The following is a 285,441-nucleotide window of genomic DNA, read 5'->3' on the forward strand; positions in this document are numbered from 1 at the left end:
GGCCTCAGCTCGGGCAGAGCCGGGAAGCAGGGCTCCAGGGCCCCGCCGCTGACGGCCACCCAGTGCCGGTGCAGGTTGCGCAGGTCCAGCGGCGTGTAGAGCCCGGCCCAGCTGGTCTGGGCCCGAGCCTCGGGCTCGGGTGCGTCCCTCTGCCGCTGGAGGGTCCGGTTGTGGCAGGTCACCGCGAACTTGCCTTCCGCCTCGTTCCAGGCGGCCAGGAAGCCCAGGCGGAACTTCTCGGCCTCGTCGAACAGGTCGTCCTTGACGGCGACCCACCCCTCCAGGCTGTCGGTCCGCTCGCTCGCCATCGCCCCCTCGTCGTCGTCCGCTCTCTGTCACTCTCTCTCTCTCCCTCTCCGCCGCCGCCAGCGTCAGCCTCGTCTGACGACGGCCGCCATTGCTCCCGCCGCGCGCAGGGCGTTTTGTAGCCCAATGTCACCCCCCAACACGAGCCCAGAAGTAGCCCAACGCCCCGCCTCCCGCGCCCGCGCGCCGGTGATGACTAAGCCCCCAAAAGTAGCCCAACGCCACGCCTCCCGCCTCCCGCGCCCGCGCGCCGGTGATGACTAAGCCCCCAAAAGTAGCCCAACGCCACGCCCTCCCGCCTCCCGCGCCCGCGCGGGTGATCACTAGCCCCCAAAGTAGCCCAATATTCTCCTCCTCCTCCTCATCTTCTTTATCATCATCATCATCATCATCATCATAATAATTTTTTCCGCTTGACGCCTTTTCCGGGCGGCGTCGCAGGGCTTCGCAGGAAGAATGGCGTCAAGCGATTTCGAACCCGGGCGGAACGCCTCCCAGCAGTCGGCAAAAGTGGAGCGCGGACCGGGTGGACTGTCCCGGTCAAACAGTCAGACAGTCACGTTAGACTCCGGACAGTCAACCGTGACTCAACAGCACCAGGCAACTCCCCGCACTTCGTCCGCAAAATTTGCCAAGTTCCCCGGCACGAACCGTGCCCAGAGTAAACTCCGCCCGTGATAACAACCCGCCTTCCGCACACCGCGCCCACCCTACACTGTACCACATCCATCACGTACCGCCCGACATGTACCAGTCCCATCAGAAACCCATTTGCCATAAACCGCACTCGCCAAAAAACACGTTCGCCCACAAATTTACAGTCAATTCACTTTACAGTGTGTTCTGTGAAGCGCTTTGGGACGTCCTCCCGACGTGAAAAGCGCTATATCAAATGCAAGGATTATTATTATTATTATTATTATTATCACACCCCACGAGCCCATTTAATCCCATTTTCCAGCTGTTCTCCGATATCAGTTCCTTTTTCATGGATTCAATCGCCACGTATGTAGGGTAATGAATTCCGAACCTTATTCCTACCCTGTTCTCATGGGTCACGACATCTGCCACGGGCTATTTATTTTCCGATTCGCGTCTCTGAGATTCGTAAGGGCTTGCCACTGAGGTAGCTGTAATGTGCACTACAATAAATAATAAAAAGTTTAAATACTATAAGGAAAACGTTTAACTAGTCTGTTTGTTGGTTCGGGTGGTGCTTGTGAAACGCTCGGAATGGGAGGAAAGGCTGTTCTGAAGGTCATTTTCACTGTCACCAGCTGTCACTGCGTGTTGGTGCATCGCTAGGAACAGGATCCAAAGCGGAGCTAAATATACCCCGCCGATCCTTCTCCAAACCGGAGAAGCGAACAAGATAGAGAGAACGAGGGAGAAAGGAGGGGGAACAAGACAGAGGAAACGAGAGAAAATTGAATAGAGAGAAAGATGGTGATAGAGTTCAGAGGTGCATAAAACATAAAATCTACAAATACAGACGACCGAAGAGGTAAGCAGTCACCTGTTTGTGAACGAAATGCAATTTCAATCATTAAAGGAGTCTCGTGTAGTTTGTACAGCTATAAAGTTGGATTTCAAATAGGCAATTGCAGCCTTACAAGGGCAGGAACACATTTTAAATATGTACTGTAAATTTACATCTAAATGTCACATCTTTGTATCATTTCCCTTCGTCCTCGCATAAACCTCAATGTGGCGTTGAGGGTATTAACTCTTTGTGTTCCAATGGGATGGCATTTTCTAGGAATCCTGTTAAGCAATACAGCAAAATTAGACTTGCTGGTTACATAAAATTTCAAAGCTGCTTCATCAAAGTGCTCAAACAAAAAATTGTGTTGTTTCTGATCTCAGCTTTTTTTTTATGCAAATCATTTTTATTGATTGCTCTGTCAGTCCAGATGGATCCATGTTGCATTCTCGGGTTTGGGTAGGGGAGGGCTGTTGCTGAGCGTTTCTTGCACTGTTACTTTATACCGTCACCATCTGTTGGCAATTGCTGCCTCAAGAATATTTGTAAGGAAATGGCGTCAGAGTTAGTAAATCCCAGCTATGCTGCTGAACCTTGAGTGAGAGAGCAAAGAGAGGGAAATGAAACAAGACAGAAAGTAACAGGGCTCAGTGAGTACAGCATTTCAGAGCTGAACATCAGACCATAAGAATTGCTACACCAAAGAAGACCAAGGTCCATCCAGTTCACCTACCACCATCCTGGCAGTCACATGCACATGTCATGTCCCAAACTGTACACTGTACTGAACAAGGATTGAGTTACTAAGTGACTCCCTTAACCATAGTATAACAAACATAAATACATTATTTGTTTCCATTTGTAGTGGACTGACCTGGAAAAAGCATCCGAAGTGTAAGTGTCTTGGGTGATTCGCAAAGACATTGACCTATCTCACACGGAAAAAAACTATTGTTTCCTTGTGAAAGATGGAAAACACAGAGGAAGTAGATCAACCCACCCAACAGGGGGGAATTAGCAAAGAAATTGAGGGTCCCAACCAACTGCTCCCAAGTGAGGTTGCCTTGACACCCGAGAATACATCCCAGGATCTCAGTGCAGAAGAGATGGTATCAGAAGGATTTCAGTTCTATCACATGGACCTATATGACGAGCCCATTGAGGGATTAGGGATCTTCAGCCACAATTTGGCCACAGATAAGCAATCAGACAGCAGAGAAAAGGCCGAGGCCATTTCACCGTGGGTCCAAGGTGCTGAAGAGAATTGGGAGCAGGACAAAGAACGGAAGTCACCTCCTATCAAGGAATACAACATCTATGATGAAGATGAGCGTTGTGAACCTTTACAGGAAGACTTTACAAGTGGTGGGAATAGACTGGAACTCCCTAAAACTCTGGGGGGATTTGATCCCTTCCAGCAAATAGTGGATTATTCAGAAAGCATGAGTCAGTTCAGCGACCGGGTTTTCAGCCCACTGTCAGACCGGAGTCTGGGTGGTTTTGAGGAGTTTGAGTCTCTTAGCTTTGCAGCCAAGGAAGTAGATGATGAGGCTGAAACGCAGAATGATCTCGGTCTCCCGGATACGACAGAATTGGAAGATCAAAACGTCTCAGAGGACATCACCCCTGATATTTATTGCCAGGCCTGCAATGTCCCCATCCCTGCATTTGAAAAGCTATTTGGCTCCCACAAGAACCATGAAGTGACCACACTGGCGAGTGCAGCAGAGGAAACCAAGGTATGGAAGCAGACGTGGAGTCCTGTAGCGTGTTGGTTAGAGAGCTCGCTTCGCAAGTAAGAGGACCCGGGTTTGATTCCCGGGCTGGGCGAAACCTGAGGCAATCTTACTCCAGACACCTCTGTTTACCTAGCAGTAATCAGGGACCTAATTGTTAGTTGATTGGCAGATTGCTTTTCCGGGAATAATAATTTTTTAGAAAAAAACTAATTATATGGTCACTGAATCCACAACTGTTTGTGGGACACTGCTGTGTGCAATTGGCTGTTGCGTTTCGCCCACAAAATGCACAGTCAATTCACTTTACAGTATATTCCATGAAGGGCTTTGAGACGTGATGAGGCGCTATATCAAATGCAAGGATTATTATTATTATTATATTAGATCAAAATGACTTTCCGGTAAGAATCTAAGTTACAGCACAATTTTTTCTTCGTTAAGGCTCCACTGTCTGATTCCCTTCACACTTTTTGTCTTCCTTTCTGCAGTCCGAGTGCCAAGGCAATTTGAGGAAGCTGGAGCAGCAAATTATTCAGATGGAGACGTTTGCTAATCAAATGGAAGAGATCTTCATCACTGTGGAAGTAAGATCGTGACTGTCGCTCAGAAACGGCGTCCACCTTCATGGCGTTGTCCGTCGATATTTAATCTACTTTTCACCTTACTTTGTGACAGAGGAGAACTATGGAAGAACAAGATCAAATAGATTGCATGGTTTGCTTCATTCAAATCTCTCATGTGCTTTTATAATATTGATATTATGAGATCGATAGACTGAGATCGATAGATTTTTAAGACAGAGATCGATAGATTTTTAAAAACTAAAGGGTTTAAGGGATATGGGGATAGGGCGGGTAAATGGAATTAGGTTAGAAGATCAACCATGATCTTATTAAATGGCGGGGCGGGCTTGAGGGCTGAATGACCTACTCCTGCTCCTATTTCTTATGTTCTAATATTCTTATATATGTATTACAACAACAACAACAAATGACGTTTGTATTTCACATCAGGAGGACGTCCCAATGGCAAAACAGTTACAATGGCAAAACATCTCACAGTGCTTCTCGGGTCATTGCTGTCGAGTGCAGTCAATGGATATTTGTCGGCAGCCAATTATTGCACAGCGACATCCCACAGACAGCCATGAAGTCAATGATCACGTAATCTGTAGGATTATTGGACAGGACACTGGGAGTGGCGTCTAATTTACCATTACACTCCAACAGGAAAACTTTGGCAAACAAGAACATTACGTGGAGCTGCAATATGATGACCTGATGCAGTTCCTGGTGCAACGTTATGAGGACAGGATTCAGAGCCTGGAGGAGCAGAAGGAACAGAAACTGGAGAAGCTGTATGCGGAGCTGGTCCATTCCGGGCAGCGCATTGATTCCTATAAAGAACTGATGGAATCTACCGAGGAGGTGTGCAGGTCCGCAGGCAATGAAGCCTTTTTGAAGGTAAGCTCCTAATTGTAGGTTTCCGAGATGATTTTACTGTATTTGTAAGTTGATTTGTAGTTCGGTGGTTACTGCGCTCTACTCGCCAGCGACAAGACCTGCGTTCGATTCGACGGTGGGATGAAACCGTAGGAAAATTTCGATTGGCGGATCACTATATCAAATGCAAGGATTATTGTTATTATTGTTGTTTGATTAATTTGATTTGATTCCAACTGACTTATGATGTTGAACGAGGGCAAAAAGCACTTCACACATGAGCTAGTTTCAAGAGTGGAGACTCTGGGCAAAAGTGTCAGTTAACTGCAACCAACTTTTCGATAACACAGTGAAAATACTAACTCATGGCAAGCAATAATTCTGATTCTTCTCCTTTGCTCCATCAACAGGTTGGAGGTGCTACGCTGGACAGGTATGAGGCACAGCTCAAAGCAGGTTGTGTTCAATCCATCAGCTTCTCAGCTCTTCATTTTATTTTCCTGATTGGTCTTTGCCATGTAGCCAGCTCTGGGCTCCTGGCATCTCTACTTCTAATTAATAAATAATTATATTTATATTCATAAGAATTATTAATATTATTAATAATAATATAACTGATGAGAAAAGCAGATTATTAAAGGCATCCATCCTCAGGTTCTCCACTGCCTCTTTTCATCACGTTTAACCCGATTTTGCCGCGATCCATTCAACAGATTGGAAGAGTTTCTCCAAGAGGACGTGAGCCTGGAACTTCCCACCACAGCAGAGTTCGAGAAATTCCCGACAGACACGTCAGAGGTGCAGCAACTGATAGACTCGATCAACAGTATGCCAGGTACATACCGCACATACACACTGTAGGTCAGTGTGACACTTATGTGTACACGTTGTAGGTGATACTCACACATCTACACACTTGCAAAGGCAAGTGACACACAGTGACTGTTTTTTTAATATAAGCAAATGAATAAAGACCAAATCAAGTGAGAATAATGGGTCTGGACATGGACAGGACCCCCTCCTCACCTCCACCAACACTAACCTGCCCTCCTGACATGAGCCCCCGACCCCCCCCAAACACCCCTCCACGTAAATCCTTCAGTCTGACAGAGCGTAACTCAGCCATCACTCTCCCTGTAACTTGTTTCCCGTGTGTTTGCCTGGCAGCACCCTCCCCTCCCTCAATGTCTCCTCAGACGCCTGACACAGCCATGACCACAGCCGTGCGTGTCTGCTGGAGCCTCTCGGCAGATGACACAGTGGATTATTACCAGCTTTACTACATACAGCTCCCTCAAGCCGGCGCTCAGCAGGAGAGCAAGGGACCAACAGGTATGTTACCATATACACATGTTTCCTAACAACTGCACAATACCCTCTTCTGATGCACATACATTTCCTCATTTGTCCCATTCCCAGCTCATACGTTTGTAAACCTGTAAGTTAATTGTAGCAGCAGAATCACTATAATAATAATAATAATAATTATTGCATTTGATATCCATATCATGTTGAGACATCTCAAAGAGGGTCACAGAATATACAGTAATAATAATAATAATCCTTGCATTTGATATAGCGCTTTTCACGTCGGGAGGACGTCCCAAAGCGCTTCACAGAACACACTGTAAAGCGAATTGACTGTCTATTCTGTGGGCCAAATGCGGCAGTCAATTGCACACAGCAGGGTTCCACAAAGAGTCATGGAGTGAGTGACCAAATTATTATAATACTCTTTGAAGGGATTATTACCCCCGGAAAAGCGATCCACCAATCGACTAACAACCGGGTTTCTACTTACTGCTGGGTAAACAGAGGCGTGTGGAGTAAGGAAACTTGCCTAAGGTTTCGCCCTGCATGGAAATCGAACTCGGCTCCTCTGGCTTGCGAGGCGAGTGCTCTAACCATTGAGCTACAGGACTCCACAATTCCTGGGCTGCGTAGTTAGAATATCACGAGGGTTTTGTAGCTTTCAAGTAATCAGCAACGACTTGGGACATCCTCCTGACGGGAATGGCGCTATACAAATGTAATTTGTTGTCGCTGTTTGTTGTTGTTACAGCCTTTGATGGTGGCTTTCTAGCCGTCTTGCCAATGACCCAGTCTACCACCCGGCTATAACCGCCATCTCTCTTGCCTCCCACTCCTCCTCAGATTTAGACACATCCCTGAAAGTGAAGGAAACGTTCTGCACCGTGAGCGACCTGCAGCCGGGCACGCTGTACGAATTTTGGGTCACAGCCACAAACGGCAGCGGCACCAGCGGGGCAAGCGACAGAGCCGTGTACACCACAGGTAAACACCACCGTCACCGCTGGCACGTGACACGCTCACCAGCAGCCTCACCGGGATTCTGCCTGGGTCAACAAAACACCAATCTGTCTTTAGACGGTGAGGTCTCAGTGGTGGTGAAAGACCAAACAAACTTCCTCGTGTACTGTGTGTTTCAGTTGCTGTGCCGCCCGCCATCAAGAGCAGGGAGTGTACCTGGTGTCAGGATGCAGCGTCCATCCAGTGGGAACCGGCGGCTGGCAGCTCCGTCCAGTCTTACACGGTGGAATTCTGCCAAGTGTGCTGTGGCTGCGACTGGACCGAATCCATCACAGAGTGAGCAGGGACTGGGCCCCGATGGTGAAGTAGAGCAAATAGATACAGATCATGGGCACAGGTGTGAGGACCAGGTCTGTCGTTTGTCACCCCCCACCGCCACCGCCACTCCACCCTCCACCCTATCCCATGTAAATACAGAGAGATAGGACTCAGTCTCTCTCAACCCCTGAGTCCTCAACAAGCCAACAGCAGTTTATTGTATTTAGAGAAAATCCCAAACAAAATCCATAATGGAATCCACCAGCAAGGTTGAATTTGAGGCTAAAGAGAAAGGGAGAAGAGAGCTGCAGTTCAAGAGGGTGGTTCTCAGTATGAGCTACATTGTCCGACATTCGTATAGAGATGGACATTGCTCTGAACAGTGTAGAAATTCATTCTAACTTCCTGTCAGACTTGGGAGCCATTCTCTCATTTGAACTGTTTGCTTTCTGTAGGTCGATGGTGGGCATCACGTCATGTAAAGCAGTGATACAACTGGAACCATTACAGAGTTACCTCATCTACGTCAGGGCAGTGAACAAAGGCGGCTCCAGTCATAGGAGCCAACCCATCACTATAAAAGCTGCGGGTGAGTTCCCGTCCTGACCTGGGTCACGGGAAGATTTCAATCACACAGTAATGTTACCCTCGGACAGGCACTAACTCTGTGGTCAACCTCCAGGCGAGAGTGACTACAGCCAATACCATCGTAACTGACCAAACAATCATCCAACCAACCAAACAAACAGACAAATTGCATTTTATAGTACCATTCACACCAGGAGGACATCCTGAAGTGCTGACCAGTTGAGGGTTTGCACTCGAGCTGGGGGTTGGATTTGAGGGGTTTGGGGGGCGGTCAAGAGCGGTGGGGGGCGGGGGGGGGGGGGAACTGCAGGTTTGTGAGTGGAAATACAATCATTTTACACTGTAACTATTGAAACTAGCTCTGCGTTTATCTCCAGTCAGGGTTACACTAACCAATTGAAACAATAGAGGTTAAGATGGAACATTAATGCACAATTAATTAATATTATTAATTAATATTATTTTTAAATTAATTAATCATTTTTTTAAAAAAATTGATTAATTAATAAACAGTAATGTACACACACAGTTTTTGTCATAAGAGAACACGCCATGTTACAATATAACTGTCAGTTTTGGTCCGATCTGAGAGGCTTTAACGTGGATTGAGCTCGTTGTGGGTGGAGATGGGAATAGTCTGGTGAAATCTCTCCATTGTAGGGACCTGCCTTTACCTGAATGAGAGCACTGCTCACCCATCCCTCTCTATTCTGGATGATGGCTTGACGATCGTTTACAATGAGGAGGAGGAAGCGATATTGACTGAAGTTCTGAAATACGAAGATAGGTTTACAAGGCAAGTCAGATATTAAGCATTAAAGTCTGTTGATTGAATGATCATATTCTACAGCATTAGACTGTTGCTCTGTTCACTCTGACTCTATCCTTGCTATGGTAGTTACCAGTCACTCAGCGTACAATAATAATAATAATAATAATAATAATAATATCCTTGCATTTGATATAGCACCTTATCGCGTCGTTGAGATATCTCCAAGCGCTTTCCAGAATATACTGCATACTGTAGTGACTGTGTATTTTGTGGGAGAAACATCTCGATCTCATGTCTCCCGGCAGATGCCTCGCTGTGCTGGGGGAGCTAACTCCTGTCCGAGGGAAACATTACTGGGAGGTTGAGGTGGAAGAAACCACAGAATATCAGATTGGGGTCGCTTCACCAGATACACCTCGAGACGGCTATCTCGGCACAAACATCACATCATGGTGCATGAGACACATCTTTACTCCGTCCAGGTATGCTTGAGACCCCATGGTGCCATTACACCCAATCTTTAGCTCATCATTTGATGTGGAACACATAACCTCGAAACATCGACACACGCTTGACAGGTAATTGCAACTGCGTATTTTGTAGATTTGCAACAACAACAACAAGAAGATTCCATTTATAGAGCGCCTTTCACGTCGGGAGAACGTCCCATCAGGACCCGAGCAGGGGGGAAATGGTCAGGGTGAGGGGAGGGAAGGGAGGGAGCGAGGAGGGGGTAAAGAGTCGAGAGGGGAGCTGAAGGCACGGTCAAAGAGAAAGGTCTTGAGACCGGCCTTGAAGGAGGAAAGGGAGGAAGCGGCGAAGGCACTGGGGGATGGAGTTCCAGAGCCTCGGGGCTGAGAGGCTGAAGGCACGGCCACCGATGGTAGGGCGGTTGGAGCGGGGGATGTGGAGCAGACCGGAGCCAGAGGAATGGAGGGTACGGGCAGGTAGGTAGGGGGATAGTAGGTCAGAGAGGTAGGAGGGAGCGAGGCCGTGAATGGCCTCGTAGGTGAACATGAGGATCTTGAATTCGATCCTCTGGGGGATGGGGAGCCAGTGGAGGCGAGCGAGGGTGGGAGTGATGTGGTCCCGAAGCCTGGTGCGGGACAGTACACGAGCTGCAGAGTTCTGAATGACCTGCAATGTGGAGGGAGGGCCGGGAAGGCCGGCGAGGAGAGATTTCCCGTAGTCCAGCCTTGAGGTGCTAAAGGCGTGGACCAGAGTTTCAGCCGCGTGAGGGGTGAGGTAGTGCCGTAGTCTGGCGATGTTCCGGAGGTGATGCAAAGAGTAACGTCTCATGAATAGTGCCTGTGTTGGCTCTCTGAAGAGCGATGCATTTAGTCCCCTGTCCCTTTCCCCCCACACTCTATTCTACGTTCCATTGCTGCAGTTTCAATGGAGGCATTTGCTGGTTGTGTTATTTTTTCTTCACTTAAAACCTGCAGGAGGAAGTTTGTGTTTCTGCACAGCGGTGTGGCAGCAGACCTGCGGATCACAGTCCCCCCCAGAAGAATCGGGGTGCTGCTGGACTACAAAGCGGGGAAGCTTTCCTTCTTCAACACCGACATAGCGCAGCACCTCTTCACTTTCTCAGACCCCTTTCGCAATTTCGTCATGCCCTGTTTCGCTTTGGAGAAACCCGGAGCTTTGAAAATTCACCACTGCATGCCTCTGCCCGATTATGCCAACTTTGCATAAGAATTTACTCGTAGGTTAGTTGTGATATCCGTTAGGAGGGGTTGATGGTGCGCGTGTGTGCATGTATGTATGTGTGTGTGGGGTGGGGGAGGGGGTGGCGTTTACCTTAATAAAATTTTTTAAAAAAAACTCCCACACAAAGTGCAATAATTCGCCACTGATGGAATCATTGGTCAGCAACAATAATAATAATAATAATAATAATAATAATCCTTGCGTTTGATGTAGCGCCCTATCACGTCTTTGAGACGACTCAAAGCGTGTGAATTGACTGAATATTTTGTGGGCGAAACACGGCAGCCAATTGCGTCCCAGAGTGTGTTGAGATGCAAGTCGTAATGCAATCGTTCTACCATTGCGGTACCTTCTTTCTGCCACCAGATGCCTCTGATGGGCCATTAGTGGAACACTACCCCCAGGGACATTAAACAGGTGATGCATCACTTCAGTTTACTCCACAGGTCCTAGATACTTAGCACTGTTGTGTTCATCTGCCGCACTTCATCACATCTCCCTAACTCACATAGAAACACGCAGCTCTCAGAGCTGTGACATCCTCTGCCCCCACACTCCTTTCACAGTAACACCAATGGCGGTGATAATCATTTTGACGTGGGTGCACACGTCTGTTAAACATCAATCACTCTCTGTTCCCTCAACAAAGGAAAAGTCAAACAACTTCTCGCAAGCTGATCCAAGCGAAAAAAAACCATCAGCCGTTAATTCACTGTCAGATTAAATGCAGAAGTAAAATTCAGTGCCTATTAATTTTGAAATGTCTCAAAGATACTAGGGTTAGTGACTGTGCATTCGTAGGCAAATGTGGCAACCAGTTTGCTCCCAGCAAGGTTCCACCCAGAGGTTGAAGTGAATGACCAACTTATCAGGTGGGTCGTTGGCCTGGGCTCCACAGCACATTCTATCTCCAGAATCCGTCCTTTATTTTCACAATCTTTTCTTTTCTGCATCAGTGGTTTAGACCCGCTAATAGTGGAAAAACAAAGGCCTAACTGTACATTTCTGTCTTTAGTTCAGAGATGGTCTGACTGAAGTTTATGATTTGAGAGAAATCACTTGTGTCACTTATTGTCAGAATTTGCCTGCGGCAGCTGCAGTTCCCATACTTTATCTGTAGGATCGTATTAATTTATCACATTGATGTTAATTCAATGTGCTGCAATGCATGATGTGGGTAGCATGCTGACAAGAAGGGGGAACTCGGTAACAGCACACATGGCTGTTTGGTTAGTGCAACCTTTGAATCTTCAAATGATAAACCCAGGAGAACAAGAACAATGCACAAGTACTCAGTGACAATTTTGTTAAGTTCACCCACACGGACTGTATAAGTGCATCATCAGGACATCCTCCTAACACGAAAGGCGCTATATCAATGCAATCTGTTGTTGTTTTCTGTGGTACCCTCAATGCACACTTTGGGATGTCCAAGCTTTGGCTCTTACCCACCTGCTCCTAAACTCTCTGTGATTAGCTAAGCAAGGAGTGTGCCTCCAGGCAGAGAGAGTGTCCTCTATAGTGACGGACTTCCGCGTGTCAGACACCCGTTGATTGAAACAAGATGATTCATCCCCCCAGGAAGGGGTCAACCCACATTCAACAACAGCTTCCATTGATACAGGGACCTTCGTGCAGGGTAGTGTCTCAGAGACCTTTAACAGTGTTGTGACCATAGGCACCATTGAAGAGGAAGGTCTTAATGCGTGATCTGACACACACCTTTACAAATGAGTGTGTGGGAAAAGATCCTCTTACACTCTCAAGGTTCATTTCGTAACAGGCGTTCTAATCAGCAGGATGTAGAAATTGAAATGGTCTGAGCTGGGTCAAAAGGGTGGAGCAATTATTTTGTAAGTGACTAAGAGTACCTCAGATTTTTCTCTCTTGTAACACTTTCCATTGTCTGCTTAATGTGCCACAAAACACACTTGAGTGGCTGTTATCCCGAGGAGTTGAGGCCAGTTCTGCGATTAGCCTGTTACAGCTCTCCCAACAGCCCAACTCTTGCTGGAGGCAAGCCCATTAAAGCAGCAATCCATTAGCAGCGGAGGCACTGGTGCAGGGAGACCTCGGACAATTCGCCAGGTGCTTGTGTGTGGTTTTAAGTCAGCCATCACGATGTCCAGACAGGAGCACGGAGCAGCCTGTCCTCTCCTGAAGGTGCTGTCTCGTGCTGAGGTACAGTTCCATGCAGTGGAGACCTATAGTGTAGTTAGAGCGCTCTCCTCGCAAGCCAGAGGACCTGGGTTTGATTCCCGGGCAGGGCAAAACCTTAGGCAAGTTTCCTTACTCCACATACCAGTGTTTACATAGCAGTATGTAGGAACCTGCCAGTTAGTTGATTGGCAGATTGCTTTTCCAAGGGTAATAATCCTTTCCAAAAAAAATGAAGAAAAAATAATTTGGCCACTCAATCCACGACTGTTTGTAGGACACTGCCACGTGCAATTGGCTTCCACGCTTCGTCCACAAAATACACAAGGCCCAAGATTCTCTGTAATAACTGAGCCAGGGAAGGGACTCTATTGTGCCCTATCTCAATGATAATCACACCGAGAATTTACGGAGCAGTTTTTTAGAGATCCCGCAGTGCCAGCTCCCCTTTAAGTTGGCCAAAGATCAAGTATCTCCGGCCTCAAACGATACAGTACTTTCTGTAGCCATGCCAATGTCCCTCCCCACAGCCCCAGAGTGAACAGTCCATTTGAACAAGGCTTGACCTTTGTCAGAGATAAAGATAATCCCTGCCATAAATTATCAGTAATAAGTGGGTCCGAACTGCGTCATCGGGTAAATCAGCAGAGCTCGGCATGTTTTCTAATCTCCAGGCTTGATACCGTGACATCGGAGATCATACAAGGTCAGGTAGTTGTCCATTTTAAGTCAACCATTAGCTCTGTGGTCACCTCGACTCAGTTCAACTATCCCATGGCCTCTTTGGCTGATATTACGTGTTTCATGGCTGATGGTGGGACACCGCTGGGTGCAAATTAGCTGACAAATTGCAGTCCCTGCATTTTACAGTATATTCCCGTGAAGCGCTTTGGGACGTCCTACTGACCTGAAAGGTGCTGTTCCAATGCTAGGATTATTAATTATTATCATGTTACCAATTTGATGTTGAAATAAGGACCGATTTTGTAGCCAAGAAATCTGCCCAGGGTATTGAGTATGCTTAGAAAGAGACATTCCCTATATAATAACAACAAAGTGCATTTATACAGCGCTTTGCACATCGGGAGGATGGTTCCAAGGTGCAGGACAATGAGGAGTCTGCACCCGAGCTGCGGGTTGGGAGCAAAGAGGGGTATAAATATATACATCCACACATACACTGTATAAATATAGCAAAGGGACCATTGAGATGTGGTAATGTCCAGCACCTGTAGTTCCAGTACAACTCACTCCTCTCTGCACCAGATACCATCTCCTTAATACTTTGTTTCTCCGTGTTTGTACTTCTGCTATATGAAATGACATGACCTTTGAGAAAGGCCTTTGCCAACTCTGGGTTATTCTGGTAAGCAGACAAAGCATTAACAGTGAGGAATGGTGAAGTGTTTGAAGCACAAATAATAATTACAGTCAAGTGTAAGTGACTCTTTTGTAGGCAAAGCGCCCTGCAAAGTGGCACAAGGAGACATGAGGTGAACGACCAATTTATCTGGAGGATTGCTGGCCAGGTCACCCGGAGATGTCTTTTCTTCTTCCATTACTGCATCAGAGTATATTCCCCCCACCTGAGCGACAGGGTATTGAGTCCTGTAGGGTATTGGTTAGAGCACTCGCCTCAAAAAGCAAGAGGACCCGGGTTCGATTCCCCAGTGGGGCAAAACCTTAATCAAGTTTCCTTACTCCACACTTCCGTTTACCTAGCAGTAAATATACGAACCTGTTTGTTAAAGTCGATTCCAGGGGTAATAATACCTAAAAACAAATCACTCAATCCACGACTGTTTATGGGACACTGCTGTGTGCAATTGGTTGCTGTGTTTCACCCACAAAATATACACTCAATTCACTTTACAATATTAGTCTGTGAAGCGCTTTGAGACGTCTCAACATGATAAGGCGCTACATCAAAATGCAAGAATTATTATTATTAATAAAATAAAATCTCTGCTCTTTCCGGACAGTAGGGGTCGTGCAAATCCTCCTCTTCCTGTATTTGACGTTACAAGGTCAACCTGCCTTTGAAACACACACGTCCGTGCTGGTTGAGCACTTCCCAGCGACGAAATAGGCTTTGCATTTCAAAGCAACGGGTCTCACAAGGATTGAGTTTTGAAACAACGCACTTTCCATGGGAGGACAGTGAACAGACACAATCACTCTGCCTCTGGGGAGGGGGTGGGCGAAAAGCTGGAATGGCTGCTGTTTTGAACAGTTTGCTCACAAGCGCACCACAAGAGACAAAAACACAAAATACCTTTCAAAAGAAAAATCTAGAGAAGCTGGAACAACATAAATTACATTTATACCAGGTTGCTCCGATATGTAAGGAGATTAAATAAATATTTTTAATCCCATCACAGGCCAGAGTTTTGATCCAAAACTCCACCGTCCATATATAGTGTACCTATAGTACATTCTTTGTGGTGGACTAAACCCAACTTTGAGTTTAATTGGGTTTAAAACATTATAACATTTCGCTCACTAAATATACAGTCAATTGACTTTATAATATTTTCTATGAAGCTCGTTGAGACATCTCGAAGACGTGATAAGGCGCTGTATCAAATTTAAGGATTATTATTATTACCAACATTACCGAAGAAATGATAGGAAGTATAAACAACACACACAAGTGAGCTACATGGAGCAGAACAGTTCTCCTCCGAGAACAACAACAAAACTTGCATTTGTAAAGCGCCTTTCACGTCGGGAGGATGTCCCAAGGCGTTGGATAGAATCACAGCCAGGAAGATACGCCTTGTCACATTTTTATAGAGGGAAAGTTAGTTTTTACTTTTATTTTGATTTTCTTGTATTTTTTTTTTGACGCAGGCTTTCAAGAGACTGTCCTCTCTCCCACCGCTTTATTCCTCTGCAGTAAAGTCGCTGGCAAATCCAGCGCTATGTTCAGAGCCACGACTCGACTCAATTTATAGTTCAGATAAACTTCCTATTCCAGCGTGCAGTCTCGATAATAACAAGTGCCATTGGATAAAGCAAACTGTTTTCAAATCTCTCAGCCATGTCATTTCAACCTCCCGCATCTCTCGTTTTTCTAGCTAGTAGCCGTATTCTGGAAGCAGTCCAGCACTAACAGGGCGTAGTGGGTGGCTTGGGTTGACCTGAGAGTCAGAGTTTGACGTGGAATCTCCTCCCTGCCTCCCATCCAAGCAACGGGAGCCATCAACAGTGACTTGCGTAAATAGGTACAACTCTCCCCCACTCCCCCCCACCCCCACACCATCACTGCAAACAGACGTCTCAACGATGCGATATCAAATGCAAGCATTATTATTACTGCTTAAGAAATGCCTGCGAGGGAGATGTGTCTGGCGGAGGAGCCTGTACTGATACAGGTCCTGGCTCAACATAGTGTTCTTCGTAGCCTAAATGTGAAGCGACTGCACAAACAGGAGTTTGGAGACAGGAGGCACTTCAAACAATCCCACTGCGGGCAGTTGGGTTAGCAGGCTGGTGCAGAAAGTCGAGTGCGGGGACGAGTATTCCTGCAATGTTTATTGGGGAATCAGAGGGGAATAATCAGATATCAGTCAGGTTATCTGCAGTGCCAACTGGGGAAAGGAAAGGTTAGTTTCTGAACAGGCCTCAGCTCTTGTTGAAGCCTCTCGTGTAATCCAGGAACATTTCTGGTTCACGTACCGAGTGTTTGGGTCACGTTCGTCCTCCCCATCTCGGACCTAACGCATTTCCCAAATTAATCCTCCCAAATAATAATCATCCTTGCATTTGATTATAGCACCTTATCACATCGCTGAGACATCTCAAAGCGCTTGAGTGACCAAATTATTATTTTAATTTATTTTCCTTAACTTCCCGCTACAATTCCATAGTCCTGCGAGGAAGAGGCGAGGCTTATATTCTTTAGCTCAGATTCTCTAATCAAGCTGGCAGTGTCACAGAAAAATTGTTAAGCGTGAAGTATTGTTCTTACTGCTTACTCCAGCGGTTGTGTCTTCTCCTGTTAAAACCTTTGTCTGGGCTCTTGAACAGGCATCAATTATTAAGCAAACAATCATGGTAAACCATACATTTGATTCCCTTGACTGCAGAACAACAGGGTCATTAAACTAGAATAATCTGATACTTAAGTGGCGTAATGTGCTTACCAAACCTCCCAGGGCTTTGTGTCCATTCAAGAAATAGGAGAACATACTCCTTGTGCAATAACCCACAAAACTAACTGAGCCACTGGATAAACTCTTTACACTGTTTAGAAGTGGCACACTGGTATGCGCAATTGGCTGCCGTGTTTGGCCCACAAAATATACAGTCCAAATCACTTTGTATGGAGCCTTTCATGTCCCAAGGCATTGGAATTTAAACGTATTATCAAAGTATACAGTCAATTCACTTTACAGTGTATCCAGTGAAGCGCTTCGAGACGTCTCAACGACGTGATAAGGCGCTAAATCAATTGCAAGGACTATTATGTATTATTAAGAGGCAACAATTGAATTATCAATGGGAACCCAATTGGTTTACTTGGGCCCCACCATGGAACCTCCTGAATTTATACCACGCGTGTTCGGAGGTTGTGCAATCGGTTTTGGTTATCTAAACAACTGAAGAAAAATTCGATATACTTTCCATTCATACATTGGAATGTATTGTATAAATATTGTATAAAATAAGGCAGAATTAGGAAAGAAAACATTTCGAGCGGGGGAAAAGTTTGGGATACAAAAATCTCTAGGGAGAGAGGAGAGGAAAACACACACAGAGAGAAGCCTGTGGAATTCTACAAGTGAACTACTGTTAGTTTTTTGCCCTGTGTAGATCACAAGGTCACCCCAGAAAAGTTTAGAGGGCAAATGAGGTACCTTGTCTTAGTGCTTAAAGGTGTACAGTTCACATTCTGTAAATACCATTTCCTAGCAACATGAACCCACTGACACAGGTGAACAGATACATCGGTTCGTACAGTACAATAAAAGGATCTCATTCTAGAATATTCTGTATTTTGCATTATGAAAATAAAAGGTCTATACATCAACGTATATGAATCATGTCAATTTATGTTATTCTTCTAAAGTCAGCTTTGGCTTTTCTTTTTAGTTATTTATAAATTTATAGAAAATATTAAACATCTAACAAAATAAATAAACAGATCGTCTAAATCATAATTCGCTAATGATCGTGTTCGAAAAGCTTTTTTTTTCCTTCTTAAACATTTGCTCCTAGATTTTTGTTTATATATATATATATATATTTATATATTTTTAAAAATTCCTTCTTCAATCGATGAACCAGGATCAGTAGTGCTTGGGGGTGTGTGTTGGGGGATTGAAGGAGTGTTGCCTTCTGTATTGTTGCCTCTCACTGGGCACTGAGATTTCCTCCGTGATAGTCTTGTGATTCTTTGCGTAGCTCCTTGTAAAAGCCTCTGACTCAAGACATAAAAAAAGGGCGAGATTGAGAGAAGCATGCCAGATACACAGTATGCTCTGGACAGACAGTGTAAGGAACCCCAAAAAAAAAACAGGTACAAATAATTTTTTTCTTAAACAAAGTGTGGCAGATTTCTGCAGTAGCCGAGTGTGAGTTAGACCTTTCCTCTCCCCCCATCCACACCCACCTCTCGCTCTTCTCTTGAATCCTGAGCCATTGTTGTCGTGGGTCAGGATGAATGCAGCATCAAGCCCAGTCCGTGTGTGTGTATGTGTGTGTGTGTGTATATATATATATGCGTGTGCGTTATGTGTAGGTGCGTGTGTGTCTTCAGAAAAGCTAATTCCACGACGTGTAGTCAAGTGGAGTGCAGGGTTGACGTGTAGAAACATCCCTTCTGTTCAGGTCTACTCTTCCTGGCATTGGCTTGTGCCACAAAAGCGAGGAACCCCGACAAACAGCGTCTAACAGACGAGAGGCTGCTCTCTCCGACAATAAAAACACAAATCAGCAGCCGGTCACTGTTCGGGCGGAAACCGGAGTGTCCTTAGCTTTGCTTCGTCTAGACTTTTCCAATACTTAAAGTTAATTCCGAGTTGCTGCATCAGGTTAGGCAGGTCGGCAAACACTAGAGGGTTTAAAAAGAAAAAGAAAAATTAAGCGGGGAACAAAAAGAGCAGTGAAAATATCCTTTCAAATTCACGTCGAGTAAAACGGGGGGGAAAAGCCTTCGAGTTTGGGTACGATACATTTCAACATCAATTCCTGTTGAGTTTGGTTTATAATTTTTTTAAAAAAAAATTGTTTGGGCTCAGTTGGTAGCACTCTGACCTCGAATCTGTTACTAAAAGAATGCTAGTAATTAGCATGAAAATTCAGGAACAATCTAAATTTTAGACAAATGCCGTGTTCACTGCAGACCGCAATTACACGCCTTAAAAAAAAGTGTTCCCGCAGAGAGAAAAATAGAGACAACTCACCATCCCAGGCATCAAACATGTCGGTTATAAAATAATCGACAAAGGAAATCTGTGACTTGGGGATACTGCAGGTGTTTCGATCAAATACCGGCATCACCACAGGCAGCCCCTTCTTTGTCTCTTCCTCAGTCTGTGAAGGAGAGAAAGATTTAGAGCGCTGACAACAGAGAGGAACCGTGTTCCTCCGATCTTTATCTCTAATAAAGTGTCCGAGGCCCAAAATTCCTTGCGCTGTTGGGGAAAAAACAGGCTTGCAAAGTCAGTGAGTTTAAGAAGTTCCCAAAATTCTGCACAGTGTTACTTACATTTTAATACTACGGTCGTAAAGCTAAGACCATGAGAAAAGTTGGGCTTATGATCTCTTAAGAGTGGCACTGAACATATACAGTCTGTGCAAATCATCATAGGTTCTTTGTCCTCCTTGTAATACGCTATACTCCTTCTTCCAATTTTGCACACACAGCAGTCATTCAGGGCTACACAACCCGAAAAACACTGCCAATAAATTACTGTTGAAAAGTGTTCCGATGGTACAGGAGATTTGGGAAAATAGATGAACGACCAAGAAAACTTCACCAAGAGGTCCAGAGGATTCTGTTCCGCGGTGAGTGATGGATAATGGCTCTGGTGGAACAATGTGTTTGTAAAGAGGAAGGGCAGAAGATAAAAAGGATCAGTTAACTACTGCCCTCTTTGCCCCCCACTCCCCAGCATTTTTTACCTGAGCAAAGTATTCCTCTGAAATACGTCCGGCCCATTCGATGCAGAGCTCCAGTGGTCGGCAGGGATTGGAGATATCAGCGCATTTGATTAACATGCGTTTGATCAGGATTCGGGTCTCAGGAGAGGTCAGGATGCTGCTGGAGGATTCTCCGTCGATGCTTCCATTCTGTAACCAGAGCCTGAATCATTAGCGATTCCCTACACCAGGGTGGTCCAACTGCCTGTCCCCAGCCCGCATCTGGCCCCGGGAGATGATTTAATCCAGCCCGCAAACCATTGCGCACGCACAGCAGTGGCCCACAGTCAGTCACGGGTTGAGTGACCAAATTAGAATGAATATTATTATTATAATATAATAATATAATATTTTTTATTAAAAAAGAAAAATTTAAGGGCTTATTCTTCCTGGAAAGTCATCTGCCAATCGACTAACAACCTGGTTCCTACTTGCTGCCAGGTAGACGGAGGTGAAAATAAAAGTTAAAAAGAAAACAACAAGAGGACCCTAGAGACGGGCTCCGTAACCGTGAGGAGAGATGTTTTAAGAGGATGTGGAATGTCAATGGTGCAAGAGAACGGAGGTGACAAGAGAGCACCCGACACTCCAGCCATTTGGAAATTTCGAGCATTTTCCTACAAAATGGACCTTTTCCATTCTGTTCAACAGACCCCGAGAAAGCAGCAGATTCCTCGCTGCGGTGTGAAAGCTCCAAGCTCCCTGTAACATTCTGCTGCTGTCAACCACAGGACACTCCGCAAGTTAACCCTTTTGTTCCCTGCTCGGCGATTACAGAATAATAATAATAATAATAATCACATGACAATAATCCTTGCATTTGATGCAGCGACTTATCGGGTCTCAAAACGCTTCACAGGGTAATATTGTGAAGTGTAGTGACTGCGTGTCTTGTGGCCAAAACGCATTGGCGCCAAGTGAAAGGGGGAAAATGGATTAATATTTGTAAAGAAATATTTAAATAGAATAAATCAATCCACCGCTGTCTGTGGGACGCTGCAGTACGCAACTGACTGCCGTGTTTTGCTCACACAGTACAGTCAATTTGTTTTACAATATATTCTATGAAGCGCTGTGAGGCATTTCAATGATGCGATAAGGGTAAACGGCGGCAGCCAACTGCACCCAGCAATGTCCCACAAAAGGTCGTGGATTGAGTGACCAAATTATTATTACTTTTGAAGGGATTATTATCCGCAGAAATCGATCCACCAATCGACTAACAACCGTGTTCCTACTTACTGCTAGTTAAACAGAGGAGTATAGAGTAAGGAACCTTGCCTTTGGTTTCACCCTGGCCGGGAATCGAAGCTGGGTCCTCTCGCTTGCGAGGTGAGTGCGCTAAGCACTACGCTGCGGGACTCAAATAAGAGCCAGGTTTTATACCTTTCCCAGCCCAAAGAGAGCAACACTAGACATTGCAGCAAACCCTGCCAGCAGTGTTGTTACTTCACAGCCAGACAGAGGATTGTGCTGGGGACAGGGTTAATCTGGTGGATTGTGCAACACCACAGGAACTCAATTAATCCAGAATCCTCTTAGAAAAATTATAAAACTACCACAGCCTGACCTAGGGTGACTGCGGGGCAGTGAAGTTATGTGGTGTGTGTGTGTGTGTACGTGCATTCGCTCGAAAAGCTCTCTGTCCTGTGGTGAGCCCATTAATGCCAGCTTCTCTTTTTATATATATATATAGTCAGACATCAGGGAGAGCAGACGTCGTATCCAGCCCAGCTTACCCCAGACAGGTTCTCCTCCAGTGCTGCCAAGGGCTTGTTGATGCTGTTGACAAACTTGTTGACGTGCTCAAAGTGCTTCGTCATCTCCGTGGCCAGAACCATGTCGATGATGGCCTGACGGAGAGTCCGATAGTCGTTCCTGCAACAGGAGGTATTAGGGTCAGAATCCTTGCAGTTGATACAGCACCTTATCGGGTGGTCCAGACGTCTAAGAGGGCTCCGCGGAACATTCTGTCAAGTGGATCAACTGTATATTTTGTGGGCGAAACTCAGCAGTCAATTGCGTCCCCGCAAACGGTCGTGGGTTGAGTCGCCATCTCGAACTCATTACTAATGATTGCAGTGCGTATCTGTAGAACAGAATCGATAAAGCGCCTTTCACGGTGCGGAGGACAGCTCAAGGTGAGGTGCTCTACACCGCTGGGCTACCGAGGTAGTGGGGAGATGGACGCTGAAGGCAGCACGGGCTGAGATCCTCGCGCGTGTCCCCGGGGAGGAGGTGGGGGGGTGGGGGGGAAGTCACTTACCTCTCCATGTTTTTGAAGATGTTGCACTTCTCGTCGCGGGCGGTGAGTTGGAAAGCCAGGGCCGAGTGGTGACTCTCCAGCACTGCCGTGTCGTTGTAGAGCAAGGCCAGCTCGCTGCCCGCGTTGCACAGGAAGGAGTTGGTCCTGCCCGGGTGATCTACGTCATGCACGGTCGCAGCGATGAGGGCAGCCACCTCGTCCATCTGGTCCAGACTTTGCTGCAGCGGCGAGGAGAGAGGAACAGCGGTGAGGAGAGGGGAACATCAGTGAGGAACTTCACAGCACATCAGTGCTAAGGGAACTTAAATAATCTGCCCAACTTTAATCAGACCAATAACTTCCACGTCAATGGTTTTCTGAGTATTCCCATGTACAGAAATATTGTCTCATCTCATTTCTAATCAACTTAGCTCTAATTTTAAGCCTTGGTCCCCTTGTTTTGGATTTCTCTACCAAAGGGATGATGGTTCTCTCGATTTAAAAAAAACACCCAATTTGTTTCGCCCACAAATTACACTGTTAATCCACTTTGCAATATATTCCGTGAAGTGCTTTGCGACGCCTCAATGATGTGATAAGAGGCTATATCAAATGCAAGGATTATTATTATTATAAAAACGCTCAGTCGCACTATCCCTCAACTTCCTCAGCTCTAGAGAACATAACCCAAGTATACCAGCCTCTTATCATAGCCAAGACTCTTCACCCAGGTCTATGAATGTCTTCTCATCTTCGATAAGAGATGCCCAACTCACCTTCACTCTTTCTTTACAAAGGAAATAAGCCGTAGCGTGCAGCACATCTGCGGCGTGGGTGGAGTTGTGGTAGGAGTTGGTGGAGTGGTAGTTTGCTTCGATGACATGCAGCCAGGACCTCAGTGTTGATTCGGGACAGTTTAAAAATTCACAGACTCCGAACCGGCCAAATGTTTTCAGCCCCAGATAGAGCAGCGGCCTGGGATCAAAAGCAAACAACACGTCAGTGTCAGGTTTTGCAACGAGGGAAGGGTGGGGGGGGAAACTTGGCTAAAGGAGATACACCTCGAATCAAGTTCCTCTTGCTTTGAGAGGAGAGCGCACCAACCAATACGCTACAGGACTCCACCGTCCTTCTCTCCGCAGCGTTCCCCCCCACCCCCCCCCCTCTCTCCCCATGCTGATTGTCTGCATTATTAACCTCACCTTTTGTTTGTCACACTCTCCAACTTAAATATGTCAAATTCCCAAGCTTCTTCATTTTCCATCGACTGGGATATCTTGGGTGGGATGTCGAGCAGCGAGGCAGGATTATGTAACTGACAGTGAACATCTGAGAAGTAAAGCAAAAGAAATAAATAAACTAAAGCGCAATAACCCTTATGGTCAGTAAGTTGTGTTTTATCAATGATATTCAGACCAAAATGCTTTCTTTTTAATAAAACAAATGACTTTTGAATAAAATTAAAATCGCAGCTGATAATTAAAATCGCTTTCAATGGTTGTTGGCTGTAGGTGAAGGAACTTGTTGAGTGCCAAGATCGTAGAAGCTAAGAAAACAACAGCAAATAAAACAAGCCACTTACTTTTCGAGAAGATGTACTCGTTTCCACTTAGCCTCCTCATGCCATCCTGCTCACAGAGAGAGAAATATACAGTCAGTTCACTTTACGCTAAAATTCTGTGAAGTGCTTTGAGACGTCTCGAAGACATAAGGCGCTATATCAAATGTAAGGATTATTATTATTTTGATTTCAGCAACTCTTTCTTTTCAAAAAAAAAAGGAAAAAACAATCTCAACTTACGGTCATCAGCCCACCCACAAGGTCGCTCATGTGGGGTCATCATCCTTGTTTCCTAACTGGGGAGAATAGAGCTCCGTGGTCCGTAAGATTTCCAGCACCCGGTCCAACGCATCAGCCACCAGGTCTGAGCTGCTCTCTTGTGCTGCGTTTATGATGTTTATTACCTTAAAAACAGAGAGAGAGATTTTTTTTTGGGGGGTGGTGGTGTGGGGGTGTTGACACAGGAATCCATAGCGTACGATAAATGCTTTGAGTCTGAACTGCCTGCACTGTGCTGGCTTTGGAGAAAGTGTCCACATAGTAACGCCCAGCAGAATTGGGTCTGGAGAATGATCGGGAGCACAATCCCCGGCTGATTTTTCGTTGCCTGATCCAGGGGAGGATAATCCCCCCCCCCCACACCCCACCCCACTCCAAATCTATCTACAGTTCGCCTGTTTAAGGGGAGGTGAGGGCTGCACGTCAACCATCTTTGCCACTGGCACGGAGTTTTATAGGGGACCAAACCCCCAACCGAAGAATATTTTCATCTGCCGTCTTTGTGGGTGGGGAAGCTGAACAATTGTATCATCCTGGCTGAGGTGAAGATGAGTGGGATTACACCGTTAACCCCTAACCACGCCCCCCCACCCCCATACCTCACATTGAGCCCATTCCTTAAGCCGCTGACTAAATGATTCGAACTCAACACAAGAAAAAAAGCTACTTTGAAAATCAAGCACGCTAAAAAAGGTTATGTTATTTTCGGGGTGGAATGTTAATTCAGGTCACTCTGTCCCGAAAGTGCGTCTGTCTACCTTTGTAATAGGAGCTTCAATGGTCATGGAATGTATTCTGGCAATGGAGGATCGCCTTGGCTGGGAGCTCGCTGTGTGACAAAGAAAAATACGTTTTAGATTCAGTCTCGAAATAACCTGGAGAAAGACATAACAAATGCAGGTTACCGCAACATACTTCTCGTTACCCAGGGAATGTCATTGTGCTTCTCGGCTTCCTCATTAATCATAATAATCCTTGCATTTGATATCGCGTCGTTGAGACGTCTCAAAGGGCTTCACAGAATATACGGTAAAGTGGATTGACTGTGTATTTTCTGGGCGAAACGCGGTAGCCGAGTGCGCACAGCAGCGTTCCCACAAACAGTCAAGGATTGAGTGACCAATTTTTTTTTTTTGAGGGATTATTACCCCAGGAAAGTGATCCGCCGATCGACTAACAACCGGGTTCCTACTTACAGCTAGGCAAACAGAGGCTTGTGGAGTAAGGAAACCTGCCTAAGGTTTCTTGTCCTGCCCGGGAATCGAACCCAGGTTTCTTGCCCTGCCCGGGAACCGAACCCAGGTCCTCTCGCTTGCGAGGTGAGCGTGCTAACCCCTACGCTATGGGACTCCCAAGTATTGAATCCTGTTAAATGCAGCAAATGAGACCCATCAATTTTAATGGCCGAATAACAGTCAAATCAAACAGCAGCGATTGGGCAATTCACATCTTGAAGCACCTTACACAATGAGATTAATCAGAAATTAAGTGCAGATGCGACAGTCAAATACTAAGCCGAGGAAATATTCAATGAACTAAAATTTCTGGGAAGCATTAGATGCTTTCAATATTCAGTAGATTTCTGTAATAATAATTATAATAAAAATAATTGCTTCAGTTTTGGGCTAAGCTTCACTGCTTAAATTCCTAGGACGTGCTATAGTTGTGATTGATTTCCCCACCCCCCCCCACCCCAACCCCCCCCATTTCCCAAGGTCACTTTTGACAAACATGTGTGCAGACAGACGAACAGTTTGGCAGCAGAGGTTCTTGTGACCTTGCACCACTTAACATACCGTCGCTCCCCCGTGACGTATTGGATCGGACATCGGAACTTTTCCTTCGGTCTTTGTATCTGCAAGTGGGGAGGTCTGCGAGGAAAGCAATGAGCCACGATTAAACAAACTAGGTTTGGAGTATCCTTTCTATGCCCAAATCTGCTCTCCCTCCCCGCGCCCCCATCTCCGTCCACGCCACCCACAATATTTGTAACCTCTTGAGGAGTCTGGGTTGGTCCAGCCTATTAATCACTTGGCTATCTTCCATTCCCTCACCTTCGAGACCTATCTCAAGACCCTCCTCTTCGACCGTGCTTTTGATCTCCCTGCTTCCCCCCCCCCACTGCCCTCCACCCCGACCCCCAGCTCGGGTCCGTAACTCTGTCTGTCCAGCGCCTTGGGACGTCCTCCCGACGTGAAAAGTCGCTGTACACACGTAACTTTGTTGTTTATGGTTTTTTGTTGTAACACTTGAACCTAGAATGTAACTAGCAGACACTCTCATAGTAATGTTTGCTGGACTCCAGTAAGTAAATCGGTAAACGGCTCCCTAATCGGGTTAACGTCAGTATTGAAATGTTCCTCTCCTTTGTTTACCATTGGAAGGTGACAAACTGGGCAACAGAGATGAAATACTGTACCTGTTTGAGACTCTGCTTGAACCCGGTCACCTAACTGAGCCGACAGAAACACACAAAGAGACAACGTCAATAAAAAGATCATCAAACGGGGAGGGAAAGGAGCAAAAAGGGGAAGGCACGAGTGTGGAGATGGAGCATGCTAAACACACACACCTTGCTTTCGTTATATGGCCTCTTAATGGACACATAGTGTCTAATTTTCCTGTTGAGAAAAGGAGAATCAATTAAAATCCAATTTCACTCTGTAAACAGACCTAGCGCACCGTGGGAGTATCTTGACCGGCACAAATCTTTGCTTATCGCTTCCCGAGCGCTATCTAGTATTCAAAGTGAAACAAACAGACCTTAAAAGCGTTTGAGGCAGGTCAACAAAGCGGTCGCACAATACAGGGGCATGTTCACACGGGAGAGAGGATCACAGGTCAATCCCGCAATCGTTCTCCTTCAGAGAGGCAACACAGACACGATGGGTGGAGTGAGCTGGGAACTTTGCGGAGAGAGACGCGAAGGCTCGAGCAAAACGGGATCACCCTCCACTCAATGCGATAACCAACACAACAGCTCTTGCCCACAAGGGTCGAGGGAGATAGGGACGAGGGAAAGATGTCAATCTACTCACCCTCCTTGTCCGATGACAGGAGTTATCTTGACATTTTGTTGGACGCTGTCCCCGTTTCTCTTTTTGGCGTAGTACATTCCTTGCCATTCCTGAAAGACCATCAGCAGCTTTTTAGAGTTCACCCAACGCAAGGACCACCGAGCAACTTGCCAGTGTCTCAACCAAAGAGAGGACCAGAGAGAGAGAGAGAGAGGGGTAGCTCGCGGGTCTGCAGGAACAGCCTCAGACACCAAGAAACTAAGTGACCGGGTGGTTTCTGTTTGCCTGATTTATACGTGTGATCTTGGGACTGCGCAGTTAAATCATTAGGCAAGTAAAGTACAATGACAAAATCAGGACTTGTCCTGTGGGAAAATTCAACATTTTTTTTTTAGAATTAACTACTTAATAAAACACCTTGAAACGAGTTGCCATGTCAGTCACGACAGCCCAAAGCAGCAGCAGTTGGGGTGCCTGTCACATCCCACGAACAGCAATAAGACAAATTAGTAATTTTTCTTTCAAGTGAAACCTGAATTCTGATGAAACTCCAGTCCCTTAAATACCAAACCCGTTTAATAATATTAATAAAAGTAACCCTTAGATTTGATATAGCGCCTTATCACGTCATTAGGGCATCTCAAAGCGCTTCACAGATTATCCTGTAAAGTGAATTGACTGTATACTTTAGTAATACGTTTAAATTCCAGTACAAATGTAATTTATTGCTGTTGTTAAATGTGAAAGATTTCTTCCTCCCAACCCCCCACCCTTCCCATAAGAAACCAGATAAGATTTGAACAAAACCAAAGCTCTTTCAATTGCGCTCCCCTCACCTTTCCTATCTTAATGCAGGAGTTGATGGTGTCTAGAAGATCAGCTTTATTTTTGTCACTTTTAGGCACTTCTGTTAGGGCTTTACCCATCAGCTCATCTCGCTTGTAGCCCATCATGGTCTCAAATGTAGGATTCACATACTGTGTGCAGAACACAAGAGAAAAAATAATAATATAATAATCCTTGCATTTGACACAAGCGCCTTATCATGTCATTGAGACATCTCAATCGCAGCCCATGTCCTCTGGTTCTACTGTTCGGGACAACTATTGTTTCCGTGTCAAAACATCAGCCGAAACCTGAGCCAACAAGTCTGAGACGCTTCCCTGGACAATTAGAGGAAAGGCTGATGATGTGTGCAACGCAACATCAAACCCTCATTAAGACACACTGCAAAAGCACCCCCTGGCCCGCCTGCCAGTGACTATTGGACGAAGGAATTTCCCTGAGACGCTGACTGAATATACTGCCGTCCCACATGCAATACTTCTGTGTCCAGTGCATGGAGAGTTACCTCATACATTTATCACGCGTTAAGTATTGCATAACCTTGGATCAAGTATAACTTTAGTCTGGGGCAGTTAAAGGTCATTGGAACTCGATGGGAATACAGGATTTTCAGGCAGTTTAAAAAACACGGCTCTGACACTCCTTTAAACTTCTCAAGCAAATCCAACCTCTTAAGCAGAGAAACTTTCACACAACCTCCCCCTCACTCACCCCGCTTCCACCCCCTTCCACCTTTGCCAGCTTGATCCCTTCAGTAACTTGGAAGAAACCCACACAGACAAAAGCTGCAGGCTGGGTGCATAACAGGCCTGACCAGAGATTAGCACCAAAGCCAACCTGCAAGCCACGCAAGCGTTTCAAAACCACCACAGACAAAAATGTAAACCATCGCTTAATCAGAGCTGTTTACAGCTACAAGTCGAAATTCACGGTTGAAAGGAATTCAATCAGTTGCATCCTCCCTCTCTGAAATCAACAAGTTCCACTGGAATAAATGCTGCAGCTGCTTTTAACTTAAACACACACACACACACACACACACAACACACTGTCTGGTTCAAAGAACGCGAGTGTTCTGACTAATTCACAGAACTCCCTTCATTGGATGGATGTGAAGGGAATTCAATATTTGAGTTTGAGGTGTTTACTGTATGTTATAGATGTGTAAAGTGTATTTATTACCGGGTGCAGAGATGTCACACAATTGAGTGTTTAGCTCACAAAAAATGAATAGAGCAATTATATACTGTACTTTGTGTGAATTTTTTTTCGGGGGGGGGGAGAAACATTTTTCAAAGCTTCAACTCTTGGAACAAACCAAGGAAGACAATGTGGAAACATGAACAGCAATATTGTTCAGCTGTCAACAAGCACAGGTGTGATAAGACTGTGTTTCACACACACACACACATAATGCCCTTCAACCTCAACAAACCTGAATAATATTATCTTCGCTCGTAATCTCGATCAATTCTTGACTTTGCTCTAATGCAGTGAAGATTGAATTGCAGGCCCTGGAGAATGGAGGAAACAACAAAAAATGACATTTATGAAGCGTAACTAAATAAGAAACAAATAATCCTTATGTTTGACACTGCGCCTTCCTGTCGGGAGGACATCTCAAAGCACTTCACAGGCTTTACGTAAAGTGGAGTGACTGTGTATTTTGTGGGGGAATACGTCAGCCAGTTTTGTGCACATCAATGTCCCACAAACAGCAATAAAGTGGTGGGATTGTTGACACAGGACATCGGGAGAAACTCCCTTCTCTTTTGAAACAGTGCCATGGGATCTTTACCGTCTACTTGAACAGACAGACAGTTTAACATCGTTATCCAAGGAACGGCACCTCTGACAATGCAGCAAACCCGCAGCAGCCCACTGCAGAGTCAACCTAGACTGTACGAGTTCCAAGTCCCGACATACCTCAGCTTGAACTGTGCACGCACTTCCCCAAACTCCAACTGCAGTAGTTCATTGTAGCAGGCAATAATGCTGGGGTTTTCTATGTACCGCTGTGGAGAGAAGCAGATCACGTCATAGCGGAACAACAGTTTAGCGGCCCAAGTAATACTCTCATAACAGTACTGCTCGCCAAACATAGAGTTTTGCACAGGAGGCAACTATTCGGCCCATTATGCCTGGTCCGGTTCTCTGAAAGCGCTATTTGTTCAGTCCCACTCCCCTGCTCATTCCCCGCCACCGTTTGACTATATTTGCATTTCAAATAGTTGTCCAATTCCCTTGTAAAGGCTATTATGAATTTTTTAGTAAGGTATTCCACGTCCTGTCATTATTGGGCCACTATAAGCTAGGATGGACGTTGAGACAGACGGTACAGCACCTGCTCCCAGGACTTCACCAACACCAAACTACTGGTACAAACTAGTGTCTCGCTCTCACATTCCCTGGGCTCCTGATGAGCTGCTCCACCCCACAGCACGGGCGAAAGGGAAAACTAACTCATCAACTTCAAGTTTCATTGTCCATCTCAAGACCTATCCCATTGACTGCACTTTCAGTCATCTTTTCCCTACCCACCTCCTTTAATTGCTATCCCATGTGACTAATCTGCTTCACGGACCACCTTCAAACCTGACAGAAACTTACCCGAGTGAAGCCTGCAGCCATCAGTGGCATCACGGAGCTCTCCTCCTGATCCCCTTGCCTTTAAGATATAAGAATAGCACGGATAATCTTTGAAAAATTCTCACTTCTTTTTAAAACAAGTCTCGTTAAAGTAAAAAGATGAAGGTTCGATATGCCTCTTATTATAGAGGGGTTCTTTTATTCACAAAAATCAGGGGATTTTCAAGTCTTTTTTTCTCCTGTCCAAAAGAAAAGAAGAAAAATCATGGGGCGGGGAACACAAAAGTAACTTCAGTGTTACTTATAGAACAAAAATTCTGTCTGTCTGTCTATTTCGGCACACATTATGTCATAAAAGACGCCTTTCTGCAATGCTGGTTACACAATCACCCAGGAGAGGGGAAGAGGAAAGAAACTGGCAAAGTAAGCTTCTAAAAAAGTCATATTCTGCTCAGAAAGTAAAATACTTACGGTCGTTTTGCAACAGCGACGATTGCAGCATTTTCTGAAGGAGTCGTTGCTCTAATGCACCTGGAAATAATTTGACACTTAGCCACGATTGACACTTAATATTTATCCTTACATTTGATACAGCACCCGTAATGTCAAAGCATAGCAAAGTGCTTCACTGGGAATTTCTGTAAAGCATGGCATCTCATTTGCAAGCAAGCGCGACAGCAAATTAGTGCAGAGCAAGGTCCCACACACATCCAACAATTTATTCTGGAGGATTGTTGGCCAGGAGACCGGAAGAAAAGTCATTCTCTTTTTGAATAGCATCATGAGATCTTATCGTCCACCTGAACAGACAGACGGGACCTCAGTTCAACATCTCAAACCTCTGACAGTGCAGCGTTCCCCCAGCATTGCACTGGAGTGTAGGCCTGGTCCATGTGAGGTTGGAACGCGCACAATCCTCTAGCCCATGCCGGGCCATTAAACGGTTGTATTTCTCAGAAACTTCTGTGAAATCTAATACTGTATCCACTTTACTCGCACGTCACAGATGCTCCAGGATAAGGAAAAGTCTTGGAACCGAGCAGAGTGGGAGCATTCACTTCATTCCACGAACAGGAGCCCAAATGTGCTTACAGCCATATATTCTTGATGAACTTGTATAATTCTGATAATGATCCAACTGGCACGAGTCCAATGATAAATTCAAAGAGTCAGAGTGAAGGTTGTTGCAGTAATGATGCCTGCTCCGAGACCATAAACAAGGGATACATATAGAAATGCGCCGATTACAATGTGGACTCGTGGGGACTCACCAACGCAGCGCTGCTCAATATTATACATGATACCCGATTGGCACCCAGTCCAACTGGAATGCCAACCAACCACTGAGTCATAGAATCAAGGCCATTCGGTCCATCCTGCCTGTGCCGGTTCTTTGAAAGAGCTATCCAACAAGTCCCACTCCCCCATTCTTCCCCCATAGCACTGCACATTTTTTTTCTTTTCAAGTACCTATCCAATTCCCAGCAAGAGTCACTTGCCGAGGTTCAATACAACAGGAGAGTGAAAACTTCAGAAATGAAAATAAACTGGACATTGCAAAGTACTTTTCTTGGACTGCGTGCAAAAATATTTGTGAAAGAGCATTTCCATTTGCACTGAGATTGGACTCAGGTATGGCCAGCAGTAATCTCGCTCTCTCACTCTTTTTTTTTGTACAAGACTGACCAGAAAATCATAATAATTTTCTGGAACTGGAACTGCCTTCCTCACTCCCTTCGCCTCGCTCCCTCCCTTCCCATTTTCAGGTCTCTGCTGAAGACCTTTCTTTTCGACCGCGCTTTTGGTCACCTTCCCCCTCCCACCACCCCCCCACCGGCTCAGCCCCGGGATCCGTTACGGTGAAGCGCTCTGAGATGCCATCCGGTGTGGAGGGCGCTATATAAATCCAAGCTGTTATTGTTATATGATAATAATCCTTGCGTTTGATATAGCGCCTTATCACGTCTTCGAGACTGTAAAGTGAATTGACCGTATATTATGTGGGCAAAATGCGGCAGCCAAAATGTAATGTCCCACAAAGAGTCGTGGATTGAGTGACCAAATTAATATTAATTTTATTTATTTATTACCCCTGGAAAAGCAATCAACTAATCAATCGGATTCCTACTTTCTGCTAGGTAAACAGAGGCATGTGGAGTAAGGGAACTTGCCTAAGGTTTCGCTCCGCTCAGGTATCTAACACAGGTCCTTTCCAATCGGAATTGCTCTGACCAACATGCTACAGGACTTTGAAGCAGTTGCGATACGACCATCTTTACAGCACAGCCAAGAGCAACTCACCGACACAGAGCTTCAGCATCGAAATATCTGGAATGTCTATGATCAATGACGATGATCTCGTGATTCTTGTCTAAAAAACACTCCAGAGCAGCCTCAGGGGTCCGTGCAGCGTTGCACTTGTAGCCGGCCTTATCACAAGCCCACCAGAACCCGTTACTCTGGCTATCTTCTTTGGCAAACACTAGAAGTACCTGATATGGGGAAGAGGGCAGAAAAGAATCAATAATAAGATGCACATTTCTAAAAACATGTATTCCTTTTTAAACCAGGCAAAATAATATCCTATAATCCTTGCATTTGTTATAGCGATTTATCACATCGTTGAGACGTCTCAAAGCGCTATATCAAAATGCAAGGATTATAGGGTTATTCTTTTTTCGAATAGTGCCGTGGGACCTTTAACAGCCACCTGAACAGGCAGACGGGACCTTGGTGTAACATCTTATCCAAAAATGGACATTGTTTTCAATCCCAGTGTTTCCTGAGTCATCCGAACACCTTCAAAAGATCTGATCAACATGGCGCTAAACTTATGAATCACGCCCAAATCTGGTGCAGTTTGCCCCAAATTCCATGTTCAACTGCTGGAGTCAACAGCATAGGTTACGGTTTGGATGGATTCCAAAGTTTCCTCGCATGGCTTGCGATCAAAATAGAGCAATGCCTCTTTTGATGCAAAATCCAACCCAAGCTGACTGAAGCCAGTTTGCAGCCTGGCCCGATCAAGGCAGACAAGTGGGTTGGCAGGAAGCAGCAGATAGGATCTTGTGTGGGAAAAAACACACCATCCATAATAGATAAATAAAATGCAAAGTCGAACTTTGATCAAAACAGAACTGGTTTATCAAGAACATTTGACCAGAACAACCTTTTTTTTGCTAATCGGGGAATAAAATTATGATGTTGAACCCTGACCCACAGTCCATTTAATCAGTAAACACACTCAAAGCAACACCAAATATTGTGTGCAAAAGTCATTAAATGTGTAAACCACGCTGTTAAATATCACCCAAATAGGTTTTGATAAAACATTTAAGAAGGAAGAGTTTCTTTGGCAATTGAACTGAAATGCTGAGCATGGGTAAATAACTTGTGACCAAAACATTCCCTCTTCAGACAAAGAAAGTTTGATCCGGGTGTAAATGTTGTTTATAATGCCGGGAGCTGGCAGTGTCCGATATGTAATGGACAAATATTCAAAGGGATCCATACAATGGACACTAACTAGAGTAAACACATTCACTGCAACGTGTATGATGTTGACGTGATTAAGTCAATGTTAAACAGCTTTACAAACACAAAACATTAGCAGTTTATAGTAAAAGATCATTAATAATAATCCTTGCATGTGTTATAGCAGCTTCTTACGTCTTGGAGACATCTCAAAGCGCTTCACAGAATATACTGTAAAGTGAATTTACTATATATTTTGTGGGTGAAATGCGGCAGTCAATTGCACACAGCAGCGTCCCCACAAACAGTCATAGATTCAGTGACTACATTTTAAAAAATGTTTTGAAGGGATTATTACCCCCAGAAATTAGAGACCAATTTATTCCACTCGCTCAATTAAGGAAGAAAAGTCTCTTGAGGGCAGGGCAGCCTATTACCATGGGGTCAATCAACATTTTAAGACTTAAAACAATTTAAGGTGTTTTTGTTTTGGCGGGGGTGGCGGAGGGGGGAGGAAAGGAGTTAAAATGACCTTTCTCCTTTTGAATTTGGATTTGCTTTGGATTTCACCTCTACCCACATACATCTGCAGCCAAGAAAGCTAATAAAGCAGAACTTCTTTGTGACTATTAATACAACTGGTGCCGACCGACATGCCATGCAAACGATTAGGAATGGCATGAACGGGATGAATCTCAAACAGGGGAAATGAACGCCAGCGTGAGCAGTTGGGCGATGCTCCTCTACAATTCCTCTGCCAGTTCTTCTGGTGCATTGGGCGTATAAACTAAAGCGCCGTTCACAAGCGATTATAAACTAAGACAAATTGTAGTTTGGCCCAAAGTTGAAATTAATCAGAGAATGTCTACTAAACAGCAGCTTCGATTCAATAAAACAACGGCCCCGAGGAAAAGCTCTGAATTGAGTCATCATCAAACCATACACATGCACGGGGAATGCAGACTAGAGTATGAGAAGTTTATGAATGATTACCTTCCACCCATGTGTTTACTGGGCAATCAGTGATCGCAGAATTAGTTAATCGCGATGGCGTGTGGAGAATGAGATGGGGGGAGTCAGGCTCCAGTGCTGCCTCTGGCTTACCTGAATAGGATCCTGATGGATCTTCATTGGTCCAAACTGAACCTCGGTCACTCCTCCCTGCAAAAAGGAATAACCAGAGAGAACACTCAGTGAATGACCTTTTGTAGCTTGGATCAAAACTTTAACAGATGTGGCACTCCATCCTTTCACCTCCACTAAACCCACACTGTGGCCAGGGCTTCTCAGCAAGTCGTATTTCTTTGAAGATGGCATGACCAAGGCATGTGGTTCAACATTTTCCCCACCGGCTCAATATCTAGATTCATAACTATTCAAAACCTGTACAGCAAAGTTTACTAGCTGCATACAACCTAAGGCAACTTATAACCCAAGGCAAATAAAATTGGTCACTCGCTCCATGGCTGTTTGTGGGACACTGCTGTGAGCAACTGGCTGCCGCGTTTCACCCACAAAATACACAGTCAATCCACTTTACCATATATCCTGTGAAGCTCTCTGAGTCGTCTCAACAACGTGATAAGGCGCTATATATTTTATATATATATATATCTCACAAACACAAGGATTCTAATTCTTCCCTTCAAAATGCAGTCACTGATACTTCTATTTACAGATAAACACCCTCATTTTTTTATCCTTTCTGTCATATTCTGTGCAACAATGTGAAAAAGTATCACTGTAACGAAGCTGTTCAATGCCTGTTAAGGCACGAAAGCAGTTTCCCCCTCTGTTCTGAAAGCACCGACTTGGGTAAAGTCTCCGCTCCACTCACACGAGCCTCCCCCCTGCTAATACCTCATTCCTATATACGTGATTATTCCTATGTGAGCCCAGACAGCTGGTGTTGGCTCAGTATGCAACGATAAAGAGCACCATAACTGAGCCCATTGCGCTGCTCATGAGAATTCAACACAGCAACACTTTGCCAGCCGGTCACTCCTGCTGGGATCGTGGTTGGGAGCTTGGCTGGTTAATTCTTCCTCCATAAACCTCGGATGAATTGTACAGTCAATTATGGATCGCCAAACTAACTCAATAGACACCAGGAAACAATGCTTGCTTCCAGGTTCATATGGGTCAGTTTCATAACAACCAGTGCCTTCACTAACCATGCCCTGGATGAAAAAATAGTCCAGTAAAGGGGGGCGGGGAGGAACAGAGAGAGAGAGAGAGAGTGAGTGAGAGAGAAAGGAGGCAAACATGAGAGTCAGAAAAATTAGCAAGAATAAAGAGAAAGTGTTCAGTTCACCCACACAAAATTAGATTACGTGGACAGAGATTCCTTGTGATGACAACAGGTCAACTGAGTCTTTCTTTTAAAAGGCTTAATGTACTAATACCCACCCTCTCTGAGCCTCTTAGCAGAACATCACACAAGGATTGGTGTCCATAGCAACCTAACCCTCTTTAGATCTCCTAAAGGAGGAATGCCCAAGTACTACAAAGGGAAAAAAACTGAGCAATAAACAGTGATAATGAAAACATTACTGAATCCACACCCGTTAATAACAGCCCAGATGTTTTTTTAATATACTATTTTTGATGAACGTTTTCACCTATTCCATCATTATTGGAGCTATGGGTCTGTGTTCTTTCTTGTTCTACCCCCATCTCCCACCAACTCAAGTCATCTTGACGTTGAGTGTTGGTAGTACTGCCACCTATGGGCCAAATGCAAAATGGGCCTCATAAAAGTGCTTAAAAATCCAGTTATCAAAAGGAAAAATAAGAGTTTCTCCCTGTGTCTTGGCCAACAATTCTCCGCATTAGTAAATCATTCACTTTCAGCCTATTTGTAGGACCTTGTGTGCAAAAGATGAATTCGCATTTGACTCCAAATAAAGTGTCACTACACTTGACAATTACTGAGACGTACAAGCCTAGTATAGCCTATTATAGTCAGAAGCAATGTTTAATGCAAAGAGATGGGGGAAGGGTAGCAATGAGAATGAGAACATTATTAAAAACATAAACCAAACTAGTTTCTGGAAATGAAAATGTTCAGGGTGATGAGATGCGACAAAAGTGTTGAGAGAATCTTTTGAGAAGCTGATTGGGGCAGTCAATGGTCAAAATACAAAACACAGGAGGCGTCAAAAATAACACAATATTTATGCCAACAGTGAGTTTAACATTTGGCTTTTCTTTTAAGAAACCGCGTTAGCTCACAAGGAACCCCTATTCCAGGCTGATGGTGCGCAACTGATATGAGCCCACATTGAATTGCAAAATCATTAACAGTCTGGCTGCCAAGAGAGAGAGAGAGAGAGAGAGAGCAGCCTAGAAATAATTGTATAGCAGGAGCTTTTTTTTTCACTTCACGATGCCAAACACAATCATTTACAAGGACTGGCTTTGAAGGAACAACAACAACAGCAACAACTGCCCCTCATGCAGGTAGCACCCCAGAGAGATGAGAGATGAGAAAAGCATAGGCTGACGTGTGTGCCAGAACACTTCCAATGGCTCAAAATTGATAGCCTTGAGAACAGTTACCAGGACCCAAATCAACCGGGCTGAATTACCAGCCACCGGAGTCTGCAGTAAGAGTCTGAATGAATCCATGTCATTCACATTCCACCGTCACCATGGTTTGAGTAACATTTACAGTGGGAATATATCCAATTCCTTGCAATAACTAGTTTTACATCTACTATAGCACCAAATTAAAGGGCTTACAGATTGTACGGACTGGAGAAGAGGGGTGGTGGGGGGGTGGGGGTGGGGGGGAGTAAGAGAGAGAAATTCCACCTCTCAGTGGTTTGTAGAGTCACTGACACCCACAGAAAAACCACCTCATTATTTCCAAACACTTCTGAGACTGCGTCCCAAACATGCCAAGGGATATGGGCAGTCACACACACGCACACACACGTATTACTGTGTCAGGTCCATCCTCTGAATAAATATTATACCCAATGGTGCTGTAACACGTTTCCTCAATGTGCACTCTCAGAATAAGCGTGCAAGCACGTGCAAGGAATCTCATTCTCACAGGGAGCAGCAGGTGACGATGGCTCAGCACTGGGCACACACTATTTATTCAGCCACGCTGCTTTTAACCCTCAGTTTCCTTCCTGCCTGTTTGGGTGCATCCGGTTTCTGTGGATCTCCGCGGGACAAAACTCTCCACACAACCAGAGAAATGCCATCCAACACAGACTGAAAAAAACCCCACAGGAAACTCAATGACACTGTTGCATGAGCAGACGTCAATAGGAGAGAGAGAGAGAGAGAGAGAGAGAAAAAAGTACTGCCTTGTTGCAGCATTGCTGTCTGGCATGCTTGGAATCCGAGGAAGTCTAGACTCCCCCCTCCCCACCCACCATCTACACATGGAGATTAGAAAAAAAATGTTTTATACAGATTAGATGGAATATGCAATTCAACTGGTATTAAAATGGAATCCTTCAATTCTTTTTAAAAGAGGAGATAATAATACTAATCCTTGCATTTGATGTAGCCCCTTATCATGTCAATGAGACGTCTCAAAGTGCTTCACAGAATATGTTGTAAAGTGGATTCACTGTGTTTTATAGGCGAAACATGACAGACAATTGCACACATAGATAGACTGGATAGGGAGAGAGATATATCAATCGTTATAGAGAAGAGAACCGTAGAACAGGAGAGTTGAGATCAGATCAAACCTGGTGCCTTATGTGGAGAAAAAACACTGGTGCAGAGTCGATGGGCCAAACTGTCTGGCTCTGTGTGTTGTAACGTTCTATGGTTCTATTACGCAAGAGATTTTCAAAGTATTTTGCGAGAGTCTTATCTACACGGACGTCGTCAGTCTGCTCACTCACTGCCCTGACTCACCCACAGTCGTCAAGCGCCCATCTGAGGCACTGAACACGTACAGAACACATTACCAGAAACAAAGCGGCCTACAAGATAGACCTACCTCAAAGGCAGGGAGCATTACCACGGACAAAAATAAATAAGATGGATAGATAAAACATTCAAACTGGACTGAACCGCAACAGAAAGCTGGTAAAGATTACAGTCACATGGGGGGGGGGGGGAAAGGGGAGACGGGGTGGGACAGACTAACTAGAGAGAGAACAATGTTTAATCAGAGCGGATTCATAAACATAAAAAAAACGGATTTAAAAAGCAGCTTCGGCAAAATGTAGCGGAGACAAGATAAGGAAGAGGAGTCTTTTGGGCACTGGGTTCTCAGTGTGCGAGTTTAGTACAGTGCAGGTAGTGCAACAGACTAGTTCCACTACTGGCTGAGCACTGCCAGGTACATTGGGGAGGTGAATATTAGCACAAAACACTGAAACAACCTCGCTTGAAAGAAAACCAAGACTTTACCATCGGTGAACACTCTTAGACTCCCCCCTGGGTCCGGCTTTTCCCGCCGTCTTTCTGAAGTGCTCGGAGACGTTCATCCTACGCGAAAGGCTTATTATATAAGTGCAAGTTGTTGTGGGAATAAAATAATGCCAGCAGCTTCTCTGGCTGCTGTGTTTCCCAATCGCTTTACAGGTTCTCCTTTTGCTGCCAGTCAGCTGGTCAGGATTTACCACACGGCCTCATGTCACGGCTGTAAATAGCTACACTCCCTAATCCCAATGATGAATGACGTGAGCTCGGGGCTTGTAATATATAATAGGGAGCCATAGTGTGCTTCTGGCCGGCAGCTTTACACTTGGGATTGGGGGGTGGGAGGCATGGGGGAGGGGGGGGGGGGGGGGAGGGTGAGAGAGAGGAAATGAGAGATAAAACAATGTCCAGGAGCTTTTCCTAATGCAGACTTCCTGCCCTTTATCTTTTTGGAGCGGTTCAACATTTTGGTGACGTGTGCAATGCACGTTGCAATTTCCTCTGCAGCTTTCTGGCTGTGTGACAGAGGAAGCTGTACCCTATAGATCCATTGGGAGCAGGTGAACTGGGGAGATAACATGGAGAAAAGAGGGAAAGAGGGACTGGCTGAACATAGGAAACATAGGAACAGGAGGAAGCCATTCAGCCCCTCGAGCCTGTGCCACTGTTCTATTCGATCACGGCTGATCGGTACCTCAACTCCAAATTTTATAATAGTAGTAAATAATAATAACGTAAATAATAATAAGATACACCCCTCTACGAACATATCAGAAACAACAAGAAGAATGCTTAGGGGGCTGAAAGCCCGCAGTAAGTAATGGGGAATCTGATTAGGGTTAATATTTCCGTATCGCAATTTTGAAAGAAAAACGTGCCTTTCAATTTTAGTTTTATAATGATAATAATAATTTGAGATGGCGCCTAATCCCGTCATCGAGACGTCTCAAAGCACGTCACAAAATATACTGTGAAGTGGAGTGACCGTATTTTGTGGGCGAATGCTGCAGCACATATCCTTATCGTTGTAAATCTATTTAACTTCTGGAAAAACAATCTGCACATCAACACAGCACGTATCATCCGCACTCAGATACTGAGAAATTCCAGCGTTTGTACATAGAAATATCTGTCCTGTCTAAAGCAATTTGTAAAGGGAGCTGAAATCCAACGCAGGGCAACTGCAGTGAGGTAGCTCAGCCCCAGAGAGGCATCCAACACCAAGTGCATTGTGTCTCGTGTCTTAAATCACCCCAACCGGAATTCAAACTGCTCACCCCGGCTGCTCAAAATCTAGGACCCGGCCAATGCAGAAGAAGCGATACACTGGAGCCAGCGCGCTCTGGAATTACGAAGCAGGGTGCATGCATCCCTCCAGGGAGAGAGTGCGCATTCCGTTCCAATAATTAAATATTTCAGGAATTTCTGTGTGTAGGTGGGATGCACGGAACTCAGTTTGGTCTGGATACTCTTCAGCACGATGATGGGTTTCCATATGCGTCAGACACCCGGATGATCAAAAAGAAAAAAAATACAACAGCGCCATAAATGAAAGTGAGCCGAGACTGGGGAAGTAGAGAGAGGATTTGCAATAAAGCATCAACAAGATGAGCCAGGCAACGCAGGAGTTTTAATGTGAAGCCTCCCTCCATTCTAGGTTTTAACATCTTCTAAATATAGGCACATTCTCCATAATCAATGAAATTTATAGTCTAGTTTGTGTGCTCCCAGCACAGGGCCGGGATGTGTGCCAGCATCACACGGGCTGGCTCATATCTGGAGCTCTCTGCTTCAAGGACACCCAAGCCACGTACAGTCGGAACAGGATAAACGGTTAAGATGTCAAATGCTTCTCTGCCCTCACCCTTTGGAACTCCATCCCAGAGTCCCTTCTCCTCGCCCCCTCGCTTGCCTCCTTCAAGGCCCATCCCAAGACCTTCCTCTTCAAGCACGCCTTCCGTCACACTCCCAACCCCACCATCCCTGCCCTTCAACCCACCTGATCCCAACCCCCAGCTCGGGTTCAAATCCTTGACTGTCCAGTGCCTTGGGACATCCTCCCGATGTGAAAAGCGCTGTGTAAATGTCATTTGTTGTTATTTGTTGTTCAATGACATTCCATTCAGTAAATCTTGAAGCATGAACACCAACGTTTATTGTGGGGATTCACGGCCAAAACATGGATTTCTAAGGTTACTTGTTTTCCCCAAACAATTAAATATTAGCTTATGGCTTATTTAGCTTATAACATAACCATCTCTGTGCTCTCCATATCATGATTTAATCCACCTCATAAATTCCTTCATTGTTCAAACACTTGGTTCAGCCTTTAATTTCCCCCTCCCAACACGGTGATAAGAGAATTTTCTTCATTCCACAACCTAATTCCAGAACTACACTGACTGATCTTCAGAGTCTACTGCCTCCACATTCATACAGTAATCAACATGTGTATCTACCAATGTGTCAGTGTCACATGGGTTGGGATAGTTGGAATAACACATCCTCTTTATAACTAATACCATACATGGATGGTTTCAACACCTGGTCAGGTAATATGCCCACATCATTCCTGGCTTACTTTATTGTTAAGACAGTCGTTGTGTCATATTTCCTGCAATGCCTCAGGTTTTTCAATTAAAAATGTCATCTTCAATTCATCAGGTAACTCTTTGGGCTTCATCCTTTTCCCTAAAACTACCCCCCCACCCCACCCTCCCATATGCTCAGTAACTTCAGGCAAAATATTCTACTCATGTCTGAACCAGTCTTTAAGTTATCTAATTCACAACATTCGCGCTAACAAATCTATTGGTGAGGCGCTTGAAAGTCATCAACTGGCTTTGTAAAGAAATGATACATTATCACCAACTCAGATACCTTCTTCAATGTGATAACAAAGAGAAGTCACTTTCCGAAGTTCGTACGGATGGGAGTGTTTGTTCTTAAATGCCATAATTCACATGGTCACAAGAGAAAATGCTCATCGTACAGACCTGCAGAACACTGGATCGAGAAAGGTAGAAGTTCAAAATCCCGTAGAGAATCACTTAAGTTTAATTTTTTAAAAAAAAGAGTTTCTCCCAGTGTCCAGGCCAACAGACCTCCAGAGAAATTGACATTTACTTTATGGTTGTTGCCTGCTGCGTTACCTAGAAAAATACTTTAGGGTGAACGGAGGTAATTGAACAAGAGGATACAGCTTTAGAGTTGCAAGGTGCAATTTCAGGACAGACAACAGGGAGTTTTACTTTACCCAAAGGGTAATTAACAAATGGAACAGGTTGCCAGGATGGATGGTTGAGACAAAGACACTGGATCCATTTTAAAAGAAAGCTCAGTGCTATATGAGAGGATGGTAGGATTGGTGTTCTGGAAGGATGAGGTCAGATGGGCCGAAGGGTATTTTTCATCCAAACCAACCTTGTGATCTTGTGAAAGCAAGGTTGGGGGTTTGGTGCAGTGCATTCCCACATACTGCTCCCACCGTGCATGTGGAAGAGGGAGTGAATCTTGCCTTGAGTGATTGAGGTGCCAATCAAGCAAACTGCTTTCTCCAGCGCTTTGGGACATCTTCCCGATATGTAACTTGTTGTTGTTAGATGGCGCTGGGTTTCTGGTCTTCTTTTAGCCGCATCAATCCAGGTGAGTGGCAAGTTTTCCATCACTCTGACTGGAGCCTTTTGTAGATGAAGAGGGCTTTGAAGGGATGGGAGGCGAGCCTCTCCACAGAGCACCCAGTCTCTGCCCTACTCTTGAAGCCATGGCGTGGGTGTAGCTGTAACCGGTAAAGTTTCATATAGCCAGTAATCCCCAGGATATTGACATAGTGAGATGACACTGCCATTAAAGGTCAGGGAGACTTCAACCAGTATACATTTACAGAATTGAGACCAATTTAGCCTCAACCTGAAACCAATGAAGGATGCGAAGTATACAGATATTGCAGAGGTCGATTGAAACCTTAGAAACAAATGCCTTTCTCAGCCGTCTTCCAATCTGCCGGTAATAAACAGCAAGGTTCTGTCCCAGCAAAACACCCAAACCCAGTCAAACCACTACATGAAAACGAGAAAATTGGTCACTTCCCTGTTCCGTCCTCTGACAAAACAAAGATCTGAAAGTTTTAAATTCGGGAGATAAGATGGAATGCTTTCTGAACTTGATTTCCAGCCAGTTACACACACACACACACACAAAACTCCAAGCTATTCAGATACGTAACAATAGGTAGCCGATACGACGTGGGGCAGATTTTAGCTTGGGTGCAGCTCAATTGTCCTAGCGAGCGCAGTTGTATCAATAAAAAGAATTTGAGGCTGATTTGTCCATGTTGCATTAGAATTATTAATGTGTCGGCTGCCCGTTTCTAGTTCTGATTTCAGCTGTTTGAGTGTATATTGCGGAAGTGCCAATACTCATTGGTCGCGGACATTCCCAATCAGGAGACCCAGGTTACCAAATTGATTGCTTCGAGCTTTTATCCCAACCACCAGCCAGCCGAGCGCATGGAATAGGTTACCTGGTGCTCAAACCGACTCTACCAGAAACCATTCCGACCTTTAAGATTTAAGACTAAAACTGGAGACTAAAAGCGTACCAATCTTTGAAGCGCTCCGAGACTCTACCCCGCATGAAGGGCACTATTTAAATGCAAGTTGTTGTTGTTGACTTTTAAAAATAGCCAGAAGGGACCTCGGTTTAACCTCCCATTGGAACGATTGCACCATTGACAATGCAATACTTCCAACATAGCATTGGGGCACAATCCATTATTCTACGGGCCCTTAACACGAAAAAAAAAGGACAGAGAAACAAATATTGCTTCGAGTTTTTAGAAGCTGCAAACGTTGATATCACTTAAGCGCAGTTTGGTTACAATCTTCTCACCTTTGAACATAAAGCTGGCGTTACCTCCATCAGGCGTCCAGATTGTCCGCGATTCCCAGGGACACACACACACACTGATACGATCAGTCCTGCTGTTGGGTTCAGGCACCTCAGTGACACACGGATGGGCTGCCCTAACCGAACTGAAGCAACTCCCTCCAGTACAAGCAAAGACGGAAATTTAGGAACTAGTTCAACTGGGTGTCCATCTCAAACTGCGGGTTACTTCTGTTGGAATACCAGCTTATGTATAGAATTGGCCTCGATATAATAGAAAAATAAAGAGCTCATCGCTGTAATTTTCTGCATCCCAGGTCGCGTACTATAAAAACAATGTATTTTCCATTTAAACTTTTTCTAATTGGGTTCAATAGTCTATTATTATGGCATTAATGGGATGCTCGGGCAGACTAATTGGTGCACGGGTTTTGGATCTCACTGCTTCTCCATTTGGATAGCTGTGTTACAGATGTACAAAGCGACATGATCTCACGAAAGCATACATCTGTAAATACAAATGATCTAATCTCGCGGGTTTGTCATAAAAACTTTTTCAGGAATTTTCCAACTGAGATTAGTGCAATTTATGGAATAACCTTCAAGCAACACGTCAGGACTAATGAGCTCATAGCTTAGTGGAGTCCTGCAGCTCAGTGGTTAGAGCGCTCACCTCGGAAGCGAGAGGACCTGGGTTCGATTCCTAGGCTGGGCGAAACCTTAGGCAAATTACCTTACTCCACACGCTTCTGTTTACCTAGCAGTACGTAGGAACCCGGTTATTAGTCGACCGGCGGATCACTTTTCCGGGGGTAATAATCCCTTCAAAAAATAATAATAAATATTTGGTCACTCAATCCACAACTGTTTGTGGGACATCGCTGTGAGCACTTTGAGACGTCTTGAAGACGTGATAAGGCACTGTATCAAATTATTACGTATTAGTACATGGCACCAGACATTGAAGCAGTCCACATTGGTGCCCACGCAGAGAAGGGTTGGCGACTGAGGCTGAGACCAGAACAACATTTAAAAGGGAATTGGGTAAACATTTGATGAGGAGAAATATAAAAGGATGCGGGCAATTGGGACCAGAGTAGTTTGTTCTAGAGAGGATGAGCTAACACTAATTTAAGCTCGATGGCTGAATGACCTCCATTGTTTCCGTGACTATATACTAGTGGCGTGGAATGCTGAACACAAAACAAAACAGAGGCTGTATCGATGGTAGTTAATTCACTCGGCAAATTGACACCATATTATGACAGAGTTCCTTCTTGCCAGACACCATGTGCACTTGACTAGGAGGGCAAGGCATGAATAATTCAGAAGGACTCTTGCTGTCATTCCTACAAACTTAAACAAAAATCCATTCTCGTGCCTGAATAAAATCGAAACCAGCAGCTTCGCCATTTGAAACGCAGCAGGGAGGGCAGCAAACAGCAAGTGGCACCACATCACTGCTGGCAGCACTCGCTGAGCCACGAGTTTCAGCTCCACGGTCATCTCTAGTTTATGAGGACAGTAGAGTAAGTGCTCGAAAGGTCAGGGACGTTTGTTCAAATGAAAGACGGCAGATTCACTTCGGGGCAAGTAAGGAGGAAAAAGGACAAGGTGGGGAATATCATCTGGTCATAGAAACTAACAGCACTGAAGGAGGCCATTTGCCCACAAAATATACAATTAATGCACTTTACAGTGTATCCTGTGAAGCACTTTAGACGTCTCAATGACGTGATAAGGCGCTATATCAAATGCAAGGATGATTATTCCTTTTATTACTGATCCACATTTGGGAGAGAACATTTATTCGGTGGATCAACCCAATGAACATGGAGGTAATGGCAAGGCACTGCATAGGAGCTGGTCAGGTCTGTTAGATAAACAACCGCAGGAGCCTCCCGACATCTGGGGTTTATTACAACAGGAGCATAAAAGAAAAACAAATACAAAGAATGGATCTGAGTTTGTAAACTCCGGTGCAATAAAACGACTGAACTCGAGGTAGTGCTTTTGCCCAGATGAAAGCGCTTCCTCACTTGGCAATGAACTCGATAGGGTGGCATTCTCTCAGCAACCAACGTGTGCTGGGAGCTGAAATGGTCAGGCTGTGCTAACATGTCGGTGCGAGCATATGCCCCATGTATAGGACAGTAGCTCAATCTCATCAGCTGAACAACGGAGTTCATGCTATTAAAGTCCAATGCATGAGTGATCAATTTTATTTGAGGGACTGATTGTCGGCCAGGACACCGAGAGAGAGAAACTCCCTTTTCTTTTTTTGACATAGCGCCATGGCATCTTTAACACCCACCTGAACAGGCAGACGGCATCTCTGATCGTGCAAAAATACCCCCAACCCTGCATTAGAGGGTCAGCTCAGACTATGCAATTCCAAGTCCCGAAGTGGGGCTTGAACCCACAACCTTCGGACACAGAGGCGAGAGTGGTACCACCACTATGCCAGGCTAACACAGGGTGTCAACAGCAGCCAGAAAATATTTTGCTTTGGCTTTAAATCGATTCTTCATTTAATAGAATAATATGCCCACTGAAAAGCTATAAAAGGAGAGAGAATGATGAGCTGTGAATCCGTCCCTAAACTGTGGTTTGACGCCACTTTCGAGGGTCACCTGGGTAATGTGTAGTTACACGAGGTTCAACTCAAGATCCCCTCCCTCCCTCCCTCCCTCCCTCCCTCCCTCCGTTGTTCCAGGCATTTTGCAGGTGCAGTAAGCTAACCTGGGCAGTGGCCAGAGTTGTTGAGGCATGGAAGAAACATCTTTATTCCATTATTATTGAAACTGTGACCTCTGGAGAAGGGGGTGGGGAACGTGGATAAAAGGACGAGGTGGAAGTCAATGCAATTTCTATTCTAAACAAAAGGCAAAGTGCTGTATTGCAGATGCTGAAAATCTGGTGTAAACACAGAAGTCGCTGGGAACACGCAGCAGGTCAGGCAGCATCCATGGAGAGAGGAAAATGAGTCAACATTTCAGAACTGGGGGATGTTGCAAGTTTCTATTCTCTCGTGTTGCTACAGGCAGTGAATCAGGTGTTCCTGCCTGTTTGGGAGGGTAGGGGTTAAAAGAACCTGTGACCTGTATCCAGTCCAAGCACGTTTGCTGGGAGGTTCATCAAGGCAAGTGCTGTGAAATAGAATACTCTGCAACCTTTGATATCCTCCTCACCCCCCCCCCCCCCATCACCCCCGTCAATATCAGGTGGATGCATGTCAGATACCAGCATGAGATACAATGGGGAGTGCCCTGCCCCAGAACGCAGACAGAGCATCGTCTACTGCACCATTGGACATGCTTCACTTTCTCATCCCAGCCATTCTTTCGTGCCAGAGGCAGTCCAAACGGACCTCAATTCAGGGTGAATTATGGGCACATTTTATATTGTTTCGGTCCAGTCCCCTGTTAAGATTGTTCCACCTTCATTTCATACAAGGCCTTGTACCCAACTTAGCCACTGATAGTTAAGTTGAATTCAGATTGCGAGGGGTTTTAAAGCTGGAGATTTCGTACTCCATTTACAAAGCAAGCTCTCCCAGCGTAGTGTCAGAGCAAAATCTCTAAAGTAACCTTTGGCAAACTTAAAGCTCAGTTTTCGTCCGCATGAGTAACTTTGCTTCAAACACCTGCTGTTTGCTAAAGGCTAAATGAACCTCGCAGCTTGCCAAAAGGACAGCGAGCTCCGTTTAAGCCAAGCCCCCAACAGCCATAAAACAAAAGCAAATCCCTTCTCTTTTCCCTCTCTTCACATCCATCCATCCGTCCTTTCATCCACCACCACACCTCATACACACTCCACCCATCAGACAAGCGACCATACGCCGCTCAAATACATTCCTGACACAACGGCTTTTTTTTCTCCTCTAAACACCCTCCTTTTGCAACAGAGCAACACTGAGAAAAACTGTCCACAAACTAATTTGAAAGTTGCGCATTCGACACACTGACAACATTTTTTAAACATTCTGCACCACAAAGACAGGAACCCAATGGTGTTGACATTTTACCCTCTCTGCTAGTCACCTTCAAGGTATTTTTGTGCTTATCCAGATTAACAGAGAATCCTCTCTGTTTAATACTGTTATGTCTTAAGCTCTGAGCAGTAGTGATGGCTATTCCCTCAGTCACAATCCATCATTTAAGTGCACCTTGTTAACACTCCGCTCAGCCGTAAAACCAACAGGAGTGTTGTGTGATTAAATGTAGCAGCAGCCAGAACAAGGCTGCGTCTACACCAAACAGAAATGGAGAGAAAATATGTGATCAACGACAGTAACGCTGTGTAATGTTTCCACCTCGAGGAACTTGTCCGAAGAGGGAATCAGCCCGAGAAAGTACCCTAAATAAACTCCACCAAATGTCACGTCATGGAAGCAGAAAGTGTTGATTTTTTTCAAGAACAAATTAGATCCATTTCTGTTAGGAAATAATATCTCGGGTTACAGTATATAGTCTGGGACATGACGTGTGCAAGCCACTGCCAGGATGGTGAAAGGCGAACTGGATGGACCTTGGTCTTCTTTCGTCTAGCATTTCCTATGTTCGAATTTTTTCAAAACTAGACGAGGATTCAGTGACAGATGGACAACAGAATCTACCGCCCCCAAAGCACAACAGCCACCATCTCCCACACTTCAATTACTCATCACCCACTTAACACATCAAACGTCACAACTTTCATCCCCCTGGAAGGAAGGAACGGAAGCAAAGAGAAAGACAGACAGAAGGCAGAGCGGACAGATTGGTCACTGCTCTGTGTGTAATGATCTTACTGGGTTTCTTAAATACGGCACAGTGCGTTTCAAAGGTACCAGCTTCAAGCCTCAAATAGCCTCAACCATATTATAGTTTATTCCGTCATGTTGCGTACATCAGCCTTGCATCACTCGCAAGCAGGATCAACTTGCAAATCTAATGAGTGCTCGGGTTCCACGTTCATACGCAATGTTGCACAAAGCAAATCTCTAGACTGATACACAGCGTGGGGAGAACCTGCCAGCTTAGTGCGACAGCAGAAGTATTAAGAGGATAAATATTGGACCCAGGAAGGTCAGTCTGTTATTGCAAGACTCGAAGCCTTGGCTGGTGTAAAGCAATACAGGGCAATGCCATTACAAAGCACCTCTCTAGAACACGTGTCTGCTTTTAAGATTGGAGCCCTGTGGATCCGCAGTTATCGGAGAGGCTTCTGGCACAGACTGGCTGGCTTCCAGCGATAAAAATGGCCAACTTCCAAGCAGTCAGATTCCCTTCTTGCCCGCTACCCCTGCAAACTATGTGAAGCGCTCAGAGATATCATCCCACGTGACAGGCACTATATAAATAATAATAACAATAACAATCCATACTTTTGATATAGCGCCTTATCATAACGTCGTTGAGACGACTCAAACACTTAACAGGATATAATGTACAGTGGATTGGATGTGTATTTTGTGGGCAAGTTCTTGTTAAGCAGTCACTTATTATCAGCACCTTGGGACGTCCTCCCGACATGAAAGGCGCTCTATAAATGTAGTTTTATTGTTGTTGTATTAGCTCTATGAAATGTGTGCATTCTATCCTCCTGACCCCCTCTTCTAACCCCCCCTCCCCCCCAATTATACAATCCTCCGCTGCCTCTAAGCACCTCGGGGTTTTCACATTTTTAACTTCTAGCATTCGACTCCAGTAAAGCTTGGAAAGATTCAGAGAGAGAGAGAGAGACACACACAGACACTCAGAACGTGACTCAAAGTTTAATATTGCAGAAACATTGAGTAATAAAAGTTATCAGCCCACGGTAAACAACAGCCTTCCTACGAAATAAGGTGTACACGATGTACCTGACATACAGGAATTTGATTGGGGGGGGGGGAATTTTTTTTAATAAGCGTCCAGTGGGCGAGAGCGAGCATATCGAGTGTGCAATGACTTTGGGAGTGTGTTGGCATCAGACCAGAAATCAGTCGCAAACTCTTGCCACATGCCTGTCAAATGTACTGGTTTTAGTCCGCCAGGCAGGTGTTAATTGGAAGCCCTGTGCAATGTTCCTGAATAATAAATGGTGCGCCTGTGCAAGCAGGCAAAGAGCTCGCTGGTTTTACTCGGAACTTGAAGTGATTTGGTTATCAAAACCAAACACAGAATGATCACTTCTCCCGTACAAGCAGTGAGTGCAAGTTCGCTGGTGGTATTTCGAGAAGGTTTCTTTACACGATACAACTACGACTTGCATTTATGTGGGAACCTGCTGTGCGCAATAGGCTGCTGCGTTTCGCCCACAAAATATACAGTCAATCCACTTTACAGTGAATCCCGTGAAGCGCTTTGAGATAATAATAATAATAGTTATTATTATTAGATGTCTCAATGAAGTGATAAGGTGCTACATCATATGCAAGGATTATTATTATTATTAGCACAGTAGCATCAGAGCTACCCAAAGATTTAAAATAAAACCCTATTTAACACCTCAAATATCACAAGACATCTCTAAAAGCCACTGTTTCACATGGTACCTCCCACCTGGTTTCTTTTTTTACATTGTAAGCCTATGTTTAAAAACAAACCCCATATTTATTTATTGAACAAACAGACTGATGACATTATGAAGGAAAATAAACTTGGAGAAGGCACAAGTTTCGATACAAAGGTGCAAAGCGCAGGAATAGACTTCACCCACAATTTGGTGTGGCTTTGTAGTTCAATAAAAGTAAACGAAAACTGGAAGCAAAATTTTTGCCGCTTCCGAGAAATACAATTCAGGTGAGCTGTGAACCTTGCCAGCAGTGAGCAATATTAAGATTACTTTTGAACCCGAATAGCAACCTGTGATCTCATCCAACATCCATGTCACCTCAGTTGCTTGACTGGGTTGAACTATTAAGAACGTCACCCAGTCACTCTCTCTCTCTCTCGCTCTCTCTCTCTCGCTCTCACTCCCCTCTCGAATTGTGTATCAGCTGCTGGATTGCAAACATCAGTCTCGCATCGCCTTTTGTTTTACACACTGGCCAAACATTGTTTAGCGAACGTCTGTTTGCCTTGGTGACGTGGGACTCTAGACATTGGCCAGTTACAGGCGTTGAGCAATTCGTACCGAACAGCTTATTACACAAGCTACATAAGCCACACACACGCTCTACATCTAGGCGGGCTGGAGGGACATGCCCTCGGCTGACAAATATATACAGACAAAGCCCCAGACTCGCAACTGAACGGAGCACACAGGGTTGCAAGCCAGAAAATCACGAGACTGAAGGTTGGCTTCTGAATATATGGTGGGCTTACTATTCTCATGGAACATTACAGCACAGAAACAAGTCATATGGTCCACGTCTGAGCTGGTGGATTTCTCCACAATGACCCAAACTGCTATAATAATGTATCATTGTAATTTGTTGTTGTTGTTGTTGTTGTACTACCCTTCAACACTACTTTTTCAAGCACCCAATTCCTTTAAAATAATTTCATAACTGCTTCAAGTTGACACCCCCCCCAGCTCAAAGTTCCAACAGAAGCTGTGGATTTTGTTTTGTCACAAAATAATCCGAGCAAGTGAACGTTTGAAGTTCTCGCTGGAATTTGAAACGCATCCACACTCACTCACTAACTCCGTCTGGGTGGCTGGGAGAGAGGAAGGGAAGACATGAGTCTACAGTGACATAATAATAATCCTTGCACTTGAGACAGCTCCTTATCACGTCGTTGAGACGTCTCACAGCGCTCCGCAGAATAGACTGTAAAGTGAATGGACCGTATATCTTGTGGGCGAAACGCAGCAGCCAATTGCGCACAGCAGTTTCCCACGTGGAATAGGAAGAGCGGGGACTCGAAATGCAACAAGTGCGCGAAGGGTTAATGTTCACGGAACAAAATGAGCCGTCTCCCGTTCTGTTGAGATACTCTCCATCTCTCTGCCTAGTGGGTTCAGTTCAAAGGCAGCGTGTCTAAATATTCACCGCACACTTGGAAAGCCGAGCACTTCAGGCTCCCGATTCACCGCCTTTGCACTTAACTGCTGCAATGATGAATATTTAGTATTTTCTCGCTTCTTTTCAGAACTTATGTGCCGCGCATTAATGTGCGCATGTTTAATTCAAACTCAAAGGCTCCTTGTGCAAATGGAAATTGGACATTGCCACAGGACAGGGATGAAGGAGGTTGAGTGTGATGCTACACAGCGCTGTGAGCTGCATCTGATACTGCTCAACAGAAGCAGCAGCTCACTGCTCCCTTTAGAAATGGTTGTATAATAATGCCCCCTTTAACAGAGAGCTGGCGACCTGGGCAGGAAAGGAAAGGATGCTCCTCGCAGCGAGTGTGATGAGCGCAAAACATTCGCAACTGAAAAATAAGGGCTTTTCCCCCCCAATCCAAACCCTCATTGTCAACCGCCTGGTGGGAAATGAAACTTGAAGCCAATGCCAAACGAAGGGCACTTTCACAACTCGCATTCCTTGTCAAGTGGCTCTTTACCGAGGAGTCCTGTAGTGCGTTGGTTAGAGCACTCGCCTCGCAAGAGAGAGATCCCGGATTTGATTCCCAGTCGGGGCAAAACCTGATGCAAGTTTCCTTACTCTTCCCACCTCTGTTTACTTAGCAGTAAGTTGGAACCCAGTTGTTAGTTGATTAGCGGATCGCTTTCCATGGCTAACAATCCCTCCAAAAAAACAAATCCTAATAATAATTTGGTCACTCAATCCACAACTGTTTGTGGGACACTTCTGTGCGCGACTGGCTGCCACAAAATATACAGTCGATTCACTTTACAGTCTATTCTGTGAAGAGCTTTGACACGTCTTAACGATGTGAGAAGGCGCTATACCAAATGTAAGGATTATTATTATTGGCAGTAAAATACTAGGTCACTTGCGAGAAGCGCCATATTTCTACAGTGAGACATCAACACAAACAGGCGTTAAAAATCAATTTCCTCACATTCTCTCGGACTCGTAAGAACGCTTTTTTGAAAAACATGTTTTCGCAGTGGTAAACACACAACCGTTATATATACAGCACGTCACGGCCGACACTGAGGCATGATAAGCATCTCTTTGTGAGGTTCAGCATGAGATAGATACCCGTGAACTTACACCCCACGAGTTATCTGGTCAGTCTCGCTGATTCACATAGGCACCGAAGCACCCTTGCGAAACAATTCTAATGTTCACTCACCCTGCAACTCAACGGAAAGATGCAGCCCTCAATTCAAGGTTTCAAGCTATTTCCTTGCTCCCAAATAACCCACGTTTTTCCCTTCTTTAATAACAATCCTTGCATTTGACATAACAACTCGTCACGTCTTTGAGACGCCTCAAAGCGCTTCACAGAATATACTGTAAAGTGAATCGATTGTGTGTTTTGTGGGCGAAACACGGCAACCAATTGAGCACAACAGTGTCCCACAAACCGTCGTGAGTTTTGAAGAACTCTCGTCCCGCAGTCACTCACCTGCAGTACTTCACGTAGGGTTTGGCCCGCAGTTATTTTGGTTATGGTATTGGTGATACAGTATTTACATTTTCCTTGTGCGTCATACTCTACTTCACAGTAAATGCCACTCTAACCAACTGAGAGGCTCGGAGGCCAATTTTCTCCACTTTTTCCTACCGGCCTACAGTACTCCCAGTAATTGCAAGCTCATCCCGTGATGAGTCACTGATGAAATCCTGCTGTTTACATTCTACAGTCTAGCTGCTATAGAAGCTCAAAAACTCCCAATATGACTAACTTTCTGTATTACACTGAAATAGCAAGAACAGCTTTTTTAAAAAAAAATGTGGATGTCAACACTGCAAAACAAAATATCGCAAATAGGAACCACCGGTTCAGCTGTCACTGGGTCAGAGGGTGTGCTTTGATAATGCGATTCCTAAATATGGCAGATCACTTTCCGGCTATATTAATCCCTTCAAATAAAAAATAATAATAATAATTTGGTCACTCAATCCACGACTGTTTGCAGGACACTGATTTGCGCAATTGCCTAACGAAATTCGTCCACAAAATACACACTTTACAGTATATTCCATGAAGGGCTTTGAGATGTCTCGACGACATGAAAATGAAAATGAAAATGAAAGGATTATTATTATTATACAATGCAACGGATCCTGCACAAGAACATGATGGCTAAATTAATTTTATAATGTTGATCCTCTTAATCAAAGGAAAAAAATAATTTGAACTTTTCGAGACATAAATTGTTGGAGCCCTGTAGCTCAGTGGTTAGAGCACTCGCCTCGCAAGCGAGAGACCTGGGTTCATTTCCCAGTAGGGCGAAACCTTGGGCAAGTTTCTTTACTCCACATGCCTGATAATAATCCCCCAGGGGAAAAAATAAATTGGTCACTGAATGCACGACTGTTTGTGCCACCTTTCGCCCACAAATATACAGTCAATTCACTTTACAGTATATTCTGCAAAGCGCTTTGAGATGTCTAGAAGACGGGAAATGCGCTATATCAAATGCAAGAATTATTAATTATTATAAAACAATTAGACTGGAAAATATCCCTCTCAGACAGCTCATGACACTCTCTCTCTCTCTCTCTCTCTCTATGGCACATGTTACAGAACGTGACAAGTCAATATGTCAATACTGTAGAGCTATTCATTGTTTCTGACTCCAGCCCAAATGGAGTACAAATCTCCTCAGGGCGACAATAGCAGGTTACCACTAATAAAGTTGTAATCACAGTTTACCAGGTCATGTTTGAAGAGCAAGTCTCATTGCCAAGGCCATTTTTTCTCACCTCGGTTTCAAAAGAACCAAAAAATTATCAAACAACATTATTGCGGAATCCCGTAGGGTAGTGGCCAAAGCATTCGTCGCACAAGCGAGAAAGGACCTGGGTTCGAATCCCCGGGCAGGGCGAAACTTTCCCCTGTTTACCTAACAGTAAGTAGGAACCTGGTTGGCGGATCAATTTCCGGGGGTAACAATCCCTCCCCCCAAAAAATCATAATTTGGTCACTTGATCCACAACTGTTTGTGGGACATTTCTGTGTGCAATTAGCTGTCGCGTTACACCCACAAAATTCATAGTCGATTCACTTTACAATACATTCTGTGAAGCACTTTGAGACGTCTCGAAGATGTGGTAAGGCGCTATATCAAATGCAAGAATTATTATTATTATTATTATTGCTTCCCCCGCCCCCACCAGTGGTATGTTGGAGTCCTGTAGCTCAGTGGTTAGAGCACTCGCTTTGCAAGCGAGAGACCTGAGTTCAATTCCAGGCAGAGGACGAAACCTTGGGCAAGTTTCCTTACTCCACACAGAGCCTAATAATAATCCCTCCAAAACCAAAAACAATAATAAATTGGTCATTTTCAATCTACGACTGTTTGTGGGACATTGCTGTGCGCAATTGGCTGCCGCGTTCGCCCACAAATATACAGTCAATTCACTTTACAGTGTGTTCTGTGAAGCGCTTTGGGACGTCCTCCTGACGTGAAAAGCGCTATATCAAATGCAAGGATTATTATTATTATTATGTTCAGCCATTACCATTTAAAGACGTACACTATTTTCAAAACTAGAGAGACGCAAAGCGTTAATTTTGCGTAGCAGACTGGTTGGGTGGTACAATCAAACCACAATGCTGTCCTTTCACCACGCAGATTTGGTTTGGAATCCAGCCCAGACTGATAGGATCAAAGTCTGGATGCTGAAAGGGCACCCGTGTAGGCAGGGAAGGTGCACAAATGGACCCACACCTCAAAACTAACAGATTAGTCTTGCTCAAAGAAGCCACAAGGACAACAGCTTACATTTAAGATAAAATTAGGCATCTGCTTAACGGCTGTTTGTAGGACATTCCTGTGCATAAAATTGGCTGGCACGTTCGCCTACAAAATATACAGTCACTATAGTTTACAGTAAAATACTGAGTTGTCTTCTTGACGCTGGATCAATTACAAAGATTATAATAATAATCATAATAATCCTTGTATATTATATAGCGCCTTATCATGTCGTTGAGATGTCTCAGAATATATTGTAAAGTGGATTGACTGTTTGTTTTGTGGGTAAACCGCTTTTAGAAATTTCATACAGAACCATTCACATTACAGAAAATGTTTAAGCCAAATTGGAAAATAAAGTGAATAGTTCTAAGGAGTAAAACGTGATGTAGCCTTATGTAGCAGACTGATTGGATGGCATATAGTGACTGTATATTTTGTAGGAGAATGCTCCAGTCAACATACAATCAATTCACTGTATATCGCAGTGATAGCAAATTTACTGCAGTCAAATTTCATCGTCAATTTGACTCCCGAGTTATCCACCTCAAAAAGCTCTTACAGATAGCCGGCACAGGCTCAGTGAGCCACATGGCCTTCTTCTGTGCTGAAATATTCTATGATTCTAACACTTTACAAACTGAGGAACTGAATAATTAACGAGGAGGGAAAGGATCTCTGGTCTCTATATTCAAATTCAACCGCAATAACACCAAGTCTTACACTCGGAAAGGCCCACGCATTTCCAAAAGGAAGTTAGGTTTTATTTAAATTATTATTTTGTGACATTGCTGACACAGTAAAAATACACTAAATCCGTGTGTGTGTATGTGTGTGCGCGTGGGGGGGGGGGGGGAAAGGGGTTTCCTGAGGCAGGAGGGAAACCCCTCAAGAAACTGCAAGTGGTTGAGGAACACGTTAGGGGCTTCCCTGCAGCTGTGTGTGGCAAGTTTGCTCAGAGAAGCTATTTCTTAATTTATATTAATAACTAAGCTGACACATGCTTACTTATTAATATAAGTTCACCGAACGGACAAGCACGTGAAATCAAACTTCAGGTTTTTGCAGTGTTTCCATGAGTGGTGGCCTTTCATTCACTGGCTCAGACAGCAGAGCCAGTAGGCGATGGGAAGGGGAGGCAGTGGGAGGGGATAAAAGAGGGGAGAATAAGGAAACGGTTTTGCTAAGTTTCGCAATTGGAAAACAATTCAGCTTTCAACAGTGATGCAGCTCTTAACGCGCAACGGTTCCCTAGATGATACGTGTACTTTCCCTCCATTCCTCCCCATCCCCCATTACCGTCCAAAACCAGACCATGTGCAATTATTTGCACTGGGGCAAATCAGCATGTGTAATCAATCTGCCATCGCAAGGAGCCAAATGAACGCAACTGAAAGGAGGTAGCTGGTTCTGGGCAAAGGGAGGACTAGGTGCGAATGCTAAACTGAAATCAGACACGAATAATTGCGACAACAACAAGAATTTACCAAGAAAATCTTGCCTGCAATCAGGGTTTGACTCCTTCTCTCCCTCCCCACACCACCACCCGCCACCCCACCAAACGTCCCGCTACATTGATCTCGTAAGGTAAATGAGGATAAGCTGCTTCTAAACTACATGAGCTTAAGTGAAGATATTTCAAGACAGTAGCGTGTTAAAAGGTAATGGCAAAAAAAAACACATCAGTACAGCTCTCGAGTACCTGAGCTGCCTTCACTAATCTCTGTATTGAAGCAACAACAACACATTACATTTACGCAGCGTCTTTCACATTGGGAGGACATCCCAAGGTGCTGGACAGTCAAGGATTTGGACCCAAGCTGGGAGGTTGGGATCAAGAGGGGTGGAGGGCAGGGAGGGCCGGGGGTTAGGAGAGTGACTGAAGGCGCGGTCGAAAAGAAGATTCTTGAGAATGGCCCTGAAGGAGGCAAGGGAGGGGATGAGTTTTCCTTACAAGCCAAAAAGATGAGTGAATCTTATGTCAGACCTGAACATTTGCTCAGTTGAACAGAAGTCAATGAACGTGCACATTGATGAGGACCTGGTCAGTTACTCTATGGCGTTCGACAGCTGAGAACAACAGCAGTGAATGGGAAATCGAAAGTAAGATCAAAAGGTTGCGGTCAGAATTTCAAATATTCGATAACAAATAGGAGAGCAGTGCATTTATCCTCCTAATAGATTTGAGAGGAGATTAAGTGATCCTATTCAATTGCCCAGTGAACAAGCTTTTGTTCTCAACTCAGTGACTGTCACTCAGGGACTCACGTCATACCCAAGTGGAGGACTGGACAGTTCATTGCAGTACTTTCCGGATCTGCCACAAGTCATTGAAGACCTACAGAATGTATTGAATTCTCAGCTTGATTTGGTTGGTAAAACTCTTGCCTCTTGAGTCACAAAACTCCGGGTATGAACCCCATATTAGAACTCGTAATCCAGGTTAACACATCATTGCAAGTATCAAGGGATCACTCATTGCATTGCTGGAAGTGCTGTCCTCCCAATGAAAGATTAAACCAAAATCCTGCCCCATCTGTTCAGGTGGACGTTAAAGATCCCGTGTCACTATTTCAAAGAATTGCGGTGGGATAAGAGTGATCGCGGATTCCTGGTCATTTTTCACCATTCACATTCACACACAAAGAACAAGGTTTAAACTCAGGTCATCTCTAGGCTGGTGCAGATTGGCTGCTATTTGCCTACATAAGACACTATGCTTCACTACGACGTGATCAGGCTTTATCATCAATTCAAGTACGCGTACATTCCAACCTTTTCGTCAGTGTCTGACCAGTCACTGGGGGCAGGAAATCATCCCACTCAGCTCGCGTTAACCCTGCTAGCCAAAGCCCTAACGGGTAGGGTAGTCCTAGCTGGACAAGCAGCAGGAGAGCTTGTCAGACAGTGATATCAATGGTAAGCTATGCGGTTTTAGCTGGTTAGACTCCAGCAGTTCCTTAACGCACACTCTGGGTCCCCAAGCCTTGGCTCTTGCCAACCTCCACCTAATACTTTCTGGAATTAGGTAAGCAGGATGCACCAGTCCAGGGAGAGAGTGTGCATTCCATTCCAACCATCTATCTCTGGAATTTCCATGTGTAGGTGGGATGATGCATGGAATTCTCAGCTTGGTTTGGAGACTCTTAAGCACAGTGATAGGTTTCCGCATGTGTTAGGACACCCGGCCGACCAAAAAAAAAAACACTTCAGCGTCTCGCTCTGTGCTCAAGGCCTGACCTGGTCATGATTGAATTCTCCAGTAGGAGGTGCATTGACGATGAGGTAAACTGCCTGCTCACTGGTTCTTCCCTTCCCTGTGGGTGAGATGCCAAGACACTGCGCTCCTCTCCCTCTACTCTCTCTCTCTCTCTCTCTCGCTGCACAGCTCCAAAACAGTTCAGTTGAACTCGACAAAGCATCAATTTGGGAAATTCCAGTCAGAAAACAACACGCATTCAATCTCCTCCGGTTTACCGCTCCCTGCAAGGCCAGTGCTTTGAACCAGGCTTTGCAATACGAGACTTTCAATAAAAAAAAACCCTCTACGAAAGCTCCAACAAACGGTAAGTGCAGAACAGCGTCACACTGTTCCGCAGCCAGAATGTCACAGCGCCCCCAGCTCCAGTTAACAGTTGGCTGGGTGCTCCAGTGCTAAGTGCTATGACAGAAGGTAGGTACGTTTTGATCCAATAACAGGGAAAACCAAGCATCCTTTCACATCAGCTGCGATTCTTTTCCTGGTGCACAGCAAGAACACAGACTGAACCCGCAAACACAACCCGGCTATTTGCGACTACACAGATCCTTAATAATAAGAATAATAATTATAATAATAATCCTTGCATTCGATTTAGACCCTATCACGTCGTCGAGATGTCTTAAAGCACTTCACGGAATGCACTGTAAGGCGAATTGACTGTGTATTTTGTGGGCGAAACACAACTCCTGCCTAAACTGATGCCCAAACATGGTGGGTGGTTTTTTGGGTCAGCCGGGTGTCTGACACACGTACAGGAAACCCATCACCGTGCTTAAGAGTATCCAAACCAAACTGAGAATTCCATGCTTCCCACCTACACATGGAAATTCCAGAGACTGATTGTTGGATTCGAACGCGCACTCTCTCTCCCCCCCGGAGGGACACATCCTTGCTTACCTAATTCCGGAAAGTATTAGGGGTAGGTTGGCAAGAGCCAAGGCTTGGGGACCCCAGAGTGTGCTTCGGGATAACTGCTGGAGTCTAACCAGCTGAACAGTCACTGCACTTACCAGCGGAGAGCACTTTGAAACATTTTGAAGCCATAAGGTGCCATTTTCGACGCAAAGATTACACACATTGCAGTATTGAAAGCCCTCACACGCCACCACCGCCCTCATGAATAGGGCATCAGAGCTTCTGGATATTAGTAGTGGAATCCTGTAGCTTAGTGGTTAGCGCGATTGCCTCTCAAGCGAGAGGACCGGGTTCGTTTTCCAGACGGGCGAAAACTTAAGTAGGTTTCCTTACTCCACACGGCTGTTTACCGAGCAGACTGCACAACAGATGCAGTCGATTCACATTACATTACGGGGTATTCTGTGGAGCGCTTCGAGTGGACGTGACAAGGCGCTTGCCGCATCAAAGGCAAGACTTATTCTTGTTATTCCTGATTTGGAAGACATTGAGACGTCTTAACGGGTGCTGGCGTAAGACCATTAAAAGAAAAAGAGCACAGCACAAGGAAAAGTTTTTTTTTAAAAAAAACACACACACACACGCACAAGTGTGTTTACATCCTCTGGAATTAAACTGTGGTTGTGACATAGGAAGGAAACCCCACTTCCTGCAAAGTACAAGGCACAGGATGATAATGCTGAGCTGATGGGGAGACTGGGAGATGCATCCAGGTCCAGGACAACGTGGCCCCGTTTATTTATTGGAAGCACAGACACCGACCAAACGAGCAAGTTCCCCTCCTGGTTTATATGTGCTCTGTAGCCATTACTACCAACACACACACACTCACACCCACTCACACACACACACACACACACAGTTACAACCCATCAGATTAACGTGAGAAATAACTGGCTGGAAATTCTGGGGAGACGGATTGGAAACTTCCTTTGAAGTTAGGGATGGGAGGGAAGAGAGGGATGAAAGCAATAGGGATGATTCTCATTCTCTCTCTCTCTCTCTCCCCCTCCCCCCCCCCCCCCCCCCCCCATCACCACCACCTTTGAAAGCCCAGTGCTGGAATTGGTACCCGAAACAACCCGTTGCATCTCCCAGTCGCGATCGTCCCGGACATGATACATTCTGTGCATCCAAAAGAAAATGCGCTGGAAAAGGCGAATACAGCGGATATACACCGACTCCAGGATTCTCAGAACCGGAGATCGGACCCCTATCCCCCACTCACACCTCCCCACACCCCCCACCACCCCCTCTCCCCCCCCCCCCCACACACACCCCCCACCTCCCCCTCCCCCTCCCCGACACACGATCAAACTGTGCATAACACCCAACACAAATGAACGAATTCTTCCTCCATCCCCTGGTCCCCGGGACCTTACAGTCAATGCTGGAAAAAGGTCAGGAAACAGGTCTGCAGGACCGAGCAGAGGGTGGGATGGATAATAGCCCTCTCCCCCCCCCCCCCCCACACCACCCCCACCCCCCCCCACACCACCCCCACCCCCCCCCACACCACCCCCACCCCCCAAACACACACAATAATCTGGGATACTGGAATCATTCGAGATGCCTGAGATAATACAGTAACATAACATAGTATCCCCCCACCCCCCCCCCTCAACAAACACCACCCCTTGTACCCCCCCCCCCACCAGCCACACAACACACAGCCCCTCGTCTCTCACATCATTGAGAACATCATTGCATTGATGCAAAATTGGACTCTATCGATGTAGGAAACCAAAGGTCTCTCCCTCCCTCCCTCCCTCCCTCCCTCTGTTCTCCTCCCCTCTCTCCCCTCATCCCCTCCCCCTCCCTCCCCCCCTCCCTCTCCATCCCCAGTCTACCTGCACACTGGCCCGGCTGGTCTGGGTCTGGGTCTGGGTCTGGGTCTGGGTCTGGGTCTCCGCCTCGATGCTGTGTCCGCCTTCTCCGACCTCTTTCTTGGCCAAAGCCGCGGGAGCCCGGAGTGGGCAACCGCTGGAGATGGAGTCCGAGGGCTCAGTCTGGAGACACGAGCCGAGGGCGGGGGCGGCTCGGCTCGGCTGTGGGGGCGCCTGGGTCTGGGTCTGGGTCTGGGTCTGGGTCTGGTGGGGAGAGGTGGAATCGTCCGACTCCCGACAGTACACCACTCCGCTCTGGGAAACGTGGATACTGGGAGCACAGCCCATGGCTGGGCGGCCGCCGCCAGTTCTGCTGCCTGTTCCGTGTCCCCGGCCCCTCCGGCCCCCCTCCGGCCCCCCTCCGGCCCGTCCGGCCCCTCTCCGGCCCCGGCTGATGGTGGAGGAGGTTCGGTTGGGTGATGGGAGAGGAGGAGAGGGTTTGGGTGGGAAGAGGTACCTTTGTCCTGGACTCCTCTCTCCCTCTCCCTCCACACACACCCACACACACCTCCGGCCACAGCGGCCACCGACCGCTCACTCAATTGGGTCCAAGGCGTAGAGATGAAAGGTGCGTCCACTCGCTCATAGCACTGCGGTCTCTCTCTCTCTCTCCCCTCCACCCCCCCACCTCCCTCTTGTCTTCTCCCCTTCCCTTTCTCTCTCTTCCTTTCCCTCTCCCTCTTTCACTCACTATCCCTCCCCTTCTCTGCCTCTCTTTGCCCTTCTCTCTTCCCTCCCTCTCCCTCCCTCCCCCTCTCTCTCTTCCCTTCCCCCTCCTTGTCTTGTCTCCTTCCCTCTTTCTTTCCCCCCTTCCCCCCCTCCCAGGCAGATGAGGAGGTACGTGGCCCCGTTAATGTCGGCCTTTATCTCTCCATCCAACGGGACGTGCCATTCGCAATGGGAACCCGGACTTGATCTTGAGCCGCCGCCTCCTCCTCTCCTCCTCTCCCCGGGGCAGAGAGAGAGAGAGAGGGAGAGAGAGAGGCCGGGGGAAGCCTGTTCACCCCCACTCCCCTCTCTCTCTCTCTTCTCTCACAACCTCATGGCCCCGAGCATCCCTCGGGCAGCCTGGAGGGAGAAGAGGAGGAGGAGGAGGAGGAGAGCGAGAGAGAGAGAGAGAAAGGGGAGGGGGGGAGAGGAGAGAAAGGGGGAGAGAGAGAGAGAGGGGGGGGGGAAGAGGGAGAAAGGGGGGAAGAGAGAGAGAAAGGGGGGAGAGGAAAGGGGAAGTGAGAGAGAGAACAGGGGGAAAAGAGGAGAGAAAGGGGGGAAGAGAGAGAGAGGGGGGGGAAGAGGAAAGGGGAAGTGAGAGAGAGAGAGAAAGGGGGGAAGAGAGAGAGGGGGTGGGGGGGGGCGGAATGCAAGAAAGGGAAAGAGAGAGGGAGAGAGAATGGGAGAAAAGGGGAGAGAGAGTTCTGGTGAAGGATGGAAGGGAAAGGGTGGATGGATGGGGAGAAGAGGAGAGAGAAACAGGGGCAAAGGAAAGAGGGAAGAGATGCAACAAACAGGAGAGAAGGGGAATGAAAGAGGGAGAGAGAGATGGATAGATAGAGAGAGAGAGAGAGAGGAGAGAGAGAGAGAGGAGAGGCTGAGAGCTGCTGTTGGGAAGGGGATCAGTGTGTGGTGGGGCAGACAGACACTCGTCAGTGTGAGAGGGGGAGAGACACCACACCTCCCTGTCTCTCTCTCTCTCTCTCTCTTTCTCCCCCTGTGTGTGTCTCTCTCTCTCTCCCCCCCCCCCCCCCCCCCCGAGCTCCGGGCCAGCCCTCGCCGCCCCCCAGAGCAGCTGATCCGGCAGCGGGTCCCTCGCGTCCGGCCCCCTCCCTCCGCCTCACCTCCGACCTTCACCCACGTCAATGTAACTCTCTGCCCATCCAACCAGTCACTCGCCACCAAGAGCAGCCCGCGGGAGATTCAAACCCAGACAGACAGACAGACACCCAGCCAGCTACCCAGACAGACAGACAGACAGACAGACAGACAGACAGACAGACACCCAGACAGACAGACACCCAGACAGCTACCCAGACAGACAGACAGACAGACACACAGACAGACAGACACCCAGACAGCTACCCAGACAGACACACAGACACACAGACAGACAGACAGACACCCAGACAGACAGACACCCAGACAGACAGACAGACAGACACACAGACAGACAGACAGACACCCAGACACACAGACAGACAGACAGACAGACAGACAGACAGACACCCAGCCAGCCAGCTACCCAGACAGACAGCCACCCAGCCAGCTACCCAGGCAGACAGACAGACAGACAGACACCCAGACAGACAACCACCCAGACAGACAGACAGCCACCCAGACAGACAGACAGCTAGCCACCCAGCCAGACAGCTAGCCACCCAGCCAGACAGCCACCCACCCAGACAGACAGACAGCCACCCAGCCAGCCAGCCACCCAGCTAGCCACCCAGCCAGCCACCCAGCCCGGCTCCCTGCCTCGCCTCCAACACAGTCCAGTGCGCTGCAGTTGGCACACAGCAATTAAGGTGTAAAATACATGACTGTACTGTAGGGGAACTGTGCTCTGTTCCCTTAAGAATGCGATTACAGTATGTATCTGAACGGCGTTATTGCTTTGGGTCAACCGGGTGTCTGACGCACGTGGAAACCCATCACCGTACTTTAGAGCGTCCAAACCGAACTGAGAATTCCATCCCTCCCGCCTACACCTGGAAATGCACAAGACAGATTGTTGGAATGGAATGCACTGCAGTATTATCCAAGTTTGGTGTGGTATCTGGAACTTTCATCCCTCCCCAAAAGGCTGTGGATCTCTGGATCGATTCAAGTTTTTCCAGACCGAGGTCGAAAGATTTTTGTTAGGTAAGGGTATCAAGCGATGTGGAGCAAAGGCAGGTAAATGGAGTTGAAGTACAGATCAAGTAATAATAATCTTTACCTTCCCCTGCATCTCTCTTTATTGTTTTAGGCAGAGTAGTGTAGCCGTTTCAGAGCCCAATCTTACTTGTGAGATCAGATTTACAGATAGCAACAATTAACTAAGGGGATAAAGGAAGGAGTTAGTGAAAGTGAGCAGGAAAGACTCGGCTCCAATTCCCGATTCTGTGTAGAGTTCGTATGAGCCAGGCAGCAGTAAAGGGCACTGAAAAATTAGCTTCAGTGTGGTCCAGGAAGATTCCTATTGATGACCTCTCCTAGTTGACATATTGGAAAGTGGGTGAGAAGAGGGTGTATAGAAATTGGAACAGCATAGGGCTTGACTGGGACAGGTATTACTGTCTTACTGACCCAAAGCCTTGTCCGCCTCATTTTTTTTCTCCCATCGGTATGTGGTTTGACCTATATTGGGCTCCAAGCTAAGTCAACATTCGGCTAACATTGGTTGCCACAACTAGCCTCTACTTTGGTTGCAATGTATTTCTAGTGTGGTCACACCATTGATAGCGGCAGTTTCGATTACCAGCCATAAAAAGTTTGCATAGACTCATAAGTAATACATATTATGATAAATATGATTAATAAATAATATTTATCATAAATAACATTTATTCACTTGGACAGCAAGCAAAAGTCAAAACTTAGAATGGCATGGACCGTTACATCACACAAACAGGCCATTCGGCCCAACTAGTCCATACCAGTGTTAAACTTCACACCAGCTTCCACCCATTCTGCCCCCTTCTCCAATACCCCTCTATTCCCTTCTCTCTCATGGTTAGAAACAGGACAAGGGCGAGGGTCAAAGACCATGAACCAACAACCATAGGGAAGCAGTACAGTAAGCTATTTCATGAGATTAAAGGAAAGCACATAAAGTTGCTGGCGTTCCTCCAGTACCACATGTAAATCAAGCCGCCCATTTAAACGTCCATCACATGAAAATCAATTCACCTTGGGGAACATTAACTTTACTGCCAAAAGACTTCACCAGATAGTGACAAATTGCATCAATACCCTTCAATTATCACTGGCTAACTACACATTAAAAGCACACACAAACACACACGCACACAGGGAACTCTGTTCCAAGGTTAGTCTGAACAAGCATAGAGTCGCAGACTTTAACCTATTAAAGTTCTGACGTGCAATCAGATCAGATTGGATAGGAAGGGATTCAATTGGTCTCCAGTGCCGCCCGTCATCATATTATTTATTTCTTCCTTTGAATCCTTTGAAAATATTTTTTTCCTCATGTATCTTTCCTGATGTCAATCACCAGCCTTAACTGTATTTCCCCCTTTGTTTGAAATCAGTCTCAGTCCAAGGCTTTGTTTGCTAAATAGGAATAGCTGTTACAAGTAAGATTAAACATTAATAGTGTTTGTGTTATAGAGTTAGATTACACAATCTGTCTAACCACATGATTAGCCACTTGCTGGGATGTCACTGGTGAGTTTGTTTGTAACCACAGCCCTTTTAAAAAGGGATTATTGCAATTCTTTGCACAATTCACTGCGGCAAATACATTATTGCATTAAAACTAATGCTGGCGAACATTTAAATAAAAAATGGGTTTGGGTCTGATTCCTCATGGATTCTGGTGGAGAGGAAAGTGATATGTGTTTGGTGGACTAGAGGTACACTCGTAATATATGTCCAGTACCAATAGGCTCTGTACTAGACATGTAAGGTAAAAAAAATCAACAGCCTTTTACCATAGCTATTAAATCCTCTCTCAGGTGCACCTTCATGTCTTTAAAAATTAATAATAATAATTTGGTCACCTAATCCACGACTGTTTGTGTGACACTGCTGTGTGTAATTGGCTGCCGCGTTTCGCCCACAAAATACACAGTCAATCCACTTTACGGTATATTCTGTGAACCGCTTTGAGACGTCTCAACGACGTGATAAGGCACTACAGTATATCAAATGCAATACGACCCTGTCTGGTTTTCTTAACCGAAAGGTGTCATCTTATTAACAGCACTCGGCATGGCGTGAAAACCCTTCTCACCCAAGAACAGGAAAAGGTTTTACTCACTCAATATAATAATAATAATAATAAAAAAAATCACCATAGTATTTTGACACTAAATGCATCCTGTGCAATGGACACTCAAATGTACAAAATGAAAAGCAACCTGAAATCAAACACCCTGGGGGTAGAATGGCAAATGATTTCCGTTCTCTTCATTCCTTTACTAACTCCTCTATTCCTCTCTTCCTCCTTCTCTCTATCCCTGTAAAAGGGATTTGAAAAGAGACGAGAACTTCTGCCACCCCACACCCCCCATCCCACACCCCACCTCTTCACCCCCAACATGTACTGGGTTACACAAGCTCATGAACAATTTCCCCACAGAGGTGTGTGTGTGTGTGGGGGGGGTGGGGGGTATCAGTGTAATTTTCCTCCCCTGGCAGTGAATATTAGTAACATAACAAGCTTTGAAAAAAAGTTGCTACTGATGTAGTGCTGCCAATATTCCTTTGGCTGATTTGCACAGCGTCAGAGCGTAACTCTTTGAGCCTTTGAAATCCAAAGATTGCAATGTTAGTCTTTAGCCACAAGCCTTTGAAATACAAACAATGTCCTTTCTTTATCTGTTCTGGCAACTAACTTCTTTGGATGGGGCTAATCTCCCAGCTCAGTCCTGTTTGCTAAATCCACCCTTTTTTTTAAAAAAAATGTTATTAATGTTATTATTATTATTATTGCTTCTAATAATTTATTATTAGTAGTAATAATGTTTGTGTTTGAGAGAGAGAATGTAAGTTATTATACTGATATTATACTAATTATTATACTAATTATAATAATTATTATGATAACGATTATGCTAATTAAAGTTATTATTATACTAACTATTATACTAATAATAAATCTGCACAGTCCAGATCAGGACACGGAATATTAATATTATTATGATTAAGCTGATTTTTTTTGCTACCACTCTGGATCTTAACGAATCAGTGGCAGATTTTAGGGGCTTTTACATCTGTGTGTTTCTCCCTGGGAGGGGGTGAGGGAGAGAGGGGGTGAGGGAGGGGTGGGGGGGGATTTGCCCTCAGTCTCAGTCTCAGCCAAATCCGATGCATAACAAATTTCACTCTCCAGAGAAATTCTCTGCCTCGGGGTTGTTAGGTCGAAACTAACTTTTTGGAAAAAAAATACAAAGATAAGGATATAAATATATATCACACAGAACATGCACTGGACTCAAGTACAATTCCCCCAATTGTGAAATGGACAGGGGGGGGGGGGGGGGGGAGAGAGAGAGAGAGAGAGAGTGAAATGCACAAATAATGCTCACTGGGCTCTGACCTTCCATGGACCGTTCCTTGGACCCTTGTTCCCCAAAGTCGGCTCCTCTGCTTTCGCCTCCATTTGTCAGTCTTCTCACCTCAATTGGCTCATAGTCCTGTTCATTCCCCTCTCTGGAGCCCGAGCATCAAGTTCCGGGAAGAGGGAGGAGAGGAGAGGGGAGCAGAGGGGGGGGAGTGGGGAGGGGGTGGTGGGGAGAGGTTGGAGGTGAAGATGGGGAAGATGATTTGCTTTTAGTGGCAGTGGACGAATTCAATAGATTTTCTCCGCAAATCCAAAATACAGTCGAGAGGAAAATCCACGCAAAGAGTCAAACCCACAGACAGGAAAGGAAGATGGACTATCTCATCAGTCTCAAACGTCAACGTGACATTACAACTCTGGCTCCTAACCAACTGCGTCACTTTGAACGTGTTAAATGTCTCCCCCCAATTCGTTCCGACAATTGTCTTTCTTTTTCTTTTACTCCCCCCCCCCCCCCCCCCCCCCCCCTCTCTCTCTCTCTCTCTCTGTCTCTAACCCACTCCCCCCCCAAAAAAAAGTCTAAGTTCCTTCGTTAATTTGCTGTTTGCTGTGTTTCACAGAGTTCCAGTGGAGTTTGAATGCTCCTTTACGCAGCAAATACTTTCTGATACGCGCAGCTCGAAAGCTTATCTCTTCCTTCCTTTCCTTCCTTATCTGATCGTTGGAATGAGTTGGAACCAAAGAGTTGTCTACTAGAGAACTTCCCACTATCCCCACCCCTCTCCTCCTCCTCCCCCCCACCCCTCCCCACCTTATAACCCACTCCACAAACAGCTGGAACCTCTGTCACTCCCACATACCGAGGTCTCCTTTTGAGCTCTGGTCAGCTATCGCTTTCACTCTTCAAAACCTTACCAGAGAGCCTGAGACGCCCTCTACAGACCCAGAACTTCAGAGGAGGGGAATGTTGATATTGCACTGTTAGTTGCCTTGGATGGTGTGGGATTGTGAAATAAAATGGGGTTTGTTTGACTGATTATTACGCAAAGCATTAGTATAAAATAGTTGTCCCATCGCCGAGTTTCTGTGTGGGTGACCTGGGATTAAAACTTGTTTTTTTTTTGCATTATATATATAAATATTTATGTAATATAAGTACAAGTTGTTGTATAAAAGTGTAAACTTTTTAATTCATTTATTTTCAATTTCAAAATGATCCATTTTTCCAGGCCAACGACGACAACAACTTGCACTTATAATAGCCCCCTCCGCGCATGGTAACGTCTCAGAGTGCTTAAGAGTGACGGAGCCAGGGGGAGGTGGCTGTAAGCACGGTCGAACAGGAAAGAGGAGAGGGAGAGGGGGGGGCCAAGGCGGAGGGATTGAGGGAGAGCGTTCCAGAGTTTAGGGGCATAGTGGCTGAAAGCGCGACCTCCGATGGTGGGGCAGAAGGGGCGAGAGACGAGGAGGAAGCTGGTGCCAGTCGAGTGGAGGCATTGGGTGGTGGATTGGGGAGTGAGGAGGTCGGAGAGATAGGGAGGTGCCAGAATGTGAAGGGATTTGAACACGAGTGTGAGGGGCTTGAAGTCGATCCGTTCGGTGATGGGGAGCCAGTGGAGCCTGGGCCAGAACCGGTGAGATGTGGGACGTATCTTGGGAGTCAGTGTTTTTTTCCAGTTGGGATAGTATACATCCTACAACCACTCACACACAAGTACACACAATTTTAAAGAAAATAATTTACAAATTAATCTACTTTTGGACAGTTTTTGCAGGAGTGAGCAGACAATATTGCATACTCTGGTGCCATCTGGTGTTTGGTAGTGCATGATTAACCGCAAGGTTTATCAGTGTCACACCGAATCGGAGATAAGAACAGATCATTTTTTTTGGGTCAGCCGGGTGTCTGACACATACGGAAACCCATCACCGTTGCTTCAGAGTATCCACACCAAACTGAGAATTCCATGCATCCCACCTACACATGGAAATTCCAGAGACAGACTGTTGAATGCGCACTCTACTCTCTACCTGGAGGGACCCATCGTGCTTACCTAATTCGGAAAGCATTAGGCGCAGGTTGGCAAGAACCAAGGCTTGGGGATCATTCAGTCCTTTCAACCTACGGCTAACTGTTGCTAACTGACCCCCAATCCTCTCCCAAAGTGGCCGTCCGCCATGTTTAAGACCAGAACAGGCCCTTTCCTTTCTCCCTTCTTTTTTAATCATTGATTGATTATTGTTGTTGAACAAATAGTAAATCTTGTGATTATTTATAATGTTCAAACTCAACCCATCTCCTGGTTTGTGTACCAACAGGCAATCAATACAATATGACACTGAGCTTGTATCTGAACCAAACTGTAGAATTTATCTCTGACCAGCAGAGGAAGTAAAGATTTACCTTCTCCAGCTTGTTTTTTTTTCACTTCTCTGGGTTATTTAACATGTGAGGGATGAGACTTTAACAGAGAGAATAGTGTGCTCATTTTGTTTTTGTCAGCCAGTTTGGATACTGTTAAGCATGGTGGTGAGTTTCTGCATGGACACATTGTGGAAACTCATCACCATGCTTAAGAGTATCCAAACATTAACTTTCCAACTGAAGCCATTGGATAGTGATTAGGAATAGAAAGTTGTCAACCCCTCTTCAGGACCTGAGAGGTTTGAGGGGGGTGGGGATGCAAAGGGGAGTCAATGAGGCCAATTGCACCCAGACAACAAGCTAACTCAACACTGAATGTAAAACATCTGCGTCTTCAACTTAAAGAACCTCCACAAGTAATTTGCAAGACCAGTTTTATTTATTAGCAAAGAATAAAAGAGTAAACAATAAATCGCATGCCACCAGTAAGTACATCCCTGTAACAACTAAAAATAAACTATTGAATTATTCCCACGTTAAAACTTTTTTAAAAAAAACACATGTTTGTGATGGTTTCATTCAGCCAAAGTATCATTGTATCTGTTCCCAGGGAGTGTGTGTGTAGAGGAGCACCAAATTACATACACCAGTTTATTTATCTCAAGAATCTCTGCTGGTTAACTACATCACCTAAATGTGAATGTGTTAATGAGTCAGTTTAGAAAAGGTGATTGTCCATTGAGGAACTTTTCACCTGATTGGAGTAATATTTTGGTGAGCGCCACCTCACACTAACCCCCAGTGTTTGAATGAAACCTGTAAACACCACTTTAAGATTTAAAAACAGATGTAATTAAAAAAAACTGCAAAGATATTCATTCTAGAAATGTATGTATGTATGTATGGGAAATGGCTGACTGTGTAGAATAAACTCTCACCAATTTGGGATCTTCAACATTGTGAATCACTGAGACCCTAAGGAAACTGGCAAATAAAATCACAGACAGAAAAACAATGGACATCACATTTAAATGATTATTCCCATCCAATAAAACATGGTCCTCTGGTAAACCCAATGTGGAGTGTGGCTGGATTTCCAATAGCTCATTATTTAGAAAATGACAATAGAAACTCTTCAACTAGGATCAGGCCTAGTCATTTACTCTGAAAGAATTCATCACGTTCACTTTTAAGAATAAAAAAATTCCCAGTTTCAGGAAGAAGGAAATGTTTGGAAGATAGCCAGAGGACCTTTGATGCAGCTGCATGATTGACGTTTAACCTATTTCCGAAGCGGAGGAGGGGATGGAAGGGAGGGAGAGTGGTGGGACTGTGCGGGGAAACCTCTGCCCGAACCTTCTTAAGAAAGCTGCACTCTTCAAAGAAAACCCAATTTCATGCATGTGTTGGATTTTGTAGTAAATCGCTCGCTTGTGTGTCCAACCCTTGGAACCTCACAAAGACTTGCCTCCCTCAGTCAAAGTACGACTGTAGGGTACCACGACGACGGATGTCACTCGTCCAGCAATGGAAGCCACCACCCATTGAATTGGCGTAACGGATGTTGACTTTCACTGTTTCAATTCCTGCATTGAAAAAATACAAGGAAAGGGTTTCTAACTCAAGAAACACCAACCCCAGAAACAAACAAAAAAACAGCTCTTTGTGGTACGTTTCTCCCACAAAATATACAGTCAATTCACTTCACCGTATATTCTGTGAAGCACTTACAGATGTCTCGAATAGGTGATAAGGCGCTATGTCAAGTTCAAGGATTATTATTAAAAGTATGCTCCAGGGCTCTTATGAAAAGAGCCTTTAGGATAGCGAAGGACAGGGGAATGTAAGATGTATTGTTACGATTTCAAAACCAGAATAAACCAACAAGTAAGGAATTGGGAAAATAAGTTACCGAGTTTCTCAAACATTTTCTGAATCGTAGTCTCATTAGAGTCAACCATTACTCGTTTCTCATCTAACATCAAGACGTTCATGGAAAGCCATTTGGAAGACATCCACAAAGGATGGTCTGGAATGTGAGAGAACACAGATCAGGTTATATGTAACAAGAGTTACTTCCAGACTACCAAAGTAACATGACTTAATGTCAATACCTAGTTCCAACAATGACATTTCGTAAAATGAGTGAACATTTTTTGACACTAGCAGTGCCCAACAGTGACTTAATCTGAAAAGGTTCGTTCTTATTTACCATCTGGAATCAGAGGAGTTGGAGGTTGGACGATAGTCCATCCAGCTTTTTTGAAGAAATCAATCTGGAAAAGAAATGGCAACAAGGTAAAGTGTTGGATTTGAGAAATTTCTGTACACAATATCCTCTCACAACGTTGAGTTCACCACTATCTAATTGTAATCACGGAGTTACATTATGGTGTCATATTGACTAAATAACCTTACTTGGTGACAGGGGCGGTCTGGATTAGAAAGAACCAACCCGGGTCCAATGATATTGAAGGTAGCATCAATGTGCATTGGGTTGGGATCCTGGAAGGAAATGGTGTGGATTCTGTAAGTCGGAGCCAGGTGTCTACGCATCCATTCGATTCCCATTAAATTAGTCACCTAGAAAAGAGCAAGTCATAGTTACAGGCCTGATACTGTCTCCAAAAATCATACAAATATCTGCCCAACACTCAAAGTTGTCAATAATAATAATAATAATCCTTGCATTTGATCCCAAACTGCAACATCAGTGAAGAATGCAGTGATTGTTTTGAGTTTTTTCTACTACGCTAGAACATTACTGAGACTGCCAAAGGCTTCTACGTTTGCCCACAAAATATATACAGTCAATTCACTTTACAGTATATTCTGTGAAGCGTTTTGAGACGTCTCAACAGTGTGATAAGGCGCTATATCAAATGCAAAGATTATTATTATTATTATTATTACTATTACCTGGCTCCGTTGCACAAATATGTCCTTCCCTGCCCTGATGAAATCAGCAGCATCAAAGCACGGTTCGAATTCAGTGGTTACAAACTTGCCCTGTGCCGCGAGCTTGTGTCTTTCTTTCACAGACACAATGGGATAATCCTGTACCAGTGAAGATGTGAACAACGAGAAAGAATCACTTACTTATCAGATGAGATAAACACAGATCACGTTGTAAAATATACAATGTGTAGCTTAGAAACTCCACTTTCTCTAATGAGGTATTGCTTTCCAGTCTCCCACTTTACTGCTCTAAGCAAATCATTGGGAGACGGGTTGGCAGTGCAGCTATGCACGTTGATTTGCCATCTTACAAAGGGTGTTGCTTTGCCCCTACTTGATGGCACCTCACAGATCAGGTTGGGTTGGGTTGGATTGGGAACTTATCAATTGAGAAGCCTTACCATGAGCCCATGTCCTTCCACTCTTGAGATGGAGCAAGGTTAATGGTTTCTCAAGGCAACTAACAGCTCACCATAGCAAGGTGGGTTTTTCACTTCTCAACCAGTTTGTGGGATTTGGCACCTTGAAACTTACCAGGTCATACAGCCTGTCTGACATTTGTGGCTTGGGAGCAGTTGTCCACCTCGCCCCACGCCGAAAATAATCCTTTATGAGTGACCGGTATGCTCTGTATTCAAAAAAGCGAGCCCGCCAAGCCATGGGAGCTTCAATGATCTCATTCCCAACTACCAGCAAAATATCCCTTGGCATTGAGGCGTACATCCCTGGAGAGAGGAAAGGTGGTCAATGATAGGGCACTTTGACATATTACATTCAACTGTTACACAATGAATCGCTCAGATGATTCCACAACCCATATTAAACCAGTGTCTCAATTTCATAGGTTTCTTACATTTTGTGTTTGTTTGACGTTGATAGTTTTCTGTGTTGATTTTTATCTGCCTCTTTGCAATCAGTGTCAGTATCGAGCACTTGTCTTCTGAGGTTAGGGATTAAGATTCACTGAGAATCAATTTATGGGAGGACCGAATGAGGATAAAGTCCACTCCTCCGATGGACTTACAAAACCTACTCCATTATGAAACTCACCCCACCCACTGTATTTACTGGGGATAGGGAGGGAAGTGTGGTATAGATGGATATTCTCTGATCCTCAAAGGTAATTAATATTCCAAAATATTCATCCAACCCTAAGCCACCACTGTTTGACTTCATCTCCACACCGGATTGTTGAGCGGGAAAAGGTTCCATTCCGCACCATTGACATCCACTGGAAAACTAGTCTAGTATTTACTCGGGATACTGTATATAGTGTGGGACACAACATGTCAAGCGACTGCCAGGATGATGGAAGGCAAACTGGATGGACCTTAGTCTTCTTATGCCTGGCAAATTCTTACGTACTATTGTAAACCTCATTGTTTTACAAAAACATTGATTGGCATTTAGAAATAAGAGAGGAGATTTTACCAGTGGATTCAAAATCCGGTGTATTGTACTTAGCAGACCAGTCAACAATATCGGGTCGTTGGACAGTAACCCCCTCTGCTCGCAGTATGTCACACATCCCTTCGATCTCAGCAATGGCTTTCTTCACATGTTCTGTGGGGAAACTCTGGCCTCCATATTGCTGGTAAAAGGCCCAGTGTTGCTCGTATGTGTTGGCCTGAAACCCAGAACACTTGGCGATCAGGTACTTTGGATTAAAGCCCAGAACAGAGCAGAGTAGAGAATTGGGAATCAGATTAAACTTTCCCTGAAATCAACAGTGCCTCCTAAAATATATTCCAGATATCTGAAATTCTACCCCATTATGGGCTCTAGTGCTGGTGTTTTAATAAGCTCCACTACAATATTCTATATTGTTAGACTGCTCATTGATGGCAATTATAATAGCAATACTCCTTTCATTTGATACAGCACCTTTCACATTGGGAGGGTGTCTCAAAGTGCTTCATTAAATTCCAACAACCTATCCCTGGAATTTCCATGTGTAGGTGTGAAGCACGGAATTCTCAAGTTTGGTTTGGATACTCTTAAACTTGATGATGGGGTTCCACATGTGTCAGACACTCGGCTGACTCAAAAAAAAACCTGACATGAACGTGTTATGAAAAGCAGCTGCTGAAATGTGAGCAGCGAGTTAGTGAGCCATAGATAGTGTCAGACATGCTGTACATGCAATTTAGCTCCTGAGAGCTACAAATACTGTAATGGGAGAGGCTAAAGAATTCATTAAGGCTAGTTTTGACTTCTGCTCAATGGAAAACTAATTTGCCTTAAAAAAAAGTGTTTTCTTTGGCATTGCAATGATCAGAAAGACATCTGCCCGTTACTGACATATCCTATCTTGAGTCAAGTGGTTCTAAATTACANTTTTTTTAATGCAAAGTAACTTACACCGGCTCTATGGGAAACTACAGTATCTAATAGCTGAAGTCAGACGTCAACAGCCTGACTGTAAAGATAAAAATCTTCAAAGTGAAGAAAAAAACTCACACAAGGTATCGTTCAATTAATGAGGAAACAAAATGCTGAGCCATAACAGCAATTTCCTTAAAAGTGCTTTAAGGCTCATTGACTTTATAGATGCTGTATCAAATTGCAAGGATTATTATTTCCAATGAATGAGGGGGAGACAGTGTAATGGGAATACCTGATAATATCACAATTACCCCACCATTCATCAAGTGTCAATTTGGCTCATTGACACATCTCTCGCCTCTGAGTCAGAAGCTTGTGGGTTCAAGCTCCACGTCAGGATTTGAAATTCATATAGTCTAAGATGACACTCCAATGCAGTGCTTGGGTGGACGGTTGCATTGTTGGAGGTGCTGTACAAATATTGTATTCCTGCAAATAGCTTAGGTAACATAGAACACAACACACTTCCAGTATAGTACATATGGATGTATAAAACATCTCATTTTCGGTGTTATGCAACAATCTCCGAACAGAGAGTTTGCAGTTATATTTCTGCAGTATATAGCAATAGAGACGCACAATAAGAGGTCAGACGTACCTTTACTTCCACCGTAAAAGGGGGCACGCAAGCATTCTCTGGTCTCCCAACGATCACTTCTTCCAAAGTGTCCCATTCATTGTAGGAGCAGACAGGACATTCTTGGTGCACAGAATCAGGGATCTTTTTCAGATCATCATCTGCAGCAAAGGAACTCTGGTCAGCAGCAGCAGCCTGAGTGCTTCGGAAAGCTTTCTGCACCCAACTTGTAACAGCTTTGCCGATCTGAAATAAAGAGGATGAACACATCTGCAGGTTCAACACAATGCAGATTTATACACCTTTGGTAAGTTTCCTTACTCCACACGCCTCTGATTACATAGCAGTAAGTAAGAATCCAGTTGTTTACGCGATTGGTGGATTGCTTACCGGGTTAATAATCCCTTAAAAAAAAATTTGTCACTCAACTGTTTGTGGGACACTCCTGTGTGCAATTGGCCGCTGCGTTTCACCCACAAAATACACAGTGAATTCACTTTACACTATATTCTGTAAAGCATTTTGAGATGACTCAATGACATGATAGGCACTATATCAAATGCTAGGATTATTATTATGTATAAAGCCTTTCATAGAGATGGTAGGGATCGCTGAAGAGTGAGGGGAAGAGGGAAACTTTAAGGGTTTTGACCAAGTGTACCAGGACAAAGAACTTTAAAGACAAAGACAGAAGGAGCATGTTGAAGGGATTTTGAGAGAGCATTCCAGAGAGTAGGAGCTCAGTGGCTGAAGACTCGGCCACCAATGGCGGGATGGAAAGAGTGAGGAGCACACAACAGACCAAAGTTGGAAGAGTGCAGGCACAGGAGTGCAGAGGCAGAGAAGGCTGAAACCATGAAGGGACTTTCAGAAGGTTAGTAGACAGCAGGTAATGAGAAATTGGGTAAAAGTATTGTATCACAGTATGTAGATACCCAATATCACATGCTCCAAACTATTTCAGTAACTACGGAGCAAGGAGGCCACTGAATAAAGAAACAAATGGTAATCCACTGCCTTGTAACCTGATGGTTATTAATATACTTACATAAGTTCATTCTGGTCACTCCTATTTCAAGCTCAAGTAGACTGATGTCTTTAGCATATTTTATTGCAACCGGGCTGGTCTGATGGCAGCCCACAGCTGTTAAAGGACAGTTGTTGGCTAGGCTATCATGAGTTAAACGGTTCTATTTCTGGTACGGTGGAGAGAGTAGTAAGAAAAAAACAGGTGTCAAAGCTGCATAGGAATGTAGGAGGTCAGAAGAAATTACTGTACACAGAGGATTGGCTGATTATGGAATGTTTTATCACAAATGCTGGTTGAAGCCAACCCCCTTAATGACATTTGAAAAGGAAATTGATCAATATTGGAGAAACAAAATGCTAAAAAGGTAAGGGGAATAAACAAGGGAATACGATCAGAGTAGATGGTTTCAGAGGAGGGAAGCAAACACAAGCATAGACATAATGGAGGCCCAAAGGTTTTTTGCTGTCTTGTAAATATTCTAGGATTCTACCATCTATCAATTTATCAATCAATAAAGCAATCAACCAATGAATCAATCTATCTCTGGAATTTCCATGTGCAGGTGAGATGCATGCAATTCTCAGCTTTGGTGGCTACTCCTAAGCACAGTGATGGGTTTCCACCCGACCGACCAGGACAAGTTCTACCCACGGTACAAGTATGTCACCTGAGCTGGTTGTTCAAACTCAATGTATCTGTAGACCTTGAAACAATTTGTTGCTTTTTCCGGTAACATAGAATGAAATACATATCAAAAAGACCAACATTATGAGACAACTGCAGCGGTAGGGAGAGAGAGAAATTGGCAACTTTTTCCGCGTCTCTTGCACATCCAGATGCATAAATTCCTCTACATTGCCAATAGGACACTGGAGGAGTTTTACACAGCGCAACATAAAATAACAGAAGATCAAATTATATTACAGTGAACCAAAAGTAACCGCAGTAGAGTAAGGCACTGAGGAAGATGACTGTCTGGTGTTATAAATATTCCTCTTGGAAAGAAAGCAGAATTATTTCCCAATGAATGAATACGAGTGGATGGGATTTGGAGGGAGTGGAGGTTGTACCAGGAGATGGTTCTGTATTTCTTTGTGGGGGGGAAGTGTGCCAAACATGGAATATAGGCAGTCATTGAGCAGTTTGATGACCAATGCATTGAGGTCACTGCAAGTGGAGGACCGGAGATATAGAACATCTCAGGATGCCAGGGTGCCTAAGAGGGACTGAGGGGTGAGGTTTATTTTCAAGGGGCAAAATGAGCTTACGGAAGATTTGACAGAAGGGGTGGGAGGAGAAGGAGCTGAGAGAAATGGCCAGAGATGGCACTGTCAGTGATGGCAAGCTTGGAGACATCACAGACGTGGGTGACGATGAGACTGAGTGGGTGTCCATGGTTGGAGGAGCTTATATGGAGGGCGAGGTTGAAGGATGAGAGCTGCGAAATCAGAGGCAATGGGGGAGGGATAGTTAGTACTGCAGTTCTACCAAATCCAGTCTAGACTTATTGGACGAAAAATAATTCCTCCTCCATTGGATGGTTGTTTTAGAGTAACTTTGATACACAGTTTAGGATTAGTAAATAAAATAAGATAAGCAAATAAGACCGATATTGTATCGCCTCAGTATCAGTCTTACTCGGATACATCTTAAGGAATGTTGCAGTGGAAAAGTTATATAGTTACAGTTGACGAAACTGGTGGGGTTCGATATCATTGCCATCAGTATCATTGTTGGAGGTGGAAAAAGGATTCATCTCACTGAGGACACCAAGAGGGAAGGAAATCCCACCCGGTTCTGGATGCACACTATTTTCTCAGAGAATTAGGCAAATTGTTGAATCCAGTTTTACCTTTTTCCTTCAGAGAAACTTACAGAAAAAACGGCTTCAAAATGACGACTGGATTTAAGAATTTAGATTCTAGATACCCTGAAATACTAAGCAAAGAGATGTGTGTGTGTGCGTGTGTGGGGTGGGTGGTGGGGGGGAGAGGAGTATGTGCGGCAACACTGATAACACTGCAATAATAATAATAATAATAACAACAATAATAATCCTTGCATTTGATACAGTGCCTTTCATGTCAGGAAGACATCTCAAAGCACTTCACAGAATTTACTGTAAAGTATAGTGACTGTATTATTTTAATAATAATAGTACTGGAAAGTTAACACAGCACAAACACAGCAGCCAATTAAGCGCACAGCAGTGTCGAGTGGCCAAATTATAATTTTTAAAATATATTTTTTTAAGGGATTAATCAATCCAACAATCAACTAACAACCAGGTTCGCAATGACTGCGAGGTAAACAGGCGTGTGGAGTAAGGAAGCTTGCCTTATGTTTCGTCCAGCCCGGGAACCAGGAACCGAACCCAGGTCCTCTCGTTTGCGAGGTCAGTGCTCTAATCAATACGCTACAGAACTGCACTTATTTATATTAAAAATTAAGCGTAGTAATAACTGTAACTGACTCAAACTTTGCGGCAGTGGATGAGGGAAGGGGCATCTACTTTGTGCTGACAATCATTCAGGTCTATTTTGGGACCATTCCATTGCATGTAGCTTCCATTCATCACCTCCCCGAGCTGGTAACACGACTCCGCAGCCTCTCACTCTCATTCAAAACTGAACATGTTTCGATTTTACAACATTAAACAAGCGCTTGTTCTGTATTTTTAATCTTGGACCAACATTCAAAATTTCTGCACGATTAAACCTTTTTGCAATTAAAACCCCCCCACCACCGTTCTACTAAAATTGGAAATAAGTAACTAAATAAGTCCTGAGAACTCGTCACAGGAAAAGGGATGAGTGACGAGTTATCGGGAAGAGTTAGGCATATGTATAATGTGGATGCGATATTGACTGCACAATGACTTAAGTGGCAGTCACACGTTAAGCTGAATTATCCTGAGTTATCCTGAATTATCAGGAGTTTACTGTACAGGTATTCACAAAGTTCTGTTGTCCAATGTAAGAAGATGTTGCACCAAGCATGATGTGACTTGTACTGAGTTACAATTAAGTACTTCTAAGTAGTTAATTATAATTGAATTAATAATAATCCTTGCATTTGATATAGTGCCTTATCACATCTTCGAGACGTCTCACAAAATATACTGGTAAAGTAAATTGACTGTATATTTGTGGGCAAAAATGTATTGTATATACAATTAATTAAACGGAAGTATTAACTATCATCAGTCTTCCACGTGTTTCAGTTGTTGGGTCAGTGCATTGTAGAAACAAATACATTGGGGGGCGCAAACAGGACTTTGTGAACAGCTAAATACAGTATCCTCATCCCTGAGTACTAACAGCTCTGCAGCTGTGGCTGTTACAAAGAGTTTAGCTACAAACCCATTCAAGTTGTAGAGAGGAGATCATACTGACCATAGCTCCTAGGAAATGGGCAGACTCGGCACCTCTGCTACCTCCACGCAGACACCGCACCCGGATCATAGTCCTGATATCTTTTCAGGGTGTGTATTGACTATCTTCCCTCCCGAAAATCGGATAGCAAAGAGAGCCGCGGCTGGAGATGCGCAAAAGGATAGTGAAAAGAACCACAGTGAAGCGAGTGAGATTTCCAGCAGACCCAGCGTGTGTGGGGGGCTTCTTAAACCATATCACAAGCTGCTTCCCATTGGCTGCTATTGCCAGAGTGGCTGACACTCATGAAACTCAAGCTGAATATTTCCAAAATTAGAAATTTTGCCTCCGGTGTGTGAACGAAAGGACTCACTTGATCACTTGACGGATCAACTTATCTCGGGAGCTGTACATGGTAACCCTACACTATACTGTACAGGACTCCTATCATGGAGATGTCCTAATGCATTCCCAGCATCACCTAACAAATTTCTGGTACGATTTGAATGGTGAGCAACTGGGTTTCATATACTCCACTCAACTGTTAAATAATAATAATAATAATCCTTGCATTTGATGTAACACCTTATTACATTGTTGAGATGTCTCAAAGCGCTTCACAGAATATACTGTAAAGTGTAAAATAAAGTGACTGTGTATTTTGTGGGCGAAAAGCGGCAACCAATTGCGCACAGCGGTGTCACACAAATAGATGTGGATTGAGTGACCAAATTATTATTATTATTTTGAAGGGATTATTATCCCTGGAAAGCGATTTGCCAATCAACTAACAACTGTGTTCTTACTTACTGCTAGGTAAACAGTGGCTTGTGGAGGAAGGAAACTTGCCTAATGTTTCATCCCGCCCGGGAATCAAACCCAGGTCCTCTCGTTTGCGAGGTGAGTGTGCTTATCACTGTGGTACAGGATCCCACAAAAGATCTCATGATACTATTCGAAAACAGAAGAGAGTTTCTCCCAGTTTCAATTCCCCAAATAAAATTGGGCACTCATTCTATGGCTGTTTGTGGGACATTGCTGTGCACAAATTGGTTGTCATGTTTCTCTCACAAAATACACAATCAAAAAACATTTGATAGTATATCCTGTGAAATGCTTCGAGACGTCTCGATGACGTGAAAGGTGCTATATCAAATGCAAGGATTATTATTATAACTGATGGAAAAATCCATGCTCCCCACTCCCAATGGGAAATTTGGTTGTATAGACACCCTTCTATCTATTTCTTCTTGCCCCTTCACAAATCAGACCAGGTTCCTCAGCCCTAGACACCCACTTATGGGTGAAGTGAACGATTCCTTTATTCAATGAGAGAACCAGTTGGAAAAGAAATGGCAACATCTGGGTTGACATTTATGTTACCACACTCTATCTTAGTCACATATGTATGACCTTACGGCTCTTCAGTCTTGCTGAAGAGGTGTCTCAGAGGAGACCTTAAAGAGAAAATAAACCCAGAACAATATTTTCATCTACAGTAGGATAGAAGGACACAGGTTCAGAGTTGTGAAGGGCAATTGTAAGACAGGCACCATTCCTTTAGATAGAAGGTAGTTCACAGCTGGAAAAGGATACTAGAACGATTGCTAGAGGTCAAGACTTGGATTCATTTAAGAAAATATTTGATGCTAAAATAGTGAAGAAAGTAGGGCGGATATTCAGGAAAGATAAGTTTGAAGGTCCTTTTTCATCTGAACTTGTCTTGTGATCTTTCAAATGGCACCAGTGAAGCTGAACTATTTACAGGCTCATCAAGAACCATCTTGTTTATAGACTTAGTCCCTGCCCTAACAACTTTACTTCCCTTTTAAGAAATAACTCCTGCCCTTACGAGTCTCTATTTTTAGTCTATATGTGATATTTACACAGCAAAGTCGTCCAATCAATCTCTGTGCATATGCAACCCACATGACTGAATCAATCATCTCACTCTGAACTGAAAGGCTGAAATGTATATCAATAAATCAACAATAATTCTGTTTTATTGTCAAACTGATCACTCGTTTTGCAGCTGTTAATGGTGCCGAGCTGTGCCCAAATGCTGCTGTGTTTGTTCACCTAACACGGTGGAGTCCTGTAGCTCAGTGGTTAGAGCACTCGCCTCACAAGCGAAGAGACCTGGGATCGATTCCCGGCCGGGTGAAACCTTGGGCAAGTTTCCTTACTCCACACCCCTGACAATAATCCATCAAGAAAAAAACCCCAATAATAAATTGGTCACTTCAATCCATGACAGTTTGTGGGACACTGCTGTTCGTAATTGGCTGCCGTGTTTCGCTCACAAACATATAGTCAATTCACTTTACAGTGTATTCTGTGAAGTGCTTTGGGACGTCTAGAGGACATGAAAAGCGCTTTATCAAATGCAAGGATTATTATTATTTTATTTTAACACAAGTAAACCAGACAGGGAGGTGACTTGCACCTAAGAGGCATTAATGTAAAGTATTTTGAGTCATTGCAAAATGACAAGATACTATAATTATAATAATAATCCTTGCATTTGATATAGGGTCCTATCATGCCATTGAGACGTCTCAAAGACACACACAAACCCCATGTTGGAATAGGCTGCTGGCACTCACCATCAATCCTCATGCCTGAAAAATGACCACTTGCGTAAGATATCAATTGGCTCATTCATGGAACTGTAACTTAGCATGAGTCAATCCCTCTGGGAGAGGAGAAAATAAATAACTGACAAGAATCAATACCCTGGTTATTAAGATATTATATGTTACACACCATTGTACACAACTACCAACATGACTCTAGGAGGCTATTCTGCTTGGGGTAAGCAGGGTCTCATTGGAGCTGAATGGGCACAAGGTAAAATGCTTGGCAATGGAGTGGCAGAATCCAGCCAGCCAACCCACTCAGCTCCTCTTAACCCTGCAAGCCAAAGCCCTAACAGATAGAGTGGTCCAAGCTGGACAAGCAGCGGGGAAGACTGAAACACTGACTCACTGGCTGATACTTACTACAGTACAGCTGTCCGTTTCTTTTCTTCCACTAGGATTTTTGTGCTGAATGTATCCCAGTGATAGCCCAAAATTGCAACAGCAATGCATTTGCCGATCTGAATAAGGGTGACAGTGAGATACCATAGATGGGCCTCATCGGCTGTGGTGGGGGAGAAATAAGCCCAAGTTCCTGCTATCCAATGTGACAGTTGGGCAAGTAAACGATCAACCACAGCTATCATCCCTCCGTACTCCTAGCTGCCCTATCCCCTAGGTCTAACTTGTTAAAGAGAACAAAGTTGGGTGAATGCACTATTTATATGAAAGGGTGGAGATACATAAGGACCAATGATGTGCGCCTGATATTCCTCCGCCTCCTATTTCCTTAACCGTGCATTGACAGACCCTGAATAATTATAATAACGCAACACATAAGCAGGAGTTCTCGACCTTAAATAGCTGCTTGACCTACCACTGGTCGCAGCACCTGTTGGATGACTCCCTCCCATTGGAGTATCATGCAGTGAACATGCTATGTTCTCGTTGCTTATTGCCCCCTGTTGCCTTCAGCCCTTATCAACACCTCAACATTTTGATCCCTGTTGGACCTGCCTTGCTCTGGATTCTCCCACCGTGTGTTTCTGTTCAGTCCCAAGCCAAATTGCAACAATATGTTGAAGAGTTAAGCAAGTCCATACCTTGTTTATTACAGTACAGCCTCCAATATATGTGTGGTCAGGAAAGATGGTGATTTAAGGTTATGGCAATTGGCAATTCGTATTTCTTTACTGACCTCTTCATTTTTTTCTTGTTGCTGCTTTTCTAGTTTGCATCCTTTCTTTCCTTTCCCATTTCCTTTCTGACTCTTAGTCTCATCCACTCCCTTCGTCTCCTTGCCCCAAAAGGTCATGACATTTACCAGTAATTACTTCTAAAGTTCCTTGCGATATTTGGAGCTTAGGAAGGGAATGTCAGTGTGGTTTACTGGGTATCAGCCTTGTCTCTGGTTCAATGCATTGGGGAATGAAACCCCTACATCAGGACTCGCAGCCAAGCTTGAAACTCCATTGCCGAACTGGGAGGCAGATGGTCAGTCAGAGGTTGCATTGTGCGTCAGCCTGGAGCAATGGTAACGCTCTCGCCTCTGAGCCAGAATGTTGTGGGTTCAAGCCCCATGTCGGGACTTAGAATCATATAGTCGAAGCTGACACACCATTGCAATGCTGTGGGGGGGGGAGGAGGTTGCATTGTCGGAGGTGCTGTCTTTCGGATGAGACATTAAACTGCTGCATTTCGCCCACAAAATACAATCAATCCACTTTAGAGTCAATTCAGTCTGTTAGGCTGCCTGTTCTGTAGTTCCCACTAGGCAGCGGTGTTTGGATACTTTGAATTACTCTTTACTGAACAGCTATGATCCCTTAGTTGTTTGAAAATATATAGTTATTTATAAATAGAATATTTAGTACAACAGAAATCCCAAATAGCACACAACATCTTCTGTTACAATTTTTTTTCTTTTCTCCCAATAACAAAACACATTCCGTTGTTTACGGTACATTCCTTCCCCGCACATTAGGTTGTGCACACATTTTTTTTAGGGACACTCCTATGTTCCCTTCACTGGTAAGCCTCAAGAATATTAGCTCTACACTGGCAGGGACTACCAAAGTATTGCTATGGTTCACCCACCTCTGCACTCCTTATCTTTTAGCCGTATAGATATTCATCGCTGAAGATCCACTTATACCAGTTTTATGAAAAAAGACCCAGTCCTCCCAAAACAATCCTCCAAAATTAACTTGTCTTTCAACTCCTGGCTAAACTTAACTCTAATTAATGTAAACATTCTTCGTGACATTTACATGTTGTAGGTGCTTCGGTTCGTCAAATGCAAGGATTTTTTTTTATTTCAATAAAAAAAACTGCACACGTAGACATACATTTTTTTAAAATCTGAATTCAGTGCTGAAATTGCCAGCGCTTTGGACTCTTGACTCCAGCAATCTATTTCTGAGAAAAGGAGAGTTGCGTTATCTGTTGACTTGATTTATTTGGTAGCAGCCTCTCCCACTTGTGGATCAAGAGATTGTTGGTTCAAGCCCCACGTCAGACATTGAGTTCGTGAGCTGACACACTCGGGCAGTACTGTGGGAGCCCTGCGTTGTCGGAGGTGCCGTCCTTCGGATGAGATGTTAAACACGTTCCCGTCCGTGCCTGTTCAGGTGGATGTTAAAGATCCCGCAAAAAAGAGAAGGGAGTTTCTCTCTTCCGGTGTCCTGACCAAAAATCCCTCAAACGTGGCTGTTTGTGACTTATAGTGCAATTGTCCTGCCGCTTTTGCCTACAAAAACACAGTCACAATATTTCACAATAAATCCTGTGAAGCGCTTTGAGGCTTCTCAACAACGTGATAAGGCACTGTACCAAACACAAGGTTATTATTATTATTTCTCGCTGTGTTTGTGTGCCTCAACAACTACACCCTGATGCTCTGAGATGCTACCGCGCGTGGAGAGGGCTGTATAAGTGCAAGATGTTGTTGTTGTGGATGCTCCAAAAGTCCAGGCAGGGTAGCCATTAAGTCCTGACATGAATTTTGTTGGTCCAGAACCAATTTCTGAAGCTGAGATTGATGTGAAAGTGCTTCACTGGGCATACAGATGGACAGAGAGACTTCGCAATTTCAAGTGACCAAATCCTCCCAATGGCATCACAGACATTAATAATAATAATAATAATCTGTGTATTTGATGTAGCGCCTTATCGTGTCTTCGAGACGTCTCAAAGTGCTTCATAGAATATACTATAAAGTAAAATGGCTCCATATTTTGTGAGCAAAACACGGCAGCCAATTGCACGCAGCATTGTCCCACACCAATGGATTGAGTGATCAAATCATTATTATTATTTAAGCGATTAATGTTCAGAACAAATGCCCCCCAAAAACACACACAATTCAATTCTCTGCCCTCCTAAGTTTAGAAAATGAGCAGCTAAACTTTTTCAATGAACAACAAAATAATTACGCTTGTAAAGCTCCTTTCGCGTCGGGAGGACGTCCCAAGGTGCGGGACGGACAAAGTTACAGACCTGAGCTGGGGTTCGGGGTCAGAGCGGGTGGAGGGCAGTGGGGGGGGGAGCAGGGAGAACTTCTTCACTCAAAGTTGTGGTGAATGCATGGAACTCACTACCCCAAAGGGCTGTTGACGCTCAGTCCTTGAACATATTCAAGACTTAGATAGATGGACTTCTTGTTGCAAAAGAGATTAAGGGATACGGGGATATGGCGGGTCAGGTTATTAGCTGGAGATAGATTAGAAGATTAGCCACGATCGAACGGCGGGGCAGAGGCTCGAACGGCCGAACGCCCTAATCCTGCTCCTGCGTGTTATGTTACGTTATGTCTTGAGAAGCGTCTTGAAGGAGGCAAAGCAAAACGAAAAGTTTTTTTTAAAAAAAACGAGCAACCACAACAGCATAAATCCAGGGTTCCTCCCCTTCCACTGCCCAGTCCCAGCCCTCTCTTCTGGTTCGATCAGAGAGTGTGAAACCTACTGCTCCTCCTCTCCGAAACACCGGCCCCTCAACATTGACCTGAAGGGAACAGTCGATAAATACAGATTCCATGAAATCTGGAACAAAGTTCTACCGAGAAAGTCCCTGAAAGTTGAAATGGGGAGAGGAGGGGGTACGGGGGCAGGAGAGGGCTGGTGAGACAGCCACTGGACTGGGGGGTGAGGGTGGTGAGAGGGTGAGAGGGGTGAAGAGGGGTGAGAGGGTGAGGGGGTGAATAGGGTGAGAGGGTGAGAGGGGTGAAGAGGGTGAGGGGGTGAGAGGGGTGAAGAGGGTGAGAGGGGTGAAGAGGGTGAAGGGGGTGAGGGGGTGAAGGGGGTGAGAGGGTGAAGGGGTGAGAGGGTGAGGGGGTGAAGAGGGTGAGAGGGTGAAGAGGGTGAGGGGGTGAGAGGGGTGAAGGGGGTGAGGGCGTGAAGAGGGTGAGGGGGTGAAGAGGGTGAGAGAGGGTGAAGTCCATCTCACTTTGAGGACTTGATCGGATCCAAGAGTTCTCTCCATCGGGATTTTCGAAGTCAAAGGCATAGAAAGAAGTCGGGGAGCGATGTCCGCCGTGTGCGCGCTGCTGGTGGGCTCGGGGCTGCTGACCCTGGTCCTGGTCCTGGTCCGGGTCCTGGTCCGGGTCTGGTCGCCGTACCTGTGGCAGGACCTGCGGTTCGCGGGGACGATGCTGACGGTGGGGTTCCTGTGCGCGGTGAACCAGAAGAAGCCGCGACCCGACACCCTCCTGGACCTGTTCCTGACCCGGGTCAGCCGGTGCCCCCACAAGGCGTTCCTGGTGTTCGAGGACACGGTCCACACCTACCGGGACGTGGACCGGCGGAGCAACCGGATAGCCCGGGCGCTGCGGGGCCAAGCCGGGCTGAGGGCGGGGGACAGCGCGGCGATGCTGATGGGGAACGAGCCCGACTTCGTGTGCGTGTGGCTGGCCCTGGCCAAGCTCGGCTGTGCCGCCGCCTTCCTCAACCACAACATCAGGTCCCGGTCCCTCCTGCACTGCCTCCAGGCCGTCCGGACCCGAGTGCTCATAGCGGCCGCAGGTGAGAGGGTTCTCCCCGGGAACAGCCCCCGACTTCACCTCTCCCTCCCGCTCCCCCCTCTCTTTCTCTCTCTCTCGCTCTCTTCTTTCTCTCTTTCTTTCTCTCTCTTCTTTCTCGCTCCCTCTCTCTCTTGTCTTTCTTTCCTTCCCTTCTTTCTCCCTTCTTTCTCTCTCTTCTTTCTCTCTCCCTCTCTCTCTTGTCTTTCTTTCCTTCCCTTCTTTCTCTCTCTTCTTTCTCTCTCCCTCTCTCTTGTCTTTCTTTCCTTCCCTTCTTTCTCTCTCTTCTTTCTCTCTCCCTCTCTCTCTTGTCTTTCTTTCCTTCCCTTCTTTCTCCCTTCTTTCTCTCTCTCTCTCTCTCTCGTCTTTCTTTCCTTCCTTTCTTTCTCTCTTCTTTCTCTCTCTTCTTTCTCTCTCCCTCTCTCTCTTGCCTTTCTTTCCTTCCCTTCTTTCTCTCTTCCTTCTCTCTCTTCTTTCTCTCTCTCTCTCTTGTCTTTCTTCCCTTCTTTCTCTCTCTCTTCTTTCTCTCTCTTCTTTCTCTCTCTCTCTCTTGTCTTTCTTCCCTTCTTTCTCTCTCTCTCTCTTTCTTTCTCTCCCTCTCTCTTTCTTCTTTCTCTCTCTTCCTTCTTTCTCTCTCTCTCTTTCTTTCTCTCTTCCTTTTATTTCTTACTTGCTTTCTTTCTCTTTTTTTTCTTTGTTTTCTTTCTCACTTTCTTTCTTTAGTGGAGTCCTGCGGCTCTCGGGGGTTATAGAGCACTCGCTTTGCGAGCGAGAGACCTGAGTTCAATTCCAGGCAGAGGGCCAAACCTTGAGCAAGTTTCCTTACTCCACACAGAGCCTAATAATAATCCCTCCAAAACCAAAAACAATAATAAATTGGTCATTTTCAATCTACGACTGTTTGTGGGACATTGCTGTGCGCAATTGGCTGCCGCGTTCGCCCACAAACATACAGTCAATTCACTTTACAGTGTGTTCTGTGAAGCGGTTTGGGACATCCTCCCGACGTGAAAAGCGCTATATCAAATGCAAGGATTATTATTATTATAATGACAACTACATTGGGAATCCAGAGCCTTTGGAAGTCCTCCCTGTCTGAAATGTGCTAATCAGATGTAAATGTAAATATTAAAATGATCAAAACGAAAATAAAATGATTGTTGTTGTATTTTGCACCGAAATGCAAAGGGTTAAGTAAGTGTCAGATGGTGTGGGTGTGTGTGTGTGTGTATGTGTGTGTGTGTCTGGGGGGAGGGCAGGAAAGAAATTAAGTTGAAAATTAAATTAAACTACAAATAAATACTAAAAATTGAATAAACTGGCGATCTCACATTCTCCACAGAGGCATCTGTTGAACAAATGCTGTGACTCTCAGCACGTCCCTCCCCGAGAGATACTTATCATGAAAAAAAAACAGATCAATTAAAACCAATGACCCCACTGGCTCTTTCACCTTTGCCACAGATTCAGGAACCCTGGCTTTTTAACCTCCTCCCTCCCACCCACTCACCTCCGAAATCGAAAACCCATTTCTGACCCATGCAACCAATGTAAGACAAAAATATCTCCCTTTGTAACTCTTGGATGTTTTTCTAATTTATTTATGGAGGAACAGAGTCCTGTGTGCTGTTTAATCTGATCTCTTGATGTAACTTTCAGTTGACATTCAATGCAGTATCTTTCTCTGTGTGTGTGTGTGTGTGTGTGCGTGTGTGTTTAGAGGGGTTCATCTGGTGTACATTAACCTCCATCAAAAAATAATAATAATTTGGTCACTCGATTCACGACAGTTTGTGGGACACTTCCTGTGCGCAATTGACTGCCGTGTTTTGCCCACAAAGTACACAGTCATTCCAAACTCTTGAAGACGTCACAAAGACGCGATAAGGCGCTATATCAAATGCCAGGATTATTACACTTACAGCGAGTGTCACTGCAGGAGCTGTTATTGTATGCGATCGATTGATGTTACTTTTATTGTTCATTGCTTGAAAAGATCTGAGGAGTTCTGTCGAGGAGGTGCTGCCAGATCTTAAAGAGAAAGATATGGCTGTCTTTATCCTGGATGATAAATACACCACTGATGGGATTGAGAGCCTCAATGAAAAGATTGATCAAGCGTCTGACTGTCCATTACCCGTGTCGCTGAGGTCAAGCATCACCTTGGAGGATAATTTTATATACATCTACACATCAGGAACAACAGGTAGTCCTAATACTTCTTCATTCCATTCTATGCCTATATATAGGGATTCTACACCTGTACAGTGCTGTAGTGTGGAGGTTAGCACATTGGCCTCGCAAGTGAAAGGACCTGAGTTCGATTCCCGGGTGGGGCACAACCTTAGGCGAGTTTCCTTATTTCACACACCTCTGGTTACCCAGCAGTAAGCAGGAACCTGGTTGTTAGTCGTTTGGCTGATTGCTTCCTGGGGTTAATAATCCCTTCAAAATAAATAAATAACAATAATAATAATAATAAATTGTTCGCTCAATCCATGACAATTTGTGGGACGCTGCTGTGCGCAATTGGCTGCCGAATATCGCCCACATAATATACAATCGGTCCACTTTACAGTATAGCCTGAAGCTCTTTGAGACATCTCAACCACATGATAAGGTGCTACATCAAGTCAAGGGTGATTATTATTATAAGCTTTATTGTTCAACATTGCTCCCATTGGACATATGATGGGGTGCTACAGGATCAAGTACAGTCAAGTATGGAATCCAGGGGGTGAATTTAGAGGTGATTCATGATGCGTTGGCTGTGATAGATATTGCTCTAATGATCTGATGTCTCCTTCTTACCTCTGTTCATCTGCAGGTTTGCCCAAAGCTGCCATCATCAAGCACAGTCGTGCTCTCCGTGGCTGCACCATTCTCAGACTGTTGAACATCTCTGCCGATGATGTGGTGTACCTCACCCTCCCTCTGTACCACAGCAGCGGCTCCCTGATTGGCATCTGTGGCGCCATTCAGATAGGTGTGATACCCTCACGATTGAATGGGTAGACATGTCCATACCGGTCTCTCTGCTCAGCGAGTTCCAGCCTGCTCTGGGGGATGAATAGTCTACTCCTTATGTCACACTGCATGCATAACAGTGAATGGTGTGGGAGGTTGAAATGTTAGCGCTGTCTATATAATAACAATAATAATCCTTGCGTTTGATATCCTTGCATTTAACTCATCATGTCGCGGAGCCATCTCAGAGCGCTCCAGAGAATATTTTCATCCATGAATATACGATCAATTCACTTTACAGTACATTCTGTGAAGCGCTTTGAGACGTCTAGAAGACGTGAAAAGCGCTATATCAAATGCAAGGAATATTATTATTATTATTTTGTAAAATGTAGTGACAGCGTACTTTTTGTGGGCAAAACGGAGTGGAATGGGCCAAAAATCCTGACCCATCTTTTATACGGTTTCGAGTGTTTTTTTTTGTTGTGATTATATTTCGAGGATTGAATTTCCTTTTGTTTGTGCCGTAGGTGCAACCATTGTCTTGCGTCGCAAATTCTCTTCCAGCCAGTTCTGGGACGATTGTCGGAAGTATAATGTTACAGTCATCCAGTACATTGGGGAGGTAATCCGTTACCTGTGTAACGTTCCCAAGGTAAATACTTACCCTAATAATCTTTGCACTTGATCTAGCACTGGGTCATGTGTGGTGACACAGAGAATAATGATCCTTGAATTTCTTTGTATAATGCGCCTTATCAAGTCGTTGAGACGTCTCAAAGCGCTTCACAGAATATACTGTAAAGTGGATTGTTTGTGTATTTTGCGTGCGAAATGTGGCAGCCAACTGTGCACAGAAGTGTCCCACAAACAGTTTTTTTTTGAGGGCTTATTACCCCCAGAAAGCGATCTGCCAGTCGACTAACAGCTGGGTTCCTACTTACTGATGGGTAAGTAGAGGTGTGTGGAGTAAAGAAACCTGCCTGAGGTTTCTCCCCGGCTGGGAGTAAGATTCTGATTTCTTTGTGTGTTATTTTGTTGTAGAAGGACAATGATCGTGATCACAAGGTGAGGACTGCGATAGGGAATGGGTTGCGGGCTGATGTCTGGAGGGAGTTTTTGGATCGGTTCGGAGATATCCGGGTTTGTGAGTTTTACGGAGCCACCGAGGGGAACACTGGCTTCATGAACTATGTGGGTAAAATCGGATCTTCGGGTCGTACCAACTTCATTATGAAGGTAAGAGAATCCCACAATCCCAGCCTCTATAGTCCCATCTCTCCATTTTGGGGGATAATTTGCGACATTTCTTAACCAGACAAGGAAACCCATCAGAATTCCTGTTGACCCGAGGAACTCCGCTCCACAAGTAGATCTTATCAGAGCGGCATTCCTGCAGGTCAGAGTTAGAGGGTCAGTTAATCCACGGGGAATAATTTATGGGCATCCTGCCTTAAAGGAGTTCACACAGGGGCCAGAGAGAAGCAGAAAGATTCCTAGTTTGCGTTGGCGCATTCTCTGCTTGTCAGATTGAACCTTTGAACGTTGCTTAGACTAATGATTGAAAGACGTCAAGGCCACTTGTGTTGTTGTGTGAACTTTTGAACCGTGTTTTAGATAACATTGTTTTAGACTAGATGTTTTCAGGCCTTTTCATTTGTAACAAGGACTTTCACTGGGAGAACAGACTGATCGCATTCTGGTGGTTTGGGCTCAGCACTTCACCATGATTATCGTTCCGCGGTTTCCGTTGCAGATCCATGCAGAGAAATTCCCTCAATGAACAGTTTGCCCCTTTTTTCATGTCTGTTCATGCTTGGGTTCACCTCTCTCATACAAAAGTGTAAGTGCTACTCACTGCTGATCAAAGCATCATACAGAAAGATGTCCTTTTTCCCATAAGGGTTGAAAATTTAGGTGGTGGGGGGAAGGGGGCAGGTAACAATTTGCACTTATTGGATCTATTTAATGATTGGATATGAACCATGTTAGAAATCCATCCACATTTCAAGTATGGGTTCTTAAAATAATCCTCGCATTTGATATAGCGATCGAGACGTCTCAAATCGCTTCACAGAATATACTGTAAAGTGAATTGAGTGTATACTTTCTGGTCGAAATGAGATAGTCAATTGCGCACAGCAGATATCCAGTCACACTCTCCTCCAGCTAGCAGTGTTAGCCTGGTATGTACCACTTTAGCTCTGAATTAATACTTCCGGTGCCTTTTCACAGAAAATCATGCCATTCAACCTGGTTAAATATGATATCGAAAAGGACGAGCCAGTTCGCGATGCCAATGGTCATTGCATAGAAGTAGCTACAGGTAACGTTCCTCCTGTGTCAGCCTGACCAATTGCAGGGGAGGGAGCATCATATTCCAGGTACAGGATTTAATTCGACTAATGAGAAAATGCTCTGCAAAGCAGAGTTCATCTCCAAAATCTTCCTCTCTCTCCCTGTCTCTCCTCCCCCTGCACAAAAATGGTTGTGATCTGCAGTTTGAAAGCAGAAAGTACAGCAATGCTAATATTCCTTGCATTTGATACAGCGCCTTATCACATCTTCGGGATATCTCAAAGCGCTTCACAGAATATACTGTAAAGTGAATTGAGTGTATATCTTGTAGGCGAAATGCGGCAGCCAATTGCACATAACAGATATCCGGTCACACTCTCCTTCAGCTCCACCTTTTCTGGGAGAAGCGTACAGTTTACAGTATTGAGGATTGTCTCGAGACACGCTTGTTTTTTTTACAATCGGGCGTTATCTCATTCAAAAGCTCAGTGCGCTTTACAGTTAATTTCTATCGCTATTGTGCTGGAACATCTATTTGAAATCTAAGCTCCTGACATTAGGTTTGTTGCCACAACCTCTGATCCACTGAGTGAGCCAGCCTGACTGACAATTATTAACATTATGCTCAATTTAGCAGTAACTGGCTTCCTTTCTCATGGTCGCCTACAAAATACCCTGTAAAGAACTTTGCAACATCCTCCTACTGTGAACAGCACTATATCAAATGTCAGGATTATTATAATTATTAATAATTAACAAAGCAACTGTCTGGGATTCGAAGGGTGATGTCTCCTGTCACAGTTAATGTTTAATCTCCCTTTATACCTGTTGCAAATTGACTATGTAATCAGAACATTTCTCTAATTGAACTGCCAAGTGGTTGATAATAATTTTCCTGTACTGGATTGGAGTTTCAGGCCTGCGTGTGGGGGAGGAAGGAATTTAATATTGGACTCCTGCTAAAGATCCTGTTGAACCGTACTGTTCAAAAACAGAAGGGAGTTTCTCTCTCCCGGCGTCCTGGCCAGTAATCCCCCGAATAAAATTGATCACTCACAGCTTGTGGGATATTGCTATGCGCAGTTGGTTGCTAACAAGTACAATCACTGCGTTCACACTGAAATATCCCGTGGAGCTCTTTGAGACGTCGCGACAAAGTTATAAGGAGCTACATCAAAATGCAAGTTTTTAGTTTATTGTTATCGATCAGATTTTTTAAGATTATTATTATTATAATTATTATTAACAGGGGAGACGGGTCTCCTCATCTCAAAAATCACCCACATCAATCCATTTACCGGCTACGCGGGGAGCAAGAACCTGACGGAGAAGAAACAGCTGAGAGACGTGTTCCGCAAGGGGGATATTTACTTCAACTCCGGAGACCTCCTGTCCCTGGACAGTGACAATTTCATCTACTTCCAGGACCGCGTTGGGGACACATTCAGGTCAGACCCTCGGGGAGATGTTAATGCTGCTTTTACTGTTATTAGTTACCATCTCTGGACTCGAAGAGAGATTGCGGCTTCAAATTCTTTCGTGCCTTGGCACCTCCCTACCTCTCTGACCTGCTTACTCCCCAACCCTCTGCTCTTTGCCTCCGCTCGACTGGCTCCGGCCTCCTGCTTGTCCTTTGTATCCTCTGTTCCACCATCGGCGACCGGGCTTTCAGCCACTATTCCTCTTTTCAATCTCTCCGCCTTGCCCCCCTCCTTCTCCATCTTCAGGTCGCGCCTTAAGACCTTTTTCTTTGACTGTGCCTATGGTCCCTTCTTGCTCCCCTTGGCTCAGCGTTTTGTTCTGCCACTGTCAAGCTCTGTGGGACGCTACTCTGTGTGAGTGCCGCAAGTTGTTAATGTTAGCCAGATCCTACCCTCTTTCTCACCCCCCCCACCACCACCCCACTCCCCTACCTCCTCATCTGCAAGGGTTTTCCCTGGGAGAAAAAGAAGGTGGCGTGGAAAGGAAAGGAAGACACAAATCATTAATGCCAGAAATGCACAGCAGGGTGGGTCAGAAGGAGAGAGTGGGGGGACCTTTGTGGTTTCATTTAACGTTTGTCTTTTGCTGTTAGGTGGAAAGGAGAGAACGTGGCCACCACAGAGGTGGCTGACATCCTGGCCATGGTGGACTTTATTCAGGAAGTTTGTGTGTACGGAGTGGCAGTTCCAGGTCTGAGATCCGCTTGATTTTGTTTTCCTCTCTAAAAGAAAATAATCCGAGGCCCGAAAATATCTGCACAGCCTTATCCTGGAAGACCTTTTAGTCGTAAACATTTTACTTTGTAATCTTTGCATTCCTCCCATAAATACACAGTCACTCCACTTCACAGTATATCCTGTGATGCGTTTTGAGATGTCTCAATGACGTGATAAGGCGCTACATTTAAATTAAGGCAAATTTTAATAATTCTCTACCGTTCTGTACAAACTTCATTTCAGGCCAAATGATCCAGCACAGAAACGTCACACAAGTCAAATCAGTTGAGACCACACATTGAATGTGACAAAGTCTGAGTTATGTCAAACTTGCATAGAATATAAACTCTTGAGCAGGAACTTGGGCAGATGTACGACTTAGATGATTATATAGATCAGATTTATGCAAATTTTATTGTGATACAACACAGTTTACAGGCTAAGACTATGTGGATATCAGGACTTGATGTTTGATGCAGTCTGCATCTGTACCGCTCTCTTCCTCTCACCGCACCTATAGCTGTTCTAAGCGGCTTCTGTAACATTATTACGTGATCTCGTACTGAACCCATCATTGCTTAGGACCCAATATTCATGTTGCACTGTTCTGCCGTTCAGACCATGAAGGCCGAATTGGAATGGCAGTTATTAAGCTGAAGGACAGCAGGGAGCTGGATGGAGAGATGCTGTACAATCACGTGGTGAATCACTTACCAAACTACGCCCGGCCACGCTTCCTGCGACTGCAGGTAGAACTTTACCCAAACCTCAGTGTAAAATAAAGGGGTTTTCCATTGCACATGCTAGGGCTCTTCAGCCTGGACACGAGGCATTTCAGAGAGAACCTTATAGTGGCGTGTATCAGATTTGAAACGGGATTGAGAAAATAAATTCAGAACAAAACTTGCAAAGCAGCAGAACAAGAGGTCATACATTCACGGTTGCAAAGGGCAATTTCAGGACAGACACCAGGAAGTACTCCTTTACCCAGAAGATGACACCCACATCACTAGGACTCGATCTAAGTGACAGCTTTGATACTCTGATGGAGGGTTGGTGTTCTGGGAGGATGAGATGAAGTGGGCCAAAGGGTTGTCTTCATCTGAACCAATTTGTGAACTAAAGATACTGAAAATATACAGTCAATTCCCTTCACAGCGTGAAGCGCTTCGAGATGTCTCAAAGACACGATAAAGCGCTATATCAAATGCAAGGATTATTATTATTATTAATAGTCACCTCATATCTATATTTGTGAGATCTTGCTGTGTGCTACTGTCATGCAACTATAAGAAAATCCTTACACTTGACAATAATCAGTCGTGAAACACTTTGAGATGTTTTGAGGTAATGACACTATCAAAATACAAGCCCTTAATCTAAATAACTGTACATGTTCACCTTCATTTTACAGAATAGCATAGAGATCACAGGGACGTATAAACAACGTAAGGTCACACTGGTGGAGGAAGGCATCAATCCAGCGACTATCCGAGATCCACTCTTCTACCTCAGTGACACCAAAAAGACCTACATCTCCATGAACCAAGCGACCTATGACTCTATTGTCTCCAAACAGGTCAAACTATGAGACAGGATTATTTATCCCCATCATCAGCCTTCTGTGACTGCGCTAAGCAATCAATACTGGTCATTCTGGAGGTGGAATAGGTGCAAAGAAGGATTAAAACCATAAAACCCTCAACAATTGGAAGATTCTCTGAAGTGGCCAATTCGGTCCACCCGATGTAATGAATATATAGTTGTTCACAGCATTGTTACGATCATGTAGATCTGACGAATGAATTCAATGACTATAATACGGAAATTAGCTATTCTAATTGTTTTCTTTTCAATCAAACTCTTTCGAAACACTTTTTTTAAATTTCAATAAATTATCGATTTTACAACACTGATCTTGTTCAAGTCTCAAATCCCATTCTTTCCCGTCATTGTCAGCCGTTCGTTGTTTATAAATGGGGGAAAGTGTTTACAAAGGACTCAAAATACTTGGCAAATTCTACACGCTAAACATTGAATAGACATTCAGCAAGTTGGAATACTCCAGCAGAGCACAAGGTACTAATCATTCCACTTGGTGACAGTTTACATTTAACAGTCAGTAGCTGTGTTATGCAATGGTGCCTCCATACTACAAGTGTGTTGAGGCGTGTCAGAGCACTTCACAGGATTCACTGTAAAATGATGTGGCTGTGTCCATTTTGTGGGCTGGAGTGGTGAGAGTTGGTAACAGGTGCAGTCTCCATTTTAAAACCAGACAAAGCGAAGACTTCAAGAAGAGAAAGCTTTCTGTTCTTTAACTCTCTCTCTCTCTCTCTCTCTCCGTCAGGAGATCTAGACTATGTGCCTGTTCACCTGCAATCTACAAGTCTTTTGAAACACGAGCTCCGCATCACTTCTTGTTCAGTTCTGTTAGGATCTTGGGATAGTTTTCATTCTAATTTCCTCGCCTTTTATCGCATCCGTCCACATCGTTCCCCTACTCTCACTGCCCTCCACCCTACCTGATCCCGAACCTCAGCTCGGTGCCCGATTTTATATTAGGGGGAAAGCGGTCCATCAATCAACCAACAACCGGGTTCCTACTTACTATAGGATAAACAGAGATACGTGGAGTAAGGAAACTTGATCCCACCTCCGCGCCCCCCACCCCACCCTGGGAATCGAACCCAGATCCTCTTGCTTGTGAGCCAAGTGCGCTAACCACTGCACTACGGGACTCCCGGATTGCTCTGTGTGTTGGAGCAGTCTACCCTTCAGAAAGCATGACTGATGTAGTGTTGACCAATCTCAGTCATGTCATGACAAACCTCTCGAATTCCTGGAAGATGCTGCTCCAACTGTCGGGCCGGGACGGGGCTTGTGCTGGGAGGAGATCCCGCATGTAGCCTGACTGCACGTTCAGATACACGTGGGGGTCCCTCACACTAGTCAGGTCAATTGATCAGCAATATAATCAATCAGCTGAGAGAGAAAGAAGTGTGCTCTACTCTCATGACTCAATGTTGTCGTTGAGTCTGTTAAACGCTTAAGATTAAAGTTTTGACAGTTGTTTGTCCTAAAAACATTAGAGCAGTTGCGACATCACTTTGCTACACTGATTCCCTCTACTTTCTCATGACATTGAGGTTGGAACTCACTCCCTATTCAACTACAAATGGCAAAAATTTGCCCAATATCACTCCAAGACTTTTATGTGTGATCAGTTTGTGATTCTCATATTCTGCACTTTGTCCCATAAAAATCTGTAAAGAAACAGTCAGATAGGAATCAAACAGCATCGCGCAATAGCTCTTTTCCCAATTGCAAGCACTCTTCATTGCCTTCGGGAATCTAATTCTTAATAATAACCTTCCATTTGATATAGCGCCTTATCACGTTGTTGAGATGTCTCAAAGCGCTTCAAAGAATATGTTGTAAAATGGCACATTAACACGGGAGAGACAGAGGACCCCAACTGGAGTTGAGCGTGAGGAAGGAATAAAGATAATTTCTGTGATCACTATAAACCATAAATAGTGTTTTACAAAATCATTACTTAGGAAAGGTTTTATTTGATACAAAATTATACAGTGCAGGTTTCCTCAACAACTTTGTGTATATACTTACTAAGATAGCTTCATACAGTGGGGGTGAGTGGGGAGGGAATGAAAATAAAACTGGATTCACAAAAGCATATGATACAGTAAAATGCATTTTAAATTTACATGGATAACTGAGTGAGGAAAACAAACAGCTGTAATACAAAGGAACTGTCTCTCTCTACTTCATATCTCACTGAATGACAATGTTTAACATAAACAGTATGTCAGCATTATCAGCCACAGCAAAACAAATGTTAAATGTGACATCAACCCTCTATGAAAAGGTCCCATGAATGAATATGAATCGCTCCCACACCAGATACTAGATTTTACAGCGAAAGGTCACTTGACATTGGGCCAGGCAACATAACCTCCCAAAAATAAGTCATTATTCTAAGTAGGCGGAATGAACGCATCTGCACAGTGGAACATTTAAACGTGATTTTGTTTAAATTTACATTTCTGGAACCAGTTTCATTAAAAAAAATTATATACACATGCTCTTTTGTAACAGCAGCCCACGTGGCACTGCGAGGGGTAAGCAGTCGTTTCACCTGTTTTCACTTTTTAAGACTCGATGTTTGTCTGCATTGTATTCTTCTTCAACGAGAACTATTAACACATTGTCGTAACATTTTCTAATTGTGCACACACTCGAAAGGCAAGCATCTCAACATGTTGAGCAAGTATCCTTTCCCTCTCCTTCCTTTGCCTACCAAAGACAGATCCACTCCATTGCGGCAGCAGTTTTAAATGCTGTCATGGGAGGACGGGAATTCTGGAAACACAAGATCAAATAGACCAAAGGGCCTTCTTCATCCAAACCTCTTGTCCAATCTTGGGAACGTTTAAACAATGAAATAACACTGACTCTCCTCATCACTGAAGATCATTGTAATGATTTAAGAATTAAAGAAAAACCTTTGCTCTTATGATTTGTTTTTAACAACTGCGCAATTCAACAATGCTCCTGACGGGATGAATCAGGTGGCTTGTGGTTCAGATTAATATTGTTGGTATTAAAAACCATTAGGATTGGCAATAGACAAGCCAATACATACCAACTTGGATGTACTCTGGTACAGCCCCAAAGATACTGCAGAGAGTTTCTTTGACACAAATATTTTTTTTCTCTTCTCAGTGACTTTTCCAGGACGACGAGGTGAAGTTCCACATTTAGTATTTCCTTTGTACTTGGAAAGTTCGTCTACAGGGATTACTTTGTCATCGATAACGCAACCCATTGATACAGAATCATCCCACTCCTTCCTAATTGTCATTTCCCCCACCTATGCCTTCTATTATCACTCCTTTCCTAAGGGTGCTGAGCAAAGCTGGAGTACGGGGGAGCCAATCATCTTCAAGTGACCGGTTCCCCCTGGAGAGGGTGAGGGGTGGCATTTTGGAAGCAATACATCAGTATATAGCAGTTAAGGTTTGCAAAGTCGAAACCTCCTCCCACCAACCCCCACCTCTTGACATTCACTTGAAATAATCTACGTTTTTATTCNAAAAAAATTCTCCTCTTGCCTCTTCATCCCTGTAACCGTGCCTTCCTCTTTGGTAATTCCCCAACCCGGTTTAATTTAAATTTTGTTTCTTTAAGTTGACCTGCTTGTCCCGGCTCCCCCCAACCACCCAACGTTCTGGCAGGGCCAACTTCTGCTAGATCCTATCTTTGCGGTCATTTTCCACGGACATTAAGATAACGCAAGAACACATTTAACTAAAGTTGAAACCGTCTTTACCTCCTGTTAGCTCAACCCAACAGTGTGAATTGCATTCAGAATGCTGGAAGGATGAGACAATCTGAACAAATCATGTCGATGGCATCCAATCATATTACAATTGCTTCACTAGCTTCGAGNTTTTTTTTGCTGCTTGCTCAAACAAAATGAATCCCCCAATATTTTAAGCAAATAACATGGGAGACGCAGGAAAAACAATAGCTTTTATAACACTTCTGAAAATAATGGAGGGTTGGGGAGTGGTTGCATGGAGAGAAAATGTCTCAACTGGAACGTAACAACGATCTGAGACAGACAGGACCACGGCTTGGATTGGTTGGTTGGTTAAAAAGGATAGAAATCACAAAGAAATGTGTGGTTATAGTTTTCAAGGCTGTTGCAGCCTTCAGTTGAAATATACATTAAAAAACGGCTTCGGAATTCTCATTCACTCCTCCCCGTATTTTTTTTTAACATCAGTTTACGTCCGAATTTTGATTGAAAGCCCCACCTACCTCCCCCCCACCCCCAAATTCACACATCTTTATATGCTAAAATGTGGTTTGTACACGGAGGTCTGTTGATAATTTGCCTGGTTTTCGAATGTCCTTTTTGCATCACAGTGATTGGAGCAAACTGTAGTTAATGAGGTTTGTCCACGTTACAAGGTTTCCAGCTGTCCTGTGTGTTGAGGTGTAAGTGTGTCCTTGGGAGGATCCGTTGAGCAAGTTAAACAGCTTTTTTGTTGATGTGGAAACAGCCGATTGCCTCCAGTTTCTGCCTGTAAGCCTCCGCCTCCTCTTCCTTCTCTAGAAGCTGTTGCCTGTATTTCTGTGCCTCGCGATTCGCTTCCTCCAGTTGTTTCTGCAAAGCCTCTTTCTCCTAGAACAGAAATCAAGTGACACTGGTCTTCAATCGTTTCATTTGGGCACCAACCCTCAAAAAAAATCAGGTGTACGACTCAGGCAGTTACATGATTTATACAAGTTTTACCGCAGCATCTTATGTTGCAATATCTTAAAGTGCTTCACACGTAAGTGGTGTTAAGTGTAAGTAATTGTTTTTATAGGCAAGGCTTTTACACCAGCTAAGCTCCCAGAAACGCACAGCTATCAGTTAATTGAGTTCATGATTTGCAGTTTGCTGGCGTGCAGTGCTGGTTGCTCCTTATCCCATTCATCGGTCAAAAGTTCAAGGCAGTGACTTGCTCCCACGCTGCTGTTGAAGTGATTCGGTATTTGACTGCAGACAGGTGACAGGACAAGCTAACTAACAACCGCAGCCACACTACCAGCTGCTGACTGAAACTGGAGCAGGGAGATGATGATAACAATAATAACATTTGATATTGCCCCTTAGCACGTCGAGATATCTCAAAGCCCTTCACAAAATATATTTTGTGAGCGAAATGCGGTATCCAATTGTACATGGCGCAATAGATAATGCAGAAGATAATTGGATGCAAAACAGGGAAGCAATGAAAGTATCTTGAACAAAAAAAAATTGCAATAAGCTCTTTCCTCAGGAGTATACAAGACAAAACGTTCAAATCAATACTTGAGTGTTTACCTCTGAGAATTCTGGTGAATGCAGAATGCAGGTTTCTGGGCCAGAACTGTCTGTTATCTGATAAACAAGGAAAAAGAAAAAAGGAAAAATGTAAGAATATTTTCTCCTTTCACAAAGCTGGTTTATGTGAATACCGAGGTAAATCAAGAGTTTGCAACTTTTCTCGACGTTAAAACATTGTGTTATGAGCAACAATCTTCCTCACGAGGAAGTTAATTCATGATACCACACACCTAGTCAGCATTTGATGCAATTCAATAAGGATCATAATAATAGCCCTTACATTTGATATTGCGCCTTATCACGTCTTCGAGACATCTTAGAACACTTCACAGAATTGGAAAGTGAATTGACTATGTTTTGTGGGCGAAGCAGAGTAGCCAATTGCACACAATTTTTGATCTCCTCACTTGGAGCCTTAGCCATTGGCTTCCAATCAGAACCTCCACAAAGATGGAGGGCAACGCAACCAGGGTTCCCACATGGTGAAATATAATATATAATAAGAAAGAGCTGAGCTGTAAGTTCTTCCTCACCCATTCATTCCAAGACAAATATCTTGCCACTGTTTATTGTCAAAGATTACTAATGAACAATGAGAGTGAGGCATCCCTAATTGTAAATCATTTTCAAAATGCTTTTCTGGCATTAGAATCGTGAAGTGTCAGATCCCTCAGTTCAGGTACTAAATTAAGTGGAGACATTATGGTGCCACACAGTGATGGGATAGATGGAAGTTTGATTCCAATATTCTATGTAACTCCCGTGCTAAGTTGTTTTCTTGTAGGAAAATAGAAGGGACTAAATGAGAAACTTCCAGTACCACCCCTGGAGGATGTCCTAGTGCAGGGTTTAGTGTTATTTTACTTGAATCCGTTACAAGGGGGCAAAGCGTTAAATCAGAATTATGGCTGTGAGAACTGAGGTCGGGAAATATTTCTTCACACAGAGGATTGGGAAGATGTTGAATACTTCTCTCCGGAAAGCTGAAGAGGCAAGATCGATAGGAATGTTTAAATGAGAGGTCGATAGATACTTGGGGAATGGAGGTACTAAGGGGTATGGTGAAATGGACTAAGAGTTCTGCCCAGATCTAATAAACTGGTGGAGCAGGCTTGATGGGCTGATTGGCCTCCACCTGCTCCCACCAATTCCCCATGTTCCTAAACCTTAGATGTAGGAAACATGAAAATATACAGGGCTTACAGTTTGAGCATCTGTGTAATTTAATGTAGAAAATGTACAAGATTCTAAGTTAATATACATCAGGGAAGAACAAATATACTTCATAGTTTAAGAGCAAAGGATATGTAAAACAGTTGATAAACAAAGAAGGCATATTTACAACTGCCAATTTATGAAGGTGAAAAAAAAGGTGAAGGTTAATCTATTCACAGCAGATAAGAGCAACCAGAAAATCTCTTCCTCTCCATGCAGTTTAAAAGACACACATTAGGGAAAGGTGAAAATATACATAGAAAAAAAACTTTATTGCATAACCATTCCTAACACAAACATTAGTAAGGTAGCATTCTGTGAAGGGAGACATCAGACGAGTGTGAGTATGAATGCCATTTAAATATTGGGAATAAAACATTTCTCCAGCCTCAAAAACAAGTTATCCCCACACATTTATAGGTTTGTTACTGTATTTAAAACTCTTTATCCTCCTCTCAGTAAACAGTGGCAGGCTGCCATTCTCTAGATCCCAAAGCCCTTATTTGATGCTCAATATTTTAAAGCAATTATGGATCCCAAATGCTCACTCAAACTTCTATTCGTAGTTGGGTTGTTTTCATTAATAATTACGAATTTTTTTTGGTGGTGGTGGGGTGGGGTTGAGTCAGCTGGTTTAAAAAAATGTACCTGAAATTCATTCATAGGAAACAAATTCACTGTCTTATACTTTTACTTGTTGTCCATAATAGTGTGACTCTATGCTCGCCTCGCTGGGCTCCCAATTCCAGTAATGAGCAATGCATGTGCGGGTCAGTAGGTTGAGAATCAGCGTGCATCACAGTGCTCAGTGTTTTGCGAATGACAGCCCCCCTCCGATTCCCATTTTCTAGCAGCATATAAGATTCCACCCAATCCCACCCCAAAAAACGGGTTTTTGTTTTGTGAATAAAAACTGACTTTAATGTTCCTTAAATATACAATCGATTGTCGAAAGCAAAAAGGTCTAGGTTTTCATTTTTGTTTAATTGGCCTTCCTTTACTCAGCTTCTTTTGGTAAATCTTGTCATTTTAGTCTCCTCCATTCTTCTAAGTAAATCACTGTGTTTGCTCTAATTCATGCTCCTTTTCCATTAGATTTACCAGAAGTGTTTGTGTATTTAACATCTCACTGTGCACCTAAAACAACAACAGAGTCACAGATTAACGCACGCTCAAATTTGACAGCGGCTTTGGCCACAAGATTCATTGGGGGTTGAAAGAAAAACTGAGCCAGATAATGAATGGGAAAGAACAAAGTTAAAATAACTCCTAGCAGGAAAAAAAGCAGATGATTAAAGATAATGGAGTATTTAACAGTCAAGTATCTCCAGCAAAGACCAATGAAGACAGTGAATAACAAAGGGACAGGAGGAAATACAGAAGAAATAAAATGAAATCCCAACAGCATGTAGAAAGTTAGTGATGTCAATTGCAATTTGAAGATGTATCTAGCAGGTTAGATAGAGGGGAACCAGTAGATGTAGTATATTTAGATTTTAAAAAGGCATTTGACAAAGTGCCACACAAAAGGCTATTGCACAAGGTTAAGGCCCACGGGATTAATGGGAACATATTAGCATGGATTGAAGAGTCGCTAACGGGTAGAAAACAGGGAGTAGGGATAAACGGGTCATTCTCGAATTGGCAGGATATGACTAGTGGAGTGCCACAAGAATCAGTGCTTGGTCCTCAGCTATTTACATGAATGATCTAGACGAGGACATTGAATGTAACGTATCTAAATTCGTGGATGACACTAAACTAGGTGGGAGAGTAAGCTCGGAGGATGATGCAAAAAGATTGCAACGGGATACAGATAGGCGAGGGGAGTGGGCGAGTAGGTGGCCGATGGAATTTAATGTGGGGAAGTGTGAAGTCATTCACCGAGGTAGAAAAAATAGAAAAACAGATTATTTTCTAGAGGGGGAGAGATTAGACAGTGTTAGTGTGCAGAGGGATTTGGGTGTCCTTGTATACCAGTCTCAAAAAGTTAATTTGCAGGTGCAGCAGCAACTAAGAAGGTGAACGGCATGTTAGCGTTAATTGCAAAAGGTTTAGAGTACAAGAGTAGGGAAGTCTTGCTGCAACTGTAGTCCTGTAGCTCAGTGGTTAGAGCACTCACTTTGCAAGCGAGAGACTAGAGTTCAATTCCAGACAGGGCAAAACCTTGGGCAAGTTTCCTTACTCCACACACAGCCTAATAATAATCTCTCCAAAAAAACAAAACAATAATAAATTAGTCATTTTCAATCTACAACTGTTTGTGGGACATTGCTGTGCGCAATTGGCTGCTGCGTTCGCCCACAAATATACGGTCAATTCACTTTACAGTATATTCTGTGAAGCGCATTGGGTCATCTAGAAGACGTGAAAAACGCTATATCAAATGCAAGGATTATTATTATAACTGTATAGGGCTTTGGTAAGACCGCACCGAGAGTACTGTGTGCAGTTTTGGTCTCCTTATTTAAAAAAGGACATACTCGCCCTCGAGGGGGTACAGCGTAGGTCCACTCGGTTAGTTCCTGGGATGAGGGGACTGACCTATGAGGAGAGGCTGAATAAACTTGGGCTGTATTCTCTAGAGTACAGAAGAATTAGGGGGGATCTTATTGAAACATATAAGATTCTTAAAGGGCGGATAAAGTAGACACAGAGGGACTGTTTCCCCGGGAGGAGAATCTATAACCAGGGGTCACAGTCTTAAAATTAAGGGTCAGCCTTTTAGAACAGAGTTGAGGAAACATTTCGTCACTCAGAGAATTTATGGAATTCACTCCCCCAGAGGGCTATAGATACTCAGTCCTTGAACATCTTCAAGGCTGAGACTGATTTTTAAAAAACAGAGGGATTAGGGGATATGGGGATAGGGCAGGTAATTAAGAGTTAGGTCTGAAGATCAGCCATGATCTTATCGAATGGCGGGGCAGGCTCGAGGGGCTGAATGGCCTACTCCTGCTCCTAATTCTTATGTTCTTAACCTTGTGACCTGATCATTTTTGAAGCGTGGGACCAACCAATACGTTAAAATCTGCACACGTGCAGAGTGAATGGTATCCACACTATGTATAAGCAAACTGGTGTAACAAAGCACATAATAACAGGTTCCCCTGTACATCTGATAATAAGCCACTCAACAGGCTTGACGAGTCAACAGGTCAACGTTTGTGACTTACCTCGATCTCTGTGGCATCTGTGTTATTTTCAATAATCTGAAGACATCGCCTCTTGATTGTTGGCTCCTCAGTAATCACAGTCTCTTCAGCAATGTCTGTGGCCGGAACTGTCAAAACTGCAGCACATACAGAATCCTATTAGACAGAATAGCCCCTTCTGTGCCTATGTTTCAGGCAAAGGCTTCTTTTGAAACTGTATTTGCAGAATTGTTTTCTCCTTTCCCAAATGACAACTGTTGATTCTAAACTCAACTTGTTGAGTTAAAACTATGTTCAAGCATTTGAAAGGTAGAATGTTGCATCTCTCATCTCAACAGAATTTGTTTTACACACACACACACCACATTATTAGTTCTGCATTCCTTATTCCAGTACAGTGAAAGATGGCAAACTTCTCCATTTTTACCAAGGAAGGTTGTAACATTTACCACGTCAATGTGAGATTACTGCTCACCCTTGAACAATGAACAGAGGGAACTTTCCATTTTCACCTCCAGCAAAATTACCTTGCTGTCCATCCTGCATGGTCAGAATGATCGGCTGATTTAACCCACCGCCAGCTGCCTGTAGGTTACTAAGTTGGATACCATCGGTTACTATGGTAATGACTTGCTGACCTCCACTACTAACAACTTGTTGAATAGCACTATCAACGGAATCCGCAGTGACTATTTCTTCTGTGGCAACAACTGTAAGAAAGCACAATACGTTTTTTAAATCCCGCATTTGCTAATTAGTTTCTCACTTGAAAGTTCAAGCCTGCGGTCACACTTCAGACATAGCAGGAAACCTTCACATTTTTCAATGATACCAGGGACGGGGGACTTCAATTATGCGGAGAGACTAGAGAGACTGGGATTGTTCTCCTTAGAGTAGAGAAGGCTGAGGGGAGACTTAATAGAGGTGTTTTAAAATTATGAAGGGTTTTGATAAGAGTAAATAGGGAGAAGCTGTTTCCGCTGGTGGGTTGGTCGGTAACCAGAGGACACCGATTTAAGATAGTCAAAAGAACCAGAGGGGAGGTGAGGAGAAATTTCACAGTATACAAATGTCATTTGTTGTCGTTTGTTTGTAGTTATTCCTTACCTGGTGCCTCGGTCGTGTGTGTTAGAGGGGCTGATGCTTCAGCCAAAGCAGCTAGGGTGGCGAGCACTGAGGTGGACGAGTTTCCAAACTGCACTGTAGAAATATTGGAGTCTCCTGATATCAAAAGAAAACAAAGTCAGCAACAAGCCACTCGGGTGACGGGTTTCACTCCAGGGAATACAGAAAAGTAAAGATACCGTTCGTGGCACGTACTTTTCACACCATTTTTAAATGTTGCAAACTGTATTCGTTGAAGCTAAACTTAGAAAATGAGAGATTTCTTCAGGATTCATGTTCATGAAATTTGAAGCTGTGAGCAACCCACTGCAATTCGAACTCAGAACTTCCTGGTTCCATAAGTGCTCTGCCGAGTGGGCTACCCGGTTTGTCACAAGTACGTTCAGCGAGAATTACAAGCTGTCAGTTGAAGATTCGATTTCCAGTTGAACGTTAAAATAAATAAAATGATTTGGATTCGTGGGCACAGCAGCGTGCGGGGACAAGAGGCGAGTGGGAGGATTGTCATCACAAAGCCAAGGATTTGTAATGCAATGGAGATATCTGTCATCTTTGTCGTACCGGTGGATACTAGGCCTGTCAAGTTGACGACTCCGCCAGGCCCAATGATGAACTGCGGAGTGGCATTGTGCAACGTGACTGTATCCGAGCAGTCCGGGTTTGTGTTGATCTGGTTCTGCATCGCTTTCTACAGGGCAACAGGAAAAAAATGGGGCTGAAAACAAAGTTGTGCACAACAACAACTTGCATTTATACAGTCTGGATAACTAGATTCTCAACATTATTATAAGTGGTGGTGGTGGGGGAGGGGGGGGGCATCCTGTTTATTGATTTATCTATCTTTTTAATAATGTTTTTTAATTAAAAATCAGCCGGTTACCTGAAGCATTATAATTAACTCCTCATCCCCGTTATCCATTGCAATGTCAAACGCATTCTTGCAGAATTTACTCGGCGCATGGACATCAGCTCCGTATTTTATCAAAAGCTCCACCACTTCATGGTGGCTGTGCTCCACTGCCCAATGCAAGGCTGTCATCTTCAGCATGTCCTTCGCATTGATGTCAGCCCCATTCTGTTGGCAGAGGGGGAAAGGCAGGGATGTACATACAAGTGTGATACATCGGCATGGAAACATCAATGGGGCACATAGACTAAAAATCGCACAATTGCCCAAAATGGAAGAGTACAGATAATAATAATAGTAATAATAATCCTTGCATTTGATATAACGCCTTATCACATCTCAAAGTGCTTCACACAACATACCGTAAAGTATATTTTGAGGGCAAAATGATGATGATGATGATGAAAGACTCCCACTGCATGTCCTCTAGACAAGGTCTACTGGCTCCCCATCACCAAACGGGTCAATTTCAAATCCCTTCATGCCCTTACCCCCCAAGCCACAACCTTCCCTCAACTGGCTCCTGGTGTCTGCATGTCCCTTGTACCTTCTCTGCCACCATCGGTGGCTGTGTTTTCAACCACTAGGCCCTGACACTTCTACTCTATCCCTCCGCCTTGCCTCTTCCTTCCCCTTTTTCAGGTCATGCCTGAAGACCTTCCTATTCGACCGTGCCAACAGTTACCTCCCACCTCCCTGGCTCAGAGTCGTGCTCCACCCCTGCGTGAGGGGCGCTTTATAAATGCAAGTTGTTGTAGATTCCCCGAAATTCACCCTTCTTTTACTTTGCAATTATCCTTCCACTGCACCATCGGGGTTAGCGGTAGCTGAGTGGGTAGAATCCTGCCTCAATAACTGGCCTGCCACTCTAAGTCTAGCTGATAAGCCAGGCTGGCTTTGGGTCACCTTGGTATCCTGAAACTAATATCCAAACAATTCGATCTGGTCAGCTTTGTATGAGAAGGTTTACCTTGACCAGCACCTCTACAATATTTGCATGACCTTCTGACGCTGCCATATGCAGGGGCGTTCTGTCCACTTTTGTCCTTGCATCACGACTCACTCCTGCGCGGAGCAGAACCTCGGCTGTGGAATAGTGACCATATTGGGCTGCCAGATGAAGAGGAGACGTTCCAAGCTGCAACATCAGAAACCGAGTATAAAGCTAACCATTGTACCCCCTGGAGGGTCCAAAACAACTAGACATTTCCATACTGAAAATTAAAGCAAAGCAGAAACAGTTTCCATGCATTTGACAGTGGATTGCGATAAAGCAACAGCGGTTGGCATTGTGGAGCAGGAGTATAGTCTGTTCCTTGGGGAGGGTGTGGTACATAATTTAGAAGCCAGAAGCCAATTGATGCTACCAGCACGGCTCCCTGAGGGTGCTGTTTTCTCTGCTCATTTGGTTCCCCTAGACTAACATTAACGATCTCTCTACTTACCCAGTCTGTTGTGAAAGGAGCACCATTGGACATTAGGATTCGGACCTCGTCATCCTGTCCTGCTCGTGCAGCTTCTAACAGCTTCTTCCCCAAATCCACTAGAGACATCTAGACAGAAACCGGAGCAGAATTCCTTTAACAAGTATAATAAATCATTGCTTTGAGGTCTCATATGACATGGAATAAATACTCCCATCTGGAAGCTTGCCAGAACACGAGAGATTGAAACCAGATCCTAACCGCACAGCCTACGAAGTATCTTTGAAAGCAATTCCTGCTATTTAGAATCAGGTTTTCCCAGATAAAAGAAGAGCATTTATTAATCTCAGGAACGGTTATCTTCAGGATAGCAATCTCAAGTTCGAATCTCAGTCCCGAGTTCAGAAAAATATAAATCCTGCATCGGATCTCTTGGATTGCTGGCTTCACTGCAGAGCATACCCAGCATTTACCAGCAGAGGCTGACAATGAGCTCCACATATCATCACTGTTCCCTCTAATGGCATCAATACGTAGTACAGTAAACTCCCGATAACGGGTGACTCCAAGGGAAAAGGGCTTCTCCGTGACGACTTATCCTTAATGGTGAGTTAGGCCATATGCATAATTATATAAATACATAAATAAACGCAGCCAGGATATTGACAGTTTGACGACGTAAGTGGCAGTGACAATTTAAAGAGAGGGGCAAGGTATCAGGAGTTAGTTACACTGTTAATTAGTCTGTTTCCCCAGACTAGGAAGACCCTCCACCCAGCACATGCATAACCTTGCACTTAATGGGTATTGGTGCCATTTGTGCAACCATTCATATAATTAGGCAATAACTAATGTACACAAGCACTATTTCAGTATAGGAGTTGTGTATCAATGCATCATCTGAAATGATCTAATAGATAGCGGAGTAGGCTTGTTAGGCTGAAGTAACCAATTCCTGTTCCTAACTATATTGGCTTAACTTACAAGCACTGTGATAATATTCAAAGTCACAAATGTACACATTGTCACAATAAATGTGAAGCATTTTGAGACGTCCTCTGCACATGGAAGGCGCAGCATCAAATGTAAGGATTACTTATGTATTTTCAACTTGAAACAAATACTGTTCTACCCACTTATCTCAGACCAGTTTCTGTCAACACCCACGTGTAACAAAAAAATGTGAAGTCCTGGTCCCTTCCCCGCATGTTAATATCGATAAGGCGCTTTATCAAATGCAAGAATTATTACTAAAGCTTTTTTATCATCAGAAATATTTTGGCAAAATAAACGTACGCAGATAAAACTACTTACATGTATAAACAGTGCAATTCACATCTTTGACAAAAATACCGGGATTCCTACTGAAAATCCACTTCACCCCTCACAGCATTCAGAAATAATGATGGTAGCTGGCTGTTCTGCCCTTAGTCAGTCCTTCACGCCAATATTGTTCGTAATTGACAACATGGAAGCACAAGGAAAGAGCTTGGAGCCAAGCCTCCTGCCAATCTGCCCACCCACCTACAGGGAAATGCGTAGCCTCCGCTCCCACAGAATGCATCTCAGAAAGACAACTCAGCTATGTGGGATGCAATCCAGCCTCTTGTTATTGCGATCATGGCACCGCACGCCAGTGCCCTCTCTTCTCTCGCATGGCGAGTAAACTAATCCGCTTAATGCCCAAACCACCGGAGCACATCGCTTTTTAAAAAAAAAAAAAATTGACCTGTTCAATTCCTGCCCGGGCCTCCTTACCCACCCACTATTTCAGTCTCCACACGCACACACACGCACACACACACTCCTATTTGCAGGCTGCTGCCATTTGCCACTGTGTAAGAGGGCATCGGCAAACCATGAGACTGGCACAAGTGACGCCACCATCCCATCACCGGTCCCCCTCCTCCTTCCCTTTGGGTAAAACGCCCATCGGACAACGCCTCCTTCGTCGGTTTTTAACAAAAACAACCGCACCAAACGAGCGGAGCGAGAGATGCCCCCAACTGTCACCGTCCTCACGCGGGCGGAACCCCCCGAAACACGGGACGGCACCCGTGAGGCCTCTCCGTGGGCACCGACTGCACCGACCGCAGCGGCAACAAAAAAAAACACCACACCAAACGCATTCAGATAATTTAGGGATTTGGGGAACTTCCTATCCCCCTTCTTCCCATTCCCTCCCCACCCCCCACCCCCCAACGCCCCCACCCACGGAAATAAGTCCACGGAGGCGAGTGAGCGACACCAAGGGAGAGCCCCCACACACCCCCCCCCCAAAAAAAAAAAAAATCGTGCGTTAACATAAGAGCCGAGTTTATTTGTATTCGCACCACCTTCAAACCCATCGCCCTCTTCCTTCCCTTCCTCCTAAGTTACTCCCAACCTCGAGAGCTTGGCTCGGAGAGTGAGTGAGTGAGAGTGAGTGAGAGTGAGTGAGGGGAGTAAATGTGACAGGAGTGGCCATTGCCCCCCTCCCTCCACCCACCCACCGCGACACACGGCCCCCGCCGTGGCGGACGAGCAAACGGGAGGCGGCCAAACTACCACCCTCAGGCTTCGGTAGGCCGCAACCTCCGACGACGACGGGGGGGAAAAAAAAAATCCCGCCGCGTTAGACCGAGACTCCCACCTCAAGCCCATCCCCGACCGCTCGGGCCACAGGAGGAGAGGGAGAGGAGGGTGTGGGGAGGGGGAGAGAGGGGGAGAGAGAGGGAGGAGGGGGTTCGCCGTCGCGCCCGAAAAAAAAAAAGCGCCCAGGAAAGCGGGAGGGTTTTTTTCTCTCGCCTCTCGCTACACCACCACAGGAAATAAATAAACCGGGCGATTCGGGGGCTTGGCGCCTTTTCCGGGGGAAGTTGATTTATTTTTTAAGGCGCACAGAGCGCGAGAGAGAGAGAGAGAGAGAGTGAGTGAGAGAAAAGAGATGAACTTCCACATCCGGTAGGCCATCGCCTGAGCTTGACCTGGAAAAGCTTCGCGCCGGAGCCGCCTTGTGCCCGAGCCGCTGCGCCTCTTACCTCGGTCGGTGGGTCGGCGGGTGGGGGATGGCACCTTCCACCGCTTTCTGGGGTTGTTTTTTTTTTCTATTTCTCTCGCCCGCTCCTCTCCCGAAACTTTTTTTTCTCTCTCTCTCTCTCTGTCTGACTCTCTCTCTCTCTCTGTCCCTCCCGCTCCCCGCCCTAAATGTCGTTATTTATTTGAGGAGCATAGATAGAGATAGACATATATATATATTTTTTTCAAAAAAAAAGAAGCTCCCTTTTTTATTTCTCTCTCTCGCTTCTCTCGCTTCTTCCCCCCTCCCCCCACCTCCTCCCGCCCCTCCCCTAGTGGCGGTTGTCGTCCTCGCAAGTTACGGTGGTGCCGCGGCGGAGCCGAGCGCCGCCTGCGGTAGGCCCCATGGAGGCGGCTATGAGGCAGGACTGAGCCGGTTGGGGTTGGTGGGGTGGGGGGCGCACCGTCACGTGGCTTCGGCCTCCCTGATGAGGCTGCCTCCCTCCATCTTGCTAAAGGAGGGACGGCCTTTGTTACGGTTTGGGCGGTGCGGGACGCCATCTTGGTGAAGGGGATTTGGTCGGTCGGTCGGCCGTTCGTTCGTTCAGCGGCCGGCGGCCACCTTGGTGCAGGAGAGCGGTCTCCTGCGGACGCCATCTTGGCAAAGGAGAGTGTCACTGGGGCCCCGTCTTTGTAACGGAAACTTGAGGAGGAGGAGGACACCGGGAATCAATAATAATAATAATAATCCTTGCGTTTAATGCCTCACCTCTCGTCACTTTCTGAAACAGTCTCAAAACACTTGATAATATGTAGTGGCTTTGGATTTGACAGCGGGTTAGTTTTAAGTACGACAACAACAGCAAGATTGCATTTATAGAGCGCCTTTCACGTCGGGAGGACGTCCCAAGGCGCCGGACAGTTGGATCGGGACCCGTCTCAAGATGCTACTCCACCTGAAAGGTGCTATATCAATGGAAGTTGGCGTTGAACCAGCCTGTGACCAGTCTTATCTGGTACTCCACTGAATCTGGCTGACAGCGATGGGAAAGATCATAATAATAATAATAATAATCCTTGCATTTGATATAGCGCTTTTCACGTCAGGAGGACGTCCCAAAGCGCTTCACAGAACACACTGTAAAGTGAATTGACTGTATATTTGTGGGCGAACGCGGCAGCCAATTGCGCACAGCAATGTCCTACAAACAGTCGTAGATTGAAAATGAACAATTTATTATTGTTTTGTTTTTTTGGAGGGATTATTATTAGGCTCTGTGTGGAGTAAGGAAACTTGCCCAAGGTTTCGCCCTGACCTGCCTGGAATTGAACTCAGGTCTCATTCATTTGGATGAAGAAGACCGTTTGGTCCATTTGATCGCATTCTTCCAAAAGCAACGAATCTCTCCAAACATTCCATATTTACAATCTATTCATGTGCTTCCAAAGGAACTCTTTCTGGGTGTATAAATAAATCTCAGTCGGGGGCGGGATCGCGACACTTAAGTGGTTAGCATCCTCTCCTTGCAAGCGAGAAGACCTGCGCTTGTTTCCCGGGTGGGGGGGGTGCGGAGAAGCTTTAGGCAAGTTTCCTTAGTCCAGCGCCCCTCTGTTTACCGAGCAGTAATTAGGAACCCGGTAGTTAGTTAGTTGATCAGCGGGCAATCATCCACGCGCGAAAAAAAAAGTCAACTCAATCCACGCTGTTTGCGGGACACCGCCGCGCGCGCTCGCGGGCGCCCGACCGGCTGCCTCCGCCCGCCCACGAAATCACGCCGTCGGTTTACTTCGCGCTGACATTCTGTGCAGCGCTTGAAGACGTCTCAAAGGACGTGGTCGGGTTGGGGCGCTAGAATATCAAAACGCGAGGTGGACGCTCATGACATGATGATGATGACGACGACGACGGAGGTGGCGGTGGCGGTGATCGTCGGAACGCTCCTTTACCAAGATGGCGGGCGCGCAGACTCAGTTGCGAGTCAGGTGACGTCACACCCGCTCCCCGAGGCCTGGCTGTCAGTAAAGTTCTGCGGCTCTCCGAGTTTCCGCTCGGCCGCGCCGAGAGGGGCGAAGGGCGGAGGAGAAGTCGATCCTTCCCCCCCCCCCCCACCCGCGGTGCGGTCTGATCGGCGGACAGGAGAGAGGATCCCCCGACCGCTTCCAGGTCTCTTGTTTGTTTCGTGAGGGAAACGGTGAGAGAGGGAGAGCGCGAGAGAGAGGGGGGGGACGTGTTGTCGTTCTTGGCCTCGTCGTCGTCGTCGTCCGTCCGTCTCTCTCTCTCTCTCTCTCCCCTTTTTTTTTCCTGGGGGTCTGTTATCTCTCTTCGGGTTTAACTGACCCGTTGGGAGGTTCCTGCATCTCTCCCGTCTTCCTCCTTCCACGGCTTGTGGGGGGGAGGGGGGGAGGAAGGCGTTTTATATTTATTTCTCTTCTTTTTTTTAAAAAAAAGCAAAAAGATGGAAGTGTTTTTCCTAAACCAGACTGTTGTGTGTGTTTTTTTGGGGAGGGGGGGGGTGGGGGGTGGGGAGTGAGGGGTGGGGAGTGAGGGGTGGGGAGTGAGGGGGGAGTGAGGGGGGTGGGGAGTGAGGGGTGGGGAGTGAGGGGGGGGGGTGGGGAGTGAGGGGGTGGGGAGTGAGGGGTGGGGAGTGAGGGGAGGGGGGTGGGGAGTGAGGGGGGGGAGTGAGGGGGGGAGTGGGGGTGAGGGGTGGGGAGTGAGGGGGTGGGGAGTGAGGGGGGGGTGGGGAGTGAGGGGGTGGGGAGTGAGGGGTGGGGAGTGAGGGGGGTGGGGAGTGAGGGGGTGGGGAGTGAGGGGAGGGGGGGAGGGGGTGGGGAGTGAGGGGGTGGGGAGTGAGGGGGAGGGGGGTGGGGAGTGAGGGGGTGGGGGGGGGTGGGGAGTGAGGGGAGGGGGGTGGGGAGTGAGGGGTGGGGGGTGATTTCTTGTTTAGAAGGACCTAAGTTTGTTTGTCAGCCTCGCGGCCGAAACGTCTCTCGTGTCCTGATTTTATCGTGTGTTTTTTTTTCTATTTATGTACAGATCTTTTTTTTTTTAAAAAAAGTGTTATTTTCCCCTCCATGTTCTGTGTTGCGTTGTGTTGTCCGCGAAGGAATCCCGCCGCCGCCGCCGCCGCTTTCGAACACGCGGATTAATGTTAAGATGGGTGATGTCTGGAGATGAATTGGTTTTTGAGGCGCTCGGTGCGACGACGGCGACGACAACATTACCTTTGTAAAGCGCCTTTCACGTCGGGAGGACGTCCCGAGGCGCCGGACAGACAGAGTTTCGGACCCGAGCTGGGGGTCGGAATCGGGGAGGGTGGAGGGCGGGGCGGGGGGAGCGGGGGGGAAGCAGGGTGATCGGATGCACGGTCGAAGAGGAGGGTCTTGAAGGTGGCGAGGGAGCTGGCGAGGCGGGGGGACTGCGGGGTGGAGTTCCGGAGGGTGGGGGGGCAGAGTGGCAGAAGGCCCACCCGCCAACGGTGGGGCGAGCGGGGCGGGGGGACGTGAAGCAGGCCGGAGCCGCCTGAGCGCAGCGAGCGAGCAGGGTGGGAGGGGGGTTAGGAGGTCGCAGGGTTAGGGGGGGAAGCAGGACCATGGAGGGCTTTGAAGGTGAGGACCAGGATCTTGGAACTATATCCTCTGTGTGATGGGAAGCCAGTGGAGTCGAGCCAGAATGGGGTGATAGGGTCGCGGAGACTGGTGCGGGAGAGGACACGGGTTGCAGAGTTCTGGATGATCTGCAGCCTATGGAGGTAGTAGTCGAGCCTCGATGTAATGAAAGCACGTATGAGGGTCCTGCGGTGAGAGACAGTGGCGGAGCCGGGCGATGTTGCGGAGATGGGGGAAGGCAGAGCGGGTCGTGGCGCAGATGTGGGGTTAGAAAGGATAGTTGAGAGTCGAACAAGATCCCAGACTGGCTTAGCAAGGTGGAGTGTGCAACCATGGATAGTGATGCTGTCAGTGCCTGAGGTGAGGAGCCGCTGACGGGAGCCAATCAATAGAGCCTCGGTCTTGTTGACATTTAACTGAAGAAAATTAGCTCTCATCCAGGACTTGATGTCCGACAGATATTCTGTCAGGTCAGCAGTGGTCCTGGAGTCAAAGGTGGAGGCAGAGAGGTATAGTTGGGCATCATCCTCATACATGTGGAAGTTGACCCCATATCTGCGGATGATGTCACTAAGAGGGAGCAAATAGATATAATATGCTAAGGATTAGGTGAAATCTTTTCCGATATCAGGCTTTGATTTCGGATCAGAACCTGTGTAGTACATATAGTTATTATGGAACTATGGTCAACACTGTACTGCAGTCCTAAATAAACTTTAGTCCCAATGTAAGGTCTGTGCTTGAATGTTATGACAATGTGTTTGCATGGTGTCATTTGTTTATCATGTCTGTAGTGGACAATGCTACTTTTCCTTGAAGTATTTTGCTCAAAAGGGTTTGCTTGGTATTTCCTGGGCCCATCCGTAGGGTTGTAAGAAGCATTGCAGGATACTTTGAAAGTGGCTGAAATTTTGGAATATATAAAAGTGATTTTTTCTATAAATATATTTATAATTAAATAAAAATGGAATATATAAAAGTAGTATAAAAATAATAACTTGGTCACTTCAATCCACGACTGTTTGTGGGACGCTGCTGTGCGCAATTGGCTGCCGCATTTCGCCCACAAATGGTCAGTCAATTCACTTTACAGTCTGAAATCCTGAGAGTTTGTATCCAACAGCATGTATTTTTTCCCCCTTTATGCCCACAGCCTGAGGAGGTTGCTTGTCTTTCGAAGAGAGTCCATTTAACCACGAAAATTGCTTAAAAATGCCTGCAGTGTCGAGTGGTGCAAAGTCGTTGTATCTGTCTACATCCTTGGCAGATCTTAATAAGAAAGCAGAAGTCAAACCCGAGAAAGGAACAACCACCAAAAAGTAATGTATTGCTGATTTTAAATGAGTTATTTTATAAATAAGCAAGTGCTTGAGGTCTATTTTCCGTTGTTTTGCAGATTTGATTGGTATTGATTGGTGAAGTATTAATGGGTTTGATGATTTCCAATTGTTGGTATTCATTTTAGCTTCTGCAGTTTTTCTTTGCATCTACCAATGTATATAAACATTGCTTATATTCCTGTGCAGAATTGCACTCCACTTCCTACTAATAATTCATATTCAGTTAATTTACTTTACTATTACAGGCAATTCACTTTCCAGTTTATTCTGTGAAGTGCTTTGATACGTCTTGAAACGTGATAAGGCGCTGTATCAAATGCAAGGATTATTATTTTACACTTTGTTGCTGCTCTCATACAATATGAGTTCTGGATCATCTGCTTTTTTTTGGCCTGAGGAAAATTGAAAGTTGAAAGAAACCTTAAAAAGGGTGAGGAGAAGCGAGGGCGGGGGCATTTCTGGAAAAATCATAAATCAGTTTGTGTAGTGAAATGAGAATTTTAACAGAACGTAGTGTAGCTGTTAAATGTGCATTGTTGCGGGAGCTCAGCTCACTCTGAGATCATAATCCTCGGGAACTCTGATGGTAGTTGGCAGACCTTTCCTTTGCTGTACTTCTTATGTCATACTGGTTCTGCTGTGTAATGCACTGCAGTCCTGGGAGCCAGGCTTTTTATCTTTCTAACTTGTCTGCATTCCTGCTTACTTTCATCGGGTGAACAACCTTGGAGGAGGAGGACGGGTACAATTGTAAAATACTGCAATCTATATAAAACAAGCTCTTTACAACTATGTATTATGCACAAAAACTGAGATTGGCAGGTGAATTTGCCCTCTATGATTGTTGGTGGATGCAAAGATAACTTTGGTAAGCAGAAATATATATATATATATATATATAAATATAAGGTAACTTGTTAGTGAGTCTCCTTTTAAAAAAAAAGAATTCTTGATGGTCATTTGAGATAGTACAATCGAATATAAATAAACGTATAAGACTGTTCAGCTCACATTTAATTGTCAGGAAGCTGTTGTACCTGATTGAGATGCTCTTCTTGCCTTTGTTCAAACAATTTTATTCCCTCTCTTTTCCAGTTATGTCCATAGCGCTTGTAAGATTTTCAAGGCTGCAGAGGAGTGTAGATTGGACAGAGATGAAGAAAAGGCCTTTGTTCTTTACATGAAGTACTTGTCTGTGTATGAACTGATTCGGAAAAAGAGCGATTTCAAACAGCAACAGGTACTTTGAGTACAGATACAGTCACCAAACTTCACAGTACATCTTGTGAAGCGCTTTGAGACGTCCTCCCAGTGTTCAAGGCACTATTATCAAATGAAATGATTGTTTTAACTTAGGTTTCATGTTTTGCTCTGAGCTGTGTATTTAATGCCCAGAAATGATATTCGTAGAATTGCCATAAAACTTAGGGAACATAATGATTCCAATGAACTTTCCGGTCATATTGTTCAGCAAATATTTATAATTTCAACAACTGTTTTCCATCTGGAGAGTTTTCAGGAATCTACCAGGTGTAATTCATTGAGCTTGATGCACATGTGCTGTTCCCTTGAGCACTGAAATAAATGTTAAGTCTCTCATTGCAAGTGTCTAAATCAAACAAACTTTTAAAGAATGTAATATTAACTATATAGAGATATATTTTAAAAGAACTTTATGCAGTGAGTGCTGACTCTCTATTGGGGATTAGTCCTGGAGGAGCTGCTAAGCCTGCCGGCACAGAAGAGCTGAAGTAGCAATTGTAGAGAGAATCATCATCCCGGCTGCTTCAGCGATTATGTAATCTTAGGAGTCTGCATTAATTCAATTCCCTCAACAGTTCAGATCTTGTAATTCTGCCAAGGTAGTTTCCTCCAATGCGGCTCACTGAGGCTGCGCTTTGCACATGCATGCTCCATCTGGTCAGAAATAACGCATCGGGTAACTTTACAAAGTGAAAAGAAGGAAGTCATTATTCATAACTGTTTAAAATTTAAGTCATATTTACTGTGAGATTGTTTATTTCCCAAACACTGCTAATGTCTTTGTAGCTCTTCGAGGCTGGGCAATGACATGAGACCTGGGTGCGATGGAGCTCAGATTGCAGCATTTTTCATGCTTTGTTACTTTCAGCGAGTCATTCTTGGGTAAATCTTTCCAAAGAACTAACATGAACTGTGTAGCTTATCATTTAATCAAACTAAAACGCTTACATTTGAAGTATCAGATCCCTTTGAGCTGATTAACTTCATATGTACCACGTGATTTCTTTCAGGAATACTACACTTCTCTGCTTGGGCCAGCAAGCTTCCGAAAAGCCATAGAAGGAGGCAGAAAGACTTTCTGATAGCCTGAAGTTGAGGTGAGTGCAACAATATGGATTCTTATGATGTGTGTCATGTGGGCAGTGTTGTACAGCACTAACCCGATTTGTATTTCTTTCATGACCCATAAACTGTCATGATCTGCAAAGTACAATTTTAAGATATTTATATTAAAAGATTGTTTTATGGGAGGGAATAGTGTTGGTCTGCGGTGGGCTTACACTGTTTTGCTTGTACCCCCACCCTTTGGAATTCTATCCCACAGTCCCTTTGCCTTACTCTCTCGCTTTCCTCCTTCAAGGCACGTCTCGAGACCCTCTTCGACTGTACATTTGGGCAGTTTCCTACCCTCTACCCACACTGCCCATCACCCCTCCTGATCCCAACCCCCTGCTCGTGTCCAAATCCCTGACTGTCCAGCGCCTTGGGATGTCCTCCCGACTTGAAAGGCGCTGTGTAAATGAAATTTGTCGTTGTTTGTTTGGGGGTGAAGATGCAGGAGGTTCTGAATGGGTTCAATCTCTGTTAGATACGAGGAAGCTGAAGTTCGCAAAAAGCTGGAAGAGAAAGAGCGACTGGAGGAGGAGAAACAAAAGCAACAGGAGGAAGCAAAAAGAAAGGGGACCGACAACACCACCAAAGCCTTAACCAAGAACTCTTTGAAGGATCTGGTTCACGTAAAGAAAGGAAGCCTAAAGGTTGGTGATCTACAAACGGCTGCTGCTTGCTCTGCGTTATAAGGACCTTCGCCAAAATACAGCAACGTTTTTAAAGAGTTTGGCTTCGATTTCGATTTGGTGTGAAGTGCATCACATGACTTGTATTTTAGTGATAAGCGATTGTAAAGATAATAGATATTTGAATGTGTGACGGTATAAGTAGATACTACATACTGTACTTTGGAGCGTTATCTAGATGTTTCTTCAAGTCTGTTTCTTTTCATTTTAGGAAGACGGTGAGCTGAATGATGGCAAAGAAAACAACACGTGCACTCATGGTGAATTTACTGTAAATGCACAATGACACGTCACTTTATATGTGACAGTCTTAACCATCTCTACACAGCCAACTGTGTGAAGGGCTTTGAGATGCCCCAACCCCCAATGTGAAAGATTTAAATTGTATTGTATCTCTATTAAGCACTTAATTATGAAGCATTTTGGAAACGTTTTTCTCTGTAATTTGTTCCCAGGACTTTGCTAGTTCCTCATACTGATCCCTTTTTCATGTCCTGGTGAGAACAGCATCTCAATGTCTTGGCCTATTTTCTCTCCTCCCCTCTATTCCTCAGCTGTTTATATATTTTGCATTTTTTGTTGTCACTTTTACAAAGCAGATCTACCTCCAGGGGCGATCCGTGCAGAGAACCTCTTTGCAATGCTGCAGGATGAAACCACAGGGGTGATTATTATGGATGTGAGGACTTACAAGGATTACCAGGAATCACATATACACATGGCTGATCAGTGCTGTATCAGTGTTCCAGAGGAAGCTATCAACCCTGGGTAAGGAACTGGATGCAAGTTCAGAGTAGAACTGTTAAGAGTAGGTTAATGGAGATTATTGCGCAAACCTATGAGTACAGAAGGAATATAGGTACCTCTAATTATTGGAATAATCAATGAAAGGATGACGAGTGTATGCATGTAATTAAAGGCCACTTGTATGCATTTGCACACTGTTACCCAAGTTAGACTACAATATGTTTTATGACACAAAATGTTCAAAATTAGGCACTTATAAATGGAGTTTGTAGGACGTGGGTCGTGCGTGGGCTCGTCTGTGGTACAGTTGGTCTGAACAGCCTTCTCCTCTGCCTGAGCCTGTGCCTCTGACCTTCATTCTCCTCAGCACAGTACCTGTTGCCTTCATTCTTCCGGGTCTGGCCTCCTTCTTGTCCTCCGAGTCCTCTGCTCCACCCTCGGCGGCCGTGCCTTCAGCCACTATGCCCCGAGGCTGTGGCACTGCCTTCCTCACTCCCCTTGTCTCGCTCCCTCCCTTCCCATTTTCAGACCCTTCTTTTCGACTGCCTTTGGTCACCTTCCCACCCCTCCCCCTGGCTCGTTCCAAGGATCCTAAACTGTAAAGCGCTCTGAGACACCGTCTGGCATGGAGGGCGCTATATAAATCTAAGTTGTTGTTGTTGATGTCCTGTGTTCAGGCAGATAACTGACTGTTTTAATGGTTTCGTTTTGCAGCATCACTGTTAACCAGATTGAGCTGAAACTGCCCGAAGAGTCGAAAGCCAAGTGGAAGAATCGGCAGTTTATCGATTACATTGTGTTGCTCGATTGGTTCAGTTCCATCAATCAGGTCAAACTGGGAACCACCCTCCAGAGTCTCAAGGATGCCCTCTATAAGGTTCGCCATCTGTCCGTACTTGTTTAGCTCTTCTCTTTGTCCTGTCTCGTGGCGTGGTCAGTCCAAGGCCAAGAGAGAGCAGTGGGGAGTCCTGATTGTAGGCCAGTGCTAAAACATTAAGCTTCACTTGATGGCTCCCTGTAATGGCATGACTTTATATGTGATAAAAGATCTATGTCTCTCCCACTCCATTGCTCACTGCAGTTCCCATGTCCTGCATCAACAGGTCGTGCCGTTTCTGGTATTTGGCTTAATATTGTAATGGTATCTTGTGCTTGGTCTGCATTGGTGAATTAGTTAATGATTAGAGTATTTCAGGTTTCCACCTCAGCACCTGCATATTGTTTTGCTCGCACAATTCTAGTGCGAAATAGTTACAATTAGGAATTCTGCCAATCATCACTGTGTGTGCCCAGGACAGTTCATTAATGTGGGGTATGGTCCAATGGTTTGGATGCAATTGGGTGGCACTGTGCCAAGGCATTGTACAATTGTGAGCCTCTGAACAGAGGGATGTGTGTTCACTGTTCTTTTCCTCACTCTTCCTAATCCAAACCCAAGTGCCCACACGCGCACATCCTGCTGTGGTATATGCTGCATCTCGTAAGGAAGCCATTATCTTCCCAAAGAGACGAAGAGAGTCACTCCACACTTGTGGGGCTCTATATCTTTCTCAGAGAGTTTCGGGAGAAAGTTTTCCTTCTTGCCCTTTCATACATGGAAAAAGTTAGTAGAGGATATGAAGATAGAGAAAATGTAAAATCTCTCGAAACCAAAAATAAATCTAAAATTGCATTTGAGCAGTGGTGGCATTTTAAATCACGGTTTTTAATACATTTATTTTTGATTCAGTGGGATAGCCAGATAATTCTACGTAGTGAGCCACTGATACTCGAAGGTGGCTATGAGACCTGGCTCCTGTTCTATCCAATGTATACAACCAATCCCAAAGTGATTGTGCCGAGGGAGGAGAAACCAGACACACACCTGGTGTCTTGTAAGTACAGAACTGCTATATATAATAGTAATAACCCTTGCATTTCATATAGCAGCTTATCACGTCGTTGAGACGTCTCAAAGCGCTTCATAGAATATACTGTAAAGTGAATTGACTGTATCTTGTGAGCAAAACACAGCAGCCAAATTGCGCACAGCAGTGTCCCACAAACAGTCATGGATTGAGTGACCAAATGATTATTATTTGGGGGGGGGGGGTTATATTATTACCCCATAAAGCGATCCGACAATCGACTAACAACCAGGTTCCTACTTATTGCTACGTAAACCGAGACATGTGTAGTAAGGAACTTCCTTTTTCTGTTTTTGTTTTCAAGAACAATGTAGAGTATAACTCTGTATATCAAGTGTGGCTCCCGATATTTGATTACCCCCAAACTTCACTGTGCGCGCTATCACTTCAAAACGCGGGCTCAAAGCTAAACTGTCTGACCTCTGGGTTCTGGATTCCCTAAGTTCTTCCTCTGTTGGGTGTCTTGGGTCTCAATTGTGGATTTTAATGAGATGTTACTTTTGTGACAGTGAATTTCAGTTATCCAACTTTGGAAGAGTCTCCCCCACGTCCTCCGCCCTCCTCAGACTTGACTGAGAGGAAAGTGTCCCAAGAAATAGAAGCTTGTGACGAGCAAGACTCCCAGCCGGAAAAGGTGGCAAAACGAGTCAACGTCACAGAGACCGCCAGTGTGCCAAACGGTGTTACTCGGCAAGGAGTTTCACCTGCTGTACAGCCTACTACACTGAAAGCCATTCCACAGGTACCTGTATGCTATCAGTATACAGCAAAATATTCAGACCCTTCGTAATTTTCAGATCACTTTTTGCTGCATCTGTAGATCTGCTCATAATCTCTTGTGTATTCCTTCCCCTCCCATTTATTCGCACATTATGTCCCTTCCATTTGCTCCCAGGTTGTTATGTCTGTACACTATAGCCAGCCACCTGGCGCACACAGGCAGTACATTATACTGTAATTTTAACCTTCCCTCATGTGTGAAACGATTTGGCTTTCTACTCATCCGTATCCTCTCGCACACACACTAACAGGAATGCAGGTATAGTTGTTTTTCAGTGGTATCACTCGTAGCAGCATCAGTATTGATTTCTATACTTGCATTAAGAACTTTCGAGTCATTTTTTTTAAGCACACAAGTTGAAGGGCTTTTGAGCACAGAAGGTTCATTGTACCATGGAGACTTTAATGTATGTCTGTGCTTTGAGCAGATTGATCGGAGTAAAAAACCCTCCCTGAAGATGCCCGATCGATCTCAATCCAACTCTGATGTCGGTGTGGACAGTCTGCCTGCTCACAACGGGCCACTGATCCCCGATCGATCCACCAAGCCATCGCTGGAGACGCAGAACTCGTTAACTGACGAAGAAAGAAACCTCATCCACGCTGAAGCGGCGCTGATCGGCGAGAAGGCCAGAAGGGAGAAGGAGCACCGAGATCGAGAGAAGCTTCTACAAGAAGAGCGAAGAAAAGAAAGCGAGAGACTGGAGAAGGAGGAGCAGGAGCGTCGGGATAAAGACCAGCGCGAGAGGGAACTCCGGATCAAAGAGGAAGAAAGGGAGGAAAGAGAAAATGAAGAACGGAGGAAGAGAGAAGCGGAAAACAGACGAGTGAAGGAGGAGACAGAAAGAGAGAGGTCAGAGCAGGAGAGAAAATCTGAAGAAAACAAAGCCAAGATCGAAGGCCAAGTGAGAAATACGGGAGAATCGAGGAAAGACACACAAGATCAGCCGGTCTCTGAGCCGAAAGACAACCCTACAAATACAGAACAGGTAATTCTAGCTTGTCACTGGCACGATTAGCATTTTATAATGGGCTTATCTCAGATATAATAAGCACAGCTCATTGCAGTTGCTCTACTTTGCAACAAGAGGAATTTTGCTTCCAAAGTGCCACCATACACAGCCACTTAAAGGTTAGGATCTATTAACTTGTGTTGCTCGCCGATGTAGTATAAAGGAGCAGGAGTCTAGCGGGTTTACTTGTTAATCTCCAATGTGTGTATATCATATCTAGTTGCTCAAGTCTTCGTTTGCTGCCAGCTTCCCTCGTGGGAAACAATTTGTATCCTCTTGAACAAACAGCTAACCGGAGGGAATGTAGGCACAGTTACTTAAATAATCAATCAGTTAATCATAATTCCCTCAATATTTATTTTACTGTATTTCAAACTCCTTGTGGCTATGCTAATAATGGCAACCGAGAGGTTAAGTGGTTGGGACTGAGTCCTTGTGGGTTTTCCTCCCTAATTGTGGACAGACTTTCAGATCTTGTGGAATCTTGCTTGGTTTCCTCTGTGCTGTGGCAGCGTACTTTGGTAAAGCTCAGGGGTTCAGACGGGTTGTGGGGAGATTGGCTTTTGTGGGTATATCTTAATTTATGGAATGTGCAGTAAATTAAATATTTCTCCAATTCAGACCCAACAAGAGATTGGACATGGAAGCGGCAGTCAAAAAGCAAAGACATTCAAAGAAGAAAATGAAAGGCTGAACGTAAGGTTTTTTTTTAAGTAAAATGTACTCGTTATTTGGCAAATCACTTATTTGCTTGCCCTTGACTTTTCACTTCACCTCACGTTACCCACACTCTCCCAACCCCCAAATAATTTGGTCTTTTTCTTTCCGGCTCAGAGAGACTCGCTAACCAGAGCGAGGAGTGAAGAAATGGGTCGGACAGTTCCTGGCTTGCCACAAGGGTGGATGAAGGTAAGCGATGTTACGCTTGAGGGAATGTAGAAACTTAACTAGAATCTTTTTTTAAAAAAAAAGCTGAACTTACAACTTTGTTTTTCTAAATCAGCGCTGGATAGTGCGACCTTTATAAGAAAGGGTTGAAGTTTAATGTGCGTCCAAACTGAAAGCAACAATGAGGCAACCTCACTCCCTTTACGTTTAAAATTCAAAGTGCGCAAAGCCTCTCTGAGCAAGCAAGTTCTGTCGAAATAACTTTCCAAGGATTATGGATGAACCTTTTCAATGCAACTTGTTCTTTATCAATCCCCCCCACCCACCCACCCTGCTCTCTCTCTTCTCTCTCTCTCTTTCCCTTTCCCAATCCCCTCCCCAATATTTGCTCCTTTTCAGTTTCTTGATTTAGTGACCGGCACGTACCGTTATTACCACTCACCCACGAACAGCGTTCATCTGTATCCACCTGAAATGGTTCAGTCCATCACACCGCCCGCCACACCCCCAACTCACAAAGCCAAGGCTCCGAGCCTGACCGACACAGAAGCCCCCAAGTTAAAGCGCTCCTACTCCTCGCCGGACATCACCCAAGCAATTCAGGACGAGCAGAGCAAAGTGGCAACAAAACTAGCCCCGACTATCAACCGGGAAACCAAGTAGGTAGTCTCGTTATTTTTAATTTCATTAAAACACCTTGTATTTTTGTGTTTGAATATTACTCAATCGCTAACCTCTTGATGCACAGTGTTGTGTTGTGTTTCCTTGTGCAAGTCTGTGGAACAAGCTCTCTAGGGAGATGAGATGTTGGAAGCAAAAAGTGCGAATTCATTCAAATGCAAGTTAGATAGATTTCCTTTAGGAAATAATATTTGAGGATACAATATATAAGTAGGTCAGGATATGACACGTGCGTGCCACTGCCAGGATGGTGGAAAGCAAACTGGGAGGACCTTGTTTTTTTTTGTCCAACATTTCCTATGTTTCTAACAACTAAGAGCGTGTAAAATGACTAGTAATTGGGTTCTTCTATCTGCCTCTGTTGAGTTGGCAGCCAAAAGACCCGCAACATGGGTTTAAATGACCTTAAACCCGGATTCTTACTGCTTGTACTTTCTCTCTCTCTCTCTCTCTCTTCAGACCCTACAACTACAGCAAAGCTGAAATCTCGAACCCCTCTGCCTCTCAGATCCGAAACTTAAACCCTGTGTACGGGGGCCTGGGGCGAGCCCTCACTGGTCTTCGCAATCTCGGCAACACCTGCTACATGAACTCAATCCTGCAGTGTTTGTCCAACACTCCGAGTCTGGCAGAGTACTTCATTAAAAACTACTATTTACAGGATATAAACAGGTAAAGAAAGCATCACTTATAATAATAATAATAATCCTTGCGTTTGATATAGCGCCTTGTCACGTCGGTGAGACGTCTCAAAGCGCGTCACGGAATATATACTGTAAAGTGAATTGAATGTATATTTTGTGGGTGAAACTCGGCAGCCAATAGTGCTTACCACAAGAAGCTCTCTGTGTTGCAGCGCCTATAGACGGAGGGAGAGAATCTGGAACTTGCCATTTTAGCTCAACACTTTTCACAACGCATAATTGGCTGCTGTGTTTCGCCGACAAAATATACAGTCAATTCACTTTATGATATATTCTGTAAAGGGCTTTGAGACATCTCGAACACGTGATAAGGCCCTATATCAAATGCAAAGATTATTATTGCTTGTATATTGTGTCTTTCACTGGGGGTAATGTCTAAGCACTTTGTAGGAATATGGGGAGAAGCTGCTATTCGGGCAATCTGTCTTGAATGTGAATAATTCCAGTTGCATTTTGTTTCAGGGCAAACATTCTTGGCCATAAAGGTGAAGTGGCTGAAGAGTTTGGTGTCGTCATGAAAAGCTTGTGGTCGGGCCAGTACAAATACATCAGCCCCAGGGAGTTCAGGATGCGAATCGTGAAGATAAATGACCGATTTGCAGGAAGCAGTCACCAGGATTCCCAGGAGCTGCTGCTCTTCCTGATGGATGGGCTCCACGAAGATCTGAATAAAGTGAGCTGCTAATAATCCTTGCATTTGGTACAGCGTCTTATTACGTTTGAAGGCCGTCGCAATGCGCTTTACAGGATTTTCCTGTGAAACGGAATGACTGGCATTTGTATTTGCAAATTATAATTTCCGTTTCAGTTATAGTGTTACTAAACTAAAGAAAGCGTTATCATTGAGAAGAGCTTCAGCAATCAACGCCCCAAAGACAATGGAAACTTACCAAATGTATATTATAATCCTTGCATTAATGCACTTATCCTTGAAGCAATTTTTCTGTGAAGTGCAGTGACTGCATTTGCAATCAAATAACTGTTCGGCTACAAATGCCCCTCCTTCCTCTTTCCACAGGCCGATAATCGGAAGAGATATAAGGAAGAAAACATTGATGGCCTGGATGATTTTCAAGCTGCGGAACTGGCCTGGCAGAAACACAAGCTACTAAATGAGTCTATCATTGTGGCTCTGTTTCAAGGCCAGTTCAAGTCAACAGTGCAGTGTCTGACTTGCTACAAGAAGTCTCGAACCTTTGAGGCCTTTATGTATCTTTCCCTGTCACTTGGAACTTCCAACAAATGCTCTTTGCAGGTAAATTTCTCTGTATTTTGTCCAAACGTAACATTTCCCACATCGATTGTTAACTTGGGATTTTAAACAAGTGGACTGCTGCGCTTTTTCACTCTGCAGGATTGTGTGCGGATGTTTTCCAAAGAGGAGAAGCTCACAGACGACAACCGCTTCCACTGCAGCCACTGCAAAACTCACCGAGACGCCACAAAGAAACTCGAGATCTGGAAACTGCCCCCGATTCTCCTGATACACCTCAAACGGTGAGGTCCCTTTAAGAAATCAGCCTGGCTCTGCTGGCAGCGGGTGAATGCCCCGGGAGTTGGGCTAAATGAGTCACGCACTTTGTTTTCTTCGCAGATTTTCTTTCGAAGGAAGATGGAAGCAAAAGCTCCAGACAAATGTAGACTTTCCTTTGGAGAATCTGGACCTCTCACCGTATGTTATTGGTCCCAAACACAACATAAAGAGATACAACTTGTACAGCGCATCAGTAAGTAGCCCACTTCTTGGTTTTTTCTCGTCTTAAGTTCCGAATGTCCGGAACAGCTTAATGATTCTGGCTAAAGTGGTTTTTTTTTTTGCATATAATTACCATAGTTGGGTGAGTTAACTGGATTTGGTTACCTTTGTATTCCGTTCATTGGCTGCTTTGAAGCACTGGCTTACGTAAAACCTTTGACTGTGAATTCTGTACCTTTTTATTTGCAACAGAACCATTACGGGGGCATGGAAGGCGGACACTACACTGCTTACTGCAGGAACCCTCTGAACCAACGCTGGTTCAAGTTCGACGACCACGATGTGTCTGATTTCTCCACCTCATCTGTGAAGTCGGCAGCAGCCTACATTCTCTTCTACAGCTCCCTCGACCAGCGCACCATTGACCTGGCCACATAGCACACTCGGGGCACAGCACCTGGTTTCTCTCTGAAACGATGAAGCACCCAGTTTCCACGGAAAACCCTTCTCAGTTAGAAAGGTACTGGCCAAGGTCGGTGCACCTGTGACGTAAAGGACTGACTGGCTGAGCTAAAGGATTATCTGCCAGCACAGATGTTTTTTTTTTGCATTGCAACACCATATAATAGGGATTAACTGGACTGATCTGGCCTTTTGTAATTCAATGAGTATGTTTAGTCATGCAATCGCTTTAACAATGATTACAGAATCATTCCCCCGTTCAGAGTTGAACCAAAATCGTAGCTTGAGTTGCAAGAGTCTTGCAAGATGGACCTTTTTGCTGTTACATGAGTTGTTGGTTGTCTCTTTCAATGTCTTTCCACTTGCTCCTGTTGTAATGGCCTTTCTCCATTAGTTTCAAAGAAACCTTTCTTTCTGTACTGTGAACATAACCTAGAATAATATGAGCAGATGGGATTGTATCTGTACATAATGACTGCAGACTTGCACAAAAAAAATGAGCATTCAATGTATGTACGTGTGTGTGTATATATAAATACGTTTAAACAACTTTTATTTGTGAAGTAACCTATTACTCTGTACCTGTAGAGGAAGCGCTTGAATGACAACTTAATGCTGCTGCACTTATCCTTAACCAAAAACTGCATAGCTAATCCAAATTATTTTGGCACAATTTTATACTCTACGTGTGTGCATTTAATTTCTCTAGCCTTTGTTTATAATGTAACGTGTGCAACCAATTATACTTTAATGCAAATGGCCTGCAGCCTTGTGATTTCTTTTGACTACTGCAATGGGTTGTACTGATTATTCTTTGTGGGGCAAAAACAAAGGAGCTCAGGTCAGAAAAGGAATCATTGTACTCATTCCGTACATTAGTTTCCTTTCCAAAACTGAGCTGGGAGATTAAGTGCTTGCTTATATACGAATATTCACCATAAGAATTGTTAGTTGAGAGAAGACCAAGGTCCATCCAGTTTGTCTTCCACTATTCCAGAGTCGCATGCACATGTCATATCCCAAACTATATACTGTATCCCAAGATACTATTTCCGTAAAAAAATTATCTAATTTGCTTTTGAAAGACATTTTCAATGTTCTCTGGAATGGATTACGACAACGCGTCCAAGAGTATTGAGTAGTGGCAAAGTATTGGATGAGGTATTGCAGGTTCAAAGCTGTTTGGTTAAAGACTCTTCATCTACATAAAATGGTTTAACTCCAGCACTGTGTCAATTCGAACTTACTTTGTAATAAAAATGCATCCATTCACACACTCCACCGACAGACCATTAGCAAAAGGTTTACTTGTAATCTAAGGGATAGAGTGAGGTTTAGACAAAGTGGATAAGAGCGACCACAGAGAATATGAATTAAAAATATAATTACATTATTTATACATGTATAAGTTGCCTGAGGGCAAGTATAGATTGCAAACAGGAGTAAGGAAAACTGTTTATTGTAGCCTGCCTGAGATGTAATTATTGAGCCCATTGAAAATTTATGCAATTATAGAAAAGAATGTAAGCAGCCGGTGACTGAATCTTCTGCTCACAAATGTCAGTCACTTTCATATCATTGAATTCGTGCCATCTCTGCGTCACTGGGTTTTTGCAATAGGCAGTGTAGTGACCGCTGTCGAGTGAACCAGTGTGATTCTGTGAAGAGAAACCCAAAGCAGTAAGAGTAACTAACTGATGAGGACTTCTCTGTATGCACTCAAACACTTAGCGATTCCATTGAATTTTAAGTGATGTCTTTTCCAAAGTGAATATCTAGTGTGAACAAGAGAAGCGACATGTCGCTGATCGCTACTGCAGCAAATAGGAAATCGCAATTAAGAGTTTTGCCTACAAGATACAGTCAAGATACACTTTGCAGTATATTCTGGGAAGCACTTTGAGACGTCTCAACGACGTGATAAGGCGCTATAATCAAATGCAAGGATTATTATAGGTGAAAGATGGAAAGAGTTTCTTTATATTTCGTTGCTCTGCATGTGTCACTGTGTGTGAGACAAGAGGTGCAGCCAGAAAACCTGTGTATGTTTTTTTGTGCCATTATCATTGCATGTAGTCCACTAGATATGTGCGTCAATGGTTTGATACCATAATTTGCTTTTCTCTTCCTATAATAAATCATTCGGCCTCTAGTCCTTTGCCTTCCTTCCCTCTGAGCAGCACCAACAGGAAACTGCTGTGCAGTGTCTTGTTCTATCACTGTGTGTCACAGGTCACTCTTATATATGGATCCATGAGGTCATGTGGAGTGCATTCGACTTTGTGCAATTCCGGTAAATTATAACACTTACCACAACGGCATAAAGGTGATACTTCAAGTGTTGAGCTGACGGAGTTGTTGTATATTGGGAGAGATCAAGGTCTTCCAGTGGGAAGCTCACAGTGCTGGTCAGCTTTCTGTTGCCGTGGTCATCAGATTCAAAGCTGCGTGGGGGAAAAGTCATTCTGAATAATCTCATTGTATCATTAATAAGTGACGTTTCTCTGGGTGTTTATCCGTTGACTAGCAAAAGGACGATGTGTTGCAAAGGAGGAAAATCAACGTGAAAAGATTTGACTGTCTTACTCATTTCTAGACCTGTTATAAAGAAAGAATTTCTAACGTTATAGTAACAAAAATAGTAGTGCCACATCACAATAGCTAATGATCCACACAGTTAATTACTGTGAAGTCTAGTGACTGTTTGTATACAAACCTGACAGGCACACAGATGAGCAATGAGGTGAATGATCAATTAATGTGGAGGATTATTGGGAGAAACTCCATCCTCTTTCCAAATCATTTTTTGGGATCTTAACTATCACCTGAAGAGAGGCAAATGGAACCATAGTTTGACATCTCATCTGAACGATGGCACCTCCAGCAGAATGGTACAGCCCCAGTACTGGGTTGGATCACCTCAAATCTAGACGTGGAACCTGAACACAATGTTCAGAGGTAAAAGCGCTACCAACTGAGACAAGCCAGCGGTTTCCCACAAATTCACAGAGGATGAAAGTGACTGAACGGTTACTCCCTCAAGCAATTGGTTGACTCACCGCTTTAAGTGGATGATGATAATATCGGGGGCTTTTAGCATCTGGATACTTTCTGATTGATCCCGTTTTCTCCCACAAAACGAACAGTAGGGCTGGTCGCTCGAGCTCAGGATTTCCTCTTTGAAAAAGAGCCTGAGGCAATCCTAAGGATGGCAGCCACACACGTTCCATGCAAAACAAACCAAAGATGTTTCTGTCACAATACATTCAGATCATTGCTTGCGATGGTTTGCAGGGTACATTATTGTTAAAACTTACACCCTTAACAGGTTTGCACATAAGCAGAGGATGTGGCACATTTTTAGACTGGAAAGCATAATTTTATTTTGTCACTCAATCCACGTCTGAGTGGACATTAAAGTTGCCATGGCACTATTCAAAAAGAAAAGGGAGTTTCTCTCTCCCACTGTTTTGGCCAACCCTTGGCTAATAAAATTGGTCGCTCGCTCCATGGCTGTTTGTGGGACACTGCTGTGGGTTATTGGCTGCCAAGTTTCGCCCACAAAATACAGTCAATCCACTTTACAGTGTATCCTGTGAAGCGCTTTGAGCTGTCTCAACGACGTGATAAGGCGCTGTATTAAATACAAGGATTATTACTATTATTAAAATAACTTGCAAGTGATGGGGGGGAGGGGGGGAATATCCTAACTTTTTTCTCTATTCTCAACTAACAACAATGAGCTAAAAGGTACCTGAATAGAGCACCTGCTGTCAGGTGGCATGGGCAGTGACAAGCTCAGGAAGGTCTCGGTTTGGCTGGACTTGTGAAAGCAACTTAAACACACCTTCACGTTGCTCAGTTGTCCTTGGAAGAGCTTGGCAATAACTGATGTTTCTGCATTTCTCACTCCTGTAGACTGAGGAGACAGAGTCTTAAATATAAAAGGGAAGGTTGAGCATTGCACAGGACAGCTTTTAGGTACTTGAATTGTCAATGGCAACCTATGCGGTATTAGCTGGTTAGACTCCAGCAGTTCCTCCCAATGCACAAGCCTTGGCTCCCGCCAACTTGCATCTAAAACTTTCTGGAATTAAGTAAGCAGTATGTGTCCTTCCAAGGAGAGAGTGCATATTCCATTCCAACGATCTATCTTTGGGATTTCCACGTGTAGGTGGGATGCATGGAATTCTCCGTTTGGTTTGGATACGCTTAAGCACGGTGACGGGTTTCCGCATGTGTCACATTACCCGGCTGACCATAAAAAAAAACCTGCCATAAAAGTGTTTCTCTCAAACCACCATTCACAACCCTTCTGTGTTTGCCTTTTGTAAAAAACGCACAACGTGACCGATTTTCGTAAAAACTTTCTAACTTTGCAAAGAAAAAAAATGAATGGGCTATATTCTCATCCCAGGGTATGAACAAATTCTCTATTTTCCCTGCAATCTTTCATCAGCTTCATCTGAATTTCAAGTCATTTCTAATAGAAAATATCACCCTTTCCCCACCTCACGCCCCTTGTACATGGCTTTTTCTAACTTACTATAAAAGCTACCACCACTAGATGTCCTTATTTGCCAACATCACTGTTAATCCTCATTCATGTCAGGATTATTATAAACAGGTGGAACTATATCTTTTTTTGGTGGTTGCCAGGTTTCCCGAACGCCATCTGTTCCCTCAGGCTCATTTCCCCTCGTATCTCACCCCGGGACACTTAACACTACTTTAAATTGGTGCTTTACGATCGGTCAAGTCGGGCTAACTTAACTTAAACTTCCCCCACAGCACCGACAGGCAGAGGGAGCAGGGTGTGGCGTGGGATCAAAGAAAGAACAAAAGGGTAGGAGGAGGGAACAGATTCTCATATTAGTGAACTAACTGCCTATTATTCAGTTGGGTGTTAAAGGTCTCAGCGCCTTGGGATGTCCTCCCATCGTGAGAGGCGCTGTGCAAATATAATTTGTTATTGTTTTTATTGATCTGGGCAGCTGTTATCCTAATAAGGTTACAGTCTTACAGGCTGATCCAAGCCTGTACTTACCTTTTTCAAATCATTATGCAGAATATTTAGGAAGAACAATAGTAACTCGTGTGCATCCTGCTGAGTGCCGTCAGAGAAGGCAGCGTGCATTTTACCAAGGACTCTCTTTACTTCATCAGGATAAATGTACAGGCAATCCCCCAGCCACATATCCATCACCAGAGCAGCAAACGCATTGGGAAGTTCTCCTTTTCCTCTAGAGGAAGGAAGGGAAACTTTGTTCATCTATTCATTAACTAAAAAACAGCCACAAAGTGAATGACCAGTTTCATCTGGAGGCTTCTTTACCTGCAGACTTACCTGATTAAGTCATCCACGTATGACCCAGTGATGAAGTACTCGACCAATGGAGTTGTGTTGGAGAGACATTGTAGAATACAGTTCAGATAGCAGGTATTCCCAGAGTTCCCGAGGCCAGTGTGCCCGGAACCTCCTTCATGTCTTTGAATGGAACTATTAGAAGCACTGGAGTCCGCCAAAGAGGCATTACTATATTTGGGTACAAGATGGTAGTATCTCGCTCTATGAATGGGAAATGGTTAAAAAGTTAGCACTTGTAACTCTATTGGTCGTCTACAAATTGCTGCAGCTGCACAGTGAGAGGACATGAGTTCTCAATTAATAATAATACTTGCATTTGATATAGCGCCTTATCATGTCTTCGAGACGTCTCAAAGCGATTCGCAGAATATACTGTAAAGTGAATTAACTGTATGTTTTGTGGGCGAAACGCGGCAGCAAATTGCACACAGCAGCGTCCCACAAACAGTCACGGATTGAGTGACCAAATTATTATTTTTTTTTTGGAAGGGATGATCACCCCCAGAAAGTGATCTGCCAATCGAATAACAAACGGGTTCCTACTTACTCCTAGATAAACAGAGGCGTGTGGAGTAAGGAAATGTTTCGAGCCGCCCGGGAATCAAACCCAGGAACTCTTGCTTGCGAGCCGGGTGCGCTAACCGCTACCCTACAGGATTCCAGAGGGCTAAGCTGAGGGGGGGAGGTTACGACTGTAGGAGAGGCTGAACGTTGAGGTGATTGGGAAAGTGGAACCAGGACCCTACCTGCTACTGTTATCCTCCATGGAGCTTTGGCATCTTTGCAAAGCTCAGCTTATGAGAACCCGGTGACCTGATCCCTTGGGCCGGTCGTCCACAAATCCCATGACATAATTACATGTAGTGACATCACAAAGTGTTCGTAATAGACAGTGCAATCAAAGTAAAGTAGATACATCGCTGCCCATCATCAGGGCAAGTGTAAGCACTTTGTAAATGAAGGACTGGGGTGGTGGCGGGGGGGGGCGCGGGCGGGGGGCAATTGTTGGGGTTTTTAGAGTAACAGAGCAAGGACAATGTGACGAGGACGACGTCAAACTTAGGAGAGGGGAAGGTGGGCCGGGAGGGTCAAATCATCTCTCGTCTCGTGAAAGGAAAGACCGCCACCGTGGGTGTGTAGTGACCATGTGAGATGAGGAGGTAAGTGTGGGCAGCGGGCGTGTTTCTGATTGGCCAACTCCATGGTTATTGTGGGTGGTGAATCATCGCAGCATGTTCAGAGGCCCAGCCAATCACAAGTAACAGGGAGGCGATGGTAAGCGCATATGTTAATAATAATAATAATAATAATATTAATAATAATCCTTGCATTTGATGTAGCCTTATCATGGCTTCAAGACGTCTCAAAGTGTTTCACAGGATATACTGTAAAAGTGGATTGACTGTATATTTTGTGGGTGCTTACAGCACTGGCCCACAAACCGTCGTGGATTGAGTGACCGTACGCCGCTCTGGCACACCTCGTCCCACAGCAAAATCTGCAGACCGACCTCTGAGGAATTTATCATTATTAATGGACGACACGTAGACTGAACCTGGAGACATTTCGCCACCTTCCTAGAAGCCCATCAACCCCCTTTTCCCAAGCTTTCTCCTACACACCCACTTGTCTGGCACCAGTCCACTGTATTTGACTCACCTTTAACTGGGGCATGGTTCCAGCCAGCACCTTGACCAAGTGGCATTGTAGGAATGGAAGACATTGCACCTTTGAGGGAACGAGTTAAGTGTAAGAGACGGGCTGACTGCATTCCATTGAACGACCAACATTCCTGCCAGGACTCAGAACAGTCATCAGAACCCACAAAGAGGGATTCAGCTCCCACTCAGCAGAGCACCAGACAGGGCACAAAGCAACCACACAGTGGCTAGTATTCTGCAGTGGTGCGCTTACCCCGAACAATCAGGACTGTCGAGTGCGCAAATGCGTGTGAAAGAAGCTACAAGTCCACACTGTACGAGGACCAAAGCTCTTGTGGGCAGCAAAAATTTAACAAAAGATATTCAAGTGGAGATAAATGGCATTGATAACAACCAGGAACTATGCAATTTTAGCGGCAGCTAATACCCTTGTGTTGTTATGGAATAAAACAGGCACATGAAACATCACTTAGCAATCAGCCAAACTGAAGGGAATAATAATAATAATTTGGTCACTCAATCCACGACTGTTTATGGGACACTGTTAAGCGCAATTGAATGCTGAGTAACCCGCAATGCATTGTGTTACATCAACCCAAGGTACACTCATGTGAAATAAACATACTGGATGCTGCAAATCCACAACAGAGGAAGGAGATAGAAGAGTATGAAAGAGAGAGTAAGGAATGGGTGGACTAGTTGGCTGAAACAGTTTGTTTCGCCCTGTACAATCTTTGTAAATTTATGTAAAGCATAAATCATCTGAAAGAGAAAAATGAGGTCCCTATTGCTGGATGGCATCCTTCCCAACAACAACACGTCTCTCACTTTCCATTGCTGGTTGACCATGCTGCAGTTTTTATACTAGACTGAGTATGTAGGTTAGGGCCTTTTAGCTTTCCATCTTTATCAAAGCACCATTAATATTTCATTGCCATTGCAGAGGCTACTGAGTTCTAGTTGAACAGTGCAACAATATCTCCTTCCCTTACATATTTTTTTACACAATCCTCACGTAGGAGAGCGTCTCAGAGCGCTTGACAGTGGCTCTGTCCGATGCTGAGCCACGGGGTGGTGGTGGTGGGGCACGGACAGCCCAGCCCATAAGCATGGTCAAAGAGGAACGTCTTCAGGTGCAACCTAAATCTGGGGAAGATGGGGGTAAGGCGGAGGGATTAAGAGAGAGTTTGGGGGCATTGTGGCTGAAAGCACGGCTGCTGAGGTCGGAGAAGTAGCGAGATATAGCATTTGACAGACCAGATGTTACTCTGGGGTCAGGCACCAAAAAACAACCCGTTGAGACAACTCGTACCTTATTTGCAACGAGAGTTGAGAGCAGACATTCGAATTGCGACTGTAATCCCTGCTGATCAGATCCATATTTAGCCACATCAAGCCACACTTTACAATGCATTTTTTTCATTTATGTTTGAGCAACAGAGGTTTTAAAGGGGCGGGAATTGAAAAAAGAAATAAAAGATAAACGGAGGCTTGATTGTAAGTAAACTGTATATGTTGTAGCAAATTCCTTTCTTAAACGCCAGAGATAATTGGTAACGATTTCTAAATGTGGAAACACATTTCTGAGTTTGCTTCGTGTTTTCACCTTTGCATTTGGGAGAAAACAGTCATAAACAGAAGTGTTTTCCTTATTTAAAAACCATCAAGTTATGTCGGACTTGCTTTGTCTTCAGACGCTGTTTCTCCCGTTATAAAATAATACAGCGTTTCCTTTCGACCACCTTTTGTATCGGAAGACCTTTGCTCGCTGCTATCGCGACTTTAAGGATCTACGACAGAAAGGGAGAAAGAATAAAGCTCGTAAAAGTTTGTAAAAAATAGCGTAAAGGCGAAAACACGAAGAATAATGTTTCGATGTTCTGCCACGATTCATAAAACACCAAATGTTCGTTTTACAATGAAATGTTTCTCACAAGTAACGTGCGAGTCCAAACCTAAATGAGAGGGCGTGAATACACTCGCTTTGCAAGAGAGAGACCTGGTTCAATTCCAGGCAGAGGACGAAACCTCGGGCAAGTTTCCTTACTCCACACAGAGCCTAATAATAATCCCTCCAAAAACAATAATAAATTGGTCATTTTCAATCCACGACTGTTTGTGGGACATTGCTGTGCGCAATTGGCTGCCGCGTTCGCCCACAAATATACAGTCAATTCACTTTACAGTGTGTTCTGTGAAGCGCTTTGGGACGTCCTCCCGACGTGAAAAGCGCTATATCAAATGCAAGGATTATTATTATTATTATTATTATTATAGTAGGACTAGTGTTAGATTGCATTAATTTTAGGGGATTCCTAGATGGACCTACATGACGCCACTTTTGGCAATGAATAGTGAGTGAATCACCCCTTTTAAATATTCACATTTCTTTGCTCAAATGATAGTGTCCTGGCCTCGAGTCAGAAGGCTTTGGATACAAACCCCATGTCAGGGCTTCGAACTGCAATACAGTGCTGGGGGGCTGCATGTTGCATTGTTGGAGATGCCATCCTTTGGATGAGATGTTAAACCGAGGCCCCAACTGCCTGTTCAGGTGGACGTTAAAGATCTTATGGTGCTATTCAAAAGTTAAAGGGAATGTCTTCTGATGTCCTGGCCAGCAATCTGCTATATAAAATCAGTTACTCACTTCAGAGGTGTTTGTGCGATATTGGTTTGCTGTCACGATTGCCTACAAAATACACAGTTACCACACTTTACAGTATATCCTGTGCAGCGCTTTGAAACGTCCTTTTGAAGTGAAAGCCATTATATCAAATGCAACAATTATTATTATTATTATTATTACCATTATTATACAGATATACTTACAGATTCATTGTGAGGAATGTGCTTTGTTTCCAGTTTGGAGTAAATCAGCTTATCGTTTACCGTTACCTCATAGCTTCCTGAGAAAGAAAAAAAAGAATTCCATTCAAGCTTAAATACTGACAAATGACATTCCCTCATCAGAGAAGCCTCAGCTGAGTTTGGAGACATATTCGGAAACAATTTAGCTGGGAAAACAGACAGCAGGAAAGAATATCCGTTGCTGTGCCATTTTCGGGGGGGGTCAGCCCGGTGTCTGACACATGTGGAAACCTATCCCCATGTTTGAGAGTATCCAAACTAAACTGAGAATTCCGTGCATCCCCACCGACACGTGGAAATTTCAGAGATAAATTGTTGGAATGGAATGCGCACTCTCTCTCTCTTTCCCTGGAGGGCATTCTGCTCACCTAATTCCATAGAGTATTAGGTGCAGGTCGGCAAGAGCCAAGGCTTGGGGACCCCAGAGTGTGCACTGGGATAACTGCTGGAGCCTAACCAGCTAAAAGCACATAGTCTTGCCATTGATAGCACAATGCTTGCTGAGGCTACAGGGTCGAATTTTCAACCGAGCAGTTAATCCATAGAGTCTATTTACTTTCATCGTAGTTAGTATTAGTTACTGAAACAGTGACCAGAGAGCGTCACTCTGCAGAATTGGCACAAAGTCTTTCTAGGCAAGAGAAAGCGAAATCAGAAATTAAAAAAAAAAAGACCGAATAGAATCATAACCTAAACGTTTCTCCCACAAAATAACGGTATATGCTGTTAAGTGCTTTGAGATGTCTCGATGTAGATTATATGCAAAGATTAGTATTAATAACACGATTATCAGTACTTATTATGAATTCCTCACCTTCCCTACCCTTGCTAAAACCTATTTCTGCTTCAGGAATCTTCTGTAGGATTGTCAGGGCAAGGCTTTCAAAGTGTTTCTTGTATCCTCATCCACCACTAGAGAAAAGACGCATAGGTTTAACTGTCGCAGTTCACTTTGTACAGCTAACCCCCTCTGGGGCAAAATACTTCCAGATGCTACATTTTCAACAATTTTGTTACATCAATGAATCCTTTGAAGTGCATGTTTTCATGGATTTTATTAATTTAATACTCTGGACCAGGAATTCTAAAAGCGCAGCTAAAAGCTCAAAAAACCAAGGGCTTGAGGTAGATCTTGAAGAGGGTGAGGGCCGGGGCAGGTCGAAGGGACTCTGGAGTTTGGGATATCGAGAGGGTGAGGGCAGATACACCGAAAGCCCGAGATAACGACAGCTAATATATCAATATTATATATTATAGCATTCACCCACAAAATACACAGTCAATCCACTTTAATAGTATATTCTGCGAAGCGCTTTGAGACGTCTCAATAACCCAATAAGGCGCTTACATCAAACGCAAAGATTATGATTACGTTTTAGTTGTTGGTCGAGTTAGTGGGACTGTGTAAAAAAAAACAGACATCAGGGTAAAGAGGACAAACATCACTGTAAAACAAGGAACAGTGGTTTTAAAACCACTTCCTCGCACAGGAAGAATGGGCAATTTTTGTTTTTGTGATGAACGATTAATTGACACATAACTCAATAAACACACACACACACACACACAAAAAAAAGGAGCGTAACGGAATCTTAAGTAAATCGTGGCCAGAGCTCACCAGAACTCCACCTCCACTTTCACAGGCATGTCGCCTGCTGTGTCGTCCACAGAAGTCGGATCCTCCTGAGCTGTACGATTCCGATTCGACCTGAAGAGCAGAGAGAGGGGATGGGAGACAGTCACACACTCACACACTCACACTCACACTCACACATTCACACTCACACACACAAGCACTCGGTGTGATGATGATCACCGTCGAGTCGCAGCGTTATCCCGAAAGGAAATGCAATAGGAAATAAAGCACTGCACTCAATCCATCAATATACCAGACAGACACACACAGACAGACAGACACACACACACACACACACACACACAGACACACACACACACACACACACACACACGACACACACAGACAGACACACACACACACACACACACACAGACAGACACACACACAGGCACACACACACAGGCAGACAGACACACACACAGACAGACACACACACACACACACAGACACACACACACACACAGACACACACACACACACAGACAGACACACACACACACAACAGACACACAGACAGACACACACAGACAGACACACAGACACACACACACAGACAGACACACACACACAGACACACACACACAGACAGACACACACACACAGAAAGAAAATATCATCAGTATTATTCCGAAGCTATATATCTCACCAGAATTTACACATTTTCTTTTCTTTTTCTTCGCCCCCCCCCCCCACACCCCCCCACACCCCACACCCCCCCCACCCCACACCCCCACACCCCCCCACACACACACAAGTTATTTGGGAGCAGATGGTAGGATTCACGTGTTCTGCTCTGATCTCTGGTGTGTGAAGTTGTTTGATATCTTCTATCGCTGCACAGGAGAGGAGGTACAGAGAGCGAAGTGTTGCAGGTGATCGCTGAACGTCAGCGCTATAGGAGGGGTTGGGGGGGGGGGGGGTTTGGGGGGGGTTTGTTTGAGATTTCGTTTCAGCTTTAAAAGGCTATGAGGTTTAAGGTGTGAATCCCAGCACCACAGCAAAAAAAAAACCATCAGCAGGACTGGAAAATAATTTATTTTGCTCGGTATAGGCTTCACTGATGGCATTATTGAGTTGCAGTGCAGGTGTATGTGACGCATCGACGACAAGGCACAAAAGTAGCTAAAAAAATACATGTCAACTATTTATAGACATATACACACACACACACACACACATATATATATACTTTTAAAGTTGATGGTGTGAGCAAAATCTGCTCCATTTAGGTTTCCTCTCGGGGTTGGGTCCAGTCCCTGTTCTGAGTTCACTCTGTCCTTATATAACGTTCATCTCAGTACCAGTCTCCTGGTTTATATGAACACTATCTCTCTCTCTCTCTCTCTCTCTCCCCCCCACCTCCTATTTATTAATATCATTACTCTAACGTCACACAAGTGCTTTCCTCCCTTTATCAGGTTTACTTCTTTTCCAACACGCCTTTGGTCACCTTTCCATCCCCACCTTCCCACCCTCCCCCCCCACCTTCCCTCCCCCCCCCCACCCTCTTTGACCCAGATTCACTTCCTTGACTGTCCTCTCCACGCGAAACGTGTGGCGTAAGCGCATTTGTTATTGCGGTTTGAGTACCGTCTCCCGCCTCAGTGACTCAGGGTTTGTGGGTGAACCTCAGAGGAGCAGCAGCCCCCAGCGTCTAACAACGGTCAGCCGAGCGATCACAACCATCCAAACTAGAGCACGTGAACCCCTTCCCCGTCACAATTTAAATCAGCTCCCGGCTACAGCGAACACAGGAGTTGTCCCTCGAGACGTGGCATGAGCCTCCAAGCACATGGGTGGGAGACAAACTGCTGGTGTGGATCTGTAAGCCACAGGTCAGAATTCTTAGCCCCACGGTTAGCTTCAGTTTTTGATTTTCTTTTATATAAAAAAAAGAATGTCTGGTCTCTCGAAAGCACGACACCAACAGTGGAACGGAGGGCACGAGGGACGTGCAGGAAACTGGAGCCGGTTGTGCGGAGGGAACGGGTAGTAGGTTGGGCCGTAAGCAGGTCAGAGAGGTAGGGAGGGGTGCCAGGGTATGAATGGATTTGAAGACGAGTGTGAAGGTGTGTGAAGTGAAATCAATCTGTTCGTGACGGGAAGCCTGGCTAGAATTAGTGCGATTGAGGTACGGAGTTTAGAAGGGTAGGTGTGCAGCGGAGCTTTGGATCAGTTGGAATTTATAAGGTTACATACACATCCACGTAGATTTTAAAAGCAAGCCTGTAAGATGCTGACAAGGGAGATTCCTCTCTAAACCAGTGGAAAGCAAAAAGCAATTGCTTATTTCAAAATTCTTTTATTAGATTAAATGATGTACAAAATTTATGCAGCATGATATCACTAAGTCTTCACTTTTATCATCCAGTCTACATAAAACCACCATAGTATTACAGGTCGTGCTCGTGCCTTAGGAACAGTATCTATAAGATACATTAGATTAAAAATTATACAGCTTCATATATAAACATCCTCCTTTTTAAAAATGACAATAGTACCTCCTTTGTAACATAAAAAAATGCCTTAATATTCACCAAGTCACAACATAGTAGGTAGACATGAGGCATGTTGTGTTGAAGATTCAACAGATGTGGGTCTCTGGTATTATTTATTTGCATAAAGATACATTGCATTCTGCCCATTACCATATTTACAAGGATTTCAATACTTCCTTTTGAATTGAATCTGTATGTACCACCAATAGTAGGATTATACCAAAGTGTCTACACAATTGAAATTCATTGTTTTTTAAAAAAAAAAAATCAGGTCAGCGGGTACGTCCTTCAGGCTGTGCAGGCTACTGGACAATGTCAGTCCAGAATTTTATTCTCAAATTTTAATCAATAGATTTCCTATTTAACCTGTCAGAAATCTGTCAGGCAACACACTATCTCATTGCGTTTTATGGCGTGCTCTCCGCAAGGTAACTTTCAGCGTGAATAATCATTATGCACCTCATTACAGCTGTGTTTTGTACCAGTCTATCATGGCTTATCTTTAAGAGTAAATCAATTTAAAAAAAAAAACAGGTTTAAAATGTAATGTTTGCGAGGACTTTAAAATCAGACATTTCAACATTATTTAAAAAATCTTGAATTTTTTCTGGAATTTGTTTCCTTTCCCATGTGAAGTGCACCTGCGGACTGGACTGTACCTTTATCTTCCACAAGAGAATGGCTAAAAGTCACTAATAATTCCAGTATTCACTGAATCTGGGGTCCCTGTGATTCGGACAACAGGCCAGGACAGTGATGTAAAATAGCATAGGCCTCTACATCTCGGTTGTACCATTAATGTTGTGCGCAAAACTAGATAATGTCAGGCCTTCTTTACTCCTTCATTCCAATGCACTGTCCAGGGATGGTTCCGGAAGGGACCGACACAGAACTCCTTGGGCCGTTCTTCTGCTTCGACGACAGATGTGACGTTCAGTATTAGGGCCCGTCCTCCCTGTACCAGAGAGCTCCCCGCATTCACATTCTCAAGTCTCTTATATTATCAAGCGTATCGAGGTCCTGACGTCTTTGGTACCGCTGCCAGACTGGACAGTGACCTCGGGGGCATCGTCCTGAGGGAGCATCACTTTGTCTGGTGTGTAATCGTTTCGTTTTATATCTAGGATGACGAGAAACAGCATCAAAACACTGTGTGTCAGGAATGACGCTCGAAAGTGTGCCAATATGATAAATTCAGGTAAGAGTCAAACAGCAGATATCGGTATCAAAAGGAAATTGCACTAATCTAGTTTAGATAAGAATTATTTCCTTATTGAGCAAGTATTTCCTGCGGAGGACTGAATTCGGGGGTAGTCTGAAATGTATAAAACATTCTCTTCGGTAGGGTAGTCCTAGCTGACAAACAGCAGGAAGATTACAAACAGCTCATACTAGGCACACATAATTTTATTTGGCCAAATTCCTGCAGTTTTACCCCAATAAAACACTCATGTTCCATGTGCTTTGGCTTTTGTGAAACTGCATCCTTGTTCCCTGGGACATAGTCAGGTTGGGTGGTGCCCATCAAAAGATATTTATGTGAAGACTAAAACAGCATCATAGCAAGCCAGGCCCTAGAATGGGACAGACAGCTAAACTAAATTGTAAAACATGTTGTTAACTTCCAAAAGCTCAGTGTATAATGCAATTCATCATTACATATACATTCCTTGTGACAGGGTGAAAACTGCAAGGACCACAAAGATTTGAGGCAGTGTAAAACTGGTTTAGGAGGCGTGCAGGAGTGGGAGTGTTAAATGAGATGAAATAGAACATCAGGTGCCTTTACATAATTAAAGAAATGCAAAAAGTGATGTAAATGAACTTACTGGAGTTTCTTGCAGTTTCCACCTTGACATTATAGGCTTGGAATCAAACGCAAGGTTTATTAAAAAAAAATCTAAATTATACAGATATTTGACTTCAACTACTCTTGATCATCAGCTAGAGTAACTGGTTTAAAAAGCGTCAGCGACACATTGGGGAGTAGTTAAGGGTGGGGGGAGGAGGGGCGTGGGGAAGAATGTACTAATTTCATTGATCAAAATATTCCTAGGTACAATACTCAGCCTGGATGCAGCTCTACAATTGACATTTGCAGTCCAGGTCTATAGAAGTGTAGTGATTAATGCTGACGGTAACTTAGCATTAAGAACGTGAAGACTGGATACACAATGCTGGAGGATAACATGTGCTTGTGGAACTGTACTCTAGCAGCTCCAGGAGACTTGAGGGAAAACAGCACAGCTTACCGGGAAGCTTTAGTCTTGCACAGCATGAATTGCAACGATGTTTAGCTCGGAAATTTTTAACAGCATCTTCTCCCAAATTAGCGGGCCCAAATACCATTTCATACGACCTGGAAAAGGAACACAGTCATCAGGGGGCTGGGGGGGGGGGGCAGCAAAAGTTATAATAGCTATAACAATGTGACATGACAGTTATTAATAATGGAAACTAGAGACTTAGTCCCAAGAATATGGCTCATATCCACCAGCGCAGTGCAGCACTGGACAGTAACAAGGAGCATTTACTGTAATTCAGTCTGGCTTCTCCTGCGAGTCAGATTAGCCCATTCCTGCACTACTTAGGAACACTCCACCAGGCAGCATTCACAGAGAATTCTGAGGTTCTTGTGTCAACAATGCAAATACAATGGTGCCAAAATGCTTATAGTAAATGGATATGTCACACAATGAACCTCAAGTCTTTTTTTTCCCCTCTCATTGAAACTACAGAGAAAACATAGATGAGATCAAACCCGAATGATGGGCAATGGTGTAATGTGAAAGGAGTTGGACAGATTGAAGACCTGTGATATATGGTTCTAGCAATGGTGCTCACAGACACCTGATTAGCTGCTTACTGGCAGTGCAGTTATATGTGGATTTCATCTGTTGATGGGGCACCTTTCCAAAGGGCTATGAATAGATTTATTTCCCTAATCATCAGATGTCCATTCCAGGGAGTTACATTTCACCACATTAACTTCTGATAGGACTAGCCACTGAATGTAAATCATTCGTGTCAATTCACATTATTCACTTCATTGTGAAGGTTCAGTCAAACCTACTGTAGCCAATTATCTTTGGCCAAGAAGAATAGGGGATGGGGGGAGAGCGGGAAAGAAAAACTACTAAATGTAAACTTAATCTTTACCTTTTCTCCTCTGCCTTTATTACGGAGGGATCAGTCAAATTCTCCCCAACACCTATGGGAAAGCAATGACCATAACATGAACATCACCTCTTCATAATGAGTTACCAACCACCGAGTACGGTCTAATCTTTACAAGCAGATTCCTACAACTCCGTTAGCATTTTCCTCAGAAAAGGCAGAATTTCAGTGCTTGTATAGTGTGACAGTGCTTTTGTTGCTGGTGATGCCATCATATGCGGCGTCAGGCTCCTGTTAAGCGCTCCGAGACTCTACCTCACGTGAAGGGCATCTATATAAATGGAAGTTGTTGCTGTTGTAGCCAATGCTAAATGCGGAGACTTGCAAACAAACATCCTTGTGCTTGAAATCCTCAACACGTTTATAGAGTAGCTCGTGATCAGAAAAAAAACTGGTCAGATTAAATTCTGTACAGTTTAAAACAAAAGAATTGGCTCAGAAAGCACTCAGACCTCGCTATGAATTGGCACAAAACCATGTCCCTTTAGCACACAAGCCGTCTGCACTTACCCTGCAAATCCAGGACCAGCAGTTCCCCTCGGGTGTACTCATACGTCCAGTGACTAAAGGCAAGCATGGTCTCCTCCAGCATGTTCTTTGGACGGATCTCATCTCCACTGTTATGGTTGAATTTCCGGAACTCCCCAGTCATACACTCCTCGATGGCAAACCACTGGTTCGCTGAATGACAGTAAAGAAGAAACACCTCCAGGAACCTTAGGTTGAAAGAGAATATTTACTCTACGTGGTTCTGTAGCAAGGAGAGTTAAAAATACTGTACTCGGGAAAAGTTCTTATATAAACTTTACAAACAAAAGCACTATCACACCATACAAGGGAAATATCCTCTAAATATCCTCTAGATATTCACAATACTCAACTCTCAGACTAATTTTGACCTCAAGAGGAAAGGGGAAGAGTGCAATCACAAGATATTCAGGCAGCTCGAATGCATCCGACAGTGGCTGGTTACAAAACTGCAAGGCACACACAACCTAGAGCTGATTACCCCTTAAGGCAAGAAGTTAGAGATCAGTTGGATATGCCCCAGGAAGGTGATGGTGAGGGGAAGGGACAAAGAGGATAGTGGAACTGGTGCCCTGAGACTGGGAGGGGAGGGCACTGGAAGTCTTTCCTTTGAATTTTTATTTTCTGTGTCTCCACTCAGCACCTCTCCTGTGACAGGACATAGAGAGTGTCAGGCACCACGTAGATGAATGAAAATACAAAGCAGCGACTCCCCACTGCAGCATAATATGCTGTCACTCTAAATGCAACCACCAAATTTGCCTATCCTCCAAAATGTGTTTAAACAAAGAATAACACACTGAAAGCAACAGAAGTGAAGAAGGGGGCAAAAAAGCTTAGTAAAGAGAATTTGAATTCTGTAATTTTGATCAGGTTTATACCTTGGCAGACCTGACCCAACTTAACAATTAATATATTCTTTTTGCAACAAACGTACTCAATGCTTACCTCGGAGAATACGGAATGGTCTTTGGTTTCATTTGGTTGAAGGCAAAGGAAAGCTTCTGTGCAGCCCTCTGTTGCTGAATCTCCTGCACACATTTTCATTCAATTAGTGGCGTCATAAACTGCACAATTCCCAACATGTTCACTTGTTATCCTCATTTTCCCTCAGCCATAAAACAGTATTAGCCTTAGCAATAGCACCCATCCACAGATTAAAGCAGTTTTTTTTAAACTATTAACAGAAAGTTATTAAGACGGCAAACTGAAACAGCTTTTTTGAGTAACAAAGGGAAAAGTGTGGAAAGCACTTACCCTCAAACATAGATGTAACACAGTATCTTCCTTATAGATTCTTGTCCATGTGTTTACCACTTCAGGAAGGAAGGATTTGACGATGTAGAGCTGGCCTGGTTTGAGAATCTCACACTCAGACCACGTGCACTCCACCTTTAAAGCTCTCCGCAAGCCCCCTCCCATTTCTTCTTTGCTCAGGAACTCAATCTTGGCTGCCCGCCCGAGCTGGGACCAGGAAGACATGCTGTTGTTCAGACTGACTGGCGAGCTCTCCTCCAGTCTGTAGATTGTGACAGGTTCACCTTTAACACAAACAGAACAGAAGCCAAGACATGTCAAAAACGGTTTTGTTTGCAACAGCAAACGTACTGAGTAAAGAAAAATGTGGCACGCTAGAAATCAACTAAAGCCATAAAAATGTTGGCAATGTACAGCTTGCCAATAACCATTAAGAAACAGAACAGAAACACTGTCCTTTATCTTTCTCATTCAGATAGGGATAGGCCCGCTGAGCATTTCCTGTTTCCACCGCAGGAAATTACTCACCCTCTCTGTGCTACTTTTCTCTAAATCTTGTAGCAGCAGATTTACTTGATGTCAATTCACTGGAATATTTTTCTATAATCCTATCAAGTGGAGGCACTGAATTCAGGCACAGCTACATTCTAACAGAGTTGATTACCCTTCCAGGAGATGGCGTGCTATACCTAGGTTTCCCACTCAAATTTCTGAGTAGTTTAATATGCAGATTTTAAAAAAATCTTTGCTGCTCTCTGTAGATAGTGCTTATATCCAGCTGAGATGTGGTTTGGCAGAAGGAACACAGTATCGTTGAGTCTCCAATTACCTTCAGTTACACTTCAAAAAAAAATGTTGAACTTCACAGAAAAATATATTTCCTTTCCGCAGGGGTAGTCTTGATCCCATATTTTTTGGCACAAGAACAAAAACATAAAACGAGCCCCATAAAAAGTTTTCAGAAATCACAACATCTGTGATTTATAGCTTTGTTCAACCTTCTTTATAAAAAAAGGTACCACAACTATTTGGATGAGGCAATCCAAAACTTTGCTCGTTCCAGATTTTCATATCAACCCCTATGTACTGCGCTGGATACCTTTGATTGGGCTGGTTCTTAGAACTGAAGGCTTCATCAAAAGCAAGTTGGGCGATTCACCTATTGATAGCAAGTTCATTCGTTGATTTGTGTTGACTACAAGGGGCTTTATGAATTAAAAATGATTTATTCAAATCCAACCAAAGACTACATGAAGACATTTACAGCAGTATAAACATAGGTTGCTAACCAGCCCAACAACTGTACAACTGTGCCAATAAAAGTACAACCTCTCCCCTTCTCCTGAACCCCACAAAACAAGAGCCAAGCAGAAGGAAAAATGTGTTTGGTTTACATCTGGAGGGCCTGATAATACATTACCATTTTGATACTGATAAAATATAATCAACATATTTTGATAACATATCATATATATTATACATAAAAAGTAATGTAAATCAATTCATAGGATGTTACGGCACAGAAGGAGGCCATTCGGCCCATCGAGTCTGTGCGGCTCTTTGACAGAGAAGTTACTTTCACTAACCACAATCACCAGCTTTCTCCCCATAACCCTGCAAACCTGTCTTCCCCAATTAAAAATACTTCTCAGTGGCAGCACTTACTCTGCCTTGCTGTACCACGTACTGGTAGAATTGGGGTTCCAGCCTAAAATTCCCTCACAATCTTATCCATGCCTTGAAGACAGATGCCAAGCAGAGGACAGTGCCTGATTGGTAAGTGAATCACCCAGACTAGTCTTGTGTACTTTGCTGTCACTGGTTTTTAAACAACAGATAAAGATCTGAAAGCAAGTTGATAATCTAACAGGAAACGTGGTGTACAAAAAAATAAATGGACATTAAATGGAGGAGAGTGGTGGGGGTAGAAGAGAGAGGGAGAAAAGATTTCTGAAGTCTTGCCTTGCCAACCGATGAATCTGTAAGCAAGGAAATTATGAGTAGCAATTGGCCCGTGATGAAAAATACGAGAGGGAAAATGGTATTGCAGAATTTGCTGGTCAGGTCTCTGAAATGTTGACATTTCAACATATTTTGATACTGATGGGTTGTTGTACCAGTCACAAGGGACATGGTGAAAGGATGTAGGCGGCTATATTTAGCGGTACAGGCTGTATAGGGATGAGAAGAAACTGGAATCCAACCCTGCACACAATGCATTCTGATCCACACAGATCAGCGTTTTGTTGAATACGAACAAAAATCAATCTTGCTTACCTCTGTTTGGGACAGGAGTAAATGGAATGGTTTGAGAAAGCCTCATCAAATTATTCCTCTCGACAGCTGTGAAAAAGAAAAATATATCTCACTGTTAGCCAATCCATTGGCTCCTGGTGTATTAGTTACTATGAAAAGCATTTGGGTAGCATATCAACCAGCAATACTGACCTGAGTAATAGTAATTTACATCCAGTGTAGGCTTGAAGGGAGAGCCAATATCTATAAAGTGGATAGCAAACATAATAAGAACATTTGGAAGTGTATCTAAACGACAGAACTTAAGAGCATTTATTGGAAAAACAAAATGTGGTTAATAAATCATCTGGCTCTGCAGAATCAGGACTTAATCCATTAAAAACAGAATTTTATCAGGATTCGTAGAAAGGCTGCAAAGTTTTCATGAGAGAAATAAAATACCAGTTACAGTCACAGCGGGACTTTGAGGATCACAGCAGCGCTGTGAAGGTTGGTCATTATCAGATGGAATTTTGGCCCATCGAAACATGCAACACACACTTTAACTCTCAGCACTTGATATAGAGGGTGACCAAAAAGTTGTGATACCATTACAATGTCTAATAAATTTTTAAAAAATTATGATTTTTGTTTAGATAATAGGGTAAACATAATAATAATAATCCTTGCATTTGATATAGCGCTTTTTACGTCGGGAGGACGTCCCAAAGCGCTTCACAGAACACACTGTAAAGTGAATTGACTGTATATTTGTATATTTGTGGGCAAACGCGCACAGCAATGTTCCACAAACAGTCGTAGGTTGAAAATGACCAATTTATTATTGTTTTGCTTTGGAGGGATTATTATTAGGCTCTGTGTGGAGTAAGGAAACTTGCCCAAGGTTTCGCCCTCTGCCTGGAATTGAACTCAGGTCTCTCGCTTGCAAAGCGAGTGCTCTAACCACTGAGCTACGGGACTCCACAACCTCACATCTTTTTGGTCACCCTGTATACATATAAAAACAAGGTGTTCAAAAAATAATACATTAGTTGAGGTTTCTCACCTCCCATTTTCCTCTGCCTTGCTTGGGATTGCTGCACACTGTAGAAATGTGGTGCTGAAACAAACAGTAAGAGCTTTTAAAATGGGCGCTTACCAAACAGCTGAGCAGCAGTACAACACAACAGAGATTTAGAAGACAAAAGATTTTATAAAATCCATTGAAACTCATCACTTACCCAATCAATCAATTCAACCCCAAGACCCACTTTACCCCCACACCCATTCCATCCCCACTCTTTCATACAGCTGTCTGCTTCCCTCTTGAAAGCCACAATAGACTATTCTATCACCTGATGTGGATATAATGCAATGCAGGTATTGTATACAAAAAAGTGGAAATATATTCTACTCCCAGTAGTGACAAACTTAACCAATATTAGCAGAGTGAATTAAATGCATGAGCTACTTCAACACTTTGTATGGATAATAGCACTTGATGATACTTTTAAACAAACAGATACTTTATAAACCAGTTTTCCCAGTAATACCAGTCAGACATCACAATTTACCCTAACACCTTGGTTTCAAAATAGAGAATTTTACAATGTTAACAAAAGTCAGCAATAAAACGTAAAAGCTGAAATGTTCTATCATAGTAATCCTTGCATTTGATAAAGCGCTTGTTCACATCTTCTAAACATCTCAAAGTGCTTCACAGAATATACTGTAAAGTGAATTGACTGTATATTTGTGGGCAAAACGCGACAGCCAAGTACGCACAGGAATGTCCCACAAACAGTCATGGATTGAAGTGACCAATTTTTTTTGAAGGATTATAATCAGGCGTGTGGAGTAAGGAAACTTGCCCAAGGTTTCGCCCTGCCGGGATTTGAACCCAGGTCTCTCACTTGCGAGGCGAGTGCTCTAACCACTGAGCTGCAGGACTTTTCATTCTACTTTTTGACATTTGGAATCAGATAATACTTTAATGTACAGGAGAAGGTGAGCAATTAGCAAAGTAATTTAATCCCTTTCCAAATGTTTCTATGTAACAAAGCAGGAGGAATCTGGTGTTAACTGGTCCAGGACTGGTAGCGAACCAAAGACCAGGGCAGTCAGTCATGTAGCAGAATTAAAACGACCAAATACAGTGAAGGGAAGAATCTAATTGTGCTTTCAGTGTAAGGAAACAAATTGTAAGGCGCTTAGCTATTAAAAGCTGATTGGAATTAGGTTTTGTAGATTTGGCCGGTTTTGTTTATCAGCACAATGCACTGTTTCTCTGTTATTAACCAACTTGGGCTCTATCCAGGTACAGGATTACAAAAGCCTTTAGAAATACACTCAAACCCCTCCCCGCATTCCCCCCAACATGTCATATAACAGCAAAATATTTGAGCTATTATAACAAGTGTGCCCAATAAGGGACATCGCAGAGCACCAGGTGAATCTAACGACTTTAAAAAGTACCTATGCTCAGCAGTATTATATTACATCAGACTTACAATGAGGGGTAGTGCAACAAAGCATTGTGAAACTGCTTCAATTATAAACCCACCACACCCAGACAATTATGACACTTGACTATAAAAGCAAGATAACTCACATTCACTTTGTAAATCTACAATTCCGATTTAGGATCTTAACAAGAATTTAAGACTTACCATTTAAAGCATCTTCACCGGTAGTCCTGCAATGCAGAAATAAAATAACTTATACATTACCCAAGCAACTTCAAAATCAATTTGTCTGAATCATTTATATGGTAAATTAATGCTCTCAAATATCCAATATAGGAGTCCTGTAGCTCAGTGGTTAGAGCACTCGCTTTGCAAGCGATATTCCAGGCGTGGAACTCCACACAGAGGCTTGGTCACATCCACGACTGTTTGTGGGACATGCTGTGACAATTGACTGCCGCGTTTCGCCCACAACTATACAATCAATTCAACAGCGAGGATTATTATTATTATTTTAAGAGCTAGCACCAGCATAGACTCTACTGGCCAAGTGATTTCCCTCATTGCTGCAGTTTCTATGATCTGAATTTGTTACCCACTTCAAAAGTTTTTGCTACTGTAATAAATCTACTTTTGAAAATCAAATATTAATTCCATTTAATATCTGCCATTTTACAAAACTCATGACACATCTCTTCTGAACAGATTATAATGTGCAACCTATTCCTGTCAGCGAACACCCTCCTCGTGGGAATATTTCTTCAGAAAGCAGATTAATTTCCCAACACAATGACAGCACAGGCAGCTAGCTCACAGTTCAGACTGTAAGTAGGTGCTTGACGGGAACAATGAGTTGGCAGAGGTGCAACTAATCCTTTGCTGGACTAGAATAAACGCATCAGTGTTTGCACACAGTTAACTGAATACACCACCCCTTGGTGATGAACTGAATGGCCGTCTCCTGTTCTAGTTTCCCTGTGATGGTACAGTATAATTTGGCAAAATAATAAGTGGTCAATGATGGAGTAGGTTTCTTAGTAGAGTAAATGGGAGTTTTTTTTATTGGCACGAGGGACAAACCTCTGATTTGGGTGTCATGCACATGTATAGTTTCTATCTTAAAACATCAAAGTTGCAGTGTGTTAGGTAACAGCCCTAGAGCAGATTGGCACAACTCTTCTGAACCGTATTTGTTACTTACATTTGACAATTGGATGCAATAGACTTTTCATCTGGACGGTCCTAAACAAGAGAGAAAAGGGTTAGGTTCTTGCTGATCTTAACTCACTGGTGGACCCGTGTGAGGTTTTGAGTTGTTTTTAGTTCATATGGCCTTCACAAGGAAGTTCAAAGACCAGGCTTATTATTAGTTGAACTCACTGAAAGAACAAGAAAGACCGAATGCAGGAAAGCAATCCAACATTATTTACTCATTCAACTTCCACATACAAATAACTGACATCAAAGTATCACAACAGAATTACGCTAATTGACTAATTTTTAGGCCACCGTGTAGGATGAAAGTGCTTATCACATTGATCGGTCAGATCAAAACACAGCGTGAAAGTATGCAGTTTTTTCTAAAGTCGTTGCCTTGGAGAAAGATTTAACAGAATGGATCTGCACTTTCGCTCAAGGTGACCACAAGTAGAATGTACCTTATGCAATGGTTCAGAACAGGCTAAAGAGTAAACACAAAGAAATGCATTCTGCTGTCGGTTGCTTGGTAATGGGTTTAACTACGATTTTGTTTCCAAGCGAAACAAACTTCTCAGACTGGTGCAGGGCCCTGGCTAAAAGCCAAGCCTTTGCAGTCAGCTCTCTTCCCAGAAAGGAAGCCTGTGGTGACTGATGAATATATCAGTGCTGTGATTTCCTGAGATGAATGCGGATCAAAGGCAAAACATTTCAGATGTGTTCTTTGGATGGTCATATCCAAAAGCCAGATATACAAGTTGATCAATTAATAAACCATAAAGCTAATTTATTTGCAAGCAGATATGAGGGCAAATGTGCTAGCTTTCAACGACAGGAACAATCACTCATGGGGCAGACAAAATAGTGATTGAGACTGCAATTGATCAGTGCAAATGTGAAGTTTCATAACTGAACTTTCCACTTTTCCAACTTAATGTCTTGTTCAGAAAAGGTTGCAATGGCCCCACATGCACTCTTGAGCTACGCAAGATACCATGGGAAAGCAATGTTTACATCTAGAGAAAACAGCTGCAACATCACACTAAAAAGAGTTGAAATGGTTATTTTGGCAACAGATAAACCTTTTCCATTTTGTACAGCAAGCCCTTACAGTCACACAGCTTCCAATACTTGGCACACAACTGGGGCTTTCATGGATGCTAGTTATCCACTACTAAAGAAAGAAACCCCTGGGTAACTATTCTGATCCAGGTGCTGGATTTAAGTACAAAGTACTGCTGAGGGCTAAACAAATGGAACTGATTTAAAATGAACAGCAGTGGGTTTCAAACAAAACTTTAGAAGGTGCAAAACCAGAAACCAAATCCTGGTGACAAATCAAACAGTCAGAAAAGTGTTTCAAAACATTTACAAAATCACCACGAAAAGGAACCTGCAATGAATTAGGGACTAAAAAAACTGCAGGAAATCTGAAACAAAAATAGCAACATCGGAATCTGAACGAATTATAAAAAGACTGTTAAAGATAATTAGAACTTTGAAGAAGCCATATCAATAACACTGAAGCAATCTCCTTGTGTGGGAGCAACATATCAACATTGCTGAGAATGGAGACAAAGAGCTAAAGTGCAGTTCCAGGTCAAGGTCTGACACTCAGCACAGATCCAACAAGGTACCACACAACCCAGAGTGAGCATTTGAATATTATTTCATACAAAAAAAGTCAAGCACATTCGTGGATGCGAGCCAAGAACAGGTATGGAAGCAGACTGACCATCAGCAGGGAAGCCATCAAATCCTCCTGGTGAAATCGGATGTCTTCAGCTGAGGCCCTCATCCAGTTTTTACTGCTCTTACCTTGCACTGAAATAGAGAAGATGGATTCAAAGTCCATGCTGTGAAAGTGACCTGATATTCTTATTGCAATCAGCCAACTGTATTATCACTAACATTTCCTCTTTTTTATATTAAATTTAAAAATAGCAGATAAAAAAGGAAGGAATCCTAATGCAGAGATGAGCTGGCACATTTCCAGGCACTTGCTAATATACTTCCTAATGTCAAAGCACTTCAGTGACCTTTCCTTCAGCAAAACAAATAGAATGGTCTCTGGATACTGTACAAAGTAAACAGTGAACATCCTGTACAATACAGATAGGTGTAGCTAATCCACTTTACCCACAGCACACTCCACGTACATCAAGAATGAAGGTCATTTAATTCAAAATCATTTCCATCAAAAATAAGAGAAAATCACTGTGTTTCTGCACTGTGTGTGTATGTATATATATATAAAAACAACCACTTACAAGAAGCTGCTTGAACAGATGCACCAGGCTTTAAATGATCACGGTAAAGCTCAGCAAATCCACCGTAGGAATTCACTGTTCTCAACTGATATTCAGGGCGAAGAGAATCCTAGGTAAAGTTAAGAGGGAGATTTTAATGTGCAGTTTTTTAAAATCAATTAAATAATACCAAAATAGTGAACATTCTCAAACTGTACCAAGTTCTGAATGGTTCCCACTGCCGATTTTTCTTTTAATGTGATTGCTTCCCTGGTCCCAGATTTTGGTAGCTCCAAGTTGTCTTTGTGACCTAAAGAAGACGCAATTTAAGTTAATAATCTCGTCTCTGGCACAGCAACAAATATGAACAGTACAAAGCAAATGTGAATGTTAAGGAGTGCATTTGTTTTTTGTAAAGTTTCTGATCCATTTTAGCAACGTGAAAGGCACTATACAATAATAATAATCCTTGCATTTGATATAGCGCTTTTCACGTCGAGAGGACGTCCCAAAGAGCTTCACAGAACACACCGTAAAGTGAATTTACTGTATATTTGTGGGCGAACGCGGCGGCCAATTGCGCACAGCAATGTCCCACAAACAAGTCGTAGATTGAAAATGACCAATTTATTATTGTTTTGGGTTTTGGAGGGATTATTATTAGGCTTTGTGTGGAGTAAGGAAACTGGCCCAAGGTTTCGCCCTCTGCCTGGAATTGAACTCAGGTCTCTCACTTGCAAAGCGAGTGCTCTAACCACTGAGCTACAGGACTCCAGAATGCAGTTTGTTGATACACCAGCATGTTGCAACAGTGCAATTCGAGATGTGTTCAAATTTAGTTCACATTAGGTTAATGACATTTCAAGTCTATTTTAGATAACTGGATTTTAACTCTTTAAAAAAATCTGATGCTTCTTCTGATCTGTCCTAAGGCAGATATAATTTGTCTCTTTAATTAACCAGTCATGTGATACTTTTTTCATGCCTTGAAAGCTCTTTCCAATGACAAATCAAAAGCCTAAAGACACAACTTAAGTTAATAATCTTGTTCAAAATTTTGAATTAAAATCAAGGTTAAATTGAAGAAATTAGGTTTGAGGTTTTACACTTAGCACAAAATTTAAATAAAATGCTAAAAAAAACCTTTCAGGCACACTATAAGAGCACCCTTTCCCATGAGACTTAACACTAACATTTCAGAGTCAGCAAGTTAAATAATTAACAAAATGTTGAAACTTTCAATTTTATGGAAATCAGTCCAAATTAAATACATTTCTAAGAAAGTGGGGGGAAAGAGGGGAAAAAATGGAACACCTGTGGTGACCAATTGTGGCAACAGAACCAGAAAAAAAGGGAATAGAGCGAAGCCCCATGCAATGCACCGACAGTGATGTGACCTGCAACCAGGTGAAGTTGCGCAAAAGAGCTCAAACCTCTCAATTGGGATTTGTTCCACAGGTCACTCAACGGTCCTGCTGAATTCCCAACAGTTGCGCGTTGAGCACACATTTCCACTGCCTGTGTGAGCATATCATCCCAATGTCCGTCTCTGGGTTGCTCATGGGCTTCATGACATTGTTTTGTGAATGCGTTGGCTGAAAACAACTTGCCCTCCTGCAGAGGTCTTGCATTTTGAAAGCGATTTTCAAAGTCGTCCCATGTGCTGGGATTATATTCAGAGCCACAGTTGTTAGTGGCGCCAGTGTCTGCACTGCTCTCAGTCTCAATGAATGCATGTTTGAAGTATCCTTTATTCTCAGTGCAAACTATGGAAATAGCAGGGCAACAGAAGCAGCGAGCAGGATGGGAAGAATAGCAGCAAACACCTTCAGGTGAAGCAGAAAGAACTTTACTATACTTACCAACAAAGGCCCCGAATTCAACAGAACTGCCATCATCATCTAAATCCTTTCTCGGCAGGTCAGCTGAATCACCATCCGACACAAACTCCAACTGGCTTTTGCCACTGGGCTGAGATGGGGTGCTAACAAAGAACTGGGCAGATGGGGAGGAGAGGTTTGGTATGCTGTGGAATGAATGTCCTGGTATTTGATCACAGTTGAGAGACTGGGTTTTCCCTAGTCCTAAGTGGCTTCTATGCCGGAGTTCAGAAGGCGATCCTGTATTTGACAATAAGGCACAGCCCGAGGACCCAGCCTCCGGAACATTCAGTACATTTCCCTGCCAACTTGGAAGCAAATCCTGACCTAATTTCCTGCCCGAAGCGTCAACGTTGTCTTTAAGGGAACCATTAGCACCGATAGAATCCCCAGAATCCATCACTCGTTGAGGGAAAGAGGAGCCAAAGTAGGTTCCGATGCTGTGCTTTTTGCGAAGCGAAGATTTAAGTGGGGCATCGGCGAGATTCTCCCCCAGATTTCTCGAAATGCTCAGCTCACGGGAGATCTCATTGTGCACCTTGGTGGCTTCAGAGGCTTTTTGGGCAGTCAGTGCTTTCAAGGTGTCCACTGTGAGAGCCGACAGGTCCTGTAGGTGACCAATTTGACAATCCAGCGACTGCAGTGACCGTTTGATGTAATTCACACGATCACCCACTTCTTTCAGCTGGATGGACATATTCTCAACCCTAAGNAAAAAAGAGCCAATTCAACCATTTTAGAGTTAACACTACAAGTTAAAATAATAATAATGCTTGCATTTGATATAGCATCTTATCACATCTTCGAGATGTCTCAAAGCGCTTCTCTGGACAACCTTGAGCTAAAAGAATCCTTTTACGGATACGAAATAAAAACAATACTCTCATTCCCCAAGGGCGCTGCATATTTACAATATTTCAGTAATTTAAAACGGTTGTACCTTTCAGAGGTCACCCGAATTCTTTCCTCACTACCTGAATGAAACCGATCTTCTTTTTCATGGAAGTACTTCTCCACACATTGCTCTTCAAAGTCGTGCAATTTTTTCTGGTCTTCCTCACTTAAAAATAATTCTGAAAAGGACAACGATAAAAAAAGGATGTGATCTAGAGTTTTTGCTTACTGAAGCGAACAGTAAACTTATTTTTAAAAACATTTTTAAATACTTCCAGTCAAAAGCCTTATACTAAGTGAATCTGTTCATAATATTTGTGTTTATCTGTGCATAAAACAAAATGGAGTTTGATCCCCACAACATCTTCAACGAAACAGAAAAAGCCTGGAATAATGGAAGTCAAGTCACCCACTCCACTCTTGCAGCAGAATGATGATCAATGGAAAAAGTCTGCCAATAGTCATGGAATGGAATTACTAGCCTGGGAATGCAGGAGTAGATAGGAACACCCTTGGACAATTGTAGATAGTCAAATCCAAAAAGGGATAAGATTCAGTCGTTATCTATAACAAAATCTTGTCTGCTGACTCTGACATTTACTGTGCTTTGGATCTTTACAGCCTGTGTGTAGTCCAGAGGAACATATTGAAAACAGAGTCAGGTTTAAATAACCCAGAGTGTGAATGTGGAAAGGGACAAACTTCTGCAGCATAGTGCAAAGGTATAATATAATTGTTCAGTAGCAAGGCTTGCATCTCCAAGTTTTGTTTTATAAATCCTTTTTCAATCTACTTTAGGATTCTAAGAATCCTCATTTGTGCAAATCAGATTATTTATTAAGGAATACCATTTGAAATCACTATGTTATCTTCAGCTCAAGAAAATTCACCCAGTTGTTTAAGCTGGCATTCAGTTGTGTCTACTTACTTGGTCCACCTTGACCTCGGTCACGTTTTCTACCTTGTCGGCAGATATGAGAGATTAACAAAGCAAAGTGGCTGAGGATGATGAGAGGAGGCGGGAGGACAGGTTTTTCATGATACGCCATGATAAAGTGATACCGTTGATACTTCCATACAATGTTCGAAATGGCTTTTACTTGGAAATATACATTACTAAAAAAAAAGAAAAAATATTGCTGTAATTTATAAGGTTTAGTCAGAATATGATACGACACCCACCCATTTAACTTCAAGGAAACATTAGCACCATGTTAGCTAGAGACAAAAAGTTTTGAGCTTCCAGCATTTGAAGTTTCCCCACTGCCTCTAAATTGTGCTTCCCTCAGCCAATTTTCACTCTCTCTAGTTCAATGCACGAGCAAACAAAACTTTGCGGCAGAATATGAGTTATGACTAAATCAGGGAGTGGTTATTGCACTTCTAACAATTGGTGACATTATGTTTATAAATATAAATAGTATAAATAGATGCATTGCTATTTCTGAATCTGAAACCTGAAGTTAGGTCTCAATTAACTTTTTACATTCTAAACAATTGGGAGCAATAACTGCTCTGTGAATCCAAATGCATGAATTGAACTTACACCAAAAATATACTCTGCTTAAAATCTTTTTTACGGTTAAATGTTAGGTGAATAATCAAACACTGATTTATTAAATATTAAACTCTGTACTGTAGTTTGATGCTCCAGCTATAATACATATTTGGCACGGACATTGCACAACCTTTTCTGTACCAGGGCCAAAATTGCAGCATATCTAATGACTTCTTAGATATTAGGATTCTGCTAGTTTCAACAGGTATATCTGAACTTTGTCTTCGAGATATTAGCTCAAGGATATGAATTTTCTTTTAACTTCTTATCTCAATTTTTTATCTAATTTCTTTAACATGAAACCCACTCATTAGTATAGTTGAGCTGTAAATAAAATTTCGCAAATTAATAATACTTTTATTGTGTCAGCAAAGTTTGTATTAGGTCATTAGACAGTGTAAAGGCTACAGGTTACAGTAACAAAGTGTTATAACACCTCCAGTTAGCAATTTCAGAAGCAAGTATTAGCAATCGGCCATCTATAGAACTAAAGGCAGCTGATCAAAAACATTGGTTTTTGTTTGGGAGGTTGCATTAAATACCTGAAATTTTGGTAATCCAAATGAATAGTGAGGGGACAAAGAGTCTTAATACATCTAAACATATACTCACTTGAAAAATGCAATGAGAAGATTCACCATGAGGATATACTGCACAAAGAGGTAGACTGCTTGTAAGAATGGTGTTATCCAATAACCAACAACACAACGCTCCTTTGCCCCTTCTTCAGTGTTGTTGGCGCAGGCTGTGGGGGTGATAAGGAGAAGAAAAAAGACAAAGAGCTTTTTATTACCCAGTATAGTTTTTCTTAAGCGGTATAAACAGCATTGCCTATTAAGATTAATAATAATAATCCTTGCATTTGATATAGTGCCTGATCACCGCATTGAGACGTCTCTAAGCGCTTCAGTCACAACTGTGAAGTGAAGTGACTGTCTATTTGGGGGCGAAACTTGACAGCCAATTGCGCACTCCAGTGTCCCACAAACAATAGTGGATTGAGTGACCAAATTATTTTTCTTAAAAATTTGTATTGAAATATAAGTGACGAGAATATAAATTGTTCACGGTCCACAACAATATCCATAATAAGATCATTCAACAACAACATGAATTTATATAGCGCCCTCCACGCCGGATGGCGTCTCAGAGCGCTTTACAGTAACGGATCCCGGGACTGAGCCAGGGGGAGGGGGGGGTGGGGGGGGGAAAGGTGACCAAAGGTGCGGTCGAAAAGAAAGGTCTTCAGCAGAGACCTGAAAATGGGAAGGTAGGGAGCGAGGCGAAGGGAGTGAGGAAGGCAGTTCCAGAGCCTCGGGGCATAATGGCTGAAGGCACGGCCGCCAAGGGTGGAGCGGAGGACTCGGAGGAGGCCAGACCCGGGGGAACAAAGGCAACGGGTGCTGTTTGGAGGAGAGAGGTAGGGGTTTGCAGGGACTTGAATACAATGGTGAGGATCTTGAAGTCGATCCTCTCTGGGATAGGCAGCCAGTGCAGTCTGGCAAGGACTAGAGTGATCGGGGAGCGGAGTTTCGTGCGGGTGAGAATGCGAGTTTTGAATGATTTGGATTTTATGGATGGTAATGGATGGGAGACTGACAAAGAGGGCGTTAAGAATTTCTGAACCTTTCCAGAAATTTAAGGAATCAATTTTGAAAGTAAGTTACTTACGATCAATTTCATATGCATATACTTCACCGTAGATCATCCAGTAAGGCTGAAAGACTATGTCTTTTGCTAGTTCCCACGATGCTTCCTTATCTGGATAAAGGATCGCCTTCCTTGGAACGCCAAAGCTCAGTAGCACAACTGCCATGATCACCACAATGTAAAACATGTTTGCCACCTAGCAGTCAAGAGGGAAAAGGCAGAAGAGCAGGCACATTTTGGAATCACTAAAAAAAATGTTGCATACTTCATATCAATGACAAAAAACTTCATTGCATCAAAATGATTCAGAAGTTTCACGAGTTCTTTGTTCAGATAAAATTTGAGATTGTTGATAGAGAGTTTAAATAGTTTTCGTTAAAAATTAAGTAAAATAATTGCCCAATGATCCACTTACCATTTTACCTATCATTGTGACATAAGGTCCTGCATGCTGATTCACTGCTAGAAAATCGAGGAGACGCACGTACCAAAATATAATGTTGAGGCAATAGGTTATTCTGCCGGCTGTTAAAATGTCCCCGGTTCCAAACCTTAGCCCGAAACCAACAAAAAACAAAATAATTGCGATTGTATCGGTGATGTTGAAATAATCACTGAAATAGACCTTGATCTTCTGATTGATCTTTCCGGCTTCTGACATGAAAAGCTAGATGTGAAGAAAAATTTCAAAATTAGAAAAGAAATCCACGTTTTGACAAACCAAAAATCAGATTGTGAGGCAAGACTATGCTACATATGGACCACCCACCACCTCTGACAACGGTTTTAAAAAAAATAGATTGTTTTATCGTCAGCCAATGGAACTATAACTAACATTAGCCTAACTTAACATTGGCTATTCAATCATAATACTAAACCCACCATCAATATTTCCATCATTCTCAGATTACCCCTAAACCATTGTGTGTGGCACTTAAAACAATTTTGCAACAAAGAATTCTGTGGATTTTACAATATCTATACTATGAGTTGGAACATTTTTATATAATACTTGCATTTAATACAATGCCTTATCACGTCTTCGAGACGTCGCAAAGTGCTTCACAGAATATACTGTAAAGTGAATTGACTGTTTATCTTGTGAGCAAAATACAGCAACCAATTGTGCACAGCAGCGTTCCACAAACAGTATATGCATCACTAAGACTAATTCCCACCTCTCTAATTTTCTCTATGGCTAAGGTAAAGATGAAGGATATCACAATCCATTCTTGAAAGGAAGGCGAGCCTTTCATATGTACCAGAACGACATATGTATAGAGCATGAGGAACCCCAAATACGCCAACTGGAAAACACAAGACAGAGGAATGTTTAGAAAATAAATGAAAGAATGATGTAATAGGTCTCAAGTCCATGCTCTGCATCTCAGGAACAAATTGAAAAGAAGTTGTCAGTTTCTCCTGAATATGAATCTTTTAGGAACACGAGCAAAATACAACAACAACAAAATTACATTTGTAAAGCACTTTCATGTCGGGAGGACGTGAAAGGTACTTTACAAAGTTTCCATTCTACATCCTCGACTATAGAAAAGTTTGTTATCTTTAACTGGCCAGCTCATGGTTTAGAAAACTATATCACAATTTCAACCCACAGATGTAAATTGTTAAACACTGCACAGATGCTAATTATTCATCTATTTTGGGTCCAGATTAAACGTTACATGTGGAATTTAACCTCAAAACAGACCAATATTCTCTGATTTACGAATACATAAAGTGAGTTGGATTAGCGTTGATTTATAGTGAGCATGTTGCTGCGAGAACATTTTGCTTTCCGCAAATACTCTGAACTAACAAGACTTTATCATACATACACCTTCATGGAAGGTGTGAAGTACTTCTGTTTTTCTGTCAACTTTGATCTTTTCTCCATAATGATTCTTATTATTTAGCATTACATCCATTACTATTTGTTTTGTTTGCAGCTTCTCTCGCTTGCAATATATTGTCCCACTTGATCCAGTTTTCCTTAAATCAGCTCAATACAGATGCGATTGAAATGTCACTTTTCAAAATCATTTTTCATAGAGACCTTAGGTCCCAGAAATGATTCTCTGCATGCACTGAATTAGCAAATCTTAGCCAGGAAAGAGCACGCACACACATACATTTCTGTGTTGCTAACTTACTGTATTAAACCAGAACTTTGCAATGGGTGCATGGTAGAAATAGTAGAACTTCCTGGTGATAGGCAGTCTCCTCTGTTTATTCAGGGGCACATCGTCCTGCTTCATCTCATGGAGGTCACAGATGCCCTCTTCCTTGAACACATCCTGGATTACATCAAAAAAAAATTGTGATGGGTTTATACACTATATAAAGAGAGAACATGAAATACACAGCTGTATAGCTTACTGAGAATCAAGCAAACGGCATTAGTTTACAAACCCGTTCTTACCATGGATATCTGATCACTGGGGATCTGAAAGTTGTGTTCACTGTCCTCCATGTTCATCTGATGAGCATCTTCAGATTGAGGAATATGAGACATTTCTGCCTTGGTTTTAAACTCCAGCATTAGGATAGTGGGTGGGAACAGAATACTCAGAATAACCTATTTAAAAAATAATTCCATTTGTTAAAAAGATTGCAATCTTTCCCTGCACTCTCCATGGCATAGAGGAGATGGGAATGCAAACTAGAGAAAACGGTAATCAAATGCACTGTCTGTTGTGTCAACACCTAAAAGTACATTCTTCAGATTGCTTTGGTTTTTAAATTACTTAACTCATTGAACCCACAAAAACAATGACGCCTTGTAGGAGGAACAGTAGCGTTCTTGACCAAGGATTCTATATAAATCTCCTCGTCTGTCTTTGGTAAACTCACAAATGTTGTGCTTCACCCCCCAAACAACCAGTGTAAATTGGGGTTGAGCAAGCAGGAACCATACCGCAGCCAAGCAACTGACAAAATCTGAAGACAGTGGTTTCAGGAGCAATGCCATTCTTACTGGCAATAAACTGGGATCAGTCTTCTATGACCCACTGAAAGTTTTCCAGATCAATGAACTACCTACACTTTATTTTAATGCTTTAGCAAAAAATTAAAATCCCAAATCACGCGTTAGNTTTTTTTAATAAACAGGCATACAATGCAATATGACAACAATCTACTTACTATACGTTAGGCTTCTGGTTTGAAATTGCTCTTTGCCCTGGTTTGGACTTTTGGGGATAAGATTTGCAACACTAAAGAGGTCTTTATTAAAAATATTCATGCAAGTATTTACCTTATACCAGGAATTCTTTCTCATATTCAGCCTTCCCATCCACATGTCTGACAGCAGCATTTGGGTACAGGTGTGCGCCACAAAAGGGCGAAGCCTCGAGTTAACTGCCAATTTAAGGCACGTGGAGTTGCTCCAGTTCTTCAGTTCATAAGTCAGCAACTTCATGGCCATTGTCTCATCGTGTCTGAAGGACTGATCCAGTAGATCTACTGCTAGCTGTCCAAATTCACTGAAACATAAAGGCAGCCCTGAACATCCTAACAGATTCAGCCTGACCCACTTTGCCTTCTTAAAAGTGTGAAATAATTGTTTGTACAAAAACTATTTTCTGCTGAGCCGTCTCTAACCCAGATGGTCTCAACTCAGCTGGAGTGACCTGCAGTGGACATCTGCAGCCTCTTTCCTCTGCCTACGTTAGTGTTTCACTGGGGCAGCAGATGTGATGCTCTGCTTTTTTTCAAATTGGACTGCAAGATTAAATAGATTGCATTACCATTGCTAACTAAGGAACGCGATAATGGTTTGCTGTATTGGCAGGATTGTGGTAGCAATCTATGCAGCTGGGAAATCATATGCGGCATGAAGAGAATGCAAAAACAAAATGTTTTTTTAAAATTTCTTAATAAGAAGGTTCATTAATATGCACAAATCCTAATGGAGGTTGCGGGGGGTGGGGGGGGAGGGTAGAAAGGGGGGTACCAGGCCTGGACAAAATAGCTTTTATTTTTATTACAGCGTGAAAGAAAGGCCCCAGGCTGCGAAGTTCATTACTGTTACCTTGAGTACTGTTTTAACTCTTCTGATGTATCATCAACTACATCACTCTGCTTTGCCTCATAAGACATGGATCGATTCAGCTTACAGGCAACTAAAGCCTTAGCCATGGACTCTTCTCCATGTTGCCAGAAGAACATGGCCATCTTCTGCCTCTTCATTAGGACGGCCCACATGAGCAGCTCATTGAAAGGATAGGGAAAACGCTTGGTCTCTGGGTCATCAATGTCCACAATTTCATCTTTGGTTTTCCTTCTCTTCCCCTGATCAACAGAGGATTCAGGCTGAAAGAGCAGAAATGGAAAGTCAGCATTCTCTCTGGCCACTTATCACAGGCTGAAACTCAGTGAGTCAGCATCAACAAGCTGCTCTGCAATTTGCCTAAGATCTACACAATCATGATCATCAAACATGCCACAATCAAGAACAACAAGATTACATTTGTAATAGCACCTTTCATGTTGGGAGGACGTCCCAAGGCGCTGGACAGTGTTCAGCATTTCAGACTTGAGCTGGGGTCAAGGGGGAGAAGGAAGGAGGGTGATCGATGGCATGATCGAAGAGGAGAGTTTTGAGGCGGGACTTGAGGGAGGCTAAGGAGGAGGCGAGGCGGAGTGATTGGGGGACGGAATTCCAGAGTTTGGGGGCAGAGTGGCTCCTGAAAAGCTTCAAAAGATTACAGCAACAGAAATGTGTGGTTCATGCAATTTGAAGTCAAATAGTGAGCATTACTTTAAATTGCCAATACCTTGGGTTTATAAGGCTGGGCAGTCTTGATGAAGTGATTATGTCGAGTCTTCTCTTTTTTATCCGCTCGGTTAGTCAATGATTCCTGGTGCTTTCGCAGCTGAGGTCCGCTACCTGTCGAATGTCGTCCAGATCTCTAAAATGTTTGAAAAACAAGAAAGGGTATGGCTTGTTGGAGTGAGAATATTCTGGATTGCCTTCTTCATTCAGGCTGTACGAATATTTATTTTGAAAAAGGTTTGAGGGCAGAATTATGTGGTCCAGTGCAGAACGTAAAAAGAACATACCCGATTGTTTCCGTGGAGGTTGTTGTATATAATTCTGAAGCGTTTCCTCGTATATGTACACCTATAGGTTCCACCCATAAGGTATTCAATAACGAGACCCACATCAATTAAAATGATTTTATAATCTGGAGGAAGATTCCCCTGAAAAAATAAAGGGAGATATTTTAAATAGTTTTGAAAGTCTGTAAGGTTTGAGTCTTGGAACACATTATCTTAAAAGTCAAAATGCGTTTCTCTGCCTCTTAAATTCCACATAATCCTCAATGGACGGCAACTCTAACTCATGTTTTAGGCTTTCTAACAGCTAGAGGCAGTTTGGAAGAAGCCTTTCATAGTCTAATGACATTTCACTCTTGTGACATCAAGAAGAATCTGGCTCTGGCCAATGCAAACCAATCATCCAAACCACTGTGCCAGAATTTGCTGCAATGGGGAGTGATAGACAAAATGAACCCACAGCACAGTTATAAAAATTGTACCAATTTATCAGCCTCATCTTTTAATAATAGAGATTGAGTGTAAGTATAAGAATGGGAAAAACAGCTTGTTAAAAGCAGGTTATTGGGACCACTCCTACCAAGGTGCATTTTATCATTCAACTGGCGCTAAAGTGATCATTTCTTGTTCTTTTATCATCATTTTGTTTTTAAACCAAGTTTATTTTAATTGTTAACAATAAATCCCATCATTGTGGAAATATTTTTGGTTTAGCATTTCAGTTTAGCAGTAATCACACCACTGAGAAAATCAAGGAGTTACCAATAGTGCAAGGGAAACTGCAATCTGGTCCCGAGCATCTTCCACGGTGCTTTCACACATTCAAAACTCTAATAGCAGTGAAGTAACTACTAGTGTAAAGTCCTCCAATGTAATTAAATCAATCATAAACCACAGCATGAGAACATACAATGTGAAGGCAAGCACAAGGAAAATTACCTGTTTCACATCTCTCACTAAATGAAGCAATGTTGGATTAGTCGGTCCTTGTTTCTGTGAAGACATAACAGTATTATTTATGCAAAAACACAGGACTTTAAAATATGAGAAACAGCAAAGCACAACTTACAAAAGGCCTGCAGTTAGCATCCCTAACCTTTTTTTGTACGTGGTGCAAACTCTAACCCGTTAGGATAAAGTACAGGCCACAAGCTTACTATTGCTGGTGGCAAAATTGCCAGAAACACTCAGTGAATATTTGTGTTGAATAAATTAGCGACATCAATCTCTACATATTCAATCTAAATACTCTAGGGCACATTTTCTTCATCCACCTGGGTTTTCAAACAGTGAACAGTTCCACACTTACTGTGTTGTACAGTTCTTCCAGCCTAGGGATTGTAAGGAACTTGTGCATGCTCACTCCATTTTCAATGAGAAGTTTTACGAATTCCACTCGGTCCATGACGAGGGCATCCAGCATTGCTTGTTCCAATGACCCAACCTGTAGCAAACAACCAAAATGTAGTTGGTTTCAAAATGCCATGACTCTGCAAAAGACAACAGGCAGAGCCAAGTGGCTACAATTTTACAAGTTTGACCATATTTCAAATAATTTTACTTTTGAAAACAAATGAACAAAATACCTGTTGTATTTTACAATTAAAACATTTTAATGTGTGATACAGCTTCATATTTACCTTATCTTTGTCTATAATCAGGAACTTAAAAAGAAAGTGTTCTGTACAGGAACTGCAAAGGTCAAGTTTCAAAATAATAATCCTTGTATTTGATATAGCGCTTTTCACGTCTTCTAGACGTCTCAAAGCACTTCACAAAATATACTGCAAAGTGAATTGTCTGTATATTTGTGGGCGAAACGCAGCAGCCAATCATACACAGCAGTGTCCCAAAAACAGTTATGCATTAAGTGACCAAATTATTATTTTTTTTTTCTTGAGGGATTATTATCAGGCGTGTTAAGTAAGGAAACTTGCCCAAGGTTTTGACCTGCTGGGAATCAAACCCAGGTCTCTCACTTGCAAGGCGAGTGCTCTAACCACTGAAATACAGGACTCCACAATGGGAAATATTAATAAATTAAGAAAATATTTCTACTTATGGGGATGAAATATATAAGCAGTCAAAATTGAGTTGTGCAATGTCAGTTGTAACGAAAAATAATCTGTATATTCCAAGGAAGGCTGGAATTCTCTCCTCTCAGCTCAAACCCACCTCTGTAATCAGCGCAGATTATGAATATTAATATTGAGTCTAATGCCTATTTTTGATGCAGTTTAATATTGCAGAGGTGGTCTGTGAAATTCTTGATAGCTCATTGAAGATCAAATCTGTGAAAAGCACAAGCTACCTTGTCCATGTCGTGTACACACCCGGATTTGAACATTACCCACTGCAAAGACGACACTAGAAGGTCAATATTTACATACCAGCCATTGCTGCCCATAAACAAATGCGTGGTTCTTGGCAATGTCCACTCTGTCCCAGGCAAGAGTTAAGATCAACTGGTCAAATGCAGACAAGCTGGTACCTGTATTAAATGAAAGAAAAGGAAGTCAAAAGGAAGTGTTGGAAATAATTAATGCTAGTATTAATTGGTGTACGAATGAGAAAATCTGCATTAATTTACTTAAAGGTACACAGGTCAAGAATGCTGCCTGGATAACACTACAGTTTTCTTGTACTGGGCACAATCACTCTACTAAGTTTTCTTTCAACTTCTGCTGAGCTCCCGCTGGGGACTGAGGGTAGAGTGAGAAGTTTAAAATCCTTTTGCACTTCAGAATGTAGGATGTGTACTGTAATCTTAACTTTGTTGAAATTCCACAACAGCCTCTCTTACACATCAGAGGCTAAACTAAATAAAACTCCAATAAGAAAACTAATTCTCACTTTCTTTTTAATTCTTACCAAACTCTCGATTATACTACTTTTTTTGTTGGTCTCGGCACTCTAGCTCTCTCTCTTTCTCTCTCTGCCATCACTCTGATTTCAAATGTTGGACAGACATGGTCATTTCCTTTTTTCTGGATACTTTATTTCCGACTATCCTGCCTCATTCTGGGTCTTTCCAATGTCTCAGTTCCCGATCTGAACACTGTAGCGTTCAGAAGAGAAGCTTGGAATGGAGGATTCCTGGTCCTGGGCATCACTCATTCTCAGACATGCACAGGGCTCCACTCTGCACTGAAAAATACATCTGCAATGGATGAAAGTTTGACCAACATTTATTAATTAGCAATTAAGAGTCAGTAACAGTTGCATGCACTGGTTTTAATACCACATAACTCTGATCCAGAGGTTTACCAAGTTCGCAAGTTACTTGGCCTGATAGCACTGGTTTGATTGCTCGTTTGGTGGAACAGTCTTTTTTTTAAAAATATTGAAGATTATAAATTTTGTTGGCCAACCTTTACGGCCAGTTAAGATTGAGGATTGTTACAACATTTAAAGCAAGAATTCTTACCCTTTAACAATGCTGTTAGAATGGCCACATCTATGTCTTGATGCTCCTCTGATCCAATATGATACACTGTAATCTGAGATCACACATCAAGTTACTTGCAGCTCAAAATTTTCATATAAGAACATTACTCTTGGCTGGGGGGGTGGAGAGAAAGTCAGGAGGACTCACACAGAAAAAGCTTTATTTATTGATCTCTTGTGGATTTGCAGCACTTCAAATTATTTGACTTCAAGCATTTGTTTTCATATTTTACCCAAATGGGGGGAGAGATGCAAGAATATTTTTTTCCACAAATAACGAAACCACAATGAAGCACTTTCAGATAATGAGAGATGAAGCCTCAGTGTCAGTCAAAGGATGGAAAGACAGCACTAGATATACATTCGGCATATAAAAATATTCACAAATCTAGCACAAAATAGGTGTAAGCAAAAAGGATTTGCACTCTGTTCCAAATAAGGTACTTACATTTTAAAAAGCAAATTACTGAACCAGTTTAAACATTTCTATTCCCCATGCTTTTCATCCTTAAAGCCCCATCATGAGATTACCAATTTTAAAGTATATTTGTGCCAAATTGTGAGTAGTTTGGGGCTGTGGTTTTGTGCCAACTGGAAACCAGATCAAGACCATCTAATTCATTTCACACAGGGCCCTTACAAACAGTGAGATATACATGTATCCATCAGTATGAGACTCATTCAAACCCATTCAGATCCCGCAGCCAAAAAGACAGTTTGGTAATAGACTGCAGAGTAACTTATTACACCTTTCTATTCCCACAGTGTAATTTCACACTTACAAGTTCTCGAGCCTTCATACATTCCATCAAAGTCTGGAATAGATGCTGTGCCTCACTATGGCTAAAGTTGAAGGTTTTTTTGATTGTTGTGATGATTTCTAATTCCAATCCATCTGGAAGTATTCTACAGAAATATAACACAAAGCAGACCAGCTGAACGCAATGGCTCATAAAACACTTTGCTAATTCACACAAACTTCTTTTAAAAATGATTGTAACAGAGAACAATAAACACCTCATACCACAAGGACATAAGTTTTATTTATAGTTAAAGCTATAGAGAAAAGACTGAACCCTGAAACCAAGCTGTTTCAAAGGAATGTTACAGCTACCGTTGTGTGAAAGGCAACAATTTCTAGAGGTTCTAGAGGTGTGTCTAAAATATTTATAACAATGCAAACCCATTAGCACGAATTCTTAAGTTGTGCATTATCACTTCCTGTTCATGTGTAGCAAAAGATGCCAAGTGTGGGTCCACCCACTTTATAATGGGCTACCACTTTAGATAAATTTATATGAAAGCTGAGGTGATTATTAAACAGATGAAATACTGAACAGTGCATCAAATAGGCAGTGCAGAGGAGAGCAACAAGGATGATTCCCACTGTGTGAGGAATGAGCAACAATTAAACAAACTAGGGTTCTTCAATCTCAAAAGAAGATGTCTCAAAGAGGAAGTTATTATTATACGATGATTGTGTTATAATAATTCAATCATCATATAATAATAAAGATCACAAGATTCGGTCGGGTGAAGAAGGTTCTTCAGCCCATCTGATCTCATGCTTCCACAGCATCATCCTCAATCACATCAAGTTGCTGTTTTAAAAAAAATGAGTCCAATATCCTGGCATTAGCTACCATTCCTGGGCACCTGTTCCTGGTCATTCATTATCCTCTGGGTAAAGAAAAACTATGTGTTAATTTTGTGTGGGCATTAATAATTGGAGATGAAAGTATCGACAAAATGTAATGTAAAGAATACATGAGTTTCTTACCCTCCTTCCTCAGTCTGTTTGTGCACATAGGCCAGTAGGTCTGCAGCACGACCCGTTCCTTCACACACCACGACAGGCACAGGGGGGCTTTCCAGTAGGTAGTCCAGCACAGTGGGGATCACATTAGGACCACCTTCAAAAATCAAAGCTACTACTGGTACACCCTGGCCAATCCCTATAAGAAAAAAAAGCAAAATGGCTTAATACCTAGGACCAATAATTTTACTGAAAACTCAGTAGAAATCGGTTTGGGGGTGGAGAGGGAAAGAGAACTGGTTTCACAATATCGCATTACAGCTCCATCATCAAGCCAATGGGCAAAACAGTGGAGTAGAAATCTTGTAGCTTTTCTGAAGTATTCTATCATTTTTTATATTAATCCCTGATTCATGGAAAATTGCTCCTTTTGGTGTTGCTTCTCACACAACTTGTAGATGAAACAAGGTACTCTGCCAAATGACATCCAGGACTGACCTGGATATTAATTAGGTGGCAACTCAGTTTAAAAACAGGACCTGGTGTTTCTAAATTTTCCTGTTGATGCACATCATACAAAGTAAACCATCCTGTGAAGTGGAGGATTCTTACCAACTTTATTGAGGCACAATGCACAGTGATCTCTAACAAAATTCCCCAAATAAAAGAAGCCCAGGGAGAATCCTGTAATCTGAAGTAAGTTATTCCGACAGTGAGATATTCCACACAGACTGCTTTGAAAAGCAGTGTTCTCATCAGGAATCTAGTTTGAATCGGCACACGTTAGGTCCCATTGCGTAGATAAGGGAAGGTACTGAATGTCAATTACACCTCTGAGCATTCCTCACCTTTGAGATCAAAAACCCACGTCGTAAAAAAACAGGGAAAGTAAAGCAGGGTGGCTACTTGAGGAATGTGCATGCTCCACAACTGTGACAAACACTTCTGAAGTTAAATTGGGAAGATGGGGAGATGAGGAGAAAGAGATAAGAGAATCCTAAATACTTCAAACCACACAAGGGCAGTAGGTAGAAAAAGTCTATGCAAAAGCTTAACATGCACAGACATATGGGTCCAGATTGTTAAAAACTGCAGGTTTTTTTATTGAAATATTTACCAGTAATGCCCATTCCCTTGGCTAGGAATGATGCATAGACCAGAGCTGCCTACAAAGAGGAAGAAAAGCATAAAATAAATATAAAATAATCAAAACCAAAAAATAAACACTTCGAATTGATAATAGCACCTTATGGCAGAACATCAGGAAGGACGTTATACAAAGAGGTTTGTAAACGTAGCAACTCTTATATAGACAAAATGACAAAAATGGGACACTAAAGTGGATATGTCAGTGTAACATTTGCAGAGGACACAAAGCTATGTGACCAGATGATCAAGAAGGTCAATAAAACTTAGAGGGATCTGGACCCATTAAGTAGATGAGCTGAGAAACAGCAGATAGATTCTAATGTGGATAAATGCTAGATAAATGATTTTAGGAAAAGAAATGGTAAACATGCATATACAAAGCGAGGTCGGTAGTTAGCATTTGGTGAGGAAACAAATTGGCTATGATCAATGATCAGATGGTGAATGAATGAAGTCAATCTGAAGCAGATGCCAACAAAACAAATGACCTACTGAAAACTGAAAAACATTTGGAGAGCATTGAAGTACAAAATATACTAGGTTACAACATGAACTGTGAATAGATCACTGGAGAGACCAATTCTGTAATATAATTGACGATCTGCTCATAGCTCAATAAAAAAAGGACACAGAAGAAACTAGAAAAGGTTCAGAGAAGAGCAGCCAATAGGATTCCTGTACCGATGTTTTGGATGAATAATTTCAATTGGGTTGACAACTTCTTCCTATGTCAAATAAATCCCATTTCTCTTTGTCCCTCCTCTTCGACTGTGCTTTCGATCTCCCTGCGTCCCCCCCCTACTTCACCACCCCGACCCTCAGCTCGGCTCCGTAACTCTGTCTGTCCAGTGCCTTGGGACGTCCTCCCGACGTGTAAGGTGCTATATAAATGTAATTTTGTTGTTGTTTCTATTTGAACAACAAAATTTGTGAGCTTCTGGTTTTAAAACTATTTTGAAGTTCCAGAATGATATTTTACTCTTCTTTGGACTCTAGTGAATTAATGTCATTTAGAGAATAGAATGCTCAAAGCTATATTCCTAGCATTGCCAAAATAAGCTGCAGAGTTAAAATAAATTAGGGTCAACTTAGTCGTTCCATTACTCAATTAACCTTATACTCCAAGAAAATTACTCAACAGATATTTTCACCATATAATTGCTAAATCATCTTTAAATATTTTGCTTCTCAACTTTTGCCAATGAACCTCATGTGCATATGATATTTCTGGTTTATATATAGATTCCCTGATATTCTTCCATATTAAAATGCATCAGCCATTCCAAAGCTTGCACCATGACCACAGAACTCACTTGCATGAATCTTCTGAAGATTGATATGTTTTTCCAGTTCTCTCCGGAGCTTGACTTCAGCACCATACTTCCCGACTGTTCCATCGTCCACCAAGATGAAATGAGAATGCAAATTGTTTAAGACATTCAACTTACTCAAGGGATTCAACAAAGTCTGGTAAGGGGCAACAACCTGCAAAACAGAAGGTATTCATTTGGTTATTTTCTTTATCAAGCTATTTTTTCCAAACTAGAAAAATTCGACAATGGAGAGCCAAACTGAAGGTTACGTGCTTACATCTCTTCCAATAAGGTCATTCCTATTTTCAATCACACCCCAGGGTGCAATTCCAATTGTGCAAATCTTCCGAGATGAACGTGAAATATGTTCTTTCATTGCATCACCAACATGTTTCACGACACCTAGTAAACAGAACAATAACATCTTCATCCCCACTTCAACCAATAACAGACTGAGGACAGATCAATCCTGTCCTACAAGATGAGTGATCATAGATCAAAATTATAGCATAATTTATTTTAGAAAAATGAGTTAGAAAACAAATGTTTTTTGCACAGAGAACGGATAAATGCGGAATATGGGCTGCAAAATACTCAAGGCAAGAGTCTGTTTTAAACTAGAAACTAGATTTAAGATGCTTGAAAAAGGACAGTGGGATTAGATTAAGTGGTGTATGTGGACAAAAAACATCAGAGTAGACTCGATGGGCCAAAGACCGGTTTCTGTGTTGTAACATTCTACAATATACACAGCAGCGTATATCAAATATAAGGTTTAGTATTATTATAATTTCACAGAAACATTTTGGCTGAAGAATTTCAAGTAAATTCATGTAAAATACACTGGAGATCTCTTCATTAAAAACTGATTAAACAATGGTTGGCCTTCCAGTCAGAACTACATTCTCCACTAGTTTCTAAGACTACAACAGTAGGTTTCTTTGTTTAGCTTTGGTTGCCAGTAAACTTCCTTGTGCTGAATTCAAATCGACAAGCAGCATGGGTAATAAACAATTTCCTTCATCACCTATCTTTAGGAATGACAAGGTCGTGGGTTCACCAATCAGGAGTGTTAAATTCAATGGGGGGTGGGGGGGGTGGGGTGGCAGAGGAAGAAGAGGAGAAAGAGATCAGGTAGGTTTAAAGCTTTTTTAAAAAACGATTGGCAAAAAATATGAGTAGTACAAACTGGTCAACATACAAACAAATAGAAATGCTCAACTTTGGCCTCCTTTGTAGTCAAACAATGAATGAAGAGATGACAGGCTCATATGAACAGAGTCTTCACCAACAGGTTAGAGATGCAGCACAAATCCAGTGGTTGACGGAAATGTGTTCACATTACCTGCATTCACTCCTCCAGTTAAAATCCAGGCTCCTGTGGTTACAGCTGCTTTGATTAACCCTTTGCCAACAACCTGCTTGATGCGTGGATGGAGTTCAAAGTTTTGCATTCCTCCATGGACAGAGATGACAAGTTTAGGCAGTTCTATCTGCCACTCTTTCAGCATAAGTTTTAAAGCAGCTTCAGGTTTAGTGTCAAAGGATAATCGAACATACTAGTTTGAATAGAAAAGGATGCAAACAATTAGTTCTCGCAATTTCTGACAAAACTACTGATTTAAGTATTCCCACTACACCAACCTCACTGCTATAAGGACCTCTTCATACATGCAGGACTTTAGGAGGAGGCCCTTAGAGAGGCTAAATATTTCTCCAGTAAGGAGGGGAAGAAAATAGTCATAGACAAGTGGTTAGTTATGGAGCGATACTTATAAAGGCTTCCAAGCAGGTGTTTGTGAACACTGATGGAAGATATGAATAGGGGACTTCATTTAGGTACATTTAAGGAAAAAAAGAATTCCATTACTTCCCCATTATTAGAAATTCATCCTGTCCTAGATGTGTGAACATATTTGGCCCCAAACCACAAAAATTTGACCCATTGACACTTGAAAGTTTTCTCCTTTTGGAAGGTTAAAATTTATATTTTTCTCATTATACCCATCAGATTTAACTGTTTGCAGCTCTCTTCAAAAGGGCAATTGAACTGCTCTTTATAAATCACTACAAAAGTGCTCCAGCAATTTTATTGCACAAGTCAATTGTCAATTGCTTTACAGAGTGGAAAAAAAGTACTCCAGTAAAGTGGAGCATAAGCCTGTTATTTTCGTTTCAGGCTTGTAGCACATATACACAATTTTCTAGTGGATCAATAGGTTATTTTTAACAAGATCATTCAGAAACATACTTAGATGCATTTCAATTTACTTTTTCCAACTGATCTTTGAGTAGCATTTTAAAACTGCAGACAAATTAGGAATCTTATGAATGCTTCCGAGAGTTGGAAGAGGAACAGTAAACTCAGCACTGGAGATTAGAACCACCCAAGAGGCAGATTTTGAATCACACAAACCTTGGCCCTGTATGAATGGGACCCGCCCTGAAAATTAATCACTCCATAAGCATCTGTTGGACTCTCACTGGTATGTTTCTCCACCGACCATTCTTCTTGCTCCAGATTTTCAGTCTCACCCAATTTCACGTCGGAGTACTTCACTGCCAAGCTTGCAGTGAAGCCAAGATGCTGCCGGACTAACCGCCCGCAGCAGCACCTGTAAAGAGGTACATGCACATTTAAGCGACTAGAAATTGGTTCGGTAAATGTTAACATACAGCTTTATTTGGATTCATTGGATAAGTTAGGAATATAACTATTTATTTTCCTCAGGTAAGGGAGGGCTAGACATCATGCCTTCCTTGGATTTGTAAAGTATTTCCGTTTAAGGTTGACAAGCAGACATGAGTCATTGCCAAATGTGCTTCACTGGATCACATCAGCCCAGAAATGCACTCGACAACTGTCCAAGCCTGTGTACAAACATCAAAATCTATTGGAAGTCATGTAGTTCAAATAGAATTATTAGAAGAATATGTATATTATAGCATAAAGAATTTCTTCTCTGCTTCAAATTCTATGTTGAAAGCAGAGCATCCATTCCTGGGTAGAAACTGTAGTGTGTGTTGAAACATCCAGTTCTGAGAACAGCCAGGCTTGAGGGGAACCAGTGTCCAAAAACAACATACTAGAGTGGCATGGAGGAAGTTCGTCAAGTTTCCAAACTTCTACCAAAATATTTATATTAAGAATGAGGCAAATGATAATAAACATTTCCAGGCGCCCAAATCAATAATTACTTACTACAGAAATAAAAACAGGCTAACACTGCAGAAAGCAGATATTGAGATGGGTTGCATTGAGGTGAACTCAAATTGCTAATTATTTTCTGATGCACAACACCATTTTCCAGTTGCCAAATGGTGTAGAGTGTACGACCGAGAACCAAGTTCCTCATGATTAAATCTACCACCTAATTAAAGGCATTTCAGGTCACATCTAACTGCAAAGTTAAGAATTTTGCCAATATTCCCACATTTAGCAATAGTCTTGCTGCCGTATTGCCCTTTTGGAACAATCCTGAAAGCTCCCCAGGTGGCAACAGGCAATTTTGTAGATCTGCAGTGAGCCTTGCATCCCTTTCCCACGCGTGGAACATGAAATTTCAACATTGAAATCTCAGAAAAGGAGATTCAAAGAAGCAATGGGAGGCTCTCTGGCAGGTTGCCTCAAAAATATCAACCAGCAATGGCCTACAAAAGGTCAGCGAAGGAATTTCCCCGGACCAAGAACAAATCAGTACTTCTCACATAATTCTGTGGACGGTCTGTTGGCACATAACTATTGGACTACGAGGTAAGTCACTCTGGCTGGATGGGCCCCTCGACTGCAGCAGGGACCCATCCTCCTATTTGCAGCATTTTTTTTGCATTCCACGATCTGGCTGGGTGAAAAGGTTTTGGAAGATAGCCATGACAGGATGATTTACTCTTTTTGGTTGTCTCATATACATTTGGACACATTTTATATTATAATAATAATAATCCTTGCATTTTGATATAGCGCTTTTCACGTCGGGAGGACGTCCCAAAGCGCTTCACAGAACACAGTGTAAAGTGAATTGACTGTATATTTGTGGGCGAACGCGGCAGCCAATTGCGCACAGCAATGTCCCACAAACAGTCGTAGATTGAAAATGACCAATTTATTATTGTTTTTTTTTTGGAGGGATTATTATTAGGCTCTGTGTGGAGTAAGGAAACTTGCCCAAGGTTTCACCCTGACCTGCCTAGAATTGAACTCAGGTCTCTCAATTGCAAAGCGAGTGCTCTAACCACTGAGCTACAGGACTCCACTCCATTATGTTCCATGTACGGATGGGATTTTAGGAATACTTTGTGACGACTCCCTGCTCTAATCCTACCTAGAGGCTGATCCAATTACTGTCTCCCTCCACTACCTCTCATTGAACACTACACCCCACTGAGAAATACATGGTTGGATATTATGACTCATTACAGGTGGAGTATAGAGCCAGATTTCTACACACGCACTTACTTAAATTACAGAGCAAGATTTTGAGACCACTGATAAAACACAAAAATGACCACGTTTTGTCAGTGAAAAGTGGAACAACAAAAATCTGTCTTGTAATCAGCTAGAAAACTCACCAGAAAATGATGAGCAGCAAAAGGCTAGTTACTACTTCAAACACATGCCTTTCTTGAGGTTTCTGTGAATTTGTTCAACTTACTTATCTCCCCCTCAATTTGGTAAGATCTTCCCTTCCTGAGGCTCCCTCGCATACCTCCCCTTCCCTATAATCTCATTTTGCAGTTGAGGAAACAAAACACAACAGCAGATGGTGAAAATTTACCGCAGCTTGATCTGACAGGATCGAGAAAGGTGCCCAAAACATTGGCCTACCTTTCTTTTTTTTTCTTTGAATCGGATGGACCGGTTGTGGACTCACAACGCTATTTTTTTTAAAAGGAAGTGAGGAAGTACAGTAATTTGTTCCCAGGTCTCTGCCGCTAGTTAACTGACCACTAAGAGGTGTGTGGGTTGACCTGCCCTTGGATTCGTCTCCCTCTGAAGCTGCCAGCTCAGAGCATCTGGAGAATTTCAAGGATGGGAAGCTAGTAAAAGTTGGCAGGGGTAAAGTTTGGAAAAAAACACAAGAGACTGCTTCTAAATTGGTACTAAACCATCCACATGATTACAAATTCTTGGTAACAAGCGCACTCTGGTGGGAATCAACTTTGCCACTTGCCCTGTGGGTGGCAGTGAGATGGGGGGGGAAGAGGCGAGAGGAGGGGAAAAGGAGAATTCTAATACACAAGATGTATTTTCGGAAGGGATCTACCAATTGGTCTTTTAAAATACAATTTTCAAGAGAGGGGAGAAAAAAAGTAGACTAAAGTTAAAAATGCATCCATCTATGAATGTTCTTCAATTAGACTCCCTTACTGAATGCAACTGAGGTAAGTGGATGTTAAAAATCCCATGGCACTATTCAATAGGAGGATGTTTCCCCTGTTTCCTGGCCAACAATCCCCTGAACACCCCCCTCCCACCAAAAAAAATCTAATTATGCACTTCATGTCTGTTTGCAAGACAATGCTGTGTGCTATGTTCGCCTGCAAAATACAGTCATACTTTTCAATAAATCCTTTGAAGTGCCTCGAGATCTCAACGGCAGCAGCAACAAAATTACATTTGTAAAGCTCTTTTCACGTGAGGAGGAAGTCCCAAGACGCTGAACAGTTGGGCATCAGGATCCGAGCGTGGTGGGGCAGGGTTAGGGTAAGGGAGGGTAGAGAAGTAGGAGGGCGGCTGAAAGATTGGTCGAAAAGGAGGGCCTTGAGTCGTGCCTTGAAGGAGGCAAGAAAGGGAGCAAGGTGAAGGGATTGTGGGATGAAGTTCCAAAGGGTGGGGGCAAAGAGGCTGAAAGCCCAGCCGCTGATGGTAGGGCAGGTCGGGTGGGAGACATGGAGCAGGCCGGAGGGAGCGGACAGGTTGATAAGGGGTCAGCAGGTTAGAGATGCAGGAATGGGGTAAGACCATGGAGGGCCTTGAAGGTGATGACGAGGATTTTGAATTCTATCTTCTGTGGTATGGGGAGACAGTGGAGCTGGGCGAGGGTGGGAGTGATGGGGTCACGGAGCCTGGTGCGGGAGAGGACACAAGCTGCAGAGTTCTGGATGATATCTGGAGGGAAGAGTTGGGGAGGCCTACAAGGAGGGAGTTTCCATAATCGAGCCTCGAGGTGATGAATGCGTGTATGAAGGTTTCGGCGGCCTGAGGGGCGAGGCAGTGGCGGAGACGGGCAATGTTGCGGAGGTGGGGGAAGGCACAGAAGATCATGGCACGATATGGGGGAAGAAAGGACAGTTGAGGGTCGAACAAGACGCTGAGGTTTCTGACAGGCTTGGTGAGGTGGAGGTGCTATCAAATTTAAATATTATTATTAATACAATACAGTCCTAACATTGCTCAAGATGATTCTCATTTATTTGCTGTCAAATAATTATTCAGACACATTTGGACATATAGTTATAGAATTAGCCTCTACCAATGTTTGATTTGAAGCCTTGCTGATACTTTGTTCACGTGAACTGAACGTTCTTGGGCTCGTGCCACTTGGATAGCTGCCATATCTTCAAGGAACTCAAATCCCAAATACAAAATTATCAGCGATTTTCAGAGCCGGATTACCAATGAAAACAGGTTGCCACTATGATTTTATTATCCTGAAACTTCCCAGCTTTCCTTTCCTTCTTGAAAAAAAGGTTGCCTGAAGTCAAGATCAAAATTTAATTGTGAATTTGTGACATAAAAAAAGAGGCGACTAATGGCAATCAACAGAAATCACGGTATCAGCCTTGCTCAGTTGATAGTACTCTTGCCTCCGAGTCAAAAGATTGTGGAGTCAAACTGGGACTGGATTGGGACTTTGAACTCACAATCTAAGATGACACTCCAATGCAATGCTGAGAGTGCACTCTATTGTAAAGGTGCCATTTATACCAGGCATATATATATAAACCAATCTGGCACTTTCTTAGTCATCAGGAGAATAGTTCAGAGTGAAACATCTGTCATTTATTTTTAGATAGTTATAATCCACCAAACCAGCAACTTTTGAATGTTTTTTTAAGTGTTTACTGGCAGTAAGGCTTACTGTAAGTCATTTTAATAAAGGATAGTAGTTAGTCATCTAAAGATTAGTGTTCACATTACTGGATTAATGCAACTTACCTGACCAACTGCTGGCATATCTGACATCCTGGAAGGCATCTGGAAACAAAAAATGTAACTCAATTGATGGAAACACTATAGAGCAAGGTCAGTGGATCACTAGATCATCAGACTAGGTAAAAGCTGATTTGCCAAGATCAAACATTTTTGGAGCTGATATAGCATAGAAGAGTTTTGGAGATGGTCTATAAGGTACAGACAATTTTAATATTATTTCAAAAAAACACAAAATACTACACATTATCTTAAGGCACTATGATTTAAAGCATGCAACTAGAAACTGCTATTTACCCTTTCATATGCATTCCCTCCTCAAATCACATGCAATCTGCCCTTTTGTGGATTGTCCCCAATCCTGAACGAGATAGCAAGCCTTCCAGGTAAGATTTGTAAAAAGTTTTCTTGATCTTAAAGATTATCAAAACAAATTTCTGGACATATCTAATTTACACCCACAAAATTTCACAGGTGACATTTATAGTACCATTAATAAAGGAACCATTTCATGGTGTAATATTTATCTTTATATCCTTCATTCTGGTTCTTACAAATACATATACATGGCAGTGCAATAACCCTCTTATATAACATAGTTGTTGAAGAATGAACCTCAGATATATGCTTATCAAAGAATCAACTATCAAATAGTGATTATACTGCCTATACAGTGGTAGGTAGTGAAAAATGAAACAGCTGTGACTGACAATTTATTCTGGTTCTTTCAATTTATTCAATCTTCGCCACTATAAGAAATACAAAAGCACATACAAGGTTCAAAATTGAATGGTAAAAAGCTTTACCTGTGGGGATCTTTTGAACTTGGAATTATATATACACATTCCCTCTTTGTAAAAGTATTTTCTATCCAGGATTTCTGGGACTGTAAAAGGAAACAAACCACAATAAATATTTATGGAAACAAATCACAGCCAAGGCCCAAAACACACACACACACACACAATATAGGAGAAAAGCAAGCTACACATTCTGCCCCTTTCCGCTGTTCTGGCTTTATAAAATCACAAATTCAATCCATCTCACTAAGAAAAAAAGGAAATTCACCCACCAAATGTCAGAAGCTCACTGTAAATATAACTGTCCTGTAAAAATAAATACTAAAAATTAATGCATTCTCACTCATACTCATCCACACGCTTTAACAAAGGGATACATTAAGAAGATTAAACCAGTCAATGCCTACCCATAAATGAGTCCCCATCAGACAAGAATTATCTTTTAAAATATAAACTTTCCACTATTTCAAGTCCAAAGAAAAAACGATCGTGCAATATATAATTTGGTATNAAAAAATTACACCTCCAAACATAATGTGAACCGTGACAATTCACCATATGAAAATCAAACATCAAAACAAAATGGAACTGGCTAAGATCTTGTATTGATCCTTCACATTTCGCATGCTGCTTCTTGCTGGTTGCCTTTCTTCCCCCTCAACATTCTAACCATGCCTAGGCCAAAGGTTGCGTGCACATAGTAATGCTGAGATTTACTCCTTTTCCTCTCCTAAATCGTTACACCTTGAACTTAAATGAGATTGTTCAAAGATCAATTTTCCTGTTACAATTCCCCATGTAAATGCACGGGAGAGAAAGAGAGAGAGAGAGACACACACACACACACACGCACACACACACACAAAATGAACGAACTGGTTAGAGAACAGTCCCTTGATGCAACTGCAGTGCAACTCCTGCCATTTCCCCTAATGAACAGCAGTGAACGTCTTACCCAATATGCAAATGCCAGCCTTCCCCATTTTCCAACCAAGATAGTGTCTGAGTATGTGATAACCTTCTGACTCAGGGGCAAGAATGCTATCACTGAACCAGGCTGACACACACTGACACTCCTAATCCAATTACGTCTGCAGAGGCCCCCTTTTAAATAGAAATAAAATTAAACTTTCCTAGCTACAGATACAATAATCTCCAAGCCAAACTCTTCCACCGATGTTAATTTAACCTACTAACCTCTCAGCATGTGATGTGCCATGGGACTTGCCTGTGATCTGTGCCATCAAAGTTTAAGCAAACTAGTCATGCATTCCTGAAACCACATGTATTTGAGCCCTACAGTTTATTATCACATCATCAAGCTTCACAGCTCACGGATCTTATTAGCTCATAAAATGCGACCACATTGATCCTGTAAAATACTTGGCTGGAAAGATTTTGGTGTCTGTACGATGAATCAAATCAAGGTCTCTACGCCTATCTAAAATTACGTCAAGAACACATAATAGTTGATCTTCATATAAGAGGAAGGAAACGATTAGATAAAATGTTCCTATAGGAGTGTTTAGATCTCAAAGGTCATTATCACTAAATGATTGTACAAGGTACAGTCGTATATAGTAAATTAGCTTAAGCATTTAAGGATTGTTTCCTCTTTCCTTCCCAACAGCTTGTGTGTCACGCAATCTTATGGAACTCAAAGAAATTCTGGGCCCAACAAACATCAAGAGGTTTTACTTCAAAACGCATTCTCCTTCCAACTTTCAGAGCCAGAACACATCTAATTCTAATTCCTGCTGAGAATATTCATAGTAGTCACTTGATGCAAAAAAATGACAGCAAAACAAATGACTACCTTCAACTCGGGGTTTCTCAAGAGATGCCCAAGAAAGACACAAGTAAACACACTGTGTAACTTAAATATGCGCAGTTCCGGCTGTACCTGGAAGCTACCACCGCTAATGAGTGCGCACTAGTGCAGTATCGTCCAAGTGTACCTTCAAAGGTTTCTTTCTTTTGATCCTTTCGAATATTTTTGTTTAAACAGCAAGTGCCGAGGTCACAGGATGTGGAGAGAAGGTTTAAGAACGCAGCAGTGTTCTGCAGCAGTTAAGACCAACAATATGAGCAAGAAGAACTTGCACCAGCAAATATATTCTCAAAAAAGAGGGTGTTTCAACACTGTATATTTGGGCAAGAGCTAAACCGTGAGACTCGATAACTATTGCAAGGCAGTGTCCTTGGGTAGGTCATCAGAGCCCACTGTGGAAATGAAATGATTCAGAAAGTATAATTCTTTGAAACACTAATTGAAGGATCACATCCAGCTGGGTGATCGAGAAGTTTCAACTTGATGAGGCGCTGTATAAAATGTAGGTTATTACAATAGTGCTGTGACAGTGCTTTGGATCACATGGTTATGCTTTTCTGCATAAAGATAAGGGTGCTTTGCCTCAAGGAAGGAAACAGAGAAAGTATCACTGAATTGTTCTGCACTTCCTGGTAGCAAAAGCACCATCACCAGTGAGCTGAGAACCAGTGAATGGTTCAGTGGTACAAGAAAGAACATTTCTTTTTGTTTTAAAAATAGTGCCATACTTTTCTGATTTTATACCGAGGCAGCCTAGTGAATGATAGCACTGCGCTTCGCTTCTCTTTCGGTCCATTCTTATACTAAAGAACTGGCAATCCAGATTCTAACTCGCCATTCTTCAAATGCGAACCTTTGCCCACTCATGTTTTCTACATCTCTCAAATTTCCCTTATGTTATTATACATAATAACATTTAACACGTGTTAAAGTAGAACTTGTTTATGCACTGGGCCTGTATTTAAGTGCTGCTAACAAACATTTGCCTCATCACTTTGGAAACTGCACTCGTATACAGCAGTCTGACCATGTCCTGATCATGTCCTCTAGGAAGTAGAGCAAGTCTGTAGTCATGAAGCTTATTTAGCATATGAGTAACCAGCACCAAGCTGCTCTGAGTATTCAGATTGGAAAAAAATATTACACTTAAGCCAACCTGCTTTTATGCTGTGCCAACACACTTCTTGTGCAATTCTCCTAATTCCCCACCTGAAATTGCCCCCATCACCAGTCACTCACTGTATTACTATATTTCTGAAAATGTATTCTGCAGGTACAAGATAACAAGGGCATAAACTATAACTGCACTATTGGGTGGTTTTCACAGATCAAATGAACATATGAAAAAGGCACACACCCATCATTATGCTTTTCTGGTATTCTAGCAGAAAAACCTACACTTTAGCTTGGCAAAAATTTCATATGGCTTTCCACACTGCAACTGTGAATTTAGTCTATTTGCATAGATCTTCTGATACAAAAAAATAAGGTTTTTAAGCAAGCTTTGCTAAGAGGTACACAGAACCAGATGATCCCAAAGTACAGAACATCTTGAAGACCACTATGCGTAAGGATGGTTCAGGGGAGGGTGGAGGATTTAAACCGTTGATCATGAAATATTTTCAAAACTTGTTTTTTTCAACATTTGATAAACTATGCTGGAGTCCTGTAGCTCAGTGGTTAGAGCACTCGCTTTGCAAGCGAGAGATCTGAGTTCAATTCCAGGCAGAGGGCGAAACCTTGGGCAAGTTTCCTTACTCCACACAGAGCCTAATAATAATCCCTCCAAAAACAATAATAAATTGGTCATTTTCAATCTATGACTGTTTGTGGGACATTGCTGTGCGCAATTGGCTGCTGCGTTCGCCCACAAATATACAGTCAATTCACTTTACAGTGTATTCTGTGAAGCGCTTTGGGACGTCCTCCCGACGTGACAAGCGCTATATCAAATTTAAGGATTATTATTATAACTATAGGTAGGGAAAATATTACCTTTTCCTAAATATTGCTTCAGTTGTAGACCCTTTGGAAGCAATGTAAAAGTTGAAAGCTGAGTAGTAGCTCAGGGGTTAACTGTAATTGAAGCTGAAGAAATCCTCCACCTATGATTTTATCATTTCCTAGAACTGTTGTCAAACCTTCACCTCACATTATACTTCTCTATCCAGACTTAAACTACCCCCACAAAAAAGTTCCTGTACCTTGGCATGTGCCCCACAAAGTAACAAAACGCAGCTGATTTATTTTTTCTCTTCCTTCTCAGCCCAGAAGAAATGTCGATTTTATTACATTTCTATCAAAACCCTTGGATTAACCATAGAACAAAGATTAAACATAACCATTTAGCTTGGATTAGTTGGTAGAACGCACACTTCTAAATCAGAAGGTTGTGGGTTCAAACCTACATTAAAACCTGGGAGCCTATAATTGAGGCTGGAACTCCAGTGTAGTATAGAGGGAGTGCTATATTGTTGGAGGTGATGTTCCTCAGATGAGATATTAAAACCAAGGCCCCATCTGCCATTCTTTAAATGGGTATTAAAATTTCAGGGCTGTATTTTGGAAAAAAACAGGAGTATCCCAGTATCCTAGCCAACAATCCTCCAGATTAATTAGTCATTCACTTTATCACTGTTTGTGGGACCATGCTGTGTGCAAAATGGTTGCCAGTTTTCCTACAAATACAGTCAGTACACTTGACAGGAATTTTCTGTAAGTGCTTTGAGACGTTCCAGCATTACAGGCGTTATACCAAGGATTATTATTAATCATCAAGGACACTCCTGATCTGTATAGCTCAGATAAGGTCCTGAAGCAGCTGATCAAAAAAATTATGCTGCCATTAAGTGGTATTTACACAACTCATAGACTGAACAAATAGCATTCATCACTGTCCTTTGTGAATTGGGAAGGTCTACTCAGTGAATAAATATTATATACAAAAGGAATGCAGGTTTTCTCCTCATCGATGCTAGCTCTTAAAACACGTCAGCTCTACAACAAAAACCTTAAACTAGCTATCATTTCACTTGATCAAATACTGTATCAGCATACAGCAATGTTAGAACTGCAACATAGTGGTTTCTTGCAGTGAATCAAGGACATACTTGGATTTACAAAATTGAATCCACATTATTTCAGTACTGATGTACAATAGCAGTAAAACATGGAATGAATTTTGGTTTTGGCATTCTGTTGTTAGCAACGTGCTCGTGATCTTCAAATGTTCTGTTATTAGCCCCAATGAAGTGGGCCCCTGCACTTATCTTGCTCAAAGCACTTGCATACCAGATCTGCCTTGCAAACTTTATAATCCTTTCAAAAACAACCACTACACAAAAGGCTGCAAGAAAGGTGGAAATTTCTGTTCATTTGATTAACTGCAGGAGTTTTCCAGCTTAGCCAAAAGCCAGCTTTCATGATATTTTCAAATTAAAAAGTACAATCTCGCTGTGCTCGGAAATACGGTAGCATTGCAGTTTATTATTATTAACATTAAATAAGTCCAACAGGCAGTAAACATCATCTATAACCAGACTGAAATGGCAAATGGTAAATATCTCTGTCCACAATATAGTGAAGATTTTCACAAGCGTTTCCTGATACTATAGGAAACCTGTATAGTTACTTCCTATGAAACTACAACCACCCAGCCTCCCCACATATCTCGCCCTTCCCTCTAACACCATCACCGCTCCTGCAGCAGCTAAAGTTGAAATGTTCTTCACACTCCAATTATTAAGATATCAGGCTATCACAGTGGAGGGAACTGCAGGAGAAAGTAGCTTACGCATTCATGCCACAGACCTTCTTTCCACTCCACATTTTGGCACGGCGATTAGCAGGATGCCAGGCATGGCCAGTAGCTTGAATACACAAACATCTTCACAACATAATGCAACACACAGGCTCTTGGTTGTATGTGAAAACAGACAAATAGATTTACAGAGCAATTACTGAGCATAGGCTTTATGGATTATTTAATGTTATAATTCATACACAAGTCCTAGATGGATAGAATTTGTTTGGTCTTATCTTTTGCCCACAGTTGCAGTTTATTTTTATAAAATGTATAGATCTATTCTTATTGTCTACTATCCAAAGCAATCACAGAAATAACTGACTGATAATTTTATCAACCAGTGAAATAGGAGAAGGGCATTAACCGGAAATTCAGTATCATCATTACAATGCTCCACAAGTGAACTCCATCTTATACATAAAATCATTCTCTGAATATTTCAGTAACTTTAATGTTTTATAGAGCTTGGCAAACTATTTTTAAAGGGAACATTTATTGTCTATATTACAGTTCAAAAGGTATGAGGTTTCAATGCAACACAAATTTGATGCATACATCCATCAAGATGGGAAATGGCCCCTATGCCTCAACAGTGCATATGCACCACCTGACAGCACAATATCAGAAGAGTGGTTTGGATGAAGAAGGCCCTTTCCAAGAATACCCAACTCTATAATGTCCCATCACAGCATCAAGCAGTTGGTTGTTTTTCATTCCCCGGGCTTGAAACTGAATTAACCAATCTCAGTGGTAAAAAGTGCTACAGTTGAATTTAGTATCTTACAGATGACAGAAGTTACAGGACTCCTGCTTTAAAATGTATGAATCATACCGAACTGTGATCAAATTTCTACCCCTCATGGGGACTTGAACCCAGAGCCTTCTGACTCAGAGGCAAGAGTGTTACCACTGAGCGAGGTTGACACCTAAACAGTTTACAAACAGTTATACAGCCCATAAACACACCAATTAGTGTCCACTGTTGTTGCATTGCAAAGTATTGCATTCTACTTTTATTTGTACGATACTAAATATCCCTACTACCCAAGTACCTGTTTATCTCGGTTTGCTGTAAAATTGTAACAACGTAAGGCAGTGGAAACCCTGGATACTGTACCAAAATAAAGCGCAGAGCAATGCAGTGGCAAGGAATAAATACACTTATTGTAGGTTAATAATGATTTGGTAAGTTTATGATCAGCAAAACAAAACAGAGACACAGGTAATGGATACATTTATCCCTATTGGAAAGTGATCTGGTAAGACAACTGTGTTTCTGGGACAAGGCCCAATTAAGAAGTTAAAAGTATCAATGACATCTACTTTTTTCATTAATAAGATCAAAGTCCTACTTTACAAACTAGCCAAGCAAATATGTAAACCAATAGGTCAGCATTAATGAAAGGCAATTAGATCAACTATGAGCAAATTGTGTTCCTTGCAACAGATCTTCGGCCCTCAACTCGAAACATATCAGCCCTAAGCTTTCCAAAAGACAGGAAGCCTAGGTAAGGCAACACTGACTTATCTAAAGGGAAATAGTAGACAAATGTATTATAAAAAGACAAAGATTGAATCCTGCAGAAACCATAGCTTATCAAATTATACTTCTTACACATTATTCTACCCAAACCAGAAGAAGCCTCTTTAAATAACCATATACACGTACAGCACTTTAGTACTGCTAAGTTATAGGTTACATAAGTATTGCAATTCTGTCATGTGTCAAGTTCATAACAAGAGGACTTTGACTATATCAGGAGCCATCTGAATGACTATTGGGTTTTCAAAACCATTCATTTTAAAGGGAGTTTTCATAATGACAGTTCATTACTGCGCAGCTTTATAGTATCCCAACTCCCCCCCCACCACTTCCCCCACACAACTCTATCCTTGAATTTGAAGGACAATTGCCCCTAGTTGTGAAGATGTCCTGTTCCGGGATCAACCAACTGGAGTGTCTTAGCATTCAATGAAAAGTCCAGTCACTGGTCATCTTCTCCTACACTTCCCCTCCACAAGAAGTTAAAAAAAAATTATCATAAAGATCACCTTCCAGCAGACTGATTTAGAGCAAACGAGACTCCCAAAATACATCCAACAACACCAGCATAACAAACAAACACAAACAAAACAATGCATTTACATAAAATACCCCAAGGCTGGGCAGTGGTTTCAGAACTATCTTTAGAGTAGCATTTTCCTAAAATTTCAGGTTCTGATTGTAAAGTTGACAAACACTTGATTATAAAACAGTGGAGTCCACTTTTCCTTCCACAGGTATGACCGTGAAGGGTTTTCCTTCAGTGTTAAACCTGAGATTACTTTGACTACCACGCAAGTCACCATGCTAACATCAATCGTATTAACAGATTTTCATTTCTGTTCTATTGCTCCATTCAGTTTACACTCAAACACTAGTTAAGAAAAAAATGAAAACAAACCATTGGAATAGAAATCCTGATGAAGAATATACTGCAATGGGAGAGGGGACAGTGGAAAGAGGTATCAAGCTTGTCAGTGGAAAAACTTTACTGGGCCTAAAAAGAAGTTCAATGTCCATTGTTAATATTTAAAATGGACACACTTTGAATCCCAGCTTCTGCCAAATTAACAACTATTTGGACTAAGGTCAATCATGCCATTTGCCTAACTAGAGTCTTTGAAAATAAATTGCAGCAAGCACCTCATTGTTTATGCGTCATTGTACACATCAGCAATGTTCAGTTGTTCCTTAATTTCTTCCCCCAAAAATTACCTAAGCCAAACTTTGAACACAAGGCTATCATTTGCGTTGATTTCTTAGGGAAATCGAAACTGAAATACAATGCAAAATGAGGTGCAAGGGCTGCTTACAATTCTCAGCACTGGTCACAGTTTAATGGGAAAAGGTTACAATCCCATGGAAACCACCAACAGAAATGGCCACGAGACAATCAATGTACTTTTTCTGTGACCTGACAATTTTCATCCCCCAAATCTTTTTTTCTCTCTATACAATATCCTGAAGATGCGACTCACACTGGGGTATAGCCCACAATCACCAACAGCCCACCAATAGCTTACCCAAATAGCTTTCATTCCGCTATCAGCAGGGTATTCATGTATCAAGGTCATCAAAGAAAAGTTAGGTTCATTCAATGTTCACACACTCCCACTTTCTAGCAGGGGTCACTGAATAGCCATCAACACAGCACAAATGCAGGCCCAATTTCCTCTCTTTAGGGGTATTAAAAGTCAAATGTAGTGACTGCACCATCACTCTCGGCAAAGATCAGGTGACTCAGCAGATTAAAGATTGAACTTGCTACTTTCCGCCTTAGAATATCTCAGCATGATGGCATTTTGCTTACAAAATGCAGTGACTTTACTTTATAGCAGGTCTGTGAAGCACTTTACGAGATATCCCCTCCAATTGTGGAGTCCTGTAGCTCTGTGGTTAGAGCACTCGCTTTGCAAGTGAGAGACCTGAGTTCAAATCCAGGCAGAGGGCGAAACCTTGGGCAAGTTTCCTTACTCCACACAGAGCCTAATAATAATGCCTCCAAAACAAAACAATAATAAATTGGTCATTTTCAATCTACGACTGTTTGTGGGACATTGCTGTGCGCAATTGGCTGCCGCGTTCGCCCACAAATATACAGTCAATTCACTTTACAGTGTGTTCTGTGAAGCGCTTTGGGACGTCCTCCCGACCTGAAAAGCGCTATAGCAAATGCAAGGATTATTATTATTATTAATATGAAAGGTGCTATGTCAAACACATGGATTATTATTCAGCCCATTTACTGACTGAGCTAATTTAAAAAACTAAAATCTAAATCTGAATTCAGACCTCGGCCCTCTGGCCAGGAACACATATCACAAGCACAGGAGCTACTCAGATAAGTGATGCTTATGCCTCTCCCTGCACTTCCACACAGAATACAGCCACAAAGAATTTTGGTTGTGAAACCAGCAACCATGTCTAGGAGCGAGTGGGCGTTGGCTGACTGCTCCAATTCAATTTATAATCATTACAATAATTTTGATCACTTTGTTACATTATATAAGATGAAAGAACACTTTCTTCAGAAGAAAGCAGTTGTCGTCAGAACTATTGATTTTTGCAAAAGTATTAGCTACAGCAAAAATAATAACCGCAGTTCCATGTCAGAATCTAATCCCCACTCCTTGCATCTACAATCTGCTGTTGGAAGGGAACCACTTTCTCATTACGATCAATACTGACTGACAGCTAGCCCAGTGGCAGCTAAATTTAGGCTCCCTCCCTCCCCCCGAAGACTCAGCTGGGTCTTAATTTGCTGCAGCAATCAGAGGCAAGATACCCAACCAAATGGATGGAGGAACAAGGGATGAAGATTAATAGGAGTTTCACCTTGAACTACTCCGGGTCCTAAAATATTGTCAGTTTGCCAAATATCTTCGATCAACCCTTCTGAGGAGAATATTGCAGAAAGCTATAAAACACAGAGAATAATATACTTAAAAGCTACAAGATTCCTAACAGCCCTACACAACATTGAAGTGGACCAGTCTCCTCCTCCTACAAACCTAAAGAAAGACCTCTCTTTCTCTCCCTCCCAACACATGCACAGTTTAAACATATTACACTCATCTTAAAATGATTCTTCCATTCCAACAAATGTCTCTGGAATTTCCATGTGCAGGTGGATGCGTGGAACACACAGTTTGGTTTGGATACTCTTAAGCATAGTGATGGGTTTCTGCATGTGTCAGCTACCTGGCTGACCCCCCCAAAAAAAACTTATAAAGTAACTGATTGAATCAACAGACTTATTACATTTGTGCTTCCAATCAATCTACACAAATTTTCCTGCAATGTTGAAGACATCAATATTAAAGGCTTCCTTCTTTTCAATATCACTAGGGGATTCCTGGATATGGTTTATAAGTTAGTAATTTACTATGGAATATGCTAAAACTAGTTGACTGTGCTACAATTTATAGGCTTTTAATATTGTTGATTTTTTAAAAATTGATCAGGAGCTTCTCAACACGTAAGATTCACAAATCAACAATCTTTTGAAAGAAAACATTTTCAATTTATCCAACATGGTTCAAATCAAGTTGAAGAACCAGGTATGCTATCATTTTTTTAAATTATTATTCACTGAGCGCTTCAATTGTCACACATTCGTCACAGTCCTCTCCATAGAGGGGCAATAAAAGACAGCATCTGTGATTCTTGGTTTAGCTCTGAACATAAAGCTGCTGCAGCAAAAAACTGCTCGTCTGTAATAAGTGATTCTGTCTCAGAAGTGATTCTCCCAGAAAAGATCAATGTCAACCCAGCACAACAACACAAAAGTATATTTGGGATGAGGACAGATAGAATAGCTCAACTGCTGTGCACCAATTACGATCAGATACACCAACAAAAAAATGCTGGCAAGTGCTTCCAGAGCAAACACCAGGCTGTTCATTTGATTCACACTCTTACCTCACACACAGATCTTAAGGAAATGGCCATCTCTTATGAATAGGCAAGCTTCAGTTTATGAAGTGCTCAAATAGTGCTCTTTTCAATACCATTTCACAATTTAGAAAAATTGTGTGGAAAGACTTATATGCACTTATAACTACCCAAGCATAGTGCTTTACATCGCAAACTGTGCGTTTGTCACCTGGATTACTCAAACACATTCCTCGCCAGTCTCCAGCTCCACTATTCAAAAGATCCAGCTCATTCAGAACTCTGCCATCCACATACTTACCCGGACCAAACTCTGTACCCATATCTCACCAGTTCTGGCCAGGCTCCACATCACCGAACGGATTGAACTCAAGATTCTCACACTCATGTTCAAATCCCTTCACACTCTGGCACCTCCCTACCTTCCGATCTCCTCACTCCCCAATCCACCACCCGGTGCCTCTGCTCGACTGGCACCGACCTCCAGCTCAGCCCTCGCACTGTCCGGCCCACCATCGGAGGTCGTGCTTTCAGCCACTATGCCCCTAAACTCTGAAACACTCTCCCTCAATCCCTCCGCCTTGGCCCCCCTCTACCTTTTTCAAGGGGAGAGAGGGGCGAGAAAACCTTCCGCTTTGACCGTGCTTACGGCCACCTCCCATCTCCCCCAGCTCGGAGTCAGGCTCGCCACTGTTAAGCACTCTGAGACGCTACCCTGAGTGGAGGGCACTATATAAGTGCAAGTTGTTGTTGCTGTATTAAAGTACTGCAGAACTTTTTAAAACTTTGTTTTACTGACGTATTCTGCTCTTATATCTTTGGTTCCAAACTGGCCTACTTCTTGTTGCATAATAACACAACTAGCAAAGTGACCTTGAGCTGTTTCTATACACCATACCTTAACACCAAGAAGGCTCTAAACAAACTAGGACTTGAAATGAGAGTGAGTGAGAGTGAGCGGGAGAGAGAGAGAAAGAGAGAGAGAGGGGCAGACAGGGGAGAGAGAATCATACATAAACACAGTGTTCACCTTATCGTCTAAATAAAGACCCACAGCCGTCCAGCAATATATAGGGTATAAACAATCAGTCATTTGATTGTGGAATACACACAGTTAAACAGCTGATGGCAAAGTACTTCATGGCAAAGTTATTCTAATACAATGGAATCCTCTTATATAGAATTGGATGGAGCAGCCACAAAAGCTGCATGGAAGGACTGCCCACTCTCGACTGTCTGCAACAAAATGGACTATTCTAGGAAGAAAGAAAACTGGAACCAGGAAAATTTATATACATCAGAACATTCTAAGGGAATTACTTCCATTAGGATTGAACAGACCATACCTCCTCCTGCTCAGTCAGAAAAGAAAACTTGAACTGCAAAGGAGGGGGAAAAATAAAGAATACATCATGTAAACTGGAAAAAAACATTAAAACATTGAACAATAAATGTATCTTCGTAGTTGTATTTAAAAAATTACTATTGAATCATACAAATAACAATCATACCTAGTTATAAGTACATAAAATCTGTTGTTAAATGTTAAGCTATCATAAATATATTTTACTGAAATGCTTTTACAGTTCAAAAATTCAATATTCATTATTCTATCTAGCATATAATTCCAGACTGAAATTCTAATTTAAAAACACTGAAGCGAATAACAGAACAAACAGATATAGCAACTCTCACTAGTTAAATCAGGTAGACTTTGCGAATATACAGTTACAGAACAAGTACGATACGAGTTTTGAACATTGGAAAACAGTTTTAATTAAACTGAGCAAGTTATGTTGAAAAAAATGAGTAGTTGTCTCAACGACTTACAATCATGGCAATCTCATTAATGTAACCAAACTCTGCCCTAAAATCCTTCCAGTTCAGGGTTTTCACATTGATTATTCCTCAGGTTAAAACCCCACTATGCACAGAAGCTAATTCATGCACAATTGTTTTTGTAAAAGAACCTCATGTAATTTATACAGTTCCAGAGTCAATTGTTGAAGAATATCCACCCACTAAGAGAAAGCAATATGAGCTATTCAAAAGTTTAAAACAAAGGCGATGGATGTCTTGACAGCACTTTGAACAGTAGTGCCAAAGCATCTAAGGCTGTTATATAAAATCCTTCTGCTGTTCGTCTCTAAATGAAAGCAAATGCGTAACACTGCCCTCAAATACATGACTCATGGGGATGAAACAATCATAATCATATTTAATGGATTATAATCATGTCAAACTGCTCTACAATTACACATCAAAATAACAAAACTGTCAACTTTGCTCTACAGATAGTCTATAAACAATAATTTAAAGGAGAAAAAAAGTAGCAATAATTTTAAAGGAGGATAAGAAACTATCATCGGCAAGTTTACATGCTTACCTAACTAAGTTATTTTAATACTGGCTAGAAGAAGTTATGAACTTTTTGGAATAGTCTCGCTTTAAAGTAATGTAGTAGCTTCTCATTTTAAAATAGACTGTACATGAAGCTGAATTCAGAACAACCAAACACACTTTAAAACAAAAGCTTTTCTATTTTGTAAAATCTGTCACCAATAATTTGTTTGGGTGAATTAATCAAGATGTATTGCAATAAGAAAGTAACTATCCCTTATTAAAGCAATAAAATCTGAACCATATTACCTCATGGCTGTTTGTGCGACTTTGCTGTATGTACATTGGCTGTCGCAGTCACCCACAAAACAACAACAACTTGCACTTATATAGTGCCCTCCATGCAGGGTAGTCTCAGAGCGCTTAACAGTGGCAGAGCCTGACTCCGAGCCAGGGGGAGGTAGTCGTTAGCACGGTCAAAGAGGAAAGTTTTCAGGTGAGACTTGAAAGTGGGGAGCGAGGGGGCAAGGCAGAGGGATTGAGGGAGAATGTTCCAGAGTTTGGGGGCGTAGTGGCTGAAAGCACGATCTCCGATGGTCATTTTACAGTATCCGGTGAGGTGCTTTGGGTCGCCTTCTTGACGTGAAAGGCTTAATTGTAAGGATGATTGTTATTATATAAGTGATCGATCCCTACTCTAAGAAGACCTTGCCCAGATGGAAAATGTGACGAGGGGTTTCCAAATTTGTATTTTGTACAATAGTTTATTGATAACGAGCCACGGGCTGTACGTTCTTGTAGCTGGAGGTGAACTCGGTCTGAGGCTACCTGTAGAAGGCAACTCTTATAGTGTGCAAGAGAAAGCACAGGTTTAAGATTACCTTTGCATCCTTTCTTATTCCACTGGTTTATTCCAGAGCAAAATGAAAGAACTGCAAGAATTGGACAAGGATAGCTATCCTTTGTAATTGCTTTCATATGAGAAAAGGAATATCAAGCTGATGACACAGGACTTTTTTGGTCGTCAGTCTCTAACTCACCGATTTGTCAAAAAGAAAATAATTTGGTAATCTTGCAATTAGTACCCACTTTTAACTGAGGGTATGGATTTAGACTCTCCTACTTTTCTTGAAGAGAAACATTATCAATCCAAAACGCTGAATAGGTCATCGAGCACCAGAAACCGTAGACCGCATATTGTCATCATGTCCAGCCCTAGCACAATCAGAGTATCTGAGTCAAAGTAACTAAATATATACACTGGACAATTTGTAAACACTTTGATATTGATGTAAAGACCAACTGATATGAACATCAACCAGCGAAAGTAACAGCAAAAAATAACATCACAATAAGCTGGACTCACAAGTATGTACAGATAGAACAGTAAACCTGTAAGAAACCAGATATTATCATAAAGAACCAAATCGATTGTACATGGAGTATTATTGATGAGGCTATCCCAAGTGATTACAATGTAAGAAATAAGGAACTCAAGATCAGGAAATATATCGATCTACAAATTGAATGATGGCATATGTGGCATTAGAAAACAAACAATTCCTATAATCACCAGTGCAACTGGGACTGTTAATAAGACTATTCAGAAATGGCTTGACAAAATACATGGTGAACAAAATATCAACCTCCCTCAAAAGGCAGTTATTTTAGGAAGTTCAAACATACGACGAAAAGTAACATTCATTCATATGTAACATGGCAGTGTTATTGGTCTGGCTGACCCATCACTCAAAGCCACTTAGAAACGACCTCTACAGAGTGATTTGAACTGTAATAACATAATGATAACAATCATCATTATTCTTGCATTTCATATAGTGCCTTATCACAACTTTGAGACGTCTCAAAGCACTTCAGTATGTATTGTAAAGTGGATTGACTGTGTATTTTGTGGGTGAAATACTGCAGCCAGTTTGTGCACAGGAGTGTTCCACAAACAGCCATGGAGTGGGTGACCAATTTTATTTGGGGGGATTGTTAGCAAGGAAACCAGATGAACCTCCCTTCTCTTTTCGAATAGTGCCAATGGATCTTTAACGCGCACCTGAAGATGGGACTTCATTTTAACATCTCATCCAAAGGGCTGTCCCTCCAACAAGCAAATTACCCCAGCACTGCAATGGAGTGCCAACTTAGACTATATGATTCCAAGTCCCAAAGTACGGCTTGAACCCATAACCTTCTGACTCAGAGATAAGAGTGCTACGATTGAACCTGGCTGACATACGAGTTGTACATAGTAACTATAGATTCTTTTAAAAAAAAGAACATAATCTTCTTTCTTTTGAGTTTCTCTCATGGAGGTTAGGCTTCCACTCCCTTCTCTGTAAAACAGTCTCCAATGTGAAAAGCACTTCAAATACAACTTCAAATTTGCTGCTGTCAATCGCTAGGATTATTTTGATTTTAACCACAAAAATTTTCATTCCTTTCAACTTAATCTGGGGAGAAAGTAACATAGGAATAAACCAATAAATCTCAGGTGCCAAAATAGACAGTTCTCATTTAATAATCCTTGCACTTGTGAGATTCCCATAACTGACTATTACTATAAAAGTAGATTATGCTACTCTAATCATTACCAAATGATATTAAAGGATGTTGGATAAAATACTTCCAATGAATCCATTATCCTTAATGATGCAGCATGTTTATCAACATCATCACTTGTCGAAGGTTAACCACCAACTACTCAGCACAAGACTTCTAATGCATCATTTCTCCCAATGCTGAATCCTCTTGAATTGTAGTGAACAATTTAATCAATATTTCTCTTAGCAATGTCAGTTAGACTAACAATTATCTCTCTACGGAGTAATATTACACGCACACACCATAACATTAAACTCAAAATCACTCAGACAAATGTTACTGTGAGTAGACTTTGCAGTGAGCATTATTATTCAGAGGGATATTAATTAGTCAGATTACTTTGTAGGCATTCCTCACTGATACTGAAGGCCACCAGATAGAGTCACGAACGTTTATCACCTTACTCTTCCAAAGATTATCCACTGGTCACTAAATATAATTAAACATCGCAAATTGCATCTGACTTTGTTTAACCACATGAATGCAATTTTATTCACAGTGATGCTAACACTATTGACCAATGTCAGTTTGCAGTATTAAATACTGTCAGACGAAGCTGTGATGACTCTCAAGGCGGCACATACCCAAGATTTAGTCGATGCCATAATATTAAACACTGGTCATCTTGAGCTCCGAGAGTGAAGCTAATCGTGGCATTAAAGAGTTAGTTTGGGCTGTGAACACACTGCAATGAGCATTATCCATTTCACGTCGGCAAACACGAGGGGACTCGTTAATGACACGAAACACGTCAAGACCACACAGCGACCGGGGGCCGCGGGTCAGTGACATTGAACGCCGACTGTCTGGCGAGAAACTTCATTCCGAATGACATCCAAGACTGCGACGAACAGAAACATTGCGGTAAGCAACGTCCAGCCGGGCCCGGGCCCCCCCGCACCCCCCCCCCCGCACCCCACCCCCCGCACACTTCTCTCACCTCACAGCAAGTCAGCGCGGTCCGTCCACCAACTACACCCCCCGCCCACCCCCCACACACACACACACTCACTCACGCGGTGCGAGAGAGACGCTCCGCTCAGGCCCGAGCGGACCAGCGCAGCCTTCCCTCTCAGCTCCTGACGCGCAACGGACCAACCAACCACCCGATCCTCCTTCCTCATCGCGCCCCGCGGTTTCGCCCTCTCGCACCAACGCGACGCGTCTCCCGGCGGCCGGGGCTCGGCTCGGCTCGAACACCGCCCACCGCCAACACCACCGGTCCCCGGGACGACAGCACAACCTCTTCCCCCACCCGCTCCCGCCCTCTCCTCCCCAAATAAGATAAAAACGCCGGAGACATTCGGAGTGTCTTTACCCCCTACACCCCCCCACCACTCCTCCTCCTCCTCCCACTCCTCCTCCCCCCCCCTCTCCCACCTCGGACGAAGGCCCGCCGCCTCGGCCACTGACCATTCTCTTCACGGACGAGGTCGAGGGAGAAGCTCCGCGTGGCTTTCGGCCATCGACGTGGTGGTGTGCGGGCGGCCGGCGGTGCGGGTCGGATGCTGCAGAGTGCCGCCGCTCCAGCGGAAGCTGCCTTTTTCATAATTGTGCGACTCCCCGACTGACGCTCGAGACGGGTCAGCGGCCAGCAGCCGTCACGTGACGGGCGCGTGCGCGCGAGAGAGAGCGAGCGCGGGAGGCGCTGCCGAGCGCGAGAGGGGGTGGGTGGGAGGGGCCTGTCTGTCAGTGAGGTGTTGAGAGATGGAGAGCGCGAGCAGGTGGGAGGGGCCTGTCTGTCAGTCAGTCAAGTCAGGTGATGAGAGAGATGGAGAGCGCGAGCAGGTGGGAGGGGTCTGTCTGTCAAGTCAGGTGACGAGGAGATGGAGAGCGCGAGAGAGGAGGGGGGGGGAAGAGGGTGGCGCAGCGCGATGGCCGGTAACGTCGTCATCATCATCAACGTGCGTAACGAGGTGAGTGGATGGAGGAACGGGAAAGAGAGCGGGGAAAGCTCTGCGGGAGAAGCGGGGCACAGAGTGTCGGGCGAGGCGGTGGGCGGGCGGGCGGGCAGAGCGCGCTCAAGGCGCGACGGTTGAGCCTTTCGACGCGGAGGAACGGCAAGCGAGCGCGCGCGCGCTCGAGCGCCAGGGAGGGGGCGGGGGCAGGCTTGACCGCGCGCGCGGCGGCGGCGGCGTGCGGCGATGGGGGTCACGTGCGTACGATCGGGGGTGGGTGGGTGGGAGTGGGCGGGGCCTCGAGCGAGCGCGTCATTCGGTGGGCGGGGAAATGCCTTCTGCTGCAACATGTGTGTACACACATGTCTTGTGTTTTGTTTTGCGCGTGTTCCGCTGCTGTGCATTAGCCCCCACCCCCTCCCTCCCTTCTACCCCCAAAAAAAGGAGTAATGGTTTGGTCACTCAATCCACAACTGTTTGTAAGAGGCAACGGGCCCTTTGAGACGTCTCTACGACACGATAAGACAATAAATCAAATGCACGGATTACTATTTACACGCGTGGATTGATACCAGTGGCTTAAAAAGCACTCGCGGGGATGGGTGGCTCCATCGGCTGTCAGCGTCGGACTTGTTCCGTTTCCCTCTGTCACCCGAGCAAGCGGGCGAGGGGGCGGCTACATAAAAAGGACGAGAAGACTGGGGTGTGTGGAGCCAGTACGGTTATGGGCATGAGTTGACATGTGAAACCCAACACTCTTTCTTGCTGCATTAATATTTTTGGAGATGAACTCCTTATTAGTCCTTCAGGCTGATGTGGGGGAGGGGGGGGGGGGAGAGAGGCAGGATAAAGATAACATGCACAAACATCAGAGGCCTTTGGTTATATTATAGCCAATGACATTGCTTATCGGCATTCGTCTCAGAAATTGCTGGAGCGAAGGAGGCTTAATGCAATCAAAGATCTAGTTTTGTGGCAGCAGCTGCCACTGGTGGCAAACTGTACTGTGCAAGGGCATCCATTGTCCTTGATATGTATGCAAGGACTTACAAACTGAAGCAGTTTATCAGAACACTAATTAGTATTTGTGCAAACAGTGATTTACCAGCTATGATACCATATTTTGCTCCCTTTGTAAACGGACCAAATAACTTAGTTTCACTTTAGGAATGTGTAACATCCTGAAAATCACCTATTTGATGCATGACATTTACACGTGGAATTTTTTAATTTTTTGGAATGAAGTTCCACATCCACAAAATCCAACTAATAACTCTGCCACCCATATGCTCACCTGCTCTGAACTCTGCTACCCCCATCACACCAGTCTACCCCAGACTCCCTATCACAGAACCACCAGTCAGTAATTTCCCAGCAAGTGAGCCAATTTCTCCTCATATATAACCAAGTGAGTTGATGGCTGACTGTTAGTCCTGGAACTGGGGGAGAGAAAGCAAAAATAAATCTGTCTTGACATCTCCTATACTTAAATCACACAGTTTGAGAACTGCCAATGAGTTATGATCTTTCACTCAAAGGCAAAGAGAAAAGTTCAAATATAGCTTACTATTCCTTAACCTTACCTGCTCCACCAAAAACTTGGCTTTGAGGTTTATTCAATTACTGAATTACTAATTAAACTATTATTCACACCTTCAACTGTTGCATGTACAACTGGAGCATTACAATTGACCTTTAGTGAATCACTCTATGCTATTTAAAAAAAGACTAAACTGGGGATGTTTGCAAACATTTTTAATAGAAAAAAAATCTGCCAAAATATACAAGTTACAAATTCTTTTTCGAAAAAATGCCTATGTTCTTCATTTGATCATATATCTGGCACTGCACCATACCATCAACTGAATCTGGTTCAGATCAAATCACATCCTACAACTTTCAATTAAATGCAAGACCACCACAAATCACATTAAATCTTTAATCTTGCACACAGAGGCACTGAAAATGTAAAGTTAGTGTCAAACCTGTCCAGTAGATGACAATTTGTTTTGGCACAATACAAACTGAATAAGTGGGTTAACTGTCGACAATTGAATCTATTAAACTTCACAAATCAGTTTCAAAAGGTAAATTTGCAGAAGACAACGGGAACTTTAACTGACTAGTGATCACATTCCTTGATGGCCTGATATGTTTAATATAAAGGAGATTTCTAACAAATAAAGTTACCCAAGTAAACACAAATGTGGTCACCCCTGTACAACAACCAGAAATGCTTTGGCCAGGTGTTGTATACTTTTACCAATAAAACTATTTATGGATTACAAAAGATAGTAAGTTAAAGTAGTAATAAAAAGTGCATAATGGATCCACAGACCCAGAAAATCTTTGGCAATTATTGTTTAAGTTGTTTCTGCTTCTCAAAACAGTTGCAGGTGTTTTACTGGTGTCAGTTGTAAGAGCGATGTAGTCTTCAGGTTTTCCTTCCATTCCAATCTTTTTTAAAAAATAAATCAATACGTACAGAAAGCTCGAATGCAAGAAAAGGGAAGTTTTCAGGGATGCTCAGAAGGCTGTTCACTAACACCCTCACTGTTCTCTGGATTGAGTATACCACCTGGGTTCATCATCTGGAAGGGGGGGAAATGAACATTTAAGAGTACAATTAAAGCTGAACAATATTTAGAAGAGCTTCATTATTCAGGAAAAGAGTACTGAAAGCAATTTAGCATTCAAAAATACATATAATGCCAGCTTTGCTCAGCGCAGAGCTCAATTCATGGTGAGTTTAGAAACTCGTTTTGTTGCAGATACTACACTACAATCCTTCAAAGCTTCATCTCCTGATGTGCAATACTAATTCAACATTTCTTAAAAAAAATCAACAAGAGTTTTGTAGATCAATGACTCGACCCTCAATATAACCTCCCAACTGAACCTCCCAATATGGCATATATAGTATTAGGAGTGAAGATCAGAGAAGAATTGGTCAACTCTCAGAACCCATTATTATAATCTTAGAGCCCCTTTTAACATTTGTAATTTGCATTAAAACAAAGTACAGGATCCAAAGAAAGTCGCCCATAATAAACCAAATCAGTTTTTGAAAAAAGTTGATATTTCTTTGAAACTAATGCCCATGATTTCCCAAGCATCAAATGAGATTTTAAAGTTTACAATATACGCAATACAATTTCATGCAACTCCTCTCTCTAATCCTATGCAGCAAAAGGCAGTAGAGAAATTAGTTTAGCAGCCTTAGTGGTATTGGGTTGTTTATTTGTATGATAGATTTTTATTAAAATCTGACTGTATAGTCCTCCCAATGAGTGGTGGATTATAAGAAAAAGATACACAATTAAGTGTTATTGCAATGAGAAGTACACATTTCAGTTAGCATTATATCAAGGCTCACGATAATTGCAGAAGATTAATTAGCAAGGGATTGTGAAAATTATTTAGAATCTTGCTCCTCAAAGCATCTGAATTAAAAGCAACTTTATTATAAGACAATAACAGCCCTTGAAAGGTCCATTGCTTAGCTTCAGTTAAAATTGGGTTTTCAATTAGAAAACTAACATTTTAATTCTTAAAATTATTTTGATAGTTTCCACTCATTTTTTCTATAAGAAAGATACAGTAAACTGAAGCAATGTGCCAGCTCGTGTAGGTTTCTGTGCATTGCAATGGATGTTGGACAGTGGTCACCAGGGCAAGTGTAAGAGAGGAAAAAAAGCAGATGTTGCAGAATCTCGCAGCATAAAGAGTAAAGAATGATTTGCAACCCACTGCACATTGCAAAAGTACCAACTTTCCCACCTTGTAATAAATGTTCCACTGTATCATCCAAAACCTAAAAAAATCAGTTACATTAATAATTGAATTACATCAATAATTCTCCTTCCACCCTGCGCCCCCCACCCCAAACATATAGTAAGTCTTTACTTGCTATTTTGTCAAACAATTCCCTGATACAACAGTGTAGACCTGTTCCAAATCGCCTGGAATCATGGCAGAGGATGGCTCAGTTGACCCTCTTAGGTGGAGATAATATCAACCGATGTGACAGACATTCTGAATGCACCTCCCATCCTAATACTCTGTACCAAGCAACAATACTTTGAAAGCATACAACATCAACTGCCAATGACTTATGAATTGACAATTCAGTGTCCTGAGTTGCATCCACCCCCACAAAGAACTGTCAAAACTTCATAGAGCCCTTCAGCCACAACACAAGTTCTTTGCTCAAGTCTGGGCTTGATTCAATTCAAGGTCCCAAAGAGGAAAGACATTATGCTGATTTACTGTATCATTCTGTAACATTTGAAAAATGAGATTCAAGTCACAAAAAAGAGAAATGCACTAGGCAACTTATATTGTTTTTGTTGAAAAATTCATGAAGTTACCATACAAGGTTTCTATTATTCTTTAGATTCATAAAGATCAAAGAGGAAAGTGCTCGGTCTGCAGAACCCACCATCACATGATCAGACAGCAAATGAAGTCAAGCCCCCACAAAAAAAATCAGGAAGTAGATAAAAAAAAGTCTAGCTCTACTGTATAGATCTAACATACACTGGGGCATCTTAAGTGTTGTGTCCACCATTAGTCTGTGACACTGGCTGCAGTACATGAATTACTGTGTAAATGTCTGTAAGTGTTACTCAAAAAGAAAATTTAGAAGTCAACCCAGAGATTTCAGTAAGTTGTATCATTAGATAGTAGAGAATTACTGGACATAGTTATATTCTGTACAAATCCTGAACATTAAGGAAATCTGCTAACCTCATAGCTGTGTCCACTCCAGAATGTTCGCATTTCCTTACGTGTCCAGGCAGTCACAACACTGGCTAGGAGAGTACAAGGCACAAGGTAGAGCAAGGCAGGTTGTGCCATCTTGGTCAGGATCAGAACAACAAACGTCAAAATCAAACCCACTGCATATGCTGGAAAATACATGAAAGCAAAATTAAAGTTGCTTCAATGCTTCAACACCTGTCTTTATTGGCATAACCAAAATACAAATCCTTGTAACCAAACTTCAGAAACAGTCAACGGTCTTAATAGGCAACTTTATTTCAGAGTTAAATGTTAAAACTTCTAAAACGATCATTAATCTATTGAAAATTCTAGCCTCCAAGTAGGATCTTTAACTGGATGAGGACACATTTTAAACCAGCTTGAGTGTAATTCAACCTGTACCTGTGCACAAGTTCATGTAAAGCAGGATACAGCTTCCCATTTCATGGTATTTCAATAGAAAACTAGACTACTAAATTACAAGGAAATGGCAAACACCCCGAAACTGAAAAAGTTTGCCATGAGCTCCAAGTGGGGTAGAGGGAAGAGAAGAGAAATGGAAGGGAAATTTTTAAAATTGGTTTCTTCTAAATACACTGATAATTAAGGTAGCACACAATATAAGCACATTAAATCTGAGCACAATGTTTCAAAGAGGCAATAGGTAGTTGAGTCTTCTCTCACATCTGGCTCAACAAGGCTTTCCATCTGTCCTCTCACTTACATGATCCCACACCAAGCACATTGAGAGCTTGTGCACAGTAGTGCTGATGAATGGGTAGTTACATTAACAAAGCAGCCCCTGATGGTGTACTACAATCCAATTAGTTACTACAACAACTTGCATCTTCACACAGGTAGTATATGTGCACTTGGTACCAAATTTTAAGAAGCACTTACCAATAGCACATGATACAAAATAGATGTTGGAGGAGTTTCGCTGAACATCAAATCGTCGGCAATAGGCAACCAACAATCCTGCAAGTAAGAACAAACATACACACCAAGGGCAAGCAAAAGCTGAGAATCAAGTTATTTCAAATCAATCACGTAAGCGAGAATTGTATTCAATATTAGTGTTGCTACCCATAGTGTAAAAGTCAAGTGGCATTAGATAGTAGTGAAGCTCATTAGAAACTTCAGATGTTGGAAAAATTTGCATTCCATTTAACCAAGATAACTCCTTCCAACAGCTATGTAATCCTATTGCATTAAACAATGGTTATAGGTAGCACTGAATTGTACATCCATCTAACGTTTAACACATAGGAGGGTACATCAAATTGAACAATCTCAATGGTGCAAATTACCATGGAGTGTCACACATTTAACAAAGATACAGGACACGCAAGTTAGGAGAATTTAAAAACGTTGCTTACCTGGCACAATAATATCCCCAAATCCTAGCAGAGAAAAGCTCATTCCACACAAAGTAATCACTGAAGGCGTGAGTCTTGGAACTCGGAGAACCACTGGCAACTACAGAAAATACAGTTGAACCAGAATGAGCTGGTATGAGATAGAGCAATTCAATGCCACACTTTTCAGTGGTGGGGGGGTGGGGGTATCCAAATCCAATTGAAAAAAGGACAGCCACGGAAGAATAGTATTTAAATCCAAAATACTTTGAATATCTTATCAATTTTGCACATCAAAGTAAATGCTAATCTTCAATTTAATAATTAATATTCCTTTTTGAAAGTGATAGCATGGCACAGAATCAAAGTCCAATAGACAATGGATAAAAAACCCTTGATTTACTCAGGCTCAAGCAGAATTTCAGAGTGGGGGGGAAGATTATGGAGTTCTTCACTTGCACACTAACAAGAAGCGATGGTACAGAAAAATAAAGCTAAAAAGCTGAGCAAGACTTTCTAGCTGATCACGGTAATGAAGCCAGGATGAAAATGGTGTGCAGCAAGGAAATTACATTCACCATGTAAAGGATTGGGGTTATAGAGAGCCCATCATTTATTTGGGGCTTGCATGCTTTGGCTGAGGAGCAGAAAATGGATGCAGAAGCAAAGTAGCAAAAATCTCCCCAATTTGGCATCAATAGGGTATATTTCAGAGTTCTTTTTGCAGCTACTTGATAGATGCCACCAAATTAACTGTAACCTCTTTGTGAAGCTTCAGGAATTACTTCAGCCACCAATGAGTTTAGAACTTCATAGTAATAACTCATACAAGTAAACCATGAACAAATCCAGAGGATACCTCTCAACTGTCCTGTGCTCAAGAGGCTTCCTCTTTCTCTCCCACTCTAAGACAGCTCTAAAAGTACCCAAATGATATTCCCACATGTGGCAAGTGTACCTGCACACTGCGTTTTACCTCTAAGGCCTGGGTTCATATTCAATCTAAGGTGACTAGATGAAGAATTTCTCTACTGGTTTGCAGTTTTTTTTTTGAATACAATTAAGGGTATGATCATAAATATACCCTATTTTGTATAGTCCTATTTTGGTGCAAATGGTGAATGATGTCAATGTGAGCTTTACTGGGCAGCTCAAAAAAAAGCTGTTGCTGATGAGCAATGTATAGTAAAGATTCGTACATTACCCTCCCCAATAGCAACATATTTTTCCCCAAGCAAACAAGTTCACCCACCCCCCCACAAAAAAACCCAAAGAATTAATTTCATGGAATATATCTCCCTGGTTCACCGCTTTCAATAACATGAGGAATTAGAATCTCTCCCCCACAAAACATCCCATTAAAAAGGATGGATAGATAGCATGTCATTATAATATAGTCAAATAGCCACTTCAAACATGGCCCATCTTTCGCAAGGACTAGTTGGGAGGTATGATCTGAAAAAAAAATTGAGTGCTGGTTCATAATCAATTGCTGCCCCACAGAAAGATGCACGTTAATTCTTACTTTTTCATGGTGGGAGTAGGATGATGGCTCAACAGAACTTCCATTAGGTTTGTCCCACCACTCTGGAATCAAACCCATTCCATCACTCTGGAATCAAACCCAATGTTTAAGGGGTTTTGTGTGAAGAAAAGCACTTCTGCACAATTTTTTTTATTTAAAAAAAACAAACCCTGGTTCACACACAAGATAATTTTTCTATTTCACCTTTTCAGCTGTGTCAGTTCCTCCAGTGGCCACTTCGACCATGATGCTCTTACCTTGCTAAAAGGGAAACCAACCAAATCAATCAGTTAAAGGCAAAGATCTGCGCCCACCCACCCACCGCATTGTTGCACTAGATTGCAGCGCCTTATGTTGTCAAATATACTATCTGTTTTTCTAAGGCAAACACTAGATATTGTTCAGCCAGCACAAGTGGATGATTTATTAATTCGCAGAAAGTGTGTAGTTACTTACCGGCGTGATGAATGGAGTTATAAACACAAAGAACACATCATATAGCAGGAGGAGTCCCAGAAGAATAACACAAGACTGTGAACAAGGAGAACATTTTTAAAAAAGTTTTAATAAGGTGCAACTGCAGACTTACGTTGAAACTTTCCAAGATAGCATGACATTTAAAAAAAATCCAATTCATTGTCAAAGTGGCAAGGAGGGAATAAACTTTAAAAGTAGTCTAAGTCAGATGTAGAATTACTCCAATGTCACTAATATTCATGGCATCAAGAAAAAGTAACAGTATTGCTTGTATATACAGTACCTTGAAATGAGGCAGTTTCACAGTTTTCAGGAAGTTGAGGCAGAAGGCAACTCCCAAAAAGTCATGCAGAATCCATACCCAGCTGAAATAGGAAACAGTACACTCTATTTTAGATTAAATACAGAGGCAGGCAATTCAGTAACTGAAATGCTCGGCTTTGCAACTCCATTGATACTAAAGCCACTCAAGATAATATTTAAAGTGTGTATTTTTCTGGAGAAATATACTGCACACTGGAAAAACAATGGATTCTTTCCCAGAATGTCAACTGCACTTTCAACCACTTAAACTTGTTGCGTAATTTACCAATTACAAACTAACACAAAAAGTGCATTATCTTCTGTCTATAAAAAGGTAGAAATACTCTCCCCACCCCAATTCAATAAACTCTACACTCATTGTAACAAACTACAGTTTGAGGATTAGGAGGGTGCTACATTCTTGGCTTCTATGACAGCACTGGATGTGTAGGAAGTTAGGAATTAGAGAGCAATATTAGTCACAATACCCACCTATCATCATTGCGGAATACCACCCACACCACAGCGATAGCTACACAGACTGCAGCAAGAAAAATCAATCGAACCTCAAAACTTCTCTGACCACATGCTAGTCTGCAAAAAAAGTTATGAACACAGACGAATATTAACAATCATCTTTTAATAAATGAATCTGACATAGCACCTTTGATATTGAAAATCTTGTACTTCAGAAATAAATGCTGTCAATTTTTTTTGTTCAGTAGGGTGTCTTGATACATGTGGTAACGCATCACCATGCTTAAGAGTATCCTGACCAATTGCTGTCAAACACAGACAAACCAAAGACCAATTTACACTCAGTGATGCCCCACAAACACCAAGAAAAGGAATGACTCAATTTATCAGGACAATTGTTGGTCGGGGACAGAACTAGATAAAACAAAAGCAATATATTAGGATGAAAGTCACTGCTCACCTGCATTTACAAAATGGTATTTTAGCCATCACTGCAGACAGACAGTTGTAGAGGCTGATTGCTGATGCCAAGCAGAAGATGGCGATTACCACATACACTGAGAGAAGCNAAAAATGAGAAGACATAAGAAGTTCCTCACCACATGTTAGATATTACATAGTGCTCCAGCACAGAAACCTTTGCACCCAATCAGTCGAATGTTTATACTCCCATCCCTCTATACCCTTCTGACTCATCACAAATCTCAGAACTAAGGGTATTAAGATTTTTTCCCCCCTGCAATAAACTGACAGATGTTACAACACACTTGGTTCAGAGCAGCCAGGAGAAACAGAAGACTAAAATATTCGATAATCACAAGTCACAGTTATACTGTGTGTTCCAAGTTGTAGATGTGCTTTTAAATCTGTTGAACTGTGAAACATAGTTTGGTATGATAATCGCGTGCTGCGCAGACATGCTCACCCAACCATTTGTAGAAGAAGTATAGCAGCACAATCATCACACAACAGATGGCAACAAATACCACCACTGTGAGTGGTGAGAGAATTAATGTTTGGTCCTTGTTCCTGTCTAATTCTTTTGTCTGCCTTCTAGAGTCCGACGCTGTGCCGCCATTTTTGTTCCTGTTCAAGGAAATAGGAGAGCGTGTGAATTGCATTTGATAGTGCCATATCACAATGTCAAGAAGTGTCTAAAAGCACTCCACAGGATATATTGTAGAACCAACCAGTCAATCGCCATTAGGTGGCATCTCACATATGCTCAATAAAAACAAGAAGGAACAATGTTTATGCAGTTCAAACATTAAAGTTTATATTTTTAATTTGAGAGGTATGAAATATTTTTATTTCAGTTTAGTTTTCAATAGGACTCAACAACAATGCAGTTCTATCACTCATTCTTCTCGTCATGTGCGAGAGCTCCACCTAGCGACAATTGACTGGTTGAATCTCATGCTGCAGAGTGCAGATACTATTTTATAGGTGAACACAGCAACATCCCACAAAAATGAAGTGAAAGACCACTTTATCTGTGGGAATGTTAGCCCAGACAATGGAAAAACAAAGACAGGTGGTCTGATAAAACACAAATCAGGACAAACGCATTGCAACAGACTGATGAGAAAGAATTTCATCAACTTAATACTATAGCATCAGCCTTTGTAATGTCAGTGCTCTGCTGATAAGGAATTACAATAGACAAAGGAAACATTCTTGTCAATAGTTCTGGAAATTAAATACTGAAAATTAACATTTGTCAGTTTTGAATCTCAGCAAGAGATAGAACTGCACTTCACCTTCCAGATTCTTCAGAACCACTCCAATAGCCTCCAACTGTTACAGTGGCAACAGCAATAACAAAGATCAAGAGAATGCTATAATCCAGAGAGGGCACGGGAGGGGAATAAAGTACTCCTGAAATGCTATTTCCAAGCACCTGAAAACACATGGGGAAGAGTTATTGAGTATTTATGGGAACTAGTAAATCCAAATTACATTACAGAGTAGTGAGAGTGGTACCTTTTTCATGTTTACAACATCATTATATTGCAAGAGAGCCACTGGAATATTGATTTCCTTGGATTCAGACGCATTACCTCTGGGAGGAATCTAAAAAACAGATAGTCTTGGTTTCGTAAAGCGGTCCAAACTCATAAAAACACAAAATCTTATCATACTACAGAAATGAATAAGTGTAGAATGCTTCAAGCCCAAGTTCAGACCCTATTCACTCAACTACCAATTAACTCTACCTTCAAATGGCGACTCATTGGCCAATATAACTCCTCCCCAGGTCGGATAAACAGAATGCATCTTCTGGCCTGTAAGGCTATCATCAAGAGAAGTGACTTTTGACAGCCCCACACCCTGTATTCCCTTCTATTTTAGATTAAATGTGGACAGGCATCTTCACAGAAAACCAAATAAAGGTAATAAACCCATGAATTAGTTTCCTTCCTTTGAAAGAAAAGCCTTGATGTGCTCTATTTTGGGTATATTCAGAAATAGATTCACAACCACACTGATGAGGCAGTCATTTACAAATTAAGCCTTCACAGATGTAGTTTTAAACTTGAAGCATCACATAGACTTGACCAGTGGTGCATTACTTCAGATTGAAACAGGATTGGCAGGATGGAATCCAACCCTGTCCCACCGGGAGAAAAAACAAACTGTCAGAGAAATGCGGTTAAATAGAGAAACCAAAGTAAGTGGGTAAGAAGTATGGTCTGTCTAACCTGACAAGTTAACAAAAAAATCTATTACAGATTGGGCACAAAGCTACTCAAGCTTAGCAACTTCCTTTAAATAGGTATTGAATGTCAACGCTGTTTGGATTTAGAGGGGAATTTTATGGCTTCCAGTTAATCATTGTTTACAGATAAAGTGATAGAACAAAATGGAAGTTTGTTAAAGTGAAGCTGCATTAGTCAGATTTGGACTCACTGGATTTTCTATGCTGGCAATCAAAAGGGCTTTGGCACCATGATTCTGGGCAATCTTAGCTTTGCTTGTCAATGTGCAGTTCCCTCTCATCACCACAACAATGCCTTGTAGGCCCTCCGAAGGTACGTCAGTTACTTTGCACAACATTGTCGAGGTCAGAATTTGTAGCCGATGCACGGTCTAAGAAAGACAAAAATGAATCAATCTGCACAGTTATATGAGGATTAGCCCTCCACGGTCTTGCTTCTCCCTCACTCTGTGATCCATTAACAGCTTACCAACCTATCAGCTCCCTCCATGCCCCCCACCCCCACCACACACCATTGGTGGGCACCATCTGGAACTCCATCCTAGTGTCGCTCCGCCTCACCCCACCTCCCTTTCCTCCCTCAAGCTCATCTCAAACCTTCCTCTTTGGCCATCCCCCACCTCTTGGTTTCAAACCCCCTTTTGCTTCCAACCCCCTCAACTGTCCGGCACCTTCGGACATCCTTTTGACGTGAAAGGGACTATAGAAATATAATTTTGTTGCTGTGGATGCCTGGTTGTTATCACAGACAAGGCCACCTCCACCCTCCCATAATATAGCCAAGTTCCTCACTCAAAATGCCTGGCCAGTGGACAACACAGAATACAGTTCTACTTGGGGCTATATGCCCACAGATGTTGATCTGTTAAGTTGTCGCACAGTAAATATAGCAAATGGCTGATCCCAGGACAGAAAGCTTCTAGTTTGAAGCATCTCTGGCAAGATCCACATTAAACCACCTAAACTACAGTCAAACACTTATTGCATAAGATGTTTGAAGACTGACAGCAAACCTAGTGTACAACAAGAAATATTAAGCGTCAGCCTGGCTCAGTTGGCAGTATTCGTACGAGTCAAAAGGTCACAGGCTTACATCCCACATAGGACTTTGAATTCAAGGCTGATACTTCAATTTTAATCCTTCCTTAAGTAACCTTTCACAATACATTGCATACAGTTTGCTCTGGGGACTACCATGCTTAATTGCCACCAATAATTATTACTTACAGCATTGCCCAAAGACGATGGAAGTGCCACCCAGTTAGGGTTATACAGAATACAAAAGTCCTTTGATAAACCTGCAGTCTCATTGCTGTAAGCCTGTAGAATGCCTTCCTGAGCATCTGCCTGAAAAATATTCAGAAGAATTAGGAGTCAGGTGCAGGAAATGTTAGCAAGACCATTTGCAATAATCCTGGATGTGGCTACTAGCTGCACTGAGTCCTGTAGCTCAGTGGTTAGAGCACTCGCTTTGCGAGCGAGAGACCTGAGTTCAATTCCAGGCAGAGGGCGAAACCTTGGGCAAGTTTCCTTACTCCACACAGAGCCTAATAATAATCCCTCCAAAACCCCCAAAAAATAATAAATTGGTCATTTTCAATCTATGACTGTTTGTGGGACATTGCTGTGCGCAATTGGCTGCCGCGTTCACCCACAAATATACAGTCAATTCACTTTACAGTGTGTTCTGTGAAGCGCTTTGGGACGTCCTCCCGACGTGAAAAGCGCTATATCAAATGCAAGGATTATTATTATTATTACTAGGGAAGCATTTGTGTTACATTACCATCACTGTATGGACATGTTGCATACCAGGCATTTCCAATATACCTTGTATAAATTTCAATCAAACCAAGTGTAACCAGTCCCAACGCTTAATAGAACAGGTCCGGGACACTTTGCACCCAAACAATCTAAACATGGAAGCAAATAATTATGCTGACAGTCGATACAACAGTTATTTCCAGGGAAATATTAAACAAATAGAACTAACCCATGGTATCAGGTTAACAGAATGCACATCAATATTAATGCAGTGAGCGGCAGCTGAATCACAAACAGCTGTCACAGCCAATGACTAATCTTCCATTTACTACCTTTATACAAACACCACAGTCAGTTCTAACATTGGGACCAAGGGGAGAAGCTTTGATAGAGCTGTAAATAACATCATGCATGACCACTCAATCATGACAGGAGCCAATTTTATGCAGTTGGGTTAGGTCTGTTAGGTCAGACCAAGGATTCAGTACAATTACAAAAAAGTTTCACTGATAGATGCTCTTTTTCCCAGTCTTAAAGGTAGATTACAGGGGCTTCCATCACATATGAGAAGTGGTCTTTAAACTATAGCATTAAGGACTCACTAAAAGACTATCAAAAAAGTCTAAGTTCAAGAATTCAAAAGATTATATAAAAAGGAAGAGAAACCGATGCACGAAGAAGGAAACCTTAAGCAAACATGTATCTGCACAAACAATGTAATGTGCTTTTTTTTAAAAAAAATGGCAATTTCTTTTCAGGGACACGAGATCTTGTCTTTAATTGCACAATATTTCTAAGAGGTATGAGCCACAGCTTCAGTTTCTTCCAGTGGAAGATGGACTTTTAATTGCAACTCCGCCACAGACAAATCTCAGAAACAGATTCCGTACACCAGTTTTGCAGATCTCCTCCTGCATTACAATTTACCAGTGTGGTTCATAGCTCATCCTACAATATAATAATAATCCTTGCATTTTCGATGTAGCGCTTTTCACGTCGGGGGGGACGTCCCAAAGCGCTTCAACAGAACACACCGCAAAGTGAATCGACCGTACATTCATTTGTGGGCGAACGCGGCGGCCGATTGCGCACAGCAGTGTCCCGCAAGCAGCCGTGGATTGAAAGTGACCGATTTTTATTGTTGTTTGGGGTTTGTTTTTTTTTTGGAGGATTATTATTAGGGGCTGTGCGTGGAAGTAAGGAAACTTGCCCGAGGTTTCGCCCTCTGCCTGGGATTGAACCCAGGACTCTCACTTGCAAAGTGAGTGCTCTATAACCACTGAGCTACAGGACTCCTGTAGTAGTGGTAGTAGTAGTTTTAACCAATGTCCTCGATTCAGACAGACACCTCAGGGGTATTTTATCCTGACGACGAAAATAAAACAAAGCAAAATCGCCATTGGAGCATCATCACACCCGGTGGGGGGGGGGGAGGGGGGTTCCCCGTGGACATTCCCCGAAGGGCAAAACCTTCCGCAAAACTTCCTCTTTCGGTTTTGCCATCATCATCATCATCATTATCACCACCACCACCGTCATCATCGTCAGTGGAACTTGCGCCGAAAGTTATACACAAAGCACTTCCTCATTGCTTCGCTCGAGGGACTCTTCCATTTTAATGCTCCCTCCTCACCCCACACACACCCCCCCCCACACACACATCCCCACACACACACCACACCACACCCCCCCACACACCCCCCCCCACACACCCCACCACACACACCCCACCACACACACCCCCACCACACACACCCCCACCACACACCCACACACCACCACACACCCCCACCACACACACACACCCACCCCACACCCCCACCACACACACACCCCCACCCACACACACCCCCCCCACACACACCCCCCCCACACACCCCCCCCACACACCCCCCCCCACACACCCCACACACACCCCACACCCCCCCCCCACACACACACCCACACACCCACCACACACGCCTCCCCACACACACACCCCCACAAGCCCAGAACCGCCGCGATAAAAAAAAACTCGTTGAATTCAGTTTCACACAAGTCAGGCATTGCCCCCCGCGACCCCCCCCCCAAAAAAGGAGGAAGGAGGCCATTCAGCCCAGACCCCGCGCCCGTTCCACAACGGCCGCGACCTTGCGCTCAGGGCTCTCCCCCCCTCACTTGAAAGCTTCATTCATCTCAACGGCCCGGGCTCGCCAATGGCCGCCCTCCCCCTACCTGTAGGGCGAGCAGCAAGAGAGCGAAAGCCGCCGCCGTCAGCACCGACCGCGCCATCACCGCCGACTTCCCCCTAAGGATCCAGTGACAGGCGGTTGGTCTCCGCGCAGCCGCACAATGGACCTTATAGGCGCTCAGGCGCAAACGGGGGGGGGGGGGAGGGGCCGAGGCTCTTCTCCCTCTACTCCCCCCTCCCACTCCTCCCCCTTCACCACCACCGGCGTCACTCGTTTCCTCCCCCGCGCAAGCGCACTCCGCCCCCCCCGCCACCATCACGCTCTCGGCTTTCTGTTCGGGTTCAATCGTCATCGGTCGGGCCAGAGCTCACCCCCCCCCCCCCCCCCGCAGGCTCGTCAGGTCACAGCTCCACCCACCGGCGGGATGTCGGCGGCGGGTTATGTTATGGTTATGTCATGTTGTCCCATGTCCTCTCCCCCCACACACACACACACACATCTTTTTGCAGTGTTGATGATGTTCTTTGCATTTTGGGGCAGACCCCCCCACCCCACCCCCTCGGGGATTATGCACAGAAAAAGTAAAAATTAGGCAAATCCCCCCCCAAATTTTTTAAAATTGTGCAAAATTACTTTTTTTTACAATTTCAATTACAATTTCAATACAGATAATACTATTGTGGCCATATATATATATATATATCATATAGAGAAAGAGATATGGTGGGGGGGGCAGTTTTCATTAATTTTGTATTTATATGGCGCATTTATTTGTATAGCATATTTTTGCTTCATACCTCCCACTTCAGGTCTCTTCGCGTTTCTCCCCTTTGCTGCCTCTGGAAGTGTGGGGTGTAATTTGATTTAGTGCCTTATGTACCTTCCCTCTGCTCCCACCCCCCCCCCAACTCAGGTGCCGAGCCAGGAACGTCAAGCGCCTCGGGGCATTCTCCTGATGTGAAAATATAAATTTGTGGTTATTGTTGCCTTTCACTTCTGGAGGATGTCCCAAAGTGCTTCCCAGGATTTATTGTGAAGTGGAGTGACTGTATGTTTGTGGGCGAATGCGGCCACCCACAAACAGCCACGAAACGAATGAAGGTGGGGGAGTGGGGGAGAGCTTGAATGTTGACTTAAATGTTAAGTCAACATTTTATTCAGTCAAGGCATGAGTTGCAATTCATCTTTTTCTGCGGAAATGGAATGATGACTGTAAGAGCTGCGCTATACTAACTCTGAGAGAGAAACAGAGAAGACTTTGGACTTTTTTTTACAAAAAAGCTTTTATTTTCCAGACTACTATAAATTCAAAGTATTTACAGGATTGAACACCTTGGATCATTGCGTGTGATTTAACTGGTATCCCTGGTATCACACCAACCCTCTGTGTTGGCAGCACACAACTTCCATGGTATGTGTGATTTATAATGTAAATACTGTGCAGTCTTTCCACTCTCCCTCTTGGCCGAATAGCTCACCGACACGCACAGTCAAGGCAGCCGCATGAATAATAGGCACTTGGATGAAATGTCAGAGGTCAGTCTATATTAAGAAGATTCAGTGATGGGAGGGGGAAAGAATGGGGAGGGGAAAAGGATAATAAAAGAAGCAAAACTGACGAAAATATGTAGGGAATGCAAATGTGAATGCATTGGGGTGTTGTCATTTGAAAGAGCATTTGCACTGATGTGGCTATCATCAGTTTGAAACTAATGAACCGGCTGAAAAAATGAACCATTAGAACTAAAACAGTGAAGATTTAGTCCAACATCAGACCTCAATTACACGAACTCCAATGGAAGGCAATTTCAATACTGACTAACAAACATAAGCATTCCTAACCGAACTGAAACAATATGTTAAGCAATAATATAATTCTGATCACAACAACATGATGGATAAAATAACCCTTCTAAGCATTTTTTTGCAATAGTATTACACATCACATAAAAGAAAGAGGATGCAACGATTACAACACAGTTTCAATGCCTCCCAGAGACAGGAGGTGCCCGCCATCCACTCTACCCCACGCTCTAATAGACATGATGCTGAGAGGCACATTAAATCCCTGCAATCCACCATTCACATGAGATGCAAATAAATCACTTGGTCTATTTCTATACATCACTTGATCAACTTGTGTAATTAGGAGGGGATCTGATCGATGTCTGCCAAGTTTAGGAAGGATTTGAAAGAACAGTGAAAGCTGTTTGGTGAAACATTTACAAGGAGAATAAAATCAGAATAGTTGCTGGATGAATTAAGGGGAGATTAAAAGGAATATTTTCCAACAAAGGGTTATTAGAACATGGAATGCTTTGTTATGAGTGGATATTAAGAGTGAAACTTTAACCAAGTTGGATAAAGCATTTTAATAAGGAAGACTGATAAAAGGATACAGAGAATAAGCAGGGAAATTGGGATCAGGGTAGATCCATTGGATGAATTAGCACCAGCTTAAAGTTGCTGGGGCAAATGCCCACCTCCTGTCTAGGACACAAATACCCTGCACGTGATAGCAACCTGCAATTCCACATTCACTGGTGGTAAGAATACTATTCCAATGGCAATCACTTTGTGTCTGTGCAGTGATGAAACCTGGAGCTTCCAACAATGCTGAGAGTTCTTCTCAAACCAAGATCAGTCTGAAACACATGGTTTGTACCAGGAGCACGTCCTAGTCAATTCCAAAACATAAACAGTCCTTCAAAGTGCTTGCTTATTGATTGCAGAAAGATGTACAGATCTCTTGGAAACATTCTAAAAATAAAAAATTCTGAAGATATTTGCATTACAAAGGCAACAGATCAGTCAATGGTTTCTTTGTGGGGCTTTCCATTTCACTGGTGATCCTGTCTGGGGTTTTGCTAGGAGACACCCTGTAGGATGTCAGTTGTATATCTTGGTCTTATTGCCGTTAATAACAGTGAATATCTGAAACCAAGATGGGTGGAAATACGGTTAAAAAGCATATCCAACCCACATTACAGTCTACCTCCAACGCTGGTCAAATGAGTACAGTATTTCACTGGAGGTACAGTACTAACCAAGGTATCAAACATCTGTATGTACAGCTTGTCTTACCAGGTCTCTACCACTAAAGGACCTCAATGAACCATATTGTTATTTGGGCTCTCTCCAGTGGTAGAATGTTGGAACAACATATAATTGGTTCAGTTCAGAACCTGAGCAAAAACTGACCTTGTAAAAGTCATTCGGGACATCGATAAGAACAACCCTCGCATTTCGATAAATCACATCATCAAAATGTCTCAAAGCGCTTTACAGGAGGTGACTCTGTATTTTCTTCTACCCACGAAACTATGGAGGCAAAATGTTATCCTTCCTTTAAATCCCTAAATCCTCTCCTAGAAGATGCTGATCCAAATCTTTTCCCCAAGGAGATTCCATACAAAGGCTTTTTTTTTAAAAAAAAAGCATTTTGCTCACAAAATACACAGTCAATTCACTTTATAGTATATACTGTAAAGCGCTTTCAGACATCTCGAGGATGGGATAAGGCGCTATATCAAAAGCAAGAATTATTATAAGACTGTGTGCAGATCCTGACTTCACTATTCTGTTGAGGTGATTTCCACATTGCCTAAAACTACATCAGGTGAAGTTATTTCCAACTGAACTGCAAACATTGCATACAGATCAGATCAAAAGGCAAATACATGTAATGATAGCGGAGTCCTTTTGCGTTGGGACTCACCAAAACTTTGCCGGGTGCAAGAAACAAGATGGAGCTAGACAGAGAAGCTTCCTATTTAAGGCGGTTAGATTACACCTCCTCTGGACCAGAAATAGAATGATTAAGGGTTGATGTTCCAACACTAAATCATAGAAAATTCACAATGCAGAAGGAGGCCATTCAGAGCAGCATATTTGCCCTGGACCAATCCTAGGTCCAACACAATAATAATCCCTCCAAAACCAAAAACAATAATAAATTGGTCATTTTCAATCTACGGCTGTTTGTGGGACATTGCTGTGCGCAATTGGCTGCCGCGTTCGCCCACAAATATACAGTTAATTCACTTTACAGTGTGTTCTGTGAAGCGCTTTGGGACGTCCTCCCGACGTGAAAAGCGCTATATCAAATGCAAGGATTATTATTATTAACACTAAACCCCCAGTGTTAAATGGGGTAAAGTGTCACTGACTAGGAACCACTGACTACAAACACCCCAAAAGACACTTACTAGTGCCCACGAGCTGCTGTTATGCTGCCTTTGTATCGATCATCTGTGTCTTGACATCACCTTGCTCCATGTAGCCACCTTTGGATTTCATCTGTTCCTGCACTGACCACTGCGGAACCTGCAAAGAGATTTTCAAAATAATAAGCAGGCATAGTTACATCTAGAGTGGTATGGCACGGAAACAGGTTATTCACCCCAAAATGGTCCACACAGGTGTTTATACTCCACACGTACTCCCACCCCTCCTATTCCCCTCACCTATACCCCTCTATACCCTAGAGACCAAGATCTATATGATGAGAGTCCAATGTCCATAATTCCTCACCATCTTAGTTTAAATGATTATTTTGTTTTCAAAATTTCAGATGGTGTAGAATTTTGTAAAAGTGTTTAAATTTGGAAGCTGTTCTGTCTGTAGTACTTAAAAAGAACCAGGTTCCAAATTAAGACTAGATTTAAGAATTTCCCAACCTTAAATCTTAAAGACAATAATCTTCAAGTGAAAGCCATAAGGAACTTTGGGCCTTAGGAGCAGAAACCCTTGCTGATTTCTCCCCTTCATAATTCCACAAATACTTATCCCAGTTAAAGCACCTTCAACACCAAGAAGCTTTTGTTTTATCAAGAAATTTACAAATGACTACTACCCTCTTTGGGGGGAGGAGGTAAGCAGTGTCTCCTTGGAGCTGAAGTGGCTCCAAAGTGACATGTTTCTCAACAGAATCTTGGAATCGAGTCAGCCCTTTGTGGTGGTCTCTAGTCCGGTTCCTGAGCCAGGCAGCTCCGCAGTATTCTCGGGCACTGCTGATAACAGCACAGCATGCCTGGTTCATCAGCAGGACCTGGAAGGGCAAACCCATCACTGGGAGTTATCCCCCTCAGCTCCTGCAAGCCAAAGCCCTATGGGGTAGGCTGGTCCTAGCTGGACAAGAAGCGGGAAAGCTTGCCTTACTACAGTTGAGAGACACACTCTGTGGCTCCCTTGAAAAGAAGGTGCTTACATTTGAGTGAATGGTGTTACTCATGTCCCCCGATCCCACATGAGCAGTGTGCATAAAGTTCATGGGCTCCCCAATCATGCTTCGGTCAATCCGTGGTCGCTTCCTCTGCAGGGAGAAGAGCAAAGTTTTATCACAGTTACTGATATCTGGGATCGGAGTTCTACCCAGTGTCCTCACCCAGTCACAGCTCTCAAGGATTGAGCAGATGGGCAATTCCTCCCCCACCCCCACCCCTTCCACCATCACCAGACACCAACTCATGTTAGGATCCTGATGCCCTCCAGTACCTCATTCAAGCAACCATTCTCGTTATAAGCGCCAAGGATTAAATCAGAACCAAACTGAATGGAGTCAAAACAAGGAATGTTCCTATCGATTGCAGTGTTATTCAGTTATTCCAGATGATCTATTCAACAGATGGGAAATAAACTTGGAGGAGGCGGGGAAAGAGGGCCATGGGGTGGGTGGGGGATGCTCAGAGGAGAAGCTACCCACGTGAGGAGCAGCTGGAGGGAACATCATTCAGCAACAGCTTAAAATAAACAGGAAACCAAAGGTGGAGACAGGTCAATGTTAACTTTTCCTCGAAGGAAATATATTTATTATGTGGCCTAAATCCCAATCACCGTCCTTTCTCTCCTTATTGCCCCAGTGTCCCCATCATCAAATCTGTCCGTAAGCAGAACTTTTGGAAGGATCCTTCAAGTGCAACTCCTGCCTCAATCCCACACCCCCGTTAAAAACTTAACTCAGTCAGTATTGTGGAAATTTCTCAAACGCAGCCTGAAGTTAGAAGTTAGCTTTCTACATTTCTTAAAAATAAATTGGCCTGAATGCTGAAATATGAGAATTTTCCCCTTGCTCTAACATGTACATATGTGGACCTTGAGGGAGAACAGGACAAGGCTTGGTTGCAATGGTCTCCCCGTTACCCCACCACCACCACCCTCCACCCCCCCTCTGTAACTCGGTGGCCAATTTCCCAGGGGGCAGGAGGCAGGGTTTGGTAGTGATATAGGGGAGAGAGAGGGAGATGATATCAATTGCTTTGATGCTAGTTCTGGAGAAAGAATGGCCCCAAGTCTCAGCTCAAGGCAACATCTAGAGGCAATAGCATGGGACGAAGTTGCAACAGGAAGCATAGAATGGGCCTTTATATTATGATAATCCATGTTGATTGGTTGTAAATGAGGAAGGAAGCCAGGCTTGTGACATCAAAACAGTGTACATACATGAGGCAATGGTGCAAAAAAGAAACCCACTGCACTGTAAATAAGAAATTAAATGTCTTCAAACTATGGCATCAAAAGCACAAGAGTATCAAGCAGTGGCCAAGCAGCTACATATGAATACAGAATCAGATATCATCCTGTTGATATCTCATCCAATAGCACCAATTGTGGTGGGAGAATGAGAGGAACAAGGAAGGAAGACTATGGTGTTGTATTGTGCACTGGGGGAGGTGGTTAGAAGTGGGGCGAGACTGGTTACAGCATTTCCCCCTCCCACACACCCACACATGCTCCCCCTACCCCCAGGGTAAATAACCAGCTAACCCTCCCTCCGAAGGCTTCACAGGTGACGACTGGCCACTTGCCCAGGTATTGGGAGAATCAAGCAACATTTGGGATCCTTTATCTTAGCAGAGAGGAAGGTAGAGAGAGATGAACACATTGTGCAGGTTCTTCTAAATTGTTCAAGATACGCACAGGCAAGCAAGAGGCCATTGAGCTCACTTTGCCACTTAATTTGATCGTGGTAAATCTTTGAATCCAATTTTCCTGCCATTTTCTCCAAACCCCTCATCACCTTTACTTGCCAAAGATCTGTCCATCTCCTTTTTAAACATCCCAATCGATTCTGCCTCTCTGGCAATCTGGTTGAGTTCCACTGCCTCTGTGTGAAGAAATATTTCCTGCTCTCACATCCAGCTGCCTTAGCTTTAATCCTAAAACTAAATTCCCTTATTGTGGGAGAGAGAAAGCCGTGATCCAGATAGCAGATCCACTCTCGCGGAGGCAGAGGCAGGTGGGCAGATGTACTTTGTTACTTACAGGTTGGGGGGCCTCGGAAACACAGCAGCTGAACCAGGAGTCGCACATCTCGTTGGTGCCTGTGCTTCGTGATAAAGCCCCAGCGGCACTTCCTCACTGCACCACCTCCTCAGCCCTCTTCCTGTTTGCTCTGCCGGTTGCTCTCACCGCAATACACGCTCAAAGTCAGGCCCAACCCCAGGCTCAGCCTCCACCCCCGGTGACAAACACAAGCCGACAAATGCCCTTGGATGCCTCTCCTCGCTCCGTTCCTGGTGTCTGCCTCAGGTCGGGGATCAGCGGAAAATCGTTAACCTGTCTCAAAAGAACACATCATAGGCTCAATACGATCACTTAACAAGGGAGCCCCTTATTGTACTGTGTATTTTCGACCACAAAATACACAGTAATCCACTTTACAGTATATTCCTATGAAGATTGTGCAAACATCTCCCAGTGCTTCACAGGATAAATGGTAAAGTGTAGTGACTGTGTATTTTGTGGGTGAAATGCGGAGGCCAGTTTGCACACAGCAACGTATCACAATCAGCCACAGAGTGAGTGACCAATTGGCTTAAAACTTAATTCGATTACTGGAATGAACAAAAAGATTAGATGCCTTTTTAGGGGAATAAAAAAAAAACCCAGGCTGAAGGCACTGGTCTAACACGAGAGGATGTGGTCTTAGTCTCTTTGGCAACACATCTTTGCCATGTGGTCCAGGGACATGCCAAGGGCTCAGTCAGTCAAGAAAGATTTTCTTTTGGTCAGTCAGGTGTCTGACACATCCAGAAAGCCATCACCGTGCTTAAGAGTATCCAAACCGAACCGAGAATTCCATGCATCCCACCTACATATGACAATTCTAGAGATAGATTGTTGGATTCAACAGCTCACTCTCTCCCTGGAGGGACACATCCTGCTTACTTAATTCCAGGAAGTTTTAGGCGCAGGTTGGCAAGAGCCAAGGCTTGAGGGACCCCAGAGTATGTGTTGGGGTAACTGCTGGAGTCTAACCAGCTCAAACCGCATAGCTTGCCTATTGATAGCACTGGCTGGTAAGCTTTCCCAGAATTAACTGTGCGGAGTGTTGAGAACCCAACAGCCCGTAGCCTTTAAAATGTCAAACAAGAATATCTACAGAAATTATTAGCCAAACAAACAGGAAACACATTTTGTACACACTTCCCAACCCCTCAGCCCCCACCAACCCCAAAGCACAGAGACACACACACAAACCTCCTTTCAGAGAAGTCGGGTAAAGTTGTTTCAGGACCCAAATCAAACCCAACTGAGATAAATACCGCAGCTGCTCACAAAACTTATTATTAATAATAATAATAATAATCATAATCGTTGCATTTGATATGGCATCTTATTAGGTCGTCGAGGCGCCTCAAAGCGCTTCACAGAATATACTGTAAAGTGGAGTGACTGTATATTTTGTGGGCAAAACAAACAAACAAAAAAAGACAAACAACAAACTTGTGACAAGTCGCTCACGGACAGCGCAAGGAGCTTATCTCAGTGGAATAAAGGTGGGGGTGGGGGGTAAGGGGTTGAGTTGGGGCGGGGGGGGGCGGGAAATAAGGAAACAAATGTAACTTCACAATACCTGTTCCAATCTCTGGCCTCTCACATCACATCGCCTTGGCAAGTGAGACACTGAAGCAGGATGTTTGAACTCCAGATCTGCTTTCAGATGAACCGCAGCTTGTGTGACTTTATTTGGAGTGGGGGGGGGGTGAAGTGAAGGGAAGGGAGGGTTTAAAGCATGCTGGTGCTCTGTCACCATCTGAAGCCAACAGAGCAAAAAAGGGAAGCTGATGACACGCAATCAAGACATTATTTTATAGGAAAGAAAACACTCTCTGATCAGAAAACACAGGTATACGTGTCACTGCACTGTCTGTGGGCCGTTGGGTGCGCTCTGTGTGAAGCGAGGGCGCTTTCCCCAATCACACAGAAGTGAGGAAGAGATCTGGTCCTGTTGTCTATCACTGGAAATCTCAAAGCTTTTTATTCTTCCCCTCAGTGACACACACACACACACAGAGTGTGGAAGGCAGAGGGTCAAATGGGACTCACACACATACCACACACAAACAGACAGGTTGTAGATGCTTCTATACAGGCCCCTGACTTCGCACCTTCCTACACACTGAGGGATTGGAAGTCAGGAGGAATGAGAGATGCTCAACTTCACAATAGTATAATACTTACAGGCTCAAGGTTTCCATTCGGAATGGGTCTTTAAATCAGATTCAGCCCCCACTCTTCGACTACTCCACAGCTCCAACACACAACAACACACAACACCCACTTACCTCGATCGCTCGCCAAAGCTCTCTGCTCAATTTTTTATTTTTTTGTGGAGGGGTAGAAAAGGAAGAGGAACTTTTCAATGTTCAGTTAGCTTCCAAATCACATGAGTGATTCAATTGATTCAATGAGAAATTTTACGTGTGTTGGATAATTGCACCGAGTCATCGGTTAGATAACGTTTCAGATTAACAATGTGAATGTACTGTGACCAGAGGGAAACAGGGGATGTAATGGGGAAAGTTCTGTAACATTTCCTAGGCTTTGACATTCACCATATTTCTGGAATTGCGGGAAATAAGTACAATGACCCCCACACAACATACACAAGTTACCTTCTACTTGTCCAGCTAGGACCACCCTGCTTTTATACAGTTCTATAATAATAATAATTCTTGCATTTGATATTGCGCCTTATCACGTCTTCGAGACGTCTATGTATACAAATGTGGAGCCCTTACAATGCTGGTTATTATTAGAGATTGCATGACACAAAAAACTGTCTGCTGGGAATATTTTCCTATTTTGTGGGTGCAAAACCGCAGTCAATTTGTGTCTCACAACAGTCATGGAATGAGTCACCAATTTTATGTGGGGGGTGATTGACCAGGAGAGAGAGAAAGAGAGACACTCTTTGCCCTTTTCAAATAATGCCATGGGAATCTTTAACGTCCACCTGACAGTGAGCACAAGTAGGGTATTCGAGTTTGGGAGGTGAGTTCTTTTACAGAAAATCAGCTGCAAAAAACTGAATTCAACAATTTGCCAAATTGTAGATTCCTGGAATGTTGCACTATTAAACAAATGGGTGTTTGACACATTGAGAAACCCATCACCGTGCTTCAGAGTATCCAAATTAAACTGAGGATTTCACGCATCCCACTTACACTTACCTAGTTATTTTATTATATATGAAATATGAATATAAAATATTAATATTTTATGTTGTTCATATTGGAGTAAATCTATGGGGAGAGCGCGGGGGAATGGGATTGATTTGGAAGCTCTTTTCAAAGGGCTGGCACAGACACGATGGGCCGAATGGCCTCCTTCTGTGCTGTATAATACTATGATTCCAAATCGAGACTCATTTCCTGCCCAACACACACACACACTCACACGCGCACACACACATCCATATATTGTAATCCCCACCAATGTGATTTGCTATTTCTACCTTCTAGTTTTATAATACAATATTGTATGCCGAGCACGACATACACTTTCTACCAAATTATCCTTGATAAAATCTATATCGCTGCAGTGAGACAACACATCATAAATAATATCAATAATCCTTGCATTTCATATCGCCCCTTTTAACACTGAAACATTTCAAAGGCTCGACAGAGACTTGCTGTCAAGTGATGTGGCTGTCTATTTGCAGCCGAGGCCGGTCGCCAATTTGCACGCAGTCATGTCCCACAAACAGCCATGAAGGCACAACAGTTGTAATGACACCGACACAGGTACGTGACACACACACACCGTATAAAAAGCTGTAATAACTTATCAACTAAGTTTACTGTGGCATCTTGGTAAGCCTTAGGCACTTGGTCGAAAGCGTTCAACACGTTTAATCAGTAAGAAGATGTCAGTTACCTGAATTTTTTTTAAACCACAGTTTTTCTGTTACTTGATTGTCTGATTTTGTTCTCAATTCAGCCCACAAGGCACAGAGATAGTTTGCAGTCACAAGGCGCCCTGAGGTTGTAGCCACAACCCGGATGAGACTTCCTGTCTTCAGTTTGAGAACATTACAAAACTGCAATGAACTTGTCTGAACAGCAACAATCAATGGAAACCGATCTACTGTGTGTCAGCCTGGCTTTGTTGGAAGCACGCTCGCCTCTGAGTCAGAAGGTTATGGGTTCAAACGCCACGCAAAGACTCAAGTCGTCTGGACTGACACTTCAATAAAGTGATGGAGGTGGGGGTGCCGCGTAGTTCTGCACAGTTGAAGGGGTCGGAGTTATGAAATTTGCTGCGTTTCAGATTGACACGTTAAATGCCACAGGTTTCACTCAGTTTCACCCAATTCACCTCCCTCCTATCAGGCCCAGTCATTCCTCCAAGTTCTGTAGCTCAATGGTTAGAGCACTCGCCTCGCAAGCGAGAGACCTGGGTTCGATTCCCGGCAGGGCGAAACCTTGGGCAAGTTTCCTTACTCCACACGCCTGATAATAATCCCTCAAGAAAAAAGCAATAATAAATTGGTCATTTCAATCCACGACTGTTTGTGGGACGCTGCTGTGTGCAATTGGCTGCTACGTTTTGCCCACAAATATACAGTCAATTCACTTTACAGTATATTCTGTGAATATCAAATGCAAGGATCATTATTCATTTATATATTATCTTCCACCTTCATCAGTACTCACTGTTTAAATAGAAATATTTGCAATAGTTTTTTGTATCAAAGATTTTAATCTCTGATAAATGCATTTCACAGATATATCCCCTACAAAATATACAGTCAATTCACTTTACAGTATATTCTGTGAAGTGCTTTGATTCGTCTCACAATGTAACAATAATAATCCTTGCATTTCATATAGTGCCTTGTCACGTCTTCGAGACGTCTCAAAGCGCTTCACAGAATATAATGTAAAGTAAATTGACTGTGTATTTTGTGGGTGAAACACAGCAGCCAATTGCGCACAGCAGTGTCCCATAAACAGTGGTGGATTGTGTGACCAAATTAGTATTATTAAGATTGATAAAGCTCTATATCAAATGCAAGGATTATTTTTTATATAGTATTATTATTATTTGCTGCATTGGTTTCTAGAGCATATGTTAGCTTTGGGTTCCTTTCGTGAAAGCAATAACAGATCTTGTGATCCATCAGGATCTCTTGTAGCTTCCCAACTCAGCCCTCCCCAGTCTGGCTGATCAAGTCCTTGAGCTCAAGTTAGCGAAATTCCTCTGATGTAATTGAAAACTATATGGAAAATACCATCAAGTGAGGTATGCGTGTCTCCTTATGGTGTACAGCAACTTCTGATCACAAGCCATGAATGCACATGAACAAGCCATCATGGGTTTAGCAACAAAATATTGTTCAAAGACTAATTCGGATCTGGCTGTACAATTCCACCCAAACCTATAGATTTGCATTCTGTTTACAACATCGTTTCTCTGTAACCCTGAGACTCATTCATAAAACGTATTTGCCCAGTTACTCACTGTACTTAGGTAAATATTTGCTTTATTAACACTAGCTCATTCTGCCTAGCTCAACCCTTTTCTGCAATCTGTCCTGTGGGGGTGGGGGGACTGAGATGGGGAGGGGAGAGTGGTAATAATTGTATTGATCGGAATATATATTTTTTAAATGTTCTAATAAAGATTTAGGGATTTCTTACAGTAAATTTATAACAATAATAATCCTTGCATTATTCCTTGAACTTCTCCACGTAAAGAAATACTTCTTGATGTTTCTCCGAAGATTGCCCTTCACAGCCCTGACCCTATGCCTATTATTCTGTTGTCCCAGGCAGTCTTGGGGAGTTAGGCCAGAAGGGTCTGTTATAAACACACACCTGAAAGATCACTTTTAGCGATCCATGTGAGCTAGTATTCCTGGGAGCATTGTGTTTTTCCTTTGAGGCACATTTTCGTACTAATATACATTCCGTTTAATCCGGAATCTTTAGTCTTAATATCACAGGAGAGACACAATACCAGGGGATGTGATGGACTCATTGCATAGGTCAGTCTGTCCAGCTTTTCCTCCATATCTCCTGTTGCAAATCTTAGCACATGAAGTGTTGCTCCAGTGGAGTGCGCTTTCAGTCATTCAACTAGTCACTAGCAGGTGGCAGTGGTGCTACAGAAATGGGCAGTCCAGCACTACGCTGACAAGGAGCGAGGATTATAACAATAATAATTCTTGCATTGGATATAAAGCCTTATCACGTCATCGAGATGTCCCAAAGTGCTTCACGTGATATACTGCAAAGTGGAGTGACTGTATATTTTGTGGGTGAAACACACAACAGCGAAACATGTATCAAACTGCGAATGTGATCTTTAGACACCAATGTTATTGGTGGGTTCAATCTATTAATTGACCCAACTCTTCTGCATTAAGGGATGTGGGGAAAGAGGAGAAAAGTGAGACTAATAATAAAAGGTGAATGAGATAGTCAGGTAGCAGCGCCACAAATAGGATGGGCTGAACAGCCCCTTTCGAAGCTGTAAGAAATTATTTGTAAGGTAAAAAAGGTAAATAAGAAAAACTATTGTCATTGGTTGGTGAATCAGCAAACTAAAGGGCACAATAGACTGATTGGCCTCCTTCTGTGCTGTAAAGTTCTGATTCTAGTTTAGGAGTCATTGCTTACCCCCTTGAGTCGGAAACCTGGAAAGAGCAAAGTTACTTAGAAGGTTGTGAGTCCAAGTCCCACGTTGCAATGCAGTGTGGGGGTTGGAGGCGCCGTCCTTCAGATGAGAAGTTAAACCGAAGTCCTATCTGCCTGTTAAAGATCCCAGGGCGGTATTCGAAAGGAGAAGGGAATTTCTCACACACAGGGTCCTGGCCAACAATTCCCCAAATAAAATTGGTCACTCACTCCTTAACTGTTTGTGGAATATTGCTGTGTGCAAATTGGCTGCTGCATTCGCCCACAAATACACAGTCACTTCACTTCACAGTAAATCCTGTGAAGCGCTTTAGGACGTTCTAGAGGCGCTATACCAAATGCAAGGATTATTATTATTAATTAATGGGGGGATGGGGAGGTTTGAATGTTCATCCGAACATCTATCTCTGAACTTCTGTTCGTGTTTGTACTATGTCGATAGAGTGAATGTAAAAACATGTTTTGCTGATAAGATGGGAGTTATGAACCTGACCTCACCCAGTACTGCTCTGCAGAGTATCAGAGCTGCAAATAACACTTCACTTGAATAACAGTGAGAAACAGCATCGTGTGAACATAGCACAGTTATTTAACTATCTGGCAGTTAAAGTTTTAGTGTTAAAAATAGAAATAAACAAATAAAGACATTAAGGTTTGAGCGTGTTCAATTAGATAGTAGATAAAGTCGCTTCCTTACACTGTCTGTGCCATAATGTTCGCTCTCTGTGCTATTTGTGAACGAACATTTAAAAGTGATCATCTTCTCATCAGAGGAAGGTGTTAGGGGCTATTTAAGGGTTCCTAAATTAGTCTCAACCACAGGCATTACTACGAATAAAGTGCTCCTCAGCAATGAAGAAATAACTGCTGCTGGGGAGGTGGGGAGGAGATGAATTAATTCCCTACTCTCTCAAGAACTGAAAAGTTTTTATCTTGAAATTTTTGGACTGGTTCATGAAAAGGTCTATGAAACCCAGCAGTAGAGTCAACGTTGTTTGGTAATAACCCTATAAATGTAACTCTATAAGCCATGTAATAATAGTTGAAGTTTGGAAGTACTTTCATTGACATTAAACAACCTGCGTCTATATAGAGTGTATATAGAGTCCCAGAGCGCTTGACAGTGGCGGAGCACGGAGGGAGGAGACCGTAGGCACTTTTATTTTATTGTAATATATTTTTTATTTAGGTACTTTTGTTGATAACTTCAGTGGTAATACCTTTAAGTCAGAACAGTGGGTTCAAGCCCCAAATTGGGTCTTTGAACTCATACCCTGGCTTGGCACTGTATTTCTGTATTGTTCGAGGTGCCATCTCCCGTCTGTCTGTTCATACACAAATTAGTTAAAAGATGACAGTTTCTCCTGATGTCTTGGTCATTCACTTCACGGCTGTTCGAGAGTCATTGCTGCGTGAAAATTGGTTGTTGTGTTCACCTACGAATACACAGTCACTACCCGTAATACAAAATCTCTGTGAAGTGCTTCGAGAAGTTTCAATGCGATAAGCCAAAATATCAAACTCAATGATTATTTTATTATCTCTTGGCTGGCAAGCATTCTGTCATTGCGTGCCTTACTGTCTCTCTGATAGCTTTACTCCACCAACATTTTGTAGCGTAGTGGTTAGAGCTCTCGCCTCGCAAGTGAGAGGATCCAGGTTCGATTCCCGGGCATTCCCGGTAAGTTTCCTTACCCCACATAATAATAATAATAATAAGTAGAAACTTAGTTGTTAGTCGATTGGTGGATCACTTTTCCAGGGGGTAATAATCCATTCCAAAAAAAATAATAACTTGGTCACTCAATCCACGACTGTTTGTGGGACGCTGCTGTGCACAATTGGCTGCCAAATTTCACGCACAAAATACCCAGTCAACTCACTTTACAATATATTCTGTGAGATGTCTCAACCACGTGATAAGGCGCTATATCAATTGCAAATCAGTCCGGACAGATTGTGCTCAAACAAGTGGATCCAATTTCTTTTGATCCAATTGCTCCGGTCCTGTCATTCCTATTTCCTACAGTTGTGTTAATGGACTTTTGCTGGCTCCCACTTCAGACACATAAACATCAACAGTGTAAAACAATACAAGTTCTCAATGAAGTAAGTTTTGCTAGTCATGCATTAAAACTGCTGCTTGCTGACTGTGGGAACAATACACAAGGTCACACTTCTGTCCTCTGGAGCCAGTGTTCATAAACTTGCACAGAATAATAATAATAAACCGTGCATTTGATATAGCGCCTTACCACATTGTCGAGACATCTCAAAAGCACTTCACAGGATATACTGTAAAGTGGATTGACTGTGTTTTGACTGTGGATTGATTTTGTAAACAAAACCCTACGGTCAGTTTGCTCACAGCAATGTCCCACAAACAGTCATACAGTGAGTGACTAATTTTTATTTGGGGGATTGTTGGCCATGAGAAACGATCTTTTCGAATAGTGCCACTGGATCTTTAACGCGCACCCAAACAGGTAGACGAGACCTCAGTTTATTGTCTCATCTGAAGGACAGCATCTCCTACAATGCAACCACCCACTCCCAGCACTGGATCGGAGTGTCATCTTAGATTATATGCTTCCAAGTCCCAATAAGACATTAGGATTGGGTGCAATCGCCCACATTTGTGGGGGCATTTACTGGCACCAATGGGTCAAAATTTCTGGCTGAAATCTGTTGCTGAGAACAAACCCTGGGGTATTAATACAGCCTTGGTCACTAGTGTCCCATATTCCGCTCTAGTTATTCTAGAAGTTTGCCGTCTATGAGTCTTTCACCGTATTAAATGACACCTTCTCGTGCTCACGCGCTCCCCCCGAAGAAGCCAATGCAAAAACCACGCGTCAAGGTTTCCAGGGCGGGATTTTTTTTTTGGAGCTGAGTACACTTTATCTGGAACCAAACAGACTATAAGTGGAGACCACTGATTAGAGACGATTCCCCCAAATAAGGCAACTGGGAGGGGGAGGCGCTGGGTCACAGGACTGGAGAGTGGAGAGGGGTGGGGTGGAAGTAGGCAGGAATCAGCCAGTGGCTGTCAACTGCCGAGGGTATTAATATGACAGGGGGAGGGCGGGTTGGTTTCTGAGGGTTTGCTGCAGCGTTTGGCACGTTGCATTTCGTCTTGTGCTCAGGGGCTGCCCGGAGAGCGGGGTCGGCGATCTATGTCTCCTCTCTCTCTTCAATTAGAGAACATGGCTGAAAAAAGTAGGTGACAATAACTCGCAGACCAGACCAGACCAGGACTGGACGTGGACGTGGAGAGTCAAAGCAACAGCAAGAACCACCTCCGCGTCTGACTTTGCTGCTCTCTCCCACCTAAACCGACCCCCCCGGTGCCCCCCCGGCGGCCCCACCGACACATACAGACATGAGCGAAGGAAACATCGGAAACTCTGGAATGAAGTTCATCATTGGAATCAGCGGGTGAGTGAGTGAGTGAGTGGGTGAGTGAGTGAGACCAGAGTTGAGAGTAAAACGTGGGAGTTAAGCACGTGCTCTCTTTCTCTGTACCCGGAAGGAACGTAATGTATCGATTCAAATGTATCCATTTAAATGTATCCGTGCGATGTGGCCATTTAAATGTATCCATTTAACAGCTGATCGATTTGCAGTCGCTGCATCGCCGGTTACACCTTCTCCATCTCCTGACCTGAGCAGTTGAGGGGGGGCTTGACCCGGGTTAGGATTATCTGGAACTAAATGGTCAGATTAACACGGGGGTAAGGCCCCAATACCCGAGAGGGAGGAAAATACGGGATCACCCCCTCTCCCCCCAACCCCACCCCTCCCCCCCACCCCTCCATTCCCCAGATCGGAATCTTCTCAAATGGACATTTTGCACTTTTTAATTTAAAGCCATTTGCTTTCCAAATGGAGAGATTTCCCCCAAACCCCCCCCCCCCACACCCCCATCACCACCCCCCACCCACACCCCCATCACCCCCCCCCCCCACCCCACCCCCTCTCCCTCTGATCCCAAAGGTTCCATCCATTTCGATTTGATTGAAACCGAATTGAAAGGATTTAAAGCACAAAAAAAAGCGCTTTTTTTTTCTATTTTCAAACGCTTTATTTTTTTTTGGAGTGCGCGTGGAAAAAAAAGAGGAAAAACTCGCCTCGCGCAAATATTGGGGCGAAATAAATGTATGATTTGTGGTGTTAAAATCAAATTCCGACCCTCAGCGCGGGGCCAACCATGTGCTTTCCTTCCACATCTTTTGTCTCCCGAATCGGGAAGGAAAGGGGGAAAACCGCCCCTTTTTTTTTGATGGAGGGGAAGGGAGGGGGGGAAAATGTGTTGCTTTATTGGCGAAAGTTTCGCAAAAGTTTATTACAGAAATCAAAATAAATGTTTGTTGAAGCGCTGTGTCCCGCGGGGATCCGATACCCTGGGAATTGTTAGGGAGAAGAGCGGAGGCAACATCGCCACGTGGGACCGGGGACAGATCGGTGCAGTGCCGGTGTCCGGTTGACTTGTCTTTGTTGTAGAGCTTTCTCTCTCTCTCTCTCTCTCTCCTCTCTCTTCTCCCTCAGACCTGTTCAGGATGAATTTTTTTTTAAACAAAAATGATCCAGTGGTTATGTCCCGTGGAGGGATTTCTTTTATTTCTATCTAACTGTTTTTTTTTTTGGTGGGGTGGGGGTTTTGTCTGGACTTTTAATTTCTCTGAAATTCCCTGTTGTATCCAGGGGTGATATGGGGTGGGGGTGGGGGGGGGGGGGGAGAGTGTACCAGTGGAGTCTCCTTGGACCTGAACTGGCTCCCCCAGGTGATGTGTTTGGCAACGGAGGGTCAGAATCGAGCCAGCCCTCCGTGGCGGTCTCCGTAGTCCAGTTCCTGAGCCAGGCGGGTCAGCGGTATTCCAGGGCGAATCCAACGTGGGGCTCGAGCCCAGAAGGCTTTGACCCACAGGCAAGAGGGCTGCCAACCTGGCGTTCTCGCTTCTGAGTCAGAAGGTTGGGTTCAAGCCCCACGTCGGGACCTTGGAATCATAGTCTAAACCAGCGGTGGCAACGATGATGCCAGCCGTCAAAATGCAGCCTGACCCTCCAGTGCTGTACTGAAGTAGTTAGTTGTGGGTTTGTGGGTTGTTAAATAGGCTTTTGGTGAGAGGCTGAACAATGCCCTTCTGTTCTGGTGCTTCAGGTAAACGTTACAGAAACCACAAGCGGGAAACTCTCTTGGTGTCCTGGTTTAGTCTATCCCTACCTCCTAAATTCATCCTAACCTGATTTCCATTTAGTTATTCATCTTTCTGCTGCCCAGATTAGCTCCTGTGAGATTGCCTAGATAGCAACAGCCACTCCACTCTGCATATGAGTAGCTCATTGTGTGAAATGATTCGAGAGACACTGTGACTTGATATTCGAAAAGAGACAGGAGTTTCCATCTCTCCCGGTGTCCTGGCCAACGATCCCCCAAATTAAATTAGCCACTCACTTTGTGGCTGTTTATGAAAAATTGCTGTGTGCAAACTGGTTGCCAGGTTTCACCCTCAAAATATACAGTATATCCTGAGAAGCACTTTGTACGTCTTGATGATGTGTTAAGACGCTATATCAGAGGCAAGGATTATTATTAAGACGCCAGATCAAATGCAACTGTTAGTCTCCGATGCCTGAGCACAATGCTGCTCTGCTCTGTGTCTGGACAGTGTATTTATTATAAACTCTTTACTCTCTCTCTAGTGTCACTAATGCTGGTAAGACCACACTCACCAAGCAGCTCTTTAAAGCCCTACCAAACTGCTGTGTGGTGCACCAAGATGAATTCTTTAAGGTGAGGTTTTGCACTTACACTTTTAAGCAGTGAGTATAAATGTGGTGATGTCGTGGGTAGATAAAGCAGAGACCACAGCTTCTTTTGAAGGGAAATTTGATTGATTGATTGATTGATTGATTGATTGATTGATTGATTGATTGATTGATTGATGAATGAGGAGGGATTGGGCAGTGAGCCAGAGAATGGGATTGGATACTGTGGCTCATGTGGAGAAAAAAACACCAGCTCAGACGTGATGAACCGAACGACCTTTTTTTATGCTGCAAGGTGTGATGTTGAATGAAAAATGCTTGAATGAGCACTTGATCAATTTTCTTTCTGACATCAATATTAATTCAGCTTCATCACTTTGGTGGGTGAAGATTTGATATGGGGGATGAATGGTGGGTTTCCAGATCTTTGGGGTGGGTGGGGGGAGAATAATCACTGCTTAAGAATCTCCTGGGAGCATTTTTTTCTGCCCCAAATAACACTACAATTGGGAAGCTCATGACTGTTTTCAGCACTTGTGCTAAGGTCAAACCTTTTAGGTATGTTTACAAAGGCCATGCTAGCTGGACTTAATTGTACGTTAAAGAATCGCTGCTCAGGCTCCAATAGTGGGTTAGTGGGTAAATGCATTGCTCACTAACCCGACGAGAGTACTTACAAGAGGGGTGCAGTAACAGACCAGAAGGTTTGAATCTGTGTCCACTAAATGGGCTGATCTCAGTTGGGGGTACAATTGGCCTTGACAGCCCTGGTTTTGGGAGGGGAGATTAGCCAGGCTTCCCTCTACTGATCACTTTTAAGTGATATTAGGAAGCTATTAGGTGAAATAAGAACTTTCTATCCAGTCCAGCAAATCCCTGGCATTACAGGTCAGTGGGAAGTTTCCTCTTGGGCTAAGGTTTGGCCCTTAGGCTGAATGGCTGGTTGTGTACCTATTGCTGTTCACCAAACATGGGTTGGCAATGCATATGTATTCTGTGATCGCTATGTTTCAGCCCCAGGATCAGATCGAGGTTGGTGAAGATGGCTTTAAGCAGTATGATGGTAAGACCACAGGTCTCACTTTAACCTCAACTGCACGTAGTCCAACACTCTTGTTGGAGTAATGCACCCCTGTGACTGTTCATTTCAAAGTGTGTTAACACTATTTTGCCCTAAGCAACTCTTCAGCTCCCTGTTATCCATAACAAAACTTACAGTATGCGGGTCTATCCTTTTATTAAATTAACAAAAAAAAAGCATTTTGTGCATGTCTAAATGCACATCAACTTAAAAGTTATTTCCGTTTGTTCTGCCCTGTTTGCAGTTATCACGGCATTAGATATGGAAGCCATGATGAATACCATCCGAGCGTGGATTAAAGACCCAGTGAAATTTGAGCACTCGCACGGCATCAACCCGCTGGAAACTGAACCCAAACCGAAGACTTGGGACAACAGAATCCACATCCTCATTGTCGAGGGCTTCCTCCTCTACACCTACCAGTAAGAGCTCAGTCACCAGCACTCTCGCATTCTTGACTTGTTTGCGATGTATTTTAATAATATATATAATTTTTAATTGTATTTATGAAGCACCTGTAAACGTCAATGTCTCACTGCGCTTCTCGGGCAAATTTGTGCCAACGTGGATTGTGATAATTTAACAATCCTTGCATTTGATACAGCACCTTATCACGTCATTGAAACGTCTCACAGTGCTTCACAGAATCCATTGAAAAGTGGATTGACTGTGTATTCTGTGGGTGAAATGCAGCAGCCAGTTGCGCACAGCAGCGTCCCACAACCAGGTTCCTACTTACTGCTCGGTAAACAGGCGTGTAGAGTAAGAAGACTTGCCTAAGGTTTCGCCCCACCTGGGAATCAAACCTGGATCCTCTCACTTAGGAGGCAAGCGTGCTTACCACTACACTACGGATCTCCTGCGCACGAGGGAGATTTTCCCGAAAGTGGAGCATTGGACTCGTGATTTGACCAATTGCCGGTTGCTTTTGTCCACAGACCCCTGATTGACATGTTCCACATCCGCTACTTCCTTCACATTCCATACGAAGAATGCAAGAAACGGAGAAGGTAAAGCTCGAAAGACCCCCCCCCCAAAAAAAAATCTTCCCCATTTCCTCTTTCTCCTCCACCAAAGCTTTGGTGTCCAACTTCCCAACACGAGTCTCTTTAGTGATGCTCCCTTACTATTGTTTGCAGTACAAGGAACTACTTGGTACCTGATCCACCTGGGCTGTTTGAGAAGCACGTGTGGCCCATGTACCTGAAGCACAATCAGATGATGGAGGACATGGCTGTTAATGTGGGTGAGTCAATCTTCTGCAAATCTGTCTTCGCTTCTATACTCAAAAATGGGGATATTCCAGTGCTCCCAACATGTAAGTTCAATTCACTTGAAACGCCTGTCTGATATTCTTTCTCATCCTTCTTGTGAAATGCAGTGAATTTGGATGGAACTAAATCAAAGGACGAAATGTATAACTTTACGTATGGTGACATCCAGAACCAGATTGACCAATATCTCGAAGAACTGAGAAGTGAGTCCTGAGGGGAATGGGGGTGGAGTGGGAAGAGGGGGGGAATGTTTAAATGACTTGGTGTTGGAATAAAATCTCCACTTGGGAAGCATTAATACTGTGAGCGCAGAGGGAGGAGCCCTTTTTCAGAGAGCTATACACTTGTTAAATAAGTTTCTAATTCTAGGTTGATTCATTATGGGTGGGTTAGACACCATTCTCCGTCCCCAAACCTGTTGCATAATCCCCCAAATTTAAGCTCTTTCCAGCTGAAGTTTCAGTCTGAATCTATGTGTTCTGCTTGTTGTGAAAGGCGCTATACAAATGTAATCTTGTTGTTGTTGTTGCAGTTACCTATCTCCAAAGAAGAATTCTGCCTCTATGCGAATGTAGGATATGTACCAGTTAAGACCAGCCCCATCTCTCTGTGTGTGAATCGACTCTCTGCCGCACAAACCTATTTATTTGCTGCAACTTAAGATCGCTGGTGTGTGCTGGGTACCATCTGCAAATACTGAAACTGCATCAATAAAGTATCTGCCCTACACCTACTCTGCCTCTTGGTTTGTGGAAATTGGTTTGGTGAAATGTTAAGAGTAAATGGCTTCTAAACATGGCACCAATAGACAACAACTGTGCACTTAACTAACACCTTTCATGTAGAACGTCTCAAAAGTTCTTTACAAAAGTCAGAATGAGATGGAAGGAGGGGGAGGAAAAAGGTGCAGGTGAACTACAATCCCTGCATTTGATATAGTGCCTTATGCTGTTGAGACGTCTCAAAGGGCTTCACAAAATATACTGTAAAGTGCCTTGACTGTATTTTGTGGGCAAAACGTGGTGGGTTAAAGCAGAGAAGAGGGCTGAGGGTTTGGGTGACATTACAGTGACCTGTTGACATTCCTCTGATTCAAATGGTCTTTTACTTCCTGACTTTCGTTTGGACGTTGCTGTGCACAAAGTAATTATTGTTTTGCCCACAAAATATACAGTTAATTCACTTTACAATATATCCTGTGAAGCGCTATGAGATTTCTCAATGACTTGATAAAATACTATATCAAATGCAAGGATTGTATAGGTTACAGGAGGATTTGAACATACTTGGGAATTGGGCAGATCGATGGCAGATGAAATTCAATGTGGAGCAATGTAAAGTAATAATAATAATACTTGCATTTGAAATAGCGCTTTTCACGTCTTCTAGACATCCCAAAGCGCTTCACAGACTATACTGTAAAGTGAATTGACTGTATATTTGTGGGCGAACGCGGCAGCCAATTGCGCACAGCAATGTCCCACAAACAGTCGTAGATTGAAAATGACCAACTTATTATGGTTTTTTGAGGGCTTATTATTAGACGTATGGAGTAAGGAAACTTGCCCAAGGTTTTGCCCTCTGCCTGGAATTGAACTCAGGTCTCTCGCTTGCAAAGCGAGTGCTCTAACCATTGAGCTACACTGAGTACTTCTCATGGGGACACAAAATCCTGGAAGGGACTCTTATTTGAATGAAAGGACCTGGGGGTCCTGATTGACAATAAATTGAAGCTCTCCCAACAATGCTCTGTGGCAGTGAGTAAAGCAAACCAGATGTTGGGGTGGATCAAAAGCAAACCAAAATACTGAGGTAATCCTGACACTGTATAAATCATTGCTGAGACCATACTTAAAAGAGTACTGTGTACAGTTCTGGTTGCCGCAGTACAAAAAGGATATCGGAGAAATACGTCACACAGATAATTTGAATAGCTTTGGTATGCTTTATTATAGAAGTCGACCGAGTTATGTGCCCAACTCCAAGAAATCAAAAAAATAATGGTTCTCCTGCCTTTGATGGGATTTTGTTCAATACGTGACAGATCCAGGTCTGAATAACAAGAGCCACAGATGTGGTGTCAATGTACACGTGGAAGATTAGTGCTGATCTGACTCAGGTCAGAAAGGGTTACAGAGTCATCAAGTTAGCATCTCAGTTCGATTTTTTTTTAAAAAGACAAATAGGCTTCTGATCAGTGAAAATTAAGATTTGACAAATCAGGTGACTAGACAAGAGTTCAAACAAATGGAACGATTATCGTAATGGTTGGTCTGAGCACAAACACTCACTCACTTCTTGCCAAGATGCATCAGCTTTCGAAAAGGAGCAGGTCCTCCCCACAGCCCTCTGGGGGAGAGAAGAGAGAGAGTGCCAAACTAAATGGTTGTTGACAATATCAGACTCAAATCATGCTCAGCCCATAAAATGCAGACACTACTGTACATTCTATCCTGTGAAGAAGAATAATCCTTGAAAGAATTGATTAATAATTGCAATCCTGAACAGCAGGTGCATGTTAAAGGTTTAACATCTTGGTTTGACATAAGAACATAAGAAATAGGAACAGGAGTAGGCCATTAGGCCCCTTGAGCCCACCCCGCCATTTAATAAGATCATGGCTGATCTAACTAATTCCATTTACCCGCCCTTATCCCTTAATCCTTTTAGTTTTTAAAAATCTATCGATCTCAGTCCATATCAGAAATATCTCATCCAAAGCACGCCACCTCCGACAATACAACGCTGCATTGCATCTCGGAGAGCTGCTGGTAACTATACAGCCTGATGAACTTTTGTTTGTGTTTCGAAAGGAAAAACTTACTTGAGTAGGACATGCCAGTAGAGAGGGGGCATGACATCTGCCTTCATGTGAAACATGGTCCTTCTCTCCTTGCTCTGGTCAAATGGGAATGTCTCCAATGGGTTCCCATCGTAGTCAAACTCCGCCAGGATACAGGTCTTGTAGCTGGTTACTAGTGGACAGGAGGTGTAACCATCATACTGCAACCCAAACCCAAATAGAGTGAAGGGAAAGTTACAGATATAGATGCACAATGTATTACAGCTTTTAAAGTTGCATCTCCAGGCCAGCAAAATGGTGGTGGGTGATGGTGGATTCAACAACAACAACTTGCATTGATATGTTGTCCCTCACGCAGAGTAGTGTCTCAGAGAGCTTAAATGAATCAATGATATGGTAAGGTTTGTGGGTTAGGGTTAAGTTATCAGTGCCAAATAGTCATTCTCACACTTTGATTTCTTACCCACACTGTCTATAACAGCAGCCATTTCATGAGCCAATTCCATTACAACACCAGGTTCCCAATTTGGACATTTCTTACCAGATTTCCTAATAGGAAAAATACAGTTGTCGAATTTTTCAAAGCAGTGAATGGGCCGACGACTGCACAATACGTCATTTCACGTTTTACACATTTCTTATTCAGAAATTGCTTCATGGACACCGCAAATTAAGACTGGAATGAAATGTACAGCCTAAGGCAGTAAATAGAACTATGTTGCTACCCATATACTTTATGAGTTCAGTGTAACCCAAATTATTTTATGAAACATTGCAGTAACTCTGAGGTTTATGTGATAAAGAGATGACTTTGATGAATTGGCTCTGGACATGGTAGATAAGAGCTGTGATCTTGTGAATGTCACCTGGGCCCTGGAGTACATTTAGTACAGTATTGAGTTACTGAGTATTGAGTTATCTACAGAACTAGCTATATAAGCCCTAGCTCCCATTTCTGAGTTATCTGCAGACTGGACTGGGTCATAGGGTAGCCCAGCACAAACAGCAAATAAACCATTGATGTGAACTTGCCTTGTTCCTGCCAGTCTATCTTCTCTCCTCCAAAATTGTTCTCAACCAGATACTTATCCAATTTGGGTTTTGAAGTAGTTAATTGACATTGCAGTAGTCCTGCTTAAGACTATCTACTTAAACATTCTTTGGTACAATCCAGTTCTACTGTCACAATCTAAGTCAAACAAACAGTTTACATTTAACTCTTCTCCACCCGTTCTCCCAATAAGAGACCCTCAGCGAGGATCTTGTAAGTTGCTCCCGCAACTTGGGAGCATTAAAGCTATAAAGTCATTTGTATAACTTTTACCTGCAAAGCTTTAGCTGAGCCCCTGGGCAAGCAGTGCTGCTAATACCAAAGAAGTCTCTTGAAGACCTTCTGTACCCATAAGCTTTGCCAAGGAGAGTCAGTCAGTGCCAGAGGGGTCCTGCACTCTCTGTGTAGGTCCACAGTACACTGAGCCACAACAATTTGCATTTATATAAGTACTCCTCATGTAGGGTATAGCATGCCAGAGCGCTTGACAGTGGCAGAGCATGACACCCAGCCGAGGGGAGTGCGGAGCTGACTATTGATAAACAGACCCATCTTTACCCAACTGTGCAATTAAGGTGATGATTAAGTTGCCGACGTTTACCCTTTGGTACCAGAACAAGAGACTTTAAAACGAGCGCAACTCTGGGTCTCTTACCTTGTGTGTTGCCTTCTTGTTCTTCATGACCTTTGAGATGGTTTTGTTGAGGATGCTGGACTGAGCGGCTGGAATGATAGATAGAAATGAAGAGGCATTTAATGTTGTGCAGCGCAGACAAACAGGAGAAAGGTTTCCAGTAAACAAGGCAGCTCAACTCCCCTCCTGCTATTCAACCGGGAGTCAGACACTCGCTGGAAACCATCCACCATGCTTAAGAGCATCCAAAGCAAACTACCGAGAGTTCCACGGTTACCATTTGTCTGGTAAAGAGTGCGCACTCTCTCCCTCCGGGGATGCAACCAGATCACCCCAGAGCTTAGCTTGGCAAGAGCCAAGGTTTGGGGACTCCACAATGCACACAGTGCTAGACTTTAACCAGCTAACTGACAGGGTCTGGTGTTAGATCCCCATATCCAGCCTCTATTGGTTTCAGTGTAAGGAGCATAACATGGTGCATTTCATTCTAGACCTTTGCTCACAGTGAATCCTGTAAAGTGACTTGGGATGCCCTCCTGATGTGAAAGGTGCTAATACGAAGTATAAGGATATTATTGAAATAATGGTCACTTCTGTCCTTAACAAAGACTCATAAATATCGCAAGTGTTTAATAATAATAATCCTTGCATTTGATATAGCGCTTTTCACGTCTTCTAGACGTCTCAAAGCGCTTCACAGAATATGCTGTAAAGTGAATTGACTGTATATTTATGGACAAAATGCGGCAGCCGATTGCGCACAGCAGCGTCCCACAAACATTTGTGGATTGAAATGAACAATTTTTTTTTGAGGGATTATTATCAGGGTGTGAAATGGTTGCTTTGCCCACACCCACAGGATACTAACTCCATTGATTGTGCTCCCCACAGCTTCTACAGTGCACTCCACAGTGCCTGCGGTATGCAGGGAACATCTCAGAGTTTGCAAACAACATTGACTACAATGGATTTAAATACTGATCCGCTCTCCATCCCAATCATTCCCATGGACTCAAACCCTCCCTCACTCACTCCTTCTGATTCTAGCCTGGGTAATTCAAGCTGCATAGTGAAAAATAGCCTCTCTCTGCTTTAAGCACTCAGCTGGTGCTTCCACATCCAATACAACCCACCTGTACGTGCTTGTCCTAGTCCCCACTACCTCTGCCCACAAGCTCATAGTCTTGCCTGTTGCAGAGTGGGGTGGGGGGGAAGAGGACAGAGAGGCCCTGGATTGTCAGAGGTGCCGATTTTTACTTGAGAATTTACATTGAGGTTCTGTCCCCCCATCCTTTTTTTTTCTTTCCAGGTGGACATTAAAAGACGCTATTGGAAAAGAGAAGGGAGTTTCTCCCAGTTGGAATTTTTTGGAAACAACCGGGTAAATAAAACAACTGGAGGGAAGTGTCGTTGACTCCGCTGTAAGCTTCAACACGGCCAATATTCCTAAAGCTCAGCAACGGGGTACGCCTCTTATCAGACTTTCAGCAGAATTTGGTTTTATTTCTGCAAAACACAGATAGCAGTTGTATAACTGGATGACCCATAATGTGACTGACTGCAGTCCTTCCTTGGTTTCGCGACTAAGCTGCAGTTGTGTTATTATTATTAATGCTGTATGTTATTTTACACTTCATTATGAATAATAATCCTTCCATGTGATATAGCACCATAGCACATCAGGACGTCTCAAAGCGCTTTACAGGAATTACATTACAGCAATTAGTAGGCAAGATTGCACACAGCAATTTTTCAACCATTATCTTTTATGGGTTCATCCCCTCCCCTTCATAATCCATATCTGTATGTACATAGGGTTAGGACAGAGTCTGGTCGTTGCTATGAACATGGGATTATTTCCGGGTCACCCTCACCTACTGCTGCGGCAGTTTTGGATGTTGGGAGGTTGGTGCAATCTCCAATGCCAAACACGTTTGGGTACTTCCTGTGCTGTAGGTTGTCTTTGTCCACATCCACCCAGCCATTGGCGTCAGCCAGCCGGCTCTGGCCAACTACCTTCCAGGGTCCCATCGGAGGTGTGATGTGAAGCATCTCATACTGTTCACGGCAGAGAAGCAAAAGGAAAATATTAGCAACTCCCCCTCCTACCGAGAGTATATTACTCTACCCACCACCCCCTTTTACACTGAGTGTCAAACTAGCCTCAAACTCCTGACACAGGACTTGAACTCACCACCTTCAGACCCAAAGGTGAGAGTAATCTCCAGCTTGGCTCAAATCCATCCCAGCAAAAGAGTGATGGGGAAATCGAGTTCAACTCCACACAGTCCCAGTTCTATTGAGATCAGCCAACCTGACCGCAGGGTGTCCATAAAATCGTGCTACCCCCTGTTACAGAACAGCAGTGTGAGACTATGGAGGAGCTGAAACAAGCCGTCAGAGATGCATGTCACCTCCTCACTGTATCCATGTAAATTGGAAAGCGATCACAAACCTCAAAGTCCACCTCCTCCCCAGGGTGGTCCAGCTTTTCAAACACAGCCTTGCATTTGTCTGCATGGACTTCAGTGAGGTTTAGCCTGTAATTGACTTCTATGTCTCTGTCTTCAACAATTTCTAGAAGCGCCTCTGCATATTTCTTCACCCCGAATATCACCGGCAGTGACGTGTTGTAGAAAATGTTCGCTTTGGATCGTTTCCCTGTCTTGAGGGTGAAAGAGGGGGCAGAAAATACGTGTAGTAATAATAATAATATCATAGGACTTCCAGTTGATATAGTGCCTTATCATGTCGTTGACACATCTCAAAGCACCGCACAGAATATGTTGTAAAATGGATTGACTGCATATTTTGTGGGCGAAATTTGACAGCCAATTGCACACGGCAATGTCCCACACAGTTGTGGATTGAGTGACCAAATGTTTTTTGGAGGGATTATTACCTGTGCCAATCGACTAACAACCGAGTTCCTACTTTCTGTGAGATAAACCAAAGTGTGTGGGGTAAGAAAACTTGCATAAGGTTTCCCCCCGCCTGGGAATCAACCCGGTTCCTCTCGCTTGCGAGGCGAGCACATTAACCACTACCCTAAGGGACTAAGGAGTAAAGAGAGAATTTTATATGAAAATATCAACATCAAATTGCTTACCTTTGGACCTGCAGCTACAAAGCTGAGTCTCTATAAAGGAACGTGGGCTGAGGAAAAGCTGACCCACAGCTATTGGGATTTTGGTATTTGTCATGTGGGATATGCCAAGATTTAATAAACCAGTGGAACAGGCTTAATCAGCTAAATACCTGTGTTTCTATGCAACCACAAGCCCTCCTTTCTGATAGCTCAAAGCTGCTCAGTGAAAAATTTGCTCTATCTTTTCTTTCTACTTTTTCTCGAGGGGGGAGGTTTGAAAGCGACAATAAACCTTGCGTTTTGATACTGTGCTTGCCAACGTCAAAAGACGTCTCAAAGTGCTTCACGGGGAATTGGGATCAAGTGCGGTGACTGTGTATGTTTACCCAGGTGGCAACTGGGGAGAATTGGAAGAGGAATGAAAGAGTATTCCTTGCTCTTGTGATACATAATGGTCAATAGTTAATCAGGCAGATAGTTCAGACAGCTGTCCTACAATGTGAGTGGGTGAGGATCTAAGTGATTTGAAGGCACTAGTAACTTTTGGTCTTGTGAGCGATTAGCATAAGGTGTTTTTAGGTTCTTATGCAATTTTTCCTATCTACACGAAAAAAGGCGTGTTCAGTGCAGAGGGTATTTCAAGGTCAGTCATTCACTGCAGATGTCCCCAGACTGATAGGTCATTCAAAAGGAACAGCATGAACTATTGACTTCCTAATGGAGATTAATCACACAGAACAAGAGTCTTAGACTGTACCTTGGACACCAGGACTACCTTCAGAGAACACAAAGTCCGGCACAGCCAGGCTGGTTCCAACCCTTGTATGACTTGCAGATGTAACCGATTTTCCATGTTTAACTCCCTACCCCACTCCCTCCCTCCCCCACTAAAGCTTCTACAGCGTCTGTGTAACTGTGAACGATTTAAGCTTCAAAGCTCCATGAGATAAATCTGAAAGCCATTCAAAAACTTTGGGGGTTAAAAAGCAAAATGTGGTATTGTGGTATCGACCAAGAAATGTGGTCAACACAAAAACATCCAGAAATTGTGTTTATACAGCGCTTTTCCCGTCAGGAAGACGTCTCAAGGAGCTGAACAGTGAGTAGGCAAGGGTAGCCTCAGAGGTGAACACTCTTTTCCTGTGAACATCAGGTTCCCACTTACTGCGAGGTAAACAGAGGCATGTGGAGTAAGGAAACTTGCCTAAGATTTTGCCCCGACTGCGATTCAAACGCAGGTTCTCTCGCTTGTGATGCGAGTGCTTTAACCACTATGCTAAGAGATTCTTCCCCGTCATGTAGGTTGGACAAACCTTACCTTTCTCAAGTAGTCCTCAGTCAGGTACATGATTTTCTGAGGAGCTCCGGCACATTTGACTGGCGTGTTGGGGAAGGTAAAGATGGCATTTCCTTCCCTGAAATCTTGCAACGCTTTCCAGGTCTTTTCCACATACTTGACCGAGTAGTTGGAGCCCACTTTGGGATAACCAAAGCCCTCAGGAAGCCCCTTGATCTGAAGGAGAATAAAAGGCAATAAGAGTCAGGAGCTTTCTGGGGGTCACCTGGGTGTCTGACACATGCGGAAACCCATCACCATGCTTGAGGGTATTCAAACCAACTGAGAATTCCTTGCATCCCACCTACACATGGACAGAGATAATAATAATAATCTTTGCATTTGAAATAGCGCTTATCACGCCATTGATGTGTCTCAAAGCGTCCCACAAACAGTCATGGATCGAGTAACCAAATTATTTTAGACTGTTGGAATGGAATGCGCACTCTCTCCCTGGAGGGATGCATCCCTGCTTACCTAATTCCAGAAATTATTAGGCGCAGGTTGGAAGAGTTAAGGGGGGAAACCACAAGAGGTCAGTGCAGCTTGGGTTGGCCTTGTGAGTGAAACCGTTAAGTGTTAGGGTTCTGTCAGACACCGGCCTCCTGGTGGCAAAGTATGAATGTGCAAATCCCAAATAAGCCACAACATTTCCAACAGTCCAGGACGTCACCTAACCTCAGGAAGGGTGGAGGAAAGAACAAGTGAGGGGGGGAGGGGGGGAAGAAGCTTAGTTCTAAGACTCCCTGAACCCCAAAAACAAACCACAAAACATTTGTCCTTCCCTCTACCCCTCCATCCCTTTCGTGTAAATAAAATGTTTTAAAGTGCAATCCACACATCCCTGACGTATCTTTCAAAGCTAATTCCAAGGGTCAGGCATGTACGAGGCCTAGCAGATAGGTAAGGCCGTATTATATCTTCAGGCTCATTAAAAATGGGCATCAAGCCTGGGGTCATAGCCCTTTTGAAGCAACTTTTATATCTTATTTATAGATATCTATTCTATATCTATTAGCAGAGAGCTCACTAACATTGCCCTCTACTGGCTACTCTACTATTGCTCATCCGTCCTGCAAATGTTTTTATTTGCTCTGATATATTCAGGGTGACTCGCACAGCTCGTCTCACCCCCAGACCGTGGTACACAGGTGCCCCCAATGATTATTTGTTTACGACACTTTCCGCTATGATTTGCCAGAACTTTTCAGACAATTACTGATCGCAACGTGGATTAATGTCCAGGTGGGTCCCACCAGTAAAAGAAAGCAGCTGGTGTCCAGTCCATTTTAAGGAGTTCTGTCCCTCTGAGCAGAGGGATTCAGGTACACAAATGGCGATATAGTTGATTCTTTCAAGGTCAAATTAGATGGAGTTCTGTTAGGAAATAATACCTCGGGACACAGCGTATAATTTGGGATATGACGTGTCAGTGACTGCCAGATGGTGGAAGGCGAACTGGATGGATCTAGGTCTTCTTTCATCTAGAAAATTCTTGTTCTTATTGTCAGTCGCGATGCTGCGAATGCAACATTGGGAGATTTTTTGGGACAAAGAAAAAAGCATCGGAGATGTAAATGCACAACGAGTCTGTCCGCTCGCTCAAGTCCGAGTGCGAGATAATGGAAGTGGAGACATTCGGTACCTTATCATAGTGGAGCTCCAGTCCCACAGCAACAATCAGGTATTTGTAAGAGACCTACGAGCAACATAATAAAAAGATTGGTGTCATTGTCACAGAATTATTGCATAGCTTTAAAATCAGGTCATAACAGGGAGATTAACCCTTTGGCTGTTGAATTATCTCACTGGCCCATTTACACATTGTCCATGGTTTGACTGACCAACTTGTCCCTCAAATGAACATGAGGAACATCAAAGAGAATTTCAAAAGACGATGACCGTCCTTAATTCACTGTCTGCTCAACGAATACCATCTCGCAACTTTAACAGCTCCACTCATAAACTTGGCCAAACTCAACTACCTCAGCCTGAATTATTTTGTGTTGCTGAAACTCCTCCCAGCCTTGGTAATAATGTTCTGTCTCTGTGTCTCATGGCTCAGTGATCATACGGAGAATAGATTAAGCCCTGTAGGACCAACCACTATTAGACACTATAGCACCCCGCCATCTCTCCAATAGGGTAATTACCTCCTTCCCATCAGCCGTACGGACAAGGTCCTTCTCTGGGTCGAACTCCTGAACTCGGGATTTGATCCACTTGACTCCGGACGGGATGATACTGGCAGTCGTACGCCCCGAATCACTTAAGGGTTTAGCCCCAGCTCCCACCAGTGTCCACATGGGCTGGTAGTAGTGTTTCTGTGAAGAGAAATCATATTTGGTTGGAGCCGGCGGTGAGATCTCACCTGGCCTCCCACATCAATGAGGCCGGACCTCTTTGCAGTTGATCCAAGCACGCTCGCGCCTGATTGACATATTCAGAAGGTTGCAGAATCATGCCGTGAACTTCTTAGAACAAAGGAGTCCACCATCACTCTTAAGAACAGTGATGAGTTTTCGCATGTGACACACACCCACCTGACCCCCCAAAAAAATGACAATACTAACGTTAGCAGTATTCTATTCTAGACCAGGACTCGTGTCAAAAAGTGGTTGGGTTCCACCCCATAAATGCAATTTCCACCTCTTCCCCTTCGATGCTGGAGGAATAGACTGAGCTGGGAAGGCGTCAGTGGCTCATAGATCCAACTCCTAGTAACGTTGATCTACAGCAACTTTCGTTTATGCAACCCCTTCACATGGGCCAGTGCCTCAGAGAGCTTAACAGTGGGGGAGATGGGGGGGGGAGAGAAGGAGGTGGCTTGGATGGTGGAGGGGAGAGTACAAGGGACAAACAGGAGGCCAGAGCTAGCCAAGCAGAAACAGCGGGTAGTGGAGTGGGGAGAAAGCAGGTCAGAAAGGTATGGAGGTGCCAAGGCCTGAAGGCAAGAACTACAATCTCAATACCTCACTTGGCTCAATGATGGCTACTTTTCCAACGCCCAATTTTCTCCTCATCCGAGCGCTCATGGAGACACCACCAGTGCCGCCTCCCACCACCAACACTTCATAGAACTCCTTGGCTGTGAGGCCTGGCGAGAGATGCAGTCCCCGGTAACCAGCATTCAGGGACCACAGGCTGAGTTTGCTGAAGAGCGGACGGGCTGGAAGAGCGAAGTTCATTGTTGGACGGTCAAAGGGATCTGCAATCAAAGGAAATGTTCACAAATACAGAATCATCCACAATATTGGCCAAATGGCCTATTCTTGTCCATCTTTGACCATTTCTTACAAAGGCCACGACACGAGGCAATGCCAAAGCAACCCACGGTGATAAATGTGGAGCACAGTGACTGTTTTTTTTGTAAGGAAAGGCCTATTTCCAACTTGACAACTGTAGGACCTTGAGTACCACCTGTTCCCTCGACTCCATCCCTACCACACTCCTTACCTCCAGGCTCCACCTCCTTGCCCCTCTACTCACTGACATTGTTAACCTCTCCCTGTCCTTCTCTAGCCCTCGGATCATCATATGCGGCGTTCCTCGGGGCTCTGTCCTTAAGATCGAGGCTCTCCTGATTGGCTCCCATCAGCGCCTCCTCACCTCAGGCGCTGACAACATCACCATCCATGGTTGCACAGTCCACCTTGCTAAGCCAGTCCGGAACCTTGGGGTCTTGTTTGACCCTCAACCATCCTTTCTACCCCACATCTGCACCATGACCCGCTCTGCCTTTCCCTATCTCCGCAAGGTTACCCGGCTTCGACACTGTCTCACACCACAGGCCGCCGAAACCCTCATACATGCCTTCATTACATTGAGACTTGACTATGCAAACTCACTGCTTGTCGGCCTCCCCAACTCCTCCCTCCACAGGCTGCAGATCATCCAGAACTCTGCAGCCCGTGTTCTCCCCCGCACCAGGCTCCGCAATCCTATCATCCCCATCCTTGCCCAATTCCACTGGCTTCCCATCACACAGAGGATACAGTTCAAGATCCTGGCCCTCACCTTCAAAGCCCTCCACGGTCTTTCTCCCCCCTACCTCTCCGACCTCCTAACCCCCTACCATCCTGTTCGCTCCCTCTGCTCAGCGGGCTCTGGCCTGCTTCATGTCCCCCGCCTTGCTCACCCCACTGTCGGTGGCTGGGCCTTCCCCACCCTCTGGAATCTCATCCTGCAGTCCCTCCATCTCGCCCCCTCCTTCGCCACCTTCAAGACCCACCTCAACACCCTCCTCTTCGATCGTGCTTTTGATCTCCCTGCTTCCCCCCCTTTCCCTACCGCCTCCCCCACCCCGACCCTCAGCTCGAGTCCGTAACTCTGTCTAACCAGCTCTTGGGACATCCTCCCGACTTGAAAGGTGCTTTAGAAATGTAATCAAATGTAATGAAATGTTGTTGTTTTCTTATTGTTGACGCAAAAGTTTGAACAAGTTTTCGTAACTACTTTACAGCACTAATGAGGCTCTTCCAATACCATCATTTTCTGCAGGAACGCACCTTAAATACACATGAGCGCCTTGTACACACGTCTAATACACAACCAGCAATTCATTGCAAGGCGTCTTACAGATTCCAACTACTCAAGGTCCTACAGTTGATAAAAAGAAGTAAAATACTTGTATTTGTTGCAACATCTTATCATTTCAAAACAGTTCCCGTTAACTGTTGAAGTGCAGTGATTCTTGCCAACGTAAGGCAAACTCAGCAGTTAATCTACAAAGAGCATAAGATCAGTTGACCCTCTTGGTTTTATGGTGAACTTGGAGGAGTAAGAAATGTTGACTTAGACACAGAGAGAACTCCTTGCTCTTCAAAAGCAGTTTCTCTTGATGTACTGGTCAACAAGTTCCCCCAGGCAAAATTGGTCATTCCCGTCATGGCTGTTTGTGAGACGTTGCTGTGTGCAAAATGACCACCACATTCTCACACAAGGACACACATTATAGTCACTGCACTTTACAGTACTGTATACCCTGTGAAGCACTTTGAGACATCTCAATGATGTGATCAGGTGCTATATCAAATGCAAGTATTATTATTATTATTATTGGCTGTAAATTACGAAACAGATTCTCCCTCCCAAGCCTTTGCACTGACATTAGATATCACTGAGAGATAGTTTTATGAATTTTATGTTTTATTGTCGAATAACTTGAAAATAATGAGGTGGGGAAACGTTGGGGGGGGGGGGGGGGGGGCGGGGGAGAGGTGGAATCTATTCTGTTCAACAAAATAAGATTTTAAAATAATAAATCACATTTCTGCTCTCAGATTGATCAATCCTGCCTAATCCTACCTGAACAGTGTGATTAGAAATAGGTTAATGAGAGCAAATCACTGAAAGAGCAGAAAGTACAGCTGTGTTTTCAGGATTTAGTAGATGGAAGCTCAGTTTCACCAATTACCTCCTGAGCAAAGTCTTGCACTGAGCTCGATCAATCACACACAAGAGTGTTTTCAAGACAAATAGATTTGCTTTGAGTAGCCGAGACAACCTTCAAACCTGCTTCTCATGTCCATGATCCATGGGTAATAAATAGTGAGATATGTAGTCTCATCTCACAACAACTTACGTTTGGTACCTTTCGCCGTGACTAAGAGATTGAAGCCGACCTGTTCTTGTGACGTGGATTATGGTCAAACGTTCAAACTACAGCACATTCACCAAGTGGTCCCTCAATCCGAGAGGAACATTTGAGAAAAAAAGTTGCTTTTCTCCACTTTGTGCACCACGTGGGGAGGGAAGGCTATATGCAGGTCCAGGTTCACAAGAGGGCCTAGCAAAGACAGTTTTGTAAGTTTTTATAACATTCTCGGCCGTCGGTGAACCCAAGTCATAAACTGGAGGCGTGTCCACTTGGGCAAGAACTCAAGCAATGACTGTACGGCTTGCGGTCGGTGGTAGCATTTGTCAAACCCAAACCACAAGTGTCTTTTCAACCTCCCAGTGAACTTTGGCTCCCAAATTCTTTCCTTTCCCCGCCCTCCACATTCAGCTTTTACCTTTAGCATTCTTGCTCCTTTCGTTCTTGAAACTGAGCTTCCCCGGAAGCTCAAAAACAAATTGAAAACCTTGGCTTCGCAAAGTCTTCTGCTAAATGATGCCTTACCTCCACCACCGAGAATTTGTATTCTCTTAAGAGTATGTTTTACTGCTCCACTGGATGAGAGACAGCGACAAGCAGCTTTGATGCACAGTAATTTGATCCCATTTCCTTTTTTGTTCCTGAGAAAATATTCCCCACTCCGGGCCTCCACAAAGACTACAGCCTCATCATCCGCGATCATCCTCAACAATAAACCACCCTTGTAAGATGGGCCAAAGGCCTAAAACTATCTTTGTCTCCCATCCACCCGGATGTGGGAATGGTTAATCCGTAATGTTTACCCATTGTCACAGTTTTAATTACTGACTGCGACAAAGTTCGAAAAATGATTTTGCAACAATTAAAAAAAAGTCCTCACTCCTTTCGCTCTCCTGTCAACAGCCAAGCCTTCAACCAGTTAGCTCTCTGTGTACAACATTCTTCCAAATCCATTCACTACCTCTTTCTCGGGTTCCCGAATCCTCTGAAAAACACATCTCTTTGACATCAACATCTCTCCATCTCTGATTTCCACAGATTGTCTCCGCGACCATAATTGTCAAGCAGTTTGAGACGTTCTTTAAACAGAGAGTGCTGCACTAAAATACAAGTTGTTGCACGTTTCGCCCACAAAAATATTGTAAAATACCCTTTACAGCATATTCTGAGAAGCGTTTTGAGATACCTCAACGGCGGGATAAGGCGCTATATCAAATGGAAGTATTATTATTTTTAAGAACTGCAAAATGGTTTTACAGGCTAACAATGGGTGTAATTTCTGGCCTCCGGAGAGGATGGAAGGAAGATAAACAGCGAGACAAAAAGAATAGTTCAGGAAGCAGAGATAGCAGCACAAAAACTGGATGCACTATTGCCAAAGTTAACTCAAACAGCATTTTGGTTCTTTTCTAATCCTTCCCACAGTGGATATGTAAATAACAATTTGCTGCATAATAATTTTTATAACCCTTGCATTTGATATAGCACCGTATCACGTCGTTGAGACGTCTCAAAGCGCTTCGCAGGATATACTGTTAATCTGATTGTGCATTCTGTGGGCGGCAGTCAATTGCGCACAGCGGTGACCCAAACAGTCGTGGATTGAGTGACCTTTTTTTTAGGGCATTATTACCCCCGGATAAGTGATCGGCCAGTCGACTAACAACCAGGATCACTGCCAGGTAAACAAGAGGTGTGCGGAGTAGGGAAACTTGCCCAACGTTTCGCCCTGCCCGGGAATCGAACCCGGGTCCTCGCTCAAACCACCATACTACGGGTCTCCCACAAAATGTACATCAGGGCTTTATCCTGGTCACAGGCGGATTCCTTGGCAGAGAGGAAGGGTATGTGTGTGTGTGTGTAGAGAGAGAGAGAGAGACAGACAGACAGGTCCAGCAGCTGATAAGAAGTGGGTCTGAAGCTGTTGTCCTCTCTTGGTCTCCCCCACAGCCCCAGGTCCCACCACCCCTACATTCCTGCTCTGAGATCCCTTTCCCCATCCCTCACCCCCTGTGCAAAGCCACAGCCATTTCGTTTACAGACGGTCCCTTTAAACCCAACACATCGATCTCTGACCGACAGAAAGAGAGAGAGAGAGGAGAGAGAGAGAGAGGAGAGAGAGAGAGAGAGAGCAATTCTCAGCTGTTCGCTGCGGATTTATGGCAAACGAAAGTCCAGAGCTGGAACAACAGAACAAAAAGTTGTCGAGTGACATGTCCCCCCCCCCCCCTGTGTGTGTGTGTGTGTGTGTGTGTGTGTGTGACCACCTCCCAGAGCCCCCGACCCTTCTGGATCCCAACCACAAAGAACATCTGGACTCGAACCTCTCAGTTTGCGCATCGATTCTCCCTACGTTTTAAAGGGAAATTGTTCTAATTGGAAGAGCGATCGGTCCTCACCTCCTCTCGTCCTGGGTTTCTTTTTAAAATATATATATGTATATATATATCAAAAAAACCTGCAAACGACTTGTGGTCAATCCATCCCTCGGGGGCTCCAGCCCTTCACCACCCACTGTCCTGGAGCCCTAATGAGATTCGCTGCCTCCCATCCTGTAGCTCATTCGTTCGAAAGATTTGGGTCAGAAACAAGTCAACGCCCCCTTTTTATTTTTATTTGATACCAATTATACTTCAAATGGCCTTTCTTGTTTTTTCACGTGATGACACTTCTTTGCAACCCCCCCACCACCACCACTGGTCCCCACGTTACATCTCTCCTGGTTGGGGGTGGGGGTTGGGGGTGGGGGTTGGGGGTGGTTTGGAACTTGGTTCAGTTGGTAGCACTTTGACCTGGACTTTTGAGTTCCCGGTCATCTAATTATGGTGACACTGGGAGAATAACAACGAGATCACATTTGCATAGCGCCTTTCACGTCGGGAGGACGTCGCACTGTGTCGTTGGGCAATGTCAGCACTTGCGATGAGATGCTTATGTTTTAACGTTTAACCCCCGAGTTCCCCGTCCATCTGTGAAAGTGGATCTTAAAGATCCTGTGATAATAATAATAATAATAATAATAATAATAATAATCCTTGCATTTGATATAGCGCTTTTCACGTCGGGAGGACGTCCCAAAGCGCTTCACAGAACACACTGTAAAGTGAATTGACTGTATATTTGTGGGCGAACGCGGCAGCCAATTGCGCACAGCAATGTCCCACAAACAGTCGTAGATTGAAAATGACCAATTTATTATTGTTTTGTTTTGTAGGCATTATTATTAGGCTCTGTGTGGAGTAAGGAAACTTGCCCAAGGTTTCGCCCTCTGCCTGGAATTGAACTCAGGTCTCTCACTCGCAAAGCGAGCGCTCTAACCACTGAGCTACAGGACTCCACGTATAGTATCAAATGATACTATTTGAAGAGAGTTTCTGTTGGTTCCTGGCCAGCAATCGCCCAGATAAAATTGGTCACCAACTTGGTGGCTGTTTGTCGGGACTCCCAATGCAGCGCTGGGGGAGTGTTGAGTTGTCGGGGAGGTGCGGTCCTTCGAATGTAGACCTTTCACAGTAATTCCTCTGAAGTGCTTCGAGACTTCTGACATGATGAGGCGCTGTACGAAATGCAAGGATTATTATTAAAGTTCTACTGGGACTGTTCCGAGAGGAAACTGGAATGATCTGAGTGCATTGGCGTGAACGCAATCTATTCATCAGTCCAGTCCCGCTGTGGTCCACTCCGTTCCTCAAACACTGATGATTTAGACAGGTAATCACTGTGTACATATTAACCAGGAATTTAAGTGACTTTATAAAGACCTGTGCAGTTTTGCTACAATGAGATTACATATCACAGGGCTGCCCCGTATTGCCTGAAAACCAGACAACAGCACTGACAGTCACACATCCCAATTACCACTAGGCAGCAAACGAGCTGCTTAAAGGGTAAAGAGGAGGCGCTGATATTATAACCTAATTTATCACTCTTCTTATACCAGTATTTCATTACTTCATCCATAAAAATGCTTACCTACTTGTAAGAATAATCCCTGGATTTGATATGGTGACCAATTTTATCTGGGCGATTGTGACATCAAAATGTCAAAGTGCTTCACAGGTAATTGCCGTCAAGTGTAGTGACTGTTCTTTTTTTGGGTCTCTCATCACTTATACAGGCCCACTCATGCTCAGTGGGGGAATTTTTTATTAAAGAAATTGGCAGGATTGTCCGAAAGGCCAACCTAACTAAATATTGGTTGCAACAAAAAGACAAAAGACACCCAGGAACAGTTTGAGAAATTCAAATTTTATTTGTTTCGCCTCCAACATCTTCACCCAAGTGTTGGTAAAGGCCAAGGAAAATGTAACACGGTAAGGAATTTGCCCAGTGAGTTCTAATTTGGCTCAAATCCAAATCGAAATATTTCTGAGAGAATATCAAAGGAACAATGCAATTACTGCCATAAAAAAATAAAAGTGTAGCCACAGTTGCCAGCGAGGTGAACTTCCAGAGGCCTGACTGCTAGGAGGTTGCATGTGAAGGAAATGATGGTGGAATCCCAGTCTCTAACCCAGAACCTCTCAGCTCCAAATGAGACCGAGAGCCGTGTCCCACACCACAGCACAGGGCATTGCTGTTCCAATGTACCTCTGGAATTCCCTTTCATAGGACCCTGTGTTGGGGGCCCAACTGTCTCTATTATCTGGAGTTAACTTTGCATTATGTTGTTCCTGTGCCCCCCCATCCATACAGAACACACTTTTCCTTTTACACATTAAAACATTTCAAGAGCACAAAATACTGTGTTTTTTATACTATACGTATATATAAAAGAAGAAATCACAAGCTGCAGTTGAAATCTCATTGCAAACCAGACTCCCACCCTCCCCCTCCTTCACAGCAGAGTCTACATTACCACACTTGGCTTGTAGCTCAAATTATGAAATAAAGTGATCTTTATAGTTCATAGATTCCTGTGCGGCAAACAGAACCCCTGGGTTCCCGGCTGCTCTGTAAGCCGGAGACGTTGCTGTTTGCGGGGTTTGTGCTGATCCACTCGGCTCTGAATGATGTACGCTCCGCTACGAGCGTTTGGCCGGTTTGGCGATCAGCTGCCTCTCGCGCTCCAGGTCTCTCTCTCGCTGCTGCTCTCGCTCTAACTCCTCCTTCTGTCTCTGCTGCTGAAGTTTCAGGGCTCGTCTCTGCCAGCGATCATAGTGAAGGAAATGTGGGGGTTATTGTTATTAGTATTATAAGATGAGGCACAGTTACCTCTGGCTATGGCTGTTTTGTGCTCCCTCACTATTGTACTGGAGCATCATTGATCTTAAGTCATGCTGCCTGCTCAAAGACACACAGGTTGAACAGGAGGCTAGAGTTCTACCAGCTGAGCCCTGATATTCTGCCACGTAACTTGTCCTAACCACCTGCCTATTTACGATGTTCTCTCAACAACAGCATCATTACATTTACACAGCACTTTTCAAGTCATAAGGATGTCCCAAGGTGCTGGACAGTTAAGGGTTTGCACTCAAGCTGCTCCCAGCTGCATGAGCCAGTGAGACAAACGGGAATAAAACACACTTCACTTGCCTTCAGTTTGGTTGTCTTTTCGTGCAGGGTGATCATCTCCTTGCGAATGTTAACCAGTTTGTTGTGGTAGAATTTAGCTTCTGCGAACTAAAGGGAAAGAACACAAAATATTTTAAAAAGACGAATTGATTCAAAATATGTTCACAAATACTTACACATCAAAATTTATATTATATCAACTGAAGATTATGTGTAAAAAATATAGTTCCGGAGTGCGCTGCCTGAAAGAGGGGTGGAAGCAGATTCAATAATAACTTTCAAAAGGGAACTGGATATATATACACTCGAAAAGAAAAAAATGTACATGTCTATGGGGAAAGAGCAGGGGAGTGGGACTCGTTGGATAGCTCTTTCAAAGATGCAAGATTTTTGCCTCCTTCTGTGCTGTAGGATTCTATAAAACGCATCAAAGCACTTTGCAGTAATTGCTGTCATAATAATTTAGTCACTCAATCCACAACGGTTCAGATGTAATTTTGTATCGTACTGTGCATGTCTTGTACTTACAAGTGCATTGATATCCAGCACTAAATGGCACTCCTGGAATTTGCAGATCTCTTGTTCCAAGGTGTCCAACAGCACCAACTGGTTCTGTCTAAAACAATTTGAAACAATATATAATAGTTTGTGCACACACGCAACAAAGCTGCCTCTCATATAAAGACGCAAGACATGCTATGCTGCTCCCACTATCAGTTCAACCCATTCCCAAAGCGAATTGCAACTGTTTGAACGAGAGGAATGTTTGCATAAACTTACGTCAGTTCCTGGAGGGAGCTTTTGGATCGCTGTAGGTCAGGGAGGTAGTGGGAGATCAACCCCTCTGTCAATTTTTCCACCGTCTCTTGGTCAACAGGCATTGCTTCGCTGGAGCTCTCACACTCTGCTTCGAGTTCTTTACGATTCACACCACAGGAGAAACATAATAATAATTCATGCATCTTTCTGAAGTGAAGGGCACTAAGTGTAATTTGTTGTTGTTGTTGTTGTTGACATAGCGCCTTATCACGTCTTTGAGATGTTTCAAACTTAACAGTTGTGGGTTGAGTGACTAAACTATTATTTTTTTAGGGATCATTACCCAGGAAAGCGATCCACCAATAGACTAACACTCGAGTTCCTACTTGCTGCGTGGGGAGTTCCTACTTACTGTGAGGCGTGAGGAGTAAGGAAACTTGCCGAAGGTTTCGCCCCGGCCGGGAATCGAACCCGGACCCCGTCGCTTGCGAGGCGAGCGCTCTGACCATAATGCTGCAGGGCTCCACTGCAGGAAAATGGCTGTGGGCGGGGAACGAAGCGTCACCAGAGGGTAGCCTCGGAGGGAGACCCTCAGGTTGTTGCTCGTCATCCTGAGAAGCCCTTTTCCTCAGTGGGCTTTTCCCTACAGCAACTTGCTGCGCGTCTCCACGTTAATCAGGAGGTTCATACTTCCTGTGCCACCTGTGCGACCCAAGCCAATTAATCTCACCTGCCGAGCCATCACCTGGAAGTGAAGCGGTGCGTGGAGGAGCTTCGGAACTTGTCTTCTCCGGCTCCATCGGTGCCCACGAAAGGGAGCCTTGTTGTTGGTGGTGGGGGGAGTGGGGGGGGGGGTGGGGGCGGGGGGAGGAGGGGGCACGAAGCGAGCGAGGGTCCGTTTCGGATACTTCCTGCGATGTTTCCCTCCCTCCTAACGTCCAGGCGACTGCAATCAACCAGATTGAAGAGAGTCAGTCAGTCAGTCAGTCATTCCGCTCTCCAACGTCCCCGGCGTCGATTCGAGCACATCTGACGCAAAACACACTGCACAGCCGGTGTGTCCCCCCCACCCCACCACCCCGAACCCACCCCCACCCCCACCCCCCCACCCCCACCCCCCCCCGAGGAAGCGCTTCGAGACGTCTCGACGACCCGATAACGGCGCCGCATCCAAAAGCGACGACTGTCAAGAAACAAGTTAGGGTTTGCGACGGCGCCTTTCAGGTCGGGAGGGGCGGCCCAGCCCCCCCCCACCCCCCCCACCCCCCACCCCCGGCCAGCGCCTCGGGGGGAGGGGGGGGGAGGGGGGGGCCTTCACCCCCGACGTGGAGGCGGCGCGACCGCAAACGCCGTCTGTTGCGTTGTTTCGTTGTTGCGCTGCGGTTGTAAAAACTATTATTATTATTATAAGAGACTGTGAGAGGTCCAAATTCATCACATCATACACCCCCTCCCCCTCAAACCCCCCCCCACCTCACCCCAAACCCCCCACAACCCCCCACCCCAAACCCCCCACAAACCCCCACCCCAAACCCCCCCACAACCCCCCACCCCAAACCCCCCACAACCCCCCATCCCAAACCCCCCCACAACCCCCCACCCCCCCCCCCCACCCCCAGTGTGTGTGTGTGTGCTGAGGGAGAGGGAGAGGGAGGGGCGGCTCCTGGGGGTCGATCGTTGTAGCTCCGCTTGTAGGAAAGGCCGAGGCCGAGGCCTTCCCCCCCCCCCGCACTCCCCGCCCCCCCGCGCGGCCGCCAAGGACCTGGAGTTCCCGACAGGTCCCGAGACCCCACCGCGAGCGCTCGGTGTACCTGCGGCCGACCTCGGGCCTCGGGAGGGAGGGAGGGAGGGGGCGGGGCCACCGCAACCCCCCGCCCATCAGCGCGAAACCCCGCCCCCTCCCTCGCTCACTGACGCGCTCACGCCCCGCCCCCCTTTATGCCGAAGCCCCGCCTTCCGGTCACAGACCCCTCCCCCTCCCCCCCCACCCCCCGGCCTGACATCAGCTGTGAGAGAACATTTAAAGGCCCCGCCCCCACCACCATCTCCCCGACACCCGGACACCCAGACAGACACCCAGACACCCCGACACCCAGACAGACACCCAGACACCCCGACACCCAGACAGACACCCCGACAGACACCCCGACACCCAGACAGACACCCAGACACCCAGACAGACACCCCGACAGACACCCCGACACCCAGACAGACACCCAGACAGACACCCAGACAGACACCCGGACACCCAGACAGACACCCAGACAGACACCCCGACAGACACCCCGACACCCAGACAGACACCCAGACAGACACCCAGACAGACACCCCGACAGCCAGACAGACACCCCGACACCCAGACAGACAACCGAACACCCGGACAGACACCCCGACACCCAGACACCCTAACACCCAGACACCCTAACACCCAGACACCCTAACACCCAGACACCCTAACACCCAGACACCCTGACACCCAGACACTCTGACACCCAGACACTCTGACACCCAGACACCCTAACACCCAGACACCCTGACACCCAGACACCCTGACACCCAGACACTCTGACACCCAGACACCCTAACACCCAGACACCCTGACACCCAGACACCCAGACACTCTGACACCCAGACACCCAGACACCCAGACACCCAGACACTCTGACACCCAGACACCCAGACACTCTGACACTCTGACACCCAGACACCCTAACACCCAGACACCCTAACACCCAGACACTCTGACACCCAGACACCCTAACACCCAGACACCCAGACACCCTGACACCCAGACACTCTGACACCCAGACACCCAGACACCCTGACACCCAGACACCCTAACACCCAGACACCCAGACACTCTGACACCCAGACACCCTAACACCCAGACACTCTGACACCCAGACACCCTAACACCCAGACACCCTAACACCCAGACACTCTGACACTCTGACACCCAGACACCCTAACACCCAGACACCCTAACACCCAGACACTCTGACACCCAGACACCCTAACACCCAGACACCCAGACACTCTGACACCCAGACACCCTGACACCCAGACACTCTGACACCCAGACACCCTAACACCCAGACACCCTAACACCCAGACACCCAGACACTCTGACACCCAGACACCCTGACACCCAGACACTCTGACACCCAGACACCCTGACACCCTAACACCCAGACACCCAGACACTCTGACACCCAGACACCCTAACACCCAGACACCCTGACACCCAGACACTCTGACACCCAGACACTCTGACACCCAGACACCCTAACACCCTAACACCCAGACACTCTGACACCCAGACACCCAGACACCCAGACACCCTAACACCCAGACACTCTGACACCCAGACACCCAGACACCCTAACACCCAGACACTCTGACACCCTGACACTGTGACTCTGAACCCGGGACTGAATGTGGGAAACCAGACAGTGAAGGCGGACCTTGGACTGGAGTGTGAAGTAAAGTGGTTCATTGTCTTCGGAGGAGAAATGATACGTTGAGAAGAAAGTTCACCCAAAAGAAGCTCCGGAGAGAAGTTCCATCGGCGTTTAAATGGTTCACACGATGGCGGTGGGGACGCGAGGGCTGAGCGGTTGGTTGTCCGGAATGTCGATCAGGGAAGACGCCAAACAGAGTGGCTCTGCCTGAAGGGTCAGTCAGGAAAGTTCCTGCAGTTTGGGGGAAAAAACATACGGATGGACACTTTCACTGAGAGATTTTAGGAGATGATCGCGAGTGAGTGAGTGAGTGAGTGAGTAAATGAGTGAGTGAGTGAGTAAAGGAGTGAGTGAGTGAGTAAATGAGTGAGTGAGTAAATGAGTGAGTGAGTGAGTGAGTAAAGGAGTGAGTGAGTGAGTAAAGGAGTGAGTGGGTGAGTAAAGGAGTGAGTGAGTGAATAATTGAGTGAGTGAGTAAATGAGTGAGTGAGTGAGTAAATGAGTGAGTGAGTGAGTGAGTGAGTAAAGGAGTGAGTGAGTGAGTAAAGGAGTGAGTGGGTGAGTAAAGGAGTGAGTGAGTGAATAATTGAGTGAGTGAGTAAATGAGTGAATGAGTAAATGAGTGAGTGAGTCAGTAAATGAGTGAGAAAATGAGTGAATAAATGAGTGAGTAAATGAGTGAGTGAGTGAATAATTGAGTGAGTGAGTGAGTGAGTGAGTGAGGATCAGGTATGATGGACTCTCTGTGTTGAGTCCGAAGTTGATCGGTGAGAGCAGTGACAACCTCTACGTCGTTAATAACCGGATCGGGTTTTTAAGTCATGAACGAGAGTAATACTGGAACTCTCGATCCTTTCTCGGGGCGGTTTCCTTTTGCACTTGATGGAGGAATTGTGTGTGTGAGTGAGTATTCGTGTCGGGAGGGGGTGGGAGGGGGTGGAATCGTGAGACTTCCCAATCTTCAGTAAACTTTCCAACCAGTTTAGCATTTCTTTGGGGTGTTGTTGTTGTTGTTGTTGTTGTGTGGAGGGGGGAGTGGGTGGTGGTGGTGGTGGTGATGGTGATGGGGTGGAATGATCGAATGCTTTTGCGTTTGCATAGGCGAGAAGGAAGGAAAAGGGAGGACTGGAGGGAAGGAAGTGTTCCTGTTGGAATGGGTCAGAATTGCAAAGGCAGCAATTACTGTACATGTACCGAAAGAGAAAGAAAAAGAGAGAGAGAGGGGAGAGAGAGAGAGAGAGAGAGAGAGGTAAGGGAGGAGGAGGAGGAGGAGGAGGAGGAGGAGGGATGAAATAAATTGTTGTTTTTTTTTTAATTGGAACGATCTGATCTGCCCGAAAATGTCATCCTGTTGGAATAGCCTGGAACCAGCCCGGACATTGTGTACTGCTGCTCACTCACACTCACCCCAACAGCTGCCAGGTTTGCCCAGACAGGGCTGAGAGGCAGTAAAGTTATTATTTTTTTATTGTGACATCGTGTTCCTTGAAGGCATGAACCGTGCGGTTCTTTTTCATGCCTTTCCCTCCCCCCCCACTCCCCACTCCCCACTCCCTGAACTCCTTCTCGTTAGTCAGATAGCATCATCCGTGTGCATTATACCGGAGTAGTGCGGTTAATGATTGTCTTGTCTCTCAGGCAATGGAGTGTCAGTAGATTGGAGGAGAACTTCAGGTGGAAGCGAGCACATTCTCGGGAGCTGCTCCGATCAACCCTAAGCTCTCCGAGCCTGTAAATCCCGACATTTGGATGACCATGGCCAGATCCACCTGGGACACCTTCAAGTCCTATCTCCGCAAAGGCGATGGCACGAGTCATCTGACCAGTGACACGGTCACCCTGGATTTCTCCGATGACATGGTGGAGGAGGAGGACGACCTGCCCAAATTCGGCAACGCCAACCAACTCCGAGTGGTCGCCTCCGACATGTTTAGCGAGATTGCCCACGTGCCCACGCTGGTTTGTAACGGGAGCTCCGTGCCCAGTGTCGGGAACCCAGACCCGCAGCAGCCCTATGACGGCTTGCTGTCCTTCGAGTCCCAAGCCGGGCTTCAGATCCCCAAAGCAGATGCGGTGGAGAAATGCGATGGTTGCACTAAAACTAGAGAGTTGATGAGGCAAAGGACCGTGAAGAGGAAACTCTGGATTGCCATAACTCTCTACGCTCTATTTACCATCGGAGAGTTCCTGGGTAATTTTTTTCTTCTTTGTGCTTTGCAGAATGCAAGTTTCGATTTTCTTAAAATCAGGATAAAATTGGTCACAGGGTAAGATTGACTTGTTTGTGGGACATTGCTGTGCGCAAACTGTCCACATGTTTTGCCCATGGGATGTCTCGACGATGCGATAAGGCGCTATATCAAATGCAAGGATTATTTAGTTATTTAAGTTTGTGCCATCGTCCTCTCCCCACGGCTATTATTCTGTAAATGCATTCTCGTAGTGTATTGTTCAGAGCACTCGCCTCGCAAGCGAGAGGACCCGGGTTTGATTCCCGGGCAGGGCGAAACCTTAGGCAAGTTTCCTTACAAATCACTTTTCGGGGATAATAATAATAATAATTAAAAAAATGATTTGCTCGCTCAATCAACGACTGTTTGTGGAACACTGCCGTACGCAAGTGGGTGACATTGTTCGCCCACAAAATGCGCAGTCAATCCACTTTCCAATATTATTCTGTGAAACGCTTTGAGACGTCTCAACGATGTGATAAGGTGCTATGTAAAATGCAAGGGCGATTTCGACTCCTTTTGAACTGCACATTTGATGGTTCTGAAACCCTCAGTTAAAACCTCGTAACCATTCCCAAGCGTTCATTCTTGTTGGTCTTTAATGTGTTCCTACAGGTGGCTTTCTCTCCAATAGCCTGGCTGTTATGACTGATGCTGTGCATATGCTGGCGGATGTTCTTGGAATTGCTGCCTCTCTTTTCGCACTATACCTCTCTGGAAGGTCTCCAAGCAAACGGTTTACCTTTGGCTGGCACCGGTTTGGTATGTGACCCTTACCTGCTGGGGGTCGTTAAGATTGTGGTCATCATGACTTGGTTTATTCCGTTGATGTGTTTTGCATGTATAAAAGCTCGGTGCCGTTGACCAACTCGGTTTAGGGTTCGAAGCATCGATGGATGTTTCGTCAGTGCACTTCTGCCAGTGATGACATTCCCAGCAGTTAGTGGGATGCAAACATATTACTGTACAACAATAAATGGTGAGATATTACAGGTGTCTGCTTAGTGGTAACGCTTTCTCCTTTGAGTGAAAAAGTTATGGATTCAACCCCGACTTGAGTTTATACTGTAAATCAGTGCTAGGCAGTGCTGTGTTGATGGAGGTGGTGTTCTATGAAAGAGATTTTAAACTCCACCTGTAGATTTTAAGTATTGTATAACACTATTCAGGAATAGTTTCTCCTGGTGTCCTGGCCAACAGCTCTTTCTCTACATTGACCTTGTGGTTGTTTGTGGGAGGAACCTACCTTGCTATGCACAAAATGCCTAAGACAGTTAACTTATTTTTTTTGTAAATACTTTGAGAGGCTTTGATGCGATAAAGTGCCACAAAAATACAAGTGCGTTCATTTCTTTTCCCCACCAAACATTTCGATTTGAATTTCAATGTTTCATATGGAGTTTAATTGGCCAGTGTGAGAGCTCAGCACACATTGTGGATTTTCTAGTGTCACATTGAGCCAGTATATTGAAAATGAAAAGAACTTGGGGAGAAAAATAATCATTGACTGATTTCACTAAAAGCCCTATTTGCCTTCTGGAAGACTGCTCTTAAAGCAATACTGATTATTGCCACATCCAACAGTGTTCAGCTTGATATTTCGCAAATGCTTCAGCTAGTTTTGACCATTTATTTCTGAACAGGTGATAAAGAAATGGAGCGGTACAGCATTGGGATAGTAATAGAAAGGGATAAAGTAAAATATATAGAAAGGGCAAAGGATGTGGAAAGGAAGGTGAGGGGTGATAAGCGTTAGAGCTTTATCAAGGGAGTTCTGTAGCATAGTGGTTAGCGCGCTCGCCTTGCAAGCAACAGGACTCAAGTTCAATTCCCTGGTAAGATAAAACCATAAGCGTGTTTACTTCCTCCACACGTCTCTGTTTACTTAGCAGTAAGTAGGAATACGGTTGTTAGTCGATTGGCGTATTGGGTTTCTGGGCGTAATAATCCCTCAAAAAAATATTGGCCACTCAATCCATGAGTGTTTGTGGGACACCGCTGTGTGCAATTGACTGCAGCGTTTTGGGTGGGTTTCCGCATGTGTCCAGACACATGGCTACAGCATTGTCTCTGAAGAGATTTGAGATATTTAATTATGTGAATGGTGTGTTTCAGTGCTCTATGCATTGCTGTAACTGTTGGGTTTAATGTTTAAGAGGGCAGCTCGTTTATTGGTAATTAAATGCGCAGTGAGCAATTGCTGCAGTTTGCAAAGCTTTGCACTAATCGGTAAACCAACAAAGAGCTGTATCTGTACTTTGAGTGTGGTTACTTTGTACCTGACCCTGTCAGATCTTTGTCCTGCACTGTGCGTTGATAGTGAAACAGTAACTGAAAATGGATTTCTCTCCTCGCTGCACGCGCAGTTCAGAAAATCTACCGTGTACAGCTGTTGAGAATGCGCACTTATTTTAACCCATATTTAACCGAGTGCCAAGCCATGCGCTGCAAGGCTAGGGACACCGGATCCGGTTATGAAACGCAAATTTGCGCCAAAACTATATTACCTCTCCCCTCGGCAGGATACGGCCTGCTCCAGGTCCCCCGCCCGGCCCGCCCCACCTTAGGCAGTCGAGCCTTCAGCTTCTCAGCCCCTACTCTTTGGAACTCCATCCCACTATCCCTTCGCCTTGCTCCCTCCATTGGCTCCTTCAAGGCACGTCTCAAGGCTCTCTTCTTCGACCGCGCCTTCGGTCACCCTCCTACCCGTACCCTCCCTGCATTCCAACCCCCCTGATCCCAACCCCCTGCTCGGGTCCAAATCCCTGACTGTCCAGGCCTTGGGCACTGGGTAAATATAATTTGTTGCTTTTGTTCCAAACTAAGGCTATACCAGGAACAAGGATCCATTTTAAAAGGTTGTTGTTGTTCACTTGCAAACCGATGTCATTCAGATGACTCCCAGTCCTGGATAAACCAGGTTGTCATAAGCCTTTGACTTGATCCGAAGTCTTCAGGGGATATTTCTAATGATCACGTCTGTGATGTTTTGAACTGGAAACTCCCTCTTGTACCCAAAAGTTGGGCGGATCCTGTAAAATTTCATCTTCCGGTCCTCAGTCCATCTGCTTAATTTGTGCAGGGTTTTTTTTCAGTCTTCCCTACATTGTTCTCAAAGCTTGATGTCAGCGGCAAATGTACAGTACTCACTTCCACACTGCTTATGGATACCACAAATTGGCACCTTGAAGGATGGCCATTTTCTCGAGGAAATCTCCTGTGTATCACGCAAAGTCGTGAAACCTCGGCTCGCACCAGAGATTTCATCAGAGTGACTTTACCCAAATTACAGGGATTCTTGGACAAATTCTCACCTTGACTGGGTGGGGGGCTGGCAGTTGTGGAGTCCTGTAGCGTAGTGGTTAGAGTGCTCGCCTCGTAAACGAGAGGACCCGTGTTCGATTTCCAGGCAGGGCGAAACCTAAGTCAAATTTCCTTACTCCACACGCCTAGCAGCAAGTAGGTATCTGGTTGTTAGTTGATTGGTAGATCACTGTTGGGAGGTAATAATTCCTCAACAAAAAATGTGGTTACTCAATCCACGACAGTTTGTGGGACACTGCTGTGCACAATTGGCTGCTGTGTTCCACCCAAAAAAATACAGTCATTATGCTTTACAGTGTATTCTGTGAAGCCATCTCAATGATTTGATAAGGAGTTATATCAAATGCAAGGATTATTATTATTATTATTGCCAGCGGTTACACCACTAGTGTGTTCTTAAACTGTCCATGTTAATCCCAAACATCCACTCATACAACATCACTGTCAGGTAGCTGTGTGCGAGAGTTCAAGACAGTTATGTAATATATAAATGATGCTTCTTGCATTGTTTATGATAATAATAATAAATAATAATATGATCCCACATTACCTAATGCAAGGTGTTAATAAAGAACACAAGCTCAACGTTTCATCCAACAAAAAATATCCGGCTAGTATGCGGCTAATCGTAGATATTTCTGACTTTGTTGCTCACTAGTCATCTGATATTGAATCCAGAAGAGCCATGGACTAATGTAGCTCCACTGGCTACCAATCACAGAACAGATCAATTTCAAGATCACTCTCACTCGTCTTGCCCTGGCACCTTCCTACCTCTTCAATCTGCTTAGTCCCCACTCCACTGCCTGCTGTCTCCGCTCGGCTGGCTCCAGCCTTCTGCGTGCTCGTCATTCCCTCCGCTCCACCATTGTCGGCCATGCTTTCAGCCACTGCGCCCCGAAGCTTTGGAACTCTCTCCCTTAATCCCTCTGCCTTGCCCCCTCCTTCACCTCTTTCATATCATGACTGATCAGGACTACAAATCATGACTATAAATGTAAGTTGTTGTTGTTGTGTGCTGTATTGACCAAGGCTAAATTCCTCCCTTTCGTTCTCCAGAGGCTATGGCTGCCATCATCAGTGTTATTCTCATCTACTGTGTGACTGTCTGGCTTGTGTTTGAAGCCATACAGAGGACGATACACCAAGATTTCGAGATCAATGCAGACGTGATGATCATCATAGCTGCGGTCGGAGTAGCAGTTAACATCATGTAAGTCTGGTGCTCTCTCACTTTATTTGATGGCGGGGTAGGGTTTTTCAAATCCAATTTGGGATGAGTTTCCTGAGATCACTTTATATTAATCCAGAGTGAGATGGGTTTCTTCAGAGGCCTTTATGTTAATCCAGAGCCAACTGAAAGAAATGTGAAGCCATCCATGCTTCAAATTACTGGAAGAAAGTGCGGTGATCAGAAATGACTGAAAATCTCCAAGATCTATCCTGTAGACACTGTGAGGTTGCAACTGAGTCATGCAGCAAAGGGAATTAGTGATGTTACTGTAAAAAGGACTTTCTGGTCACTCCCAATAGGACTAATTCCTGGCTTACTTTGTGGCACAGTATACGTGAGTTAAATAGTTGCAATACAGCCACCTGCTAACTTTACTCTGTATCTCGACTAAAGATGAGCCAAAAAAAACTCTGGTTGTCTGAATGTCAAAAATACTCTTGAATCGGAATGAAAGGCTCTTTGCTGCTTAGTTAATGTGCGACAGGATGGAGTGCTGTGTCCTAAGCGAGTTTCTTTTTATCCTTAATTGTTACCAGGCAGCGCATGTGAAATCCGCACTCATGGCCCTGTGCATCCGAACTGCAACCGAGTAGAGCCTTATTGAGTAGGTTAGAGTCTGAAACAGGAGATAATTAAGATGAGATGAGCAGGATATAACCCCATCCAGTAAATTACCTCCATTACCGGAGTCTGGAGATAGACAACTTCCAAGCCCAACTGGTTTAACCTTTGTTTCACGATGAAGAATCACTCCTAAAAATAGCCTGACATTTTTGTTTGGGGATCTTGGGTTAATAATTCCATCAAGTTTTTGAATACAGTACGTTGATGTTATAGTTAATCCTTTAATCCCCTCTCGCTTGTTTGCCAACGTTCCTGCTGCTGACTCTGTATGTTTACTCATTAGAGCTTGTTTTTTGGCCTGGTATATGCAACCACCTTGATTTTTTGAGGTGCTTGGATTTGAACCAACAAATGGAGCATTTATTTTTGGTCAGCTGGTTCCCATATGCATGCAGAAACTCATCACCAAAATACTGATGGTTCCACATATGAGTGCTTTTCATTTGTTTGGTATGAAGTGTGTACTCCTCTCACTCTCTCTCTCTCTCCCTCTAGATGTATTCATCCTGTTTGTCTAAGTTTTGGACAGTTTAGGCACAGTTTTGACAAAAGCTTGGGGACCTCACAGTATGCTAGAATTTTTCCAGCTAAAACCAGGTAGCTTGCAATAATGAACAGTGGCAAGCTTCCCACTGTTTGCCGGCTAGGACCAACCTACCTGGTAGAGCCTTGGTGGGTCATTTCTGCTCGGAACAGTGAAGAGTACAGACTTTTCCCAGAATGGAAGATAAGTGAATGACTAGACCAGTGGTAGCCAAACAGTGGCTCCCGGGCCAGAAGTCGCCCATTCGGCCATCAAGAAGTGACCCCTCAATAGCCGCATGAGTCTAGATAAATCGTGTTCGATCGTTAGTGTGTTTTCAATTTTTTCTTGATTGAATATTTCTTGATTTATGGCAAGAAAAATTCTTTTGATGACCATTTATAAAGGTTGGCCGCCACTGAACTAGACCTTTAAGATTCTAGACCAATTGGGCATAGAACCTCTGGATGCTGGACACTTAGTACCACTGTCAGACTGGGGTGGGGGGGTGGGGAAAGGTGTATGCAATGTATAGTGCAGTGGCAATGTGTTTCAATGTACAAGTCTTTTTCACCCCCTTCTCGTGTGCTTCCATTTCTCCTGATGTAACAGAATGGGCTTTTTGCTCAACCAGTCAAGTCACTTGCACTCTCACTCTCACTCGCACTCGCACGGGCTGTCAGGACAAACTGTGCGCGGAGGTCAAGGGAGTGCTCACGGACACAATCACAGCGCAGGCAGCTTGGCAGTAAGAGCAGCTTTCATCCACGCCCTGGGGGACTTGTTGCAGAGTGTTGGCGTGCTGGTCGCTGCTTACATCATCCGATTTAAAGTACGTGTTGCATTTCACTCCACTTTACAGTATACCCTGTGAAGCGCTTTGAGACGTCTCGACGACGTGATAAGGCGCTGTATCAAATTCAAGGATTAGTATTATTCCCTCTCCTATACCCCTCTATTACCTATTGACACAATTGACAAATTGATTTGTTCAAGCACACGGCCTCTGTTCTGGTTGCTCCTCAACGATCTTCACTGTTTTGGTTTGACTTTCACAGCCAGAGTACAAGATCGCTGACCCAATCTGTACTTACATCTTCTCTTTCCTCGTGCTGTGCACAACATTACGAATCCTGCGGGACACTGGGATCATCTTCTTGGAAGGTAAGGGGATTTATTTTAAATTTAAAAATTGTTTATTATTTATTTTCAGACAGTGACAACACCCAGAATTGGGGGACAGGGAAGAGCAGTATTGAGACTAGAATCCTATAGAGACAGCGTGTCTGATAAAGGTCATTCACTTTATGGCTGTTTGTGGAACGGCACTGTGCACATAGTGGCTGTTTAAACATGCAGTCACTGCACTTTACAGTATAGCATGTGAATAATTTTGAGATGTCTTTCCGATGTGAAAGGCGTTGTATCACTGTGCAATTGCAAAGCTATATGGTGAGATGGTGGACAACGTTTGCACTAAATGCAGGGGAATGATTATTATAGTGTCTAATAGCCACTAATTTATATACAAAGACCTTAAGAGTTGCTGCTGTGGATGCATTAACGCTTCTGTCTCTGACGTTCTGCCCACAGGTTCTCCGAGTCATTTGGACGTCCATTGCATACGGGAGATCTACTAAAAATCGAGGATGTTTACTCTGTCGAAGATCTAAACGTTTGGTCTCTGACTGTGGGCAAAACAGCAGCCATTGTGCACTTAAAGCTAGGTATGCACACTGCCTTTTAAACTTGGTTACTTGGTAACGTAGCACCATCCTAGCTTAGACCTGGCACCTGAGAAAGGTGTCATAATAATAATATTTGCATTTGATACAGCGCCTTATCATGTCGTTGAAATGTCCCAAAGCGCTTCATAGAATATATTATCATATATTATAAGTGAATTGACTGTATTTTTGGGCAAAACGAGACAGCCGAGTGTCCCAGTGATATAACAAATGCAAGGAATGTTATTTATTATTATTTGCATCTCTATTCATATTTATCCCTTTTAGATATTTGTCTTAATTCATTTTTACAGCTATTATGAATTCTGTTTCAGCAATCAGTTCCATGTTCAAATAAGCCTGTGCATAAGACTCCCCTGTACTCTCCTTGTTTTTTTTTTGTAGTGTGTGTGACAGACGTATAATCCACCTCTTTTTTGTTCATCCAGTTCCAGAGAGTTTCTCCAATTGGGAAGAGGTTCAGTGCAAGGCTCGACAGATATTGATGAACACCTATGGGATGCACCAATGCACTGTGCAGCTGCAAAGCTATAGAGACGTTGGTAACAATCTTTGCACTAAATGTAGGGTTTCAGACAATCAAAATATCTGATTTCACAACTTTTGGAGGGTCAACAAATAGCACGAAGACTAGTATCCTTTTTATATATACCTGCAGTTTGCTCAAACAGCCTCCAGCCATCATAAAGTCAGAGCAAAACCTAATACCAAATAGATGGCTGTACAACAGAAAACACTACATTGCTCTACGGAAACTACGTGACTGCTCTCTCTTGGCTGAGGATTATTTTTCCTTCCTCGATTCTGCTCACGCTGGACTTTTCTCGGTTGAAAGACCTGCAAATCGTTGGCCATTGCCAGTTCCCCAACAATATGATCAATATTTTTTACCTCCAAGAATTGTTCAGAAGTGGCCTCGTAGGACTTTCGACGTCAACGCACGTGTGTCATAAATATGCGTGAGGGGTGATATATAAATGCAAGTTGTTGTTGTTGGTCGGAACTTTTTCTTTTGTATTTTTCCCCCCAATTTCATTTGCACTTCACCGCCATTTTGCTTGTACAGCAACTTCTTGAGCAAGTGAGGAACCGTGAAGACATTTACTGTTCCTGGGCCCTTTTTTCATCCGAATCTTGTGATCTTGTTTACTTGAGTTTTGAGACAAGCATGATGTTAATTCAGCAGAATATCGGAGTGATTAGGACCTGTGGCCTCCAGCTAAAGTGAAGCATTTCTTAAATACTATCATTTAAGAACTGTTTCCTCTGGCGGGTGGATCAGTAAGCAGAGGACACAGATTCAAGATAATTAGCAAAAGAACTAGAAGGGAGGGGAGGAGAATTTTTTTTTACCCAGAGAGTTGTTACGGTCTGGAGCCCACTGCCTGAAAAGGTGGTGGAAGCAGATTTGATAGTAGCTTTCAAAAGGGAATTGGAGAGGTATTTGAAAAGGAAAAATTGCAGGGCTCTGGGGTAGGAACGGGAGAGTGGGACCAATTGGTAGCTCTTTCAAAGAGCCAGCACAGGCACGATGGGCTGAATGGCCTCCTTCTGTGCTGTAAGATTCTATGGTTCTAAGTTCAATTGTTTCTGGTGATCGTGGTCAACATCTTACACATTCACTGGGTCTTCTAAAGGTGAAGCTGACAGACTCTGCTTCCTCTTAGCTACGATTAATGACACAGATTTTTAAGTGCCAAACACAGGGGATAAGCTACATTTAGGACTGTGTTCAATAAGGTTATAACCCGAACAGGTTTACCTAGCCTTAATCATTGTGAATATTATGTAAGACACATCCATTCAAGTTGCTTCTTTATTATATTATAATAATAATCTGTGCATTTTATATAGTGTTTATCGCATCGTTGAGACTTCTCAAAGTGAGTCACCTTATTTTACCATGAAGTGTATTTGTAGATGAATGCGGCATCCAACTAGCACACAGCACCAATTTTATTTGGGGGATTGTTGGTCAGGACACCGGGAGGAACTACCTACTCTTTTCAAATAGTGCCATGGGATTTTTAACGCCCACTGGAACAGGCATTTAGAACCTTAATTTAACTTCTCATCCGAAGGATGGCACCTCTAATACTGCAGCATAACCCCAGTCCTGTATCGGAGTATCAGCCTAGACTGTGAGCTCAAACACACAACTTTCTGACTCAGAGGCAGAGTCCTATCTTAATCCATTCCTATATACATATATTAATATTCAGTGATATATAATTGTAATGTATATGATATTTAGGATATGAATATATGTAATTTTATTGAGGGGATATTGGAGGCGAGTCCTCCTTCCCCTCGTTCCTCTTTTAAGACGCTAGTACATAATAGGGTACCTTTCACTTCCACCCATGTAGCTTGCTTTTTATAATGTGCGTCATTCAATTTTGTTAAGAGGCACTAAATGATTTTCAGTTAACTATTTCTCTCCGTTTAACAAAATAGATTCGGACTCGTAACCTTTGTCACAGTCAATTAATGATTGATTGCACTGGTGTTTATTGCTCTCTCTATGTCCATTCCACTGATGTCAGTGTTAAACCTTACAACCGTTTTATCAGTCTTCCTTCTGAATCCATTCTGCACTCGTTCTAATTGCCATTCTGCACCTGTTTGTCCTCAGTGCTTTGTGCATTAAAGGGTGATAATCGAAGGCTTGAAATTGGCTGTAGCCTTCAGACCATTGGTTGTCGCTCTGAGACGCTACCTCGGGTGAGGAGCGCTATACAAATGCAAGTTAAAAATGTTGGCTTAAAAATTTGAGGACTGTGTGGAAGTTTGGAAAATTCTGAAATTCAATCTTAATTTGGAAGCCAATTTTCCGCAGTCATTTTTAAGAGACCTTTCCGAAATTCTGGAACGATCTTCAATTTTAAGACAGTGGTCTTAAGTCAAAGGCCGTGAGGAATTTGGGGATGCGGAGGCTTGACGGTCTGGCTCATATGATGATTAACGAGATCCATTCTGTTTCACTTTAAATTTAGGACGTTGAATTTTGAAGGATTTTGTTCAGTGGGGCAGTGTGATAATACTTCCATTGATCTTTCTGTCATATCATGTCCTGTCCTATTTGTACCAGCAAACGGTCTTCATTTGTAACGTTTCATTTTTTTTCTCCCTATTTGCTCAATTAAATGTGTGTTGCACAGTTTCCTCCTGTAGCTTGTTATCTTTTTGATACGTTTCAGTGAGACGTGGCAAAACTAGTTATTACAAAAGGCGTAATTTGAGTGGCTACAAATCTTTCATCATAACTATTATTCTGTGTGTGTGTGAGTGTGTCTGTGCTACTGTTTCCATTGCTATAATCACAATATGATTAACAATATTATTATTATTATATAAAAATACAAAATGATCACAAGCAAGGTTCAGATGAAGCAGTCACTTCGGTCCATTTGATCTCGGCCTTCCAGAATACCCATTCCCCTACCTCCCATCACAGTTTCTAGCTCTTTCTGTTAAGACAAGCTCAACATCCTGGGCTCAAACAATCTTCCTTGTAATCTATGCCAGTCATTAACTACCCTTTTGGTGCGGAAATAGTTTCTGAAATTGTCCTTTGCCGCCTCAATCCTGTGTTCTATTGTTCTGCTATCCAAATGCACCCGAATGTGTTCTGAGGTTACTTTCCCAGTTCCATTTACAATCTTATACACTTTTACATGGTCCTCTCTGAGATATCTTCTTTCAAGGCTGAAGACCCGTAGTTTGTCTGATTATTCCTCATGAGCTTGGTACAGTAGAAGCATCTTATGACAACATACATTTTCAGCAAAGAATCCCATGTTTCTGACTCAAGAGACTTCGGTCCCAAGGAGAACTGGATAAGTAGAAAACATCAGACCTCACAGGGATATGAACACCTGCTTTATTGTAGACTGATACCTGTGCTGCTAGGGCTATGGATTTTTTAAAAAAATTAGTGTTCAATGGTGAAAGTTCTGGATTTTGTGCTTCATTAACTTCTGAGGATCAGGGAGTATTGACACATTATGGTACTTTTTCCCCCAGGGGATAGAGTGGGTGCAGCGAATTACAGAGTGGATATTGCTTTAATAAGAAGCATTGGGCTTGATCAGCTGAATGATCTTATTGTGTTTTATGTTCTCAACGTGAGGTTAAACAATGGAAAATCAGCCAAGCTTCGCACCAGAATGTACTGTGCTCTCACACCCATTGGCATGTGGAGCAAATCACCAGCACAGGTGGTGGAATGAGGAACTATAAAAGGCTTTTAGAAATGAACCAGACAGATTCCTGGAAATTAGAAGGTTTCAAGGTTACCAGATGACAAAGTAGTAGATGGTTCTAAGATTTTTTGGGGGGGCGGGGGGTGGGGGAAGATGGATGGGAAGGCAAGATGGACCAATGATCCTCTCCTGACTGAAACATTCTTGCAATGTATGTTGTTTAATTGCAGCTCATTGCCCTCGGCACATAATCAAACACATTTCATTAATCCACTAACATATTCCCCGAGTGCCTTGTACATTGGGGGTCTGGTTTTAGCCTTAAGAAAATTGTCTTAAAATTTCAGCTCGTGCAGCAAATTTTGGCAAATTTCTTAACTCTCTTTGGTATTAACTCTGAAACTAGTTTTCCTGCTGTTCTTATTTAAGATCTGCAGAAACCGGCTGCCAAATTTAAGAATTTGCCAAGATTCTGCAATGATCTGAAATGTGTAGGTAATGGTTTAGAGACTGAACAGATTTGGGTCAAATGTCTGTATCCTCACCAGAGGCTTTGGTACCTGTAGAGACCAACACAACCTCGTCAGATGGGCTAATCATGGCCTAGATGTGTCAATCTGCCTCTATGGTAGACCCATCTTTCTTGGTTTGGATAACTCTATATGGCTCTGAGGTCCAGTTTATGCATTGGTCCAGTCCACTGTATATAATGAGAGACTGCTGCTGGCTATCACCAGATCTGGAGACTCTGTGATTCATCATCTTGCATTCACATCCTCTGTTATTGCTGAGAGAATTCTAAAGCCAAATGCAATGTATGCAGATGCGATTGACCCCGTCTTATGGCTGAACAGAGCCTGTTTATCATTAGCTGTTTTCTTGGTCAAAACCTTGAGCTCAACACAGCACTGGGGATCAGTGCTCACACAAAGCTTCATTTCTTCATTATCCCCGGCCTCAAGTGGTAACTAGCTGCGGAGAAGGTCAGTCTCTAGCTCGGTCTTTGGTCTTAATTCAGTAATTGCTGCGCTGTAACTTTTCCCTGACCCTTATGCTCTCATGCAGCACGAGTGAATTAACTTGCTCAAAGCTTCTTTATAGCAATGTCTCAGTGTGAACAGAATGTTCCTTTAATCTTAGAATTACAATGGGAATGGGAGTTTGAGCGAAATCAAAACTCACTCAAACCTCTCTACAGCCCCTATCTAATCAAATCACAATTTCTTGCTTTTTCCCCCAAACTTGTTTGGACATTTTGAAGACTTGATGAGACCCTATATCAGATATAAGAATTATCATTAAAGATGCCCTGACACTATATGAAAGGAGAAAGGGCTCTGAGCCAACAATCCTCCAGTTTAATTGATGGTTCACTTTATGGTTGCTTTGGGGGAACTTTGCTGGTTCAACTGGCTACTGCATTCACCTATTAAAACAATCATTACCTGTGAACTGCTTTTCAATGTGAGAAGGCGATGTAAAAAAAGCACGTTTCTGATTAATCCTTTCTACAGATAACATTTCACACCCGCACCCGAACAATTGTGTGCCATAGAGCATGCAATCAACTCAGCCTATCTTTATGGTGTTTAACCCCATTCCAAACAAGATATGCATTAAGATAATTTTTTATTATAAGAAAAAGGAGTTTATTGCTACAAGTTTTGTTACTTTCGGAGGGCTGAGAGAAAAGGAAATCCTGGAATCTCTATATTTTCCTGGGTTTTTAATGTTCTTCCCACGTTCGCTGGTCAATAGTAATCCTTCTAATCCTTGCATTTGATTTTGCGCCTTATCACATGGTCAAGAGTGAACTCATGGTGCAAATCATATGAAACGCACAACCTATTACAGTACTTGACACCATAGTAACATTGCTGACACCTTTTTATAGCCAGTGCATTTCTTTGGATGACCACAAATTTTACGGGGGTGAACTGGTGAACTGTAAATGTGATGGTTTAATTACAAGCGCTCTAGGATCCTACCCTGCATCAGGGGCATTATACAAATGCAAGTTGTTGTTGATTGAAGTTGGGTAAGCTTTTGCTGTTGTAGAAGATTCTCCATTTGTGGTGAATATTCAGATCAGACCAAGGACAGATCTTTTGGCATGAAATGAACGAATGATAATAAACTCCCTTCTGTATTCCAATAGTGTATTACCGAGCGCCTGAACAGGCAGGGTATATGAATTATTCAGTTTTTGTGACTTATCAAATGCAAGGATTATTATTATTATTATTATGATGATGCTCTGGAAACCAATAATAAATATTCTGTCACCAAATAAAGGTGAGTATCTGCAGTCCGAAGAGCTGCCAGCAGATAGCGCCACAACACTGAGCAATGCTCTCTCCTTCCAAAGACCCAGAAAAGTCCAAGTCATTTGGTGTGATGCAGGGATGAGTGGTTCTCATTAAACTGCCCGCTAACCGCTGTTCTGTAAACCTCTCTAGCAGGCTTATCCGAGTTGGAGGGGTGTGTGTCCCTTCCTGTGTATGTGGTTTGGGGCTCAAGCCAGGGTTTCACAGCATTTCCGAGAATTGTGCTCTCGAGCCTTTAACACAGAGGCTGTGCTTTAATCCTTTCCACAGATAAACATTTCCAATCTGATCTCACAGTGCAGCCCAGCGTGAGAATGCTTGACCCAAACCTCAGAAAGTTTACGCAAGTTTTCCGTAAAGGAATCTTACGTGTTCTGGTTCATGGTGCAATCCTCAGCAGCACATAAACACATGAAACTGTGCGTGGATGTTGAGGTTGGATCAGTAAGGAACTGGATAAGCAACTGTGCAGCAGAACCATTAAGTAAAGGGATATGGGGAAAGGGCTGGAAAATGGGGTTACCCACAGTTGGGGCTCCCGGGCAGCTGTGTGGAGTGCTTTGAGACACCCTCCCTACGTGAAAGGCACTATACAAATGTACATTTTGACCCACAAAACACCCAGTCACTCCATATTGCAATATATTCTGTGAAGCGCTTTTGAGGCGTCGCGATGATTTTTATTATTATTAAATCGTCATCGCAATATTAAAATACGGTGATTAAGAAAAAAGGAGAGCAGTGACACGGACGCAGTGGATCAAATTGATATTCCCATCTGTGCAGAAAATGTCCACGTTTCTACCTGTGTCCCACTATGTGCATATTGAGGTCCATACATCTATGTAGAGTGAAAGTATCTCCGTAGTTTACTACAGAGCAGGGTTGAGTTCAGATGATAGATTGGTTTCGAAATGCAGTAACAGTGACGCCATGAATATGTTACTGGCTTCTAACCAGCCATTACCAGAAATTGATATACTTTGCTCCACCCACGTCTCGTGACAGACAGAGATCTGCAGATATACTGAGGGAAGCACTCGCCCACGCATACACCTTTCAGTACAGAATAATGACCTTCAGACTATCACCGTGTTGTGCAAGGCTGGTGCCTGAGGAATGAGAAAGTTACATAACAAAGAGCAGCCTTTCCCGTTGCTGCTCCCTGGGTGTTGTCTCGTGTTGCCGGTTAATCTATACACTGGCACATCTAGTTCCCTGGTCTCCATTGGGGACTTTTTTGTAGATATACTGGTGGATATACTCTGAAGTGGATTGACTGTATATCTTGGGTTTTGCCCACCAAATACACAGTCAATTCACTTTACAGTCTATTCCGTGAAGCACTTTGAGATGTCTCAACGACGTTATAAGGCGCTGTATCAAATGCACGGATTATTACTATTTTTGTGGCCAAGACATCAAGTGTGCTGCACTCTGGGTCTCAGACTCTTGTCAGTTTATGGTGGTTTCACAGCTCTGAAAACATAGGACAGAGAGACAGAGAGATTGCGAGCCGCACTATTTTTATGTAAAACTACTTTCTACTTCTGCAGCCCTTTGGCAAAAGACAAGCCTGTTGCTGGATTATTCACAGGGCAGATCTCAAACTAATCAACAAGATTTGTGTCTAATTCACTTAATCCCTTTTAATCAGCCCCATCCATATCCATTCTGTGCAACATGTTGCTGACCCAACACCTACTCAATTTTTTGACAACACCTTAATATATTAAATGGGATTTGTTCCTTCTTCCCTCTTGCTGAGTCTCAACTGAGAGTCCAAGAAGGAAGGACAACAATTCAGGAGCAAGAAGAGCTGGGAAGAAGTGGGGGTTAGAAACAAGAGACTTGAACCATCTCTGCTCCCATGACCATCCTCAGTCAGTTTTCTGCTCCGGGCTATAGGTAGGGTGCAAAGCAATGCATTCCAGAGACTAGAACCAAATAATTTTACAGGCGATAAGGAAGCTGCCTGGTTGCTTGAGGCTATGAGGGCCCTGTGACAAAGCTTCTCATTTATTCCAACTCACCTTTAACCCATTTAGTCCCTTGTATGTGTACATATATTTGTTTTCATACATTTCCCCTTTTAAGAGCTGTGATGGATTTCTGCTCCAACCTTATATTTTAGCAGGGCGTTCCATGATCTAATAATCCTCTGTGTGCAAGAAAAAATATCTTCTCCCTCTTTCTCTTTGGTTTATTAATCACTTTAAGCTTAGGACCTTGAGTCATTCCTACAGATGGGAATGAAATAGAATTATACCAGTGGGTTGTGCTAAGAAGCAGGAATGTTTTTGCCTGAAATTATTGCAGTGCGACAGCATATGGCTCAGTGAGTCATTTGTGGAAATTCCAGACTTCTGCAATGTGATGCACTTTCCAGACTATTTGTTTGGTGGTTGGTTCACCTTTTAAACTCTCGTTTACCAGCAGCCAGGCCGGCCTTAACCACACCCTGTTATTAAAAAAATGCAGAATTGGTATGAGTCGGCAAAAATTTTGTTGCGAAATTTTGCTGGGACAGGTCTGAGGAGTGTTGGTGTGTGATTGAGTTCAAGATCCTCTCGTCAATTTTGAAGTCCTCCATAGTTTTGTTCCTACCTACCTCTGCGACCTACTAAAACTTTTTCCGACCTGTCCGCTCGGCAGGCACTGGCCTGCTCCACGTCCCCCGACCCGCCCTGCCCTGCCCGCCCCACCATCGGCGGTGGAGCCTTCAGCCTTTCTGCCCGTACCCTCTGTAACTCCATCCCAGTGGCTCTCTACCTCACCCCCTCCATTGCTTCCTTCAATACCCGTCTGAAGACCTTCCTCTTTGACCGTGCCTTCGATCATCTACTGAAGATTAACTAAACACTGAAAGAATTGTCCAGAGATATGGAGTGGCCAAGGAATTGAGGGGTGGGGAAAAAGGTTTGGTCGAGTGTCACCTGAGGACACATTAGTCATTTGCTTGTATTCTGATCAGATTCAAATAGACATACGAACCCACTGAAACCATGAGTCCAGGCAGAAATTGGCCACGTACCTTCCACATCTATTAGCACATCCTCCACAGCAGGAGCCAGGATCAGACTGATTTCTGAACTGACAACCATTAAGCCAGAGGAAGTGTGACCTCATTGCAAAAGTCAATTTTCTCATTTCCTCTTAATTCATACTGTTTGCATTATCAAATGAACAGATTGACTCCAAATTGTCTCCGAGCTCAAAGTCTTGCAATTTCTGCAATGCAGAATGAGATGACAACAATAATAATCCTTGAATGTTGATTCAGGGCCTTATCATGAACTTTGAGATGTTTCTGAGAGCTGTAATTTGTAGTCATTGTAAATAGCTCTGTATTTATAGGCAAGTGCAGCAGATGATTTGTGCACAGCAATGTCTTGAGATGAATCGCCAACCTTAAATGAAAACATTTAATGGAAAACAAACATTTTAAATTAAATTTTCAAGTTTAATAACAGAGGTCTATGTCTCTCATATATACATATATGTCATTTTTTTTACAGCATGTAAGAACTTATACACTTTGTAACAGTGTTAAATCTTCCATTTAATCTTCCACAAACAAGACACTTCCTTTTGAAACGTGTTTTTATCATCAGAGAGAACCCATTGGTCCACGAGACAACGTGCTTTAACTGTGGAGCGAAGCCACTGGCATTGGATCCAAGGGGAAATTAAGACTGAGAAGGATGAATGAAGCTCTTGGGATAAAGTCCTAAAAATGTACCAGAAGCATTTCCGCACACTGTTCCAGTACCGAGTTTGTGCAGAAATGATTCCGGGAGATTGATAGGCGCCAAGTCAAGGAGCAAGGTCACTCGCTCACTTGTATTTCTTCAGCATCTCCAGCTCTTCCAAAGGCCTCCACTCCTGGCTGATGGTCCTGAGCTGTGGGAGAACAAGACACACAAGGGAAAGGCTCATTCGGCTTCTCAACCAACACACAGGCATATAGTACAGGATCATAGACAACAATCCCATTTGGCCCATCATGTCTGTGCCTCTGATTTCTCCCACACCCTCCGCCCATGCTGTTTAATATACAACAAAACAACAACTTGCATTTATGTAGTGCCCTCCACACCGGGCGCTTTTTAAACACCTCTCCTTTCAGAAGTCTAGCAAATTCCCTTTTAAAATAATAATGATAATAATCCTTGCATTTGATATAACGCCTTATCATGTCGTTGAGACGTCTCAGAGCACTTCACAGAATATATTGTAAAGTGAATTGACTGTATAAAACGTGGGTGAAACGCAGCAGCCAATTGTGCACAGCGGCGTCTCACAAACAGATGTCAAATTGAATGACAAAATTATTATTATTATCTTTTTTACATATAGAAAAGATGGAAGTTGTTTCAGTCATCGTGTAACAGAGTTCCATATTCCAACTACCTCTGCCTAAAGATTTGTTTGTCCCCTCCAATCTTCCCTTTAATTCCTCGTATCCTTATGTAGTCTGATACTATCTTGTTCGCCTGCTGCAGGTGATGTTTACACACAACAGAACAAATGGTGGGCCCCAAGGGGAAAACCAATTACACACCTGCTGGAGAGAAAATGGGCAATTCTGACGATTTCCCTTTAAGAGGCGAGAGACAAATGACGGGCAGCGAGGCACCCAAGGTTTTTTTTCCATTAATTTTTAATCATCCTGCAAACACCCAGGGGTGGGGCGAGTCAGGTAACTGATTGCACAGCGATAGTTTCCCTGACAATCGACAGATCGAAGAAACAAAAACATGTATAAATAATGCAAGGCTTCCTGCGATGCACAGATCCACAAGGACTTTACTGTGAAGTGTAGTGACTCGTCTATAAACCCCTTCACTCCCTGGCTCTTCTTTGACCGCTTTGTCCCCACTCCACTTACCCGTTGCCTCGCCTGGTTCTGGTCTCCTGCTCATCCCTCGTGCCCTCAGCGCCCTGAAGCTTTGGAACTCTTCCCCCAATCCTTCCTCTGCCTTGCCCGCTCCTTCCCCTCTTTTAGATCA

General features: G+C 43.6%; 15 protein-coding genes and 1 long non-coding RNA gene across 29 annotated transcripts in view; 5 read left to right on the top strand and 11 right to left on the bottom strand.

Moving 5' to 3' along the window:
* The window catches only part of LOC103189302 (WASP homolog associated with actin, golgi membranes and microtubules), an 11,864-nt gene extending 11,505 nt beyond the window's left edge, over positions 1 to 359 (bottom strand). The window contains exon 1 of the mRNA XM_042342980.1: positions 1 to 359. This exon is cut by the window's left edge and continues 286 nt beyond it. Coding sequence (XP_042198914.1) covers positions 1 to 308 — 308 coding nt within the window. The 5' untranslated portion in view covers positions 309 to 359.
* Positions 360 to 1,242: 883 nt separating this feature from the next.
* On the top strand, positions 1,243 to 10,705 carry LOC103186461 (fibronectin type III and SPRY domain-containing protein 2). Its single transcript, XM_007905515.2, has 13 exons — positions 1,243 to 1,810; positions 2,655 to 3,528; positions 4,017 to 4,112; positions 4,758 to 4,991; positions 5,381 to 5,403; positions 5,684 to 5,805; positions 6,138 to 6,302; positions 7,125 to 7,265; positions 7,421 to 7,577; positions 8,015 to 8,148; positions 8,808 to 8,943; positions 9,225 to 9,401; positions 10,365 to 10,705. Exons 2-13 carry the CDS (start codon positions 2,758 to 2,760, stop codon positions 10,615 to 10,617), a joined length of 2,409 nt encoding a protein of 802 aa, XP_007903706.2. The 5' UTR covers positions 1,243 to 1,810; positions 2,655 to 2,757; the 3' UTR covers positions 10,618 to 10,705.
* Positions 10,706 to 18,009: 7,304 nt separating this feature from the next.
* Positions 18,010 to 62,198, bottom strand: pde8a (phosphodiesterase 8A). The gene is given in 23 exon segments (XM_042342922.1): positions 18,010 to 18,847; positions 19,200 to 19,329; positions 19,921 to 20,088; positions 21,678 to 21,816; positions 22,205 to 22,422; positions 22,960 to 23,158; positions 23,386 to 23,512; positions 23,766 to 23,811; positions 23,985 to 24,022; positions 24,025 to 24,148; positions 24,782 to 24,852; positions 25,820 to 25,894; positions 26,443 to 26,476; positions 26,596 to 26,644; positions 27,062 to 27,150; positions 27,877 to 28,017; positions 29,322 to 29,400; positions 29,813 to 29,901; positions 30,497 to 30,554; positions 30,947 to 31,006; positions 32,777 to 32,967; positions 35,054 to 35,110; positions 62,018 to 62,198. Coding segments are annotated over 22 exon segments (2,262 nt in total). The 5' UTR covers positions 35,081 to 35,110; positions 62,018 to 62,198; the 3' UTR covers positions 18,010 to 18,737.
* An 8,857-nt stretch (positions 62,199 to 71,055) lies between these two features.
* gatm (glycine amidinotransferase (L-arginine:glycine amidinotransferase)) lies at positions 71,056 to 81,167 on the bottom strand. Of its 2 annotated transcripts, XM_007905550.2 has the most exons (9): positions 80,984 to 81,167; positions 76,580 to 76,804; positions 75,028 to 75,223; positions 74,131 to 74,321; positions 73,558 to 73,695; positions 73,057 to 73,221; positions 72,851 to 72,914; positions 72,551 to 72,667; positions 71,056 to 72,224 (listed from the first exon to the last, which is right to left on the bottom strand). In XM_007905550.2, the coding sequence occupies exons 1-9, from the start codon at positions 81,050 to 81,052 to the stop codon at positions 72,112 to 72,114; spliced, it is 1,278 nt and encodes a 425-aa protein (XP_007903741.1). In that variant the 5' UTR covers positions 81,053 to 81,167; the 3' UTR covers positions 71,056 to 72,111. The 2 variants fall into 2 exon arrangements, with proteins under 2 accessions (XP_007903741.1, XP_007903750.1); XM_007905559.2 differs by lacking the exon at positions 73,558 to 73,695.
* Positions 81,168 to 87,920: 6,753 nt separating this feature from the next.
* Positions 87,921 to 97,930, top strand: LOC103186490 (very long-chain acyl-CoA synthetase). Its single transcript, XM_042343020.1, has 10 exons — positions 87,921 to 88,559; positions 90,552 to 90,761; positions 91,383 to 91,541; positions 92,053 to 92,177; positions 92,567 to 92,761; positions 93,758 to 93,848; positions 95,070 to 95,268; positions 95,895 to 95,992; positions 96,637 to 96,767; positions 97,433 to 97,930. Exons 1-10 carry the CDS (start codon positions 88,064 to 88,066, stop codon positions 97,607 to 97,609), a joined length of 1,881 nt encoding a protein of 626 aa, XP_042198954.1. The 5' UTR covers positions 87,921 to 88,063; the 3' UTR covers positions 97,610 to 97,930.
* A 1,643-nt stretch (positions 97,931 to 99,573) lies between these two features.
* gabpb1 (GA binding protein transcription factor subunit beta 1) lies at positions 99,574 to 113,869 on the bottom strand. Of its 3 annotated transcripts, none has more exons than XM_042343060.1 (10): positions 113,769 to 113,869; positions 110,770 to 110,877; positions 110,295 to 110,462; positions 109,298 to 109,492; positions 108,979 to 109,105; positions 108,400 to 108,513; positions 107,820 to 108,002; positions 107,314 to 107,429; positions 102,920 to 102,976; positions 99,574 to 102,232 (listed from the first exon to the last, which is right to left on the bottom strand). In XM_042343060.1, exons 2-10 carry the CDS (start codon positions 110,875 to 110,877, stop codon positions 102,080 to 102,082), a joined length of 1,221 nt encoding a protein of 406 aa, XP_042198994.1. In that variant the 5' UTR covers positions 113,769 to 113,869; the 3' UTR covers positions 99,574 to 102,079. The 3 variants fall into 3 exon arrangements, with proteins under 3 accessions (XP_042198994.1, XP_007903760.1, XP_007903771.1); XM_007905569.2 differs by lacking the exon at positions 113,769 to 113,869 and adding an exon at positions 112,063 to 112,942; XM_007905580.2 differs by lacking the exons at positions 99,574 to 102,232; positions 102,920 to 102,976; positions 113,769 to 113,869 and adding exons at positions 104,131 to 105,274; positions 112,063 to 112,942.
* A 1,873-nt stretch (positions 113,870 to 115,742) lies between these two features.
* Positions 115,743 to 131,385, top strand: usp8 (ubiquitin specific peptidase 8). The gene is given in 21 exon segments (XM_007905610.2): positions 115,743 to 115,909; positions 118,505 to 118,670; positions 119,787 to 119,931; positions 120,965 to 121,015; positions 121,017 to 121,051; positions 121,543 to 121,711; positions 121,962 to 122,010; positions 122,350 to 122,518; positions 123,212 to 123,374; positions 124,227 to 124,371; positions 124,914 to 125,146; positions 125,613 to 126,173; positions 126,819 to 126,893; positions 127,032 to 127,106; positions 127,485 to 127,744; positions 128,226 to 128,438; positions 128,933 to 129,143; positions 129,489 to 129,725; positions 129,825 to 129,967; positions 130,065 to 130,197; positions 130,419 to 131,385. Coding segments are annotated over 20 exon segments (3,360 nt in total). The 5' UTR covers positions 115,743 to 115,909; positions 118,505 to 118,563; the 3' UTR covers positions 130,605 to 131,385.
* Positions 131,386 to 132,109: 724 nt separating this feature from the next.
* Positions 132,110 to 136,762, bottom strand: LOC103189314 (putative ubiquitin carboxyl-terminal hydrolase 50). The gene is made up of 7 exons (XM_007909664.2): positions 136,743 to 136,762; positions 135,976 to 136,197; positions 135,676 to 135,871; positions 134,383 to 134,562; positions 133,688 to 133,830; positions 132,940 to 133,072; positions 132,110 to 132,286 (listed from the first exon to the last, which is right to left on the bottom strand). Exons 1-7 carry the CDS (start codon positions 136,760 to 136,762, stop codon positions 132,110 to 132,112), a joined length of 1,071 nt encoding a protein of 356 aa, XP_007907855.2.
* Positions 136,763 to 139,331: 2,569 nt separating this feature from the next.
* On the bottom strand, positions 139,332 to 142,210 carry LOC103186528. The gene is made up of 4 exons (XR_488766.2): positions 142,147 to 142,210; positions 141,343 to 141,440; positions 140,490 to 140,566; positions 139,332 to 139,447 (listed from the first exon to the last, which is right to left on the bottom strand). It is a non-coding gene; the product is annotated as an uncharacterized LOC103186528 (long non-coding RNA).
* Positions 142,211 to 144,453: 2,243 nt separating this feature from the next.
* trpm7 (transient receptor potential cation channel, subfamily M, member 7) lies at positions 144,454 to 202,012 on the bottom strand. 4 transcript variants are annotated; one of them, XM_007905639.2, is made up of 40 exons: positions 201,874 to 202,008; positions 184,441 to 184,520; positions 183,641 to 183,679; positions 178,898 to 179,096; positions 177,827 to 178,040; positions 176,759 to 176,883; positions 176,482 to 176,653; positions 174,044 to 174,218; positions 173,046 to 173,169; positions 172,244 to 172,316; positions 171,207 to 171,307; positions 170,126 to 170,260; positions 169,756 to 169,809; positions 168,820 to 168,960; positions 168,534 to 168,668; positions 167,789 to 168,069; positions 167,012 to 167,240; positions 166,178 to 166,333; positions 165,909 to 166,052; positions 164,934 to 165,062; positions 164,171 to 164,422; positions 163,777 to 163,951; positions 162,718 to 162,850; positions 161,476 to 161,663; positions 160,594 to 160,726; positions 159,636 to 160,360; positions 157,992 to 158,083; positions 157,795 to 157,903; positions 157,260 to 157,348; positions 155,529 to 155,569; positions 154,532 to 154,557; positions 152,929 to 152,982; positions 152,076 to 152,126; positions 151,905 to 151,970; positions 149,628 to 149,911; positions 149,319 to 149,401; positions 148,353 to 148,558; positions 147,825 to 147,876; positions 146,918 to 147,024; positions 144,454 to 145,785 (listed from the first exon to the last, which is right to left on the bottom strand). In XM_007905639.2, the coding sequence occupies exons 1-40, from the start codon at positions 201,874 to 201,876 to the stop codon at positions 145,661 to 145,663; spliced, it is 5,700 nt and encodes a 1,899-aa protein (XP_007903830.2). In that variant the 5' UTR covers positions 201,877 to 202,008; the 3' UTR covers positions 144,454 to 145,660. The 4 variants fall into 4 exon arrangements, 3 of the variants coding, with proteins under 3 accessions (XP_007903830.2, XP_042199077.1, XP_042199078.1); XM_042343143.1 differs by lacking the exon at positions 144,454 to 145,785 and adding an exon at positions 145,792 to 146,530 and having other exon boundaries at positions 201,874 to 202,010; XR_006085674.1 differs by lacking the exons at positions 144,454 to 145,785; positions 146,918 to 147,024; positions 147,825 to 147,876; ... (24 more) ...; positions 169,756 to 169,809; positions 170,126 to 170,260 and adding an exon at positions 171,688 to 171,976 and having other exon boundaries at positions 171,256 to 171,307; positions 201,874 to 202,012.
* Positions 202,013 to 204,096: 2,084 nt separating this feature from the next.
* Positions 204,097 to 218,072, bottom strand: LOC103186534 (signal peptide peptidase-like 2A). Of its 3 annotated transcripts, XM_042342969.1 has the most exons (17): positions 217,960 to 218,072; positions 215,209 to 215,328; positions 214,173 to 214,352; positions 213,246 to 213,335; positions 213,023 to 213,162; positions 212,188 to 212,348; positions 211,723 to 211,819; positions 211,278 to 211,379; positions 210,766 to 210,847; positions 210,462 to 210,536; positions 210,210 to 210,266; positions 210,006 to 210,092; positions 208,502 to 208,601; positions 208,023 to 208,100; positions 207,108 to 207,268; positions 206,139 to 206,172; positions 204,097 to 204,949 (listed from the first exon to the last, which is right to left on the bottom strand). In XM_042342969.1, exons 1-17 carry the CDS (start codon positions 218,014 to 218,016, stop codon positions 204,909 to 204,911), a joined length of 1,662 nt encoding a protein of 553 aa, XP_042198903.1. In that variant the 5' UTR covers positions 218,017 to 218,072; the 3' UTR covers positions 204,097 to 204,908. The 3 variants fall into 3 exon arrangements, with proteins under 3 accessions (XP_042198903.1, XP_042198905.1, XP_042198904.1); XM_042342971.1 differs by lacking the exon at positions 210,006 to 210,092 and having other exon boundaries at positions 217,960 to 218,069; XM_042342970.1 differs by lacking the exon at positions 206,139 to 206,172 and having other exon boundaries at positions 217,960 to 218,069.
* A 16,873-nt stretch (positions 218,073 to 234,945) lies between these two features.
* On the top strand, positions 234,946 to 240,702 carry mibp2 (muscle-specific beta 1 integrin binding protein 2). 2 transcript variants are annotated; one of them, NM_001292530.1, is given in 8 exon segments: positions 234,946 to 235,285; positions 237,551 to 237,641; positions 238,631 to 238,679; positions 238,942 to 239,119; positions 239,636 to 239,707; positions 239,837 to 239,943; positions 240,079 to 240,174; positions 240,504 to 240,702. In NM_001292530.1, coding segments are annotated over 8 exon segments (708 nt in total). In that variant the 5' UTR covers positions 234,946 to 235,229; the 3' UTR covers positions 240,563 to 240,702.
* A 1,200-nt stretch (positions 240,703 to 241,902) lies between these two features.
* Positions 241,903 to 257,195, bottom strand: sqor (sulfide quinone oxidoreductase). 3 transcript variants are annotated; one of them, XM_007905738.2, is made up of 11 exons: positions 256,879 to 257,195; positions 251,856 to 252,091; positions 251,037 to 251,207; positions 250,529 to 250,582; positions 248,866 to 249,060; positions 246,915 to 247,124; positions 246,334 to 246,517; positions 244,481 to 244,548; positions 242,796 to 242,974; positions 242,267 to 242,320; positions 241,903 to 242,023 (listed from the first exon to the last, which is right to left on the bottom strand). In XM_007905738.2, the coding sequence occupies exons 2-11, from the start codon at positions 252,069 to 252,071 to the stop codon at positions 242,002 to 242,004; spliced, it is 1,353 nt and encodes a 450-aa protein (XP_007903929.1). In that variant the 5' UTR covers positions 252,072 to 252,091; positions 256,879 to 257,195; the 3' UTR covers positions 241,903 to 242,001. The 3 variants fall into 3 exon arrangements, with proteins under 3 accessions (XP_007903929.1, XP_007903919.1, XP_007903909.1); XM_007905728.2 differs by lacking the exon at positions 256,879 to 257,195 and adding an exon at positions 256,804 to 256,874; XM_007905718.2 differs by lacking the exon at positions 256,879 to 257,195 and adding an exon at positions 255,005 to 255,210.
* A 1,511-nt stretch (positions 257,196 to 258,706) lies between these two features.
* Positions 258,707 to 262,580, bottom strand: bloc1s6 (biogenesis of lysosomal organelles complex-1, subunit 6, pallidin). Of its 2 annotated transcripts, XM_042342992.1 has the most exons (6): positions 262,564 to 262,580; positions 261,483 to 261,698; positions 260,774 to 260,909; positions 260,522 to 260,609; positions 260,015 to 260,101; positions 258,707 to 259,623 (listed from the first exon to the last, which is right to left on the bottom strand). In XM_042342992.1, the coding sequence occupies exons 2-6, from the start codon at positions 261,550 to 261,552 to the stop codon at positions 259,504 to 259,506; spliced, it is 501 nt and encodes a 166-aa protein (XP_042198926.1). In that variant the 5' UTR covers positions 261,553 to 261,698; positions 262,564 to 262,580; the 3' UTR covers positions 258,707 to 259,503. The 2 variants fall into 2 exon arrangements, with proteins under 2 accessions (XP_042198926.1, XP_007903907.1); XM_007905716.2 differs by lacking the exon at positions 262,564 to 262,580 and having other exon boundaries at positions 261,498 to 261,605.
* Positions 262,581 to 265,482: 2,902 nt separating this feature from the next.
* Positions 265,483 to 275,193, top strand: slc30a4 (solute carrier family 30 member 4). The gene is given in 9 exon segments (XM_007905708.2): positions 265,483 to 265,635; positions 265,852 to 266,404; positions 267,060 to 267,206; positions 270,828 to 270,981; positions 272,762 to 272,981; positions 273,208 to 273,313; positions 273,743 to 273,778; positions 273,781 to 273,876; positions 274,326 to 275,193. Coding segments are annotated over 8 exon segments (1,365 nt in total). The 5' UTR covers positions 265,483 to 265,635; positions 265,852 to 265,962; the 3' UTR covers positions 274,490 to 275,193.
* Positions 275,194 to 283,875: 8,682 nt separating this feature from the next.
* The window catches only part of cunh15orf48 (chromosome unknown C15orf48 homolog), a 3,966-nt gene continuing 2,400 nt past the window's right edge, over positions 283,876 to 285,441 (bottom strand). The window contains exon 4 of one of the 2 annotated variants that reach the window (XM_007905755.2): positions 283,876 to 284,332. In XM_007905755.2, coding sequence (XP_007903946.1) covers positions 284,267 to 284,332 — 66 coding nt within the window. In that variant the 3' untranslated portion in view covers positions 283,876 to 284,266. The remainder of the gene's footprint in view (positions 284,333 to 285,441) is intronic. The other variant, XM_042343124.1, reaches the window with a different exon arrangement.

Source organism: Callorhinchus milii, unplaced genomic scaffold (assembly GCF_018977255.1).
Source record: "Callorhinchus milii isolate IMCB2004 unplaced genomic scaffold, IMCB_Cmil_1.0 Scaffold22, whole genome shotgun sequence".
Lineage (NCBI taxonomy): Eukaryota > Metazoa > Chordata > Chondrichthyes > Chimaeriformes > Callorhinchidae > Callorhinchus > Callorhinchus milii.

What these genes read in the sequence shown, in the direction of transcription:
- gatm (XM_007905550.2), bottom strand. Translation starts at nt 81,052, where the DNA reads ATGATCCGGGTGCGGTGTCTGCGTGGAGGTAGCAGAGGTGCCGAGTCT. An exon ending in CCCATTTCCTAGGAGCTATG is followed by an intron (nt 76,805 to 80,983) that starts GTCAGTATGATC and finishes TCTTTATTTCAG; the next exon opens with ATCGGCAAAGCTGTTACAAG. An exon ending in AACTCCTCTGATTCCAGATG is followed by an intron (nt 72,668 to 72,850) that starts GTAAATAAGAAC and finishes CTCACATTCCAG; the next exon opens with ACCATCCTTTGTGGATGTCT.
- LOC103189314 (XM_007909664.2), bottom strand. Translation starts at nt 136,762, where the DNA reads ATGGAGGATAACAGTAGCAG. An exon ending in ATGGAGGATAACAGTAGCAG is followed by an intron (nt 136,198 to 136,742) that starts GTAGGGTCCTGG and finishes TCCCATTCATAG; the next exon opens with AGCGAGATACTACCATCTTG. An exon ending in ATCACCTTTATGCCGTTGTG is followed by an intron (nt 132,287 to 132,939) that starts GTAAGTGTTATA and finishes TTCTCTTCACAG; the next exon opens with AATCACACTGGTTCACTCGA.
- gabpb1 (XM_042343060.1), bottom strand. Translation starts at nt 110,877, where the DNA reads ATGTCTCTAGTGGATTTGGGGAAGAAGCTGTTAGAAGCTGCACGAGCA. An exon ending in CTCCTTTCACAACAGACTGG is followed by an intron (nt 110,463 to 110,769) that starts GTAAGTAGAGAG and finishes CTGATGTTGCAG; the next exon opens with CTTGGAACGTCTCCTCTTCA. An exon ending in AGTTAATTATAATGCTTCAG is followed by an intron (nt 109,106 to 109,297) that starts GTAACCGGCTGA and finishes GTTGCCCTGTAG; the next exon opens with AAAGCGATGCAGAACCAGAT.
- trpm7 (XM_007905639.2), bottom strand. An exon ending in CCATAGAGAAAATTAGAGAG is followed by an intron (nt 164,423 to 164,933) that starts GTGGGAATTAGT and finishes CTTCACATCTAG; the next exon opens with CTTTTCATGTCAGAAGCCGG. An exon ending in TGGGAACCATTCAGAACTTG is followed by an intron (nt 157,904 to 157,991) that starts GTACAGTTTGAG and finishes AACTTTACCTAG; the next exon opens with GATTCTCTTCGCCCTGAATA.
- LOC103186490 (XM_042343020.1), top strand. Translation starts at nt 88,064, where the DNA reads ATGTCCGCCGTGTGCGCGCTGCTGGTGGGCTCGGGGCTGCTGACCCTG. An exon ending in GTACCAACTTCATTATGAAG is followed by an intron (nt 92,762 to 93,757) that starts GTAAGAGAATCC and finishes GCCTTTTCACAG; the next exon opens with AAAATCATGCCATTCAACCT. An exon ending in GTACGGAGTGGCAGTTCCAG is followed by an intron (nt 95,993 to 96,636) that starts GTCTGAGATCCG and finishes TCTGCCGTTCAG; the next exon opens with ACCATGAAGGCCGAATTGGA.
- LOC103186534 (XM_042342969.1), bottom strand. Translation starts at nt 218,016, where the DNA reads ATGGCGCGGTCGGTGCTGACGGCGGCGGCTTTCGCTCTCTTGCTGCTC. An exon ending in CATCGTCTTTGGGCAATGCT is followed by an intron (nt 214,353 to 215,208) that starts GTAAGTAATAAT and finishes TGTCTTTCTTAG; the next exon opens with ACCGTGCATCGGCTACAAAT. An exon ending in AGTGGAACATTTATTACAAG is followed by an intron (nt 204,950 to 206,138) that starts GTGGGAAAGTTG and finishes CCCCCCTTCCAG; the next exon opens with ATGATGAACCCAGGTGGTAT.
- sqor (XM_007905718.2), bottom strand. Translation starts at nt 255,182, where the DNA reads ATGATCGCGGATGATGAGGCTGTAGTCTTTGTGGAGGCCCGGAGTGGG. An exon ending in GTACGGCTGATGGGAAGGAG is followed by an intron (nt 250,583 to 251,036) that starts GTAATTACCCTA and finishes TGTTGCTCGTAG; the next exon opens with GTCTCTTACAAATACCTGAT. An exon ending in ACAAGAAGGCAACACACAAG is followed by an intron (nt 242,975 to 244,480) that starts GTAAGAGACCCA and finishes TTTGGGTTGCAG; the next exon opens with TATGATGGTTACACCTCCTG.
- mibp2 (XM_042342897.1), top strand. Translation starts at nt 238,959, where the DNA reads ATGGAAGCCATGATGAATACCATCCGAGCGTGGATTAAAGACCCAGTG. An exon ending in TTCCTCCTCTACACCTACCA is followed by an intron (nt 239,120 to 239,635) that starts GTAAGAGCTCAG and finishes TTTTGTCCACAG; the next exon opens with ACCCCTGATTGACATGTTCC. An exon ending in GAATGCAAGAAACGGAGAAG is followed by an intron (nt 239,708 to 239,836) that starts GTAAAGCTCGAA and finishes TATTGTTTGCAG; the next exon opens with TACAAGGAACTACTTGGTAC.
- LOC103186461 (XM_007905515.2), top strand. Translation starts at nt 2,758, where the DNA reads ATGGAAAACACAGAGGAAGTAGATCAACCCACCCAACAGGGGGGAATT. An exon ending in CTCGATCAACAGTATGCCAG is followed by an intron (nt 5,806 to 6,137) that starts GTACATACCGCA and finishes TTTGCCTGGCAG; the next exon opens with CACCCTCCCCTCCCTCAATG. An exon ending in CAGAGCCGTGTACACCACAG is followed by an intron (nt 7,266 to 7,420) that starts GTAAACACCACC and finishes TGTGTGTTTCAG; the next exon opens with TTGCTGTGCCGCCCGCCATC.
- bloc1s6 (XM_042342992.1), bottom strand. Translation starts at nt 261,552, where the DNA reads ATGGAGCCGGAGAAGACAAGTTCCGAAGCTCCTCCACGCACCGCTTCA. An exon ending in AGCTCCCTCCAGGAACTGAC is followed by an intron (nt 260,610 to 260,773) that starts GTAAGTTTATGC and finishes AAATTGTTTTAG; the next exon opens with ACAGAACCAGTTGGTGCTGT. An exon ending in TGCTGGATATCAATGCACTT is followed by an intron (nt 260,102 to 260,521) that starts GTAAGTACAAGA and finishes CTTTCCCTTTAG; the next exon opens with TTCGCAGAAGCTAAATTCTA.